This window comes from Tenebrio molitor, chromosome 7 (assembly GCF_963966145.1).
Source record: "Tenebrio molitor chromosome 7, icTenMoli1.1, whole genome shotgun sequence".
NCBI classification, from domain to species: domain Eukaryota; kingdom Metazoa; phylum Arthropoda; class Insecta; order Coleoptera; family Tenebrionidae; genus Tenebrio; species Tenebrio molitor.
In genome coordinates, this window is record NC_091052.1 from 4,370,175 (window position 1) to 4,587,027 (window position 216,853).

The following is a 216,853-nucleotide window of genomic DNA, read 5'->3' on the forward strand; positions in this document are numbered from 1 at the left end:
ATACAATTAAACATATTTGAGGTGAAAAAGGTGTCGCGCAACTCTTAAACAACCTTGCGATTTGCTGGATGCCATAAAAAGTTGCAGCACAGTACTGAAAGGTTTTTGCAATGCACACATTTTTGGGGAATTTACCACATGTTGGTTGATTTATCGGTCCGTTAATATTAATTGATATTTCTTTAAACTGAGAGAAGGTTGATAACTATTTTTAGAAGCACATTTCAATAATTATGTCTTTATAATTTACGAAAAGGATATCAAAGGGAACTGAACCCTTGTAAAGTGACTCATTTATCATGATTGTTTTCCGAACAACGTTCATAGGTGTGTATATTTTTTCAAGTAAAGGTGGAGACAATGATTATTCATTTCATCAAAATGCTAGTTCAACTGGGAAAGTTCTGCTATCCTTGAGTCTCCTGAATGAATTGTTTCCAAGTGAATCCAGTTTAGTCCCGTGATTTTAAAATTAAGAAATTTTAAAAAATTCCGTTTTTGTTATCTCTGAAAAATGTTAATTTAATCTTTGGGTGCCGGTTCTATTTTAAATGGAAATCTCACGATTATTATGTAACTAATAATCAAATGATGTGGATGGCAACAAAAACGAATCTTTTTGTTACATAACAAGTACTTAAAATTAAACAAGTACATGTAAAGATACACAGTGCATTTCGTATTAACATATCGATGGAAACTTTCGCTTTCTTTACTCCATTATTCAGATCATGTTACCCATAACTGACTCAAATTTAAATAGACGTTCATGTGACTTAAGTTGGGAGTAAGTCCCACAATAATTGGTGTTGGGAATTTTTATAATTTTCCAATTGTATTTATTTGATGTTATTTCATAAGAAGATTTTATACAACAATAAATAGCATTATATTCCTAGTTGATTTCTTCAGTAATAATTTATTCTTGCCCACAACAATAATATTTTTATCTGTAAGATAGTAACAGTAATCGAGTCTAATGTTGCAATTTCCTGCTTCGTACAGTAAATTGGAATACTTAAAAAAATATTTTGACAGGGTCTCTATTTTCTGCTAGAGCAAGTAAACCAGCGACCTTCAAGATTATTTTCCAATTTAATAGGAAGTAATCTAAGGATACCCGTACAAGTGACAATAGTTGTTTGATGAAAAATAAAAAGCGGGAATTTCTAAAAGTCCTATAATTTCCGATGAACTAGTTTTGTGATACGGTGACCTTTGGAAATCGAAATGCTGCAAAATCTTACTTTTAGGTTTGATCCAACGGTTTAATCGAACAGGTTTTGAAATTAAATATGTATCGTTTATTGTTTTCGTGACCTTTTATACGTTATTGATAGATGTAGATTATAATACCAAATCAGTATTAAAATAAAATTTAAGTCATCGTAAATAAATGACAATAAATTTTTAAATTGTGCTTGTAATCACTTCATTTTAATAATATTAGGTCGTTGAACATTTTTTTAAATAACCTTGCTTATTAAATTTTTAGTGGTCAAAAATCTATAATAAAAAATTATTTATTAGGTGCATGTAGTTTTGTCAACGGTAGCAGAATTTAATTTATGATAAATTTAAATATCAAAAACGAAGTTTCTCTGTTATATAACAGACCGGCTATAGTGTTATGGAATGGAATCGAATGAATATTGATACTCACATCGGTGTTTCATAAAAGTATTTTGAGTTTAAGTGGAGTGGTTTCCACCCATGCCTTAAGGAATGGGTCAATGTTGTAATGTCAAATAACTGTTGAAAGAAATTTTAACTTTTCTTTTCATCAACAACTGAATTAAGATTAAGATGATACTGTATCGACTGAACACCTACGCCTGGCTTGTTGAGTAATTTACAAATTAATGACCGCGCTACTATTTAGAGGACAGAGAAAAGTATAATTCAGATCCGTTCATCTCTGGCGAGGTCAAGAAATAAGATTCTAAATTTACGGAGGTTCTAGGATCATCTACAACATTTTAACGACCTTCAATTAAAGCTCACAATAAAAATTAAATTATTCGTAGCATTAATTATTCTCTAATCGAGCATACAAAATTATCTTAAATAGATTCTATCAGAACTATGGAAATAATTCAAAAGTTACAGCGCGATTTAAAATAATTAAACAAACTTTATCAAATTAATTGTGAGATGTATTAGACAGATATGTATAAAATATTACACCATATTTTTTTGTCTAGACTAAGTGAGTTTGAAACTAAATTTTCCTTTCCCATAAATATTTACTTGGCAAGTGTATTGACAAGAATATTTAAATAATATTAAAAAACCCATTAAAAATACCCAAATATGGTATTACTAAGAATAAGTTATATTAACCAAACTCAAGACAAAGCTCTAATTGATATTTTTATAGATAGACAATAAAAAACATAGCGTATATGAAATATTTTTTTCAAAAACGTATGTATTAACATTTGTTTTTTGTTAAAACTGACCAAATAATCGCTTGGACAAGGATGTTGTTGTGCCTGAAGTATACTCGTATAATAAATTAAATTTGAAATTATTACGCCGAAATTTTTAAAAATCAATAGACACCGCTACTAATGATTCGATTAATTCTTGAATGTGTAATTACCTTGAACATCGCGCATACACATCATAATAAAAACATAAAAATAATAACGAGTCTTTATAGAAATGTAAATAATTTATTAATCCGTTAGTATAAATTTCCGGATCCTGAACCGGCTATTGCACAGTTTCCGTCACGACTTCCCAAAATATGCTTTAGCAACGCCCCTAATTAGGTGCTCTAAATGCATAAACCGAGCAATGCACGCCAGTGAAAGGTCCTGCGGGGCTGTTGGCGGCGTCACCAGGAACCGGCCCGGAGTTCAGCCAGACTCCGGGACCTTGCCCCTTCCTTAACAGACTCCTTCACCTTATAAAAGGTAAATGGCGACCCCCGCGCTACTTTAGTGCAGTGTCTTCCATCCACAAACATGCTGCCTTTTAGATACGTGAGTAATGATTTTACTCTTTTTCATTTAGAGACTGTCACCAGGGTATTAGTGATGATCAGCCAGTGAAATCAGTGTCCAGTGACGATTTTCTGTCAATTGTACAATTTTACGCATTGCTGGATAATTTGGGTCAATCACATTTTTGCCAAGCAGTGTCGTGTGACATTAACGTAACGCGTTGGGCAAAGTCACGTTTTCTTGCATGATGTAAACGTGACATTAAATTATTATTACATTATGTGTAGGTGAGAGAAGTACCACCAATAAGAGCGGAGTTACATTGAACTTCCATTGATCTGGAAAAGAAACGAAGAGCAGAAATGTCCTGATTGTTTAAAATTCTTTATCATACGAGCTTTGGATAAAATCACAGAGAAATGAAAGTCAAGGTTCGATGTAACATACGGAACCTACAGGTGGCAGTACACCCAGTGTGAACGTGACATTATTGCACATGAAATATTAATTGTCAGTTAATTAATTGTTGCCACCATTTGTGATTTTGATCAAGATCAGCCGGTTCGTTTGAGAAATGCTGGGGACAAGGAAATCGCCTTGAGATAAATTTCATAGATTTCCATTACCATTCTTGAGCAACTCCTCCCTGTTCTTGTTAAAATTTCAATGCCATATGAGTACGCTTGCATAAATTATTAATCTCTTCGCCTGCTTCAAGCTCCAAGTTAAACTTAATACATTATTCATTTACATTGCTAATTTACATTGCCCATAGAGAAAATTAAAATTTATATTCTTCAAGGGGCATACGACGATAGTGTTACCAATGACAATAAGCTGGTAATCTAGAAAGTTGAAAGCTCTGTTACGTGTGTTACAGGTAGATGAAGGCGTGGTCCAGTTGTTGTTGAACATTATATACATTTTACTGTCGCAGTCTGTTACTGTAATATTTTTACTTTCGATGCCTTAGAAACCTATTTATTAAGAATTACTTAACATTAAAATAAATGCTTGGACGAAAGTGAACCTAGAATTTGCTCATATTTGGAATTTGAAATGATTTTTTTTTCGTATTTTATATCGCAACTGTTGTGGTCAATATCTACAGTTGCACACATAATGGCTACGTAGGATAAGCTCGACTGCACATCACTCATTTATTTCAAGTAAATTAGTAAGGAATAAAGCTGAACTTTAGACGAAATAATAATTCATTCATCAAACAATAATTAATTTATTACTTTTCATCTAATACAAAAATGTTGAATAGTAAATAAATAAAATAATTTTAGGTGGCTGTGCTTGCTTTCCTAGCTGTAGCTTTTGGTCAAGACTACGATTATGATGCACCTAGACCAGCACCATCTCGTGTAAAACCTGGTTACTCTGGACCATCAGCACCAAGACCTACTCCGGTACCAATTTTAAAGCAGATCAATAGGTAAAGAATTGAATTATTAATAATACCGTGGTAAATTTCTACGAAAGATGATACATATTAGCATATTAACTATAGTCGGCGCGGCGAACCACTGGAGTAGTCACGAGGTTTTCACGTGATAAATCGTAGCGACGTCATGAAATGCCTGCCAAATGTGGGAAATTTAAATCGTACTACTTTAAGAATGCACTATCTTTCTTAACGCACGTCCTTTAACCAATAGGACACCATCCCCCGAAAATAACGTGAAGATCACGGCAGTTTATTACTCCAGTGAGTCGTCGCGCCAACTATAGTTATGTTGGGTTTTAACTGCTTTGGAGAAAAAAGAAAATAGTTGCAATTTTAATATTATTTTAGGCACAACGAAGATGGCTCTTACACTTACGGTTACGAAGGCGCCGACGGCTCATTCAAAATCGAAACCAAACTCCCTACCGGAGAAGTGAAAGGAAAATACGGCTACATCGACGACACCGGAAAAGTCCGGGTGGTAGAATACGGTGCCACTAAATACGGCTTCGAACCAGCTGGTGAAGGCATCACCGTAGCTCCCCCGACCCTTGTCGATGAAACCACCAACAGAGACGGCTCATTCAACCCCGAATTCGGCGGAGCTTACTACGAAGACAATGTTCAACCTCAAATTCCTTCTAGAGCAGCTCCCGCACCGCGACCTCGTCCTCAACCTCAACCTTCCTTTGAGTTTTCCGGTCCCCAACAATTCAGTCAAGCCCCGCAAAGAAGTACTGGTCCAGCACCCCCAAGGGCCGTTATTCCCGGAGCCTCACCAGTATCAACCACTCATAACTTCGAATTCGGACCATCCGCACGTCCGGCTGCCAGGAGTTACGCTCCTGCTCCCAGGCCCGCACACAGACAGCCTCCCGTTTCCTACGCCAGACCAGCTCCCATTGAGGAAGAATATGGAGAACCTGAATCGGCACCCGTCAGGAACCCCCCAAGGATTACTTATGCCCAACCTGCACCCCTGTCAGCTCCGTCGAGGCCGCAGCATATTTCTGAACCTCACTTTGCCCCAGCCGCGAGGCCAGCTCCCCACTATGCTCCAAGACCGCAAGCTTCCCCGGCAGGGCGCAGTGGAGGAATTTTAGATCAACTTTCCAAAGATTATGCCCTTCCTCAAGGTTCAGCGGCTCCTTTGCACGACATTAGCTTCGGGTACTATTAAATTTTTGTTTTGCTAATAATGCTGTGTCATATTGTCATCTACGGGGTTATATGTTATAAATGTTTCTAACATCGTAGGTGGCTGTACGCAATGGTTTAGGTGCGCCACTACGCCAACTATATGTTAGAAACATATAGAATAAAATAACCCTGTATTATGTTCTCGCCTTTGTATTTTTGTTAATTTGTTTTTTTCGTTCAGTTTTTATCATCACGACGGAAAAAGATGATGATATGATATGTCATTATTCTTAAAGCGATGACAAATAATAAATCAACGTTTCGGGTCAAACTAGTCCTGTAGCTAAACTGTGCAATCAGGCAAGTCCAGTTGATATTCAACTGTGTCATCTAGTAAATGATGATAATTCCTAATTTAAATATTTTGTATGCTGTACATAACAAATTGTTGAATTGTTCTAAATACAATGTTATCATAAATTGCAAATCATGTGATAAATTATGTTAGCTACTACAATTCGAAAACTTAAATTTTTCAGTAAAATTGTACATACATATTACTGTAAAAAATTATATTGCTCAACAGACAATTATCCATATCATTTTGTTTATTAATTTGTAATATATTTTTTAAACCAAAATTTATAAATATGCAAAATATACGTTGTATAAAAATTACTAATACATATTTTATTTTATTCTCTTTCAAAAATTATACTGAGAACTTAGAAGGTAAATAAAATTATTTCAATTTTAGTACTATGCCAGCGAATAAATTTCATGTCATTGTCATTAGTTGTAAAACACCCTTTAATAACCCTATTTTCCACAGTTGTCACTTTGACACAATCCACATGTTCAGATTCAGTTAATCTGACGTTACTTTGAGGTATTCAGAAAATAATTTTAATAGGTCAGACTAGACTACATTTCATTTTTCCAAATGACAGCAAATTTGGTGTCCGAAATTTATTCGCTGGCATAGTACTTACAATAAGAGAAAGATCACTTTAACAATCATTTAGAGATAATTAACTCCAAACTGTACAGTCGCGAGCAATAAATTTTGGTCGTCAAGGTCATTCTTTGACGCAATCGAAAATTTTGAAATGACACTGACGACCAAAATTTATTGCTCTCTACAGTACTTACTAAATGTTAGAAAATTGTTAAGTACATTATTTAATTTTTTTAAATAAACAAAATCATAAAGTTTGCTTTATACCAAATGTGTGAAAACCCACTTCAAAAACTACAGAAGATATTAATATTGTACGGTAAATTTTGCAATTATGTACTGATTTTTTTTTCTACATTTAAATTCTAAATCAAGTTTTTTAGTTACATTTATATAACAGTCTTTTTTACCAATATGTAATTAAATACCCAAATGTGATTGCTATTTTAAGGTACAAACATTTTTTCACTTTTATGTATAGTAAAAACGTTTTAGATGTGGATTTTCAAACTCAAGGTCGCTTAAAATTTATGATTGAACCGTACGTTAGTGAGAAATCTGTCATACATTATAAGCACCCCTAGTTACTTTTCCTGGAAGTGCCAACTTAACGACAAGTCCCCAATCCACATCTATGACGCTCCAGCAATATTGACTAATTTAATTTAATGACTTAATACTCTTAAAAATAATGTATTGTATTCAATATTGTACTATTATAATTAGAATTATATAATTTAAGGGTAAAATGTACCTAGTGGTAATCTGTAAAAACAACAATTGTAACAATTATTTCAAACTGGTTGTTGGATCAATTATTATTCATTTATTTTATTGTTATTTTTCTACAACTGTTTCAGGCGACAACCAGTAAAACACATACATTTGCTTTCGACATAACCACAGTCTCTAAGTGAAATGGACGTCCACATCGTGACAATTTTAGAAGGCATCAATTTGTATAAAGAATGATATTTTAATAAGGAAAAAATTAGTAATATTTATTTTTTAAAAAATTTCCAGGTAATACGTATTTATGGTCATAAACAGATATTTTCCAGAAGGATATAATAATTTGTGAAAATGACTAATTGAAAAATTTCCCAGAACATTTTGAATACAAAAGAAAAAACCAAATGCAAGTACAAATTGCACAAAAGTTACACGCTCAACTGTTCCTTCACATTATGTGGATTTTGCAAGTTGTAAAAATGAATAATGTAGACTTTTGAATAAGTCGTTAAGACAAGTTAACAATATTAAAGAGTTACAGTCACGCAATTAACAGTTTAGGACAATACCTTGATTATTGCATTAACATACTGGGGCGAGCTACGAGGTGTATTTGATTATATCTATGTACTATTACAGCACTGCTAAAAGCTTGTTGTTACTTCATCCTCACTGACTGGCATTATAAAAATGTCTTATTTGTTTTTCTTAAAGTTAAGATGTAAAGAGATATTTTCTTACATTGCTACGACAACTGCACATACAAATTTCCCATTATTGTAAAAATCCAAGGACCAAAATAATCTGGAAAACAAGAAGCTGTGAATTGTATTTGTGTAGATTATAAATTGTTGATATTCCAATTTCTATTGTCCGTGTTTCGGTCTGTTAACAATTCCACGCGTCAAAATTATTTAACAATTATTTGCAGAAGCCTCAAAACAAATGTTAGCACACAAACAGCTTTTTTCATGCAGTGGGTCATGTTGACACACAGATGGTCGAGCGTCCAGCGAAATTGGGTCGAAAAATGCCGAATTTGTCTCAGAATCGCCATTGAGCAACGAGAAGATCTGGCACAGATTATATAATTAATGTATTTAAAAAATGCTGATGATCCAGATGTATTAAAAAATAGATTATGCAAATTAATTTCACTATTACTAAAACATTGTAAGTCGTCGGATCGCTAGTGCCATTTAAAATGATATCCGCCGGCAGACTTTCTAAAAATATGTAAATTCATTAAAGTGCGACAAATCTTCATTGAATGAAGATATCTGGAGCAAAACTCCGTGAAAAGAAAAACTCGACCAAAACCAGTTGAAATTCAGTTGGTGCAATAACACGAGAAGCGTTAATGTTATTTAGTTAATTTAATGGAGCAATCGGAGCCGCTTCTTGTATTTCAAAATTGACGAAAATTTACATGACTAATAGGTAATGATGGCATTGTGGCATTTAGAGAAATAAATAAATTTTGTGACTCAATTATGATCGAGGTAGGAAGATACATTGCCATAAAACTTTCGTATAAAAATTATAGATACAGGTCGTTTTAGGAGTGTTAAACTATAAATAATAAATAAGAACACACAATATGACTATCATAAAAAATAATATCTTTTTGCTTATTGTCAACTTTACCATGTTGCAAAATCGTCCAATTAATAATATATCTGCAGGAATGTGGATTCGTTGCAACACCTGATAATGAACTTAATTTATTGCGATTATATAACTTTGCAGTTTATTTGTTTTATTTTAAATATATTTGTTTTTAATTTTTGTATACACCACACACTTCACATCTTATTCTTGATTTTTTAAAATTTGAACATATGTTTTAGTCAAAATGTAATAAACATGTTCCGTTTCATTTCTTGTCGACTTTAAAGAAATAAAATACATATTTTAGATTTATATCGACATCTATTTTTTCTAGTGATTTTTCAACACATTGGATCAAACGCGTAACGACCTCATAAGTTTTATTAATACCGCCAATATTGACTAATTGGGTACATTCTCGAGATCTCATCTTACTTCTTTTGAAATATTGCCGAAGTCAAGTTATAATTAATAAGATCCACACTTTTCCGAAGATTTCATGATATACACGCAATTTTAACCTTTTCTATTAGTTTATCAGCGTGGCAATAGGCAATATAATATACATACATACATAATTTTAATTTGAGGATTTAAAAAACCTTAGTCAAAAATTAATTTCGAAACAACTAAATAATTTAAATATAATGCACAATTAAGCATAATTATTGAGATTCGGTGTAATTGCAAAATTAAAAATGAGAGATAGTGTCGATCCTTGAAGTGTTACCTTGCCCTTATAACAGGAAGATATATTTAGAACTGTTATTGTTCTGATTTTTCAGTAATTTACCTTGAACTGTGGGGTCTGAAAATCTGCTGAAACCATTAGCGAAAGGAATATAATTAATTAATCAGGTAACGTACCGTACCGATTTCAAATTTGTATCTAGAAATTTATGGCGTCCGATGGTGGATGTAACAATTACGAAAGACCATCGAGTTATGCAAAATGCTAGATATTGTCATAAAAACTTAAATGATTTGTTGTGTGGAAAGAATTGCAAGCTTACAGATTTATGGAAGTTTTAAAGGTTTTGCCGATTTGTGACAGCTGGTTTCTCTTAATTATAGTGAACCAAGCCAAGAAAAGTCCAAAATCTGTTTGCCATCAAGGTCCCAGCTTTACCTAGACTAATCCACCAAAAATGATGGCGCTATTAGATGTCATTATAAATTAACCTCTTCCAATGTGGAGGTGTATTATAATATGTTAATGATATGCACCGAGCTACGAACTGTTACTGTCATCATTACAAACGTTCATTTATTATTAATCAGAGTTTTGACAGCGATTTAATTATTGTAAATAAGCCCAAAGCACATTACAAGCGACTCCCATTTTTTGTCGACTGCTTTGATTGAATTCTTCCTGAAGGCAAGGTTGAACGTGACTACGAAAATAAATCGGTTTATGCAAGAAAAAATTGTTTCATTAAATCATGAACTTTACAGATTTCCTTGTGGGCTCTTTCGTACATTGAAAATAGCAACACGTTAGTGACATTGAAAAAAGTGGCCAGAACTGTTTTTATTTTATGTCACGTAGTCTGGGTGAAAGTTTCAGAACTTTTGCTTTTGTCCACTACTCGTTTCGCCGGTTAGTTCAAACGTCGTTCTTGAATCAAGATCGTGATTCTCTCATTACAAAACCGGCACGCACTAATTTGTTTTTACTTAAAATGTACACAAAAAGACAGACCAATTTTTGCAGTAGGAGAGACGCAGTAGTTTATTCAGAAATGAATTATCTACAGCTGTTGCATCTATTGTTATTGCAACGAATTATCAAACATTTTGCAACAACTATGTTCCAGCTGAAAGTACTGCTGGGTATTTAGTTTTTCCCTTTTAATTGCTCCTCGAACTGTGAATACATGAAAGCTCAGTTTAATGAGGTCGGAAACATTCTAAAACGCGATCACAATAGAAATATTTTAGAAATTCTGAAAAATCGTGACTTCTTGCAGAACGAATTACCTATTAAGCAAAATAAAGGGCAGTTTCAGACTGTTCAAAAATCTTCTGCTCTTTGTTAGTGCGATATTTAATATGATAAGAATTGTATCAAGGTAGGTAGGATGTTGTGACTCTTGATTAATTTGTTTATAGCAAACATTAATGTCAGAATATAAATGACCATATAAAATTATAACGTTTTATTGCTACCTTGTTAATCTGACAAAAACGTCTGAATAAAAAAATTCTTTAAAAATACCGAAGAGTCAGTCATTCAATCAATGCAAATTTTATTACAAACTTGATACATATTTAAAAAATCTGAAAGTATTAACTTTTTATCGGATATGCACAATTTTGATATTATTAAATTAATTATGAGCAACATACTGGTCACACTGGTTTGTAACTAACCTTCTAATTCTGAACAACACAGCGATGTATCATGTATACCTAATATCCTATGCAGTTTTACTTTTACTGATCCCAGTGATGGTAAAAATTGTTTTTTGATCAATATAAAAAGAGTGACGGAATACTTCCGTTAGCAGATTTATGAATGAAGCTTTAATAACGATCAAAAACTAAAAAATTTACGATGTTGCTCTATCCGCTTTGGAACGAGCCTAAGTGAAATTACATTGTGTCGTAAGACTTTCATTTCATTAACATATAACGACGTTCTGATCTATTTTCACTTTTATTATTTGTTACATATTTGTAGTAGTACACATACCGACTGTCAAGTATGAAAACACTGACCATTCCCTCTTGAAGGACGTAATAACGTCCGCCAATCAAATATCAATCAGTGCACAAAACATACTGGGCGTTACAGTCATCAAGCATTTATTACTTGCTGCGTGTTAATATAGATTAAGAAGGTTGCGCAACTTCCATGCTTTCTTTACCAGTCTGGTAATTTCTCAATCACAGTAAAATAAGAACTGCCGGCTTCTTTTAATACCATGTGATTATAATTCTGTCTATATGATCATATATCATACACCGACTGGAACAATCAAATTTTTACAATGAGTTGGCCTTATTGCATCAGTCGACCTTCCCAAAGCAATTCTGATCTTAGAACGAGCCTACAGCGACCACGACTATTATGCTGCAAAAATTTCCAGCCAGAAAATATATATGCACCTATATAAAACAGACAGCTCGGGAAACGCCTGCATTGTCCAAAAATGCATTAAGTATACAATCACAAGGTTGTTGTTATCTGGCCACATTCCTCCAGAATTTCGCTAAAGAAAATCCTTCAAACAATAGCTTGTCATGGATTGTGTGCTGCTGCTAATCGTGAGCTTAAATATATACTTTGTGATACGATTATGATTTTGAGTAGTCTACATTTTGAAAGTTCTAGGTCGCGTTGGGTAAGACTTATCTTTCGAACTGGCAAATAATATAAATTTTAAAAAGCGAAATGTCAGTGAAGGTTTTTGATTAGAACCTTTTCAGTAAGACTTAACACCTGGTTATTATAAAAACGTGAAACCAGATCAAGTTCGTAATTTGATAAATACCCTCATTTCTCCACCCAGAAGCACGATTGACTCTCTACGTAGAAATTGGAGTATAAATGAAACATTTCTAATCTTGTTAATGCTTTTACCTACATTAATGACAACAATAACTTAAAAATAAACCGCAACATGAGCAATCCGTTGCTAGTTGGCGAGACAACCGTGACTCTAATTATTTCAAGTATTGAATATATTTTGGCAAGATTTTCACAAATCATTACTTAAATCAGTACAAATTTAATTAATAACATCGTGAGACCATTCACACTACAAGGAATCTGCAGTATTGGGAGTATGAAAGTATTTTTTCGCAAAATTCATTTGCATAATCCTTTTGATGCAAGGATATTGGGAGGAAGAAAGTAATTAAAATGAATAATGATCTGTTAGGTAGTCACAATTTATTTGTTTGCCAGTTACCTAACCTGTTGAAACAGTTGCTAAGTGTGATGATTTAGCCTTGATCCTGATGGAATTTAGAATAAGAGCATGGGAACTAAGTTGCTCTCCTGGTGCACTCTTGTATCAAAACAAATAGCCAAAGACGTCAAAGAGTGACTCCTGACTAAAGTTTTTCAAAAAACTAGTGACACAACCGTGACTGTTAATTTCCTAATTATCGATTGTTGAAATTTTCTTTTGCAATCATCTTATGACTGATTGATAGTCGTGTGTATGTATTGAAAGAATTGAACAATTCAGACCAATGCCATTGCTTATTATTACTACATGCGTGCAGTGCAATGTTAAATTATTCAACAGAAATGAAATTTCAGTGCGGTGAACTTCTTGCCTAATTAAGGACAAGAAAGAATTTTAAAAAACTGTACGCATTAAATTTTAGTTTAATTTTTGTAGAGCAGAGATTTGGAGACCCATAATTAACTGCTCTATTTACTTCTGCAGGAGTAAAATTAATTAATTTGTAAATCAAACTGAAGCATGAAAATAATGTGGGGGCGTTGGTGCATATCATAATTATTTTAGCTTGAAGATTCCGGTTAAACTGAATAATACAATTTCCACGTTTTATGCAATGAGAACGAGATCGTATCCTTTCTGTTTGTCAGTAAAAATTTTCAAACAATAACTTAATTATCGAATTCTTTGTTTTCGACATTGTGGTAGAAATTGTCGCTGGAAGTAAACACACAGATAAATAAGATAATAATTAATTAGTAACATACGCATCCAACTACATCCAAGGAAACTTGTACAGTTTCATTCGAAAGCAGAGTAATTAAACGTGTGCATTATTTCCTAGTAATGATTCTTCAAAAACAAAGTTTTCCTGCTTCGACTTGTGTTCTCTAAACAAATCGGGACAGTTCTTGTTAGCCCCGACAAATTCTCATTTACATAATACCTTCCAAATTAGATAATTATCTAATTAGATTCAACACGCGGATATATTATAATAGCATGCCTGGTGTTGTTACATGGGACTGACACGAAAGTTACCCATTACAAAGTGATTTGTGTATCGTTGTCGTAAACCAAGTAATTGTCGTTCGGTATTTGTATTGATGGTGTTCGAAACAATATCGGAAGCGCCAAGACTGAAATCATCATTTTTAACATTGCAATAAAATTGTGAACACAGGTGCTGGTTCTTAAATAAAACATATTTATTTTAACGATTATCTGCAATATGTAATAATTTCTACGGGGACTTCCGTGACACCTGTTTTTGCTACCTGTTAAAAAAAAAATGTTGTAAAATTGTAATTGCCGCTTCGGAAACTATAATTATCATGCCATGTACTCTTGAAACTACATTTCAACTAAAATTGTTTCGTACTTCAGATATAAATCATTAAAAATTGTGATTACTTTTTTTGGGTTAATGTTATACATATGCAGAAAGAAGAAAGAGACCACAAGACAGGTAAAGTAAATGTCAATAACAAAACAAATTAAGCGAAAAAAGAATGATACCAAATGATAATAAAAAATGTACAAGCACATATTTCATAAAAATAAGAAAGTGCAAAACATAATTAGGACGTTATGTCGAAAAAGAAATGAAGGATTGTTTAAAGTTTTCATTTGTAGAGTAAAAGATATCGAGTGTTTTTTTAAATTTCACCTCGTAGTAGGCGAGTCGATTGTGAACGCACCAATCGTGTAAAACGTAAGATTTAAACAACTGATCCGTGATTCGTAACCTGTATGGTGCGTTCACAATCGAGTCTTCAACGCCTACTATGAGGTGAAATTTAAAAAACACCCGATACTTTTCAATATTCAGCAAGCAAACAAAAAATCAGCTGTAAATACCGAAAAAGGAGTTTTTTTGAATTAATAATCTTTTAAGTAAGATTTAAACAGCTGATTCGTGATTCGTAATCTGTATGGTACGCTCACAATCGACTCTTCAAACGCCTACTACTTTTCAATATTCAGCAATCTGTTGTTAATAACGAAAAAGGAGTTTTTTGAATGAATAATCTTTCAACTTTGACTTCATCAAATTTAAAATTATAGCACATGAATTTGAAATTTTACATTTTGGGTTTTGAACTCGCCAAGGCAGTCAGGATAAGTCCACAAACGAAATTGTATTAAAATTACATAGTCATCCTGATTAAATCCTCACTGCTGTCGGCTTTAGTTAATTAATTGAAGTAACTGTGAAACAAGGATTCAGCTTTTTGTCGAATTCCTAAATGAGGTTTAGAGGTCATCTGAGAGTTTATGTTGACCTATTCTTAAAAATCATGGATAACGAACAAAAAAAACTCTTTCCTTTTAATAATCTGGAATGTACACAAATAACACATTAATAAAAAAATGCAGTTTATAAAGTCCTCTTGATGATAATAAATCTTAAATCAATACATTTCGTATAATTTTTACTCCTTAAACATAACTTATAGTATTATGCATCTTATCTTTTTAAAAGAACAATTTAAAAGTACCTGACACCGAAAAGAAAGTACTCTGACAAGATATTTAGCAAAAATTAATTTTGGTATTGTACTGCTCGTGGAACAAATTCTGTCAACTGTCAATCAGTTATATCTGACAAAAAGTAGATCCAACTAGTGTGACCGTTTTATACTTTTTGCAGTTACAAATTGTCACCAAAATAATAATACTGGACCCTACAATTAACGGCAACAATGTGGGTTAAAATGTCTCTCACAAAATTCTCTCATAAAAATTGCAGGTGTATGCATTTTGACGATTATGTTGTTGTTCGTGAACAATGGCAAAATTACAGCATCCGCAGTGGCATTTCTCGAAGCAAATGCAAAATACAAAACGTATTAATATTCACACAGTAAGAAAAACAATTCCAAAATAATTGGCAAATCCGAGTATTACTCGGTCGTGTATACTTACTTCAATAATACTAATGGATTGCTGCCCCCCTTTACCCGACCTAAGTTATAAAGACAAGTGCTCCGCGCCACCTGAAGACATTATTACTGTTTACTCTCACTGTTGCACGGTTTCAGTGGTTTCATTCACGACAACGTGATTGCGTTTACTTTCAGTTGAGTGCAGTTTGGATTTAGAACTTTACCCAGAATGCGGCTTCGAGTCTCTGTAAGTACAGTTACAAAGCACATTAATGTAGATTTAGTACGGTTATTTTTGTGGGTATTTCGAATAAAAATACACGCACACGTTCGGTTTTCAGTTTCCGCCTGAATAATTGTGATTGATTTTTTTTCAAAAACTGATAGTTGACAATTGGGCCAATGACTTTCTTATTGGCAACAACACTGAAATCATTAGCGTTACAGTAATGTCAGTGTACCAATTGTGCAATCATCTTCCTAATGATATTTCGTTTTCGACCGTTCATCATAAATTTGTGGGTCGGTAATTAATCAGTTATTAAAAAATATTTGGTGCTATAAAATTTCTACATTTATGAGAGAAATTAAATATCAGCTATAATTCTAATTTCAACATAAATTTCGGCGAACGTGGAAAGAGTGTTAATCGAGATGATTTATTTTGTCAAAACTATTACAACCAACAGGTTCGGTAGATAATAATAGCTGATAAGTAGAGTTTTGTAGACAAAACGATAGACGTGACCATGTAATCTATTAAATTACTTTTACTTTCAAGTCGTGAGTCCATACAACACAATAAGTGTATTTATTTACTGATTGGTAAAAATTTAATGAAAATAAAGAAAACAGTAATTTTCAAATTGAATCATTATTCTCCACTTACTTTCACCCCCACAATAGTATACTCTGGAACTAATTTCACCTTATTAGAGACGGTTTCATATTTTTTCCTGCATGAAGTCTAACCGAATCCAATAAAATTAACCAGTTTGAGATGATTTAAATAGTTGCCCATTTTGTAGAAATTTTTTATTAGAATGAACTTTAAATAATTCGCACAAGGTTTACTATTTTAATCGTTTTTAATCTGTCTGATTAGTCAACCAGACTGCACCCATTGTTGCTAACGTTTTAAGTTTTACTTAAAAAAAATAATTTTGTAATTTCCATTGTTGATGAATTCATAATTTAGCTGTCTATGACTTCTTTCTTTTCTTTGTTGTGCAATGTCTTTACTTTTTGAACAATGATTATCTCTTACGTGCTGAAAACGTATTTATTACTACTCTTAAAAGAGCAAACACATTTTATTACTAAAAATGAAAGTTTTGATTTTCAAATAACGAAAATTTTCGTAAACTATGTCAACGTAAAGTAGACCAAATCACAGTTGCTCCGCAGATTTAACAAATACATTTGACCATCAACACATTTTCTTTTCGAAGGTCTTAAACCTGAATAAATTTGAATTAGTTATGTCATTCTTTTTATTGTTTTTGTTTAATAATGTTATTGATCGTCTCGATGATTTAGTAACAACATAGATATTTTACCGCTGTTGCTTATTCATAATAAAGTAAAGTCAAATACAACACAACAAAAAAATATAGTTTTACTTGTGTATTTGTTTAAATAATTTTAGTTTCATAGAATTCAAATACTTGTTATAAAGCATGCAGGTGCAATAAAAATGTTATTGCTTAATTTGGATCTAGTTCAAAAAAAGTTCAACTTTTAGTACATGCTGGCATTAGTCAGGTCTTTAGTAAATTTGAAGTAATTTTTTATTTTTTTAAATGGCTTCAGTCCAAGTATAATATCAATGTATTCCAAAATTATGACTTAAAACATTTAACAGTTAGGTATTCAGGTCGAGGTTGAGGTTATTTCCGGTTAAATAAAACGATTTTAAAATTTTAGTAAAAGTAAATTAATATTCTAAGTGAAGCATAATTTTCAAAAAGGGACTAAATATCAGATATGTAGTTGAAATAAATGTATTCAAATATGTATGTATAGGATGACAAGGTCGTTATGAATGTTACTAATACTGTTATAAATAATAGTCCAAACAACAACAGTAAAATATGCATTTATTGTTATTAAATTCATTATCATTATGATGCGATGAATCAACCATTTGAATAATGGTAATTCGTTACAATTTCAAATCCTATTAATTGTTACAAATGACTATTTGAAAGTATTGTTAAATGATTCCTTCCAGACACTGTAGACAAGTAGGTCGTTTTGCTTCTTTTAGAAAGGACTCATTTCATTGCAAAATTTGTAGACAAATTGCCTTCATTAAACTTCCAGGATTTGATTTTTTTTATTTACCACAATTTGGTACTCCACGCCTAATGATTCCGATTATCCTGTTTATGATCAAATGCATCATTAATTAATAATTATGAAGTTAGTTTTCACCGTGCTGTCACTCCGTTTATCAGTAAAAAATCATTAAACTTTTAGTTTACGTTATTGACGTGAGATACTCTAACTGGTACAGGGAAATGCACGGAACTAACATTTTAAAGTTGTTATGCATGAAAAATGTTACTAATTAGTTACGGAAAAAAATAAATTATAGCTTTTCTCCAGCAACTCGTCTTAATTAAATTAAATAACTATTCTAATTTATGTTAATTTTTATTATTTAATATTTATTTTGAAGATTGTAACACGAGAGTTTAAAAAACTTTGACTTTCAGTTAAACTTGATTGGCAGCTTGATAAAAATTATGTATCACGAATTTAATAAAATATCGAATTTCACTCAAAACATTTCTGATATTTACGTCATGTGGTAATAGAAGAAATAAATTCAAAATTTTTTACAGCAAAGATTTGCAACGGTAACAAAATACAAAGACATTCTCAAATTACTCACGACAATACAAAACGATATTGTTGTTGCAAATCGGTTAGGAAACTTATTATGCAAATAATTGTCATTGTTACTACAGTCAAATCAACAAATTTTTACAATTGAGGATTTCTGTTGACAATAGTTATAAAACTTAATAATGTGGTTACTATCATTACTATGAAATGTGGTAAGCATTTGAATGAAATAGCCATTTTTCCACGATTGACAGTTATGGGAATCGTGTCAATTTGTTATATAAATTAATACTAGCTCCTGGCTAAGGTGATAAAATCATTTGGAAGCACATGAAGAAATAAAATTGCTTCATTTAATGTGAACATCTAGACTGGCGATCACAACCACCTGTCATCATTGAATCCGATGATGCAATTCGCCCAGAGGCCATTCAAAATTTTGATGCAACAATTTTTATATGTGGGGCACTAAAAGCAACTTTTTTTTTTCTATTACTCCTACTGAACAAACACAAATTGAGATGTGACCTTTTTAGTGCCGGTGAAAGAAACATAGTTCCACTTATCAGCTTCATGGCGACAAAGATGTGCAATCTCCTTTTACCATACTGACAATAATTTATTGCCAATTTACCACATTTTAACCCAATATCACCCAGATTTTAACGTTAAATATAAAATTGTTGTTTTTTGTCGTGACTGATACAGTTTTGAAGCACATGTGGTACTTCTCGAACAAGAGATTCTGTGGTGCACCAACGACGATATGAAAGTTGCATAATTGAAATTACACCATCAAAGGTCAGTAGTTCGATCTGTACAGTTGGAACAATAAGGACTAATGGCACATGTTCTCACGAACCACTTAAACAAGCTTATCTAGATAATTATTCAGTTACAAAATTTGGATTTTCGTGTTTTTCTCAATTGAAACACAGTGAGAAGTCGTATTTTCCCGAGGTTTCAGTTTGATGCAATTGCTAGTAACATTTCTGTCGATGCGTAATTAACGTTTCCTTAATTAGTAATTCTAGTCGCAGTAAGTTCTCACCCACAAACTATTACTTTGCAAAAAATTGCATATGTATATCGTTTTAAAAGATATCTATGTATATCAAGTTAAATTTTAATCAAACGTTTTCTCTAAATGTTAAAGATTGAATGATTTTCTTGTAATATGTCATTTCCCACATTATTAATTTACAAATTTCCGCTTGCACAGCATCGTTAATTATAAAGTTCAAAAACACTAATTAGAACTTTCATATTTCCTATAATTAATTATGTATTAAATTTTTCTTATAGTGTAACGTGACTATTAGGAGGACGTTAAAAGAATAATAAGGCTGATGATAAGTCTGACATTAAAATCAACAACGAAACATACACTGATCGACCTTATAAAATATCTGTTCAACTGACCTACATTTAATTTAATAGATCCTTAAAAATCACCTTAATCGTCCATGGTATAATTATAGTTCAAGCCTCGGTCTTCAGACTAATTATAAAGTAAAGATCCATTCTTGAGATAAACTTTTCAGATAAGCTTTGTTTCTTAACTGTTCCAATAATAATTGCAGCCGGTTTTTTGCAATTTTCTGCACTGAAGGTGATTAGAAGGCGTCCTTATTTTTTGTTCGTTTCGGTAGTTCTTGTTACACTTTTCAAATCAATGAAGCATACATACTGGCCACTCTTCGTTACCGATTCCGGATTCCGGTCCGAATTCCGGTTTCAGTCGTGTACTCTATTAAGTGTTTTGCAATAATTATGAATAGTAATAAACAATGTCTGAGTCTTTGCCTTGGATCTTTCCACGTAATCCGTTTTGGAAACAGTAGATGAATAACGGCCGTCCACGCCTTTCATAAATGTCCTTCACCTGGTGATTCGCAGTTTCATGCCTTTTAAACCAGTTTCATGTTGGAAGTATTTCACATGTTTATTCATCTAAAGACATTTTTGCATAAGCACGAGTAATCTTGGTGGCAATTAGTTATATAAGACGCATTTAGATTTGAAGGTGCGTTTTATTGCCCAAAATGATCTTCTAACGCTCTCAAGAAATCTGTGCATTCCAAGTTGTTGCAACAAAACTAACATCATCTGCAAAATTTAAGTCGGGGATAACGCAATTACAACTGCAACCTTGCCAGGACTATGCACAATGTTGGCCTGCAGTAGATTTCTATAACTTCAAACGAGATAATTATTGGTATTTCTGAGAAATTAGTGGAGAAACCCGTTTTCTTAATAGTAAGGTCACATCTTTGAAATAATTGTGTCAGTATAGCATAGGTAAACTCCGTACGGTGATAGATTGTACGTTTTTAAATTCTAGTTCCAAAACATAAAGCAGTGAAAAATACTAAACTCTCCACTCAATTGTTTCACGTTATGTAGAAAACCGTTGCATCCCTGCAGATTAATTGCCGCCACACTACTCTCTGGGTCTGTCTTCTGTCAAAAAACGTACAATCTCTCAGAGTACGGAGTATACCAACAATACCAACTAGAATCACAAAATAAACGTTAGACACATGAAGCTCTCAGGGTTGTTTATTTCTTGGTATTTTATTGTATTGTTATAAATTCACAATTTATATAATTTACTCGTTACATGAAGCTGCTCTGAAAGATTTCTAATTTATTGTGAAAAACAGTAAATGATTTTCACCTCATTGTTGCTTAACTGAAAACAATAGTATCGGTTATATAAAAATGCGCTACCGAAGACCCACATTTTTCTACTACAAATTCCAGAGAATATCTTTCATTGGTTACTCTTTTCCGCATTCTTCAATTTGCAAATTACCATCTTATCTGCGTCAGATTTATGGCTAGACCCTGAAATTGATCACCAACACGACTCGGTGGATTATATAATTTTTTATTAAAAATGTATTTATTCATATTTTGATTTTGGTCTAAAATCTCAACACCACTCATCAACATGCTTACAAATCATTTCGGTCTCGCATATTTAAGCAACCATGTGTAGGTCTTGTTTCGTAAGAAATTAGATTTTTGCTAAATTTAACGGGCTGTATGGTGCAACGAACCATATCTAAATAAAATAATTTCACGATACAAAGTTCAACAATGCAGGTGATCATCCATTATATTAATAACAAAATTAGGCACGCGCTGAAATTCTTTGGCAATAAATCAATGACAGTTTGTAAATCAGTGGGTTATAGGTATCGTTTCAAAATCGAACGACTGTGGGCTGTTCACGACTCTTTGTGCAAACACACTATCTCTTGTATAATAGACAGCAAACAACCACGCCCAACTCCCACATACCGTAAAATGTACCCTCAATCACTATCATTTTTTTTGAAAAGTCACTCGTTCCTTGTTCGTGATGTTATTATACAAAAACAAAAGATTTAGCGTCTCCTATTTCGTTATTACGGTACACACCTTTTCCTTGAAACTTACGCGCATAAGAGGCAGACAGGATCGCCTGCGCAGGACATAAAAGATTCATAAGGACGTATGAATTGAATTAGTGCCTCGTTACCATGTAAATTTTGAAAAATGACATTCAAATATTCACGAAACCTTTTTTCGAATATTAATGTACATTATTTAAATTGTAGTGGTTGCCGCTCCTGCTATGCGGAGCCGTTTTCTTGAGCTATGCCGAAGCACGAAGAGTTCGCGTCCACCATGTACCGGAACCAGATGAAGAAGAAACCATCCAGTACTACGCCGCTGAACCTCAAGATGAAGAAGAGGAACCACGTCAACGAGTGGTTTTAGTATCATCAGCAGATCAGTATAACGGTCTTTATGGCCAACCCACCGCTTCGTCACGTAGTGGTGGTCAAGACAACTACATTCCATCCTCTCGTAAAGCTTTGGCAATTACTAGAGCCAAAGAGTCGGCAAAATCGCCACCAATTCAGACCATCAGAAACTACAATAAAGTCAATGACGATGGTTCTTTTACTTTCGGTTACGAAGCTGCTGACGGTAGTTTCAAAGAAGAAACGAGAGGTACCGACTGCGTGGTTAGAGGCAAATACGGCTACATCGATCCCGATGGCAACAAGAGAGAATTCACTTATGTTTCTGGCAATCCTTGTGATCCCAATGCTCCTAAAGAAGAGCAAGAGCCCGAACCAGAACGAGGAAGCGAACCAGAAAATATTCCTGCCAATTATCCGACTCGACCAATTCGACCGATACGACCAGTGACGATTGCACCAAAACCTGCAGTCGCTTTGTTCCAAAATACCTACGACCAGAGCGAGGAAGAACAACCAGAACCAGAGCAAGTGCTGAAGCCCCAACAGGTAACATTTTCGCATAGATAAATGTAGGTTACAAAATTTTGTTGCAGCCACTTCGTCGCCCCACTTACATCACTCGCCCACACTACGTCCAGCAAACTGCAACTGAAGAAGCGCAAGTCTACCAAAGGCCACAGTTAATTTCGGCGACGACACCATCTTCATTCTTGCATAAGCAAAGTGTCAGTATTACGCCACGACCCGGATCACCGACACCATCAGCAAGAACTCAGCTCCCCGCGACAACCTACAGACCCCAATTGCTTCAAGTTGCTGTGACTCCAAGACCTTCTTTGCTTTACACCAAGCAGCTGTCGTCCCCGTCTAGTACCGCAATACCATCAAGAGGCAATGTCGATTTTGACGCAGAATTCCAGAAATTCCAGCAAGAAAATAACATTATTTCTTCAACTCCAACTCCCAAAACTTTAGCCAAAACACCCAAGCCATCTACTCTTTCTACATCTACCGGAAACAATGCTGTCTATTCTTCTGCACTGATTTTTGATCCCACTTCGGGGCAATATAACACGCAGTTGTACCAAACACTTCCCCAAACGGAAGGTGACATCTCCTTAACTCAACGTATCCAACCCTACGTGCATCAGCCGCAGAGACAAGTGTTGAACTTGCAACAACTTCAACAACAAAGTCCTCTTTACAGCCATCTGAGGCCTCAAACCTCCCAAAGTGCGTATCAGCAAACACAAGCAAGCCTGCAGTTCCAAAATTCCGCACAACTCTTCGCCCAACAACAGAGAGCAAGACAACAACAACAACAGCAACAACATCAACAGCAACAGCAACCACAACAGCAGCAACAAAGACAAGCCGTTCAACAACAACCGGTGTACTACGTTCAACCTTCCGCCGTGGATCAGCCCTTGGCTTCTGGCCAGATCGACGCTTTTCTCAGAGGCCACAACATCCAATTTTAATTAATATAGGTTTTCAAAAGACTAGAACTCATCGGACTGATTTGTGTGAGGGGAAGTATATTTAACCTCTACCTGTCCTGTTAGTGAAAGTGCTACGATATCCACCATAAACACGGTCACGCCCCGATTATGTAACACTCAATATGCATGCTCGAATTTTTACAACATCGCGAGGTGTCCTTTTCACTTTTGCACTGGGTGGCTTCGTTGCTGATCTGCATAACTTTCGTCATTGTCTTGGCTTGGTTCATTGTCATTCCTTTCAAGGCCGCGACGCGCCCATTGCGACCTTGGTAATCTTAGATTTTACAGTAGTCAACTATTTATATTTCGATTTTTTGAGTGTTGTGCCTTATGCAATGAAAAATTACCAAATGTTAATGTGGAAATGAGCGGTCATTATTGCGTGGATAAGTTTGACGATTAAGTTCTTGTACATAACACAGTTATAGAGGTTTAGTCTTTACTCTTGATGTAATAATATAGTATTATTATTGTAATGTTTGTACTTTGTTATGTAAGATCATTAATTGAAATAAATATTGTATATATTTAGCAACTTTCTTGCAAAAACCTCTTCCTATTGTGACGACTCCCGTTAAGTGCAACGTCTCCTTACCGGACTCATTTAAAAGAATTTATTGTCATGCAAATCTGCATCATTATGAGCACAAGAAATTCCCATTTTTGTTCCGACTGAAACAAATGTTCAACAACAAAGAATATAACCATAAGTGGCTCTCATAATTTTATGAAAATGCAACTTTCTTCAATTTCCTTCAACTTTCCTATCATCTTACTGAAGTGAAACCGGCGAACATGAGACCCAACTATCAGTTTCGATCTGAAATTCCAACTCTGCAACGATTTCCCCTTTATTCCTGTTCCAGATCAAATGCGAGAAGTGCAAACTTAAATTATATACAAAGCCGATTCTTATTTAACTGACTTGTGTGCGCATGAAATGAAGCGTTTATACGCAATTACGTATGAAATAATGATTGCGTCCCGGCATTTAATTATCAACGTAAGAAAGTTTCTAGCGAGTACGGTTTATGGAATAACGTACGGGTGCACGTACTAGGATATCCGCTTGACAGCTTTCATTTTTCACAACTGGATTTCGATAGAGAACCCAATAAATTTTGTAGTCTATCTGCCAGACAATGGTGTTAAAAATTAACATAATTGCGGTAGCCAACTCTATCTTATGTAAAAACAAACGATAACAAGAAATCAATCAGATCCTCCGTCTGCGTTAAGCTAAAAACAGACAGAAAGTGTGTTAAGTAGATACTTGTTTTGATTTTATAATGACAGTAAGCTGAAATTTGAAAAATCATTCTTAACCCATCATAATTTCACCTGTGGTACCACTGAAATAAATAAAATATGTTTAACTTAATGGAATCCATAAAACTCAAAAAACAACATATTTTCATGGAGAAACATCGAAGAATAATTAGCTGTTACTGTAGATTGTAGCTTCTCTGCTAACTACTTTGGGTGACTTTTTCCAATTTATAACGCTTCAAATTTCTATTTCTTACAATGTAAACAATTCATTCGTCAGAAATTGTTACAACCTAAATTTTATCGTTCCTTACATTCCGTTACTGAAAGCAACAAATTTGTCTGAAATCATTTAACGGTTCACTGATTCGTGTATTGAACCTCAGTATGTTAAATGCTAAAAAGTTTTGCAACAAAAAATCTTCTATAAAAGTCCATAGTAAATAATTCTTTTTCTTGAAGATCATGCCGAAACAAATTATGTAAAACTCTCATTAGAAAACCTTTCTCCTGCTCCAGTTTAAATTTCCAGATAATGTTCTGTAACAATATTGCGACATAAAAATTGACACCGGTGCTTACTTATGGATACCTCGCAGCGATTTGATCTTTAATGTACAGTCATTTACGACTTATCTTGCGCAAATTGAGACGAATTCGCGCGTATCAACATCCATATCTTCAGTGTGTGCACCCATAATTTTGTTTAGACGTTTTAGAATCTAGATATCTTTCAATAGTTCCCAGCTAGACATAAATCAAGAGTGATCTAGTAAAAACAATTTCGGTGGGTTTTTATCTCTTGTTGTTCATGAATTATTCATTCATTACGGAGATATTTGCGTAATGTTATGTAATAATCGGAAATAATTTCCACCTAGCAAATTAAAACGGTTTTTAAGCGGACAATGTATTAAATTTGCATACAAAACAAAAATTCGAATTATCTTCGGGTAGAGAACAATGACAAATTGAAAGTTAGCTGTACCTATAAGCATTAGCCAGATTGTAGTATAAGCGATTTTAAAGATATGTATATAATATTGAGGACACTGCAAAATTATTAAAGGTTGCATGTGTTACCATCACGCTAAAAGCATTTGTATCTTTAACAATTAGTAGGGTGTGGTGGATAGATTTTTTCCTAATTCGGATGTGGCAAGGTTTAGCCGTAGGACCGTTTGGTATTTACTACAAATGATTTATTTCTACTATTCAGCTATCAAACAAATACAAATTCCTTAAAAATACACTTTTGTCGTCCGGTTTTATAGGCTTTTAGAAGCACAACATTAAAATGACCTTTAAATGTGGTCATAATTTATTGCTTTTAACCAAAAAATCGGACGAGTTCTATTCACCTTACCAAAAGTAGGCACTGTGGCATCTGCTGTAGTAATTGTTTTTATAAGACTACAACATAATGTCATTAATAACAAGAAACTTATAGAATTGTGTTAACCTTAAATTAATTTTAATTTATGTTATTAAAACCGCCTACTCATTTTTAAGAACACAATATATCGACATAAGGTGTAATTTAATTTTATTAGGTTCTTTTAGCCAAAGAGAAAACAGCAACAAGAAAATCCTGATTGTTTTCTTCAACAATTATCGCAAAATGCGTTCCATTAACTCTACTTTTATAACAACAAAGAAACTTTCTTATAATCATTTTTAATTACTATTGGGGACAAAATACTTTGGTCGTCATTCTTCTGTCACTTCAAAACAAATTAATGTAAACCAAGCATTAACGTCAAGTCAATAGTGATGACAATTTCAAATTATTGACTTTTCTCTTGTCAAAAATATGGCACCTTCCACCATTCAAAAATTTAGAATCATCTCCCTTGTTTCTGGGGGATTGTCCATGGGCCAAATTGCCTTGTGGAAACCTTTTCAATTTTTCCTCCTAGGAATATCACCTTCAGTTGTCCATTTTTCGGTATTTAACATTTTGCAATGAGTTTGACAGTGACAGTGGTTGACAATAGTAAAAAATAAGGTTAACGGTCCTAATGCTTGCATTACAACTTTATGTCAGTCAACTGACTTTGACGACCAAAGTAATTTGTCCCCAATAGTACAACAGATGAATAAATTTTTTTGCATAGAACGTGATCAATTTTCTTGTAAATTGTATCATGGTATTTGTTTTAAACTGATACAAATTGCATCAGTTTAAAACAAATACCTACACATATACACTCAATTACTTTGCAAATTATATTCGAATTAATAGGTAACATTTACTGTCGCGAGCAATAAATTTTGGTCGTCAATGTCATTTCAAAATTTGGTTAGATTGTCACAAATTTAAAAAATTTCCCTGCCTGATTATGCCCATGTCAACAAAGTGTCAAAAAAATGAGAACAAAATGACAATTAATGTCATACAACATGATGATAGGTTATGACATTTACGACTGTTTTACAATGGAGCATTTTCGATTGCGTAAAAGAATGACCTTGACGACCAAAATCTATTGCTCGCGACTGTACACTAAAATTAAAGTGCATAATCAATATGCTGTGGTCGAGTTAAAGAATGAAATTTTAAGGGACTTGCCAATAAATATCCCACATTAAATATTTTAAAAGTAAAACTAATAAATGTCATAACACAGACCGTTAAAAAATGGTTTCCTCTTCGCAGATATAATTCTAAAACGTAAAAATTACTACTGCTAGGTACTAAGAATTATTATTGATTTGATATCCATATTAAATTTAAGCAAAAGTAAAATATACTAGAATACTCAGAAGACCTACACTGAAGACGATGTAGTCAACCAAATACACCATTCCCGGCATTTCTTAACCCCTTGCTTATAGGCAACTTACTTTACAGATAACATTCGTTAATAACAACCCTATAACAACTAAATTATAATTTGTTGGGTTGTTGGGTAGGCGGTAGGAAGCACAAGTAAAATAATATCAAACGGTCAAACGGCATCACCAAATGCTCTATAAATTCTCTTTATATAGTCCGTACGCTGATAGATTGTACGTTTTTAAATTCTAGTTCCAAAACATAACGCAGTGAAGAAACGTCGTAGCCTTACAGATTAATTCCCGCCACACTTGCCTCTTTGTCTGTCTTCTGTCAAAAAACGTGCAATCTTTTTCTGACTAAACATGAAAACTGCAAACTTGTATACACATGAGCATTGCCAGTTATCTAACTGTCGACGTATAAAACAAAACTAAAAACACCACATGAATAAATGACTCACAGTTTTTATGCTTTTTATCAAAATTAAAATAAATAAACAAATCGGAGTTAAAACGAAATTTTATCAATTTGTTATAAATAATTATTACTTTATTTACTTGTAACAATAAATCTTCATTAACCTATTCCTTTTTTGTTTTTGATTGATTTTCAAATTTAACCAACAGTGATGTAGCGCTTGGAAATTATCTCATACGAAATGGCATTATTATAAATTAAATTTTTCTATTTTGGGCATAAGTTCCCTCTTTTATACATAATAGGTAGATATGCTTTCATTTAAGAAGTACATAATGCGCACAAACGCGTTTTCGTCGGAAGTATTAAAAGTATAAATGGTTGCATAGTTAGAATGCCATTTTAAAAATTTGTCTGAAGTTGTAAAGAATTCTGTAGTTCTAAAAAATAAAGCTACACCATCATTTAACTTATTCAAGAATTTAGCCGTATTTTAAAAATACATAAATCAATAAAAACCTGAAGTTCTTTCTTAAAATCTGTGTAAATAGGTTTCGCGATGTTACTGAATGCAATTTACAAATATTTGTTAGTAACTTTTGTTTTTTTAATTATCTTATGTGGCAAGTTCAATCTCCTACACGTTTCAACAGACTTGATGGTGAATTGATCACATTCGGACAACTTGCGGCACTGTGGTCATTAACAACAATGTACTTATATTGTTGAAGAAAAATAATTTATTTCGTAAATCTTAATAAACAAGTGGCGGGTTCTTGTTCTGGGACATTCTCAAGCTGTCTTTGTTTAGACGCGGTTATGAGACAATAAACAATGTCCCTACAATTTTAACCTTTCCCGCCTTTATTACGTAAAGTAAATTGTTCGTTTATATCATTTTTATCGTATCATTGCGTTAATGCAGTTTATGCGTTTTTAAGTACAAAAACTACAGGTTAATTAAAACCCATGGCCTTACCAACAGAACATTAAATACACTACAGTTATGAAATATGTATTATGACTAAAATTTTTGGACTCTTGTAAATACTCTTTCTGTGCCATTATTCAATGACAGAAAAAGAACATAATTATGTCCTATGGGGAAGTGTTACTAAAAATGTGTATGTGTCGTGACAACACATTTTTTTATATTTGTACGAACGTTAGTCGCGTGCCTCATTATTTCTTCATCGTACCTAATTAAACTATTGAAACACATTGTCACATTGTCAACCAGATTCTTGCACAACTCATTTGCAGACCAAAATATTATATTGTTAAAGCAATGAAAAGTAAAACCTTTTCAATGAACCTAAGTTGCATGTTTAAAGTAATTAAGCGTCCATTTCCGCCTTACATGTGAAAAATCTTTCTTCATTTCACAATTCATACATCAGATAAAGGGAGCACTGCTTGATATGACTTTATTGTTCTGAAAAACAACATATCTCTGTCCAGTTTTCACACGTTTTCATGCGGAAGCTGAAAACCATTGCATTGCATCCTAAATCCAGCGTTTTTTACGTCTATTATACTCTCATTTATTGTTTTTTAATTGAAAAATTATTGCAACGTTGTAGAAAAAATATTACGTCATCAATGACATAAGACACGATTTTCGGACAATAATTTTTTTAATGTAGCAACAATCTAAATCATTCATTCATTAGCTCTTAATTGGTTAAGTTCTTATTTAGGTATCCTAATATTTATCTAATTTGTTTTCTTAAATTACAAAGGAGATCAAAAGGACATATTCGAAAGTGGAGGTTCTGTCGGTTGAATCAGATTCTGGGGATTCAAATTCCACGTTACCTACCGACCCGCATATTTAGGGAAATAAGTTATCAAGTTATCATTTATCAATAACCTCCTCAACAACATTTCGTCAAATTTTTCAACAATCTTAATAAAACCAACACTTTGCACCACTTGCACACTTGCAAAATATCACAGAACAACTCTCCAAAATATTAGTTTGAAAACAAATGTCATTTCAACAAAGAAGAACATCCCGTCCAGCGGTCGCATGGTTCAACAAATAATGATACTTTTTTATTTGTCTTTAAGAAAAAGAATGAAATTTTTCCGTTCTTATATCATATTTCGATAATTCACACTTATTCATCTCTTATGTGATAATATATACGCTTATTTTTAATCTATGTAATAGGTTGATAAAATATGACCATATTTTCAATGGACGGAAAGTCATATCATAAGATGTCCTAATTTTCTATGATTTTCACGATATTCACCATTCATTTTCTCCGTTTAAAAATTATTTTACCATAAAGTTTTTTAAATAACAATAACAATTGTATAATTCATGGAATTTAAATTAGGTTAAAAATCTGGAACTAATAAATATCGAAGAAAAGCAGAATTCCAAATTGTATAATGGAGAAACGTAAATTAAATTAAATTAAAATTTTATGGTATTTACAATGTGTAAATAATTGTGGAAGTATGGTTTCAAAAAGTTTAAGAATACCAAGTTATTTGCAAATTATTGTTGTCTTTAGAATGTAACAACTTACTGCAAAACGTTTTTACCTCATATTTAAAAAACGATTTCCGGTATGATTGTTGAGAAAAATTATTCTTGCTTCATCTGCAGACAGTTATTGTCGCTAGCAGACTTGTAATTTATTGATACACACCAATATTTCAAAAAGAGAGTGTTTGCCGTTGAATTAGGTATTGTTTTTGAAAAACTAAACTACGTAAATTTTCCTGATGCAGAAATAACATTAAAATTGTCGTTAATTTCTTGTTATTTTTTAAAATAAACTACCACACATGTATTGTTAAGACATAAATGACTTGACTTTTGTCTAACTTAAAGCGAATTTCTAGAACAGAAATAAAAGCAAAACAATTCTAAATTATAATTTGATTAGCTCATTAAAGGAAGAAACAGGTATATTGAGATAAAAACATCTTTTGTGTAATTACAGTTAATGATTTAAATTTTTTATATAGTGTCTGTTAAGAATGTAAGAGTTTTTTCAACAACTTAAAAATATACTTAATTGGAGTAATAAAGAAAATTACACTTTTCAAGATTTATGAGAAAATAATGGTCAATAATAATAATACATAATCATTATTAATCGTGATTTTTTTTAAGAGCAAACACTAAAGTTGGTTTAAGATGTACCTATTTAGTCAAGCAGAATTCATAAATCCATTACATTTAGGTACATTTAAGAAGTTTGTTTTAGAATTTTTAGTTTTTTGGTTGTATCGGGCGTAAATATTTGTTATTTATCTTTCTGCTTCTTTCACTGAAAGTAGCTCCAAAAATTTAATCAGTGCTGTAGAAGAGAATTAATTGAGATTACTTCGTACTGCTCCCAGTTTCTATACGAATTTTAATGAAGTCAATTTAATACCTAACTACAACGCATTCTAATAACAACCCACGTACACATTTAAATAATTCAAGGATATAATTAACTACAAGATGTGTAATTATGGATCATCTGTATATTTTTAGATCCAATTTCTCTCCCACGACATTTGTGTGTAAACAATTATTACTTTGCAAACAGACATTCGTCGTGTTCTCAAAAATATCAAAAATTGACCCTAACATGTCCACGGATTTCTTGTTATTCGTCAATGCAGTTTCCTCACAAAGGGAAACCACCGCAAACAAACAACTTCCCTGTGAATATTCATAAGCGCGTATTCCTAATTTGTCGTTATATAACATTCGGCCATATCCACCATTCATAATGGAGAATGCATATTTATGAACCACATGCTATAATCTGATAGCAATCATTTAGCAGTCCTACTGGTACAGCGCCGCCACCAAAATTGTAGCCAACCGTGCGAAATGGGACACCTGATTGTCTTGAATGAATAAATATTTCGCAAATAAACGAGTTCCATTGAAAATCTGAATTTTAACAATCGTGTAGGCCTTTCAGTAATTTACCTAATGCATTCATTGCAAGGGTCACAAACCCAGTGAGGTCAAAAAAAAATTCAAACCTAACTCCCAATCAATAGATATTTGCAATCACAAATCAACCTCTCTTAAATTCCTGCGACTCACACCTCAAGACGATCGGATGTTTCCATAAATAATTCATACGAATGATCAAATTGTGTGGTCGTCTCGTAAAATTGCTTTCATTGTTTTATCACCGTTAGCCCCGTTGTGTTAAACGGAGCATATCTCACGTCACTTTCGCTAGTGCAGCGCGACCAAAGCTCGAACGCGTCCTCGGAGTGGGTGGCAGCTCAAGGTCATCTCCCTCCAGGTCTGAAGACTTAAGAATTGCCTTAAGTTATATAGGGAACCGGCTCTTCAAAGTGAAGCAGTCGGTGTAAACACGTGCATGCATACAACTGCCGCAATGGCAGGTTTTTCAAAGGTATGTGTCATCATTTTAATAATACAAATCTATTTGTTGAAGACAAAGAAATTAGTTTGTCGTAAGGAAGGAAAGCGTGTCTGTTTAATACGATTATCCGGTGGGAATAGCCGACGACAACGCAGATTTCACTATGTCGAAGACACATTATTGTGACGGTTCGTTTTGGTAAATTTACGTCGACGTGTGTTGTTTCATTTTGGTAATTTAGACTATTGTTTCGTGTAGTGCAACTCGTTCATTTTCACGCTGAAAATTAATTTAGGAGGTAATACGAATTTTCCTGTTTCATCACAGCGGTAATTGCGAAGGAAATTATTTTCGTTAATTTTATGTAATAGTAGCGCAAACGTGGACGATAAAAACAGTCGGAAGATTGAAAAATATCACGATCTTCAATGCGCATCTAATCAATTTACATTGTATTTTGAATCAAGGATGTATACAAATACCGGCATAATTGCATCCTTTCTAGTAAAACACATATATTTATAAAAAACGAGGACTATCTACTGTAGATCACTTCATTATTTCACAAATATAACTTTCTCTGGTAATAGAATATGGACTTGAATTTTTCGATTTCTATGATCGGTTTCTTAATTTTTTTATTTGAGACTAATTATGCAGATTGACGGCAAGTTTCTAACTATGAATATTTCCTGTGATTTGCAGCGATTATATTAGCCAAACTCATAACATAATCCACTTTAAGAGGAAGTAAAACTTTTTTTTAACTTTTTGGATCCAGTCAAACCACAATCAACGGAAATCTGACACTAGTAAAAGTAGAAAACATAAACAAATCATCAATCTCAATATGTAATAACAAATTCTATTGAATTTATTTTTGCTAATTTATAACAATCAACCTTTCAAATGTGTTTTAATTTTGCAACACACGACACTAGAATGTTACATTATGAGCAAATAATTATGAAATTGCTCTGAGAACTCTGTTTAAATAGATAATTAAAATTCTTGATGAACTTGTTTCTGAAATATGATGCACATAAACACATTTTTGATGTCTTAATTCTTGTCGGGCCGTTTTTCCCAAGCCTCGTTACGACTGATAGATTGCATTTTGCTCTACTCAATTATGTAATTTAGGTACGACAAGGTTAATCATTTAATTATTTTTGTCAAAATCGCATTCTTTCTGCTTTCTTTGCTTCGCACAAAGCATATCGCAACTGAAATCTCCTTTGATGCCGTAATTAGAGATAAGTTGTTTGACGATTAAGGACAGCTGCACAGAATAATTTAACGCAGGTTGACTCGGATTATCAAATTTTTATGTTTTTCTAGATTACTCCATTATTTTTGCTGCTTCTCCTTTGCAAGAAAACAATCAGTGCAGAAAGTGAATCCAAAGAGGAACTAGTTCAATCTGAGTCGAAAGACGGCAAATTGGAAATTATCAAACAAATAAAGAAAGTAAATGATGATGGGTCTTACACTATCGGTTACGAAGCCGATGATGGGTCTTTCAAAATCGAAAGTCGAGATGTTCTGGGTAATATTAAAGGAACCTATGGGTACATAGACGATTCAGGTCAAATCAAAAGAGTCTCTTACAGTACCAGCAATTCCAGTGAAGTATTAACTAAATCTGAACCTGCTGCATCTGTTGTGCAGAGAATTCCAAAAACTAATCGAACCCACACAACGAAACGACCTAGCTCTATATACTCGACGACTCTGTCAACTCCAACGAGTACAACGGCTCTGCAAAGAATTGCCAAATTAAGAAGTAGCACGACCACGACAGACAGACCTAATTACAGCGAAGTTGTAAACGTGGAAAGTGAACTCTCTAAAACTACACCGAAACCTCCGCATATTGTGTACCCAACTTCCACCCCCAGAATCTTGCTACAAGGTAGACCAATCATAAGGTCTACCCCGCCGACACACACCCAGACCCAGAAATCAGAAGGTCAACTGATTAGACCTGAAGTTGTGACAGCGAGACCGACAGAACTCCCATTATTTAGAAGACTCGCTTTGAAACATCAAATTTTGAATGAAGGCAAGCCCATCGCAGAAGAACCCGAAGTGAGAAGTAATATTTTGAGACGACAGTTGTCCCAAGAGAAGACATCAAATTTTGACCCTCAGCAGCACGTCTTTACGTTGCAGCAATCACTAGGAAACGATGCTACTGATGTTTACAGTGCTTCGGTAACCACTGGTACCCCAAGACCGTTATTTACCACGACAAATCGACCTAGAGCTCTTTTAAGTACGACCACCAGTCCTACAGTAGTGTCGAGACCTACCATTCGATATCCTTTGAACTATCAGAGGAATGTTCTTCAAGATTTGGAATCTAATACACCAGAGTACGCACAAGAAACGACCACAACCCAAGCGACAGCAAACGAGGCCACACCTACTCCAGTGCCAATAGTACAAATTCCCGCTAATAGAGCGCCTCAAGAACCATTAGTTGCAATTAGACATCCCTTCCAGAGAGGTACTATTTTGGTACCACTGAGTCAACTACAAGGGAGAGTGCTTCCGGTGGATTTGAACGAACACCAACCTCAGTATGTTGGACCAAACGAACAATATATTAAAGAAACAACTCCGAAGCCTACTCCAGAAGCCGAACCTAGACCGATTTATGTACGTAGGTTACCGCCACCACAATTCCGTCCGATTCCAGTTCAAGTTGACGAAAATGGGTTTATAAGAGAAGTTCAAAGGCCATCAAATGGACCTGTACCTTCCTATCCCCTCCCGATTCCTGTTACTCCTGCTCCGAAATACATCGATAATGTTGGTGATAACGACATCGAAGATATCAGTCCTCCTGTAAGTACCAGAGACTTTCAAAAACTTCTACAACAGTTGATACTCCGTCAGAGTCGATTGGAACGAATCAGTGCTTTAACAGACCCACGTCGAAACCCAGAATTTTACCATTCAAGATACCGACCCATGTATCGCCCAACCTCTATCCCCTATTATTTCCAACGAGAAGCAGAAGCTCAACAAACCGGTCCTGTTCAGTTCTTACCCGAGAATAATCTTCAACCTAGACAAAGACAATACGTCCATCTTTCGCCCCAACACCAAGCAGCAATCAGACAACAACAACGCCAAGAACAGGAAATTTATAACCAAAACAGTCAGTCGTTTGTGCCCACCAGGAGAGTTGCAAGACTACTCCAACCATCTCAGGATCAACAACAAGAAACTAAAGAAGAGTATCTTCCACCGGATGTGCGTGAAATGCTTCTGCTGAGAATGCTCCAGCTTGCCATAAATCCAGCACTTCCAGTTGCCGAGGATGAGATGGTTCAAGATACGACACCTGTGCCGCAATATAAGAAAGTTCCAGTAAGAAATGTTGAAATCTTGGGCGAGGAAGCCGAGGAAGAGAAACGACCTGTGAGAAACAAGAGGTACAGGGAACCACATATGGATTATTACGAGTAGTGGCGCTAGTCTAGAGGCAACATCTCTGAATATGCATACAATATGCTATTTTAAAGCAATCTCTATGGGACAATGACGCAATGTTAATTGTGTAATAGTACCACCACAAAAAGTTTAGTTGGAGTAGGTATTCAGTCATTTTTTTCATAATTTTGCACGACTCTAATAGCTTACATTGTTATTTATTGGACATAATCATAATCAATACCTACTCACAAAAAAAATACAAATAGAGTAGATGATTGTACAAGTTAAAATAAACAAATATTTTTCTTGTATTGTTTCGTTTTCAAAATGACGTACAATCATTTATTTATGAAAAAATTTATAATGTAGCGAATTGTACACCTCGCAGCATTATTTAATTTTTTATTAGTTTTGCATGTATTTACTTATTCGGTGATATTTTTGTACATATTTATTTTTGTTCATTTTTTACTTATTTTATATTATAAGGTCGGATCATTGATTTTAATTAATGGATTGCATGCTTCAATTATGTAAATATTGCGCAACCTTTGCCAAAGATGTGAATACAGTACCTATGTGGGAACATATTATGTCGTTTTCATTTAAACAACTGTTCCATTATTACAATAAAACAATTAATGAATATTCAAAGAGTTTCATTTTCTAATTTACATGTCGTAACGTGTTAACAATGTATAAAAGCACTTGTGTATTGTCGCACGATCTAATTTCTGTTCCTCACGGTCTTACTCAAGAACTGAGTCCAATCTAGATGGTTCCTCGACAGGTTCCAACTCCGGTTCAATATCACCCGGTGCGTTCCAGTCCTGAACTGACCCACTTCCCATAGCCATAAAGAAACATGCTGTGGTCAGAAGGACAGCAGATGAAACGCCGAAAACCAGTCGCCACCAACCTGCAAACTAGCAACGAAAACGTGATAATCTTGTAAGGTAAAAAGTGAAAACGCACCGAACCGTGTAAACCTTCGGACACAACGTAATTAGCTGCAAGGAGTCCAGCCGCTCCAACAGTTTGACAGAGTCCAAAAACGGTTCCTACGATTATAATTGAAACAAAGTTTTTGTTAAACTGTCTGATCTACCTGCAAAGTTTGGAGCAATATCAGCTGCGCTAGCAAATGCCCCTGCTGGGGTAGCTCCTGTCAGCGCTAATGCAGCGGTGTAAAGAGCAGCAGGAGCGGCAGGATCACAGCCAGTGTAACCTAATACGAACATTAAAGCAGCAGGAGGGAAATGCGCTAAAATTTAAATAGGATAAGTGAAGCGATACAAAAACAAGGATTTACTAACAGATGTAGACAAATAATTTTCTTGCAGTGGTCGTCGAAACAATACCAGACTCTCTCACGTGGTCCACTACTATGCCAAAAGTGATGGCGGCAATGAAATGCCCGATGTGCGGCAACGACTGAAGGATGTCTTGCTGAAAGAGTCGCAGTTGTGGTTATTGTGTTTATTTAATAAATGTGCAGTTACGTATTCGATGGAAAATCCATAAACTAGTTTAAGATATTTAGTGACACCTAGCATAAGTGTGGCATCGGCCCACTGACTCCCAATTACTGCAATACCACAAGCCCATGCTGGTTTGGACGTGAGAAGTCTTCTCCACGGCAGGTGTTTATGTTCCTGCCAATAGAATAATCAGAATTGTCTTGGTTTACTGTTACACTTTTAATTACGTCTCTTTTGGGTCGGTTAGGATGTAACGACTCTTCAACAAATCTCCACCACAAAAAATACCAAAGAAATGAACATAGAGCAATGACGTAACTCAACCAATCTCGACCAAAACTTCTGACCAACAAAGTACCCAAAATCCCTACAATAGCGTATCCTAGATTAACAGCTGCAAAAATAAAGTGACAGTAAACGGTCGGAAAAGAGATGTTTCAGGATATTTGACCTGTGTATAAAGAAACGAATCCGCTGACGTGCTTGGGTTTGATCCAAGTCACCGCTAGCATATGCGCAGCAGGAAAAGTCGCCCCCTGAAATATTGCACAAATAACTTCCCCTTGTCTTTCGAGAAAAATTCAAGTTGAAAACCACAAAAATCCCTTGAATTATGCGAATGGCAACGTGGCTCGGTGTAAGCCACGCCGCAGGAACCATGATTGCCACCACTCCGGTTCCCAGGACTCCAGCTCCAAACAAACGTTCAGCTCCGACTCGTGCTGCGACCCTGCTGGCTCCCAAGGGCGAGACAAGACTACCCCACATGAACGCTTGGCGAAGAACTGCTTCGGTTTCGTCAGTACGAGTCATCGGAATCTGTCAAACGAATCATTACGATGTTTAGGAAATGCGTAGATACTCTACGTACCTCTATGTGGGGAATCGATCTGACGACATGAATAACCGTCTTGTTAGAAGGCGGTTGACAATATCGCGTAATGTAACTAGTATTTTCGACATATTCGGCAAATTCTGCTGCTGAATATGATGAAGTACTGTTCGCTCTCAAAGCTACAGAAGCACTTTGCTCGACAACACCGCACAAGACGAAACCTGTGATTACGAACACTGATAACATCTGACGTGACCCGATCTGTTCTAAATCGTAATAAGGTTATATGTTGATTTAAATTTAATGTTTGTTAAACTTACCATTAACGACTTTTGTCGCCCGCTGCAGCTGGATGCTACCCTTCTTAAAGGTAGCAAATCCGGGGGCCATAATATTAAAAATAATTTGAATTAAGCACTAAAGAAACATTTTTATTGTACTAAACAGAGCTATTCTCTTTGAGTAAGTGCGGTGACAATTTATATCTTCTTGATAAAATAATTGGTCTCCTCTTACTTGCTTCCGCTAACAACCCACGGGAGAGTAGGATCTGCTAGAAATTTATTGTGCATGCTGTACAACAAACAAACTGAACTTAATAAAATTATTTTTCCGTATCTTGATGCATAGACCGCTGAATAACTTGTCTCATTGTCAGAATTAATTATTAGAAGTAAGTATATTTTTTGTTCGACACTGTCAGAATTTGAGAATTTTCTCCTGTGTGAACGGATTTTGATAAATTTGACAACTTGTCAAAACGAAACGTCAAGCTAATTTTAAAGGTTTTTAGCGATTTGGGGCCTTTGGGGGGCTCGTCGAACAAAAAAACGTTGTATTCAACTCGTTCTTGTGTAATTTGGGCTTTTTTTGGCACTCGTGGATCTTTAAAACTCTCGTTTCACTCGAGTTTTAAACTGGCCCACTCATGCCAAAAAAAGCCCAAATTACACACGAACTCATTAAATAAACTACTATTATCAATTTTAATGTTATTATTTTCGATGATAGTGGTTTTGAAAGAAAATTGTCTAACAGTTTTAATTTCTTTTATTTTTAATTACAGTAGGTATCGTGTAGTTGTTTACAAAGTAAAGCTCAGTTAATCAGTTATGACTTGCAAGCTTGCAACACCCAAGCCTTCTGGAATTCCAACCAAAGAGATAATTGATAATGATCATTGATGGATAAATTGCATTTTCTAATAAATACATATTTGTGCTAGGTAAATTACTTATTGATGTGTGTGTAAGAACTAAGAATTTCCTTCTCGATTTATTTTCAACAAAAAAACGTTCTTTACAGATTACTTAATTTTGTCTCGCCGCATACACAGTAGATGTCGCGGCGCACTGTAAATCCGTCAATTTTAAAATGGCAGCACCACCTGTTTCATGGACCAATGACAGGCGTGTTTAATTGTTTAGTTTTTGTTTAAATTCAGTTGTTTTTGTTTGAATGGTTTTTCTACAATATTTAGTGAAAAAATGTGATTTACTTCACTGCTATGAATATATCGTAATAGGAGGCAGAGGAGGTAATATATTTATAAAAAACCGACACGCCAACACAAACCACAAATTTATTTACATTATTCTAACCTAACTTTTTTTTACAGTTTACATGGTTCAAATTTAACACGCAAAAAGGTGAGAAATGTTAGTTAAGCGTCACGTAATGCTTGAAAACTCATCTAAATCGAGTAAATTAATAACAGGCTTGTGGAAGTTATACCAAAGACAGCATGTGGCATTTTTGCGTATTTTGTTTATTGTTAATAGTGGGATAACAAATTGCGTTTTTATCAAGATTATTATTGTTTACTGTGTACATCTCAATGATTGAACAGTAATGTTCTGCACCTTTGTGACTTTCAGAGGTGGTTTCATGATTTGTAAGTTTTTCTAGTTGCGAGTTTAATTTGGAAGTACTCTCACTGAGTAAATATTTCTGCAATTCATCTCTGAAATAATTATTAACCAAATTCCATATTCCCACAGTGTACCAAAACATAACAAATAAAAAGAAAAAACCTTTGAAAATTAAACCAAACATGGTGTTACAATTTATGTGTTGTTTTTGTATTCCCTGTACATATAATATGCTGTTTCAAGAGATTCTTTTACTTGAGGCCAGGATATTAACAGAAAGATTAAGATGGAATTTGCTAGTACAAAGAGTTTTAAGTTTTCAATGCCTTCATTTGATCGCAGCCACTTGGAAAAACCTTCTTCTTCCTCAGAATCGGACGGGTGACCGTTTGGTTTTGCTTCAAGATTTTGTTTAGAAATTTTGGTTTTTGATTCTTGTTGCTTCTTTTTCATGATGACGCCAATTTATTCATTTTTTAATGATCTGTAACAAGCAATTTAATGATTATAAGCTGCCATCAACGTAAAGTAGGTAACGGGTGTTTTTTTTTTTAATTTGGCGTCGAAGTAGGCGTTCAACTGTCGATTGTGAACACACTAGACGGTTACACGACGCCTACCTCGACGCCAAATTAAAAAAAAACACACTTTATGTTTAATTATGTTTCTTTAATTTTTTAAAAAATAAAATTCAATTGTACTTTGATCGTGTTTTGCACTAATTATTCCACATTCATGTCACAAAAGTGAGTTGAAATTAATTGGAATTGTCATTAACGCTAGTAGACCTAGAAGATACTGTTTTTATTAAAATAAATAAATAAATGAAATAAAATATGTACTGCTACAGATGAGAGTTAGGTTTTCACGACCAACAGTTGATTTAATGAACTGCAGTTGTATTAAACTTTGCCTGGAATAATGTATGGTATAATTAAATGTAACTGACCTAGCAAAGATAAATCGAAAGTCCCAGGCTCGGTCGTGTTAAAGCGTTCGTGCAAAATGAATATTTCTAATCCATCCGTTTACCATAGCATTTAGGTAGGTTTCATTACTCCAGACTATGTCGAGCCGTTTCAATTTCAAACAGTCCGTGTTGCTTAAACGCCAAGTTAGTCTCATTAATTATGGTTTGCTTGCGTTCCACGGTGACGTACTTTGATTTCATTGTCGAAGGCAAACTTGAGAAACTCTAATTTGTAAGTTTTGATGCAGGCAAACAAAGATTCTGTGAAAGGGACGAATCAGCAATTTGAACGGGCGCCAGAGGCAATTAAGGTGAAGTCACAAAATCAAAAATATTCGCTTCGAAAAATTTTTCCCTCTTAAATCAGCGAGGCTCTTATTTTCTCCCAGTTAAGCGTACGGTTTTAATTAAACCCGCTGAAGACAGAGCACGTCCTAAACTTACATGTAGTAAAATTTTACGCTTTCAGTAATTATGCAGGAGCTGACGTCGAATGTCAGGTGCACATAATATTTTCCCCTCATTTATTCATTTTAAAATGTGCATATACTGTTTCTGCCCCTTTCTCAACTCAGCTTCACATTTGGGTGACGCACAAATTTATTATTCGTGTGTCACACCTGAATTTAACAATAATAAATTTATACGCATCACCTCAACCACAATATGAGTTGATTTTCATGTTTCTAAAAAATACTTCAGGTATTGTAGCTATGTTCGTGTGTATAGTAGATTATTTCAAGCAAGCTTGAGTGTAGGGATTTCAGGTAAATATTTCAATTACAAGGTTCTCGCAGGTCAATAATGTGGAAGCTTTTAATTTCCTTGGACTGTTCCATTGACTGTATTTGAGGCACTGTCGCACGCACTATTACATCCTTGCAATAGCTTCAACGAGAGGTCATTTCATTTAAATCACCAAGTACATAATTCTCAGCCATTACGTATTAAAATATTTTTTTGTTCGTGGTTGTAATAACAATATCACATTTACTTTTTGATTTAAAAATATATATTTTTTTGTCATTTCAATGATGAGCCACAATTTTTCCTAACATGAAAACAGCCCACCATAACCTGACACAATTGATTTGAACTGAAAGAATTTAATAACGAGATGCTGAAATCTCAGAAGAATTCACATCCACAGAGTAATTTGAATTTTTACCAGCAGCAATATTTTTTTCGTAATAATTATGATAATTTCAAGGCAATTTTAATTTTTTTTTAATATAAACAAATCTTACAAATCACTTCAGGGAATCTGTAGTGATTCAGTTCTGAGGTGTTTGTTAGTGGTAATGTGTATGGAGAAAGCCGGTGGCGCGAACAGTGGGTGGACAGATTCAATAAGAGACAAAATTGATTGCAATGACGTCATATGCTTTTAAGACAATTGACTGACGAACTATGGAAGGTGAACACAATATTCCGGTTATGTATTCAATGCACAAGCATAAATCGCTGCATTGAAGTTTTTTCCACTGCGGGTAACGCTGTGACGTTAAATTTTAATAGTTTTATTATTGCAATGAAATTATTGGTGAAAGCACTCATTCTATCGATGCAATAAAAATTGTTTGTATTCATAAATTGAATGCGGTGTTAATGGAAATGAGTTAATGTTGCTCGAATTTTTAGTTAAAATAATTAGAGGTGACCGATTCGTACGTCTTCAGTCATTATAAACTTGATTACGTAATTTATTGAATACGGAATATAAACAAGTGAGACGGCGTACATTTACATTAGTACATATACACAGTGGACATTTTTCATAGTCAAGGAAGAGAGCTTTTAATTAACGAAGGAGTTAACTGTTGCAGACGTAATTGGAGCAGCACGTTTCCAGACGTCCAAGACTATCCCGTCTGTCGAGATACTTTACAAGACATCCAAGAGGATTGTTCATAACGACACCACAACTCACTATGTGGTACCATTAGATGCCATTGAAATATCCTCATCACGAGTCGGAATGTTCATCCGCACCATAAGAGGATCTTGACCTCTGCATCGTCCTCTTTACTTGTTTATCTGAAATTTTCTCTTCAAGTCTTGACGCGTAATTTACGCATCAGCTATTCCTGAACTTATATTGACTTGATTCACATAAAATCAAGAATATTTACATTTGACTGCGGATAAATATGAAAATGTGTAATCTCCGTCTAAATGAAAGGAATATTTCGTCCAATTATTTTTAGATTCTGACGGTATAATACCAGTTTGAAATTGCAGGATTTTTGTTTGTTTTTTAAAGCGATCTGTGACGAGGGTGAATTTGAGGATGGTTAGAATACAATGCCGTGATCACGTAATGCACAACTTCCATTCAATCCACTCACCGTTTCTCTTTCCTTCGTATCCTGCAAGGAATCTGCGGTCCGACGTAAATCAGTGTTTTTGTCACATCCGTTGTGTTTGGCTGTTAGGACATTTATCAGATGCTAAGAGGTCTGTTTGCGAGTAGTGGTGAACATGAACTAAATACGTCGAGAATCCCTATACAACTCGCTCGATGAGCTTTCACGCTAATCTCATTTTGAACTAATATTTTGCGACTTACGACTTACGAATCCGTAGTAACGACCAAAGTTGGATGTCGTGCGTTCTCGTCGCTGGAAATCTGTTGCTTCCCTTTGTATTCCTGTTATTTTATTTTTGTATGAGCTCCTCCTGGTCGAGATAAAAATCCAGTTATTTAGTCACATGTAAAAAAAGCTTCGCATCGGATTCGAAGTCTGAAGAGGATAATAAATTCGAATGGAGTTTATTCACTTTGTTAGATTGTTTGACTGTAAAATAAAAATAAAATTCAGGGGGAAAGTCGAAATGGAAACCAACAAGAGAAATAAATTTTGCTTAATTGGAAGTCAAGTGACAAATTGGAATCGGCGATTATTTTAATTTGAGAGAAGAGAAGATGCCAATTAGGTGCCGTAAGTTAATAAGCTCGTTTGTATGTAATTTTGTAGCAATGGGGGTGGTTAATCACTTGCTGATTCGTGAGTGTCGTTCTTTCTCAGTTATTCCAGTCTACTTATTTGTCCATATTTTTGCAACATACGCCACTGAAAATATTTGCGTAGGCGCAACCAACAACCTTTAACATAAATCACATTTGAACGACTTGGAACATCATAAGAGGACGATAGTCATGAATTTTGAAACACTTTCAGAAATTCAGATCTCGACAGGGATATTGAATGTCGAAATCTCTAGTTCAAACGAAACAAGTTCAGATTTGAATCGACAGTGCGGTGTTGCAAATTATACAAAATTGAGGGGAGGAGAAGCGACGTAAAGTGTTGAAAGATTCACGTGAAATAATTGGTTTTAATCCGATTTTTCTTGGTAGTACGTTGTTATGAGCTTCACCGTGATGGGGGATTATAATGGTCCGTTTTCAAGGGGGGGATCGGATTCTCGTCGAACTAATTCGACTTTCTAAGCCAAGTTGAAAACCAATCAAATCCGGGATGAACTATTTACTTGGTTTTTCGTTGAAGTCATAATTGATATATAGGTTTCCGGGGATTTAACCGATTAAACTTTGTCTTATCGCATCGTATGAAATTGCGACACTCGGTGTAACGTGGTGATAATTGGATGGTGTAATGGGTCTGTGGACAATTTCTATTAGTACCAGAGAATCTCATCTCCTGCGCCCTTATTCTATTGATAACAACTCCCTAGATTGAAACAGTTCATCCACATAACTTGATTATTATTACAGTAAGATTCCGCGATGGGGTGAGGCGATAAAACCCTCCATTGTAGATAAATATGATTCAGTTTACATCTGCCACAGACAAGCATACAATTTCGGTGCAAATTTATCCGTGTATCGAGCTTAATAAGAAATTCAGATGTGCTCTGGCGAATTAAACGCGAGCCTTTGTCCTACACGGAGTTCTATAACTCACGGCTACAAGACAGCTTAAGTCATAATATTTGTTAACGGAAGAAGTGTTCTTGTTACGTGCAGTTAATAATGTTCCGGAGGGACTAATTATTGCTCTACAGTAATTAAATTATATTATCTCGTTCCTGCTTTCAGCGCGAGTGGGTGGGCACTTAGGAATCGGATTAAAACGTCTCTTTCGTTTAACCTTTTTCCATTGAAAGACAGTCGCGATCGGAATCGGCTCCACTTCTTTCGTCTTCCAGTTATTATTCGTTAAATTATTTTGTCAGTGCGGTCGCATTATACGGGAGAATTCTCCTCGACTTGACGTCTGCCCGTACGCCGTTAGGGCTCCGACTTGCGACAAATGGCACCTCCATTAAATCAGTTAGGATATTAATTACATTAGGGATCCTTGTTACGTCAGTCATCATTATTACCAACCGATTTTCATTTCGCAGCCATTAGTGTCGACGCCATTTACCTAAAATTCGTTCGTGTACGTTTTTTCGCGGGGGAAATTCTTCCGTTCGCTCGAATTTTATTTGTTTCGTTAAAGTAGATTTTTGCTATATTGTGAGCTTCCCCAAAACATTCGCAGAATTTTATATTTCCTTGTGAAGTTTTTCTTTTTGCCGGAATGAATGACACCGTTTTAATTTCCACACGTCCCACCGAGCTTAGCAATGTAAAATCTGCAGTACCGGGGTTTAATCATTATTTTTCCGACACTACGTATTGTGATTTTACTAAAATGAACATTTCACGCCTCACTGTCACTCGTTTTCTTTGTATCGTAGGTATATATTTTTGGATGCTCGTTATAGAGATCGTTAAAAAGCAATACATATTTGATTATATCGAAAGAATGTAACTTTGAAACTTGACGAAACTTTCAGCAGCACTACAGCAGCGGAATTATGTAATGTTTCATTCAAGTTAGATTAAAATATTTGGAATGATTACGTTTTTTTGAACGGATAAAAACGTGAAATGTTATTGAATGTGAAATTTATAATGTGCTTCAGGCGTTTAACTCGAGTTAAAATAAACATGAATTGCACCAAAAAATTGTCATTGGCAGAAAATTAATGTGGTAGAACGTTTTAGAAATAAATGCTTTTTACGAATGTCAACAATTTGTTAATTGATGACTTTTGACAAATCCATTTCGTGGCAGAGAATGGAAGCCTCAGTATCGATTAGATGTTTTAAATTTATAATACATCGGTAATAAAATAAATTCTGCCGTGTAAAAAATGAATTTCGAACGCGCCCTTGCATCTAAAAAATACGGAACAAATAAAGATAAATGATTCAGCTTTCCTCGGTTGTATTCAGGATAAAAATGACCTTTGAGGCGAGTGTCAGGAGGTCGACGTAAAAATGGTGTGGTGTAACAGATCAAAAGGGTCCCTTGTATACACTCTTGTCGGTTTATTAATATTTTTTCGTAATATGTCAGTACAGACCTCAGTTTCCGGAATTTTTGTCAAGTTCATCAATCAAGCACGGATGAAGAGTTGTCCTCTGTATTTTAATAATTTAAAGGAAGGTAATTCCGTGGGAGTTCTTATTAAGTGGAAATTATTGATTAATTTCCGCTTGATTGATTTTGGTAATAAATCACAAGCGGCGTCAGCTGTTTAATTTTAGGTAACTTTTTGAGCAGAATTTCCTTTCTGAAACAAAGTTTGCCAACTTCCTATTAATTTCGTTCGCGTTAAATTTGTGCGTAACATCAACTCGTTGAAACTGATAAAAGGTAGCATTCTACGTGCGTGTCCTGAGGATATTTTTCAGTCAAATTCCCCCTGTAAAAACACAACTTGGAAACGGTACAAGGATTGCAAAATTGATGAAAATTTTCTTTGTTATTTTTCAGGCGGAAAATTTTCTTCCGGTGTGTATCTAGTTATGAGCCGCCACCAAATCTGATAAAATTGTAAAGTACTTCATTAGATTATTACATTTGCCGTCCGTTAATGGTGATTACACATTTACCACAGGCACACCAACTTACAAAATTTACGTTTCAGCGAATTTAATCTAATTATCGCATTTGAAGCCTTGTAATTTGTGTTCGTCATATATAATCCAAATTGTGTTAAGTTAGAAAGGACGTTAAGCGCGGCTGTTGTTTAGATAATAAGCACTTGAAAATTTACGAATGTGATTAGAACCGGCGTGTAACGGTCGTGCGACTGTTCAGGTGCCACAATGAAACGCCTTTATACACACTGAAATTAATAATAGAGACTTTTGTAAATTATAATATTTCAACTTCACACAGTCAATTATAGCAAAGGTGGAATTTGAACGCCACCTGTTACAAGTTTTAATTCCAAACCTTATTTTAGTGCCATTTAAAAACAGTATACTATGATATATTATGATACGAGCCTTATAAGAAGCATTTTGTAGCACGCACAGGTTTAGGGCACGAAGAGTTTCCGAGGAGTGTCACGAAAGACTAAGTGCTACAAAATGCCCTATAAACGAGATACACACACTATTTTTCTGCGACTGCTTACAGGGTGTAGAAATAAAAAATGTGTTGTGGGCAAATTTGCTATTCTGCGCATGCGCTTCTCATACATGGCAAGTTAACCTATCTGTAATTTTTGTTGGTTATGTTGATTTAAAAATTGAATCCGTCTGTACTTTATCAGTCACAATATACCGCATGTTTCAAAAAATGTATAATCAAGAAATATGACAGATTGCAGTCGCATTTCCTCATTAGTGTGGAAATTAACTATTAGAACATTAAAAATTCAAGTACAAAACATTTATTAAAAAAAAAAAAAGACAAAATATGTTCTCGCTACTGTAAATATTTACAGAATATTTATTTCAATTTGTTAATGTAATAACTGGCAACAATTATTGTTTTGAAGCACAGCAAGATTCGTTTTATTATTAATAAATTAATTGAATTTTTTAACATAGCTTTCTGCAACAGTATTATATTTCCATCCGCCGTGTCGTTTTAATTCTAATTAATTTATATAAATGTCATGGAAATGTAAAAAAAAACCAAATGTTTAATACATTTCTCGCAACTATAGCTTTTGAAAAAAAATCTTGAAAGGAAAGTGAGCGGTTTTTTCACTTATGTTTGCGAATCGCCCTCATTTCCTTACTAATTACTGCACAAATTCTAACCCTCAGATTACTTTGATAATGATTATGGTGTTTTTTTTTTCTTTGAAAATCCGAAGTCGAAACAATTTGTCGTCAATTTTCGATGTTAAAGCCACAAACCGTGAAATAGTACAGTGTGAGTAAAGGTGCAGCTTTTGCCTCATAAATAAATTGCAGAGTGCACTGTTCAAAAAGAAACTTTGAATTTATGGCATCGATTTTCGTTAATTGCATTTCTACGTACAATAAGGTTCGAAATGCTTTATATTGACTGATTTATGACCGTCTATATTACGAAACGTGTCGAATTAAAAACTGTTTGGTGTATGAGTTTGAGGTGTCGCGTAAATTTGGATGTTAACATGTTAGCACCGTCACATTTTTCGATAACAACAAAATATGTACAAATATTTTTACACGCCAGCCGCAATACACGTCAAAAATTCTTTCCATGTAGTGGACCTGCAATTCGACAACTTTCAAATTTTCATTAAACTTTTTCAATAAACATGGATTTTCCATTGTCATCGGGGATTATGTTGAAAGAGATCAACGTATCGGCTTCATCTGTTTTCTAAACCGGTGTAGGGAGTGTATTGAACAAAACGAGTGAAGTCAATTTGGTCCTAAAAATATAGAATTTCTTTAAAAAGTGTGCTCTCGAATGTCATATCGCATGTCGATTTTTTTTATGAAAGACCTTTGTGTTGTAACACCATTTCAATGGGAAAAAGTAAACAATTCATAAAAAGCTCGCTTATTTGGAGTCTGATGTGAAACGTGCGAGGAATCAGATAGTGACGTTTCACGTTATTCAAACAGTATCAACCCTCGTATGACGTAGGCACACCTATTTTATATTATACCAACATTGACGTTTCAGAGGAACATACCACTTATTTACTAATAAGAGTAATAAGGTATAATAATTTTACGAAGCTGATATTTTAAAGAATTCCGTCTTTTATTAATGGTTTCGGTTTTTACTTGCGTGGAAGATCGTCAATTTAAATTATTTTTATTACATATCTATTTGTATTTGTAAGTGGTGGTGCGTGCAGCAAACGAACATTTTGTTAAGATATTATTCATTTCTGGAAACCAGAGGTCCCCGTAAATAGACCAAGACCAGACGAATCTTATTTATAAACTGTAACCTAGATATGTACTGTATCTATTAATAAACAAAATAATAATCCACATATGCGTTTGTATTGATAGTCGTAAGGTAGCGTGGCCGAGCGGTCTAAGGCGCTGGTTTAAGGCACCAGTCTCTTCGGAGGCGTGGGTTCGAATCCCACCGCTGCCACATATTTTTTTTTTTAATACGAAAAATACTCTTACTTTTTTTGAACAACAGTTTCCGCAAAATAAAAATAAGAAAAAAGTAAATCAGTATTTAATTTAATTTAATCGGTGACTTCTGCACACACATGATTTGTTAAATTTCCCATCAATCAAATAAGAGTTAATTACATTGTCTAACATAAATATTAATGCGAAAAGTTGCAGACGGGTTTTGCAATTTCAGTTCATTCTTCGACGGTAATTAATGTGAATTGTTTTGGTTTGCAATTACCTAAATTGAACGAATTTCAGAGTCAATTGCACCTAATATTACCTACTCCATCACACCGTAATTACACCCGAAACGGTGTAAAATCTAATTATGGATGTTTTGATAATTATACAGAGCCTCAAATGCAGCAGGTCCGATAGTGTGTTATTGGGATTCACAAGTACCACTAAGTGCCAATCTAGAGATTCGATTTGCAATATCCGCAGCTGACGGATATTGCTTGGGAATCTATCGAAATGTATCGATGCAATAATTCTGGATGCATCGCTCTTGCTCAACGCCTGCTGGAGTTTGCACTGGAGCTTTCGTCGGGTCGGAGGCAGCGTTCAGTTTTTGAATTAAACTATTTTTTGTCATTTACTTTGACGATTTTCAAATTAGAAGCGGCACTTGGTGCGCTTTTAAAGGAAGGCGATCAGCGCAAACGTAACATAACGTATAAAAATAACCACATCAGGCAGGCTTGCGAGCTAATGACGGATTAAGTTCACTCGGAAGTCATTAGGGGTTGATGAAACTTTCACGTCGTTGAAAAGGTACGACGGATTATTTTAAATAGTGGAAATCTTTCACCTTTTGAATAAATGAGCAGTTAAACCTTCCCAAGGGTAATTACAAAAAATCCTATCAACGAGAATAATGTATTTTAGGATGCATGCAAAATTTCGAGGTGGTATCATTTTTTAACTGTATTAGATATTCCAGTTGTGTGTTCTCTGGTTAAGCACGTTCGTTTAAAACCCTGCATGTGCATGGTGCATTATCCTGACAACCCCTGCGTACTCGCGTGCGCCACTTGTTTGAAACATAAAATTAATATGATCACGATGTTGGAATAAGCTACGGTAATTGTATTCGCCAGAAACCAATATTTTCCAAGTACACCTTCTTTAAAATGTTCACTGAAATATTTTTTACCGTAACGTCCAGTGGCGATCGTGAGCCAAGCACCTGCAGAATTGATTTATTAGACCGTAAAAACCCATTATTCAAGAGTTGAATTTTTTTGTTATTTAAATAAACCAGAAACTTCATCTGCAGGTAACAAAAGCTCAGAAGCATCGCGGCTGTTTTATTTTCAAACGTAAAGCAATTCACTCGAGATTAATCTTCAACCACGCGTAGTGAAAATAAATCATAGCGTTACACATAGAGGAAGTAGCTTACACCTATTACCAAATTGTATTTTTGAAAATTCGACTCCTTTCGTGTTTATCCCTTTTTTGGTGGCATTGTGAAGAAGCTCATTGAGTAAATTTGTCATGAAAGCTTTCAAGCTTCCTCGATGTACCACCTTTACATGGTTGAACGTGCCCAACTACTGATAATGACAAGGCGGGCGTCCTCTCTGGGCGATAGCAGTAATTAAAAGGGTCTAATGAATTGAGAGTAACAAACAACCGCGACGTATTCGCTTCCAGAATTCCAATAACAGGGAGTAGATTCGTTTTAGACGTTTATTTCCTTCAATTGCCTTGCCATTTTACTGGTGACGAGTTTTTGTGACGTCGCTTCAATTTGACGTGATAAAAAAAATAGTTGTTTTGTGGGAGACGTCTGGACCTTTGCCGACGAACCACAAGACAAGGTTTTTTTTTGAGTCAATGTAATTAAGTTTTGAAAAAAGTCAAGTCGTCGTCACCAATCCTCTTAACTCAGTTTTGGAGATTTTACAGATGTTACCGTATCGGAGAATTATTCATCGACAAAAGAAAAGCTCGACCGGTGAAGTTCAGCGGAGAAACTTTTTAGATAAATACCTAATGTGGCAGACACCAATGAAGAATTGGAATTAATAACATGAAATACGAAGCATTTTGGCGGAACACCAATTATCTAAACAAACAGCAGCATTATTGAGTTGAGAACTCGGGAAAGTTTAAGGAGAATTTTAATTTGTTTGCATTATCACGGCCGTTGAAGTAAACAAGTTAAAAAGACAGAGAGCAAAATTCATCGGTATGGCAGGAGGTACTTGAAAGTACAATATACTAAAATGTCAGCAATGAACAACCGGAGTAATTAAAAAGTATTCTGAATGGCCAGACTGAAATAAGCCCGGAGTGTGAGGCAGCAGCTATTCCAGGGGAACAATACGACTTGACGAATGGCAGCTCTCTAATAAGAAGTGTCGTCAAATGTTATAAAACAAAGCGTTTGAAGGACGTTCTTTACGTGGATGCTTTCTGCAAATTCCCGAAGGCGGATTACTAATTAAATTTTGTAAATGCCTGGTAAATCTGGGGAGAAAGAAAGAATTCCGGCCGCCAGATTTTTGGTAATTTCAATAACAGAGTTGAGGAAGGAGGTACGACTCCGTGCACTTCGTAATGCTAACATAGACGATTTCGTAGACTTTGGACTGTCTAAAATTGAATTTCTGCAGAAATGGTGTCGCTGCTTTTCACCCTTTCATAAGACGGCACCCAATTTTATAATTATTGCCTTCGTTCAAGCGTAAACTTGGGAGCTTATGCATAGAGGAACCATAAATTACCACTCCCGATCCTCTTTACGAGTAATACATTATGATAAATTTGATTTGTTGCCAGCGTCAGTTTTGACTTATTACTTTTCTATTATTAAAAACATTCAACTTGTGTCGCATGTGTGTCCAGTCCCGCGAGTACAGCTCGTGGCTCTTCCAATTAAGCTCACTTATACTGCAGAGTAATTTCACTGAAAAAGACGTAGATTAAAATGTACAGCCGTTACCGCCATAATTTTATTTAAATGTAGCTGTTTTTAAACGTTACATTTAATATATCCGCAGAAAATGTTAAAAGCTTGCGCGAAGACAAACGTGGGTCTTGGTGGCGTAAATCTTGGTCACTTAATGAGCGACCAAGAATTTCCCGGCGTCGTTGTTTCCGTCCATCTTGAAACCTATAATCCAGCAACACTTTAATCTTGATTATCCTCAAACCTATATCTTCCACTGCGGTATTTATGAAACGACGCCTTAAAGTACGATGATGCGGAATGGTAGATTCATTACGCATTACCACCGCCGTGAATTAAATTTGCATTGACTTCTTACAGTCTTAAGCATCATTACCTGCGTAGCGGAATGCGAAGCTCAACTTCAGAATCCACATAATAGTAGAGGCATTAGTCCCTTTAATGTAAGTTAATAACTCTGTGAGGGCATTACGAGTGTGGTGACAAGATTTACGTTAGTAATGAATTTCCAGATGTTAGAGAATTTTTAATTATTTACAGGATCTCAGAAATCGTTTAATTACAAAGAATATTTGAGTCACCAATTAGCGGATTGTGTACGTATGGCACTTTAAGTAACGCCATTTTAAATACCATCATTTCATATTCAAATATGTCGTAATGTCAATATGCCGTCGGCAATTTATTGCTAATGGCCGACATAGACAAGAGTTAATGCATGTATAATCAATGTTACGGAACATATTAGAGTTTGAATTGTGCAGGGTTATGTTCCTAAGAGCTGATGGAAGAGAGTTATGGTAAATACTGTAATATCTGCTTTTGATAATGTTGACTGTTGCTGTAAACGAAAGTCGATCGATATTTGTTGTATCAGTGTTAAAAATTAATAGTTAAGAAACTCAAGACCAATGTAAATTTTAATTTGGAACTAAAGGTACTGAAAATGTACCACTTGGTCTGACAGGTTTAGCTTTTTCCGTCTTTGTTACAATTTAGCTCGGCGACGCCACGTCAAACTTAGTTTTGCGATAAGCCGACGTTTAGCAACAAGAAGCTTGTCTACTCTGAAACTAACTGGTTTTTTTTCGAGTTTAGTTTCCGAGAAAATAGACGTCCGGGGATGGTTTCTGCTTGGTACGTTGAGAGCACAGAACCCTGCAATGTCAGCATCTCTGGTCGCTCTTATCCATGACTTAACATCTTCATTATTAACTAGATTGCGTTCGAGGATAAATATTTTCTCCGTCCGACCCTATCTTGATTAATTCCTGGGCGTATTTAGATTTAGTTAATCAAATGCGAGATTAAAGTCTCCCTGTCTTATACGAATATACAGGAATCAAATTTGTGTAAATCTGTATCCTGGTTAAATGACAATGTCAAGTCTATTCCAGACTTGAAAAACGTTATTTTAACTAGAAAGATATTCAACAGAACTGAAATCAATTTTCACGAATTGTAACAGATGGAAATTGTACGTAAATAGCCCCGTGGCGAGCGATGCAATCAGTTGGTGACATTAAAAATGTATTCAAGTTTCCACATAGAAGTGAAACAATTTAAATGAAGTTTTGAAATTCTGATTATTAGCGTAGAATCAAAAGTAAAGATTTTTGAGTCCAGTCCGTTATATTCTGGGTTGGACACTAATGGAGTGGGGTTGTATAAACAGTGGAAGGATTTTGTTGACGCTATCCGTTATTCCGTGGCAGAGAAAGGACTCCAATATTTGGTTCCTTATCTAAAGTTGTGTTTTATGCCTAAGTTGCGCATCCTTGAGTTTTAGCTTCGTGGCTGTTATCCTTTCAATTTATCTCTCATTTTTAGTGCTGTAGTGGGAACATCAACTGTAATAACACTTTTTATTAAAGTCGCAGACTACTTTAGGCCATTTCTTAATGATGTCACAACGCGGCGTAGGCGCACGCCTCAGGATTCAACTGATGAGACTCCTTAGGATCGGGCTAACTTCGTAAGGATGACTTGTTGCCGGGAGACATGTTCCAAGCACATGTCACATATGGCTGTAATAAAAAAAGAAGAACATGTTTACCCTTTTGAAATGCAAAGAGTATTGTCGTGGGGAGTTTTAAAAGCTCTAAAAATAATATATTCCCACTTATTTCATTCGCCGTAAACCGGCCGTAAAATAAATATTCTTATGTGAAATAACATTGGGTGTTTTCCTGGATGTGCCGGACAGTCTCACTCTTCCTATTTATTCCTCTTTCAATTCCGACATTTCCAACGGGAATCGATCCAGTTTCGAGCATAATCATAACGAATAAAATGCGGTCAGAATTCATTTGTGAAACTAAAATGTTGTCCAACGAAACAGGTTGAATTTATTGATATTTTAATTGCGTTTTCCAAACAGTTGTCAATCCCATCGGACGACGGACAAAAATATTTCGGAGCTTTTTGTTCGAAGGTGAAGTACCCACCCACCCACTTCGTTCAACTTTCATCTTGGAATAATTTATTCAAGTTTGTCTTTGTTCAATTTGATATTTTAAATTTCCGTTCGGTTTCACCTAAAATGAGAGATCATATTTCATTTTGAGGATTCGTAAGTTTCTCAACTTTGTTGTGTGAAGGAATTAGCGTTATCAGACAAGTACGTCTCGCAGAGAATTAGACCCGCGTGTAGCGACTTCGAGATCGAGGCGTGGATAATCCGAAAGCTTTGGAGAGGCAAGTGTATCCTCGTTAGCGGATCTCACCCGGTCACCGCTCTCCAAAACCACCCCCTTAAAGCCACATGCAAATACCAATCTTCTTTGGTGACTTTTGAATTCTATCCGCGCCACTTTCTGCTTGTCTTTCTTGAAACCTGGGACTTACCTCTTGTAAACTTGATGAACCGCCAGTAATCGATTAGGGTGTTATTTTAAATTTACTTTAGAAATTCATTTCGGGCGAATTGTGTTTTTTATTGCTTCGTTTAACGCTGATGGCCCTTTACCTAAGGGGCAATAAAATCCGGAGATACACCGCCTTTCTCATTGTAAAATGATTTAGCGTCATTTTTACGGTGTTACGTTTCCTGTACAGATGGCAGTCGGTCGTGGATGTTGTAATTCAATTGATAAATGTACAGATTCGTCGGTAATCAACAAATAGGGCGTGATTAATGCAGATTGATTGATTCTTCGTGATGAATTTTGAATGGGATAATATTAAAATACTAGAAGTAAAATTGAAATTCTCTCGGAAACAAACCAGTCGAGTTTCATGGAAATTTTGATACCCACTTTGCATAATTGTGATATAATAAAAATGGAGTATAAGCTGCGCCCTGTTCGCTCCGACGCCTTTCTGAACCGGAACGCTAAGGGACCTTTTGTTCTGTTGATTTTCACAGCTTATATCGGAAACAGACGCCGTCAATTATCCGTATTAATATTCATATCAACACATTTAACTTGTCTGATATGCAAAGTGTGTGTGCAAGAGTGTGGGCAAAAGCAAAATGCCAATGGCATGTTGCCACAAAGAAAACTTCTTTGTTTAAAGAACAAATAAATAGCTTTACATCATCACATTTTTATTTTTCCTCTTTAATATTTTGAAAGAAAACCGTCCGAGAAAAAATACATTGAAATTCACGTCATCGATATCTACTGCACATTGCACTCGGGAATAACTAAATCAAACTTTCCCACATTTTTTAGTTGAAAATTGCATTATTCTTGTCGGATTTATATTTTTTTCCAAACTCCGCCGATAATTTTTCTCATTTCCAGGCGAAAATAATAGAACGGAAGTGATCAAAAGAATGAAAAATTGAACGGTGTTCGAGTGTTTTTCTCGCTGATTTCTCGTCAGCGTGCTTATCCTGTTTTGCGGTAATTCAATTTCGCGAAGCGCATGTACTAAGTCCAATGTTATTTTCTGACTTCCGTTTAAATCTCTGGCTATAATGTGTTTTACTTTTTTTCCGGAGAGGAAACTTTGGATGCTGGATGTTTACGTCGCAAAGCTGTGCGGCTTCCGTAGCACAGGTAAATTCTATTTAAATCTGGAGGAATATCGTTTCAAAATAGTTAGAACACCTGCGCTTAGATTGTAGTCATTATGCTGTCATTTTATTAATGTTGGGGGTTATTAAATCTCTAGTTTCTAGTTGGTGGTACGGGAAAGAAGTGAGAGAGTTAAAACAGCAACAATTTGAATCAATTCAAGAACGGTATGCGGTGCTACAATATACAGGGTTATATTATAAATGATTGTCCCATCGTAGTTGGCGTTGAAAACCCACACAAATTTTGGATGTGCCGCACCCTCGCAACGTTAGACAAACTAGTAGACAGATTTCCACTACCGCTGGTAGAGTCACGAATCGGCGATACTAGTCTCACTCATGTTATGAGGCTTGCGACACATTCAACTATGTCACCAACGCCTACTGCGATGAGACAATTATTTATAATGAATCTGTATTTCGTATGTTACTAACCTGAGCAAACTAAAGTTTCTGCAACATCTTCATAGTTATTGTAGAGGATTTTCTGAGTTATACAACATAATGGTATTTCGCAACCACTTACAAAACGGATTATTTTGTTTGAAGTTCATCATCTAGGGTGCTGAGAAGTCTTAATCCGTATTGCATGAAAAAGCTCTGTTTCTAAAGTTTATTCCTTAAGTAATATGTCTCGTTTAGTTTCTTCAGGTGTACCTTTGTCAGGTCCGAAAATTCGAAGAACTTTTTTGGGCTAAATCTCGTCTTTAAATGTTGAAATTTTTTCTCTTCTCCAGCAGGAGAATTAAGTACACTTAAGTATAATATTTGCAAGAAAACATTTCCCAACCTCCTGTATTGTGTTTCATCTGGGAATCGCAAGTTTTCCACTGAAACTTTTATTTTGACTTTAATTGAACTCTTATTGTTTTACACTTGAACATGAATTTCTTTTTTTTATTTATTTTTTGAAACTTTCTCGATGTAATGGGATAGGAGGGCTGTTGTAGAATTCCATTTTCGTGTCCGCTATGGATTTCAACTGCAATCGATATGATGAAACTTCTTCACGAGACATTTTAAGTAGTTCCCGAACTTTTTAGGGATTTCGAGTTTGTCCGACAGAAAAATACTGTAGGATTAGCGTTCGAGGAAAGAAAATGTCAATTATTTTCAATACTTGAACTAATTTGCTCTTACTATTATTTTTTGTTTTCCTAATAATAGAGTTTGATCTGCTGCCCGTTGCGACTGCATCGTCAAGTCGGCTCTCATCGTTTTTGGGTTCAAATTTCCAATATCTGTCTACGTAGATATTGCTTGAAAATATTTCCCGGCTAGCATCCTCTCAATGCCGATGAAAATTAAAATTCTGCGAGCGGTGAAAATTTCCATTAAATCGCAAAGACGGTTTGATTGGAGATATTGGTTAACCAAAGCAACAGATGTCATACTGGAATTTTTTCTATTTGCCTAATTAGCTGAAACTGTTGTTTTGAACCATTTAGCGTTCGTAAAGGAGTCACCTCTCTATTTTTTTTAGTTGAATTCATTTAAAAACCATCTATCACCGATTCAATAAAGCCGAAAATGAGTTATGGTTATCAGCAGCGGGTGAAGGCAATTTATCTAAAATTTTGTTGGTTCAGGCCAGTTTAGTGAGTACTTCATTTTCAGTTTTTTTTTTTTTGAAAGCGTCGTTTTGTAAAAGAACGAATTAATTAAACTAATTAATAATTACTATTATAAACTTTCTGAAAATGAATTCTTATATTTTCAGTGAGCATTTAAAATTTCCGAATGAAAGTAATATATCATCATTACAATAGGTATCAAGTTGAAAAAGGACAGGCGCCTAATTCAAATTACTGAGACTCATCTCGTAACGTAATCAAATTAACTGCAATAATTAGTCTCTGAACAGTTTTGGTCTTGGAAATTAATTAACGGAGGAAAAAATGAAGGAAATTCAGAGATCTCTCTTTTGTAACACCAGAACCTATCGCAACAAATTAAATGGGTCTCGTGCTAAATTACAATTGAAATGTCGAGATACCGCTATATTAGAGTAGGAATATGGTAACAATTTACGTTTAGTCAACTTCATGTATATCATGGTGTAATTACATAATTAATGCAAGGTTTCATCTAGCTGAATGCAAGAGACATAAATACAAAGCCTTTCTTAGATGCCAAGTTGTATCTTTGTTGAACGTGTCGGTAACAAGTCCAGGAGAAAACCATTTTTAGTCTGAGGACTACAAATGAAGTAACCGTGGATTTAATTAAATTGTCTTAATTATGTCACAAATTGTTATAAAATGTAATTTATTTGTGTAGTGTCGACAGAAGTATCAAAAATAAAAACTATCTATCGTTTAAGTAAAAACGGTATTACTCGGATGAAGAGAGAAATCCTTTCTGTATTTGTGTTCACTACTCGATATCGAATTTTACGACTATGGATTTTGTTGGGACTAAAAATAATGTAAGAGTTTCCACCAGCTTGCTTAGACTTTCCTCTCACCACATTATCTTAACAAAACGGAAATTTATTTTGCAGCATTAATACGGGCGCCTTTGACGGATTTCTGAGTGTAGATGTTATCAATTTTTTCCCGAAGTATAATATTTTCCCTGTGCTCTTTTCCGACTTCCCGCTTTTTGTCTGAATACGATACATTATATCTGTATAAAGCTATCAGGAAAGCATGGAGATCATGCATCATTGACCCCGCATTGGCTGCACAACTTTATGTTGTTCAAGAGATATTGGTAATACATTATTGAACGATTCGGGAAAGTTTCGGTAACAAATAATTCACTTTCATGGCCTCACTGTATAAATACAGGAATGCGTTATAAATTCAAAACGGTCTTTCCTCGTGCATCAGTTTTTGTGGATTATTTTTTTCCGTTTTGCCGAAATTTATTGAACACACCGATGCGTATCTACGAATAAATCGATTTTGTGAGATGTGATTTCTGAATTTATCCTTCAGAATATTCACCCTCCCTTTTGTTAAATTGGAGGGACAAGTAAATGAAGGGGACCCTCACCAGAGGTGGCTAAATTTCCTCCATGAAATGGTTACAATCTTGTTAATTTTAAGGTCAAGTGAAAATCATAAAGCCAGGATTATTGAAAGGACACTCTCGATGTACATATTAAATATGCTGTATTTAAACACACACCGATGTGCCTACCACCTGACGTACAAAATCCCAAACATATTCGACATTTAAATTCCCTGGTCGTGCGTCCACCCCCAGACTTTTCACATGGTCCGAAAGTGACACCAACTTTCTGTCAGGTAATGGTCGATTTGTAAGCGAACATGACCAAGTTGGTATCGGGTTTAATGGATTAAGCGCCATTCAGTTTTATAACTGCAATATTGTGCTGTTGGAAAACAAATAAAGTCCTGGAAAGCTCCACACTCATTTGAAATGGGTTCAGTTCCTAAAGTATATGTTCTCATTGTCTACGCAGTCCGGCAACACATGATATATTCGAACGTTGGTAGCGGGGGCGGTCTATAGTTCGCCACCCCCACAGATCAGTCTCTTCCGAGCCTCGACTCTGTGCAGACGCTCTCATTTTCCGGGTTCCGGTTGATGCGACACGAAATCTCCGAAATACATCTTCTCGTTTAACGCCCGTTTAAACACAAACGTTCGAATATTTAAATCAGTTGGATCCATGCTTGGTAATTCAGGCGGTTTTTCACCATTTTTTTTTTCTTTCAGTTATCGTGTATTTTGTAAGTATTTAACGTAAGTTATCTGTTCGGCATTAGTTGTGGTTGCGGTCGTACCATCAGAAAAAAAATGGAGTCAAACTTCACGTCAGCTTTTTTTTGAGTTGAAAGCGTAGCGTTGAATACCAGAAGAAATGATATCGGGAATTTATCTGTTGCATGTCTTTACGTATTATGAAATTGGAATCTTTAACCGTAAGAGTTTGGCTCTCGATTCAAATATTGCTGTTTACGATCTCTATTCCACAAGTGTTTCGTTTGAAGTTTCAACCCCTTGTCAAACACCCATCTGGTTATGACATTCGAATTATTGCATTCAGCAGCGGTGGCATATTTTCACAGTTAGAAGTAGGTATTCTAATATGATGATTTCAGCATTAAAAATATTTTTAATGAATGTGTAACATAAAAAAAAAATGTAATTGTCATGAAATGTACTAATGCTTGTTTTTGGTAATTTAACAATTAAACAGAACTCTCGCACACCTGAGCTCAGTTGGGAAGTAAATTACCACAGAAAGAAAATTTTTCAGTAATATTTTATAACTGCTTTTCCAAGCACACGAAATAAATTAATTTCTGGGATTAGGGCAAGTAATGTTTAGTATTTAACTACTTGGTAGCTTTGTTTCTTTTACAACAGAAACTCCATTTGCCGCGAACACCTATCTTGAAAGCTTAATTTACATTTTCTTTTTTAACACTCGGAGTGGATCGAAGTTTGATATTTTCCGAGCTGTTTTTTACCTTTTAAAAAAAATCTTGGTCTTTTTTTACCTAAATCATGCTTGTAATGTTTCAGGTTTACTCTGTTGATTTAAGATTTGTAACGTAAATCCAAATTGTTCCGACCATTCATTATTTCAAGCGATTTTTGCATTGAGAATTGAAGTAGAATACAAAATATAAAAATCAATGTCTGTGATTTATAAATAGATAGGGAATTATTTTAATGGGTCCAATTTTCTAAATAATGACCGACGTCGGTTTCATTTTTGGAATATGACCTCAAATCGTCCAACGAAGTTTCGTGGCTAATATTGCACAAGAAAATCGGAAAGAATATATAGAACAATTACGAAGAAGCGGAAATGAGACAGGATAAATTAGGACAAAATTGTCGAGCCAGGATTCGCATTAGCAGTTCGGGTGATATCTGATCACACGTTCTTAAAGGTCGTGAAGATATATTAACTCATTTATGGTTATAAAGAATTGTACCGAAAATGTAATGCAATATTTCTGATTTTGTTTTAAATCGAGTTAAACGGAGACAGTGCTTTAAAGACCAGATAATATTTTGATGGAATTTTTGGTGAAGTGGGGTGCTCTTAATTCCGGTTGGCTGCGTGATTATTTTCCCAATTGAAATTTTAATTTATGACCTGAACTCATCCCCTCATTGTCCTTGCAAGGCGAACGTGGCCGGTGGCACAGCAGGTTGCTAAAGCTAACAAGAGCCGATTCATGCAAATACACCGTTGTAATTTAAGTGAACTCTCGTTCGTTCGTTCAGATTTTTTATTATGTTTAATTTCCGATAGATACATGTGTGTGGCGTCTCTGAATCCCGGGGACGAATTCAAATGTGGTAAGCATCGCTTTTGCTGTGCGCTACAAGCCGGATGTGGAATTTCTATTTGATTCGTAAAATAGCTCTCCCGGAATTTGGATAATGTATATAAATGTCAAGTGCACTTGACATGGCAATTTTACATTTAATTTCATAGTTTTTTTTCCCAAACACTTATTAAACGCCGCAAGAGAATGAGCTTCTGTCTAAAACAGGCATCTATTTGGTAATTTAAAACCTTCTGTTTTCTGGAGCGTGTTGAATTTTCCACTCGGTGTGCTTTTTCCCACCTCGGCGTGGGCTAACCGACGATGGTCTATATTTTATTTTGTCGGGTGGTATTTATTTCTCCGATTGTAAGTTTCGCGAATAGATTTTCCCCCGAATATAATTAGACGGTCGTTTGCATGTGTTATAAATTGCGACCCTATCGCACCATCCCCAAAGCGACACGAAGGATCGAGGTGTGGTATTTTTTGGCGTTCGGTCCTGATTTATGTTATGATCGAAAGATACGTCAGATTGTTTCCAGGGGTATCGTATATTTCCTTTCGGGGTAATTGGGTTAAAGTATCACATCCCACGTTTAAGCGTGATATGTCGATAATGCGAGCAATATAGAATATCGACGGCGAATCTGCTTTGACGTTATTCATTTTCTGCAGCATTCAAAGCGTCGATTGGAAATGCCGCCATTTTTGCATTAAAACATTCGCGCAAATCTTTTGCAATAGCGCCTTCGAAAAGGCCGCTTAAATATTTGATCTGTTACCCTCCGATATCACGGACGTTTGTCAACAATGATCTTATTACTCTTTTCCCCCTTTTACCAATGTTCTTTTGATCATATTCAAATGAACTTTACATTCGAAAACAGCGCTTTTCATATTTCAATGGTTCGTTTGGATTGTTTTATTGTCAAACAGAGATTGTTCCCATTCCACTTTATTACTTCGAAACAAACCCCCATAATTCTAAGCACTTCAAGTAAATATCGGGTATTATTACTTCGGCGTTTTAAATCCCGATCGTCATGATCAACGAAAAAAAACTTCATTATTCATGATTAACCACGTTTTGTAAGGGAATTCAGAAACATAAACAAGTTTGAAAGTATGATCAATTTTGCGGTGGAATATATGCCTGATGGTGGAACGAGGTGGTGAATTCGAGCATTTATCTAAAAAAATTTCATTACTCTGCACTGCCGGCGGTTGAATATTGGGTAACAACAAAATTTTATTTTACCGAGCAAAAATGTGGGGAAAACCAGGATGAAATGTCATAATGAACAGATTGACATTCCATGAAGGATGTAGCCTTATTCCATGATTATGAGGAGGCGAAGAGGTGATTTTTTTTTCATTTTTTCACCTGCTTATCTCTAGCTTTTCATACATATTTAAACAGGTCGATGCCACATTTTCCTCATGTCGCAAATGTGTCAGAATAACTTATCACGTGACAAATCCTTTTGCTAATGGAATGACACTTTATTGTCTCTAGGTGACGCGTTTTACATAATTCACGAAAAATTTTTTGCGTTGGCTGACCTAGAAAAGACGCATGCTAATAATGTGTTTATTTAGTTTTGTCTTTGTAAAATCCAAAATCACAGAGAAAATTCTGAGCACTTGAAAATGAAAAATAAAAACGTTTTTACAATTTAAAATGTTATACGTTTTATTAAAAAAACATTTCTTACTTGTTTGGTAAAATAAAAACTTTCCAGCAGGCTACTGCTTTCACATTTTACAAAGTTGGAAGTATACGCTGAAGGTTGAAAGTCAGATTTGTTTCCTTTCCGTGATATTGCATTTGCCATTACATTTTATAAAGCATATTTTAAGGAAAATGTGTTTACAGCATCATGACGGTCGTCACTCTTAAAAACAAAATTTTCTTTTAAATTTTAAAGGGGGTATCGGAAATAGATTTGCAAATAAAGCTGCACACAGTACGAAACGTACATTTTTTTCTTTTCACATAATGATCAATTTGACAGATATCAAACGACATTGTAGCATTTAACTGCGAAATTAGCCCTTCAGGGTGTAAGACTCCTTTGTGAAAGGGTGAAGCTGCATGAGTGTACATATCACGGTCGGAACTCATACGACACTTTTGTGGAATGAAAAAGAGATGCCCTTTTTTAATTAAAAATATTGTTCACACGCGGGTTCTTCAAATACGTGAAAGGTAAATAACGTAAGAGAAAAATGCCAAAATGTGAAATTATCAAATGAATACTTGATTGTTGACATTTGGAAAATAACTTGAAAATACATATATCGGAAATTGATTGAACATTTGTGATTTTTCGAACGTTGTAAGTACATATACGTAAAAAATGTAGTTTTCTTGAACTGTTTCCCCTAAAGCCTAAAGTGATTGGTTAGAAAATCTAGATTATAGGAACAAAGTACTATTGACAAGATGAAAAGTAGTTAACTCAAAATGCAATTAGTTTTCGGTGCAGTTCTTTTTAAGTGAATCGAAAACGGACCGAATGATGCGATAAATTCCTATTCTGCTACCTACGTTTTCTATGTTATTGTCAAGTAACAAGTAAAACAAATTGTGTTTTGAGAAGAGTTTGTGATTAAATTTGAGTTCATTCTCGTGCAGTCAAAACAGACTATTTTTCAATCAAGGGCGCGTCCAATAAAACCTGAAAATTTACATAAGTTATTAAAAGTTTGTTGGGAATCGTTAAGCAAATTTACCGTGTAACGTGCAAGAAGAGCGAAGAATTCTAGATGGAGTTGCGAAATGCAACGAAGTTTAGACGTCATCAAAGTTTGCGTGACAAAATATCGAATATTATACAAAAGTAATTATTTACATAAGGGGGTTGTGCGCGGAAATAACTGCTGCTAACTTCAGGAACCGTTGCAGAGAAAAGGGTCGGACCGGACTAATTACATTTTCGTAGAATTATGTCCCGATTTATCACCTCAATTTTCTTTGTTTACCCGAAAGGTTCACAAAGTATCGGGGGTCAGGGTAATTTATACTTTTCTGATGGTACGACGGGCTTATCAATTTTTGCCGGCTCATTTGCACCGGTGTTTGTTATGATTTTCTAGAGGAGACGCACTTTCGACGCGATAAAATCGGAAATTAAATAAAATTGGTGACGTGGATGTGTACGGTTCATTTATTGCATTCACCGGAAGGGTGGCAGCTGGTAATGTTGTGCGTTGATGCCTCCATTGGCCGACGACACAGCCTGTGATGCGACTGCTCACGTGGAACTCCCTCATCATGTTCGACATCGTGTTCGTGTTCTTCTTGTTCCTGGTGGGGGTCACATGTCTCGTGTACTACCTACCGGGAAGGCGACCCGAACCTGAGGATCGACCCCTTCAATGTTACGTCACTGTTGCCTCGGCGGACGTGCAAGGATCGCCTGTTGATCACGTCTAGAAAATGGCCAGTATGTGATTTTTTTCGTCCACTTTACACGGTGAATGTCAAAAACTAACATTACGCCACGATTGTTTTATTTTGAATTCAATGTAGTTATTACAATCAAGAAACAAAGTCGCAGACATCATTGTAAAGAAAATTTATGACCAGAAGGGACCTGTTCCGGAACAGGAACGTCGGTATCAATAAAACCTTCAATAAAAATCCTTTTTTGCCTTCGTGTCGATAATGTTTCATTCTATTTAAAACTAATCTAAATATTGTATAAAATGGTTTATGTACTTTGGCTGGTTTGTCTTCCTCACTTCGTTTGACCAGCCTCAACACATAAAACTCCATTTTTGTTCCTAATAACATAATACACTGTGCGATCAACAATTATTTACATCAAAGAAGCCTGTGGAATTTGGAACGTGTGTCCGAATCTAGACAATCAGATGCTCTGGATACACGGAAGTATTTTTGGTTGCATATACCTGTTTCAATTTAAATTTGAACATTTTTACCGAAACTCGGACAAACAGGCAACAGCAACGTATGTCCATTCTCCGTTATTGAAAAAGTAATTTCAATTCTCCTTTTTTATTTTTGTACTAATTTTCAATTTTCCGAGGATGTGAAAAACAATTACGACTGTTGTTCTAACGCATGTTGGGTTCATTTTACGTAATGATACTATTCTCGTACTCCCTTTTCCTTAGGTTTCTTTGCCGGTAATGTTACAATAAGAGCGACGCAAGCTTTTTTGACATGGTTAAATATCGACTCGAAACTGAATGTATTGTCAATAAATGTTGATTGTGTGAGGCAATTGCAGTTTGTCAATATTTATTGACAATATTGCATTGACAATATTTATTGATGGTTTGAGGGGCCCTTAAGTTTATACTTTTATGAACCAGTTTGTATTTTATTTAATAAAATCTACGTATGTATAAGCGAAGAACTGCAAACCGTTTTTGTTGTATAAATTTATAATTATAAGTTGAATCAAGTTTGTAGATTAGGAACGTAATCTACATTTACCCTAGGCGATTTAAAAGTTAAAATGCCAGATAAACTTTTCGAGCAATTACTTGTTAGGATTTTGAAATGTACGAGACAATATGAAATTGTATCATTAGGTACTCTAAATTTTCGAGTGATTCTAACTTATCGGCATCCGATAAGTTAACATCAACATTAATTTGCAACATCATTTGACTTTTCTATGAGATAGTTTGTGGTGACCGCTGACCAAAGCTGTACATCTTAGCTTGTGAAAATTTACGAGTGTAATTTACAGGAAAGTGGCGAGGTATTAAATCAGCCGATAGATGTTACCGTATTTTAGTAGCCTGTCGTAAAATATCCTTTAACATGTTCAGCAACGTCAACCTAATTTAGTAATGTTCACATCGATCGCTAGAGGTAAAAAACTCGTAGGCTGCGTCATTAACAAATTATTATTTATTGATTTTATCGTATAAAAATGCACGAACAAACATGGAAATACTAACTCAAGAAACACAAACGAGTCATAGTTACACTCGTTCTGCCTTGCCATTAGGAACATCGGTAATGATGCAACATCTGACGTTGAGAACTAAAATTTAGGGGTCGTTGACCAAACTTCACTCCCAATTCGGATAGTAAATCTGATGGATCGTATTTCTGGTTTGAACACTGAAAATTTTAACGATTATTGCAAGCTTTTATCTAGGTGTACTGAAAATATTTATGGCTATTCTTCTCTTAACTTTATGGTCCCGTAAGGAAGTAATAGCGTGATGCCTTGGAGAAAGAATCTGTGATTTCCGGACAAATCTCGGATTAATGGCATTCGATTTGTTGAGAAAGTTTAATAAAATTCGTAGTTTGTCCACAGCCGAAATAATTTTTTACAGTAGAGTAATCCTTCAGCAGGATAGTTTGACACTTTGAGCTCCGTTGTTGATATTCAGTAGTCTTGCTAGGTCAAAGCAACATAAATAAAAGAGAACGTGGTAACCCACAGTCCATCTATCAACGACAGGTCAGTCATCTATCAGTATTGGTTTGCAACGCAATGCGGTTTTTTGCTGTCTAATATAGAGTTCATCACCGAACAAAGTTTGAAATAGTAATTTAGTTGTCTTGCATTGACAATTATTAATGCTTGGAATGAGAGAAAAAAAATCTGAAATAAATATTGAAGCCCGTCATTCTGTAACTTCCATATTATGGGGAAGTTTCCAGTCAGTCGATGCATCATGTCTAACGCCCAAGCCAAAAAGTTTATCATGCGAAATGATGTAGCGAAACACAAAATATAAAAGTTGAACGTGTTTTATATAAAAAAAGACAAAAAAATGTATAGCCCTAGGAATCAATAATGCTGCAGTGCTCATGATGATATGGCTTGAAAGCGAAGTTTTTTGGAGTTTTTGTAATAAAAAATGCCTGCTGAATTTAAGTGAGTTCCCTGAAAAAAATTTCCTGCAGAAATTTAATAATTGGTATTGGAAATAAATCAGTTTCATAAGTTGTCTCTTCGTTGTATAAATATTTGTCACGCTCTGGTATTACAGAAATTTTGTTGGCGATTTACAGCTTATAAATTTATTTCTGTAAATAGAAAGTTATTCTTCTTGGATACTTTATTGACGAGTTGCTTCATCCCTCCTGTGCTCACGTTCGTTATATCGACTCTTCGGTGTTTTGATTCTCGTGTTTATTGCTAAACGATTCAACTTTCCTCGTGTTTTCATGGAAGCGAGAAAAAATAATAGGTAGCGTTAAAATCACAACCAGAAGAGATAAATCACTCGCATACATGAGCTCTATCAATAAAGACAAACAACTGATGACATGCTAAGATACAAAATAGTATAGATATTTTCATATGGCGAATGTAAATTTGAGACAATTGTTTATTTCAAAACGACAACATCCAGATGTGTCAAATAAGTTGAAAGGGTACTAAATTAGAAAAGTTGGCTTGTCAGAATGACGTGTTTATTAAATCTAAGCGAAAAATTTCAACTTTATTGCCGGAGAAGAGTAATCTGGCTAGAGGTGCTGCGTGTTTTATGTAAACAGATTAAAAAACCAATTGCTGTTGGCAAAAAACGCCCACGATAGATGCGTTTATCACTCTTTAATAGAATCGAAATTGTGTGCCAATTTTGTGCTCAAGAAGGGTAATTCATCTTAGCCGAGGGTAGATTTTAATGAAAAGAATTAACAATGGCGAATTGTAAACATCATAATAATCACGGCGTTATAATTAAACGATATTAATGTTGATCATCATATTTTAATAACTGTATTCATTTTGTTACAACGAATTGAAACGGCTTTGCGTTGCGGAAGACTCTCATTCCAACATTCCAAGTCAGGAACGATTAATTCATGAAATTATGCTAATTTATGTCATCACAAACATCGCGAGCTTAAAGAGATGAACAGATCCGCTTAAGATAACAGCTTAAATGAAATACAAGCTAATAAAAGGACAAACTGAGTTTGAATGTAGCGGAAACCTAAACGCGCAACAAATAAATGTTACGTTTCGGTTTGTTTTAAAAAACAAAATTCCCTCATTTTATTATGTAACACTTTTCCTTCGTCGATGTTGACATTTTGTTATCGCGACGTGGACTCCCAATAAAACTACTTCAACACGTCTTTTTAATTTTTCCTGACAATGAACCGCTTCATTTCTGGCAGTAGCTTTATGCAGACTTTTCAATGGAACTTTCGGAGTTTTCGCTTAATTTACAAAATTTCCGGGAATAGATGAAGCTTATTACTCCCCCTTTTTTATAGGGGGTGGTTTTGTAAGCGCTTTAAATTTATTTTTACATCGAAAGCTTCGGATGAAATAAAATAAATGAAACACCGGACCAAAAGCGAATGGCGAAAGAATCAATCTTACTTCATGCCGCTTCAATGATTTGGTTTCGCCATTGCGTTCGATGTTATTAAGGGAATTAATAAGTTTCGTCTAAAGAGAGAAAAAATCAATCGATGTGTGATAAGTGTTAAGGCTGTGTTCCAAGATGTTACCGTTGATGAAAAACTTTGATTAATCGTCGACCAAGCCGCTCGTTAAATCCTGTTAATATTTTTCCCGTGTGTGACATATTTTTAGCAAATTGTTGTTTTTCGCCAGAGAAAAAGTTTGTGATTAATAATAGTCAACCCCACATTCCTACAAACGTGTGCATTTCATTTACTAAACTGTGCGAGTTGGTATCGGAGGTAGATATAAAAGATAATTCTGATGAATGAGGGTTTCGTAATTACTACTATCAGGCAATTAGTCGAAATTTTGGTGTGACTTTCCGTCCTTGTAAGAAACATTGTGCATGATAGGTGAATCAGTGAATTGGGGTTTTGTTAAATACAGAACGTGACAGTACCCGTCTTCTGGAAGCCAAACCGCATGAGCGGATGTTGAAAGTGTCGTCGTGGAGTTGCTGGAATCGTATATCATATAAATGTGGACAGATCGCTCTTGTATGGAAATCACCCGGAAACGAATCGCTGCTTATAGATGCATGAAAATTTGGCGCTATACAGACAGCCCCGTAAGAAATTCTGTAGAAGATTGATGTTGTATCCGGAAATGATCTCAGTTCAAGTATTTATATAGTAATTGTTTTCCCGTTCATCTGTACACCGCAAAAACAACGGAACGATATGTAAAATATGCCATTTCCGTTGTCATTGTCCCATACAATTTACGCAGTTATCAGTCACTTTTTGCGAATTCGTATGCAAATGACGTAATGTTATTGATGAGTATCGTATTGAAAATGAGCTGCTACATTCGGAAATTCTAATCCGTAATAATGACACATAATCCGCTAACGTAAAAACGATTTGATAAAATAATTCCGCTTTAATTTTTCACCAAAGTGTGTATTTTAGTTGGAAATTCAGGTCACGAAATTCTTAATTAAGTCTCGGTAGATTGGGTTAATATCGTTGTCTTTATAGTCTACAATCAATAATGAATTGAAAGTCTAGAGATCAGTTAAAAGCCAACTTAGCGACACTAGTAATCGAATTTGCCTGAAGACAAAAGCTTTTACTTTACTGTAAGTTTTGCGTTAAGACGAATAAATAATTAACATGTTTTAAGCGGGATGATGCCCTGAAAGCCAAGTTGTGCGTTGGAAGGGCTGCAACAAATTTCCGTTGCAGAAGTCATAAATATCCACTATACGAGAAAAAATATCAGTGTCTAAATCGAAATTCTTGGAGCTGACTGTTTCGCACTAAATCTGAGGCCGAGAAGTTGATGGAAAAAGGGAGCAGATCGAGAAAAAAATGTAAATAATTTCTGCCAAACAAGTGTGCACGTGGCGAAGTTCCTTCGAATTTATGTTAACTTCATCAGATCGCATCGGATCAATTCAGTGCCTGACAGAGTCAAATTGATTCCATGCTCTTGATTAATTTCGGATGTAGTGTGGTTAATCGAGTGGTTAATGTTTGAAAACTCCCCACCGATCAACAACATATTTGGAAATTTGGTGGATGCGCCGGGTTGTTCACCATGTCGTGTATCTTTTCGACAAGTCATTTAAAAAATTGATGCAACGCTGTGAATTACGGTCGAAATTAATAGAGTTGCTCGTTTCTCGAGACGTAATACGGTTCACGGTGGGTGCATATCATCCCAAGAAACACTATCAAATGTAATGGAGTAAAAAGCTGTTGCGGACGTCACTTACCAAAGTTTATATTAAGATTAATGACCGTCCGAAGAGCAGAGAAGCCGCCGCGTGGAAAAATCGCATCACTGACCTGACTCACTTGTTATTTGTATTTCCTTTCGAGATTTCTATTTTTTCCGGCCATTTGTTTTCGGACGTGGGAATTTGCAACGAAGACAGTCGGTATTGTCGGCCATTCTAGCATTTAATTCGACGATAATTAAACGTGTTGTGTGCCGTTTCGCGTTATTGACAATTTCGTTGGTCAGATAAGCAAATATTTCAACAGTGGCTCCTGAAATAATGTTAGAGATAAGTTTTCCTCTTGTAATACAGGGTTATTCACGAGAGGGGTACTTCAGAATTTTTATTTTGCCGCAACCAACAATACCAATCACAGTAACTACTAAATCAAATGTGTTATTTCTTTTAAATGTTAGATTGGCAGGTAACCTGTATTTAATCAAAATTCAACAAATAAATTACTAAACATCTGGAGCGGTGGGGAGCATGTCAGTATTTTCGTTGTTATTGTAAGAACAATTTTTTTGAATTGACAAAGATTTTTTGCTTTAACGTCAAAGAGACAGGACTAAGAGCCATCGTGGATTCAGTTATAATTATTTTCAAAATTTGAAATCAAGATATTGTTGCAATGTGTATAATGGGTTGCAGCAAAAAGAAGTTCAGAAACACCCCTCTCGTGATAACCCTGTATATTTTTGTTTGCTTTAGCTGATTGGACAGCAATAGTAATTAATCTGGTACATGTAGTTCGTTCAGGTTGAATGTTGGAAAGTTTTCAAAGCTGCACTGCATCGGCCTTTATTCAGCTTCAGTTCGTTTATATTGTTGTGATTTCCACAGCGAGATTCAATAAAGAGAAATCGATGAAATACTTTAATAATTAAATTTGAGAAGTTTGGGGAAATTCCTAGTTGTTCGAGAAGTCATTAATCTTGAATCATTAAAGAATATCGATCTCGAATTACTATTTTAAAGCGTGTCGTCTGTTCGAAGCAATTTAAATTATTGTCCGTATCGATTTCAGCATGTCAGGGCCCTGCGTCAAAGAAGCTCGTCTTCATGGAGGTCCAAGTTTGGGAGAACTCTTGACGGCACGTCCCTCGGGCCTCACCGAGCCCGAGTGTTGGGCCATCCTGTGTCAAGCTGTACAAGCACTGCAAGATTTATTCTTATCTGGTAAGCTCAGTTTTGTAACATTGTATTACGTCACCTATTTCGATGTGTATTTTCGTTTTGCATAATCGTCCAGAATTAAATGTAGTTTTGGATCTTTGTGATCTCAAAGCAAACTGTGCATCCCTGAAATAACAGAACATTGTAAACATGTAGATAACTGATATTTGCGATCGGTCATCGAAGTGTGATAGACTGAATCGAATCTGGATTGGGAACGACCAATCAGCGTTAGTGTTTGGTCAAAAAAAATCATAGCTCGTGAAAAAATTAGCGGTGAAGATAAAGAACGACGAGATGAGAGAACTGTGGTTGTTTTTCACTTGGGTTATTAAATTATCACCAACAGAGAAATCGTTAGCAGGAGTTGTTTACTTAATTCAGTTCTCTGGCTGAAAATAGACCAGCGCAAGGACCTTCAAACTTCCAAGTGTTCATTTGCTATTCACCAACTGATGAATGGCAGGGCTTCTGAAATTTATCCCGTTCGGATCCACGAACATGGCCTTTAGCTACAAATAACACGAGAAAACAATTTGTTGTGACCTCGCCAAGAATGCGGTGTATATTACGTCTGAAATTCAGGGTAATACAACAGGCAAAGATGTTGATGGATCACTTGGAACTCCCGCCTTCCAAGTCAATTCGACTTCCATCAGGAATGTGTCGATAATTTGTGTTGTTGATTGTGTACCGAAAACTCGAAGTACGGTGGAAGTTTCCGCATTTTATGGCTTTTATACAGCATTTCGACGTGCAATGTCCGTGTCGTAAAGTGGCGTTTTATCCCTCGAAAGCATTGTTTAACGCTTTTACAGTGGTTCAAATACTGATGGCGGAGTACGGAGCGATTACGGTGTTTTATAACAAGTATTTTGTAAATTTCGACAGCGTCGTAAGAATATCAGGATGTTCCCTGACAACTTCCTAAATATTTTAGGAATTTAATTTTCGTTTATCAAGCCAACTATTGTCTCAGGAATTCCCACGATGAATCCGAACGGAATATGGCGTCCAACGTTGTCAGCACTTCCGTTGTTGATAACATAACATTTGTCAAAAATTAACAATATTCTTGCGCGAAGAATGCGGTTCCCCACGCGAATTTAATAAAATCGTCCCCTGATTCCGGAACCCCTAGATATGCGGTTCAACTGACAAGAGTAAATCCCAGCTGACGTCTAGTTAAGTATACGTAATATATTTTCAACATAAGCTTTCGACTGTGAATTTCAAATACACGTGAAGGCGTGAAGAAAAACTTAGCATATGCTGATCATTAGTTATTTTGACGTGGAGATTTTCAAGTGTAATCGTCGACAATGTTGGAAGTCGTATTTTTATTCCGCCATCGCCAGCCTCAAGTTCGCATAATTCTGTCGCCTCCTTTTTTTTGAAATGTAAATTAAGTGGGCAACGAGATAAAGGGGGTGCTAAAGTACAACACCTCTAAGTGGTTTCATTTGTTGCCGGTTATCAGGAACATGACGGCGAATTTCTAAATGACGAGCTGCGAGTTTTCCTCTACTTATTCAAGCTGGTCTTATCGTGAAGATCTGCGCCAGATGTTTATAGGACTTCGTCTCGTCTAAAGTCTATAAATGATGTTGCGATGTAGCTACCGGAAAAATAACTTTTCTTCGTCTATTCGTCGCGGCGGAGATTTTTCCGAGATCAAGTCGGAACAAAACCTGTTCTTCAGATCGCGAATGAAAATAAATATTTATACTGTGCACTTCACGTTCCAATTTAAATTCATGAAATCATGATTAATCACGCGATTCAGGTGTTTCGAACGGCTGAGAATTGACAGGCATTCTCGTCTGACACGGCTTTTGCTTAATAAAGCCGAAACTTTAACGCTCACGTCTCGGCCGTGTAACAGAAAGAAGACTGTTAGAAGAAACACGAACGGCTTAGGATATCCTTCTTCCATAGGAGACAACTGATGTCATTACCGGAAATGGTCGGGTGTCATCTTAGCGAGATTGATGGGGCGGTCAAGTGGGATTAAACTGGCATCAATTGAAAGCCGTGTTTGATGCCAGAATACGGATTACCACTCAAATTTCAGGACGAAAAACCAACCGGAAAAGTACGGTCGGTTGAGTATCAGCGGGACCACATCGAATTTTACACTGTCCAAAAAGGGACGACGATAGGAATCGACTCATACCATCAATGGACCCCAAATTATCAACCAATTAGTATTCTTGTTGCGCATTCATTCTTATTTTGGACTCGACGGTATTAGTCACTATTATTGTTAGACCTTAATTTGTTAAAAAACATTGATTAGTGGGGTCGTTTTTGTGCCTTGTTGTTGTAATTTGCTCGTTCGTTATTACGGAATGAATTGAAGAAGTGGATTTGCATATTTAAACTCACTCATTTATTTGAATGTGTGCCACCTGTCAATGGGACGGGAGATGCACTCATGTACAAGGATTAATTTAGGACGGAAATAATACGTCGGGCGTTCATTTCAAATTTTAATTCCAGCACAGATCCTGCAACCTCCGAAATTTGCACTAATCGCAATTAACTGGATGTAATTAAGCTTCGACTAATTAGGCAGTTTTAAAAATTTTCAGAAGAAAAATGAATGCTGCATTTTTTTAACATTCATTAATGGGAATTTTTCTATTGTGAGAAAAATCTTGATGAGATTTTAATAGCTTAAAAATAATTTGTGAAGTGGTTTTTAAAATTCCGATTGAGTCCAAAGTTTTTATTCGGAGATAAACTTCAGACAAACTTGTTGAGGAAGAAGTTTTCTCAGTTGTTCTGCAATTTTTAAAATTAAACTGTTAAATGTAGTTACTGTTTAATATTGCATCATGCTAATTAAAAACCAACAGAGCTTTCCTGAAAAAGGGAGAGTAGTTTCTGTTGTATTTGAATTGCTAATTTAGTAAATGTAGCAATCGATTTTTCCCGATAATTTACATTTCGTATTGTTAGAAGAAGCATTAGTATAATTAGAGGAAATTAATAACTAAACCTGATACCTCCCCGATAGCCGCTCGAATTTAATGTAAAATAGCTTGTTGGTATGTACCAGTTTTTGCTGTAAAATCCCCTCTATCAATTGTTACCAAAGAACTTTGTTCCCACCTTAACGTTAACAATCCAAGTAACAAAGTAATAAAATCGTTCTTATAACTTTTAAAATCTTTGTTCCTGAATTAACTCTAGGCTTCCAAGCGCGGTTTCGGATATTCAAAAGTATGTAATATAAAATGTTTGATCACGTAGTTCGTTTTCAGATAAAAAGTAAACGGTGCTATATTAACGTTGGATTTTTGTTAACACTTCATTAACTTTTAATCAACGTTTTCTTTTATTTCATTGGCAGTGCCTGTGTTGCAACTGAAATTAATGTCGGAACGAGAACCTGAAAAACTAGAAATTAGCTAAACGAGGTAAACACAGGTATACCAATACCGATGTAACCGAAAGTAAGAGGGTTGAAACTCTACATGTAGTTGGGAAATCTTGGTAGAATTGAGTTTAGGAAATGTTCAGTAGGAAGGATTTTAGAAGTATAGAATGCAATTACGTGAAATTAGATGAAAATGGGGAGCGAAGAATCTGAAGGGTGAAGTTTTGTCGATGCTAACTTCCAAAAAGGGTTAAATTCTTTGTGTGTCTCGACAAACAGTAGGCGTGTTTGTAAGTGTTTCGTTTAATTAGGTAAACATTTGTAGATTGAAGCTATAGTCTATCATTGCATTTTTAAAATTCAGTATAACTTCATTTCACTAAATGTAGGGTGCGGATCGACCTTCAGTGTCACTTTAAACGCATGCTAGTGCTGATACGCGATTTTAATTAAAGCAAAGGGCGCGCCGCGTCCTTCATTAAACCATAATAGAACTACGGCAGTACACTGATAACGAAGTTAATAACAATTATGTCCATAAACGATTTTAGAACATTCATTCTGGCAAAGGATGATTTAAAGATTTAAAATTTTTCCGCAGGTTAGGACGGAAAGAATGCGAAGGAAAAACGACGGGAAAAATGTCAATTATTTTTAATAGGAATGTTTGCAATAAATTATTCGGAATGCCCGTTATTCGAACAAAGGTGGAATAAAACCAACGTTTCGCAGAGCGTGGATCTCTTGGGAAAACTCGAAGTCCTAGCGGATTTCGTTCTGCATTAAATATGCGTTGCCGCCATCATCTTTACTTATGGCAGTTTGTTCTCGTTATCAACAGGTGTTGAACGATCTGGAAGAAAAATACCGTTGGACACTTTCCAAACTGCGCACACCTCACGTTCGGTTGTTATCGTATAGTGGAAGCGCTTTATTTATGTAACAAAAAAAAATTGATTTTGGATATTTCTTGGAAAAAAAGTGTTTCCGCCCGGGATCGAACCGGGGACCTTCCGCGTGTTAGGCGGATGTGATAACCACTACACCACGGAAACTTGTTACGTAGAAAAATGACTCCGGCCAAAGAGAAATTTCGTTTTGTTAATTGACCCGGTTTACAGAGCGGTCGGACCGGATCCGGTAAAATATTATGCAGGGTGCGGCAAGTAAATCCTTTAATAATAAATTAAGATGCCTGGTGTAATAAATATGTCTTTCAAATTTCAGGAAGGCGTGCAAAATGTTTCAGTTTAATTTTCATAAAAAGGTTTTTCGTCTGCCGAAAATTGTTTCAGCGCCCACGCTTCATTTGTTCTAGTTATTAAATTCGAAATACGAGTCATGAAAGTAAATAAAACCGTGAGGTGACCTTTCACGTATTCGTAACATTTATTAGGGGGGTGTGTACATCCATAAACAAATTTGGGCGATAATTAAAAAGGTTTGCGGTTTTTGAGTTATTTGTTGGGCTATAAATTCGAATGATTTTTGAAACGTTCAGATAATTAATTTGTTGGAATGGGGTTAAACAAGAGCTAAATTTCCAACTCTAGACTAGTCGCACGGTTAAATGCAAATTGTTGTCTACTGTTGACTTGTACCTCGCAGTAGTGGCTGTAAATAATTTAAGCGACACTGTAGAACCACTGAAATTCCGTCGGAGGTTCTAAGCTGTAATTATAAGATTGTGATGAAACACGAAAAAAATAGTTTCTGCATTTATTGCCTACGATGAACAACAAAGTTTAAATTATTTTTATTGGTCTGTCTAAAGTAAAGAGAAAAATAGATTGATATGTAATTGTACTTGTCAGTGTGTTTTAATTTGCCCTCCCTGTCCAGATCTAAATGTCAGGAGGACAAATAAATAATTCGTTGTTTTTGTGCACAACAGGTAAATAACATCAGCTGTGTGTTTGCTCCCACGCGCTGTGTTAATATTCCCCTCATTTCGTATTTATGTAATGTAAACTTTCTGCTTTTGAATTTGCTTAAAAAAAAAGCTTTTTGGCAGCGGTGGGATTCGAACCCACGCCTCCGAAGAGACTGGTGCCTTAAGGGTGCTGTGAAGTAAAATAAAATTCTGGTTTCGTGCAATCTGGGTTGCATACTCTGCAAACGCTGGATCTACCATGACGTCTGTCAATAATGGGTTTGCCGGGACCCTTCTCAGCGGGAGTTATAGTCACAAAATGCACGTAATAAATACAGCGGCACTTCGTATTTTTACAAGGGTAATCTCCAAGCCTTACTGTGCAACGCCTGAATTTTGCTCTACGTAGGAATGTAATGGCAGTAAAATTAGAATAGGATGCAGTTTATGCTAATCTGAATACCTACCTGCCGGAGAAGAGGATTATAAACCTCTTTTGTTGAATTCAAGAAAAGTATATTTTTGCACAGTACACAAGTTTTCTGGCAAAAATATTGTTCAATGTTGAACCCACATTACCCTCAAAAAATAAAATTGTTGTATTGAACATGATTGTACCTATAATTCCTTAGTTTATTTATCTGCACGTTAATAAGTAATATTTGTACTAGTAAATGATCCATACAAAACTCCTTCAATTTTGATAACATTTTTAAATAAAATTCTTCATCTTAATATATAATTGTTCCTGTACAACTTACAGTCAACTGGAAAAAAATCGAGTACATCACTTCTAAAGTTTAATTCATCCTTTTGGTTGTTAATTTTGATGTTAGCGAAACAAGCAATAGTATAAAAAAAGCAAATGCAGGCATATGAAATGTCATACCAATGTCAACTATACCACACGCACACAGTTGCCACATAAAATTTCGTACATCATCACTCAATAGTCAATAGTATGAATCGTTTCTTTTGAGTGAAAACTGGTTGTTTTTCAGCTCACAATATTTAATTTTCATATTCAAAATTACTTCCTTCGGTGTGAAATTTTTATTTTTTATTTAATTTCCACTATTCCATTGTCACCTATGAATTTATAATACTAAGCACACAAAAAAATTTCAATGAAGCCATAGGTATAATGTATTCCAACTTTAAAAAAACTATGCTTGGCCATGACAATCTGTATATCTGAAGAAAAGTTTGGTTAGGAATTTTGAAAATTTTGAAGTCACGATGTTGCCATACTTATGTTACGTTTTTTTACGAATCGATTAAAAAATATAACTGACATAACCAAAAATGTTCTTAATGTCGTCTCAAGTTAAAAAATCCTGTCAGTGCCAACTACGAGACAAAAAACACCGGTACTTTTCAATTGTTTCATTGCCAACAGACTCAGTCATTGTTGATCAGTGATCACGCTGTAGTATACTCCGTACGCTGATAAATTGCACGTTTTTAAATTCTAGTTCCAAAACATCCATTCGAACAAAGTTTCAGGAAACGTGTGTTGTTATAAACTGTTGTTGAAATTACTGATTCTTCGAGGAAGAATGTTATAATAAATGTTTTTCTATTTGCGTCGGTGACAGATCTGTTACAATACCAAAAACAGAATCGTAACACCTGAAAGCGGTTCTATAATAGGGGTAGTACAATTTACTAAAGTCTAGAGAATTCTGGCAGCATCAGCAAATACGCGCTAATATCCCAAAGCCGACAAAGGTTTCAATTGTTTTTTGCCAACCATCATAAAATTTTCCAGAATTTTAAAATTCTTACTTTTGATTTAAAAACGGCTCGAAAGGTGCAAAATAGGAAAATAGTATTAAAAAACCCGTTTCATGAGGCGTTTATTCCATTCGTCCTTTATAAAACTCGCGCTTTGCGACTCGTTTTATAAACTTGGACTCATGAAATAAACACTTCCTTATGAAACTCGTTTTTTAATATAGGTAGGTACTATTTTTGGGCGCTATTCTACTTTTGACTGCATTGAATTTACGAGTATTTGTGTCTCATACCATCATTATCAGAATAATAACTTTGTAATTCGTCGAGGAAACGAGGCTTTCACGACCGATCTGTTCCAAAATGAGAGTTTAGTTTCTGGGTATTTTCTGTCAGGTAGAAATGCAAATAGACGGTCAACAATCTTGGAAACCAGCGGAATCTTATAATTCAATTCTAAATAAATTTGTTGGGGGTAAAAGAATAAATTTTTCTTTAAAAGGATCTTATGAAGGTAGATGCTATGCTGCAACAATTAGTTATCACACAAAAGGTCATTTTATTTCTACGATATCTCAGGAATTAAATAATGGTAATATAGGAAAATATACAATGGAATATAGTGAGAAAGTAAATAAATTACGTCAAAACAGAAAGGTAACGGGTCGAAAAGTTAAAAATCGTGCTTGCAGCACCGATTCAGATTATAGTCAAAACTGTGAGGCATTTAGTGCGATTCTGTTTCAAAATTTAGCAAGATTGTTATTGAACAATATTGATTTTGCACAGATCCAACCAATCAACAGCTTCATATCATAGCAACTGCAACATTGTTATATAGCAATATTGGTAAATTTTAAAACAGAATCGTACCAATTACCAGAATTTCCAGACATGTCTACGGATAAATATGAAAATGCCAAGATTAAATTTTTGAATGAGGTTTCTAGCGTCAACATTTCTGATATAGAACAAAAAACTCGAGGGCAAAATTCAAATCCTGAATGGTATAGAGAACAATCATTTCGACTTATGGTTAGTAAATTCGGGAAAATTTGTAAAATGCGTTTAAATACTGACACTGCAAATACGGTAAATGAAATTTTATATTCAGAAAAATCATAGACTCGAAATTCTGTACCTAAACCACTGTTACATGGAATGCAAAATGAAGAAAAAGTGAAAGAAAAATTCCGCACGTGAAATAATAATTGAAGAAGGTATAAAAAATACTATTATCAAGTACAAGGTCAATTGCACGTCACCAATCGCAATATTTGTTACTTCGTTGTTTACACTCCAACGAAAGAGAAATTCAATTCGGATTTAAAATACTGCATAATTAAAAAAGACGATAGATTCTGGTGTGAAAATATGGAAAATCACTTGGAAGAATTTTATTTTGGGGCTTTACTTCCGGAATTAGTAGATCCTAGACATAAAAGAACACAGCCGATTAGAAGAATACTAAAAAAAGAGTTATAATTTTCCATGGTTTAATCTTCTAAATTTAATTCAATTCTAATTTCTAGTCATTTAGATAAGGAATAAATAAATTTATTAAAATTTTTATATCAGTTTTTGAAAAACAGATTTTTGTTAAAATAATAATACATTTTTTATAATTAAAGAAAGTTGATAAGTCGCACTAATTTAATGGAGATAGGGCTATTGCTGAGGCCTTCATAAGAGCCAACCCATCAATTAGAGTACCTCTGAGGTGGTGCGGAAAACCCTTGTGAAATTATTTTATCATATTGACCAATACCTCCTACTGCGTGCTGTTAGTAGCCGACCAAATTCTAGTAATAACGACATGGATATTATGTACCTCCTTGTTTACGCGCCTTACTTACCGCAAACATTTGGAAGAGTCGTTTCACTTATTACCTGCTGAGACCCTCATAAATCTTCCCTCTTATTGTAAGTTGTGTTGCCTATTTCTTATTTTATTTTAAAATTCGTTATCTATAAATTCTATCTTTGCTTACAAAATATCACCTTAAACAAAAATCTACGATTGTAGCTGAATAGATAACATTAACAGCTACATATTGAGTGTAATTTCAATATAAAAATCTTATTTTCGAGGGAGTTATGACGATTCCCGTTTTTAGCATTAATACGGTTTTTTTCAAATATACAAATATTTAAAAAAATCTGTCAACGTAGCGTCACTGATACAGATATTATCAATATGTAGACACATCGACCGCTTTTTCAGAATTAAAAATGTGGGCTGAAACACGATCCGCGTTTGCACCATTTTCCTCGATTTTGCCTAGTAGTTCACAGCACCCTTAATTTCAGCTAGTTTCCTCACAACAAATTTCTCTAATTGAACAGTTTAAACTGATGCTCCGCTTCTGCAATTAGAAGTTCGTGTTGTTGGTGCATATTGAAATTTCCCCTGATTTATTTAAGCGTTGCTGTGTCACAAACAGCCGCCGTTACAGGATTTCGATTAAATTCGAACTTTATCACTGCATCGTTCAATTTTAAAGTGGTGGATGAACGTTAATTAGCTCGTCACATTAAAATTTCAGACGTCAACAAACCGATCCAAAAGGCACAGGAATAAACGCGAGTTTTTATTATTTATACATTTATTCGTTTCCTTACCGTACCGTCCTGAAATTTTCATTTATATTCCATAATGCAAGGTCTCTCCGATAGCGTAATATAATTTACCCGTTCGCATTTAGAAAGCCACGCATCCGCAACAGCCCTTTATAATTTCGTATAACAATCTGTGTCGAGCAAATTTTCCGGAACTATAGAGCCAAGCTCCCCTTTAAGGGATGCTTGAGGTTACAAGCCGTAAAAACTAAAAATCGTTTAAATCAAGAAAGTCCCACTTGCCACGACCACATAAAAATAATTAAACGTCTCTCCTGCATGAACCAATTTTCACCGTTTATTTAGTCCTGCAGCCATTACATTAAATGGTAAGGTGAAAATGGGGACGAATAACATCAAGTAATTCCGTATCAAACACGGATACCGAGGGGAAGGGGACGAATCCAGGTTCAATTACAATGCATTTTTGAATTCGTAATGAAAGTGACTTTTGATGAAATTCCTTAGAACGTTTTTAATTTCACGGCAACCAAATTCTTTGACGATTTGATTAAAATAATTTACATTTCGTGTGGATTTAACTCTTTATAAATTAAACCGGCGTAGGATCGTACCTGGTGGGAGTCGAGTTCCCGGTGTTGCAATAATTTATGGTGGTGCAATTTGCGGGTGCAAGTTCGAGTGGTAATGGGCCGTGTAAGACCTAGAAGCGCAGTCGAGGGTGTTTGTAGACGTTTCCTAAACGAGCTGCTTGGAACAATTAACGGCCGCTAAAAAACCTGCTCGTCTTTGATCTTTTTTAAGTAATATTTTTAAATTATGCCGTCTGCACGGTTCCAGCGCGAACAAAGTTTGTGAGTAAACAAAGTTTATTAAGATTAATTTCTCGACGGCCGGAGTTTTAATGACACCGTATTCATCCGTTTATTTTTTCACATCTCGCTCGAAACAGTAAAAGTTTTTGTGGCACGCTACTCCGTCGAGGTGAGAATCGATTGTTGCTTACGCTTTCGGAATAAAAATGTAATAAGTTCAAGTAAAAATGCGCACTAGGATTCCTTAAATAACGAATGCGTCCCTAAAGCTTTCAAGTTAAAGCAAGGAAAAGAAGTGGAAGTTTGAGTATGCATTGTTCTATGCAACATAATGGCCGGCAGTATTGTCACAAAAGAAGTGAAAAGGTTTTGTTCCCGGAATCAACGGAATTGGTGCAGAATTAGCTTTTATACTTAAATTTGTAACAAATCTTTCTTTGGGTTCTGCCACCTCAGATAAACGCCATAAATCTCTTCGGGATCAACCCTAAACTTTGACCTAATTACCAGCGAGAAGTTTTCACGAAAATTTTGGCACATATTCAAAAAGGGTTCATCACACAATCATTTTTCTATTTGCCTGTTTTGGGGAGTAAACACTTGAGAAATTTCAACAACGACAAGATGATCGTCTCAATTTGATGCCACAAAACATCATTTATTATGTCTTGACGTTAGATACCTAACGTTATTGATGTGAAGACATAAAATCGGAACTTGAGAACGTCTATCCTTCGTGACCCCCACCTGTTGGAAGAGGAGACTGATATTTTTTTCTAATCGCTTAGATACCATAATCAGAAACAGTAACGTTACACATTATCCTTTTATTGTTTTCGGAGAGGAGAAAATAACTTAACCGACATGTCAGAAGAGTGAATAATGTAAGTGAATCTGCTTTCCTTCTTTATAATTTCCAACAAAGCCCAGAAATATGTACGTTTCAAAGTTCTGTAAGTAATCTTTCTTTGACAAAGGAGAGTATTCCCGTCTAAGCGTTTTGCTCCCTTTATACCCTCCTTTTTTATATCAGAAATGAAATTTTTTCACATTTACTTCCAAATAAAACACGGATGTCAAAGAAATTTGTTTCATTTATGTCCACAACAGAAGCGATCTTTAAAAATCCTGCAGATTACGATTTCGTTCATTTATTTTGGCGCCACGGTAAGTCTTTCTTTAACAGTCGATTTATCTTCGGGTCTCGAGTTAAGTTAAAATTTATCGTTATATTTCTCACAAGAATGGAAATAAATAGAAGATTTGTATCCTTAAGTCAACAGAATATCAATATACCTGAAAGGAGCACAATTCCGCCATAAATAAATATGGAATAGTTAACATCGTGCGCTTTATGACATGCGAATAACGCTTTGAGGTAGATACTTATAGAGCTATTGTTTGTTGCAGATGGCGCCTCAGGTGCTTCATGCATTCCTCTGGTAACACCGTCTACCCTCATGCTTTCAGCCCGAGGAAGGGTGAAACTATGTCAGACCAGCACAGTATTTGGATGTGGTCCCCCAGCGCACCTGGCGGGTTATTTAGCGCCCGAATACAGGCCTAACAAGCAGTGCTCAGACACGGAGACTGAAAAGGTAATTATTTATTTATTTGCTATGTATATTTGGTCCGCTGCAGATTTCCTCCAAAAAAAAAACACAGCAGGTTCCACCGAGATTTGAACTCGGATCGCTGGATTCAAAGTCCAGAGTGCTAACCGTTACACCATGGAACCTCTTGGTTGCTCCTTTAATTGTAATAAATTTCCTTGTAGAAGGGGGGATGCCTTTTTTTATGCATAATAAAATGTAATAATTTTCAGGATAATTATAGTAAGATACCTATATGTAAATGTAACAGGTGTTCAATTGAAAAGTTCATCGAGTTAGTTTTCACTTTATTTTTTAAAAGACAACAACATCGTAAATTAAGTTGGTTAGACAAAGATAGCGACAAAGATCAAAGCCAATTTGAAATAAACACCTGTTATATACGCGTATAATGAAAAGATATTAAAATAATTTTTAACTACAAGACTATTGCCGTTGATCAAATGATGCATGTTAATGGTCAATCTTATCTATGTACAGGGTTATTATAAATGTTTCTATAATATGACCTGTGAAAATTTATTTGACAAGGATATTTATAATCACTTCAAAGATTGATAAAAATTACGACCGTTAATAATTGTTGTACATTTACGAGCTATTCCTAACGATTCGCAAAGTGTTGCTGATACAATAAATTGTTAAAATTTACTCTTTCGAAATAAATTAAACACTACGTGCTTTATTTTAATTTTTTCTAATTGCACAAGACCGCTTTATATAACACATTATCTCCCAATTCCCAAAGTCGGAAAAAGAGAAGACAAAATAAACAAAAACGAAAGTGATAATTAACTATCTGTTGACCTGGTTTCGCCCCGGTGATCCTGATCTTAACATTAATTTAATTTTTAAAATATCGCTTGTAATCTTCTAATCAATATCTTCGTTATAAAATTGAACCAAGGGCACAACATTTTCAAAGTGTGTCAAATATCTAAAACCTCAAATGAGATCATGATGTGTAAACATGAAATCAGAAGTCATTTTTTTAAGTAAAACGCAGCTATATCTAAATAAAATATACGCAGTAACTCTCACACATACAAAAATTAGTTGCTTGCTTATTGCTATCATTATCACAAATTTAGATCAATGAAACGCAGTGTTTTCTGAACAATAAATTTTGTCTGATTTCAAACGGGTTTTGATAAATTAAATTTAATGTAAGATCGATCTTAACTGAACTGGGAACACAATTACTTTTACACATTCCGTTAATTTTTCAGTTGTTAGCCAAAGTTAAAAGTTTACCTCAGGTATGGAATTATTAATAATCGTTCGATCATAAAATTCAATTACTTTGTGCCCGGAGCAATTGATCAAAATGAATCCATTTTATAAAAGTATCGTGTTTAACTGCTTTAAGCGGAAAAACACCGTGTCTCGATCATCTTATTGTGTTCGAAACTTCTCGATTGAACTTTTCAGGCTTTCCAGACAACAAACATAGACGTCCGAATATAGCCAAGTTGTTAACTTTATACTGAAGTGTTGCTGTCTCAATTTGTTTGGCAGTTTTACAAGTTGTACCTTATATTTTAAACAATAGATCGAAAGACGGTGATGTAAGGATTTAAAAAAATATAATATCAAGGTTCCACCGAGATTTGAACTCGGATCACTGGATTCAGAGTCCAGAGTGCTAACCATTACACCATGGAACCTGGTGGATGAGTTAGTTAATAAAGTACAAATTTCATTAGAAGATCCATAAACTAATTAGGTCTAATTAGGTGAAAATTTACCTTTGCAACAATTCTAATATTACGAAGCAGTTAATCTAGATACATCAGTGATACATATAAGGTTCCACTTAAATTTTAACTGGATTCGTTGGATTCAGAGTCTAGGGTACCATTACAGCACGGAATCCTGTTGACGATGTGAAAGGATCTATTATTTTCACGTTTTTTTTTTGTCATATTCGTATACAAGTACTGAAAAGTTAGGTATCCATATGTTTAGAAAACACTTAGGAATTACAGAAGCAATATGTAATTCAATACGAAATCAGTTTTTTGTACTCCACTAGTGATCCAATGAACCTTTGAAACAAATGCAAACAGTTGAAGAAAGTCATATACCTTTAATTATATTGAAAAAATGAACAAACTTGTTGAATGCAAAGAAAAATGGCAATAAAATAAGGTTCCACCGAGATTTGAACTCGGATCGCTGGATTCAAAGTCCAGAGTGCTAACCATTACACCATGGAACCTTGTTGATGATAATGAACAATGCTATCATCCTCACGTTTTTTCATACTGTTTTGTATTAAAAAGATATCTATTTCACATATCACAAAACTATCAACAAAAACGCTTGAAGAAAACAATTATACATGACATAATATAAGTCTTTGATGATTCTATAGATCTTTGGGATCAACCGAAAAAGTAACGTCACCGTAATATATTGATTGGATCGTGTTTTAATAAAATAAGGTTCCACCGAGATTTGAACTCGGATCGCTGGATTCAAAGTCCAGAATGCTAACCATTACACCATGGAACCTTGTTGATGATAGTGAACAATGCTATCATCCTCACGTTTGTTCATACTGTTTTGTATTAAAAAGATATCTATTTCGCATATCACAAAACTATCAACAAAAACACTTGAACAAAACAATTATACATGATATAATATAAGTCTTTGATGATTCTATAGATCTCTGGGATCAACCGAAAGAGTTACGTCACCGTAATATATTGCTTGGATCGTGTTGTAATAAAATAAGGTTCCACCGAGATTTGAACTCGGATCGCTGGATTCAAAGTCCAGAGTGCTAACCATTACACCATGGAACCTTGTTGATGATACCAGAAATGCGATATTGTGTCAATTAATATACAGTGAGGACGTAAATAGGCCCCCCTCCTTGTCTTTTGAACCGGACGAGATAAAGCGAAGCAGGTGGTGCTGTCAGCGTTGAAATTTCAAATAGCAAGAGAGGTCATGTGACACATCATTTGAAAAGTCTTTCAATATATCTACCCAACACTGGCTCTATTTTTCAATGTATGTTTGAGGTGGACATTATTTCCAGCGGGAGGTCCAGCTAAGTGGCTAGCTTGTTCACCCAATTTAATACTAGTCCAGTCAAATAGGGATTCAACCTCGGAATGAATGATAATAAGCTGCAAATTTGTATAAACCTTTGTTTTGACATTTTATAAGTTGGCTCAAAAGTCTCATAGAATCTCGTGTACGCGAGTCAAGATATTGAAGGTCAAAGGTCGCAAAAATCGGTTTTTTGTAAATATCTCGTTTCCTTCGCTCTAAATGACATTTGGAGTTATTAGAAAAGTTGTAGAGCATGAAATTCTCTACAAATTTGGTCTTAAGCAATATTTTATACATTTAACCGTTCTTGAGATAGAGCGCAAAGAGTGGGGAGCGTTTACCCGTATGTGTGATAACGCTAGGCTTCATTACATATTAGATACTACGATTTGTAAAGCTAATTATTTACTAAAAATATTATAATTATGAAAAAACCTTAGTTATTTACTAATTAATATGTCATATTTCTAGATATTAATGGTAGGTATTATTCATAAATCTGCTTAGTAATATTGACTTCATTTATATTAATAATAAGATATTACAATGAAATAGTTTAACTACATTTTAATTATATGTATTTTTTATTTACCAACAGATTAGCGTAAATCTATTACGATTCAAGTTTAAATGTGAGGGGAATTTTTTTTTGTTTTTTTTATTATTAATAGCAAGCATGCAGCTTAATATTCCTCTTGTTCGTCACCGTCTTCCTTTTCTGGTCGCTCAACTTGAATTTCCAATTCATTATCATCATCCTCGTTGTTTGTTATATTCTGGCATATTCACTTTCTAGTTTAAGATCATCTAGATATGATGAAGCAATGAGGCATGCTTGTCCATTACACTGATCACAAACTGAGGAGCATTGCAAGCCTAATTTTCTACATCCGCAACTCGAACCACAGCCTTTCTTGCAATTGCAAGATATTCTATAGAGCAGTTCTTCTGGTGCAAGTGGTAATAATGTTGTTGTCGGTTCCAGGATGTCATTTTGCAATATCCACCCCCATTCCTGATGACATGATTGAGCTGCTGCATTTGTAGGTGGAAGAGATGATAACTGCATCGGTTTGTTGAGTCTTGTTGATTTGATGAATTGCGTATATCGAAAATTGTCAATATTGTGTTCTGATTTTGGAGCATTATACATTGCTAAAAAGACACGTACCCCATTTTCAAAAATGTTTCTAGAGGACAGTTTTCTTGCTGAAATACTTGAGCTGATTGATCCAAATTGAAATGTTTTTCAAACATTTTAATAATTGATAGTAATATACCTAGGTATTCAAGAGTTTACACATTTCAAAGAAAAAATACTTAATTTCTTTGCTACTTAAAATATAACTATGATAGATAAAAATATAATTAAAATGTACCTATTTAAACTATTCCATATTAATATAAATTAAGTACCTAAATATTATTAAAAGGATGTCTGATTTTTATGAATAATACATAGGTATCTATTAATATAATACCTATATCAATTAGTAAATAATTAAGGTTTCTTCATATTATAATATTTTTAGTAAGTAATTAACTTTATAAATCGTACTATGTATTGGAGTCCTTAGTTACCTAGCGTTATCATCATACGGCTTAACGCTCCCCACTCTTAGCGCTCTATCTCAAGAACGGTTAAATGTATCAAATATTCCTTAAGACCAAATTTGTAGAGAATTCTATGCTCTACAACTTTTGTAATAACTCCAAATGTCATTTAGAGCAAGGGAAACAAGATATTTACAAAAAACCGATTTTTGCGACCTTTGACCTTCAATATCTTGACTCGCGTACACGAGATTCTATGAGACTTTTGAGCCAACTTATAAAATGTCGAAACAAAGATTTATACAAGTTTGTAGCTTATTATCTTTCATTCCGAGGTTCACCCTTTTTTTCGCCTTATTTGACTGGACTATACCTCTCGATTTGTTTTTATGAGGATATCGTTACATTATCACAGGTTTACATTACCCACCCTGAACCATGAAGATTTGAGGTACAGAATAACGCGGGTGTGTGCGATCATTACCCCAGAACTATTCTAGACTCTAGCGTGTGCTTACGGAATATCAAAATAAACCGTTTTATTGCCAAGAGGTGTGGAGGGAGAATATTTGTGGACGTGACCACGTTTATTTATGTTTTTTATTTTTCCGACGCTTCAGTAAACACTAGATTATCTATTGTTTCGTTATTTATCTGTCATTCTTAACAGCTTATTAAAGTTGTATCCACCTCAAACATGTTCCTGAATGCCTTTTTGTTCGTCATTATTTTAAATGCCTGAGTGAAACAACTTATTCAGGATCCCTATGAAACCATATTCAAACGGTCGTAATTCCAGAACGAATTGAAGGAAAATTGTGAAAAATCACGGCAACGGTGGATAGAGAATTGAAAAACCTTTGAAATAATGGATCACATGACCTCCCTTTCTACGGGGTGATCAATAAGGACTGTTTAAGTTGGTAACACTGGATCGTATTTTAAATCGTATAACAGGAGTAACTTCCGGTTGTTGGTGGCTTGTCGTTGTTAATGCTGTACCTATATCAGATATTTGTCAAACAAACCAACAAAACATATCCAGTTGCAGTGTTATAAATAACCGAATTAAAAAAATTTCTCAATTGTACTACCAACTTAAACAGTCCTTCTTAATCACCCGGTATTAGAAATGTCAAAGTTGACAGCGCCTCCAGCGACATCTTTGCTAATTTACGTTTCAACGTAAACACGTCAGAAGTTAGAACATTGCAACATATTTTTAGAGTATTTTTCACTTAAGCTAGTGTACACGATACTAAATTTCACAGAAAATTCTGTAAAAATGACAAAGACGGACTATGATCCTGATCGTTCATTGGTCCTGATCGAGGGTCTCGCTCATTTTCTAACAAATTTTCTACAAAATTTAGCATCGTGTATGTAGCTTTAGTTTAGGTAAAAAAATTCAATAGTGTATTTTTAAATTCCAAAAAATAACTTTAGGTTCCACCGAGATTTGAACTCGGATCGCTGGATTCAGAGTCCAGAGTGCTAACCATTACACCATGGAACCCGCATGTGTACGTCAACGCTTCGTTGGATGTTCACGGCCAAGGTTAACATTAAGAGCTCTTTAATTGAAAGGTTAATGTTAATTAGAGACATTTCGTACTAAAGCGGCAACTATCTTTGACCTCCACTTCTCTTTGATAAATAATTATCAGATGTCAGATTAAATATGCATTAAAGAAACTACTGTTGGCTCCCGTGTAAAATTTTTCACATTTGTAATTGAACGACCCCTTCTGCGAAATTTACAAGAGACACAATAAATCTTTATGAAAGTATGAAGGAAGAAATAAATGAATCTCAATTCTGGGGTTTGCGTAAGTTTTGGGTAATTGGCTTCGCTGAAGGGGTTACAAGAACCCTCACTAAGCCAAGAGACAATACAAATTCGTGCAACAACAATTTAATAAATTAATTGCTGCCTCCTCCGAGACATCTAAAGTAACTGTTTCAGATATTTAAAAGGAGGGAAGATAAATGCAGGAGTGACAAGAACTTCCGCGTCAAAATCAAGTGAGATTTACGCAATATTGTAAAATGTCGAAAGCAATTTATTTCGTGGAAAATCTGAAAGTATCAAGTTGAATTTATCATTTAGAACAGTAGATGTAGTTCAGTACTGTTGATTCCCAATTGTACGAACTAAATCAACACATCCCAATCGGTTAATTAAGACGACTGTAGTCCCGTTTATGAAATAATTAACTTAGCCGAAGCTTAGTTATATTCCTGTGCCATCTGGAAAACAAGTCACTTAATATAGCTTCAATTCTGTAAGTCGGTCTTACGTTACATATTTACTACGAAACAAGAATTGACATGCCCCTAGGACCTCTTGTCATGATATGTTCCTCGACTGGCAGAAATGGGATTTATTTTAATCGAATTCGGGAAGAACCGCTTGGTCAAGCTGATTATCGCAGAGTGGTAGGCCAGATTTTGCCGGCTATTTGCAACAGAATCTTATTACGCCGACCTAATGTGGGACGTTTTCTAAATTGATTTACTTCTAAGTCGAATTTATTGGTTCATTTATAGAACAATACCTTTGCTTATTTCGTTTTATGGTCAGCCGCCATGTAAAATTACTATCGACTTCGTTCCCTTTTTTTACTAGAGCTTTTAGTTGATCGTGTGAACCGTCATCAATTTTTTTTTTCGCTTTTTATGTGTCCGATCGCTACGACGCCAAAGTGAGGATACGACAGGACTAATTTAGGTTGTTTGTGATTATGCCAGTCTTGAAAAAATTATTTTCTTCTTTGCAGATGTGGATCTATGCTTTAGGGGAAACGCTGAAGAGGGTCACGTTAACTAGTCATGGTGCAACTTTGCGTTTGAGTAGTGAACTGTATCAAGTGTTAATTGACATGACCAAAGTTCAAGTTTCTGCGAGGGCATCTTTGATGTATCTTCTAGAAGTAAGTAATGATCCAGTAATGTTAGATCTACACCGAGTGTGGTATCATTACTAAAATTAAAAGATGGCGATTGGTGGATGGGCAGGTGGATTCAGGTCTCTTGTTTAATTTTGTAGTAAAAAAAGAGATGATCGCTGCGTTTTATGATATAATCCTTCACAATCACCAACGAGAATTTATAACATTTTTTATTGGAGTTTATTCCACAAACAAGCTGGTTCAGAAATGAGAAAAACATCGCAACAAATACTGTTATTCTGTAAACAGTCTAGAGCAAATTAAAACGTGTTTATTGCATCTGAAAAAAAAAATTGCAAACTTCATCGTTATTATCATTTTGTGCCATAATAGGCGGTGAATTTCTGCGAAAAATAACCTTTGAATGTGTCGTTAAAATAACGCACAACCGACAATTTCTCAACCCTCGGATAAAAGAACAAAGGTAAGCTACACCATAATGAGTGTGATAATACCTGTGGCGCATTTCCGCCTTACAAAGCAGCGGTAAATTTGAATTTATGTTTTCATAAATATATTAATTGCAGGTGAAAAAATATTCAGCGCTGTAACGACACAACAAAGGTATTTGTAAACATTTCTCGACTCTGGAGATTCAGAACACCTAATTGACTGGATCGCATTTCTCTCTAAATTGCAGTAAACTGGGGCAGTAAATATGTACTTTTGTCAGTTACCCCTTGCGATCAATCTTTCCCAGTTCATTTCTGCGCCATTTATCAATGAGATCGTTCAAATTGATTTAAAAAAGTTTCCGTGGTCTTTCCTGATTTGGGTTTGGCGTTCGTTAAAATTGAAACTTTCAGACAACTGTGCCGAAATTCTTTTCATATATTTGGATTATCAGCGAATGGCGAATTATAAAGGGAGATTTATGATTTGCGTCAGTTTCCTCCCTAAAATTTTAAATCAATGAACCTACTTTCCCCCAAGAAAAAAAACCACCGGTTAGCAGGTGGTTGTTTATGCCTAATAAGTGCGCAGACACGTAACCGTTTAATAATAATTAACCGGTGCGTTTTGTCAACAACACATCAGTTTCTGTGTACCATATAAAGTTGGTAACTAATTTTATGCAGGATGTGGAATTAATTATGCGAGGGTGGGTAATTAATATCCGAACAATTCAATAAAAATAAGCTTCCGCAAATTCGGAATCAGTTAATTTACTGTGATGACTGATGAATGTGGGTCACATTTTAATAAAATAATTGTAACCGTTGGAGGGCAAAGCAAACTTATGCATCACAAGCCATTAATCCGGTTCCATTTTATTAATTAAAATTTGACGTATCGTTGAATTTATTTCATCCGGTGTCACGGCAAAATAAAATTAAACACCTACAGGGTATAAAATCAGAAATATCACAATTTCGATGCAAAACATCGCACGCGGTTGCGAATCACGACGGATCGCGATCCTTCCGCTCATAAATTCACCCCCACGAAGGTAGGTGTTTTTGTAATAGAATTGCGCCCAGCTGGCAATCAGTTATCGTACTTTAGCAGTTTTGAGCTTGACCAGAGGTAGAAATTAATCCGTGAAATTTACAAACCTGAGGTCGATCGATACCCGAGAAAAATCTGGAAGTGCGATCACATAGAAATCTTATTTTAAACTTTATAAAGTGCCAATAATATTTAACGAGGCAACAAGGAAAAATTCCAAGTCTCGTCACACTCTTCCCAAGTTTGTCGGCCACTCGCCGGTGAAAATTCTCCGCGCTTTTCCTAGACGAAGAGTTTCTGATCGGATTCTCGTGTGGTCGCTCCTCTGCAACACCTATTAGAGATGAGAAGGGTTATAAATTGACAAGGGAATCTAGTTAAGTGTTTCAGATCGTATCTATCGCTTGTATTCTGCGAAACTTGTTGCAAGCGTCGAGATAAGGAGCAGAAAAGGACGCATCAAGTTTTAATATGGCCTGGTTCAGTGAGCCTTCCCTGTTTGCCAAAGATAGGACATGATTGACACAGTTATAACAACATAAGCTTGGCCAGGGGCTGCCGTTTACTCACTGCTACACATTCGGGGATATTTCTGGGCTATTGTCACGATCGAATCAATAAATACGTCTCAATTGCCTCCGAAAATTAACAGCGACTTGGAGTGTTCGTCTTTTACGGCACCTACCGAGTCCTACAGCTTCGTGGTGATCTGAACAACGTACCTTGCACATTTATTAATGTCGTCGAGGTGCAAAGAACCTGAAGAAGTAGAACGTCTAAATAGAGCACCTCGAATCTGGAACGTGCTCGGTCGCAGAAATGTGGAGATAATACAGGGTGGTTTTTAAATGCTAGTACAAAAAAAATTGAGTCATGGGGAGATTCTAAAGAGTCCGGAAAACCATTTTTTTATCTAAAATGGTAGGGATAAACTAATCTATGCACATTCTACGCCACAGACACAACAATAAGTTAAACCATAGTAACAATGCTATGAGGGTCGCGGGTTCAATTCCGACCCAGGGGGAAATTAAAAAAAAAGGCTATATTCTATCTCGTGATTCGGAAGTCACGTTAAGGCTGTTGCCTAGTGGTTGGCCAAGCAATGGTAAAGCGCGCTAAACGGATTCTAATTATTTTTCCACAGTTTTATGTTTGAAGCTATGGTGACTATATTTTTTGTTAAACATTAACGTATCTCACCGGGCTACTGTCTCAGTTTTTTGAAAAATCGCTTCATTCTTTATAAAAAAATTAATAACGTTTTTCAGTAATTCTAGTTATTTTTGCTCAATTTTTCATTTAGAGACTATTTAAAAAGTGCATTGGATTCAGAAGAACGTATCTCATGGGGCTACTGTCTCAGTTTTTGGAAAAACAAATTAGATTGGAAGCAAAAAAATAAACAAAAGCCTCAACAAAACGCGTAAAATTCGGTTATTAGGCAGTCCACTATACTTCTCAACTACCTGCAGCCCCTGGAGGTCGTAAACTTGGGTTGACATAATCACTACTTAACGCCCGCAATGCAACTTTTGTTGGGAAGATAAAGTACTTGCACTGAGCTCACGGGAACACCCTCGGGGCAGGCCCGGCGTGCCGCGATGGTCAACTTATGAATCCCATTTTAAAAATATACCTGAAAGGAGATGGCCGGATTGCCGCGGTGCGGTATCATAACCTTTTTATCTTTTTAACAAAGTAAACCAATCACTAATTCTAATAATAGCGAGTAATTAAAATACCTAATACCTACATATAACACTTTTTTTGATCGAGCACCAATTATACAGATGTCCCAAAAAAAAAGACGAGTCCATAGCTCCCTTATTTATCGGACGATTTTAATTATCTATACACCAAATTAATTTGTTGTGAGTAGGCTACAAAATGGCCTACTAAATTCACGTAAAGCCCTAACGACTTCAAGGTTAAACTCTCAAATATTTTTTGTCTTTTTCACTTTTCAATATCAGATTTGATGTATAAAAATAAAACAGCCCGTTAGGTGTTGCTTAGTGACACTTTCCGGCTCTGATATTGTTATTATAACTCACTTACCGGACTCAAATTGATGATGCAATTGAACATCAACCGGATAGTATGAAATAAAAATTTAAACTATGTACCGGGTGTCCCATCACTTATGACAAGCACGAAAATGACTTTAAAACTAAATTATATTTATATGAAAGTATTATAGATGCATAAATACTGTTCACCGCCACAAAAATTGGGTATTACTTTTTTGTTAAAATTAATTACCTAGGTACAGCAGTCAAAAAACTATCACTTTAAAAATTAAATTTTGTTCGATGCAGTTTAAATTTGGTACACGTTATGAAACCATAATACATAGAAAAATAAAATCCGTGATTAGAATTTAATGAAAATGTTTTGATGTAAAGATATTTGGTTTATTTAATTTGGGGCGTTTTACTTTATGAAAATGGATTGAAAAAATTAAATTAAGAAACCTAAGTTAAAATAGGTATATCATCTAATTATTATTAACCTAAAAACTAAATACATAATCTCAGAATGTGACACTCAAACTTTTCTGTTCCCATCCAGTGCAATATCGAACCCGGTATCGGTCGTTTGGGCCAAACTACCTGCGTCTAGTAACGTCGAGTAAACGGCCAAGCTGTAGGTAATTAGTTGTTCTCAGTAACGATTGAATATAGAATATTAAAACCCCTACTAATTTATACAGAAACTATAATTTTTTCCAATAAATGTCTAAATGATTCTGACAGAGTTCTAAGTATAGTATTTTTCTGCAATTGGAGAACTCTGAACTCTGAAGTTATGGTCCAATTTTTACCCTTTTTGGATGACGTCACGATTTCCTTTCTCGCTTTCTCTTTACTGAAACAACAGGAACAAACAAAAAAAATGCGATGCGTTTATTTATTATTGATTACTTGTGGTTATTTTATGCTCTTGTCAATTTGACATTTTTTTATTTTTCATTTATTAGTTATGTTATTAGATAGGTACATTGATTACAATCGTAAACTTTCGAAGCAATTGTCAACAAAATTGAAATTTAATAGTTATTTTTGATAAATCCAAATTTATTTCTGATCCTAGAGTCCAATTATTACCCATTTGCGATGACGTCATTATTTAGTAACTTCACGTATGTTTGAGCTAGGATCAGAAACTAATTTGAATTGATCATAAATAACTATAAGGTTACGTATTAAAACGATTGTAGTCGAAGCAAGCCATACCCATGTGATATATATATATATATTCAATATTCGTATGAAGAAAATTACAATTAAAATTCGAAATTCATAAAATAATTATGGTAAATTATATGTTTTTAATTTGTTGTAGCCAATTTAGGGCGTCTTCGGTAAGTAGATGTAGTTTGGAGAAATTTTCTGACAATTGCTTCGAAAGGTTATGTTTGTAATCAATGTAATACTAATAAGTGAAAGAAATTAAAAATTGTCAAATTGACAGGAACATAAAATAACCACAAAGTAACCAGCAATAAATAAACATACTACATATTCCGGACAAAAAATGTTGTCCACCTTTTTCCTATCATTTCACAAAAATTTGGTGTAGTTTAAGCTTTATTGTCATTATGATTGACGTTTGCAAATTAAAATTTGAAATTTATTACTGTCACCCATAAAAACATAAATTATAGACATAATTTGATTGACACGTGTCAACATGTGAAGCGAGGTTATTCGTTCCTAAAGGTCGCTTTATAGCATAAATGTGAGTGGAATGACAGTGGACGAAATTTTTTGTCCGCCATTGCACGGCTATTTTGTTTTTTACTCTTTCTGTCGTTTCAATAGAGAGAAAGCGAGGAAGGAAATCGTGACGTCACCTCAAAAGGGTAGAAATTGGACTATAGTTCAAACATATAATTGATTTCATATAAATGTTCATCAAGTGAGCTGTGCATTTGTACCTTTAATTTAGTTACATTACAAAAGTCACATTTATGAAGGTCATGTCCAATAAATCTTTACTTGGTAAAAATACAAAGACAAAAACAAATAAGAATTACTTTAATTTAATCAGTAAAAAGACGTAACGTTGCTTTTGAAATCAGCGATGTTAAAATGGACAAAAACTGAAAAATTAGTCAAATCGGGTTCGCGCAGAGCAAGCAACTTTGAAAGTAAAAGTCACTAGCTTTAGCTTTAATACCAACAGAAAATCAGATTTTCATGGCTTGCTTAGATGCACATTTATATGAAATTGAGTATACGTGAAGTTACTATATAATGACGTCATCGCAAATGGCTAAAAATTGGACTCTAATAACTATTTTTGCGTTAAAATTTGATTAATAGTATCAGTTGTTTGACGTTTATTAGCTATACTCAATTTCATATAAATGTGCATCTAAGCAAGCCATGAAAATCTGATTTTCAGTTGGTAGTAAAGCTAAAGGTAGTGACTTTAACTTTCAAAGTTGCTTGCTTTGCGCGAACCCGATTTGACTAATTTTTTAGTTTTTGTCTATTTTAACATTGCGGATTTCAAAAGCAATGTTACGTCTTTTTACTGATTGAATTAAAGTAATTCTTATTTGTTTTTGTCTTTGTATTTTTACCAAGTAAAGATTTATTGGACATGACCTTCATAAATGTGACTTTTGTAATGTAACTAAATTAAAGGTGCTTTTACAAATGCACAGCTCACTTGATGAACATTTATATGAAATCAATTATAAAGATATCAGAGATACGAAAAATCTGACACTGTCAAAGTCATAGCCTTTACATTTGTATTAATCATTGTCCGTTATTTTCTTCAAAAGAATTTTCTGCAAGTAAAAGATTCAATCACTAAAGTGCACAGATAAATACATCCAAACTACAAGAAATAAGAAAATCTAAAATTTGCCAACAAATTTGTTCACAATACGAAGATTTAATGCTCTTGTAAAATGCTAATTTTATGACTGACGGGTCTCGAGAGGGTACCTGCTGCAGTGTTTGACCGATCCAAGAATTCTGAATACTTCTGCAACTTGAACTACACCTCGCCCAAAAGTTTTATTACTGTGCAACAGCCTTAAGCCATTGGTCCCTGTCTATTGAGTTGGTCATTATGCCCCTCATAGATTTGTAAACTAGTCCTAGACTGTGTAACAAATTTTTCCGTTTTGGCTCAAAGCGAATATAAGAAACGTCATGATATATTCGCTAAAATTATACACATGAATTTAGCTGTTAAATTCAATTTATTAAAGAATACACAACCACATTATAGTTATACACCAGAAAGTGGAAAATGATAATTACAAATTATATTTTGATCGAACAGTTTTAACTGACATTCATATTAAGCATAACAGACCAGACATTATTATTTTAAATAAACAACAAAAGCAAGCATATCTTTTAGATATAGCTGTTCCAAATTCACATAATATAACACAGACATATAACACAAAAATTAATAAATATTTAGAGCTCTCCGTTGCTATGAGAAATCTTTGGTGTTTAGAAAAAAATTCGATTTTACCACTTATAATTTCAGCCACGGGAATAGTACCGCAATCTCTTTTTAAAAATTTAAAAATTCTGGATTTAGGTAACACATTGGTAGTTGAAATTCATGTCATATCGTGAGGAAATTCCTTAACATTGACACAGAACATAATAAAACACAACAAAGTCAAAATGTGGAGGCGAGACGCCGGTAATTATGTTGATTAGCACTTGATAGTAATATCCGTAATAGTATATGTACTCCGGCAAAATTGCCGTGCCGCCGCGCGCCGGGTGGTGGAGGGTTAAGCAACAAAATTATTATTGTTGCTTGACAACCCCAATTACGTTTTTAATTACCTTTAATTCAGCAGCGTACTGACAATTTTAACCAAAATTTAATTTATTTTAATCTTGAAAACAAAGTCTTTTATTTGATAATTTTTTTGTGAATGAGTTCTACTCATCCTCACCTATTACCAGTCTTTTTTTGTACTAGCATTAAAAAACACCCTGTATATTTCAGTAACTGGAGCAGATGGACCATATTTCGTTTAATCCTTTTTGATAAAGAATTGGGGGTATTTATTTTGCTGGAAAGATTAATAAGATTACTCCCACGAAAAATCACCACTTTTTTCGTAGATACAATTTTTATAAACCCTAAGAATTTCTGTTATTAAAAAGAACAGGTGAAGGGTCGCATATGAATCCTTTTTTTGATACTTTGCGTCACGTCAAACTTAAATTGAACTGGTTCGGCTAGAAAACTTCGGTAGGGTCCACGTGTGATGTACGACGACAATCTAATCCTGAGTGGTTCTAAACTACTCCTAACCCCTTATCGCACATTGCGGCTAACACCCGTTTCACTATTATGGCGGGTTCCGTTCCATGCATAAATTGCGATACAAATACCTCCACTGTCATCCTTGATTATGTTCTCTGACACCAATCACAACGTGACTAATTAATCGATATGTATTAGGCAATGCACTCGTCTGGACGACACCCACCGCTAGCAGAATTGATGATATGTACTGTCAGCTAGCGCTCATAAATTATCATTCAATCGAGATTTCAGTTTTCTGTTGGTGATGTCGCACGTTGGTTACAGAATCGAGCGTTCTAATTGCAGCTTGCACCGGAAAATTAGTGGCTACACGTGCAGACACAATACTTTCTCTACTCGAAATTCTACGAACAAACAGCTTTTCATTTGCATTGCCATGACAACACGTTTACATGTCCTTAATCGTTCGGTTAACCACAAGCTGGTCATCGTTTTCTCCAAAAGAGCAGAAAATTCTACGCACCGTAAAAAGTTGTGTGCTTGCCATTTGGCCACTCTTTAGCACTGTTTTGAGTCATAATGTCGGACGAAAACATCTTCGAGTGAATAAAACGTAGAATCAAAAAACACTTTCCACTCTGCACGCTGCCTTGCGGTTTTTTGTACCACTGTGGCTTGTCTAGGGCTTACTGGATTGTTCTAAGTGCTCCCTTAGATAGATTTCCGCAGTGAGTTGAGTGTTGACTTGTCTTTTTTCTCTTTAATCCTCACTTAAACGGTGTAAAAATACCGGAGAGTTACTACTTGCGAATTGTCAACTGGCCGATTAATTTTCTTGAAGGAGTAAATTCTTTTTATGAGCGATTTCTAGGAGTCACGGGACAGTCGAGTGCTGCGCAAAAAAATATCAAAACAACTCCATAAGAGTGTTTTGTATATTTATCATCGTGAATAAAACATGTCTCTCCAATTGTTCCTTGCCACATCCCAAGAGATTGCTTCTTACAACGGCACGCTTCCGTTCTTCGAAGAAAAACCATGAGTGTAAAATATAACATTAAAATCAGTGAAATATTAATACAGATGAAGATAGTGCAATTTTTGAAGTGAAAACGGCGGAACATTTCTTTTATGGAGCAGAAACCGGGAAGCAGTTTTGCACAGATGGCGTCAGAGGTCTTGTAGCTTGAGACAATACGTTTATCGATCCAAAAGGAATAAGAAAATAGAGATGTTAAGTTGGACATTATTTTATGATCACTCTATTGAAACTGAATTATTTTAAATGTCAAAATAAAGAGGAAAATTTACGCTCTGGGTTTTATTGGAATTGATTTGATGTAAAACGCGTTTTACGATAAACATCAATGTTGCTGGACCAGAAAATAAAAATTACAACTGACCGAATTCGAGAGAAAAACACAATATGTATCTGAAATCGACGCAATCCCTAGTTACTCATCTATTTCGAGGACGTCTAGGTTTGACGACGATAACCGTCTTTCTTGCGCCCAAGTTTCAAGCACATGGACTTCCATGTGTGCAGAAATAAGAGGATTTTCTTGTTAGTTCGTAAAGTTTCCCGAAAGCGGACACTTAACAAGTCTTTTTCTACAGGGACAAATAAACATCTTGTCCAAAATTCGACGGAGATGTATTAAAGCGATTGATTTCAGTCGACTGTCGATCGCGAGAAAATCATGTTGTTAATTTTGACAGTATCGCAATGGAATGTCGTGTTTTTAGGTCATTTCCGACTATTGTAAGCGACGGCAACAGAACAGACCCTTTTCTCATATCGTGATGGATTTGCATCAGGAGGCGATGGCAGCCGTCGAGCTGGCCCTGGATACGCCGTGGGGACCCCCAGCAATGCCAGAATTGCGTCCTAGAACCAGAAACAGGTGAGTAATCTTCCAAATGACGGTAATTTAAAAATAATTAAGCGATTTAAAGCGAGCGAATGACGAAAATGCGGCGGATTTATTTCTGTTTCCATCCTTGAATTCCATAATATTATTATTTTGACGTTCAGTCCTCTCGTATGTTATTGTGTGGAGTATTATTAGGTAATTAAGGTAAATTAGAATTAATAAGTTGCAAATTGTTATATCAAGACGAGAGTCGTCAAGTGGAATCCTGTCATTACGGCGGCACGCTGATTTCATTGTTTTCTCCGGCATAATTCGCGTTTCCAGTACGAATGAATAATGTATGGGATGTAATAATGATGATTGCCGTTTTAATATCAAGTAGCTGCGGTCGCTTAAGGAAATTTTCGCGTTTTCCAGAAGCGAGTCCAACGCGGAAGGCATCGGTACTATCCCCAGGCGCTGGATCAACCTGACCAGGACCCACGACTCCATACCGAAGCTGACCAAGGAAGCCAGCACCAGCATGGAGGACCTGTCCTTCGCCGTGCCCATATCCAACGCCCCCGGATCGGTCGTGCGCCCGAAATCGATGTGTGTGCCTGACATGCGATACTTTAACGATGATATGCCTAAGGATTTTCAATTTTCCGGGAGTGCGGCGAGTAGGTTTAGTGATATGGCGACCGGTTCGAACGTTTATTGCGCGAAAAAATCCGACGCCAGAGCCCAGTTGGGCAGAGGGGAGCCGCTAGACTGTGCCGAGGGCGGCAACAAGAGGCCGAGGGTGAGGAGGAATCCGGTACACAGGGCGGCATCCAGACTTTACCGTGCAAACGTCAGCGTGCCAGTTGACAGTTCCAGGGACTGTGTAGGACCCGAATTCGTTGTGAGAGCTTCTCTGCCCAGCAGACAGATAACGATGCCCGATTTCAAAGGACAAATCAAGAAACACGTTACTGTTATCATGTTGAATGGGCAAAAATTGGACGTTCTCTGCAATCCGAATTCCACCACTGCAGGTCAGCTCTTCGAGGTATGCGCTCCATCCACATTGTCCTCCCTTAATTAATTCCTTCTGTTCGATTGATTAATATGTTTGTACGCCATACCAAGAGACACAGGTTCTAGAGTTATTGATGGAAATACCAGAAACGGTATTAACGGTAATTAAATACGAACGAACGCAGTAACTTACACGGTCTAGGGACAATAACAATTATTTCTTTCGAGCTCTCGTATTTTTAAACCTGGTGATTGCAGCTTATTGTACCAGAATCGTGCATTCAGTTATGAAAAAAATAAATCTCGAACGTGAACACCAACAAGGTTTCTTTGTAAACGGGGTAATACATTTTTATTAATATTTTTAATGGAAAAACTCTTGCAAGTTCATATTAAAGAAATATTGTTTTCTGAGAGGCGCTTTTAATTTTGATCAGCTATGGCTGGGAAATGTCGTAAATAAAGCTTAGCTAAAGTATTCCGTAAGTCGGAATTTTTATTATTTATGTTCCTCCGACGAACTCAGTATTTTACGCGAGCATTAAAGACAACTGCAAATAAACCACGTTTAAGTAAAACATTATATAATAAAAGTATAATAGCTGCTGGGTGTTTTCGATGAACCGTGGAATATTCCGCTCTCGACGTAGAATCATTACCTTTTACTTTTAATATAGTGCAAGGAAACAATTACAGTACAATAAAAAAAAACTTTATTAAAAAATATAATTACATAATCAACTTAAGTATGTACATAACATTTTTGTTTTATAATACAAAAATTTCCGATAATAATGCGGAATCTGGAAAACTGCCCCGAATGCTTGCAGCGTTTCCACGTTGAATGGCAAGGGAAATCCTCTCGACAAGGAATTTCTTTGATTTTGAATCGCCTGATTCCGCAATAAGTCGGTTTCCGATGACATTAATGAAATCGATGGCTTCTTTGCACCAAGGGCCTAAGGTTTCAAAGGCTAAACCTTTAAATACGTAATTTGACGAAATAATAATTGAACTGTATTTGCTATGTTTATTATTTTATTAAAAAATAAAACAAAAAGTGTACAATGGTGAGCTTCATTATCACATCTTTTTTATCAAATTTTTTTCATCTGTCAGCAAAACATCACTGGAGGTCTCAAGGGAGTAATTTCAGCAAATGCGATATTACTATTAATACCCCATAATTTATCACAGAACAAAACAAAAAAACACCACCTCTTCATTTTGCAATATACAGAGTGTTATGGAAGTTTGGAAGTCCACATAATAAATTTGATCACCAATAGAACTCTTCAAAATAAATATCTTTTTTTAATGGATTTTTTTTTTCATTTTTCTGACCCCTAATTTGTCACTTCGCTCTTGGGATAATCATCAATTAAAACGAAAGAGTGAGTGAAAATGTTTTTGTACGATAGTTTTGTTTTTCATTCGAGTATTTTAATCGAGTATTTTTTTTTCGTGCTTCTTTATCAATGAATATGTAAACACATCAGCGAGTAGGACTTTTATGTTTAATTTTAACTCTATTGGGGGGAATTTGGGGAAAAATGATAAATAAAAAAGATGTTTATTTTAACGAGTCCTATTGGTGGTTAAATTTATTACGTGGACTTTCATAACACCCGGTATAAACATACGACACGCGATAGTCGTATTGAATGCATAAAGTCCATTCAAAAATCAAAAAACCACCAACGTCGCATGTTCCTCGATAATTACTATCGGCAACGCTGTATAGTGTAAAATTTGGTGTGAATTGTAATTTTTAGGTTAAGTGTCAAATTACTCAAATTTATCGGGGGTTCGTGTGAATTCTGTTCTGGGCATACTTACGTAAAAATAATAAGAACTAATAAATAAATGAAACCTGCTGAGCAATAATAAAACAATTTGAACGAAATTCAAAGCAATTGAATTTTATTTTGAATCAAATAAATGTCATAATTTATAGTTACCAACATAGTATGAAAAAATAACTATCTAGAGTTTTTTAAATTTTACCAACCTAAAGCAACAGGTGGTGGTTTTTTGATTTTTGAATGGACTTTAAAGTCGACTCAAGTTGCAAAAAACCACTTGTCATTTGCAACAGCATTTTTTCAATATTTTTGAACCAAATAAAGGCACAAAGGGACCTGAAAATCATAGTTTGGATTGAATATTTCCCATATAAGTACAGTTTTAAAGTAATTTCAAACGACTAATGCCATAAAATTGCTGTTGCAAATCCAAATTGGTTTTTTGCAACTTGAGTCAACATTAGATAGTTGAGTAAAATAAATCAATAAGCTACCACTCTCCAGGTGGCAGCACGTTTCGGTCGCTTTTAAAGGATTCAGTTCGTCGTATTACAGAAAGTTAATTTTTAAGAACAATACCACCACACTATACTATTTGTGATGGCCCAGATAAAAAAAAGTGTTTGTATAAAAACAATTTTTTCTTACGATACATTTGTACCTGTTTATTGTGTTGTTTTTTATTCGTATGTCGGAAAACCTCCTCGTGCGTAACCTTATACACTTCCACCAAATTGCAGGCAATAATTCAAAAAGAACACATCGAGGAAAACTTCATGCTGGGCCTCTCCGCGTTGATAGCTGGCGATTTCGTTTTTCTCCCCTCGGACACTAGAATCTGCAAAGCAGTGCAATCTGGTAGTTCCCAAAATGCTGCTCTCACTCTGTTCATGCGAGTTCGCTTTTTCTTGCCCAGTCTTCGCGGTATCAGAGGACCGCAAGCTCGCCACCTACTCTACCTCCAATTAAGAAGGTCGATACTAGAACACCAATTGCCATGTTCATTTTCTCAACTGATCGAGCTCGACGGTCTCGCATTACAAGCGGAATTTGGAAATTACAGCGAAAGGGTTAGTGGTGAAACTTTTCCTTCTTATGATGCTCACGTTTTTGCTTTAGGAACATGGAGCTAGAGATTACTTTCTGTTGGAACATTACGTTCCCGAGACGATGTCTTGCGCTGTAGATGACCAGTTTAGCTTGAAGCAAGGGCTCATTCGGTCTCACATAAATAAGAGGGGGTTGAGTACGGAGAAGGCCGAGCAGGATTTCATCATTCTTGCTCAGAGTCTGCCACATTATGGGGGACATTTTTACACAGCAACTTGGGTAATAAATCAGGAGTTATTGCGTAACACTAAATAATAACATGTGTTGCAGATGCTAAAAGACAATAATCATAAAGACGTTTGGCTGTACATTAGCGCCCAAGGGATCAATCTTTATGAACGAGACAGATCAACAAGCAACTGTGGACCACAACTTTACGAGATGTTCGAGTGGAGAAGCATTCAGACTTTATGCTACAGCAAACAATACTTGTGCGTTCTTCCTCATTCCAAAACTCTGCACTCTTCCAAACTGAAGAAGTACAAGCTGAAGATGGACCATAAAAAGTAAGCAGTAGGCCACGTGACAAAACCAAAATGAGGTTGTTTTTTTTTCTTTTAGGAGTTACTTCACCTTTCGCCTGGCTTCCTTGCATCACCAGTTTTTCCTACGTTTACGCACGGAATATACATCTCTTCAGACTCTTTCTCAGCAGTTCGGGATTCCACTGAAAGACATGAAAAACGAAACTAATTCGCTCTGCAAGCTTGAGGCTCTAACAAACCCAAATTATATGACGTTAGATCAAGGCACAATAAATGCAGAAACTGAATTCAAAATCGAATTCCGTGCGTCTTCTAAATGCAGTAATAAGGCACCTAGCGACAGTAAATGCAGACGAGCAAAAAGTGTCAACGATTTCGGAGCGATAAATGACGAAGACATCAACGAAGACTATCAAAACAAAGAAAATGAACATCCGGTACAGAAAAGAAACTCAGGATTAATTCTGGACAGTTGCTATCTTTCAGGGTTGGGAGGAAACATAAATCCCGACAAGAGGAGAGGAGTTAAAATGGGAACTAGAATGTTCAGCAACATCGGACCTCGAGTTTCGAGGTCGATGGAAGCGGTCAATGCCGGCAGCAATGAATATTTAGAAGAAATGTCTTTGCAGTCCGTGTCCCTCCACTGTAGTTCAACTTCTATATCACGATCGCCCACTGGAGAATGTTTACCCTCGAATGAAGCTTACATCATAGGTAGATACACCTCGAAAATGAGAAAATTTTGTAAAAAGTGGTATTTTTTGCAGATTCGTCGGTGAAGTCGTGCGGTAATCAGTTTTTGCCAGACTTTCAGGAAAGCTTGAGCGAGACGCTGTTGGAAAAGTTCAACAATATTTCGTTCGCCGAGGAGCGCATTCTATCGACCGTGAGTGTGGAAAGAGACAGTAAAGGAAGCTTGGGAATGCAGATCACAGAGGGCTCCGATGGCAACGTTTATATCCAGTCGGTCATCCTGGCCGGTCCAGCACATTTAACAGGAAATGTTTTAAGTGGTGACCAAGTCGTGGCTGTAGACGGTCGCAGTCTTTTAGGGATGAAATACAAGAACGCTTTAAATTTACTGACGAATACAGGGAACAAAGTCGATTTTGTACTGTCGAGAGTGGCTCCGTCTAGACAGAACATACATACGCAATCGACTTTAAGACTAGGTGATACGGATCATTTAAAGAGTAAAGTGAATTTATCAAATATGAATGAGACGCATTTAAAAACATTAAGGTTAGAGAATACGATGAATAAGTTGAAGCGGTTGTCATATCCTAACAGTAATATGAATTCGTTGAGTGTGCAAAGGGTTTTATACAATGACAATGTCGGCAGTAGTCCTGTCGAGAAACATGTCACCGAAAGTTGTCTAGATATTTCGAATTTTCACAAATACGGAACTAGCAATACTTCCACTGAAGTACCATATCATAAACATATCCGCTACGAAATCGAATCTGAAAATGAAAATTTAATGTCAAAAAAGACTTTACCTTCAAGCAATACCCCTCTCGCTTCAAGCTTAAATAAAAATATTTCAAAATCGTGCAATCAAATTTACTGTAATGAAACAGATAAAGCGGTTGTTGTAGATATGATCCCGAAAAATCATGTTGATTTGGCGAACTCTAGGTCACTGGATCGCAAATTTCCTAAATCCTTCAACAGAGAAGATGAAACACGCAAACCTACTATACCACCTATAGCGCTACCTCGAAGTTTGGGTCTTAGTAGGAAATGGAGAGGACCTGTTAGATACCCCGTGACACCAATCAAAAAATCCGTTGATTGCAATGAGGCAGAAAATTATTGTAATTATCTCTCAAATTCGGATGACGACCAGGTTTTCATTTGATTTTGAATTAAGTTTCAAACGAGCAAACTTGTTTGTTGAATAATAAGAACGTAAACGTATAAAGAAATTCATTACTGTTTGGAAAAAACTACACTAATTATTAGGTAAATTCTTTTTGATAATCTAGTTACGTGATACTGTATTATTTTGCAAGAGAGCTTTGTTGCAAGTAAATCAAGAAACAGTGGTAATTTAATGTCATTATGTCAATTCCGTAACAAGACAAAAACTGAAAATGGAAGAATGTCCGCCTGAGGGTGAAGAAGAGTCTACGAAAAAAACTTCTCAAAAAAAGGAAAAAGTTAAGACAGAATGCGGAGAAGAGATTACGAAAAAAGCTGCCCAAAAACAGGATAAATCTACAACAGACTGTGAAGAAGAGAGTACAAAAAAAGAAAAAGTGGCTGAGAAGCAGGAAAAATCCAAAACAGAGTGCGAAGAAAAGAGTACGAAAACAGCGGCTGAAAAGCCTAAAACAGATTGTGAAGATGAGAGTACGAAAAAAGCTGCTCAAAAACAAGAAAAACCCACTACAGAGTGCGGGGTAGAGAAAAAAACGAAAAAAATTGTTAGCAAGCCGACAAAACCTAAAACAAGCGAGGCTGCAAAACATGCTTCGTACAGTGCTCCGGTATTTGAGTTTCCACATATTCTCCGCATCATCGGCCCAAAACACATAAAAATCATGATGAATTTTGTTCCTACTGCAATATTCTACAGCTTGACATCGTTGATTCTTCTCACTTACATGGCGGAATGGAGAACAGTCTTGCAATATCTTCCCTATTACAACGGAAAATACGTCGAAGAAAAAACAGAAAGTACAAAAGAAAACGAAGAGGAGGAGACGTAATCACACAGTTTTGTCCAAAATTCCATGTATTTGTTTCGCGTATTTGAGTTGAAGATTCAAAATAAAAATTTCCAAATTCAAAATCGTAAATAAATTATGAACAAAGCATAGCATTGTGATATTAGGAATAAATCCCGCAACTATTTGAAATTACCGTAATTAACATCAAAGAAGACCAATACTGAAATATGAAGTATTTCAAAATATTAGAGCTTCCGTAGTTAAATGTCAAGTGCCGAATACACACATAATCTCGTATTTATAAGTAATTGAATCTGTGTTAAAGCATATTAACCGTGTTTAATTTTTATAATGTAAGGAATATAACTGTCTTGTGTTGAATTCGCTTAAGAAATCCCAAGTTCTCTGCTAAGATAAGAGCTGTTGTAAATATCGTTCATTAAAGAGAAAATCATACCAGAGTGATTTGATAAGCATACATATAGGTATAATAAAATTCACTTGTAAATATTTCATTTTTAATTTTTATTATTTAATGTGAATCGATAATAATACACTTTAATATTACAAAAAATACAGACTAGAGGGAAAGGAGGGTCAATTATACGCAAGCCTTTAACATGTGTACTTTCAATTTATTTTCGAAGGATAGACTTGGGATATGTGATTTAGTTTCGAGCTTATTTCATTGCGACTTCATTATTGTACGGTGCTCTAACCCTCCTTTATCTTTAAGTGTTTCTTGTCACCTTATTTGTGATGCTATGTTAGTTAGGACGCTATTTAGTAAGGCCAATGTACGACTGTGCCTAAACATAATTTTATAACAGTCTGATTATCACAACTGACATAAATTACTGCATTAGTTTATGTTAGATTTAAGCATATTGTACTGACCATGTTAGAATAAAAGTGATACCGAGAAGGTGGTTCGCATTTTTTTTAAACGTTATTTGTGTCAAATCAATCGTTGCGCAATTGACGGTTGTTTTTTTCCAAAACACTGAATCCCGGGCAATTACCAAAAATTGCCGCCTTAAATGGTTCTGACACGTTAAACGATGCGGAAAATTAGCTTCCATTTACTTGATAAATCGAAAACATTGTCTGAAGGGCGAAAATCCAGAAAAAAATCAAATTTAGTAAACGATTTCGTACGTGGGCTACGCGAGGAAAGCATCTTTTGAAATGAAAGGCAAATAAAGAAAGCCGACAACTCCGTTGATTCGGCGTTCAATTTTTCAAGGGAGTGCGAATTCGATTTTATTTTAAACGAACTGCGCAAAAATCGCCAGCTCTGTCGTCGGCGTTCGAGACAGTTCCAAAGCGAAAACAGTTTTCTGAACATCAATCACAATTTATTGTCAAATATTGCCGGTTTTAATGTCGTCAGGACGTTAATGTGCCGGGATGCGTAAATGGACTTTGAATAAAATGGATTTCGAAGCGATTGTTATTTAGAAAATTGTACGAATCCATCACATCACCAACAAACGTGCCGAAATAATTCCGCTGATAACCGGGTCGTAAATGAACCAATTTAATTTTATGTCTTTTGGGATTTGTGAAGCATGTTTTTTGGGCTGGGATTTAGCCCCGACCACCGCCGATAAATCTTCCGTGGTAAACAATGAAATTTATTACTTCGTTTAAGTTTCTCTGCAAAAGAATGTCACATCTTTGATTAGTCTTTTAATTCACCCGTGACAAATTCGTCTTTGAAACCCGGTGTTCTGTGCAATAAGGCACCCAGATCGATATCATCAAAAGCAGAAAAGCTGCATTCGAATCTCGTCACACAAAACTCGAGATCAGTTGAAGAGCCAGGGATGAAAAGTTTGAAATGTCGCTGCGTTCTATTTAATCTGAAGAATTCAAACGTGAAAAATGCAACTAATGACAACCGCCTCGGTGCCAGCTCCAGTTTATGCAAGATAAGGAAGCCGCGCTAACACGATACAAAAATCACTACAATTTGTTTGAGAACAACCGTAATTTAATGCGTAGACAAATTTAGGTTAGGAACCGGAGTTACTAATGGATTTGCAAGGGCGAAATTATCTCTAGCATTAATTCTAATGAGCAAAGTTTGGATGCTGGAGAGGCCCGAAGGGAGTAGTAATTTTTTTAAGGTTGACAAGCCAGAAAACTACTTCCGCATAAAAATCCCGCTCCAGCTAGACGAGACAAAAAAATTAACAACCCCATTAAATAATAGCTCAGGCTCAGGTGTTTTAAACTGGAACTTTTAAAAGAAAAGGAAGCAAGTAAAGAGGTTAGAGCTGTTTTTCCGACAAATGGATTCCAAGTATTTGGGCTTGTATTTCTATGATCCTCGAGATCGAGAGCAACATTGAAATTCAAAAATGACAGCCAAGAGGTTATCTAAACGCTGTTCAAAAATGAAAAAACCATTGTGGTGCAAATGTCACAGTGATTTTAATAGGAAATGTCATGAAAAATGTGTTATTTGCACCACAATGGTTTTTTGATTTTTTTGAACAGCGTTTCAGCACTACACAGGTTATTCACGAGAAGGGTACTTCTGAATTTTTATTTTGCGGCCACCAACAACACCAATGGCGGTACAATCGCGGCCATCCAAAAGTGAACGATAGCTTGCGAAAATTTCCGTATTTTTCGTTAGATTAAATCAGCCTGTATTCATTGGCGTTCGTGCAGCAGGCGTTACTATTTTAATAATAAAAAGTTGTAATAAATAATTTTTAATAAAAATGAGACTGAGAAGTACCTAATTAATACATTATTAAAGTGAAAGTAAACTTTAGTAAAGAAACCTTTTCAACACTATTCGTATTGGCCTCTCAAGCCTGTTTTCTTGCCAACGCCTCTTTATATTGAAGATGCAAGTCTTACTGCAATGTAATTCTCTGGCCACAGCAGCCAAAGACCAATTTTCTTCTAGCTTTGCAATAGCCCTAGCTGTCGGAATCGGAGTGAGATGTGGCATTTAAAAAAAATAGTTTCAATAATTTTTTTATCGCTAGTGTCAAACTTTGACATTTTAGGACGCCTATGATTTAAAGTAAAAATCAAACTATAAAAAAAAAACGTTCACTTTTGGATGGCAGCGATAGTACATATAAGGCATTCACGATCTTTTTGGGACCGAGTTGGCTATGACCATCTAGTGATTTTGTTGGCAGTACATCGGTGATAACTAAATTCCCTAAAGGAAATTGACACTTCTTCTGCTAGGTTAGGTTGCTTTCAGTTTAGGGTTATATTTTCTGAATAGGTACATTGTTGCCGGATCTCTTAAATTTGGTCTGTCCTTTTTAAATTAAATTAAATCGTTTAATAGAAATTATTTATCGTAATGAAATTATTTTGGCAATTTTGACTGTTCCTTTGACGGAGATTTAAATTATTTTTACACACTTAATAAATCATTTATGTAGTTTCTTACGAATATTAAACTAATAAATCTGGCAATGCGGTGGCAAGAAAATGTCGAACAGACACTGACAGAAAAAAAAATTGCATCCATTGCATCATTGAGTCAGTTAGTCCAACATGAAAAGAAAAAATCATAGCCAACTCGGTCCCAAAAAGATCGTGAATGCCTAATAGCTACTAAATCATGTGTTATTTCTTTTAAATTAGAAATCAAAGTAAGTTGGATAGATTTGTCAGAAATGTCATATTAGCAGATAACCTGTATTTAATCAAAATTCAGTAAATAAATTAACAAAATAAATTAATGTAAAAGATGTTCGAAGTGTCTTTACCACATCGGCTTCTAAACATCTGCAGCGGCGACAGAACTTTTTCCACACTCTCGATAAATGAAGAGCATGTCGGTCTTTTAGTCGTTATTGCAAAAACAAAATTTTCGAATTGACAAAGATTTTTTTTTCGACACTGTCAGAATTTGAGAATTTTCTCCTATGTGAACGGATTTTGATAAATATCACCACTTGTCAAAACGAAACGTCAAGCTAATTTTAAAGATTTTAAGCGATTTGGAGCCTTTAACGGGTTCGTCGAACAAAAAAACGTTGTATTCAACTCGTTCGTGTGTCAATTGGGCTTTTTTAAACTGGCCCACTCGTGCCAAAAAAACCCCAATTTACACAAGAACTCGACAAATAAACTACGATTGCTTTAAAACGTCAAAGAGAAAGGACTAAGAGCCATCGTGGATTCGGTTATAATTACATATTTTCAAAATTTGAAATCAAGATATTGTTGCAATGTGTATAATGGGTTGCGGCAGAAAGAAATTCAGAAATACCCCTCTCATGAATAACCCTGTATAGTCAACAGAAAATTTACATATTCAGAAAACCAGAAATAATATATATATACAGGTCTCCCAAAAATGGCGTACTAACTACTTACTACCGTATCGAGGATGTTTAAATGTACACGAAAAAAATATGGAAAACATTTTTCAGACAAAAAAATAAATTTTTATTATTATTATTATTAACGGTAATACAATGTAAACAAAGATGTACTCGTACAACATTACCATGCAATGTTACCGTAGTGGATTTAAAATAATTTTTTCGATTTCCAAAGCTTCTAAATTCTCTATTATGCAGGATTAGATATTGGTAGTGAGTAATCTTGTACTTTGTGATATGTACGATTAGAAGTAGCTGTCATGACAATTTAATAAATATATTTTGAAATAATGTACCTGTTAAATGCCACTTTCAAAGACTGCCAAATCAGCAAATAAGTCCAATAGAATTTTTTTAACATTTTTCTGACGTTTACGGTAGTCTCTTCTACACCGTAGTGCATCGTTAGTACGCCATTTTTGGGACACCTGTATATATATTCGTATGAAGAAAACTACAATTAAAATTCGAAATTCACAAAATAATTATGGCAAATTATATGTTTTTAATTTGTTGTAGCCAATTTAGGGCGTCTTCGGTAAGTAGATGTAGTTTGGAGAAACCTTGCTGGAATTTAGTAAGGGGACATTCTTCCACAATGTGTTGGATGGTTTCTTTTTCTGCACCGCATTCACAAGAAGGGTTTTCACGAATGTTCCAGTGAAACAGCATATTATTGCATTTGCCATGGCCGGTTCTAAAACGATTTAATTTACACCAGATTTTCCTGGGTTGGTGAAATCCCGGAATTTGTTTTGTAGGATCCTCAATTAGATTTTTATTGAAAATATCTACTTCTTGCCAGGCTGCTTTCCAATAATCACATTTGGAAAATGGTTGCATGAGAAATTCTCCTTTCCAAAGTGGTTTACGCGATTAAATAATAATAAGGATCTATTGAGGATTAATTGAGACAAGAGCCAAAGAAAAAGAAAAGAAGATTATGAGTAATATTAAAGTATGTAATAATAAAGATGAATTAGTTCCTGACTACTAAAAAATTCATTAAATAATTTTTCAAATAAAGATTTGAACAAAACGTCGTAACAAAAAATAATACACAGAGTTATGACAACTCACGTTCTACGCTTATGATCTTGTAATTATTTAGTTTCGGGGCGAGAGCGAGTTTTGGGATTCTTTTTGCAGCACTCGTGACTTATTAAAGAAATCTACGTTCACCCAACGTCAGCTTTAGGATGTTTTTGTGTCCCTGTTGGGTTGTACGTCGCTAAAGCCACAAGGCGTCGATGTCAATTGAATTAGATCGTAGAAAATGTTTTACGGAGAAACGCATGGGACCTGGTACACATACATCCTATAAAGCACGACTCCAGAAATTCAATCTTCGAATTGTTGGCAGTTTTATAAAAAAAAAAAAAAAACAAATATCGACGAAACGGCATAACTTCGAAGTACGAAAAAGTGGTTTGGGTTTGATGGGCGAAGATTAATAACGTACACGTGTAAAGGACAGGTTGGATTATGGAAATCAAGGTCATTTATTATCCCATTTTATGTTTCCTTCGTAAAATTTCAGGAATTTGATATCCGGTATTTAGGATATTTCAAAAGCATCGTTAATAATATTTCTGTCACGAGACCACTTTTGACTTGTTTAATGTGATTGATTGAAGTGGGAAAATTTTCAAATGACACTAAGCAATAGATCAAGTCGAAGTGTGACGCTATTTTCATAGTCTTCACGTAAATTTCGTATCAATTTTGGTTATTCCGGACAATTTGCTTGGTAATCGAAGTTTCAGCACCGTCTTCAATTTTATTGCTTCTTAAAAAGCCTATTTGAATATAGATGCTCCTTAAATTCTCATCAGTGACTGAACGAGTCAATTTATAAATTACACCCTTTAAATATGCTAAACTAGAGCCGCCCCTTGTATTTATTACGCGCAAGGTAAAAAAGTAAGATTTTCTACAATTACCTGCATCCCGTCGTAAACTTCCGATCCCATTTTCTCTTTTGAGGCAAAATTGATTTCATCCCGCGCACATCAGAATTTATTATGGAAACTTTTCATGAAATCCTCCACGAGAAAAATAAATATCTAAACGGATTTTCACCGATTCCATCGGAAGTTTTTTCGAGTTATTTTTTATGTATTGTTACGTTCGACTATGACAAAATTCCGGGTTTCCGGAACGATTCCGGTCGATACAACGGGCGCCGCCTGGGTTCTACCTACAACTATTTCACACTTTATTCCGCCGACGGTGTTAAAATTTTAGCGTGTCGCAACTAAATGGCCAATAATTCTGACACCTCTTATGCGGAGTGTAGCAGTTCCAATTTATAAAACTTTCAAAACGCGCTCTCCACAACTTTTCCCCATGAAAAATTAACGCCATTATCGTACGTTGTGAATTTATTAAAAGACGTGATACAATTTCTTTCTTCCTTTTTCCCGGGAACCGCCTAAATAACTCAACACCACCCGATAAAAATGCAGATGCGTTCGAAAATATCACCTGTCCGCGCCTTTTCGGCAGTTAATCATTTCAAATTAAAAGCTGGAAGAGACGTTCCCAGCTCTGCAGCAATGTGGGTCAACGATTTATGGTTAAAAAAAACTATGTTATTGTTACAAATTTTAAACTTGGACAATTGCCTGGAACCTTGAACACGAAAATATCGCCGAACAAATACGCAATGTTATCGTCGAATAAACGATTGTGTAATGCACACGACTTCCCAAACTATTTCGCGGGAATTTTTCGAACCACAAACTTAAATCGAATTTGATTCAAAAATACAAATTGGCAAAGCCAACAGCGACGTGACGTTTGGCTTCCGATCCCGCCGCCAACAGTCAGATTCTCCTGAAGTCACTGAAAGCACACTTATAAACAAGGTCTATTTTCAGGAGCGATCGAGCGAGGGATGCAATTTTAACGCGGCTGAAAATAACGTCCGTTACTACTTTCATCTCTTACATGTTGCACAACAAGTTTGTATGCTCGCTGAACACAACCAACAAGTCGTTTGACTTGCTGCCAAAATTAATTCAGTTTAAGTCCGACTTTACTATGAGAATAGTTAAAACATATCTAATCCGTTGAAACGGCCGATCTCTCGTCATAAATAATTTATCGTGTGCAATATTCGCCGGTTGAGTGATATGTGTTGATGCCAAGGTATAAGAAAATCTGGTGGTATTGAAAATGAGTTTTTGTTTACGAGTGGCGGCGATGTATGATTAATGTATAAAGTTCCTCCAGTTGTAATCGATAGATCCCGTTATAACCCCGATACCAAGTTAAGAACAGCGTTTTTGTTCCTATTGCACTTCGGGGATGATTAAACCCCAGTAAATACAAACCACTCGACGAAGATAACGTTCAAATTTCAAATTAAAACTAGACCTGGTTGCATTATTGAAACAATTCTTGCAAAATTCTCGGTTTTCGACGTCCAAGTATTCCCGTTTTAACAATAAAACTCGCAGTTCTGTCAGATTTTAATTAAAAACGTTAGCCCCAGTTTGAATTTAGCGATAGTGATTTTAAACCGACTGATGCAGCCATTATTCTGTGAGCTTTGCCCTGCACAATTGGGTCAGATTTCAACAACGACTTCCCTTTTTAATTCAGGCGTCTGGACTTTGGATTTGTTTGTGTTTGTTTTCTTTAACCCGCTTTTGCTACAACTTTTTTCAACTTGAGAGCATCCGACTGGCTTTTGCTGGCGCTTTATTATTATTTTACGTGCTTTCATAGCGACGGCGCGCTTTTTTAATTGTGTTTCAGCGCCGGCGAGGATTCGAAACGGCAAGGTGGTTGGCAGTTTTCATTAGAGCTGATTTATTTTTAGTTTTTCACTCGTCGCTTTCATTTGTCATGTTTAACCGCTGATCCTGAAAATATCTTGACTTGCACCGTGCAATAATTACTCCTAGCAGGATTGCTCTTTTATAAATTAATCATTCCCTGCAAACCGCCGTTAACAATAGCAGATTATAGCTTTAAGAGTAGAAGTGAGTTTTTTGTGCTGAGCCCAGAGATTGAAGACCGAGGTGAAGTTGAGGTCGACAACTGGATGAAGCACAAAAAGACCTTCTACTCTGAATGCCCTTACTTTTGGCGCCTGTTGACATTTCAACTCCTAGGATTTGAAGTGTTTCTGGTCCGGTTACAAAAAAAAAAGACGCGATTTTCGACCGCTTGGAGAGAAACAGATTTTTTCACTAGCAGTGTCAATTTAAATAATTTATTATTTGGCTCGGTGCATTGGCAAACGTTTCAAATACGTAATAACAAAACATCTGTCAGCACAATACCAAGCAACTGCATATTCCTTGCATCTTTCGTATTATTTTTAATTTAATGTATCTACTGACGGAGCCAAAAACATAGATTTTTCAAAGAATTAAACATAACTGATTTTGCTTTGTTACAGCTAAAACACATCTCCAAGAAGTTAATTTAACTCCGTCTAACTAAAATCTTTATGTTAATTTTTATGTAAGTTGTCTTCAAGTTTTATGGTGAAACTTATAAGATACAGCTTGCATAATTTTGTCGTTATGGAACTGTCTGCACCACTATAATTATGATCCTTTATAATGCAACCAGGAGCGATGTCGCAGGAAGTGCCGTTGGGAAACACGTTTGAAAAAAAAATTAATTCTCGATAAAAAACTGTGGTTTTGCTGTGATAAAAGCCGCTTCTAATTTATCTCCTTCCCACATGATTGCAACTCTGCAATGACATAAAAATTTTGGCATCTTGCCTGCTTCTGTCTGATTAAAACGTTTATACGAAAACTTTTATCCGAAATTTAAGCCGTGGCCTTGACAATACAATTTATAGTTTCTTAAGAATTGTACACGTTAGAGGGTGAGTTATTTTTATGAAATTTATAATTTTAAATACCATGGGACATTATGCGTCATGGCAAGTTTTCTGTATTAGTCACCATCTAATTTTTAAATCTCGGTCACCCAAAAATTAACAAAAATTAGAATTAATAACGCAACCTGTAATAAATCCTTTTTTTAATTTTTACCACGTGTAAGTAAGTAAAAATGTGTGTTGTTAATATTATCTTTTGCGTATTTGTGAGGAAAATTCTTTCAATTCTGTTATGCGAGTACTCGAATTGCGTGAAACAGTCACGCGAGTCAGTTCTGAATAATAATCGTTGTTGTATGTTAAAATCTTAAATTATGTTGCTACCAGGGAAAATATTTTAACGATAACTTTATTTATAAAGGAACAGGTTTTTCTTTCGTTCTGCACGTAGGAAAAGAACGAGTGTAGAAAGTTTTATTGTGAAAAATATTTTATAGAAACATAAAAGAACACTGTAGGAACAGTATGCTTTAATGAAATTTTCTATTCAGGAACACATCTGTCACTTGTAGATAAAAAAAGAACCTAACCTTCGGTTCTCATTCAAAGTTGTTTGTCTGTGGGAAGAGTTCGCCGTAAATTTGGATAAACTCCAATCTGGAAAGAATAGTAAGAGTATTCGCGGTTTCGTGAAACTATTTCAAGTAGAATGATCGCGTTGATTGCAAACTTTTAATCCCTGGAAACTTCATTCCGCTCTATTTTTGAAGGGGGCGGCGGGTGAATTCGCTTCGTTCCAACTCTTCCGACGAGCTGTCCGTTATAATTAAAAATTGTTTTCTCGTCGCTGTTCCAGTTCGTTAAAAAATGAGCTTGATTGAAGGACCTCCCCCGGGACTCTTCCAGGAGATAATTAAATTGCAATTAAAAAAGCCGAAGAACTGGAACTGGCAATTATCCACATCAAAATCTTCTCCTCACATCTCCCTGCCGATAATACAGCTTTACGACTCGAAGGGCCAGTTGGTCCTCGAGACCAGAGACTGTGGAGCCACCAAAAGACGGAGCTGGCACAGTTCGAATATACGACCGAAGGAAACAACGACCACAAACGTCAAGAGAGGATATAAAGAACCAACAGACAGACATTTACAGAGATGTAGAAGCGACACATTAGAAACCGACGCGAGGAAGAACCGCTCCGCAAACAAATTGGATTCGATAAAAAGGAAAGAGACGCCGAGATCGTCGAATAATAAATTAACTAAAAGTTCTAGTGCGGTGTTAGATAATGTGATATCGAAGAAGGGCGCAGATGCGCTTAACGAAAATAGAAAATCAAGGAGCTACAATGAAAATTCAGTTAAAGGGGATGAGGACAAATGCAAGCGGAACTCCCTCCATGATTTGAAGAAATCGAGAAGCGACGTCCTCGAACTTAAAGGTAAACGACACTTTTCTCGCGAAATTGTTAAGTTAGTGGAGAGTGCTGAAGCGACATTAAGGGTGTTCGAGGGTTTTCATTCGAGCCGACGGGGTTAACTTCAATTTTAGATATAATTTACAACGGATTTTGCCAGATTTTCTGCTTTATTTGGAGAATCAGTTTGGCAAAAATTGTGCTTTCAGACGTCACCGAAAAATTAACAAAATTCCGAATATTTTTGGTTGAAGAAAAGTTTACGCGAGCCGAGAATAAATAACAGATGATGGAAACTTCGCCAAGCCAAATTTCATTTAGTTGTCCGGTCTAAAATATTAGGTTATGTAAATTTTTGGCTTTTACAAATGGTAGTGGAACAAGGTCGAAAATATACACAGCGGATTCCCTATGTGTCGAGACTGTGCGAATAATAAAAAAAAATCTGAGTTTATTTACTAAAAAGAAAACAATGCAAATTTACTTGGCCTTCACAAAAAAAAGAGAACATTATTATCATTATTTGTTTCAATTCAATTAATGTTTGTAATTATATAAAAAAAAAGTAGTAGATTATATCATTAAGAGTAGAAGTGAGTCTTTTTGTGCTGAGCCCAGAGACTGAAGACCGAGACGAAGTCGAGGTTCACAACTGGGTAAATCACAAATAAATCGGGCATTTGACTCGATCGAGCCGCCTGTGGACATTTCAACTTCTTGGATTTGAAGTGTTTCAAGTCCGGTTACAAAAAAAAGCACTTCAACCATTTCTACAGAGGTCAATTTTCAAGTCAGAAGTAGTTTGATAACCCGTGCGACATCAGCGAAGAAGAGATTGTCTATACTATTAAGTATATTTTTATTATCTGATTTCTTTCAGTTTAAAAAATAATTTGCTGTTACACTTTTTTTGTCACGCGTAAAATCATTGAATTGATCATTGAATTTGATGATCGGATTTACATCTGGTGCCATAATTTCTTCTCGATGAAACCATTGAATGTTAAACGTGCATTATAAAGTTCGGCGGTTCGTTTCAGCGTAATAAATAATAACAGTTTAGCACGCCAATTTTCAATAGAAGTCAAACAGAATAGACCTGCTAGATATGTACTCGGTGCAGATTCGGGTTGACCCTCTATTTGTGCTCGTGCTTTGCGTAGGTAGATGTTTATCTGTCGAAAGCAAACAATAAGGAAAATTTTCGTTGCAGGAAATCCCCGTTTCGGTGAAACTTCCAAACGGAACCCTCTGCGTCCGATAAGATCGGTTGTTGATTTCGGCGAAAACAAGGAAAAAAGGGAGCTCCTGGGCCACCATAGATCTCGAAGCGACGACCTCTTCCGCAGAAAATTAAAATCGAACGAGGAAAGTTTAAAACGGGCCGAGAGCGACGGCTACAAAAACTTCATAGCGCCCTACGACAACCCCGTCGTCACGCGAACCCAGAATGTTTTATTGCCCAATAACGCTTCTAATATCGAAGTTAACCATTTCAAACACAACAGGTACAAAACAAGAACGAGCAGCGCCGGCACGTTAATAATTACCGACGAAAGTTTTAACAACCGCCACCGACGCCGTCGCCGTCGCGACGCGTCAATAGAAAACTCGAACAACGCCCAGAATAATGCGGGTCCGTACTCGAAGGACACAATGGGAAATACGGAAAGGACCAGTTTGCATGTTAGACAAGGCGGCGATCCGACAAATCTCGAAACAACGTCATGCCAGATGGAACAACAAGAAAATCGATACTGTTCAACTGCAGAACTAGGGAACAACATCGACGCAACTACGAGGACTAGGTAATCTAGTTTGAATTTTTAGGACGCATTGATAAATATTAGTACGGCTGAGATATTATTGTTTGCTGTGCGGGTTTGTTTTGATAATGTTTGATTGCTCTGCGCTGCCAACTTGGGGCGATTACGAGTCTGGAGGGCAATAAAGCCCTTACACCAACTTTCCACTTACGTTGGACGAAGCACAACATTTAACTAATGTTGCTGTTAATCAAAATTTGGTGTAAACGAGAAATTTATGCTGTGACTCCTTTCCATCGCCAAAAGCAGATTTTCTACCATCACCAAATTGTTGCTTTTTGCTCAACAATTCGTTTACAGCAAAACACTGCAAACCTTTACTAAATCCAGGTACAAAAAATGTTTCAGATCAAAACTTCACTGGCTGTCCCAAGTTTTAGTAGTATCAAAATAACTCCTATTATTTGGACAGGCTTCATAAGCAACAGCAAGAAAACATGAATGCACGAAAGTAAGGTTAGGAAGTTGTTTATTGACGTTTCACGTAAAAATGTGTGCAACCGTGCTTTATAATAAAATGGCTATTACAAATCTAACGAACGTCAAGAAATAACAATAACAATAAGTTGTAAAATTTCTACATAATTATAGTATATGATTACAACAATTAAGGGCCAGTTTATAGAAAGAGAATTAAATATTGAATTAACCTTGAGCAAAGAACTACCTTACAACATAAAATTTATATAATATAATTTTAAAATGGGGTAAATTTATCTTCGTTTCAAGAATTTACCTAATCAAATAATAATTTTTTATTTTCTTATCTTTATTACAACTTATCTTTAAACTTGGGACACCCAGAAAACCCTACACACAAATTTAATTACATAATATAATGAATCCCTTGACAGAAGTAAAGCTTTCAGTGAATGTTAATTTTCCAAAATTTAAACCAATTTTACCTGCTATGTTTTATAGCAAAACAGCCATTCTAATTAATTTCAGTAGAATTATTTACATTAGTAGCTTTACATTTTCCACCCACCGAATTATGTTGAAGATATGTTTAAAAAAAGATCACAGCTGTATTCAACGTTTTCCGCTGGAATAACAATTCCATTTTCATTAACAGACACAAATAATTTCGCAAAGTTCACACAGAAGCGTTCCAAATTAATTAAAACACTCGATTTTTTGGGGAAAATTTATCACTACAATTAATACATTAAGCCTCGGCTGTGATAAATGTTGTATCCAACGTTGGCCAGTCTGGACACACTGATTTTTTTAATTAACTCTGTTTACCGAAAACACTGTTTTGTTTTTACAAACAAAATTATCACAATATCTGGTTTCTGTTGTTAGAGTGTGAAACTATGTATTAAAAATTGTGTGCAAGCAATTGCCTTGATTGTTAGTATTACTGTCAATAATAATAATCAATAAACCTTGATCACATAATAAACTTGATTAATGTATTTTAATACTTATTTGATGTAGAATCATTTGCTTTCAGATTCGAAGAATAAAAAAATAACCCAAGACAAAATTAAATAAACTCAGATTCGGTACACATCGCTGTTTATATTTGAGCATCTTTTCCTTCTTTTCAGTTTGTTTCAGTAATCTGAGAGTTCGTGCAATCAAAGAGCTGAATTACTTTTTAATCACGTTGTTTCAGCACAAGTGATTTTCTTTTGAATCACTTCTAACATTTAGTCCTTGGGCGATCAGTAATTATGAGTACCTACTTTAATCAAAAAGTTGATTAAATGTTATCACAAATTAGTCTTTTATCGTTCGAATCTTGTAAAATTGCAATTGGAAATATTCAAATGTTGGACCCGCTCATGACAGGTATTAATAAAATTCCCCCAAAAAGCCGAACTTTAAAACGCTTTGATACCGTATCATAAAGTGAGAATATTTTAATAAAATTTTAATCCAAGGTTCGTCTTTGAAGTTTGATACGTGCTTTAAGACGTTGAAATTAATTTGCTTTATAAACTTGACGCCATTAAAGCATCAACCGTGCAAGAATGAACCGTTGATGGAACTTGACAACGCATCTAAATCTCAATCTGAATCTCTTCCAGATTGCAAGAGAACGGAAAGTTGAAGAAAAATGGAATCGTTTCGGGCGGTTTGTTTTATTCTCGAAGTGATATATTCCCTTTCGAAAAAACATTAAATAACGGAGTGGAAGAAAAACATGACGATAACTGTAATTACATAGTGTCGTACCCAGTAGCATCCATTAGTGATAATAAAAACCGTGAAAACAGCCAACCAATTATCGAAAAATTGGAAAGGAAAAAACGCAGAAAAGTTCGGAGACATTACAGTGATGCATCAACGTCGCCAACCGCTTTGGAGAAGAAATATCAACATAAAAGAAAGGGAAACGGGACAAAAGGTAAGGGAAATTGGCTCCCGATTGATCGGGATTATTAAATTTCGGTTCGCAAATTGATGTTTGATTTGCTGCTTTGTATTTGGAATCGTTAACCTTTTATTGCGGAAAACCAGATTCAAACAACAATACAATACTCCACGTCTCGTAGGACGATTGTTACGCGACCGCACAAATCCAGAAATAAGTGGAAGCAATTTTCAAAAAAGTTTCTCTCTGCCTTTCACACTTTTTCGGAGTTTTCTAAACACGACAACATCCGGCACATTTTAATCAGAAATTCGTTCCGTGCAAAGTTTCCGTTTTAATTTCGTCTCACATTTGCTGCGTAGATTAATGCCAATTAGATATTAGGTACACTGCTTTGTTTGCGATTGCATCAGAGATCTAGCAAGAAGCGTCTCTAAAATTAATTTCATATATTTCTACGTAATTATCATATTTATTAGGGTCGCAGTATATTAAAAGACGAATCTGAGGATATGGTAATGAAGTACGAGATACTTTAATAAACTCTAATGAGCTTTGATGGAAAGTTTCAAAGGAACTGTAGCAAATTCGATCAAAGTTGGTTCTTTAGATTGGGTCGCATAACAAATCGTTGGCGGATTAACAAGGCCTTGTTTTCGTATATAATATCTCTCCAGATTTATTCCCTTTAAATTGAAAATTCCCCCAGAAGCAAACAATAGCGAGTTTGAAATGTGAAATTAATAAAAAGACGTAAGAATTCACATGGCGCGGCTCTTTTTCGAAACAGGAAATGACAAGGGTCGGGGTCGCAAATACACAAGAAATTAAATTTTAATCCTGATTTAATTATACCTGAGAGAGACGTTGTTTAAATGTTATCATCGGCGGAGTTTTTCCAATTATTCAACGCCGGCTGAAATTGGGAATTCGTCCTTGTGCCTTTTTCAGTCCGCAGTGTTTATTTTGGGCGAAGTCGGAACTCCGTCTGATCGATTGAACTAACCCCATTTCGCATTTCAGCCCTAAAATCCATGAAACACGCACTAAGTAGCTTTACTGTGAAAATGTAGAGCTTAATTATTATTCGACCCATACTTTTAGCCAACTTCGAGAAAGGATTGGGTTTTAGTCGGAGAGCTCGATGATGAAATATTCAAACCGAATACTTCGCACCGAATAAAAATTAAGAGGTCTGTCCGTTTAGAAATTGAATTAGATGAATTGACGGCATGGAGGGCGTGGGGAATTTTTCACTTTTTATATCGCGCCAGGAGGGTAAATAAAAATGTAATAAACAGGAGTGTTCTTGAAAAGTTGAATATATTATTCGAGTGAGGCACTCCATGACAGTTCACTTGAACTAATACAAAACTTTCCTGATATCCCGCACCGCAAGATAGTCGTTTCAAAAATTAGTTTCAGTTTATTCCTCTCCTGGAATGAGGGATATGAAACCTGATAATAAAACTGTGCGACATCTTAGCATTTATTTTATATTTGCAATCTTAGTTTCATTAGAGTAAACACATAACCCGTCTCGTGAAATAAAAACATAACGATAAATCACCTCACCATGACTTTATTACTAAACCAAACGAGGTGTTAAAATGTTTCCCCAGCTGGGTCCAAGCAAAAAAAAACCGAATGGCCGAAATAATTAATTACTGATTTACTTAATTACGCGGGAATGTTTGCAATGAATTTGGACGGTGGTCCTGGTCGAGGAAAACTTGGAACACCTAAGGCGTCTGGCCGCGATTAAATAGATAGATTTGGTCGAATTCGGATCTGGAGAGAGGGCCACCTCCGCGATATTCCCTCTTGAGTCAATAAAGATGCAAACGGACAAACCCTTGTGATTTATATTAGGAGCGGGTTCACATCACAGTCAATATTAGCTAATCTCCTTTAGACAATCAGATTTCAATCCGCCGTGTGGGGAATATAAATTTATGCAAATTCAACTCATTACGGTATGCCACCCTAAATCTTCCCTTGTCGCACCGTATCAGGAACATACTTTTTTCAAGAATTACGTAATTTGCGGCGCGGCCGTATCTTCGTCCTTTTTTCCGACGTTCGGGGCCGCTTTCCGCACCTCTCTGCCTCCTTTACTCGACCAAAAACTATGAATGATAATTCTGCAATAAAGATAAGCCAGTGCGCAACCTGCCGAAATCAATATTTGCTCTTTGACAGCGATATTGTTGCGAATTGGGGCATTATCGGCAACACGTTTTATACGACAGGTAATGGACGCGGCATAATTGAAGATGTTAATTTTTGATGAGGTCCATTATCGCGGAATGCACAAGTTAATAATAAAAGGTAGCGATATGTGGTTGCACGAGCTTATAAAAGCTCCGGCTACGTTTGTTTTGTTTTATATTTAAATAGGAAGTTATGAAAAGTTACTGTCAGAAACATTAACGTTCACTTTTGGAGAAGAGAGCTTCTGTTATTTAGGAAATGAGACGCTTTATCATACAATAAAAGTCTTATGATGATTTGGAGTTGTAATATCACATAAAATCCATGCTCTTGAAAGTTTCTCAAGCTTTTTGATCGTCTTAAAAATGGATTTATTTCATTATGTAGACTTCTGCTTACTACCGGTAAATGCTTTGCTCCTTATTGTGGTAGAAATGTCAACAAGCAAGGACATTTTATCATTTTAACGATATAAGAATTTTAAATCGCAAAAAAATTGTACTTTCCAAGAAAAATGGTCTCTCATTTAAATTCATTTTCATTCAAGGAACTGTCAACTCTAATTTCTCTTTTTTTTTATTTACTTTGCTTAATACTCTCAAGTCTGCTTGAGCTGAATTTATCTTTATAAATATTTAATCTGCCCTTTTATATTTAGGTTTTTGTTGTATTTTACTGCAGCATTACATAATTCTTATATAAATAAAGTACTGAAGATAAAATTCCGAGCACCACAAAGCTTTAAATAATTAACAAATTTTCGTAGATTATTAAATCATAATTTAACATAATTTTCAAACATTTCGCTCGGGTTACTTTTTCCTGCAAAAACTTAATACATAATAATTATTATATCTATGAATTATTGATAAATATAAATGTACAAAAGGAACAAATACATAATATTATGAGGTTAAAAACGTATTGGATATTCAAAGAAAAATCACAGAATCCCATAGATGCTGCAAAGGTTCTAATGTGTTTATATTATAAATAAATAGTTATTTGTGTATCAAGGCCAAAAAGTGCATCTTTTTCGTACTAGTTTGGGTTTTCTGGCCGAGGCGCAGCCGAGGCTTGAAAACAGGCGAGGACAAAAGGCACTTTTTGACAGAGGTGCATATTAAATTTTTTAGGCGACCGCATGAACTACACAAAAAAGACATCATTGGAAAAATTACAAATTTATTTTGCATGATGTAGGTATCTTTTTCAAATAGATAAATTTATTAATACTATTTATTAACACAACAAAACTAAAAATTTTCTATTTGCAATACAATTGTTTACATAATTTTTGGTAACAATTATCGGTTTTGTCGGTTTCGTTGATAACTTACTAAACAGACCAACAGATGACGTCCGAAAAAGAGTTACTTTTCGTCCGCTTGTGAATACGTAAAATTACCGTGCCTAAAAAGTATATTTTTTCAAATATAGTTTTTAGTTATTTAAGTGACCTCACCAGATAAAGAACAATTTAGTGACGATTAAAAATGGCTCATTCAGAAATTTTCTTATCAAAATTACACATTCATATCAGTCAAATTATTTCTTAATCTACGGAAAGACACCATATATGAGGACCTATTCATAATTATTATCTTTAAATTTCTCCTTAATCAACGTTATAAATAGTTTTAACATTAGATTAGTTGGAACTGGTCAAAGAAATTGTAATTGAAATAAAATATCGATTTCTGGAAATATGTATTTTTGTAACCTAATTCTGTAATTACGAATATATTTGCAAAAAAAAAAAGATTAAATTTAGCAATTTTGTTCCTTGTATGGAACCATAACTATTATAAGATTTACAAGATTCATATTGCGTCAATACATTCTTTATTACACTAGAAAAGACTATCTCTCCTTCCTGGATGAAAAATGTCAAAAATACACCTCTAATTGAACCACGAAAATTTTTGTTATCTTCTCTACATATCTTACTTGTAAAAAACTTTAAGGAAGCGAAAAAATTCTACACTAGAGCCAAAAATTTTTTGAAGCTTGACTTTCGAGACACGGAGTAGTTAAAAAACTAAGAAAAACTCACCAGAGAAAAAATTAAAAGTTAAAATTGTTCAGCAAGTATAGATCGTGTTTTAGTCACTCATACTTTCATCATTCACATTTAAAAACTGTCGTTAAAAGCCCACAAACTTTTTGAAATCAATATCAAATATCTAAATCGACCGACAAATTGAAAGAGCTTTGTGATAGTTCAATAAAACATATTCAACATAAAAATGCAAATTATTTTCGCTACATATCGAATAATAATTTTGTTTGGTAGATGCCATAAATCATGCATGTCACTTTATTGACTCATATATCACAAGAATTTGACTTCAACATAACGTACAAACTTGTTTGCGTCGTAAGCAATTATTCTGAATATAATATCCCGAAACTTGTAGCATTATCATAAAAAAATTGTGTTCGGACAAAGCAATAGTCATGGAAATGACGACGTTGCTTTTATCCGAAGGTTGTGTCAATTTGAATCGGGTCGGTCATTCATGAAATTTCCGAATTTATTTCGCCTTTTTGTTACCACAAAAAAATTCCACCTGCATGCCCGCCTCCGTCAAGCAAGGCGTTTAATTATCGAGATAAGCGACTTAATTGGTCTTGCTATTACATAGTTATTAAAAATTAATCATTTAAAATAAACCAATTAAATATCCATTAATCCTGATAGCCGTCGGATCTAAGAAACGTTTGAAACTGGAGTTACCGCGTAATGGTGGTGTTTTAAATAACACTAAAACATCCTCGGCCACTCAAAAATTTATTTTATCTCTCAATAAAATTTCCACTGTGTGTTGTGTAGTTTAATATTCGGATACACGCACGTCTCGTATCTCACCGAATTCTTGTACAAAATGAAATGTAAAAGTACAAACAATATTTGGTTAAGTCATTAAAAACCAGTAGCACAGGTTGAAACAAAAGCTAAAACATCCGGCTTAAACTGTTGAACGAAATGATAAACTACTTCCTACCGTTGGAGAAGGTATCTTCTCATACTTGAATTAAATAACAATGATTTGTCTTTTTTGGTGAAAGTCTCATCTCGGAACAATTCGAACGTAAAATGTACGAAAAAAGCCAAAATCGCTTTTTTATAAGTTCAATATGAATTTTAAAGCTTAACAGGAGTTGCCGAATCCCATTTTATGGAAGTTTCGATATGGCGGATCTCTATTTAATAACACTTCGCTTCACACTATTGCTTTTAACAGAAAACTTCAATAAACTCTGTCCGAAAGGTGACGACTACCATCAAATGTATTTCGCGTATTATGTTTTTGCTATAAATACAAAAGTGTTTAATGACATCGTTAAGTCCCGTAATCAATATTGACTGATATCCTTTTATATCGCCCATAATATAAAAGTCGTTAATTTTTAAAATCGTTAAACTTTCCCAAAGAGAATATTTCAAAATATAACTGAAATATTCTATTTTACGACTGAACTACCTTAAGGAGCATTTTTATCGCACGGCAATGATTCCTGTAGCTTTTAGCAACTTCAAAGGATGTTTCTGGAGAATTGTCATAAATAGCTCAAAACGTTCGATTTCTTGTGAATAAACAAGTTATTAAGCTCAGTGTACCATTACTGACTCGAAAAGAATCAGTTTACTTAAATAACGATTTGTTAAAAGTTACAATTTATGCGAAGCATGTAGATAGTGACAGAATTGAGAAAAAACTTCCAATTTCCGCTTATACCAAGAAACGACGATTCCTAGGTGACTTCGGAAAGCTTCCCATTGATTTAAAAATAACAGAACAACTAGCCAAACTAAAAGTTTCCTTCGTCCTGAAACTATCAAATTTAGAGAAATCCTCCACCTACCTCCCTGACTACTATATGGGCCTGTTATTGTTATTATCTGTCTCTGTGGTTGTCGCATTATTAAATATATCGTTTCTATACTATAAATTGAGAAGGAATGAACCTAATTCATTAGCAGGTAATGAAACGACTTTGGGATACAGAGCATTAGTCCGTTCTGAGACACTTTAATCAACTGTGTGTTCTGGAGTTAGGTAGTTATTTTCTTGATACAAAAAGATCGCAATGCCTTGAAATTCAGCACAGCTTCATGCGCCAAAGGGGAGTTTTAACTTTTTTAAATATTTCTTAAAAACAGGGCAGAATCCTTGATGTTTTGTTTTTTTTTTTAATACCTTAAAAACAGGCCGAAATGCTTTGACATTTTAACTTTTTCTAATATTCCTTAAAAATAGGGCTGAATCCTTAAAATTTTAACTGTTGTCCTGAACAGGCCCGCATAATAGTTTCCTGTCGTCACTAAACTATGGAACAAACTTTTTGTTATGTTCCCTCTCTCGGTTCGACGTCAGCAATAACGATGCGATGAAGATGTTCATTTTTTAAGTTTCCATCAAAACAAACCGAACTGAAATTCATCTCATCGATCCCCTTAATCGCATTGTCTAAAAACTACCCGAAATGACGGGGTCGACCGAAGCTACAGAAACCTGGAACAGCAATTATGTCAATTAGGAAGTACAGCGAAGCCTGTCAAGTACAATAAACTAATCAATAAATTGCTTGCTCGCGAACATTGCTCGCAAAAAAATTAATTGAGTTAATTAAGAAACAGCTCACATAAATTTGATAACGAAGTTTCATAATATTCACCCTCCCTCTGAAGAAATTTCAGATGGTGTCTCGAGCGTCAATTTTTCGCGAGTAGGAGGAGGAAACAGTTGAATCATGCATAATTGCATGGAAAGCTCTTTAACGCCGTAGCATAACTTTGCTTTGTTAATAACGAAATTAATTTATCTTTTAGCGTTTCGGCGTAGCAGCTTTTCCGGTGTTTACATTTAAAATAACTTGAGTCTGAATTCGAAATTATCTTGTTATTAATTCTTTTTTAATCGGCTTTCGGTATGTATCCGCTCGGCCTGGATGAATATCATTCGGATGCAGAATGTAAATGTGGAATTAAAGCTTCCAAAAAATAGAATGACACAATAATTGCGGCAAGTTGTCGAGAACCGGACCACCACCATATGCGACATATCGGAGACAGGCGCCCTCCGTTTCCAGGTCCATTATCTCATGCTGAATTTTTAGTGTCCCCCATCAAATTGCAAACAAAACAAAAAACAAAATTTATACAGTATAATGCAATTTTCTTGTGTATTTTCATTTATTTCGCCGATATTCCTGACTCCTATTATAGCTGTCCATATCTGTGACCTTGGTAGATACGAGTATCTAGTTCATTTCTAGTTATTTTAAACCAGGCGCCATATTACCTAACAAAAACAACATAGTAGTTTCTTAGAGTGTAATTCTTGTAAGTAAAAAAATATAATTTATTTTTTATCTTCAAAACATGATCCTGAGTGGCGTGTTACAGATCAAAAATGGTTTCGGCTGAAAACGGTTCCTATATGAACGAGTCAACGTTTCTTTGACCCTGCCGCTGGCACATAGGTTCAATTGGGTACAGTTGTGGTTTGAGTAATAATCTAAAGCTACGCCAAACGTTTTCCATGTTTTTGTTTTTCGCAGCTATTCTTGACCATAATTTTTTTCGTGCGCAGTCAGTTTTCAGGTATTCGGCCTGTTTTGCAACACTCGGCTACTCCCTCGTGCTTCAAACTTTGGCCGCCCACCTGAAAAGTGATCTGACAGCGCTGCTCATATGAAAATAACTATTATCGTTCTAATTGTGAAATAAAAAAATCTGTAAAGCTGATTGTGTAAGTCAGATATACCATTTTTATCCTACAAATAAACAACATGTTATCGCCCTTTCGTCCTCCAGTTTCATGAAATCTTATTTTTTTCCAATAACTGGCTGTATGCAGTATTTGTGTCCATGCAGATAAGATTCCTATCTGTGTATCTGTTTTTTCTATATGTACATATTTGAAAAATCTACAATTTAACCTGAGAAACCCACCATTCGATTTCACCCCATTTCTTTTTACAAATGAAATGCTTCATCCGTAGCCAGGTATACCGTCTCGATATTGTCTCTGCAGATGCCAAAGCGATACGGAAAAACAATCTTGCACCGGATATCCGGCATACCTACGGTCAGTCGGATCAATCAGTTCCCAAGAATGACCCTCGAAATGCCTCCGATTTTTTAAGGCGATACCTACCCTTAAGATGGCGCTCTTATCTTGTATAATAAAGCACAGATATGGACGCCGTTACCTCGGCAAACCAGAAACGAGCCAATAAAGTCGGTGTCTTTATGGCGAAACCATTATCCTGCGAGAGGATAATCCGGAGTCGATCAGTTTAATGCCGGTGTCGGAGGCACCTGCGAACAAACTCGTCCGGGATCCGGTCCTTCGGTCGGGACCGTTCCCGGAGGTCCACCTGGACGTTTCCGTTTCCGCGTGCATGACGAACGCTCGTCGATCCCGGCGGCGTCATCGTCGTCGCCAACCCTGATGAGCTCGCCAAGCACCCCGAGTGGATTGCGCTGGCGCACGACCGGCCGGTCGACCTCGCCTCTTCACCTTGTTCCATCATCAAGCAGGCTGCGAGTTTGGTCATGGTAAGCGTAGTGTGTTAACGCGGTCCACACGCAAACCCACCGTCTACACGCTAAACCTTATAACGTAAATGTCGTATGTTTGCCGTAAACGTTGTCGTGTGACGTAATTCATTGTCGGACGTTGCAAATGCAGGGTTAGAACTTTTGACAGGTACGTTGTCTTTTTCTGTTCAGTGTAATCACGACGGTTGTTTTTTGGTGGATTCAATTATTATCGCCGTGCTCACTTGGATCGTTCAAATTAAAGGTCGCTTTTTGCCCATGAACGGCTGGATTTCGCCGGGTAAACAGTCCAACAACAGTCGCAGCAAACGTGACAGGTATTTTCTTTTCGTTTTCTACATTTCATTAATCACCCTGTAGACACCTAACCACGGTGGACCAGAATCACTATCGAAATGCTCAAAAATAATCATTTTCTTTACTTACGACAAACACACCGTATACATTAATACGTATACGGTACCGACCAAAATAATTCCTACAAAATGTTAGACAAAATAGGAATTTAAAAGCACAACATATTCATAACACTGCGCACGTTTGATTCTTAACCTATAAAATTTTATTTATAACGTGAAAATAATGCTTCATCGCCGATTTTCAATTGTGTCACAATTTACCGCAACGAATACATTTTACGTAATTTTACCGTAAATCATTTAAATATAATCCAACAACAATACTCGCAATTATAACGTAATTTTTAGCGTAATTTACCTTAAGACTTTGCAACATAAAATTATCCAAAGTTACGGCCACTTCGCTGGGAGCTAATTGTAATAATTCAACTCAGAAAAACTACCGAATAATTTGCTGCAGAATTTTTGTGAAATGAAATGTACCTAGTCAAGGGAGTTTTAAAAGCATATTACCTACCTTTCTTTATACATATTTACTTAAATCCCAAACTTTATTATTCCTTATTGACGGAATGTTTTTTTTGTGAGTCTCACGCTACTGAAGAATAACTTCAGCTTTGGGGAACGGTATTTTTATAAAGATAAAAGGATTATTGCAGCTCACCTTCAAATGCAGTAGGGAACAAGCTATTCAGTATCCTTTTCCAAGAATTATTACCCCTTGTCCAGCTAGAATCGTGGTTTGAACCACGAGTTCTGAAAACAACAGTGAAAAATTATCGTCAGGTAGTTAAAACCGTTGAACCGTACATCTTAGTACATGGAAAGGCCGGTCCGAAAACTATGTAAATTTTGTTTTGCAAGAACAATATAAGAAATCGAATCAAAAACGACTGCGTCGTATTTGTTTACAAGTAAACTTTCAGCCTTCTGTCAACGTGGTATTCATAAAAATCTGTTCTGTCATTTTAAGAGCGATCTATATGCCACAACTACACCAAATACGACGTTTCCTGTTCTACGATACCGATAAACATGCTAACTGACAATTTTATTTCTCTTAACTAAATTTATTAGGTAGTTTTACCTATAAGTACACGATTGTAACTTTCGGCAACTTCAAAGCCGTAAAACTATAATTTATTATTTATGACGACATAATAAAACTGTACAAACAGGATACACATAATAATTGAGCCTACAGTATAATATTTTAGTCAAATAATAATTTTGAATTGTGGTTTAAAAATTTTAACGTCCAAAACTCACCAAATTATTCACTGATAATTAGGGAGAGCGGTATCCATTTTGTACAGGTATATATCAGGGTAAATTTTGTCCAGTGAAGGGACCAGGTAGCTTTTCCAAGAAGTGAGTTGTCTCCCAACAAGAGGCGAATTGTCTGTTGTCTCTCATTCGCATTAACCCCATGCAGTGATTATCATATTCCAAATGAAGATATTAAGTGCTTTTCATCTGGAAGTCAAATTAAAAATTCTGTTTTGCATGGAAATAATAAAGAAAGAAAAATTTCTAGATTGTAAACTTAATAAAGATGAAAATAGTAATGGAAATTATAATTTCTTTGATTTTGTGAACAAGGTGTCCTATTATTTGCGTTATAATAATAAATAAAATTGCCGTGCCGCCGGGTGGCGGTGGGATACGATTAATAATATTTATAAATATCACGTTTTAATATGTAGATACATATTTTGTATTCTTGAATTATGTATCTTTTTATTATAATTATAACTTCGAATTATACAGCATGTTTTCTACGATTTTTATTTTTTCGTACCTGATCGTATTCTCCTAAAGGCTGTATGACACGATGCTAAATTTTGTAGAAAATCTGTTAGAAAATGAGAGAGGACCAATGAACGATCAGGATCTGACAAAGACAGACTATGATCCTGATCGTTCATTGGTCCTGATCGAGGGTCTCTCTCATTTTCTAACAAATTTTCTACAAAATTTAGCCTCGTGTCAAACAAGCTTTAATAGTTATTTATTTAACGAGTTCGTGTGTAATTTTGGCTTTTTTTGGCATGAGTGGACCAGTTTAAAACTCGAGTGAAACGAGAGTTTTAAAGGTCCACGAGTGCCAAAAAAAGACCAAATTACACAAGAACGAGTTGAATACAACGTTTTTTTGTTAGACGATCCCTTTAAAGGCTTCAAATCGCTAAAAATCTTTAAAATTAGCTTGACGTTTCGTTTTGACAAGTTGTCAAATTTATCAAAATCCGTTCACACAGGAGAAAATTCTCAAATTCTGACAGTGTCGAACAAAAAAAAATATTTTGCTTTATATCAGCTATTTCAATGCACCCAATCCAATAATTAGTGTCGTGGTAATTCTAATTCCTTTACCTGAAGCACTTCTGACTCTTTTGTAAGACTTAGGAAAAAGGATTCACGGGAGACAAACCACAAATGTCCACCTTTTCAGGTGTTATATCTGTGAACTCTATGTTCTAGTTCATACCAAAATTAATGTCCTATTTGAGCGGAAACACAAACCTCTATTAATATAGGACATGTTGGTAGTTACCGAACACAATTTGGTAATAAGGGTGAAATTATTACCGCTCATTCATTTCTGACTAGACGATGTTACTACAGATCCGAGGTGCATTCCAGAGCCGAATGCAATTTTGTCATTATCAATTAAACGGGTTCACGCTGTAATACAAATATTGTAGCACATGGAGTAAATGCAGTGTAATGGGTTCCAGTCGTGTGATATGATTAAACTATTAAACTTGCTTTTTAAATCATCTTTAAAAACTACGTGTCAGTTATAGGAAATCCTAGGATTACAAATTAGGAAAAATCCTTTAAAGTTTAAACTATAGTCACAATACAGAAATGGTACAGATTTTCTTGTCTAGATAATCAATCTGGATAAGTTTAAGAAAAGTCGGGAGTTTAAACTTTATTCAAGACGACCAAACATCCAAAGTTAGTTTTAATTTCTTTAAGAGCTGTAGAAGTGGTTGTTTTGTTTTATTTTAAATCTCAGGTGACTTAACGCATGGAAAAATTCGTTTCCAGAGTAAGAGAGCAAAGTTTCTGAGTTGTACTGACTTTTTCATTTTCTGATCATCGAGTTTTGTCCAGTATCAATGAGTACAGCTTACACTCTATTTCATTTTTCTATCCAAGAACTTTTTGTTAAAGTCAATTTTTATTTCATTGCTTTTACTTTAGTTTTTGGAATAAGTCCACAACATTGATTACTATTATTTCTGGCCAAAAATATAATCCAGTCAAATCGCTACCAAAATTGAATTAACCAATAACTAGCAAATTACAGCGATAATTCATGCCCTAGAGTAATTATCGATAATTGTACCAGTGCATGAATTAACATATGCAATACGAGTGGTCTGATTATTGCCGACAGTATTTGTAATTCAGAGCAAAAGTAGCTTTAGTGACGAAAATCTGTATGAATGGAACACGAGTGTAGATTTTCCTTAAAAAAAGCAGCTACAAGTGAAGCTCAACGACAAATATTGAAGAAATAATCAGACCACGAATTGTATTCAGCAAGCCAATTCAATGAAAGGATGAAAGAAGCCGAGAAAATATTTTTTTTTAATAAAAAATTTAGCAATATTATGACGTTACCATGACAGCTGTAACTATTTGTCAAACAAAAAATATTTAGTACAACAATATAAGACAAAATGCTAAAAACCATACTGTCCAAGGGCTGCGGCCTAGAGCCTTCAGCGAAGGAAACCAAGTAATCTTTAACAGTTGTGTAATTCATAACAGTTAGTATTATTACTACACTATATTATAAAGTATCGGGTGTTCATTTAAATTTCCAATCAAAGTTGGAGTTGAAGAGTCGATTGTGAACGCACCAGCTGTAATCTTACCTCAGTTTTTGGGTTGTTTGTGTTTTTACACGAGTGGTTGTCACTATAAGAATTTTTGAAGTAAATATTACCCAAAAATTAAAGGCTACGTAGAAACGCAAGTACCGGGTGTCCCATCACTTGTGTCCCGTAGGAAAATGACTTTAAAACTAATTTATATTTATATGAAGGTATTATAGATGCATAAATAATGTTCACCGCCACAAAAATTGGGTATTACTTTTTTGTTAAAATTAATTACCTAGGTACAGCAGGCAAAAAACTATCACTTTAAAAATTAAATTTTGTTCAATGCAGTTCAAATTTAGTATACGTTTTGAAAAAATGGTAGAGCAATAAAATCCGTGATTAGAATTTGATTAAAATGTTTTGATGTAAAGATATTTGGTTAAATTAATTTGGGCCGTTCTACTTTATGAAAATTTATTGCAGACGAAGATTTATGAGGGGTTGCAGTGTGTTTGACGCCATAACACAGGCAGGTACCGCTGGAACCCTCTTGAATGGTCTTCGTACCATAAATTGCGGACAAGAATAATACCCACAAACTTAACTTTGTCTTCCATAAATTTTTATAAAGTAGAAGGACCCAAATTAAATTAACCAAATATCTTTACATCAAAACATTTTAATTAAATTCTAATTACGGATTTTATTTCTCTATAACTATTTCATAACGTATACTAAATTTTAACTGCATCGAACAAAATTTAATTTTTAAAGTGATAGTTTTTTGCTTGCTGTACCTAGGTAATTAATTTTAACAAAAAAGTAATATCCAATTTTTGTGGCGGTGAACAGTATTTATGCATCTGTAATACGTTCATATAAATATAATTTAGTTTTAAAGTCATTTTCCTACGGGACACAAGTGATGGGACACCCGGTATTTGATTGGTCGCTTTATTTTGAGTTGGATTGTCGGGGTAATTTACTTGTCATTTACTGAAATTCAAATTTGGAAGCGATTGATTGAAATACAAAGAAAGTATGTAGTAAAAAATGTTACAGAAAAATAGATGAAAAATAATGCATTTTCGTACTAGAAAGTTTTTTTTTCAGGAAATAGCCTGCCCAAGTATCCCTCGAACATGTCAAACTGTTAAAAATTTCCTGTAGTGCGCATTCGATAAAATGTTCGACAATAAAAATAATATGCACGTGGGATGTATTGGGCGTTTTTTTAAATTTCACCTCACAGTAGGCGTTGAAGAGTCGATTGTGAACTTACTATACAGGTTACTGATCATGGATCAGCTGTGTAAATCGTTAGTGGTGCGTTCACAATCGACTCTTCAACGCCTACTACGAGGGGAAATTTAAAAAACACCCGATATATTGACTATTTTGCATGTTCAATTATCACATCGATGAAAAATAAATGGGAAATTCGGTGCTCGCCACTTAAAAATTTACACTGATTTTTCGCTCAGGTCAAAGTATCCTTTAATTAGATCGTGTTCGACATCGAATTCGTTTCCACAACGGTGTTGCTCTCATACAGCTTTGTCAAAAAAATCAAATTAATTAACCGGCGTTGCTACTCTGTCGAAAATCGCGCTGTTCAAAAATTTATATTCGAAGCGTAATGTTTGTGCCGTGATGAATACATTCTATCGGATGAGTCGCGTTTTTGCCGTTGCATGTTGGAAATGTCTATTGATGTATTAATATTTCCAATTTGAAAATGTTGTCCCTAATATTCAGTTTGTTTGTTGTTGGTATTTCTATTGTTGGCTCAAAAAATATAAGTATGTGCTTTAAATAATCGTATTCTAGGAGTTCGACTCGCTTGTAGCGAGCAATCGATACGTACACACCACGTTATTTACATTTTACTGACTTGGAGGTATAACTCCGATATTCAAGCTTGAATGATAGTTTGGGAACTGTGTTCAGGACCTAATTCTCTGACGTTAAACAGATTAGGAGTAAATAGAAATTTAATGTTTATGAATATGCAAACGGATTGCATTTGGAAAATTCAGCCTGATCCAGGCTGAGCTCCGGTAATAATCCGTTGGACGAATGTGCGCCATAAATACCAAAAATGTACGACAGAGGATGATGATTCATCTAGAAAATATTCGCTGCAAATTCCAATGACCGCCATTATTTTCGGTTATGGCCTGTTCTGACGACGTGATTTACCTGTGCGAAACGTGGTTGAAGTTTCATAATAACATCCGGTCCTGGTCGACTAGGTGCTGATAACTATTCTATCCCGTTCTGAAACAGAAAATTTGATGTGCAACAAGATTTAAGATTTTCTCCAGCTTTTTTGGGTTGCTTGATGGGACTCTGGAATTTCATTGTGCACGATTCGAGCGCACAACACCATTCTGCGGGTTCAGTTCTCCATGAACATTGACACAAGGTTTCAAAACCGTGCAATAAAAAGCGGGATGTTCGCTCAAATTCTTTGTACCTTTTTGACACAATTTTACTCAGTTACAGGTAGTTTCAGTAGTTTTTATAATTGTATTTACCTGCTCCTCGGTAGTTTTATTTTCAAACATGGTACGATGTTTATGTAATGCTCGTGTAGAATTGGTTCAAATTTTGTTACATTATCTTAAAGAGTAGTTCAAGTAAATAAACTGGATGTATACACAACACACTTAAGTCACCTTATCCACCAACAATTAAGTGGCGAGTCTGTGTACCGTCTGAATTCAAAGCGATTCTAAAAGCTTCATTCATCAACCATAATAACTCATTTTTTTACCCTTTACAGCTCCTACCGACCGTGATTATTAATGAGGGATGTATGAAATACTTTTGTGGTACATTTTGTAGACCCTTTTACTTCTCTGGGAAACGAGCAACTCCTTTAAGACGGTCTTATAAATGTTTTAATGTCACATATTCCATTACTGCGATTAAGTATTCATGGGCGACGCCGTAAACAATATTATTGTGCCATTATTTAAACGTCTTTCTAATTCCGTTGTTTTAAAACTGCAAAATCCAGCTTAAGTTATCTAATTATTCTGGATCACGTAAAATTTACGCGAAATGCACTTAGTACAGGCGTAAACCATAAATTGTAGGGAGCGAACTGGCTCCTAAATCCATTATGCAGTGCAATAAAAAATCTAGATCATTCTCAAGTTAAAATACACGTTTAATGTTTCACTTTACATATAAACGAGCAATTTTGATACTGGTTGTGCTCCAAAATTGGATTAGTCTAGTGGAATTATTCCAAGTTTAACAATTTCTCCATTGCTTTGTTGCATGTCCCAGTTTTGACTGTGGTTTCCTGTGCTCAGTTCACAGCAGATAGGTACCAGCAGCTTAACTTGTTATCTTACGAAATTGATTCGAATCCGGAAGGGGAACTCATCTCGAAACCCCTAATGGTGACAGGTTATTTCAACATTATAATGTCGTTAGAGCCGACGTTCACAAAAATAGCTCACTAGCGAAGCTCTAAAAGGACTACGCGTTGCACTGGATTATCGATAAAATAGCTCTGTGACGTCAGCTGTGTAGACGCCACCTCTTAATGTTCCCCACGTCCCTATCCACCAGACTAATTTTGAAATACAATAAATATCCGGGGTTGCCGGGCTAATTTCCACGTTAAATCTGGATGAGTTTGGAAAAATATCACGCGTCAGACGATAAATTAAATTGTTGAAGCCACCTCGCCGGCCAGGTCAAGGGGTCAGAGCGTAAATAACTGATAGGGGTAATTATGTTATAGAGTAGGACACGGCTTATTTCCCCCAACGGAATCGTACGTACGGTTTCCATCCACCATACACACGCCATCAAGAACCTCTCCTGAACTAAGTTGTCAGAGGCCGGGTTCGTGTCTCGGTTTCGGTGGCTAAAGTCGTAACAATTTCAACTATTTCCAAAATACAAGCGAGAGAAATATTCCAATATGTACTTCGAAAATAAACTTTTCTCCACGACTAGTAAAGAATCATAGCATTCTTGTTGGATATTCAATGAAAGAATGATATCAATTCCACGCCCCGTGTTAGAATATACTAAAATATAATAGTCTTCAACTCGCATGTAATGGCTATTATTGACTCGGATGATTCCACCACTCGCCTACGGCTCGTGTTGAAATTTTCATCTTCTTGAATAATAGTCATCATTATACGCTCATTGAAGAATGTACCATTCTGTCTGATCTTTTCGACCGATTTGACTGCAAAGTAGTGATTGCAGAAAAATACAAAAAGAAATATTGAAAAATTGTACTCTCAAGATTTTATCACCTTGAAGGTAACAGTACCATTTTAGTAAATTTCTCTTCATCAGAGTGTTCTCAACTGGACGCTCGATTTTTGTCTTGCTTTTATCTCGACATTTTAACGACATTCTATCTGGAAAATTTCTTATAATGTAGGATTTACCCTTTTGTTGCCGTTTATGGTGGTGACACGAGATTTATGTGAATGCTTAAAACCTGCAAGATGGCTATCTCGTCGCATGTTGGAGTACAGATGTATAAAGTCATTTGATTATTGCCACATAAAGATAGCTCTTCGACTCAGCTTAATTATCTTACATTTCTTGCATCTTTTCTTTGCTTGTAGAGAGCACAATTTAATTCTATAATCAGTTACGAGTCTACTTTGTTATGTAATGTAGCTTCTCCTAGGCAGTTACCCCGATAATTAATTTTAATTAAGGTACGATCAATTTTCTCGGATTTCTCATTATTGATAATTTGCTACTGGGTTTACAAACCTTTTACAAATCCTTCCATTTTGAATCCGTCCCATAAATAAAGCTCGTTGCTAAATTTGTTGTGCGAGCCCCACTTAACATTGTCCCAAGTAATTTTTATCTCTTCGTCCTGAGCCGCGATCTCTAGTTCCGTCAACAGCAAAGCCTTGTAAACCGAAATTATCTGGCAAAAATGTCAAAAACAGAGCGACTCCGCAAACCACAACTTTAAATTTCAAAGACTCCTTCATTTTTTAGCAGACATCGGTAATGCTGGCGTAAATTCCTTTCGGTCTTTTTCGAGTGAATTCTGTTGGCATGCGGACATTCCAGACAACGCTAAAATCCATTTGTTAGCATTCTCCTTGGTTCCGTTCCTTTGGGTTTTATTTGAAACAACCTGGAAATGACAGGTCCGCGTGATGAATACATTTGAAAATTTGATTTTTCTATTTCGGTGTCCGAAGAGGACTTGCTCGTTTTTTGGTCCACGATTGAATTCCCTTTCGCAATTGCTTACCCATCAATGAATCCATCAGAAGTAATATTTTTTACTTCTGTAGAAAATAGCTTCACTGTTTTCGACACGCATCAGACTGTTTTGGGCCGAGGTCGGAGGCCATCAATCAATCAGTCGGATAGCAAGCCCCCAGACACCAATCGCAGGGGCAGCTCCAACCCCAACGTATTGGATCAATGTGTGTTTCCAAGCTTTAAATCTTGAACTGTTGTTTAACTGCTTGCTTGTGAATAATTTTTAATTAACCGTAAAGGTCGCAAATTGTGGGAAAATGACTTTGAATTTTTTTTAATGAAGCTGTTCCACAATAAACGGTGCAGGTTAGTTTTGGCGTTGAATAACGTTTTAATGACACAACATTTACCGCTTTTATTTTGTGTAAGTAGGTGAAGCATATTTTTGCATTATTCACATTTCAATGTTTTAAAACAATTAATTTGTACACGTTTACGTCGACCGTCTTGTTAGCTGTTTGTTCAATAAATTGCATGTTCTCTGGCCATATCGATTGCATTTTTTTTTTAACTCTGTAGAGGTGTTTACTTAACGAATCGATATACATTAATCATAATCTCGGGGATGATGAACAAAAACTGCGAATTATGTGGGGCCAGATTTATTTTATACCTTTTTTTACAGTCTATGTGACACTAACATCGTTTAGTTTAGTTAAACCGGAGATTAATGCTTTTACTCTTTTTCAACCTTAATATTTAATAACAATTTTGCTCCATTTTTAATCTGTTGCAAAAAATTCATTAAATGCAAACATAAAAAGTGTCACGACAACCTCGATTCGGCACATCCTTTCCAACTTATTGACTCCTCTATAATGGACGTCAAATTGAAAAGGAAAATGCGAACTTAATTTTTATCTAAAAACCTAGCAAAACCGGATTTGACTCAGAAAAGTAAGCCGGACTGATCAGGGACTTCCTTCAAGGCAACACACCACACTTTAATTGAGTAAGTCTTATCTTAAATATCCAAATACGAGTATATGTATTTTTCCAAGCCTGAAAAAAATTGGAAAATTTGAGGCAAACAACATTAAGAAAGTTGTTTTTGGAAATTTATTGCACGTTTTATTATAATAATGTAGTTGTATATGTTACGCTTCGATTCCGAAAGAAATACTATTTCTCAATTATGAAAAAACTTCCGGTTAAGAAATTTCTCACATATAACGTCTGTTTCCAATTTCCATATCAATGAAAGTAGTAATTTTTGATAAGTGCTGATAGATATAATTTAATGTAAGTATTAATTTTTAGTTCCAAAACAATAAAATAGAACGTTGCTCGAAATAAAATTAAACCTTGGATTACACAGTTAAGCCGGATGTAATTTTTGGTTTATTTGAGAAACCCCGTATTTACAAGTTACTGCCTATATTTAACCCGATGATAATTTCGCTGGGGGTCTCCAGTTATTACAAATTCTGCACATTTTAGTTTTAATTGGAAATAGTATCTGCTTTGTGCACGGTTCAGTGCTACATAATCCTTTTGTCTCGTAGGGAGGTTTTAATTGATGCTTCACATTTATGTTACATAATACAGTATGCTCACTAAATCGGCACCGAATAGCGGTCATAAATTAGGATAAGAGCAAGGAGCCCTTAAATTGGAATCGGTAATAATCGTTATTGCCAGTCGAGCGAGTATGTGGCGGTTTTGAGGCAATAAAACCCCGCCATTTGTCCATAATCACAGTATATTGTAATAACAATAAAGTTGGTGCGCTCTGTTTTTCGAGCCGGTGGAACAATAAAAATTCAAGATTCGAAAAATCGGGTCCTGGACGTTTTTGCTTTAAATGAAGTTATGAAACTGTGACAAAACTGTTCGGACAAGTTCATGGTCAGCGATTACACCGTGGTGCAGCTTCTGAAGCTGACAGCTTTGCACCGTTTAGTATGCGAATGCGCATGAGTATTAGTTAACAATGAATGCGTATTTATACCTACTTCCGGTAGGTAGGTTGCGCCCTCCATCCGGCATTCCTCTCGTCATATCCGGTCCTCTTCGAGGCGACAGCAATGTCATTATCAGAGACAACCTTCAATTAACTTTCACTAATCACTAATGTCTTTGTTTTCGGTGATGGACGTTTGACTGAGCAAACAGTGGCCCAATTCATTGATGAACAAGCACGTCGGTTAATTGGATCGTTTGTTTAATGGGTAATTTGACGCGGACCCTTTTGATGCATTCCTCTCTATAAATAAAATCATTGCTGTGCCCAATCTGGGCCTGGTTTTGGTCAAGACGATTATGTACACCAGATTGATGTTTTCGTGTGGATCAAACTTCATGGAAATGTCGAACAGCGGGACTTATTTTGCTTCATTTACTTTTAATTGGATGAATATGCAAAGTGACTCCAATCTCGAGTCGGATGAAAAGACCTGGAAAATTTCTTATCAGCAGGATGTGCCTCGAAAATTTTTTTAAAACAAGGCACTCACCCGCTTCTTTATTTGCATATATATTAAGCAAAATATGTCCGCTAAAACAAGGGGCTCCTGGATGTTGGCTGAACTCGTTTCTTATTTGTTTATTGTTGAATTTCCCAAGCTCCTTGTGTTTGGTCTGTCAGGTCGAACAAAAAAGGTCGACGTTTAGTGTTTCTACCTTTCTTAAGATATTTTCATGAATTGCTTGAAACTTTGTTTTTCGGTTAATCCATTATGCAAGACCAACTTCCTCAAAGTCATTAAACATCAAACACATCTAATTAGATTAGTTTTCACGCCGGTTTTTTTAAACAAAATTTAATCACTTCAAAGATTTTTTTTCTTTATAAACATTCTGTGCGTCGCATTCTGTTGACTTCAGTTCTAATCGACCAAAACTTGGCCGATTTGTAATTTAAATTATTTAATTCTTTAAAAATAATATATTTTTTAAATTCTTTATTTTTTGTTTTGTTTATAACATATTTTTTGGTTTTTTCTATTTGATCGAATTGGAAACATTTTGCAAACTAAAATGCATTAGCTTTTTTTTCATCGTTCCAACCCTTTCCGTTTCCACACAATGAAATCATTGATATTTTTTAAAAAGCTATCCATGTTTTTTGACATTTGGATAGATAATTTTTGGACTGACGGATGTCAGTTTTTAAAGGTGAAAACAAGGTGGCTGTGAAACTCCAATTTTACACTTCTACGAAAAATAATTTCTTAAATACGAAAATGATACTCACCTGGATGAATTTCGACATTTCAACATTAGTGAAGTAATTTTGACGTCAATAAACTAAAACAACATATTAATAGAACGTCCAGAATGCACATTTTTGAAGCTAAAAAAATCTTCCTACAGTTGACTTCAAAAAAAACGGGAAATGAAATTTGACCTAATGTGAATTGGAAATTTAATTTGTCAATTTATGTCAATTTGTGTCTGTTTGACAGTAGTATTTTTTAACCTAAATTCTAAAAGGCCGTTTCAAACTATAAAAATTTAATAAAATCTGACAAAACTTTTTCTGACAGTTCCCGTTTTTTTTTGAAGCCAACCGTACAAAAACAATTACTCAAAGTAAATATTCAAAGCGATTGATTTGATTGATTGATTGACTGACTTCTTCTGGTCAGTAAGTTAATCATTTTTAGAACTCGGAACAAACATTTTAGAGAGTGTCAGAAGCTATAGTCCATTTTTTAATTATAGTCCGATGTATCAATTAAAAAGCAGAACAACTGTCATATTGCTATCTCTTTTCAACATAATGTAAACAAACTACTGAATTCTTGTACGTATTGTATTAAGCGTGTCCCACTATGCATCTCGCTTTAGCATGTGCGATTAGAGCAAGACGTGAATTGTACGTTTATTCCATTAGCGACGTCAAATTTTTAGGTTACGTTTTAACCACGTTATTTGTGATAATTTTGTTTAATTTTGCTTGAAATGTCCTCCGTATGATGCCAACGAAAAGCATGTGGACAGATCCTTTTACAGAATTTGTTAATTGCAAAAATAATATTGGAATTGCGCAGAAACTTGCAAGACTGGAAGTTAACAGGTAAGGGGGTAAACTAATTCATAGAGAGTTGTTTTGTGTTCATGGCGTTGCCGAAACAAAATGTAGGAAGAAAGAAAGACAGTCTTAACGTGGTTGTTTAGTGCTGTTTTCAACAATTTTTAATATATCTGACCTATTAGGTAGTTGATATGTAAATAGTTATCAAAAGCGTTCTGAAAGGAGCGGGTTTTTTGAAAGATAAAATTAAAACGAGGAATGAATTTGCAGAAATACCAAGAAAGCACGAAAGAACACAATATCTGTCTCATGTTGCCTAAATAAATGTTCAAATATTGGTAGAACCATGCACTGCTGTCAAATGTCGAAAGCAGACGCAGGTCATGTCGACTTCTTGATTCGGACTAAGCTCATCGGACTATAGACTGCTGGATTTTTTCTTTCGGTTTTTTAAACATAGCTCGGCAATTAAGGTAAACCTTTTGATATAATCCCATAAAAAATCTAATCGGGATGAGATCGGAAAATATTGCAGTCACTTAGGTTTTTTAGTTTCAAAAATGTGCACTTTGAACGTTCATTTTATTCATAATTTATTGTTTTAGTTTGTAGGGTTTGCCATTTAAAAAAATGGCAAAGACATTATTGCACAGAAACGGAAAAGAAATGACCGGAAGTTTATTTTAAACAAATCAAATTGGGTAAATTGACCCAAGTTCGTTTCGCAAATTTTCTTTCAAGATTCTGTAGATTCAACTCTTAACTTTCCTTTTTTCCTTTTACAGATGGATAGTTTAACTAACATTCATTTAGAATTACATAAGTAGTAACCAAAGTGACAGGAGAAATAGTAAAGAATTTTGTGGCAACTTTTTCACTTGAAAGCACTTTCCTGGGCTTTATTCATTTGACTATACAGCTATTTAAATTTGTTGGAACTTTTAAACAAACACTTTTTACTTGGGTCAATACTTAAAATTTTCTCGAACCAGAATCCCCTTAGGTTGTTTCAGCAAGAGTTTATATCCCTTTTCTTTCAGACTCTCGCTATAAAATAAGTATAGCCCAACTTTTTTCATTTCGGCAGTTCTGTTCCTCTTATAAATAACGAGATTCGACAAATCGTGGATTCCTCCGTTCTCTTTTATTATTTAACACAAACACTCCATAGACGATTATACTTCAAACAAGTATGGAATTCTTCCCGCTGTTTCGCAACATTAGTGCTGGCTGCATTTCCGTCTCTTAGCTAACTTCATCAGACACAGTAGTGCAGATCTCTGCATTAATAAGTTACGTAATTTGTGGTACAGTCGAGATGAGAACGTAGCGGTTCGGTTAATTTTCCGATTCATACCGTAACCGAGGTGGAATTGTCTGTTAATTTTTGTGTGGCAATTTTCCTGCAGTGCCGATTGTACAAGTACGAAATTGCAGGTTGCATGGTTTTAATAAGATTGCCGTTCTAAAATTGCATTCGCCAAGCGCATTTTTATTAATCTCCGGAGTACCAGCCCATTTATGTCACGCCACAAGTACGACTTTTATCAAATCACTTTAGCAACATTCATTCTGAAAAGTCCTCGTAGCCATTAAATTTCCCATTAGTTCGGCTCAAACAACGTTGCAGCATGCAAAGCCGTTCTCATTTCCGCACACGCCATTGCAGGATTTATTCCCATTGTATCTTCGTATTTGAGGTAACGAACGGCGAAAAAAGTGATAACGAATGGCCGATAGGGGGACAAATAAATATTTCGATAATTAATCGGTGCAAAAAACGTACGTGCACACGTGCGGTTCTTTGGAAACTTCACAGGAGGAATAAATCATGCCCAACTGAATCCTTGCCGGGAATAAATCACGCCGGACATGTGAATGCGGGCAATAAATAATTTACACAATGATACTGCATCGAAAGTTTAAATTGCCTCCAACCACGTTAGATACAGAAACGGTGCATTCCCCCGGAATTATCGGGAATATCGCCTTCCCGTTTGCATGCTACGTACAGCCATCTGTTATCAAAAGCTGCTAATTAAAGTAAACAGCATACAGAACGTCCGGAGTTGGATCGTCGCGCCACTTTACATTTTATTTTGCAAATTTAGATGTTGGCAAAGACTTCTGAAAGAAAAACACCGATTCCGTATGCATATTAAAGTCTTTCCAGAAATGAATTGTGTACTATACTAAAATTCACATTTGGGGTTGGCGCTACAGTAGTTCTTTAGATCTGCCATAAATATAGCTGGAGGTTAGGATATCGAAGAATCAGAATAAGTTATCAAGAGGAAGTGTCCTAGTTTCTGGTTGTTACCAATTTTAGTAATTTGCGTTTTGGGTGCTTTCATTACTCACGTTTCAAATAAATTTGGCTTTTTGGTATTGTTTACTAATAAATATCGGATGTTTCTGGAGAGCAGCCAAAGAATTGTTGTCGCACAACCCATAAATAAATTAAGTATACCGAGTGAGGCGAACTTTACCATCACCCGAAAAATACCAATTTGATGACTTATCGAATCACTAATTGGAGATTGATTGAAAATATTCTACGTACAAATGTTTGCAAGAAATAAAATTCCTTAAATTTTAGTCGTTCATTTTTGACAAAAATTCTTGGGCAAGTCGATTTATATTTTTAAATGGCCAGCTTTTCGCAAACGTGACACTTTTCTATTCCACCCAGTGGCGGCGCGAGTGGAGGTAATTTTAAATGGTGACGGGCGTCAAGTGTTATATTTTTTGAAAAATCTTTTTATCCTCTATTCATTAAGGCCATTTGTAACGTAATTAACAAATTTGAATACCGTTTGGCAATTTTATTTATATTAAAATTTGCTGATAATCTGTTTTGTTTTGATCGACTGATTTAAAAAGGAAAAAAACATTTAATTGATCGACTGATTTAAAAAGGAAAAAAAAATTAAAACAATTCACCGACGTGCACCGCCACTGAGTGAAATATCGGGCCTTCAAATAAATATATATTTAGAGTAGGCGTAGACGACATTCTAATGCTGTTAACAGTGTAAAGTAATTTTTGTAGGTAACGAATTATTCTCCGGAGTTACACAGGTTACACAGTAAGCTTTTTCCCAATTTCATATTGTCATATTCCGTGGAGGGGGAATAGGGAGAACGCACTACAAAAATTAAAAATATTTTCTAACCTAATTTTATTTCGATAAAATGTCAGACCTTTCTTGTGTCATTTTCTACGCTGGAAAAATGTTGCAAACAATTGAATTTCCATAGGTTGCTCTAAATATAAATGTATTTGAAGGCCCGTTACAAAAGTATAATTTATGAAATACTCATACAGATCTGTCGAGGATTTTTGCCAGAAATCAACAACATACATTTAAGAAATAATTGTTTACTTTAGACTCTCCCTGTGTATAGAAAGTGAAAATCAAAAGTACAATTTGGATAAAAGCTTCAAATATTATTTCCCACAAAAGTCTATTTTACATGAATGTTTTGTTTTAGCTTTGCTTTAGAAGAGCAGTGAAATGTACTCCTCAATTTGATATAAATTTGTTACAAGTGAAGCTCTGCTGCTTTCCTAAACTTTGCTTCCATAATGTTGAACATGGCGCACGGTCTGCTGTACATTGTTATACACTGTGAAAGTAAATAAAAACCAATTATAGAAGTTGAATGCTCAGCAAAATCCGGAGCATAACGTATGCACACTCGAACTTGGGAATCCGGGTAGTGTAAAAGCGGCTACGTGTTATTCCTCCGATTCCCCGGAGCCCTTGGAAACGCGGCGCCGACTTATCCCGATAACACTATGTTACAGCATTCGGTTAGACGCCGGACATGGGAATCGTAGAATTTAAATGAAAAAAATTAGCCGCATTGCGCGAATTATTACCGGCCTGAAAGCATGCGGAACTGAAGCTTAGCAAACGGTCTGTGTCTGTTGAAAATCGGTTAATAAGTGGCCGTAATGGATGTTCTCGGTGTAATTTTGCTTCAGTAATGGAAAAATTTTCCTCATTAAGAGTTTCGAGCTTTGTCAACTAAAACCGTGTTGTGCGGAGTCCGTGCAGATATTAAAAATGAGCGTTCTCATAAATGAGAAATCAGATGACGGATAGTTTGCAAAAGTGCGATTACTTCTTTGATATTAGCGGCGTGGGTTTTAAAAGTGCCAATAAACTTCAAGATATCCTTCATATCTTTTCGAATCGACGTCTGAAATATCTGGCGTTCGCCGAGAAACCGAGAACTTCTAAATTAAATATTGAAGCCAATATCGACTCAGATATGTGAAAGAAACAATAATGAAGTTTATTTTCGTTATATCTCGTTGAATCCCGGCGGGTTAGATGAGTCGGATTAAAAGAAATCGTGTGGAAAGAATTAATTTATTATGTGACAAAATATTCCACGTATTTTCCATAGATGTCATTGAGGTTGGGCCATTGTCACGAATTGTATGCTAGTAATTTATCCACGATATGTTAAATAGATTCGGTGTAGGATTACATAATTCGACAACACAAAAACTCGACGTTATTCGTGTAGGTGTGCTTCGTTATTATAAAAAAAAAAATATACTGAAGGGTTCTGCCGAGTTGACCCTGGCATTTTTCGGTTTGTTGCACATCCCGTATCTTCGAGTGGAATAAGTTCGGAATAAGCAGATATTTCTCCGTATTCTCCATTCATATCCAAATAGACTTCTATCAAAGTTTATTGAGCTTGAGTAGGACCCTTTTTGTGCCAAGCACTAGACGATACTCCCGAAGAATTCAAATAAGACCGTTCTTTTTCACGGTCTCAACAAACTACCCATTACTTACACCCACCGAATTTCGTCGTCGTCAATTTTAATTAATTTCAACCGTGGAGATGTTTTTGTTTGGCGAAAAAATCGAAATTAATAAAACTCATAACTTCCCGACGCGTCGACGGCGTGCTCTCTCCGCTCGTTTCTTTCTCGGCACAATTTTTTCCCCAAAAAAACCTCCAAAATAGATTGCTTTATCCGAATAAAAAATGAAGAGCTCGCGAGATGCATTTAAACCGCGATAACTTCAACGCGGGACCGCTTTTTGAACGTAAAACATACGTCTTTTCGAGTGTTGTGCTTTTAACTGTTCTTTGATGTCGCAAGTTGGGCTTAAAGGAAATAAAAAGTGGGTCGGGCTGCAGCTTTTTGTCTGTCGTATTATAAGCCTAGACGCTCATCCGATTATGGCACCACGGACCTACTGTTTTGAATTATTCCAAGTTATTACCAAAAAAATTAATCACGCTGCTACGTAAACTTAATGACAACAAATTCAACATTACACAGCCATGTAAATTACGAGCCCCGACGCATCTTCCTTGCCCTTTCGAAGTCACGTTGCAGCTTAATTCGCTCATCTGCGGCCAGAAATTAAGACACTTTCACTAGATCTGTTGTGGATAATGGTGGAATTCCTGTCGCATGATGGATGACAGTTTAGAGCCCTCATGTTCCATGTTATCTCTGTGTTAGAAGTGATGCGTAAAAGTGTTTTCCCTTTGCCACAAACCGACTTTCCCAACATATTAATATTCATAACTGAACCAACAAGTCTCACACCTGTAATTAATTGATTCAGTGATGTTAGAGACCCAGTTGGTTGCGAGTGTATTTCCCATACTACCCATGCCTACGATAAACTAATTATCTAGATCGTGCTGCTCAGAAACATAATAGAGTTTTTTGTTTGTGATCCATGTTGTCGTAATTACTTTCCATTTAAGTACTTAATTAAAATGACTAGTTAGCGGAAACGCGGCAATTGACAATTAAGGACACAGTGTTTTGACATGTATTTGCGGATGCCGATCGGAAGTGTAGAAAAGGAGAGGAATCGTGACAGACTCTCGGTTAAAATTTAACCGTTTATTTTCGGCCGTTGTGACAGTCGTTATTAGTGTGTCATTGTCATGTGACTCACTGTCACCTTGTCTACGAACTCTCTCCTTGTCTATGGCGAATTGATTAATCGTAGACATGATTCGTTTGCTAGTTTGCTGCATTAAACGTGTCTTGCTTGTCAAATGTGTACCAAGTAATTTATTCAACTAGAACAAGATTAATGTAAGCTTTTAACTAGCAAAAGAAATCCTCTTTTTTCGCACAAGCTTCCCAGTAAAAAAACTCCCTAATACCAATTATTAAAACAAGTGCTTTAACTTTTATTTAACAAATATCCGGAGAAGTCGGCACAAAGAATTTTGGGTGTCACACGTCCAGAAACGGTTTTACGAGTACTCGCATTTGCAAGCCTCGGCTATCGCCTCGGCCCACAAACCTTACTCGCACTCGCAAAAGTGTCGTTTCTGCCCTTGTGATACAAATAACTATTATTTTGAAAAGAGCTGTACAATGGGTCAGATGACCAGCTTTCTTGTAGGTAACCATAATTGAAAGTTGTTCGTTTTAGATTAAGAACTAAAGCTGAAACTAACGCATCACCACCTCTGTGTCTGAATTGGAACCAATATTTGCTTTGTATTCACAGAGGCGACTTGGTCATTAATTTCTTATTTGGGCATTCTAATTAGCATGTCTAAATTACATATATCATGTACAAGGTTAGTCAGGTGACCCACCTTGTTTGTTACTGGATTATAATAATAAAATCGATGGCAACAATTAATAACTATCAGCCAGAATATTAGATTTACATCTCCGGCAAGATGTTGATTTTTTGTAATAATCTAAAACCATTTACAACAAGCTTCATTCAGCGCCTGCCTGCTGCAGATTTTGTTTATTGAGAAATTGTTGTTGCTATAAACGCGTTACCCATCACATACCTTTGGGATTTTAAAATTTAATGGGGCATTAAAAAAACTACAAAAAACACGCTTCCCACTTGTGTAGCAGTACGCAGACTGTTTAATTTTTAAATGTGTTTTGTGCTAATTTGCGTTGTTTCGTTGTTGTTGTTTTCGTTCCGGCGAAATAAAATTACAAATTCTACGAACATGAAAATATTATGTATTTGTGCATGTATACAATATTCAAAAAAATATACATAAATATGTCCATGTGTAGGTATACAGGGTGGTTGTAGCGTATCATCACCTTAAATTTATTTTGAATTAATTTTATCATCAGCTGGATGATTTTTCATGACTAAATTTAAAAAATATTGAATTTCAGATTAAATCCGGAGATTCGGATTGCAGTTTTTTAAATAAAAAAGTGATCACGTCAAATTTAAAATTAGTTTTGCGCATCAATTGTCAGCTGCAACGTGGTCAGAATTTCCGATTCACGCAATTCGAAATAGCACAAAAGCTGTTTTAACACCGTAATTGGGATGGTGCGTAATTAACAATAATACGCAGTGGCGTTGTTTGTTTATTGATCTTCGTCAGAAAAGTCCAGTACACACCGACCTGACCCGAACATTTATTGCTCTCTCTTGAAATTTCGTTATAAAATAACAAAGATGGTGTAATCTTGTGGAAAAACGTTCGTTCTAAATCCGAGATCCGAGGCAGTCGGCCTTTTCGGAAGCTCTAAATGTGCGAAGTCAGCCCGTTTAGAAATAGAACCCGTCTAAATAATTACCCGGATTAAAGCTCAATACCGGAGTATTAGCTGTTTTTAATTAATCGATTTTTGGCTTTGGTGAGCGAATTTATTCGGTGAGGTTTTAACGATTGGATTTTGGAGCTTTCGGGTTGTGTTTGCAGACGGTCAGACGGATCAAATGTGACTTGCACACAATGTGCCTTATCTAAACGTAGACCTGCCTTTCAGACAGCTCTGACAGATCGAACAAGCTCGCTATCACGTGTTAAATGTCATTCAAACATTCAGTGATCGTGAACGCGAACCTGCTATTATCGCATTACCTAATTAAATTTCAGACGGTGAACTGTTGCAGTCGTGTTGTCTTGATGTGTGATTTCCCGGTCGCTGTTTGCACGAGGGCGTAACCGCGACCCCCATTTACCGCCGTAACTTTTCACTTTCGACAAAGCAGAATGAACCGTACGGGCGATCCAAAAAAGTTTTTATCATCTGATAGAGAAGTTAAGATACCCTTTGTCCCGGCGGACGTAAATCCGGCACCAGATAGTACAAAACAATCTCTCGTGAAGTGCAGCTTTGCAATTTTGATGTGGCAGATGATAAAGGAAGCTCCGCTGGAGATTACAGCGGAATGAGGTTGTGGACTGAGAGTGCCACCATTTCGCGTCTTCAGATCGAAAGCGTCGCCTCTCGGTGCCGAGCTCGCCTATTCCGATATCCATTGACTTATGACACCGACAACAGTCCTGACGTATAAATTGAGAAAACGTGTATTCACATCTCGAGAAAATCTTTTTTCTACTTCTTTTGTGCAATTCAAGGACCCAGTCAGATGCCACTTTCGACAGTGTGCTCTTTAACCGAAATGGCCTCTCGGATTCCCGTTGTCTTCATGTCATATTTATACAAGAACACCTTTTATTCGAAGGATAAACAAATCAACGAAGCTTGTACAGTCGAACGCCCACGGAAATGCGAAAATCATCTCGCAGATGTGGGCAGCGAAATTTGCCTTCTCAAGTTCTTCACTACCCCATTTCCTTCAGAGGGAAAAATTAGACCTTCCACCAGGACCAACTTGCAACTTGTTACGACACAACCGAGACGTATTATTTATCTAATAAATTTGTTCACCTAGATCCACATCTCCTTATCAATTAGTGTCAACTGCGGCGTTTCCCTCATAATGATAATGGATTTGCTGGAAACATTTACCTCCAATTGACATTAACGTGTCACTTTACTGCATTCTTAACCGTAACCGAATAATTAGCCAATAAATTAATAGCGTCACAGTTGGTTGATTATTTTTAAATTACACCTAAACGCATTTCACGTTTGCCCCCAATAAACTAAAAGAGAATTCCTGTGAGCACCCTCTTACGAGTAATGTGGCTTTACTGTATTATTCAGTAACTTCAAACAAAATTTTAGTTGAACGTGGCCCAACACGATCAAACTACTGACAGATCTGTAACTCGGTCTGCAATTTCATTCAAAATTAATTCATTTCTGACCCCAAGAAACACCATCGCTGTGTAAATTGTTACATTCGGACTAATAATTTAACTAGCCCGTTTGGAAAGGGGTTAACCCGGGGGCTAAGAAATAATGAAATATTCACGAGTGATATAATTTCTTATTAACAGGGTCGGAGTGTGTGTGTGATTTAAACATCATTAATCTGAAAACTAATCTCTGCTTCTCATTCTGCACTAATGTGGAATATAATATGTGTGTGTGAACTCATTTCCAGTTTCCATTGTTTCAATGAAACAAACTAATTTTTACAAGTGTAAATATTGTTCGACTATACGGTTTCTATGACCAACTAATCAACGGCGTTGATTAAATCGAACCGAATGTTGAAATGTTTACGATAAAATCGACACGAGTCTAGTTATTCCAACATTTGACAGAACCCTCCGGTTGCTTCATTATTTCATTAAATTCTGACCACCAACATAATGAACATGTACTACAGCTATTTCTTGTTCATATTTCAATAAAAATCGATGCGAGGCTTTGTTGTGTCGTTGAAAAAAAATGTATAAAACCTCAATATACAAAATATTTTTAAAACATGAAGGACGCTGAGCCGGACTTACTAGGGATTATATTTTTTAATAAAGGAAGTTTTGGATTACGAGGCTCGGTTCAACTTTGCAAAATTAATTTTTCTAAGAAGACTTGTAACGATCAAATCCCAATTAATTAAATACCATATTGCTTATAAGGTGAGTTACAAAGCTCTCCGCTCAAACTTTTCTCTTATAAATTAAACAGTAGACTATTTTGTTTCGCTACTTAGCAGAACCTTCATGAATAAAAGGAGCGAATTTACCTCGAACCGCTTAATTCCTGTCAGTGTGTTTTATTGAGGTCTCGTCACTCAAAAGGAATATTTAACAACTAGGATTTGAAGTCGGTACAGCTTGAAATTTTGTTGACAAGTTCGTAATTGTGAGGGGTCTTAAATACCAACAGAAAGTTCTCTCGAAGGTTTACTGAACCTAAAATAAAATCGAGTGGCTCTTGTTAAGCGTGACGTCCTTGTGTTCAACACCTGTTCCATGTCCCAAGACACAGAAACCCGGTAGCTAGCCAGCAAAAACCATTTGCAGGATGCATGAATCACTGCTCTTCTCTCGTCTCGTGAATTCACTTTCTGGTACAGTGATGACAACACGGAGACTGCTGCAGAAAAACGTCCATTATACAACTCATGCGGTTCGAGGTCTTCGACGTTGCAGTCATACCAAATCCAGTAGTAACCTGTCTGCGTATTGCATTGCAAGAAGTCGCAGAGGTAGGACGAAGGAGTCGACGATCAGAAACCGTTTAGATGTGAAATTGTGACAGTAGTACGAACGCCTTGAACTTCTTGCTTTTGAGGTCAACCAAAAAACAGCAAATTTTCAAATTACGAGATATTTGGAGTGGAATTTGTGATGTGAACGATGTGGCTTTGTCACCTAATTAATTTCGCTTTATTTTGGATGTAATTATGGTAATAACGAAACTGAACTGCTTGGGACTTGATGGCAAACAATAACAATGTTTCAAAGGCAAAGCTTTTGTATGACAAAGTATTATAGTGCCCTTCAAAGGATCCCGAGGAGCGAACATCAAACATCGCCCCTAAATTTTATAACTGCCTCGGCGTGAGCACAAACAAGCAATATCCATACCTTCGGAAAAATTAATTTAATAATGGAAGACGACCATAAAATGCAAATGCGAAAACTGAAGGACCCGAGGAATCCTGCGGAGCAATAAAGGACCGAGACATCTGCACCTGTTAAATGAATTTTCCTATATTACGCGAATCTGTTTATGAATATTTCATATATGGGCGAATCGAGGAGGAGTGCTCAAGGGTGCGCTCGACTGCTGCAAGGTTAATCCGTGGAGTCGGGAGTTTTTCGATCCGGGGCGCATTAAGTGCAATAAAATTCCGGTGCCGGAGTTTATTTATTATTTAATAGTCTGGTTACACGCACCCGGACAAATTAAATAGTGGCAACCGCGCTGTAAAAATTCCACCCCGCGCAAAACGGGGTTGAAACGCTTCGGCGCGGCGTACGACGAATGTAAACACGAGGGAATAAAACCACAACCGGTATAATTCACGGGCTACTTTTACAACTGTAAGTTGCCAACACTGTCGCAGACGGGAAGACAAATAAGCGAAATGCGGGAAAGAAATAAATTAAATTTGCAAATCTCGTTACACTGCAACAACGAGCAGATTTTTTTTATATAAATTAAGCCTTGCCGCCCCGGCCCTTTGTTCGTTCAGAATGTGATTTACATGGCGAAAATAATAGAATTTTTTTTCTCCTTGCGGTGTTTATTCGCGGTCTGAATGCCACCGACCTCACCGCAATTAATAAGTAAGTAAGTACGTATGAATTCGGTGCCTACGCTTACCTTCATGTTTTCCGACTTAATTTGCGAGTGGGCTTAAGTAAATTATTCGAATCGTTAAATTGATGGCCTCTTTAATTGTTAAGTAACTCAAACTTCACGGCCTTGTTTAATCAAACTAATGAATTTGTAAATAGTTTTTAGTTTCATCGGCAGACCGCAAACCTGCTCGGTTTTATGTTGTTTTAATGCTTGGTTGAGGGCGATCTTTTTGTTCCTTTTATTCTGACTGGTCTCGTTTAACTCACCATACACTTTTATACCTTCTAAGTACGTTACATAATGTACATTTTCTTCGATAGATTCAGAGAAGAAAATTTAAAACAGCAGACTGAGATAATGTGCAAGTTCAGAGACCTTTTTAGCGAACGTCGAATGATGCCGTGGTTAAACTACCACATAAAAAATTTTGTGGTTACACCCAACACGCAGAATTATTTGACATTTACTGTTCACAAAAATTGTGACACAACTATAATCATAGCTCGTGAGCTAAGGCGTGAAAAAGGAAGCAAGAAAGATCAAAATCAAAGGGGCCAGAGCAGATAGGTAGAGATGTTGGATTTTCTCATGGGCTGTGACCTTGGAAATATGGAAATGTCTACGCGAAGGCGGAGCAATAAACCAGTGAAAAATATGTACCTAAATGAAAACTAAAAATGTCGACTACTTTACATGCAAATAGACGAGAGAGAGACGACACTAACGTAACGAATGATGATGTTTTCCGGTCGGTTTGTAGCGCCTACTTGAGACCGACATTCGTCGTTGCGCAGATGACTCATAGCCCATGAGAAAATCCAAGACCTCTAATCAAGAGAATGTATTGTCTACGAATGATGTGAACGAACAAAATACGAAAAGTAAGTAAATGCGGGAAGCATATGTATATCGCGCGTTCAAATGGGCTGGGGAGGCGTTGGAAACCGTCAATTGTTGTGTTTTTTTAAAGCGTAGATTAATTGGAGCATATTGACAACTAACCTAAAATTATAGACAAGAAAATATTTCTTTTTTTCTTTCTTTGCAATGTTTTACATTAAAATTAACAATTCCTATTCTCGAAGCAAATATCTAAGGGCACCCTTTGCTGAAAACAAACATGTTCAATTATGTCCTGATTAAACATAAACAAACATTCGTGTCAAACGGCGGGAAATTCAAACTTTACATTGTTCTAAACGGTTTAATTTTTCCAACGCCTACTCAGCCCAGGATTTCGTTTGAACGAGCAATAGTTGAATAACAGTAAAAAGGAATAAATAGAATACTTTGATGAAAAGGACATTGAAGGATTGGAAAACCTGTACGAATGAAGAATGCAGGTACGAGAGGGTCAAAAGAATATGTAATGGTTAGTTACAAGGGTGCATAAACATATAATGAAATGTTTTGTTAAGAAAATGGGGTGCGAAAAGGGCAAAAATGCGGAAGAGGGTGAGGAAATGAGATGAGCAAGTGAAAACGAGTAAAATGAGTTCCGAAAAGGCAGCAAAGGGAATGAAACCAAAGCAGAAAAAATCGTTGCTATATTCATGACATTCAGGAATTGTGCATTAACTGTTTGTCCTGAGATTTTTAAGTAACAAGCACGTAATGAGATCCAACACGTTTTCAATTTTTCTACTGAAATTTGTTCGGAGTTAATCGGTGGGCTCAGGTGAACGAAATTCATCATCTATTTGGCCGAAATCAATATTACATCATATGAAAAAAGTTTGTACCGATTTAGTTAGTCCAGGATGCTCCATAATGTCACTGGAAGCACCTGGAGTCCATTATGACATGGTTCGCAATATATAAACAAAAAGCTAAACGGTGGTAACAATTTCAGTGCAAAAAATTAATTCCCGGTGGTTGTAGATTTCACGAAGGCAACGTATTTATCGGCGAAAAATGAAAAATACGTTTTTTCAGTAAACGAACAAACATGCCAATTCCAAATATTTGTTTTTGTTTATTTTCGAAATAAACGTTTTTACGTTCGATTGGGGAAAAAATTAAATGTAAACATTTTTTCTGGATTGGTTTTACGTTCGCTACGAATTTCTGTAATTTTATTTAAATTATCCTGGTCGCAGACACGTCGGCGGGTCCTGTTCATATATTATCTTGATAATTAAATACACACTGTCAGCTGTTGTATCTCACTTGATCCTCTAGCCTTATCTTTCTATATACTGACAGCGTTATGGTCTTGACCCTTTTCTGCGTATGCAATAAACTGGAATTATTACATCGGCAGTGTTTGTTGTGGCGAAGCGAGAAATTCCTAATTTCTGACTACATACACAATAAGAACGTTGAATGAAATTAGTTCCGTGGATTGACGACCACGGTGACAAACAGATCTCGAGATCCATTTTGCCGGTTTCCTTACAGTCGTGACTTCATCGTGCTGCCATTGTTTGCTCCGGGAAAAATGAAATTTATTTACGATATCTCCGCGAAGAGTATCAGGATAAATAAAGTATATTATCCGGTGTACGTGGGTCAAATAGTAAGAGACGCGAACCTACACGACACATAAAAGCTTTATTATGAGGCACCATTTGTTTCAACTCCGGAAAGCTCTCCCTTATCTTTATTTTACAGTGATTATAATTTTAAAAGGACGTTAAAAGGACAGGTGTGCTTTTAGGGTAACGTTTGATAATGCATATCCTTTAATTTGTGATGTTGAAAGTTTCTCGAGCCTTTGAGAGCTAAATTATCAAATTATAACGCGGCGGATGGCCAACTTATGTTAATACTTTACACAGTGTTTGATCGGGTAATTAAGTATCAACAGCAGTTCGCGAAATTTTACCAAGGAAAGTATTAACTTCACACGGTGCTCTCTTCTTGCAACTGATCAAATATTTAATAACAGAACCTGTTACACAACACAAGCCCGAGACTGTGTAGTTACCTGAGAGGAATATTCTTGTGTAATGGTTATCAATGTTTGGATAAAGACCAACATTTCACAGTTTCAACCTACTCGTTAACACGAGCTATTCGCAAACGAACCATAACAATTACAAAAATTTGTTACCCTCTTGGGGCCATAAAACATTACCTACATTTCCAAAAACCGATTTTGCGGTAAAGTAATTAAACGTCCTGAAAGATAACAAAATTTGAAATTACAATTATCGGCAGTCGTCAAGGATTTTTATGAGCCAGATGAAATATGCGCAAAAATGTTTGTTCAATTCTTCGACCCCCACCGCCAAGACCTCCATTAAAATCCGTTAATTTATGGTAAAATTAACATTTCAGGCACGAGCTACATAAAAAATGCATTAAAAATCCACTGAAATCTGCGTCAGTGTCGAGCTGAAAAAGTTGATGAAATGGCTTGACGGTTTTAAATGGGAACAGTAGGTATTTTTTATCTGTTTTGCTCTCTTACAAACGGGCGGGATTCCCTTTTTAAAACATGTACATCGCCCCGCTTCGTCGATGGTTTCAGTTTAGACTTATCGTTGTAGCTTGAACAGACTAATCCCTAAAAGAGAACAAGAGCTTTTTAAGAAGTTTTCCAAGGATCTAGATAAGACGAGTGGCATAAATAATGCAAATGGTGCGGTGTCACGCCTTCGGCAAAAATTGGTCGTTTTATTCGTTCGTTATAAACATTATAAGCGCCAAGTTGGAAATCTAGCATTTGCCGCAGGCACTGACCTAAATATTCAAGAAAACTACATTAAGATGCACTTATCTTGCAATCGTAACAGAAGTCCACAAAGGACAGATTGATTACCACGGTTATTGTTTGTGAACCATTTTCGATTTACATTGTTTATCAAATTTTGCTCTTGTTTAAACACTAAAAATATGACTGGCAAAAGTTCTCACGTAGTTTTGTAAAATTTGTTTGTAAAAAAAAATTTAAAATAGGATAAGGTAGTGGGATGTGTGTAAGGAATAGGAGAGAGAAAGAGAATGATGATGTTTGAGAGCATAATAGGAGTATACTGATGTACGGGGCAGAGATCGGGGATGGAAGAAACAAGAGGAAGTAGAGAGAATGCAAAAAAATATTTAAGATGGGTGCTAGAATTGGACAGAAGAGGGAAGAATGCAAGAGAAATAGGCTGAAAGTGAAATCCGGAAAGAGAGCTGCAAAGTTTGGGGACATAACGGATGGAAGAGAAGAGCGCCGGATACTAACGGAATGCTGGAGAGAAAAGAAAAAGAACGCGGAGAAGAAGGAGAGAGAAATACTACCAGAGGAACGGGTATGCCCGTGAAGAAGGGGGAAGTTGATGAGCAAAAGGAAGCTGAGTGAAAGGGACAAAGACACAGACAAGCAAGAAAGAAGAGAAAGAATCCAAGAATGTAGATACAACATACAACATGAGAGGTGTATGACAGAGGAAATTCCGGAGCAGCTGGGGAGAGAGAGAGAGTGCAAGATAAAGAAAAATTGTGGAAACGAGGAGAGAGAAAACGGGTATTGGATAGGAGGAGATGAAAGAAGGTGCAGAATGCAGAAAGTATTTAGTTGGTAGTTTAACACTTCCCTGATTTGAAGAAAACAACAAAGAAGCCGATTTCAAGTTGACTTGGGACGGTCGTACTTGTTGTCATGGTAACGGCGCAAAAGAGAAAGATGACGCATATTGGTAATTAATGTGTGGGACAAAAATAGCTACACATTTGCGCTGCACCACCTATTTGCGGCCGTCTTTTTGGTTACACGAAAATTTCAATAAAACGTTCGCTTTAAAATTTTAAATGTAGTTATGAGTTTCGTGTTTTTCATGGTGTGGATCCTTTGCTTGGTTGGGGAAAAAATAGTACGACTATGTGTCATTCGAATTGAAAGTGCCTTTTTTTGAGTTGCAATTATTGCAGTAACTAACTAGGTTACGCTACGCTTCGCCTCGCTCTGCAAACAAATTGCCCGTTAAAAAAGTATCACTTTTAATCCTAATAACACAATCTACTATTCCCATACGGTGCGCTATATCTGGATGTAGAATTTTTTGTCAGTTGTTTTTGTATGAATGGAGGGACTAATTAAAAAACAATGAATTACTAGAATAATGCAAAAGTACTACAACTGCAAGGGATCACGGACAAAGGATGACAGCTCCTTGAAAAAGAAAGCAATTGGTTAGCTTTACAAAAGCTGTTTTAAGATAATCATCAGGATGTAAACTGAAAGAGAAAAACAATAATAAAAGAGGGAGACAAAAGCTAAAAGTTGATTAGCATGAAATACGCGTAAGCAACTCACTTTAAGTGATTTGAAGTAATTCAGAGGAACATAAAAAAATTAAGAGAACTAACGAAGGCAAGTAAAACAAAATGAAATGTTAATTATTAAAATGAAATGTTAATTATTGTTGAAGCTGTATTATTAGTTAATTCATAAACTTTGAGCCATTACAGATTTACGAGGGAATTTCATAATAATGTGTAATTAGATCTTATTTTGTACGTCACTACGAGAGGAAGACGATGTAATGGAGGATATTAAGCTATGTTTTACGTAACTATGGAACAAAATAGTGCGCAACCTGAACAAACAAAACATATCCTTTTTTGAGACAAGGGTGATGTTTAGCCGAAATAACTTTGTGAAGTTGGTTTAGTTTAATTGGATAAGTTTTGTGTTTATGTGGGCCATTAATCAAAAGTTCGTGATATTATTAGATAAAATTAGAAGAAATAAAACGTAACGGGTCATCATAACTCATTGCGATTTCGTTTTTCCGGTCGACTTTTCGCCGCCCCCACTCGAACCGTTCAATTTTCAAAACCGTTTACAGCATCAAACGTGGGAGCTGGGATTATTTGATCTTCTTGTTTTCCCATAAATATTCAATTAGTCGCATGCCACTTTTCTCGTGGTACGAAATTAATTGAGGAATTTAGTGAATCTGACAGGAGTGGTGGTGAGAAATTGATAATCCGGACAGGTGATTTGCATAATAAAAGATGTGCATCTTGTCGATGCATCCATCCTTGTCGTCTCTGCAAGACTTACCGAATCTCAAAATTGCAAATCACCGCCCCCGCTTTGTTCCCCAAACGCGTGGGGCACAAAACGACAACCGGTCGAGGTCGAAGCGATTCAGAATTTGATTTCATGACGAAATGTTTTGTCTTCGTACCCAGCTGGAGACGCATTAAAGGAAATTAACGTTCCCAAACGTGGCAGACCCTGGATTTTCGCGAAAACGCTTTCGAGCTTAATTAATTAAGCGAGAACCTCATCATTCATCCCGGCCATTGATTTTTTTTCACTTATCACAATAACCGCGAGTGCTTTTATTGCCACACATTTGTTCCACGAAGAAAAATATTTACCTTCCTGTAGATGGAAAAGAGGTGAATCGGTTCGCTTGATCCTATATTAATCGTTCTTTTTCTGTAAAACCAGACGTGCAGTTGGGGTTTCAATTTAAAGTTGGAAGCCCGTTTTTTAAAATTAAATAAAACCCAGCGAACTATTCCAAGGAACGAAAACATAAATATTTCATTGTCTTGCTGAAAACTACAGTTTATATTTCATGAAGGTTTTTCTTTTTTTCAGGTATGTTCGTGCTCCCCTTTTTGCTGAAGTTTGTGGATTTGCCTTTACTCAGGTATGTTCATGAAATGCAAATAGAAAAATGGAAATAAATCTGAATGATTCATGAGATACACATATATTTAGTAATTTTATTAAAGATCTTTTTCGGTCTTTGCAATCTAAGTAAACGATATCTACACGATCTAAAAAGTGTTTCGATCGTATCGTATTTATCCCAGATTATCATACTTTAAAATTCAAAATTGTTAATGAAAAAAGTGCAAAAGAAAGTAATTACTTGCTCAACATCCCTTAATCTCGTTACGTGAGGCATCATTATAGCTTCGGTTTAATTAAAAAATTATCCACAGATATAGTTTAACATATATAGTTAGAAGGTTATTTCGTTCCATTATTAAAGAAATAACTGCTTTTTAATGATGTCTTATATTACAAGTATTAAATATCCCTTGGCGTTCCCAGGATAAGTATATATAATTTATAATTTAAAGGTTCACCCAAAAGGTAATATAAAATTTTACTCGGTCGTAAAACATCGAATTTGAAACAATAACCGTGTTTAGTTCTCATTATCCGTGCGTCACTGAAAAATTTCTTGGCTCGAGTTAATTTGGCATCGGTAAGACTCATTTTTCATGAAATTTCAGAAATCATGAAAGTCCGACCAAAATATCTCGGGAAATAACGATTTAAATAGATTTCTGTCTCTAAGGGTGTTCGGAACAGAGAATATCACTTGTCAACTTTTTGCGTCATTTAACGAATATTCTAAAAAGCCTTCTTCATCATTATTGACATGATACCTTCTTTTTGCTTCTCCAAAGCAGGGATTTTCAAATATAATCCTTTCTGTTTTGAAAGATTTAATGAAGCCTTGATGTGATCAAAGACATTTCAAAGTTTAGATCCATCACCCGGAATACTGAGCTGCGTTAAAAATCAACAATTAAAATTTATCTGTAAAATGTCGAATAACAAATTCCGTTGCCACGCATTCTGTCGCTTTTTTCAAACAAAGTGGGACTCTGGTGAATCATAATGGCGGTCATCGCGTTTATTCTGGTATATGCATGATTTTTATTTTAATGAAACTTTCCAAAAAAACTGAGGAGAATACAAAAATGCATTTTGCGTGAGCGACCGCACAACCTTTAATGGCAGAGGAGATTTAAAATAGCTTAGCGCACAGATCTGCAACATTCATAAAAACTGCCAAGATGACCTAGTGTTTACCATAACACGGTTACAACTTCTAGACAGGATATGTGGAAAAGTTTCCCGGAAAATTCGATCCCCCCTACAGGATGCCATTAACCTTGCGAAGTTTTCAAACGTCGCAGCATTCGGCAAAGAGACCACCAGACGAAACGAAAGAGACGCAGAGTCAATTTTTGGGAACGACATTATGCCGCCCCGAAAAGCAACCCCTTCCGTCCTCATTTCGCCCCGACTCCGGGAGCTGTTTGTTTCTTTTTACCAGCCCATTACGCGAAACCTCGCGTTAAGAATCCTTAATTTTACTGGTTCGTGGTGTCTCCACCGGTGTGACGGGCTGCTTTTTATGCAGAACGGATTCCAAGAGACCCCCAGAAGTTGAACGGTGTGAGATGACGGTATTGTACACTCACTCGAATTCCCCACCTTGCGGAGCGGTTTCTGCGAACATTTTTCAACCGTCTCGCCGCAATTCTAGACCAGGAGAGCTCGAGGTGCGAAATGAGAGAAGTTGTGGTGTTGAGAAAAGTAACAGTGGTCTGTTATCGAAACGAAATCAAAATATGATCGATCCGATCGAGGCGACGCGAGGTATTCCATCAATTTCAGGAAATCTCCAGTGAAAGTGTTTGTTCGTTCGTTGTTACGATGCAGGATTGTGATGCCGGTGATTGTCTTAATAAGGACGATCGTGAATGCGGTTGAATAAACTTTTTGCACGGCGAGATATGATAAAATGCAATCTGTGCTTCTGTGGCCATTGTTATGAACGCGAATTTCGTAATTGTTGATGTTTGTTAGTGAAACTCCGACAAAATGCTGGATTACAATTACGGTACGTACTTGCAGAATTGATACGTTGCGTTGCTTTAGTTCACTGCAGATTCATTCTAGAACGTGATTGTGTCAGCTTGGTTTTAGGATCGGAATCCTGTGACAATGGCAAGAACAGAATAGGAGTCGGGTTTGTGAAACGTTAGGATTTAATGTTTTTTTTTTCTCTTATTCGCACAACGATACACTAAAGCAAACTAAATTGTGAATTGTTGCTTGATATTACATTTTCCCCTCGCGTAATTTCATTTATTTCAGTTACATCGTATAAAAATATTTTTTTAGAATTAATACGCCTGTCAGGATTTCGTGAAATTATCTGCAGCAAAGCGATGCTTTCAAGGAAACAATTTTTATAATTACGTTGCGCTCATTTACGTTCTACTTCCTAAATGGACAATTAAATCAAAAGTAAAATTATTTTCAAATTTGTTATACCGTTTTCTTAATTTGGTTGTTGCAGAAACCAGGTACTGATTCACATTGTCGACTTCCATTGTTATGCATTATTTACGATCACAAGTGAGGCAGTAGTTTTATGACATAATCACACTGAATTTATCTTCATAAAAGGATGCAAATTTTATTATTCTAGAATAGTAGGGGCAAAACCTAAAAGCATTGTATGGTCGTATGAACTCAAGATGAATTAAATTAGTTTTTTCCTCCCCTAAATCCATTTTTGTTTTAAATACGGAAGATTCTACGTTAAAAGCTTTTTTTAAAAAATCTCGGAGAAAAATGAGACAAAATTAAAACTGAAATTCTTCTAAATTAGTATGAAGTGAGTGTTTGTAAACAAACATCGTGCCTTTGCACCAGTAGCAATTATTTTTAACTTGCGTGCAAGCAATTGTTCGTGTGGAAGAACACTAAGTGCAGACAGTTGCTCATTTTTTTCAAGAATTATTCATTACCTGAAATCACGAAAAACTGGAAAAAACCTCAACACACCGATAATAAAATTTAACGAAGAATATAAAAATCTCGTTTGAAAATTTTAATCATCCGATCCATCTAACGTGAATAGAACTCGACTATGCGATGATGCAATTAATTTATGTTGATTACCGGTGATGGTTTTTCACTTCTTTAAATTAATTGGCAACCTAAAAATAAATTAATTACTAGCATCTGTGACACGTTAATTAATCAGGGGTTTTATTTCCTTTGTTTCTGCAACTATTAAGCGACTAAAATACACCTTGGCATTTTTGATAATGCCTGGCTTGTTTCATTAATACTAATTGTAGGCTTCAGTACTGAACGCAATTAAAAGGTAGCGACAATAGCGCAGTTTACCTCGAGGCCACCTTGCCAAATTAGGGGGAGGTTAAAGCTTCCTAATGAAAGTTCCAGCGTTTGTGGGTTTTACGATTTTTTCAGTTTCCCTTTTCATTAAAAATTTTTTACAACTTTGTCCGTCGAGTTAAGATAGATTTAACAAAAATAAACTAGACTTGTATTTTGATACGATCTACAACCTGCAAGTTGTAAATATCGTGACTACAACTAATTAAAATATAGTTTCTCGAACGATTATTCAAAATGTCAAAGTTTTCATCCGAGTGGCGATTTTATAACCACTACAAATGCAAATTAATTTCGTTGCTGATGTGCTGATAACCGTGTGTTCATACATAGTAAATGAACACCACAGACACATTGTGAAATTAAATTTTAAAAAACAGTTTCAGTTCATGAATTTTATGATAATGCCAATCTAATTAATTTGAGCAAACACGATCTTTTTTTGTTTATGTATACCGTTTATTTTTCTGTCCATCTTTTTTTTTCACTTTTTCGTTATTTTGCCCGAACCAGTTTCACGTTTCACTGTTACGCTCGTGTTCCCATAGGTGTTTCAACTTCTTTTGTTACATGCTGAATGGAACATTTTGTTTCCTAGACTTTACGAAAACGGGATATTTAGTAGGGGAAGTTTTTTTATTCTTAAAATTCACATCTTTTAACGATAATGGTGATTATAAAGAAGCGAACGCTTTCAACTCACCCCGTGGTCCCATGAAAATTTCTCTAAACTTTAAGCTATATTTCAGCTCATTATCCGAATTATGCAGTACTTTGAGATGGGAAAGGCTGATGAGAGTTTTTTATGAAAATTACATTATCATAGGTTATCATTGTTGTGGTTATTCACTTTGGCTACTGAAATTCCATCGCAAATTTCGTGTCCGGAAGAACACTGTTCGTCACGGAAAATTCCGGTCTAAAATGTAAAAGGATATGTGTACAAACAACAAAGAAGGACGACGTCCGTCGCAACCGTCGAAGACTGCCAGATAATGCAAAAAAAATGGTTTCTTACACTTGAATTTATTTACCTTGGAGACGCAAAATATTTACTCGTTTATAACCGTTTTATGTACTAGTTTAACATGATTATTATCTAGCAAATAGATTCTTTAATTCCGCATAATAATAAACGAGTTTTTAATAACGTTAATAATTCTTATGAAAACTGCAAAATAAAAATTTAATACAGAATTTATTAGCTCATTTCCATAATTATGACTTGGCATGGAGCTTTTCGCATTAAATCTACAAACCTGTCAGAAACGGTCAACTCTCTTTCGTTTTATTAAACCTATAACACATAATAATTACTTCACAGCTACTTAATTGCTTATGCTGTAGCTCTTTTTAACGATCTTCATCTTCTTGAACTTTTTCCGTACCGAAAGGCATAAAATAGAAACATCATTTAACTAGTGAGACACTTGGTCGTTTGCTTTAATGGAAACTCTAAGGATGCCCATTTTATCAAATGATTAATGCAATTGCGGAGCGAAATTAACCGTTTCTCTCGGATCAACCAGCTGACGATGATCCTTCGAGTAAGTCATCGGCACAATTTAATTAAAGCTAGAGCTGAGCTTTTTTTTATTGCATTACGTTGATTATTGACTCCCCTCGTTATCCCAACGGAGCACTCCGCAAGGTGTTGAAATTATTGATAATTAGCCTTAATTAATAATCATAATTTAATATGTATAGTGGCACTTGAGGTTAGCAAATTCACTGCGGACGTGCCGGTTATTGGTTTATTAATTAGCTTAATCTTGAGCCATTCACACAAATATATAATTACATATATTATAATCGCAACCAGCTTACATTGTACAACAGAAATATGTAGTGATTTTCTTGTCAACATCAAAAATACAGTTAAAATTAAAAGTTGAAAATTTTGTCGTTCACAATTATTACCTACAATTTAATGCAAAATTTCTGTAATGAATGCACCAAATTTAATCGTGGGTGACAAAATTTCAATATTTATTAAGTGTACTACGCATCGAATACAATGGCGTCTCTACTAAGCACAACTTAAAATACATATTAAATTTTCGCTGTTGAAATGTCGGACATGAAACTCCAAGCTTTCAAGAAAAATTTCGGGAATTCCGCATTGCCAACATTATAGTATTATGTATTTCAGTTTGAATAATCCTCTCACTTTCTTGGCGTGTTTCATAGAAAAGAAAAAATGTAAATAAGACACGGTAAAGATATCGTATGTTTAAAAAAATTTCAAGTCAGAGCTGCCGTGAGAAACAAAAACATGGAAAACGTGTGGACAGTTTTACATAACCACAGATTAAAAATAATATAATATAACCCAACTTTTGCTTATGCGAATTAGGTACGTTGCTATTGCGAGTCAGCGGCGCTGTCAAATGTTAAAAATTGTGTCTCATTCGTATAGGAACCGTTCGCAAACCAAAAGCATTTCTGATCTTGCTGAAACACGTCCACAACTCTATCCGTTACTTTTATGACATTTGGTTCATGACAGTTATCGTAGTATGTAATGACATTTACGGTTAGATGATTCAAGTAAAGCCATAAATTTTTAAATCTTTTGTTTTTCACAACAACACAATTTTTTGTAACGTGGTATATTCGGTAATGTTATTTTAGATGTGAATACGTTCCTGATTGTATTGTAATCATCATACAAGGTAAACAAAGTACCAGCCCGAAGCAGTAAACCGAAAATTATTTCTCGGGGTTCAAAAATAAAGACCCCCGCCATTAAATAAACTGGAAGATTCCAAAACTGTAAATATGAAAATAAATTGAAATATAAAATGTGCGAATCCTTACAGCCGTTTGTGTAGCCTAAAAAACCCACAATAACAATTACTCATCACCAAGATTCCGTTTCGTATCTTTAAAATAAAAATATTTTATTTTTCACTCGGGAAACATTATGAGACATTTATCGCTCATCACCAGTCTTCCCCCGAATTTAGATTTACGATAAAAATCCCACCTCTAATCCCTCCTGTCTAACCACCGTTATATCTCTTTTCGTGAGATAACTTCGGAATCCTAAAATTCAAGACGTAAAAAATGTCACGTTCGTGTTTTAAAACATGTACGGAGACAAAATCTTCAAAACTGAAGGGAGCACATCACTGCAAAATAAGCCACGCGGCATTAAAACAGAATGTAAAGAAAAAAATATCTCTCGGCTTTATTTAATTTAATTTGGTTTGTCGCTGAGCAAGCGTTCTGGAACGACAAAAGAACTTGAAAACATGGAGTAGGTATTTTGTGTCAAATCCTGCAAACGTCAAAACTTTATTTCCAACCAAAATGTTATGCACAATTAGGCAATTTAAAGATTTTGTGAGTGACGTCTGAAGTCTCTCGTGACGCGGGAACTTTCTGGTTATCGGTGTTTGTATTTGTTTACTTGGAGTGTTTTGCCTGCACTTATTCGGCATTCACTACATAGTTGCTTGTTTGTGTATTTTTGCCTCCGAATCGATAGTGACGGTGCCTTAGATTTGTTTTGGAGTGGATAGACTCCTGAAGCTAAACAACTACAGTCACTGACGATAGACACAAATACGCAAAGTTTTGACTCTCAACCTCGATCGAGCTCCGTGCATAAACTCCTCCAGTTGCACCATAAATTTGTCACAAATCTGCATATCCGTAAAGACGTTCGTGCATATAATCGAACACAGGATGTGTTGCAAACACCTAATTACCGACCATTTACATAGAAAGATACTTAGCAGTTTATCTTTATGATTATGAAGCATTTAAAGATAGCCTTCCATGCCTCTCGTCATCATCCCAGCTCATTAATATTCAAATCGCAAACACATGATATAGGGCTGGATGCAAATTTACGCCTTACTGAATTTACGTTTGCTACCTGTGGCCGAGTATCTTCTCTTTGTTGTCCTGCTCAAGCCACAAGGGACGGTTCGTTCGAATTAAAGAGATGATTAGATTACTTTTATATTAAAAAAAGAGATAAAACAGATAGGATTTTACTGTTTGTTGGTTGCAGCAGAAATGGCCACACACTCGCCGCGATAATCTGATTGTCTCTTATCTATTACCCTCATTCGGAGTGTAATTGTTCCATAAATTTGTTTAGCACAAACATTGGAAACGTAAAAAAAAATATTTGACCAGTGAAGTGGTAATAGTGCTATTATCGACGACGAAAGACCTTTTTGTTAATTACTCGACGCGCAGCGATGTTTCAGTTCAGCGGTTACAAAACATTTTCGCCATGTTGCACAAATTAAATGACGTTGTCTGAGGACTTAAGGTGAATGTTTCAATATTGATTCGCCGATGGGATATACACATTTTCCGACGTTGTTACCAGTTTAAACTATTTAACCGACTAGTTTGGTGGCATAAATTTCATCCAATGAGCCGCCCTAATCCATTCTCGAGGGGGTTAATTTATAACTATCTGTACGTAGAGATTAGGTAACGAAAGTAAAACTCCCTCCGATTTAATGGTATATACAGAGTGATCAAAACGTCAGTCTTATCTTAATCGTACACATATGTATACTTGCTATACACAGTTGTTTTATTGGTTGCCTACTTCTTGAAAAATGTATTACATATTATTTAATTAATTATTGATAAAATTAATGCTTTATCTTCAGTGGTAAAACTCATTTTACAACTTATTCTAGGATAATTGTTGCTTAGAATAATTACAGTAAATGTCCGTATGGCGTCGCGTTTGGCACTAAAGCTGGTAAATTGCCCATTCTTACAAATGTAAAATGTTGCTTTTGTTTATTTTATGAATTTTCTCCATTATCAGATAATAATTATAATCCTGGGCTGGGAAGGCGTTGGAAACCGTCAATTGTTGTGCTTTTTTACAGCGTAAATTATTTTTTTTCTTTGCATTGTTTTAAATTAAAGATAGAATAACTTAAGGATTCCTATTCTCGAAGTAAATATCTAAGGGCACCCTTTGCTGAAAACAATGTTCAATTATGTCCCGATTAAACATAAACAAATGTCATTCGTGTCAAACGGCGGGAAATTCAAACTTTACACTGTTCTACTCGTAAACGGTTTACTTTTTCCAACGCCCAGGATTTCATTTGAACGCCCGATATAAAGTGTTGTTTGAGACCACAAATTGTCTACGCCCATGCATTGAACGCTGATTTGCACAGAATCCCGCTACGACATGACCGATAATTTGCAACGCCTGCTCTGATTAGTTTCTTTTCACTTTGAGCGGACCCTGCTGTCAAATCTTTTTTCTTGGATGCAATTTTCGTACAATTTTTCGTCACATTCGAGTTATTTTGGACAAAATCAAATTGAAAAGTTTCGAATTGGGAGACGTTTCCCCTGATGCCTACACATTATAAAAATGGCGAAAGTTCTGTAATTCTGTTCTGTGTTTACCGGCGTCTTCGTCATCGATCGATCATCTTTTCGTCCTTCCAATTGTCTTTTCGCAGTTTCTCCCTCATTTTATGTCCTCCTCGAAACGGGTAGATATTACCAGAGCGATCTGATCCGCACCGCATAAAACCCATATTAAATTATGTGCATCTCGGACACGTAGTTGATGGGTGCTAAAAATACGACAATAAACACTCCGACGATTCTTTTCTGTTTGTCCAATAAAGACGGTATTCGTTCGGCTGTGACAGGTTCGGTGTTTACGTTGGAATCTAATAAAATTCTCTTGTACCACCTATATGTTGGGGTTATATCGTCTGCATATTAAATCGGCCAATTGAGCGCGTTTAAGAGCATTGAACTGCATGAACATTTTAGTTCGACTCGTTAACTTTTATATTCGTGCACGATAAACGAATAAATTTATTTCGATCGGACAGCTCCTGCGATCCTCTCCCAGTGCCTATGGGTTTCTGATGGTCGGATTAATTTTTATGTGCTAGTAAAGCCGATAGAATTTTTCCGTCGCACATAACCGCCATTTTTTATGTTAAAATTACGTACATAATAAACGGGGCAATGATAATAAAAGAACATTTTTTAGAGTGCGCTCTTGTTAATGTATGCGAAATAAAAGCCATGCGAAATTGACAATTTTCTTATCCGTCTAACACTTTATAGTCTCCGTAACGACGTATTTCAACCCGACAAGAATTATCGTTTAGCGACGTCGTCTATCCTCCTAATTGCAATGGATTAAGAATCTGCGAGCAACATCATTGGATTTTTTGCACCGTACATAATTACGTGCACGCCGGATTAAAACAATGAAATTGCAAAAATACAGCCACAATTTACGGTCTTTGTTAATGACACGCCTTATAAATTACGGCATGCTTGGATAGACCATGTCAAGGGCTATACAGAAAGTATTAATTTTCTAACTCATGTACATGCGAGTGATTTATTTCCAAAAAACGTCAAGAAGTCGCCTGAATGACCCAAGATTTTATGGATACTGTCACCAACCGGGACTCATAATCACACATGATTCTACGCACCAGATTCAACCCTCATTTTTCAGAGAACATGACCCTCACAACAATCCTCACCCCTAACGTACATAATCCGATGTTTTTACCACTGATATCGTTCCCAATAAAATTTCACATTTAGCCCTTCGAGCACACTCTTACTCTTAAAAGCACAAACAGTAAATTTTATTACGACTATCGTTAAAAGGAAAGACCAACAATTTATTAAAATTGATTGGTTAGAAGTCATCACTGATTATACCAGGTGACTTTTAATGATTGAAATTATCTTTGTTTGGTTGGCAACACATTTACGATTTTATGTTGGTACACTTTATTGTCAAATTCAAATATGACAGTTCAAAAGTCAAAATAAATCAAATTGTCATTGTTTATTTTTCTTAACATAGGAAGCGAATCAACAGACAAATGTCTAGGCGTAGCAATTATTTGGAAGTGCCAACGCATAAAATTTGTCTCGGTCATTAAAAGTCACCCGGTTATCATTTAAGATGTAAAGAAATTTGTTTCCAAATCTTCTTATTTAAATATGAATTTAAAAAAAATGTGACCCCGCGAATGCATTGAAACCTGTTACTATTCAAGCGTTTCCCGGAAAATTTAAATACAACAACAAACCACCCCGTTTACATTTACGCTTTCTCTGCGAACTGCATTCAAGGGCGCTATTTATGAGCCAGATATTTTTATTGTTATCGTTCCGAATCTACATGAAAATACACCTACACAAATACGAATAAAAAATTCCTTTATCTGTTTCCGTCCCAGTTTCGTGAAAAAAGCCAAAGTATGTTTCATTTTCAGATAGTCAGTGGGGTGCAAATTTGCCTTCTTTATGATCGAGAAGATGATAATGAAAACTGATTTTGTGTGTTCAAATTGAACACAAGAAAACGAAGAGAAGTTTGATTTTTTATTAGTCTAGACACGTGATGGAAAACTCGACTCGCCGTTACACTTAACAAAGAATCTTTGCTATTTTTGTCTATCACTATGAGAGATATGAATTTAGTAAATTGTGACTTGACACGTTTACCACATGAAAAATGCATAACAAATGTAATCAAAGTAACTAACGTAGGTCAGTTAAAATAGCCATCGAGAGCGACCGCTTTTGAACACGATCGCACAAGAGACAAGAAATGTTTTTATTTATGCACGTGAAGTTCAATGTTATTAAATTTTATCGTGTGATAAGGAAAGAATTTATGTCGTCGGTAGATTTTGTTCCTAGTGCACATTTCGCCGTTACTTTTTTGAATGGAACAAAAATCGTCCGATAAATAAAGTGGGAAAGCAAAGAAATGAAACGTGTGAATCAGAACGATTCATCACGTGAGACGTCCAAGAGAACAGAACTCTGGTAGCTTTTGAACAGTTCACCTGCAGCAACACTTCTGATTTCTAGTTTGTCGATTCCGATCAGTGTTTGGTGTTATTATGATATGGAAATCAACCAGAACGTAGTGAATCGAATTCATTACGCATTCCAACTTATTTTGGCATTCGTGATTTCCGTGAAGCACTGAATTTCGACAATGTGTTCTCTCATTTGTATTAATCGACAAGTTAGTGACGCCTATGTGTACAAAAGTATCACCAACTACGGCTCAAATGGTACGTAAGTACATTTACATCAGTCTCTTCGGTCGGTTCTTAAACGTAATATGCATGAAAAATTCAAATTACCAAGAGGCGAACCGTTCGGAAACTGAAAAGTGTTTGCACTAGCTATTAAACCCTTCAAAGTTCGCGAGAGCGAATAATTTTCCCGGCAAAACAACCCTCAATATCGGGACAAAGAGCAAGTCCCGTCGTTCAAGAGAGAATGTTTTGCTTGGGAAAAAATCCATCATAAATTTTAATTTGATCCACCAATTTAATGTCGTAGAATGGGCGTGCTCCGTTTCTCGGGGGAAATATGGAAAAATTAATGATTTCGCGTTTCTGCCACAGTCGGTTCTATCGGCTCGAATTTCCCCACCAAATAATTATTTATTTAAGCAGGTATTCCTGTGGTGGTAATTGCGTCTATCATTCCACATTGTTGGAATCGTCCTCATTTCCTTCGCGAAGAAAAACCCGCCTCGAACGATTTGATAATGAACCGCTTCGAAAAAATACCGAGTGTTGAAAAGCCGGTGAAAATAGCGACCACATACCTGAACAAGTCGAGCAAGGACATCGCTTCCAAGCTATCAGCTGTAACGGCTATTAAAATACCGGGTGTTGTTCGTGACTCAGGAGGGATTCACGTGTGGACGATGATGGCAATATGTTCGCAATTGTCTGTCCCCGGATTTTTATTCGACCGTCTTAATGGACGCATTGTGAGGAGATAGATGCAAGTAATGTGGCACGTAACTCCTACCGGAGGATAATTGATTTATGTCGGACCACAATTGCCGCCCGTAAACCACCACTACCGAAGAACTCCGCGACTTACGAGCGGTATTAAAATAATCAGTGTTATTTGTTGTTGACAGCGTTTAACCCGGAGCGGTCCCCGCTAAATTATTAATTATTCCACACCAACAGTGATCCTGCAACGGGTCCTATATTTTTTTCGACCTCACCGGTTATTACTGCTCCTGAGCGTTTAACTGCAAGTTATTGCACGCCAACGTGCCCTTTGCTTTAACACACCGAATCAACCTTCAATTTATTCGAGAAGCTGAACGTGAAGTCATAAATTACACACTTCCACGTGGGCACGAAACATGGTTTTAAAAATCGCGATTTTAAAATGTTCACCATATTTTTTACTCTTATTTCTTCAACGTCAAGGTCAAAACCATCATCAATTATTCAGATAAAGTTAACTTTAACTGAGGCTGAATCGATGTTGACCGTACCAGGATGCGAGACTAGACGCACAATCTGAAGGTATTCCTGGCAAAAAGGACTCTTTGACGTTATGTGCTCCTGTACGAGTGCGAAAAGGATTTTGTTGCGTTTGAGCGAAAAACGCAATTCTCTAAAAATTAATGGTTTGTACGATTCAAACATTTGGAGAATGCACTCGTTTCTTAAGAGTGACATTAATCAAGTGAAAGGTTGAGTGGGTGGGCACCATCTAGAGAAGTGTCCGACACTGGTGAGAAGTAAGTAGTTTTTCACTTCGCTTTGATCCATTTCCAATTGTCGAGAGTTTTTAAAAAGAAACTTTAGTTGACTGAAAGAGAGAACTCGTGACGTAACAGATAAAAAGAGAAGGCCCAGGAAATTAATTATGGTGGAATTAATTTTTTGCGTTTTGTGGTGCTTTTCAGTTGTTAGTTATTTCAAAAACAAGGTCCTGTGCCAATACAATGCTTCTATGAAAATTATTTGGTAAATTCTGTCCTAAATACAAAATCCTTGTGATAATAATAGATAATTAGAAATGTGTGTTCAGGCGTTGCTATTGTGTGGACAATATTCAGTTTCAATAATGTGTTATTTGTGATGTAAATGACATATGTTATTGCACATAAGATTAGGACACGAATTATTATTGTTAATAGATAATTAGGTGACCGATTTGTATAAAAATCGTGTCCTAATGTGTAGTATATTTTTAGTACGTTGTAATAAGTGAGTGTGTTCGTTTTCGAAAAATTACTGTCACTCCGCGAAAGTACACGAAATGATGTGACGGTACTGTTTGAGAATAAAATTCTCTTTCATCACCAGCAAGGGAAAGTTGCGTATTTCATGTATTCACCTGATTTAAATATGTAATAGGAGCGAGTACATACAATAGCGGAAATATGAGTAGTCGCAATATATTAAATTTGTTCCCGTGAGTAACGGAGTCATTTTCATGGGGACTTTACTGAAAGTGTGAGAAAAGTTTCCAAATTCTGCATGACAATTAATGCATAAACATAATTCAATTGGTGTGAATTACTGTAAAAAGTAGTTCCCATCAACCTATCTGAAATGTTTATGTTCTAGACTGATAATAACCCAATTATTATCAATTACGTTATTATGTCGTTTGAAGCAATCTAAAAAATGACACATTTATTATTATTATACCTCCGCAACTTATATAAAATAGGGCTGCCCTTGGGGAATTGCCACCAAGAAAAGATATTTGTACATTTTCCTATTGTACACATCGCCGTAACAAGAAAACACATTTTTAAATATTATACCGGGTGTCCCATCACTTGTGTCCCGTAGGAAAATGACTTTAAAACTAAATTATATTTATATGAAGGTATTATAGATGCATAAATACTGTTCACCGCCACAAAAATTGGGTATTACTTTTTTGTTAAAATTAATTACATAGGTACAGCAGGCAAAAAACTATCACTTTAAAAATTAAATTTTGTTCAATGCAGTTCAAATTTAGTATACGTTTTGAAAAAATGGTAGAGCAATAAAATCCGTGATTAGAATTTAATTAAAATGTTTTGATGTAAAGATATTTGGTTAAATTAATTTGGGCCGTTCTACTTTATGAAAATTTATTGCAGACGAAGATTTATGAGGGGTTGCAGTGTGTTTGACGCCATAACACAGGCAGGTACCGCTGGAACCCTCTTGAATGGTCTTCGTACCATATATTGCGGACAAGAATAATACCCACAAACTTAACTTTGTCTTCCATAAATTTTTATAAAGTAGAAGGACCCAAATTAAATTAACCAAATATCTTTACATCAAAACATTTTAATTAAATTCTAATTACGGATTTTATTTCTCTATAACTATTTCATAACGTATACTAAATTTGAACTGCATCGAACAAAGTTTAATTTTTAAAGTGATAGTTTTTTGCCTTCTGCATGTAGGTAATTAATTTTAACAAAAAAGTAATACCCAACTTTTGTGGCGGTGAACAGTATTTATGCATCTATAATACCTTCATATAAATATAATTTAGTTTTAAAGTCATTTTCCTACGGGACACAAGTGATGGGACACCCGGTACATACATGGTTATTGAGTACTTTAAATGTTTTATAAACAAACCGCTTTATTATTAATTCTTGTTAAACATCAGAAGAACTGTAGCCTGCAACCAAAAGATACTGAAAATCACACGTTTACAGTTTTTACGATGCAACCAACTTTATTTATTTTCTGCGGATCGAGTATTTTTTTTATAATAACTAATAAATAAGCAAGATATATGGCGTTTTTATAAGTTTGAGCCAAAAACAAACACTCGACCTTTTTTTTCTTCAGATAATTTTCTGTTTTAACAACTGTTGTCTTGTAGAAATTCAGGTGCAAAAACTTTCAGCTGACAGGTTTCGAATACAAAAAAGCTCTTGTTTAATTACAGTCGCAAACAATTTGTTTTTTAATTTGGAATATAGTAATAAACTAGGGAATTTCTCTTGTAGGTATGTAATTCTCTTCTCTATGACTTTTTCTTTTGTAAATCAACCGTTATAAAATTTTATGTGATATTAAATGCCTTAATTAGACAATTTCTACAACTCTTTGTTTACTCACTAATGACTGCTACTTCCGGATTTTGTATAACATGTTCTATATATTTTTATTCATTTGTATCTCTTTCATACATGCACTGTTACTGTCCTAAAGAAAATTTTAACTAATACAGGGTGAAATTGAAATGTATCATATTATGTAAACCATAGTATCTTCAATAAATGAATAAACCGAAAGTGTAGTTAAATATTTTAAATTCATAAAGTCCAATTTAACTTAATTCCATCCCAAACGAGACGCTTCTGGAAGCTGTGATAAATCGAAACATGAATAGCCGCTTTAAAAACTGAGTCACAAAACCTTACTATGAATGAAATAGCTCAAAAACACTTTAAATACACGGAGCCGAAAAAACGTGCAAGAATATTATGAATGAAAACCAAAAACATTTTGCAGCTTTTTTGCGTTGCGCTCGATAACTTTTTAATCTTACCTAACGTAATATCAGTGACGTACTCAACTTTGTACGGCATTTTTGCGCAAAACTGAATGCACATGATTTTTACAAATGGTCTGAATTGAAGATTGTAATCAAAATACGCGGGGATATTTTAAGCCGTAAAGCACCAAGACATTTAAGACGATTTGCACTGACTGAAATTGCGTACATACATATTTAAAAATTCAAAATTCACCTCATTCCAGTTCCAGATGGTCGACGGTAATGAAGAGCAAATGAAAGTGAAATGGTAAAAAAGCTACAATAAAAACGATTACCACGCAAAAAATTTGAACGAACGAATTGTGTCGAAAAAAAGTACAAATCACTCTTACTTTTAGTCTATCTTTATGCGTGATATAAGACACACCTGTGGCCTACGCCATTGATGCACGAACCCTTGAAAAAACTTCACGATCTTCTCGAATTTGGGCACTAGCTACCACGATTCGTTCAGTTAGTTTTATGCCCCCATAAAAAAATCACAAGGATTTAAATCCGAAGATCTTGGCGGCCAAACATTGGGCCCTTTCGTCCAATCCACCTTTCAGGGTAGTTTTGGTTCAATTACTGCGTAACTTGGCGGGCATAATGTGGTGGCAATGTGGCACCATCATGCAGATATACCACATTCTTTGTATGATATCTAAGCTAAGGGCACTTCGTCCAGCATCACAACAAAGTATCATTTAAAAATCGAAGATATAAGATATTCTTCACCATTTAAACGATTCGGCAAAATGTGTGGTCCAATTAAAAATCTCTGGGCTTACCACAAAAAGACTCACTTCTACTCTCAATGATATAATCTACTATTTTTAAGACTGCCTAAATGAACACGAAAAACGTTGTTCAATATTCGTGCGCTCTCACTTTTCAGGTAAGGCTAACGACTCGTGCTTAAAATTTCGGCATCATACCTGAAAAGTGATCTGACAACGCACTTACATCGAAAATAACTATTTTTTTATTTCCATTTAAATATCAATCTGAGAAACTATTTTTTGTGAAGGTTTATTGTTTGCAATGGTCTTCAAAATATACAAAAAATTGACTTCCTTTCCAGTAAGTACGGCTTACAGTAAAGTAATGCGAATACAAACGAAGTAAATAATGAAGATAATCTATGTTTTTATAGTTACACAAAACAGACTAATTCGCTCACGCATTTAGTGACAGTTACACTTTTCGTAAATAACAGAGTAAAAATTAGGTGCAGCGGATTTCACTTCCATTCGAAGGAGAGCGCTTCTTATTTTCAATTTTTCCATTTTTTTCAAACCATTTCTAGACCTCGTTTTATTGGGTATTTTTTGTTTTCCATGAAGGTGTCCAGTACTATAGAAAGTAGACTTTTTCACGCATTTATTAGATTTATGTAGGTCATTTCATTTAAAATTTCGTTTGGAAAAAGGTGATAATGTTCTTTATTATTTAATTACATATAACATCAAATATAATAAGTACAACAATCATTTTTGAAGGTGTAAATTAAACATGTTTCTTGTAAACAAAATATGTAAAATATCATTTATAAAAAATGTGATGATAAATAAAGTGGTTATACTTACAAGGGAATTATATGATTTTCACATAATTACCATTGTATTTTTTATATCCTTGATGGTCCGAGAATGTCAAAAATAAATAGCTTATTGTTGTTGAGATAAACAATTGAAGATCAATTCAGACAACAAATATATTTTCAGCACGTGTGGTGAAAGAACATCCAAAGGACGCCGTCGTCGGCAGCGGTGATTCCGACTTGCTGCAGCTGGTGCGTCGTCTTTCTTCGACCGATCATGTGAAGATGGGGGCCAACGTCAGCCGTCACTCGTCCAAGGGTTTATCTGGACGACGGTCCCAATCCAGCGGCAGCATATGCAACGGAAAGGGACGGCACAACGACGGCAAGATGTGCGGCAGCCTTCCGAGCTACTTGGACGACCGCAACTCCACCGGCTGCAATAACAACCATCACGACTGCGAGAAGCCACCCCTTGATGAGGTTTGTCTTTTATACATTATTCACCGACAAACTGGATGTAATCTGTTCGGCAGTTTGCGGCGACGACTCCGGCTCACTTCCACTCCTCCTGCGGTCACACTACTAAAATTTAACGCGGCCCGACCTTAAACTTAATCCGAATTCACAAATTACACTCCTGCCGGGAGTATTTTATTTTCGAACAATTTTCACGGCGCATACGGGCGGGACCGCGCTCCCTTTTGCGCTATAGAAGAGCATAACAAAGAGATTTCGGTTACCGACAGAATGATATGAGAGGAGCGAAACCGAAAAGACGATAATTTGCTGTGCCTTAGAAGGGCTTTAAACTGCGTCTATTGACGCATGTGCACCACTACTGATAAAAGAAACACACAAATGCTGCAATATCAATATCATTGGATGACTCGAAAACTGTATCAACAAAGTTGAAAAATATATGGGTGTCATTTGGAAAAAGAAGAATGTTAAAGAATCCGAACGTCAATAAATAAAGTTGGAAAATTTATAGTATCATTGGACGGAATAAATCCCAAGAATAAGATTTATAAAATTTGTTGCGCGACACTGGGAACACAACATGTTACACATTTGGAACCAGAATTTCATCAAACTTGTAGTAAATCTAACCGAACTAGTTCAGATAATTTCACAAATGGGTCGTCGCGTCGGCAATTGATTTGCAAATGAAATGCGCTTTTCCCAAATAAAATATCACGCTTTAATCTCCCGAGTTAATTATTTTCAGTTTTGTTGTGCCGAAGTAAATTTAAAATTCAACAGACATAAAACTCTAATTAATTTCGTATTCCAGTGTATAAATACAATTTTACGTTTAATAAGACACCTCTCGGGATTCGTTAATTATAAATAACCCCCAGTTCGTTCCGCATCACCACTTAAAACTTCTCAATTCCGCATCGGAACGATAAATGTAAAACGCACGATATTTATGTTTTTTGAGAGGCGGGATGAAAATTTTTTCTCCCGGCGGCGGGTACAAAACATTTCATTTTGCCTAATGGTTTGTTTTATGCGACATTGCAGGTGCAGAGGATACCTCCGTTGGGGGATGGGGCGCCGCTTCACTGGAAGTTTTCAGATAACCAGACAGCGCTCTGCGACCAGGGTTACGGTTCGGAACGTTCCCCCGAGGAGGAATATCCGCCGCCCTTGCCCGACCATGACAGCCAGTGTCACCACCACCTGGAACCCCACGCTTGCTACCCTTTCATCACACCAGGTATGCTGTACGTGCCTCCGAAAGCCAATAAAGAACCCTCGTAAAATAACTTGAAATATTTCGGCGAATTCCGATCGATGCGAATTTATAGACCGAAATCGGGTCTTTTAGCTGGTTAAGTTTGACACGTCTGAGTCCTCATTTTTTGAGAACTTTACGGCCAACAAGTTCCAATTCAAAAGCGCACCTCGCAGCTATTGTTGTTGTCCAAGTGTACTTTAATTAACTGCAGTAATAATTGTTAATAGTTATAGTTATTGCGTGCCGTGAATTGAACGAACCTCAGGTGGAATGAAATAAGGCGACACAGGTTTTATTGAAATTTCAAACGATCCGGAATTTCAGTATTTCGTTTTCATGCATCTCGAATTCAAACTGTTCGAACTCCAACAATATCATTGTGACCTTATTCGTTACAAGAGAAACTTCTCTATAGCATCCACGTTGAGATATGTCCACAATGTTATTGTGTGTCTGATCACCAACACCCATTTGTAGAAGAAAACTAACAGAAATGTACAAAAATCAGTTTGCAAGAACAACGCAGGACCGAGTGCTCTCTCCGGACTCTGCAATTCCACTTCTTTTTAAAAAATCTGCAACACTTCACCAAATTCACTCTTTCGTGAAATGAAAGTTGCCAACCCTCTTTATTTGTGCACCTACGTAGGTTCTTACTTATCCCCTGTAAAACTCTCATTAGCACCACACTCCCGGCAAAATCGGACTCAATCTAGATAACAAAACACAAAGCCTCTAGCTGGTAACCGGAAATGAGGTCTCCATTTGTAAGCCGCTTAGGGAAAATATCGTGTTATGTAAAGGATTCCACACTTAAACGAAAATTTTATATTGCTAGATGTATGTAAATTGCTATAATGCCACGCCATTCCGTGGAAATACCGGGCGTGATTTGCATATTCAGTCTCGGGACAGTTTAATGGTTTGCTTAAAATATTTTACAAATACGTATCAGGTGACGCCAGAAAAAAATCGCCACATTTTAGTGAACAATTTAGAAAAGTTAGTGGAGTCGCAAACCGCACGCAACAGAAATTATCACAATTCGAGCTGTCAGTTTCTTACGGAATCAATTTTTGACCCAGTCGAAGTTGTTGGGGCACTGACAGTTCATAAATTCGAGGCTTTACATCCAAATTTATTGAATAATTATATTCAAAAGCTTTTGTACCAATCTATTGATTATCGGTATCATCAAATTTTAAAGGGAAATGCCCCGTTGAATAGTAATGAGTAAAAAATCGATTTGGTGAGAAATCTGCTCTAATTAGTGGATGTCTGCTCAAGAGAAGTTGTCTTCTTCAATTTGCAACTTCCTCCGATGCATTCGGTCGGAAATAAGTTGCTTTTCCATCTGACCGTAGTCTGCACGGACCATAAATGAATAAGTAGGCTCGAAGCGGTAATTTTTCTTTTCCTCTACATATAACATGTAAAACTACTGTTCCAGCTTGGGTTTCTTCCCTCGAGGGTAGTTACGAAGTACTACGCCTCACCATTAGCATCATTTCGTGTGCCCCGAAGACGAATTTTCCAGAATTCACTTAAATGTGAGTTGTGGAAACGGACTTGTAAAAATGTAACAACACACTTTGTAATCTCCCACGCTCGCACCGCATTTTTTCTTCACATCCTGATCCGTTTCCCTTTCTAGAGAACAATCTTCCCTTTAATCTGACTCACGAATTTGAAAGTTTTTTCCTGTCTGTCTGGACGCAACCATAATTCTCCACCATCCGTTGAAGAAGGTTGCATTGTTGGCTCAACTGATAAATGTGTTTACTCGCAACCGTGAGGCTCCCAGAGTTGTAGAATTTCAACTTTACATTTATCATATTGAATTTAACACTAGGCTGCAGAGATCGTGCTCGACAGTAAAATACCAACATCGTGTTAGCAAATATGAAAATGTCGGTTTGTGGTGCTGACGAGGCCTCCAAACCATAAAGAAAAAAAAAATACTTTTTACACTGTTCTACACTTTCCCATGTTATATCATTATTTCACGAATTACAGCTGATGATTATGCTTATTTAAAAAGCACATGTTACAAAATGTGAGACAGTTGGAGTTAAAATTAAAGTCTTTTATTACGCGGCTGTAATTTAAAACGTACTTACTCAATATTAATGCAGACTGAAATAAAAATGAAGCCACTCGTCAGAGCTTAAAAAGACATCATCCACAACTTGCAGGGTTGTTTTCAACATAGTTTTTCTCTATATAAAAAGCGACACGATTAATAAATACGAACTGACTGTGCAACGTAAAACTAAAGTTATGAAAACACAAAGCTGAATGTTGTGTAGTTCTAGTTGTTGGTGTCAATAAATGTAATTAAATGTAGCCAATTAACGTATACGTATACATAATTATTATTGAGCAAATATTTTAAGAGAATGAATATTCCACAACAGTCTAATCGAGAGAATTCCATCGAACAAACTAATGGAAAATACACGAAGCAAGAGGAAACTGTATTACTTCTCATTGTGATTCCGATTCCGTTTTTAATTTACATTTCACCGAAGTGGTTGCAGATTTTCTGATTCCTAGGTACACGGTCTGAGTAAATATCCACCAACATTTATGAATTTTAATGGCGCGCGCCTCCGTCGCTAAAGCCATTTTGTAAATCTTTCAGTCAGCAGAACGCCTTTGGAAAATTGTTTTATGTCTTCTCCGATAAGCACATTAATCCGCTTTGACGTCTTACTGAAAACCGTCTAATTAAAACCTGGTCTTAAGTGTTGAACGATGCTGTTGCACCGTAAAATTGATTTCTCGGATATCATCGGTTAACAATTTCTACCGGTGGAGACGGATATGGTTTACCATTGTCGTCATTAACAAAACACTTTTTCTGTCATTGGCAGACCAAAGTAAATAAATGAGTGAGTCACACCCTTCCGATCTTGCAGCACAAAGATGTAGATTGAAAGGGTCTTTGTCGGTGCGTGTCGTGCATTTTTTCCGTTGGTGGATCCGTTGCAAATTTACCGGTGGTCAATGGAGAATCCAAGACGAAACAAGCCGGCGACTAAACAGGAATGATTTGTTGTAGTGGTTTATCGGTCCGGTTTGCATATAAGGGTGCCAGTTGAGTCTGGCAATTTTCGCCGTTTTCGTCTTTCGCGGTATTAAGGATATGGAACAAAAACGGATGATGAAAATGGAGGCCCCCATTATGTATGCAGTGTAATGTAGTGTGTACAGTAGAGAGCGTTATATGATATTTTACCAGCATCTTGGGAAATGTAATAAGTACTAACTTTGCACAAACAACTCCATGATATATCCGCCGTAGGCGCTGCGAACATCCGTCTTACGGAATTATGTATACCTCTGCAAGCGTCGGAATTTATTCTGGCAAAATTACGAAGAACCACTCCGTCCCCGGAGACTCCCCGTGTTGCACTCCGATCCGACAAAAACCCCAAAGTGCGTTTGATACATCGATTTTATTTAATCGTTAGTGCCACTCGCAGCGAACTTACTCGGTGAGCTTCTCAATTAAGCCCTCTAATGCGAAGGGACACATCAATGCCGGCGGGTTGCACCGAAGTAGATCACTCTGAATTGACCTAAATGCCTCGCTGGTCCCTTTTGATGGTTGCACGGCGCTCCGATTCATCCCAGAAATAAAAGAACAGGATAATTATCAAGCGAGCGTTTAGAAATTGCCCCTCATCAAACCAAAATACGTTATCCCGATAGTATTTCCTTTTATCACCACGATAATAACGCGAAGTAATTGCTCCACTGCGCAACACTACTCAGGATATGTTGCAAATAAATTGGTTTTTAGATGGTACGTACCACTGACGGGTTCTACTTATGTAGCTTTATTAAAATTCGGTCGCGAGTCTAGATTGTTCCAAATATACTATTCCGAATATATGCGGGCTACCCGTACTTCATTTGAGATAATACGGTCCACAGATGAAAGAAAAGGGATACATTCAAGGAAATCCGGGAAACTAGACTTAAATAATGTATGAATGGTCCCATTAGCCAAAGATAAGTTGGAGATGGAAAATTCGGAAAAAAGATTAAAAATGTATGTGCTGCGAAATCAGTTGAATCCATTGATTTATCTAAAGTGGTCTCCCATGGTATTACGAATTGAATTATTTTAAGTCCCCGTTTCATCTCCCTAATTTGCAAAAGCCCGCCCTCGAATGTATATGTATAAAAGGACTTTACGGCGTTTGTAAATTGCCCTGTCAAAATAATAATACCATTATTAATCAAGAAAATGCGTAATTCCTAACCACAATCATCCGAAAATGAGCCATTCACTCCGGAATATTTATTTAGGAACGTTTCGGTGGTGCGTCGGGTGTTGTGTGAACTTGCAGATGATCGGGAAACTCTGCGATTTGGCTAATTTTACAAGAGCGCCCTCCCATTTCCATTTTTCTTCATATGATTTTCGTCGTTTCAGAAAGCACTTTCGTTGTGAAACTGACGAAGAGTTCAAGAGGTTTGGGTTTAAGCGTGACTGGTGGTATTGACAGCGGCGGCTCGTGGCCCGGCCTAATACGAATCAAAAGACTGTTTCCACATCAGCCAGCGTCGGCCTGTGGTCTTTTAAACGTAGGGGATCTCATAATTGAAGCTAACGGAATTACGCTTACCGGCCTTACAAATTACGTAAGTATGTGCTCCCGAAACTCGGGGAAGTTTTGGCATAAACAGGGCATCCCACAAAGAAACTAATCCGGGAATAGTTTGTAAACAACGAACATTAGGGCATTTTTTTGAATTGACGATCGATCTGGGAGAACAAGATGTCGAGTTTAATCGGCACGTTACATTTATCACCACCGAATCGATTCGGCTGGTGGTGGCGAAATTTAATTAAAGATGCAAATTCCAGGAGGCTCTAGAAGTATTAAGAACCGCACCTAATCAAGTCGAGTTGAAGGTGTGTCGACCTCCTCCCGACGTACTGAGCTGTGTAAGTCCCATATCTGAAGTTCCTCCGCCACCACCGAGACGAGAACCGCCCACTAGTCTTAACTTACATTCGTCGGAGATTTACTGTACTCCGGAAGATGATTACTATCACGGCGTAAGTTCCCGACACTTGTGCGATGTTGATTGAAAAATCCTGGTTTTAGGAATTCGAGGTGACGCTGACCAAAATACAGGGATCTCTAGGATTTACGTTGCGCAAAGAAGACGATAGTGCTTTAGGACATTACGTAAGGGCTCTGGTTCGCGAACCCGCCCTCACCGACGGCAGGATTCGAGCTGGAGATAAAATAATAGCGGTGAGTTCGCGTCCCCTCAAACTTCCACAAATCACCGAGGAATTTCTAGGTTAACGAGGTCGAAATATCGCCAATGTCCCACGAACAAGCCGTACAATTCCTCAGACAATGCGGTGATGTGGTCAAATTGCGTTTGTACCGGGACTCAGCTCAGACTCCGGTGGCCGCCCTCTCGCCAACGGAAACAACACCGCGAACGTCGTTTTCGAAGAAAACCCACCTGAGGTATTGGACTGTCGAGAAAACGACTTCATCGATCAACTCTGGTTTTTCTTGCAGACAAGAAGCCGTCGACATGCTGAACGACATTGCAGTTCGCAAACTGATCCCGGGCAACCACGGCACTTACAAGTGCTCCGCGTCTCCGACCTCGTCGCCTAGAAGACTCCGGCGTCAGGCTTGCCCGTCCGACGCTTCCCAAATCACCGACTCCTCCATCAAGTACATGATAAACGACGAACAATTCCACGAAGGTTTGCTCCAAAAATGCTCGCACCCCTTCGACGACGACAGCTTCAACCTATTCACGATAGAACCCGACGACGGGGACAGACCGTCTCGACCCAGTTCGCTAGACTTGTACAACCCCAACCAAACACCCGTCGCCGCTAGGAAACCCCGATTCAACTTCTCCCTCGCCCACAACGCTTACGAACTTAACAATCTCGATGCCGACGTCCTGGATGCTCCGAACCTGACGTACACTTTAGGTAACGACGACGTCGCGAGCACCGAGGCCGAGTGCGGGGACAGTTTTCCGAAAGAACCGGCGAGCATGCCGCATATTCCGAGCGACAATCCGGGATTCAGCTACAAGAATCCCGCCTACCAATCCGCACACCCGCAATGTGGAACGGAAGTCGACGAAAAGCCCACGACTTCCACAGCTAAACCAGCTAAAACCGACGATACCAACATGAAGAAATGGAAAGGGGTGGTTTTCGATGGCCACGACGAGAACGAGGAAATGCAAAGCATGACCATCGAGGAAGAATACGACGTAAGCAGACAGCGAGGTGTTGAAATTTTGCCGTTAAATGATCGATCCGTTCTAGATCCTCTCGATCGAGCTGAACCGGGGATGGAACAGCAGATTAGGTTTTAGTTTACAGGGTGCTGCAGGAGTTACATACGTAAGTGCGGTTCACGCGGATAGTGTGGCCGCCAAAGACGGTAGATTAAAACCGGGCGATCGGGTGATCAAGGTAATATGCAAATAATATCAGGTAATTTGGCATATTTGCTTAAATATTTTTCATCAGGTGAACGATGAGAGTGTAGAACACATGACTACCAATGAAATCATAGACTTGCTTCGAATAGTGAGAGGTCCAGTATGTATAGTTGTATCCAGAATTAAATCAAAAGAAGACTGCCCAAAAAGCAATGCAGAGAATTGAAACGTAGTACAAGTTATATTCTAAGAGCATCTATCAAATATAACCCTAAATAGAAATTGATTAAATATATTGCATGTTAAACGACGTTTGATTCAATGATTTAGGATGTTTTAATTAACAGTTTTAAATTCCTCGTTTTAGGTACGGTAAGATGAAAAATGTGATAGTTTAGTAGCAATTTTATTACAATTGTTTCTAAAGGTTTCCCTATGTGAAATGTGATTATTTTTTTAAATGCGCTATTTTTGTTAATAGTTTTTTTCTGTTTTCAAATGTGTAAAGTATAAAATGTTCTTGTATTTAGAATTTTAAGCTAGTCTCGTATTGTAAACTATTATGGTACATCTTAAATAATAAATTACGGACTTATTATATAAGTCTAGCTAGAACATCGTAGTTAAACATATTACAATTACTATTAGATTGAATGTTCAACAATTAGAATCAAAATGTACAACAATATTCAATTTTAAAAATGATGATATTAAAAATGTATTCTAAATTCTCGCCTAAATAGCAAATGTGTATTGTTTATTTTTTGTAAGATAATGTTAAATCAAAACTATAAAATCAATTAAATTTTAGCAATACCTTCTTGAAATTTTAAAAAAAGTTATATCTACGACATTTGTTATTCGAGCCGTTACTTTTTCAGATTTTGTTACATTTTTTCATAGAAATTTATAATAGGTAATTCATTCTTTTTAATTAAAACCAAAGATGAATAAATATCGTTGAAATCATTTCAACTTGAGTTTTAATCTGCGCTCCACAAATCCCGAATTAACTTTAAATTAAAATAATCAAAAACGCACTGCAAAAAAGCAATCAAAAACCACAATGAAATTACTACTCACGCTACACCGCGTTTTTGCAAGAAAGCGTCATTTTCACAAAATGTGTCACAAGTCAAAGGAAAATATTCAGAATGTGTAAAATTTAACAATGGGAAATTTGCCGAGTTAAACTGATATGAAAAAAATGATGGCCAACGAACTGCAACAGTCAGTTATAAATTGGTAGAATATTAAATTTAGATTTTACACTACGAAATAGCTTTCATTTTTAACAAAAAAACAAAAAAAACGTACATTAAGCAATGTTGAAAGAATTTACATTAAAATGGGACTTTTAATGCGAATTGCGCTTTTAATTTTTTTTTTTCATTTTTCATGCAATAATAATTTTAATCAAAATGTTTATCCAAATTAGCTATGTAATATTCAGGTAATTAATATGTTTCCTCGACATTCCGCGAATGATCTAAATTTCGCCTGTGGCATTCCTGCTCTCGTAGACAAACGGAAGTCGCAAAGCAATGTAATAAATGGAGGGGAATAATATATTCAATTTCCTGCCTCGAGGTGTTCAATTTTGACAGGCCGAATCAAATATATCATTACGTAGCCTCACAGAGAAAAGTTCAGTGTGTACCGTAAAATCTGGAAACCATATATAAACCGGTTTAAGTCCTTCATCAGGAAATTACAGTGCCGGAAACGCAGTAAAAGGCGTCTCCTCTTGTGTGGATACCGTGCAATAAATTTAAACATTTCGAGTTCAAGGGCTATCAAAATTTTAAGAGTGTATGTTTTTACGGAGGCCATCGTCTGTTATGCGAGGCAACCAAGCATCAAAGATTCCAACGGCCATATTTCCCAGGAAATTGAACACTTTTCCGGAGATTTATTGCACGGTTTTACGATTGAAAAGGAGGTGTAATTTAAAAATTAAATAATTTTCTAGGCGAACGTCGAGCGTAAAGTATTTATACGCTTTCTGGTGGTGTCCTAATGAGTCGCCGTACAACAGATCCCTCAAAACACATGAAATGAGCGAAAATCGGCGATATTAAGCTCGGCCGGATACAAAATCCCACATAAGACAAAAATGGAATCCGGATAAGCTCTTATTGATCCGATGAGTTACGAAAAGTAAAAAGTTCTTTTTGTCTTGGAGGGCTTTGCGTCTGTAAACAAGCCAAGAATTTTGAACAGGACAGGCAATGTTTTTTTATGTTTTCCTTTTGTATTAAATGGAATTGTTATCTTTTTGGGCATAAACAGAATAATGTATGCGGCGTGGACACGCATGAAGAACTCCCCCTAAATGCATCAAAACGCTACATACGGTCTCGTGGCCGCTCTACTTTATAGAAACAATTCGCTACCAGTTCGGTTTCAGACACTGCCGCTTTATTCACAACACAGTGCACAGAGGATAATTCTACGCAATTTACTGAATAATCATTGCGAACAGCGACACCTGAAGCGAATTTCGACAGCCTAAGCTCAAAGCTCGGGATTGTTTTGTGTTGTGTGTGTTGACATTGGTCAAATATTCAAGTAAGTTGATCGAGTGGTTTCAGTACTAAATTAAATAGGTTTAATTAGTCGAACAACATTTTATTATAACAACATCTGACATGTAGGAGCAACATCGAGTGTTTAATTTAATTTTTTTTTAAAGAATTCATAAATATTTTATGAGAATTGTGTGCGTTCTAAAATTTCTTGAATTAAATTTTGTGAAGCTACAATATTACACCATTTTTATTTAACATTTATTAATTCAATATATTCCAAACATTTTAATAAAAAAGTTCTCGAAATAAAATAATGGATTTGTAATTTATTTTAATATGAAACTGCGAATAGGATTCGTTGCGTATATGAATGAAAAAATATTTTGGAAAAAAGCAAAAATAAAACCAGTACTAAAGATAAAATAAAATAAAGAATAGAACAGACACATCGTAGAAGTTCAATGAAAACCAGCGTCACAAATTAAATCGTCTTATTTTATTATTATTATTACACCATGCTTTTAAGAATACAAAAAAAATTACTGTTATAACCTTACTGTCGAAAAATAATATCTTTGAAATAACCAATTAACCAATTAAGATTCGAAATGTATTTTTAATACGTATAAAAATATAATGCAAAATTGTTTTTGTTCTAAATGGAATCAATTATTTACCCTTTGGGTATTTTGCTTTCATGTATTTTCTACGAGCTGCCCTGAATTTATCAGTTACAGTTTCACGCAAAACAGGAATCCAAATAGCCTTTGATTTGTTTCCTATAATTATCATTGCTTCTGGTTATAGGTTTTACAAAAGGAAGAAGGAAGACAAAAGTAAGTCATTGAAACAACACTTTGTGAACACTTTCTCAACTTATTAATTGTAATAAAAAAATTTAGTAATTTACTTATTTTAGATAGGAGCTAGACTCTGTTTCGAAAAAAACTTTCAAATTTTTTTTCAAACACCTAGATAATTAGAATAATCTAGTTTTGCCCAATATTTCAATCAAAAACGGTAATTGGTTGTTTCCATATGCTTTTTACATAATTAATTCTGTCAAATAGAGTGTAAAATAACTGTGAATCGAATTTTTATGGACGACATAATCCGAGTAAATCATCTTTATTTTATTAAGTTATGCCCAATTAATGTTAATATTGAGAAAATTATGTTTAAAAACCTGAACAAAATACTTGCTTTGACATCTTTGAAAATGTATATTAATGCAAATATTTCCCGCGAATAATTTCTACCGCTCTACTGTATATCATTAATGCGACGTAATAAATCTTTTATCAATGTAAATAAATAAGTAGAGCTTAAGTGCATACTCTCTTTAATTTCACTAAAACGAGAGCATATCCATAAAACAAACATGAACATGAAACGTTTAAAGCAATTTCATCTTTCTGATTTACCGCATCTGCTTTATCACTGCAATGTAGGACGTGTTTTGCAGAATGTTACATTAACATAGCTCTTGTTTGCGGAGTGAAATGCAACAAAAAATGTTATCGTAGTGCAGTAGAACCGATTAACGAAAATTACGAAGGCATATGTGTACATATTTTTTCAAATAAAAAACCTGGTGCACAGTTACTACAAGGCAAAAATGTAAATATTGAAGTTACACTTCCCATTTCCTGTTCTTGTAGTGCAGGATAAAGTGTAACGACGCCTGGAATTTACATAAACTTCTTGCACGCAGACGTAATTAAGCAGATTACAAAAAAGAATTGCATTAGCTCATTTGATTGACTGCATCTAGACTATTACATTCACCATTTGTAATTCAAAAAAGCAACAATTATAGCGCATCGTTGCCTAACTGAATATTCAAGAAAAGTGTTCCATTTCTATGGTTGTGGTTGAGATGACCATTAAACGGATCGCGAAACCGTTGGCTAACACTCATGTGTAATTCTTCGAATCCAATTTGCATCTGTTTCTCTACATAGTGTGTTGTGGAATTGTCTTGAAACAACAAAAAAACAAAAAAATGAATCCTTTCTTGGCTGCGTTTAAAAGAAAAAATGCTAAAAGGTTTTACGAAAGCAATCCACACAAATGTCATTGGCTGGCGACGAATTTGCGTACAAAATGGCGAGACGATACGAAGCCCCCATCACCAATTTCCGTAATTTTGTGCTATCGTGACTTCATTTCCTCGATAATACACCTGCGTCCGGTAAATCACCCCTGCACACCATTGCCAATGACCTCGGACGCAGTCACTGTCATAGATAATAACAAAAACCTACTCATATGAATAACCACGTACGATTGTGAAAATTCATGCACGGTGGTTCCTTTACAAGCGTGGCAATTACGATAATAACCCGTTTCTTGTGCGAATAAAGAGTTAACTTGAGAGACATCCTTCGATCAAACTCTAGAAGGAAAACACCATTCACATGGATTTGTACCAGTAGCGTCGCTGTAAATAATAAAGTCGATCTCACGAAATTTCAATCGTAGCGAATAATAATGGTAATTGCTATTATTTTTACTTTGGAAAGTATATACTTATTACGATTGTATGATAAACAATGAACAATTAAGTTTTTTGCTCCACAACAGAATGAGTGGCGAGACGCATGAGTAAAAATAGTACGAGTGAAGAATTTTTATTGTAAACTAGGAGTCCGGCTCTGATGGAAATTGACTGATATACTGTCGGTTCAAGAAATTGATCAGCTTAGAGTAAACATTGATGAATTTAATCATAGTTAGAACAATTTGTAAAGGTTGTTAAGTTTTTGTATATAAAAAGCACTTCTTTAATTTAATTGTTCAAGAACCAAGCTTCAAGCTTTAAAGTTTCGTTTCTACCACGCTTTCAAAATTTTGCGAACTTTGCACGCTTATTTAAATTATCTGCGAAATATCAAAAATGATGACAAAATCTACCCCGACCTATAGAATCTTTATTACAGCATCACATTAAATGGGTTTATGACCACCATATGATCGAACACTTTTATCCCCAACAAGACGGTGAAATATGTATTTTGTCCAATTTATGTTGGCAGTGATGCGTAAAGGTACTTAATAATATCGGGCGTTCAAATGAAATCTTGGACCGGGAAGGCGTTGGAAACTGTCAATTGTTTTGCTTTTTTAAAGTGTAGATTGACAGTTGTTGACAGCTAACCTAAAATTTATAAACAAAAAATCTTCCTGTTATTTTAACGCCTACTCAGCCCAGGTTTTCATTTGAAGCACCTATACGATTTTTTACAAAATGTTCAATACTAAATGAAGTTAAAAAATGGAGATTGGTCGTATTCATTACTGCCATGAATAGTAGAATTTCGCGCAATATTTGAAAAAATAATTTCTTCCAAAAAGATTGAGCAATAAAAAAAATTATACATACTTAGTTGGCCAGGTAATTATTCAAATGTAAATGACACTGACAATTTAATTTACATAGAAATGTAGCGTTGACAGTGATTTAAAATTTATAACCTCAACCTACCGTTTCAATTAAATACTGCAAAATAATTATTTAGACCTCTTAAATTTATAGATTTTTTAACATTTTTTGAAAACATTAAAGTGAGCTAATATACATCAATTAACTCATAAAAACTAATTTAAAAAAACAATTAAGATAAAGAAGGATAAGAACATTTAAAAATACGAAGTTGACTATCGCTGCTGAAATCTAGTAAGCCATAGAAATGTAGTACACATTTAATAAACCACTTCTGTAATAAAAGCTCTAAAGCTCGGAGCACTTTTTTTCATCCACTCTGTAAAATTTGACGAATGGAATTTTGCATCTTCATGCATCCACTGTTTGGCCGAAATGATAAAAATCTTGCCACGAGACAATGACTTATGGTGCAATTATTTCATTCTGTCACATGTTGAACTAGTTCCAAACACGAAGCCAAAACGTCAACGTTTCGCCCGTGATTGCAGAATGGTACGTGCAAGAGGTGTTGAGACGGGTTCATTACACCACCAAGACATGCACGAAATTATGCTACATTTCGTAACGCAATAATGAAGGAAATTGCAGATGCAGTAACAGATTCGTGTCAACTTGCAAGTCGTTCAGAGCACAAACCGCGAGCTGTCAGACGGCTGAAAAGGAAGACGTTTTTTTTTGGTAACCGTGTCTAATTAAATACGTCAATCTCTTTCGTAGATTTCGAATAAATCATTTTACAATATACGTCCAACGTCTTACAAAAATTAACGGTAAATTAATAACTACATCATGTTACGTTGAGGTCTAATTTGATTTGTATAATTACGGGGACCACGACGGAAATATTTTTTTGTCATACGTGTTGTAAATTTTAATACAGGATGTGTTTTGATTAACTTCAACGCCCACGATAATTGCCGATCGCGAACAAGAAAAAACTGAAGGATAAAAACTAGAAAGCACGTGCTTGCTACTTCTGCTTGCGGTAAGATGCGAAGCTGTGGTTGGATGTTCATAAATTAGGTTCTTGTTTACGACGTTGAGTTCATTTATCACACATTTCCGCTTATTGGAAAGCCATCTCTAGGATAATTTCTAGTGATGCGGTAATTACAGAAGTAATTAGGATACGCGGTGATTGATTGGCCAGTAATTACCGATAATCCCTAGACTTGAGTTACATTTTATCGAGAATGTTGTTCTTTGAAATGATCACGCGAGACTAAGCTTCATTTCCAATTTCTCCACAGAAATCAATTTTGTCCGATTTCAGCTTGATTCACTTATGATAAAATTCAATAACGATGCTGGAAAATTCTCTAACTTCCTAAGTAAATCCTGATGAAAGAGATTTTTATTTTTAGGTTCCATATACTTGTTATTCCATAACTTTCTATTAAGATGATTGATGTTTCCGAGAACTTTTCACTTTTTATTTATTTGACGATGGGTAATGTTAATGTGGGTGTAGATGCTGATTCTATGTTATTAAGTGAACGCCAATAAGCTAAAGAAGAAGATTTATATTATAATGTAATGTGACGTGAATCGTGATGTTGCCGGCTTACCATGCGATCTTGAGGCTATAAAAAAAGCATTAGTGTTGGCTTAACATAGCCGTCAAACTGTCAAAATGCGTAGCGTAAATCGTAACTTCACCGAACCTTATATGATAGATATACAACTGTAATATTTTCTAATTGTAAACTTCTCTAATCTTCATCGACCAAAAATAAAAATATGTATGCGAAAAAACTGAACAAACACAAAAGCTATAAAGAAATAAAAAAGGAATGTGTTTTTCACTTAATAAACAAGATTAAGATTAAAAAGAACTCGTACAATAATTATAGTTTTTTAAATGTCAATATTATAAAAACACCAGAATTTATTTGATATTAAAGGTGCATTTTTTTTGTAAATTTATTCAGGCTTGAAATTAAAATGAAATTTTATTAGTCTATTTTTTACAACATACCTATTTGTATTGCTAGATATTTTAAATACTCTTGAAATTAAAATATTTATTATCTTTTATTTTACATAAATAGCAACAATTTCTCTTTCAATATTTTAGAGGGCATTCAAATACCTCAAATTACTGTGAGACTTGTCATGAATATTATTATCTTGGTGCATTACATTGTTTTCTGAAAGTAATCAAAACAAAAACGCAGGAAATGGAATGACCAGAACACTTTTTGGTATAATGTGGTGGTTGCGTGGTAATTAGTTTCTCGCCTTCTTTGGTTTTATCTGAATTAAACCAATACAGAAAATAAATGAACCAATATAATTGTTTACCACTTCTCGCTCGTTGAACGTTGAAAAAATTTATTTTTTACATTTATCCATTGAAACCACGTTTTTAAACACTTTTACTGCAGAATTTTGTGAAACTTTCTCGCACACATCCTCTTGAATTGAATTATGGGAAAATCATTCATAATAAATTGAATCTCATAAATATTTATGAAAATACCAGGTTTACGAAATAAATAGTGTAGATTTTCATTTTGATCATTATTTTAATTTTCAAAATTTCTACTGGAACTAGTTATCTATTAACAATTTTGATTAGGATGGGAACATGTATATTGGTAATTTCACACAATGCCCAAATATGAGGCCAATGACAGTATATGCATCACAATGTTTTGACATTGACCGTATGTTAATTATTACATTTTTTTCACTGTACACATCAGATACAAATTTTACATCAATAAACTTGAACTACTTCACTCTCAACGCAAAAAAATTAATGTTGCAAAAATTACTGAACGTCCCGGAAGTCTGCTTTGCCCACACTACCATAGCATAAGTAATCACAATTTCGGAACGATCAGCACCATCTACGCACCTACTTTTCCCATTTTCTTCGTCGCGATTAAAAAGCAGGAAGGCAGAGAAATTTATTTCATGCAATTAATAAAACATTATTAGCTTAGGATATCCGTACGATAAAACTGTGAAATTTCTTTAAATTTCTACAATCAGCATAGGCACCACCCGGACCCGTTATCAAAAATGTTCCGGAGTCAGACTGGAAATAATAAGATGCCGATTAACATAGTAACGGACTGACTCAATTTCAGCACCATAAATAACGACTCCGGGTTTATTTATGTTCCGGCACAATGTCTTTTGAGAAATCACAATAGCCAATGAAATAAGAGTAATGCGCAGCTAATTATCATCCGGTTATCTTTGATCTTCGTTTCTTACGCAACGTTAAACGCACAATAACAAAATGTAAGACACACCGGATGAAATAATTTACAAATGACCCAAATGTGTCACTGTCTACTAAATCTAAATTTGCTTCTGCTTGAATTTTTTTTGCTTGTACGGAGAACAGTGCTGTGATGTGACTGGTTAATTGGTGAGCCGACACTTCATTAATGAAACTTTTACTTGAATATAAAAAAACAAGTTTCTCCTAATGAGTGACGTACGAATCGTCTAGCAACCTTCCCAGCTAGATAATTAATAATACACCGATTGATTTTTATCTCGTGTCATTCATGAGAAAAGTTCTATGCGTGCATTACTAATGATAAAATTCTATAAAGAGAAATTTTGTCCAAACAGTTTCGTGATCTTCGGAAAGTTTCACTGGACTGTACTTCCAAATGACTGTAATTTACGATGATCTCGGTTTCGTCTCGGAAATTTAAGAGAAAATCTGCAGTGATTTCTTTGGATCTTGTTGTCTTGCTACTCGTGCGTTCAAAGCAAGAAATTGCTAATTGTGCAAAAATGAAGCATGTAATTTTCGAATGGTTCATTTTTCGCCAACTACATGTTGAAAGTTAACTGCACTCTAGAGAATACTCGATATTTATGCCTGTACGATAATTTATGACCGTATTTTCTATTTTTTTTTTTGTTCGCTGTACAAATCGGAAGAAAGTTCTGTTAGTTAGTGCATAACACGTTTCTCAAAAGCTCAAATTCTTGAATACGAACCAAATTAAATATTGTCCCTTGCACAATAAAGGAAGCATGGAGTGGTACTTCATTAGCATTGTTACAATCACAGCAAACAATGTTACACGTTCATTACGAAACTTTATACCTGTCTCCACCACCTAAAATCGTGGGAAATTTTTCGTACGATTTTCATGTGGAATTGTCAGAGTGGCTAATTGCAAAAACCCGCGCTTCACCGACTTCATTACCATGCTTAACATTTTATTACATAAAAAACGCTATATTTTCCTCGGATTTTATTAAATCGTCTGGTCAGTATCCCACTCTGGTCAATGTCCGATGCACACTACGACTCGATGCACTCCAGAAGTTCTGCAAGCACCATGACGAAGATAAAAGACAAGAATCTGGCTAGAAGAAGCCGCTACATGTCAACAATCAAATTAATGATATTTGTCAACCTTTTTATTTGTACGCACCAGATCTGTGTTCTCAATACGATAATGCGATCGTTATTATCTACTTTCAGCTTTACTTGGTTTTCAGGTCATCTCGAAAGAAAATGCAAATAAATCAGGAAATTATCGGAGAATTTCAATAAGTGTAATATGTACCACGCACACCTGTCGTTCGTCTGAGACACATAATTAACACAGAAACGGCCGAATATTTTTGTTTAATTTACATTGTTTTTAATTAATAGATATGCAAAAAGCATCGTTAGCGATTTATAATATCCTATAGTTTCCTACATAGATATCTTTTTACAATTAGTCGAGAATGTGAAATCAACAAAAGTGAGTCTTCACGACTATAAATCACCGTAATTAATTCCCCCCCGCGAAATATTCACGATAAACTTGAAATAGAAAAGCTATCATGTGAGAACCGTAATTAAAATACACCATGCTCCATTGAGACGCCGGTGATGCTGTATTAATCCGTCTTTTGTTCTAGTGAAAGTGTACCTGTAAAATAAGCTTGAAAATCAGTCACGGAGAAGATCTTTAACCATGAAGAAGATACAAATCAACCCGTGCGAGAACAACAAAATTTTTACGTCGCCAAAGTGGGCCGAAGAAGAAAAATAACAAAACATGGAAACGGAGCGACAAATGACAAACAAAAATGTGCGGACATTCAGTGGACACTTTGTGAAGGTGCGATTTAAACAAATATCAGAACGATTAACACTAGTGTGTGTGTTTTTGATGTGTGTTATTGGTTCAGTGCAGTGCAATAGACCTCCTAGATTTTTAATTAATGGCCAAACCGAAATTGTTTTAAGACTGAAAGAAGGCAAAGAAACGCCAGTAGGTAAGTCATTTATAATTGTCTTCTGAAACAGCAGAATTGTGAACACACGACTACTGTAAAACGAAGAACTGTAAAACTGGTTTTTATTAACAAAAATACAGTTTTTCTGGTATTAAGCAAGTTTATTTAACCTATTACGCTAGGTTCAGTTATTTAATTTTATTATTATTACCCACACTCATGGCGTGCGAAAGCTGCTTAAATATCCAATAAATTAGTAAAAATTAAATCATTGTATTAAATAATTAAACAGAGTGTATCTATAATTTTATTACTGCTATTGTTCTTTTTTTATAATTGAGGTTTACGATTTTTCTCAATATCTTTGATACAACTGGAAACGTGTGAATCAAAACAGTTTTCTAAAAAGCAATTATTTAGAAAATAAAAAAAACTGTAAAATTTATGTTTCTCTTCCATGTCGAAAACCAATCAAGTAAGACACATCTGGGAACCACTTGCACTTTTAATCTGAGCTTAAACACGATTAGAAATTTAATTTGGTAACTTTCACGAAACATATTTTGACCGTTGCTACTTACAATGTGAAAAACTTTAACCTCAACAATTAATTTTATCGCACCGATAATTTTAGGTACCTTAATTTATAAGCTGCGTGGGATCGATCCAGACGGTGACCCCCTTAATTTCGGAGTTAGATCTCAACCAGGTAGTGACGTTATCCGTGTCGAAAATATATCACCAGACGAAGCTGATGTCTACCTCAACCAAGAACTAGATAGAGAAGTAAAGCTCTCGATCACTTCTCTGTCAGAATGTTGATTAACCGATTATTAACAAATTTCAGACCAGAGACGAGTACCCTTTGGTACTAACTTTAACAGACGGACGCTTAGGACAAGGCAATTACGTTACTCAGAGTCTTTTATTACTAGTCGAAGATGTCAACGATAACACACCTATATTTACCAGTCATCAGTCATCGATCGTGTTGCGAGAGGATGCAGCACCAGGAGTCATAGCTACTTTATATGCGACAGACGCCGACGAAGGAGCTTACGGTCAAGTGGTTTATCACTTACAAGAAGCAGACGCGGAAAGTTTATTATTTAGTGTTAGTACGGCCGGGGGAAAAGCAATAGTGCGCTTAGTAGGTAAATACAAAGGAATGAAATATTTTGAATTGAAAATACTAAAAAGTTTCGACCAGGTTCTTTAGATTACGAAAGACAAACTATACATCAACTAAGAGTGTTAGCAGTTGATAGAGCAAAGCAGGGAAGAGTGAATACAGGTACTGCAGCGCTTTTAGTAAAAGTGGAAGATGTCGAAGACCAACCACCTGAATTCGTTAAAGTCACTTCTGTGGCTAGAGTTGCTGAAAATGTTCCAGTTGGAACTTCAGTTCTACAAGGTACGTAATCAAAATAGTTTCAATTTAGAGAGAAAAAAATCTGTTTGTAGTAACCGCGATTGATGGTGATCGCGGTGTTAATAACCCAATCAAATATTCGTTGTCGTCGAATAGTATTGATAAAATCTCGGATGTGTTTACTGTGGATGAAAACACAGGAACTGTTCTAACCACTCGTACTTTAGACCGAGAGTCTCTCTCGATGAGTTCCGGTACTTACATCCTCCAGATAACGGTTGGTTGTTTTTGCAAAGTTACTGAATTAGTTGAGAAAAGATGATATTTTAAGGCAACAGAATCTGGTGGAAAAGTGAAACCACCCCCTACAGCTACTTCAGAGGTGACAGTGATTATCACCGACGTCAATGACGAGACTCCCAAATTTCGAAGCGGTCATTACGAATGCGAAATAGCGGAAAATGCACCAGTCAACACACCGCTGACCTTCCTGGGTTCTGCCATGCCTGAAGTCTACGACCACGACCAGGTTAATTACCACCATTGTTATAAGTCAGTTTCAATAACAAATTTTAGGGAATTAACGGTACGTTTCAACTGTACGTGAAAGGCGCGAGCGATACTTTCGAAATAACGCCAACCAAAGCGATAAACGAAGCAACGTTTACGATCCGAGTCAAAAACTCATCGTTAATAGACTATGAGAAGATCAAAACAATAAATTTCACTTTGGTAGCGAAAGAGATTGTGAAGCACAACCCGAAGTTCAGCGAAGTACCCGTTGTTGTACGCATTTTAGACCGCAATGATAATTACCCCGAATTTACGAAAAGTGTTTACGAGGTCTTTGTACCGGAAAATTGTGACATTGGCGCCACGGTAGCGTGGGTTCAAGCTCTCGATGATGATTCAGGGGTTTTTGGTACGATGGGAATACGCTACACTCAACTAGCCGGGAGTATTCAACACATGTAAGAGCTTTGCGTCAAAAAATCTTGTTTCTGACTTGCACTTTCGCTTAGGTTAAATCTACATCCAACTTCCGGTGTCATCTCTGTGAAGACAGCCGGAGGACCAAATTGGGACCGCGAACAAGTCTCTCGACACTATCTGACAGTGGAGGCTAGAGACGATCTGGGGGGCGGCAATCGCAACACGGTACAACTCATCATCAACATCGAAGATGTCAACGATAACGCGCCGGTTTTCACACAAAGCCGGTACGAAGCTCGCCTGGTCGAAAACGAAAACGACTTCGAAAACCCTTTGAAAGTGGAAGCAAGGGACGCAGATCTGAACGGAACGAAAAACAGCGAAATAGAATACACTTTGTTCGGCGAATTGGGTCACAATTTCACCATAGATCCAGTCAGTGGGGTCGTCAAACCTCAAATGCCAGTAGATTTCGAAATCCTGGAAGGTTCGCACAGGGACAACATCAGACAACTTCATTTGACAGTGCGAGCTCGAGATTGGGGCAACCCTAGTTTATTCAGTGACGTCCCTTTGCATATTTACGTCCAAGATGCAAACGACCACGCCCCTATCTTTGAATATACATTTTACAATAAATCAGTGCCTGAGAACATCCCCGGTGGAACCTCTGTCTTGCAAGTCAGAGCCAAGGATTTTGACGGATCTTCTCCGAACAATCGAATTGTATACAGAATACAAAATGGAGCTTCCGATAAATTCATAATAGGGGCCGAGTCCGGTATTATTTCAGTGGCAATAGGAGCATCCCTAGATCCCGACTTGACCCAACCCAGAACGTTGCATTATTCCTTAAATGTGGTGGCCCTGGATGGCGCGCCCGGAGAAAATCAATTGCAAGCCGGTGTTACGGTTAATATCAGCATATTGGACGTTAATAATAAAAATCCTGTTTTCTACGATCCTGGAAGGGTGACCGTGCGTGAAAACACAGCGGTAGGAATCCAAGCAATATTAAAAACTTTACTCTAATGTCCAATCTCCAGGTCGGCAGTGTTATAACTAAATTGAGAGCCAAAGATCTCGACGACTCAGCTAATCTAGTTTACACAATCAATCCAAACGCTTGCGATGCTAAAACGGAACGAGGAATTTTACTAAAATCGAACGACTTCAATTGTACTGAAGTATTTGAGTTGCATCCCACAACTGCTGTTTTAACAATTTCCCAACTATTAGATCGCGAAATGGTCGAAACAGTACAAATGGGTCTGATGGTGGAAGATACGGCATCGGAAACGGGCGCACAAGTCGCAATTAGTAAGTCTTCGAGGTAATTCGAGGTAACCGAATTTAAATATTTAAACTTCAGCTACAATCACGATCGATATTGAAGACATAAACGATAACAGTCCCAAGTTTCAAAAACCATTCTACAAATTCTCGATTACCGAAAATAGCAAGAACGGCGTAATCATTGGAAATGTGATGGCTGAAGATGCTGATAAAAACAAGACAATAACGTACACCCTTGACGGACGCTACGAAATAACAGAACTCGTTCACTTAGATAGCGATTCGGGTGATTTAATAGTTGCAAACAGAATCGATCATGAAGTCTACGATTGGTTCAATTTTACGGTAGGAAATGTTCGCTTGCAAAAAATAAATCTCACGTTTTAAATAATGTTCCAGGTGAAGGCAACTGACTCCGGAATTCCACCCCGATTTTCGAGGGTTGAAATTTTCGTACAAATTTTAGACGAAAACGACAACAACCCCTTCTTTTTACCGGAACCGCAATCTCTGCTCATCTCAGAAGACACTCCTGTTGGAAGACAAGTTGCAATAATCGAAGCTCGCGACGCTGATTCCGGGGAGTTCGGCAAAATCACCTACTTACTCGACAGGATTTCATCCCAAGGTAAATTCAGTTTGGATGCTGACACAGGCATCCTGAAAGTATCTGAAAAATTGGATAGAGAAGAAAAACACGGCTACCTTCTGGTAATCGAGGCTTGGGACAATTACCAGTACGGATTCAACAGCGGTGAAAGCAGAAACGCTTTCAAACACGTCAAGTTGGTTTCAAAACAAATCGGAGTACAAGAAATTCTAATGACGAATTTTTAGCGTAACCATTCTAGATGTTAATGACAACCCGCCCCAACTTCTTGTTCCGCCTTACTGCATCAACATCACGGAATTCCATGAACCAGGACAAACTATAACCACATTTCACGCTTCAGACGCCGATGATCCAAATACATCAAATGGACAGGTAAACACGCACCGAACCATTTTTTCGTGGTGTAGCAAAAAAGACATTTTAGGTAATAATTGACATATCTGACGGTAACCAGAAGAATTTTTTCGCGCTTCAACAAATAAGCGACTGGGCGGCTGAACTTAGAACGACAACTTCTCTGAGAGGGCGACATGGAAACTACACTCTGATGATGAGGGCCCAAGATCTAGGAACGCCAAGTCATTTAGTTGAAGAACCGATCCATATTTGTGTGATCGATTTCAACGACCACCCTCCCATGTTCATAAGTCCTCCCCATAACTCAACTCTTCGAGTCCCAGAGGTAAATCTATTCCAACGACGAGACCAGCAACTGATTACTTATTTTATGCAGAACGCCACCGTTGGAAGCGCTCTGGTCAAAATTGTGGCGACCGATGAAGATGTAGGGGTCAACGGTGTTGTCAGATATCGCCTGAAAGTTGATCCTGCAGGACACTGGAAATCATTCAACCTGCAACCGGTTTCCGGCATACTCGAGTTGAGGTTGCCGTTCAGCAGGAAAAAACAAAAAATATACGATGTACGTATCAGAATCTTCTATGACTGTCATGTCACGACAATATAATTTTCTTAATTAGATTAGAATCGAAGCGTACGATTTGGGAGTGCCGTCTCTTAGTTCAGATCTGGATCTGACAGTTTACGTAAGCAACATCAACGATTACCAACCCCAGTTCTTAATAGACGAGTTTACGGTGAATTTCACAGGTAATTAATTAGTGTTAAGCAGAATAATAATTAAGATGTGTAATTTCCCAGAAAACAAACTACCCGACGTGGAAAACAGAGTACTCCCCGACACAGTCGGTCGAGACGAGCTGGAATTCGACGGTCCATTTACACCCATCTGCTACTTTATAGTGGGTGGAAACGAAAATGGATTATTTAAATTGCGACCCGTCGAACACATTCTGACCGTAATTTATTCTTCTTTCCAGTCTTAACCACATCTAAAATATATTTCCCTAGGTCACCAGACCTTTAGATCGAGAACAAAAAGACACGCATCTCCTTTTAATAAAAGCCACGGAAGATTGTTCCAAACCCCCACGAAACGAAAGCTTCTTTGACTCTTCCGACGACACTCAGTTAAAACTTATCGTTAAAGTTTTAGATGTGAATGATAATCCCCCACAATTTATCCATAGAATTTTCACGGGAGGCGTCAGCACAGCCACCAACTTTGGCACAACTTTTATGGAAGTCAAGGTGAATTGTTTTATAAACGTTTCCAGGCGAGACGTCAATTCTTTGTTTAAAGGCGGAAGATGCGGATATGGGTCACAACGCAAAAATATTTTACTATCTGATCGGCAAAGTTCAAATGACGCTGACGGAAGGAATAGACGATTTTAAAAGAGAACCGTTTTTGGTAGACAGGGAAACAGGAGAAGTTCAACTAAATTTTGACCCGCAGCAGGGAATGAAAGGTTACTTCGACTTCATGGTTTTGGTAAATGACACCGGTGGTCTCCAAGACGTGGCTAGGGTTTTTATTTACCTCTTGAGAGAAGACCAAAGAGTTAGATTTGTGTTAAGACAGCAGCCTCCAGAACTAAGAAATAAAATAGAAGCATTCCGAGAGTAAACTAATGAAAAATGTTTGTACCACCAATTTATGCAGTATTTTGTAGAATTTTAGGGAACGTGACTGGTGCTATAGTAAACGTTGATGAATTTCGTGTTCACGCTAATCACGACGGCTCCATTGACAAGACTCGGACAGACTTGTATCTTCATCTAGTCGACAGGCGTGACAATTCTATAATAGAAGTGGACGAAGTTTTGAGACTCGTCGACCAAAACACAGAAAAACTAGATGGACTATTCAAGGTTGAAAAAAAATCACGCGCTCGTGGTCATTAATTTAACGCTGAATTTTTAGGAGTTTAACGTTTTAGACACTCAACCCGGTGGAACTCTTGCTCTTAGGGCAATTAAGAGCACCAGTACCACCTTTTGGCTAACGGCCGCTACTTTATTCCTGTTCTTACTCCTCTTACTATGTCTTGCCCTTTGCATTAATCAGAGACAAACGTATCACAGGAAACTGAAGGCTGCAACAGCTACGGCATATGGTCGGTAGACACAATGAAGTAAACATTAAGAAAATTGCGAATTTATTTTAGTAAACGCAGATTCTGATATAGACGGTCGAGGATTGAGCGCACTGAGTGGGAGAGTTCCAAATACGAATAAGCATAGTATGGAAGGAAGTAATCCAATATGGCTGCAAGCGTACGAAAACGAGTGGTACAAAAATGCTGATGAGTTCAGGTAAATATTATCATATATGATGCCACAGTGATATTTACTACAGTATGATTCTAGTCAAAATTCCGAACACGATTCCCTTGACGAAAATGTAGTTAGTTGTGGGGAACTGCCACACTGCAATAATTTGCAACATGTCAACAATAATGGACGTCCTCAAAATTTGTACCAAACTCTACCGCCGGCATTACCACGACGTAAACTCGAAACGACAGAGTTGTAAATTCAATTTTTGCGGTTAGAGAAGTATAGGCAACAAATATCGGCGTGTGTTCTGGGTAGCCGAGGAGAAAGATAAAAGAAAAATATGTTTTGTTATAGATGATGTGGTTTTAGTGTTACTCAAACGAAATGAAATAGAAACATCAACGAGAATGTTTGAAAATGTGACGAAATGTTCAAAAATAAAGTCATGAATCTGTATAATCGCACATTAACACCTGCCATGGATGGAAACTAAACATCTGGCACGTGCAAAATACATATTCTAGCATTTTCGAATGTCGTCCTAAATATTTGTTTTATTTTTATCTTAAGATTAACTTATTTAACTTAATACACCATTTCGGTATAAAAAAGCTGTGCGATATAAATTTCAGCTGCAATGCGATTACAACGACTCTGACACACGTGGTAAAACACTTGTTAAACAAGTGAGCAACGTTTTTAACGTTCTTTTACAACCGTTATATAAAATATTTGTAAATACTTTGTAAAGTAAATCTAGTAATAAAACATTTACATAGATATCATTGTTTTAGTAATTAGTAATTACTCGCGAAGCCAGTTCAGGATATTTGAATTCAAACTTGATGCTCTCTCTCTCATTGGTTCGACCGAAATTTCTTCACCAATAGAAAAAATCTGAATAGAAGCCAAGTTAATTTAAGCATTAAGCGGCTATAAATAAATACTTGAGCAATTTGAATTATTTATTAAAAAATTTGTTACAATGTATCGAATGGTTATTATTAATAATTATTCAAGACATTACGAATGTCAAGAACTTTCGACGTTGCTTAAATTATGACGTAATAACCGAGTTTAGATATTTTGTCATGCTGTGTCCACAATTTCAGTCGAGCTGTTGGCTATCGACCTTCGCAATCAACGTTTAAATTTAGCTGTTTCCAAGTGCCGCATGCCCAATACCGAGCCCCTACTACCGTAAGAAGTGGAATCCGAATTTCTAATTTTTGTATTTCAATCGAGAAGCTCCTTTCGGTGAGCACTGCAAGTTATAACTCCGTAACGACAACAAGGTAGATAATATTAACGCAATCAAATGCTCTTTATAACGAATTGTGTTGGTTTTTTAAGCAAAGATGTCCGAAGCGAAAGCAGATACTGTCCCGGGATTGGGATTTAAGGATAAGGAGAAGGCTCTGGAAACGATAAAAAATTTGGAAGGACGTGATCCGGATTATCAAAAACTGGCCATCAAAGGATTGATAGGAAGGGCCAAGCGCACGCTCACGTGTGAGTAAACAGGGTTTTTATCGCATGATCTGTGGGCTACAAAAAGCCGCCGTTTTTACTGTTGCAACGCATTTTAAAGCGGAAACGGAGGCGAACGGTTTGAATTCAAAGTAATTATAGAACCGCCAAAATTGGACGACATCTTGATGACGCTTAAATTTTATTCAATCTTTTTTAAGTCCCACGCGTGAACTGCAGTTGCACATTGCAACATTCCAACAATGAAATAAACATTTAAGTACCGAGTTTACAGTTTATCACCGTAAAAATTTACTAAAATTAATACAAGGCCAATAAACAAATAACAACAATCCCGCCATTTAACTGAATGAAGGTGTACATCAGCAAAACGACAATTTATTTTACAAAATTATGAATGGTTAAAGAAAATACAGTAATAATGCATGATAAGTTCCAATGTCATTATTTGTTATGCAACGCTCATTATTTTATTGACTATCTTCTTGTTGACCATAAATGTGTTAATTGATTTCTCCCACTATAAAGTATATACATTAGGACGCATAAATTTCTCGAGTGTTGTCGCTTTATCTGACGATTTTATTGATTGTTTTAGTGACTAAGGATAAAGAAAAACTCCAGAACATTAACGAAGCGATGGCGGTCTTTGATGAATGGTTGAACAACTTTGAAAAGAACGGCTCATCAAAAGAAAATCGTTCATATCTGCCATTAAATGCCATCACTGCTTTATTACCCCTCAAAACCCAGTACAAATTAGGCACTGCCAAAGACGATGCCTTCTACAAAGCCTACAAAGAAGCTAATGGAGAATACAAGAACTTGAGAACAATTTCTAGTGGAGAGAATGGACCCACTTGGGACATTGTAAGAAACGCGGAATTGAAGAAGTTACTGAAAGACGTCGACGAAAACAAACCGGATTTGTGGAAAGACGATTTGCCGACAGAAGAACATTTGAAATTGATTTTGTGGGCTTACAGCCCTGAAGCAAGTAAAATAAAGAAAAATATTTCAAAGTTTGAAGATAAGCTGGGATCACCGGAACAAGAATCGTCAGAGGAGTCTGAAGACGAGAAAAAAGGCAGCAAACGAAAGTCAGATGGGGAGGGGTCATCTTCAGAAGAAAGCCCCACCAAGAAAAAGAAAAATGAGTGATTATTTCATCACATTATTATTGAACCGAGTTATTTTTATACCTTTAATGTTATTAAGTAGCATTTATGATATTTGTATATTTTTTTCTTACCTAAAATAGAATCAGGCACTAAACACGCAATTTCTTTTAAATTTTTTAGCAAATTTCAAATGGATTCTACACGAAGGGAACTAACGAAACCTAACGAAACCTAGATGGCGCTGTTTTGACATTTCTTTGACAATTGTCATTTGTAAATTTTTTGTGATTGTTTATATACAAAAGCATTAAAACAATGTTTGCATTTCTTAAAATTGTTGTACAACCATCTGTTTGATAAATGTTAAATAACTCAAAGTTCCTATTTCTCACTTCGGTGCAAGATTGATGAACGTCAATTCACAAAAAAATGACAATAAAGAAGTAGGGTTATGGCAGAGACAGACTGTGCAAGCGAGAGCGCTAGCTCCGTTTGTGACGAAGAACGAGTAAGAAGACTGTTTCAGGCTTGCGATGCTAATGGGGATGGGTACATTGACAGGTAGGAACAGTTTATCTATTGAGAATGAATATGGCACAATGTCAAATTGACTTTCAGTCAGGACTTGCTTGCAATCTGTCGAGAACTGAGTCTTGAGGACTCTCTCGACGAGTTGATGCTCCAGCTTGGGGCGGATGCCCAAGGGAGAATTTCATATGAACAGTTTCTTCGCCGCAGACTCGCGCTACGTCCTGAAATTGACGCTTTAAAAAATACAAACAAAGACAATTCAAGTGAGATTAGTCAAGGTATAACTCATTAAAATGAGTGTCATTTGATTCTTATTTATTTTATAACAGGGAAACTGGATAGTTGGGAATGGGATTCTGGTGCAAGGGACATGAGTCCTGTTCCTAAAACAATTACTGGAACTGCTGATAAATATGCAGGAGACAACAATTTTAAGGTGAGTTTTTTATTTGAACAATAAAAAAATAAATAAACAAATAAAAACTAACAATTTATTAAATGTACATGTTAATAGTTTATATCATAGTCTAACATTTTACGAGAAATGATCCACCAAATATTTAAAAACCCCACATCAATTACTTGAGAAGCAATTTTTCTGTAAGGTAACTTCAAATAAGAGCAATTTGTTTCATACATGTTACACTGATTACTGTATTTATCTACCCAAATTATAGAAAAAAATCCAAAGCTAGTATATCTGATCAAGTCTTTGTTATAACAAGTCTGTATTAGTTTTAAATGTTCAATGGCACTTGGGTTCACTAAATGTACACTAACTAAAGACACATCATTAGCACATTGTACAAATTTTGCCTTAAAGTGCTGCTCATTAGGATTGTGTGTTATGCTATACCCTAGGAAGCCCAATCCAGTAAAAAATATGGTTGCTTTAAGTGGTTTCTGTTTTATGTCGGTTCTCACTGACAAAGCCACTTCTTTGTAATCAGAACAAACATTTTTGATGTAAATTACAATTTTGTCGACGAAGGTTCCGCTGATTTTTTTGCTGAATTTGTCGCTCACCTTCTTGTAAGTTTCAACTGTTTTGGTTCCGATTGTAAACACGTTAAATCCTGACAATCTCATCATAGTGAAAATTTGTGAGGTTATGTTACCGTCGAATTTTTCTTTTCCCCAGATGTTGAGCAGCCTTTCGAAATGAATTAAGCCGGTTATTTAAAAATGTTTAAGACCGGCGTTGAGTTATTTATTTTTACAGTCGCATTGTTTTGAGACTTTAGAATTAAGTCGATGTCAAACTCTACGTTGCCGACAATGCCGACAGAGACAGACTTATGTAGTTCGAAAAAGGATCGAAGAGGGCGGCGATATCAATCGATTTAATTGGCTGCAAACTTCAATTTGAACTTTTTTCTTCACGACTTACAGATTCGATTTTAGCAATATTTGTCTCAATAGATACCGTAAAATAAAATATCATTAAACACTGTGCAAACACTGAACTTTTTGCACATGGTGCGGATATAACTGTTGCATTTTTAACATTTACCAAACAGTAGTGTGTGAAATGTTATGTTGACGTGCAAGTCTTCTAGAACTGGTACCTGGTTGATGATGCTCAACTCTGCGCAAAGTATCTTCCTCCGTATTTGCAACACGATGAGGACGTTGTACACCACGATCTTGTACTTGGGGTTTATAAGATCCATGGACTCGGAGATGCTGAACTATTCTCACAATTGTACGAATGTGGGGTATTCGACGATTAGGAAACTGCTCTTGATAAATATGTCGGGCTTGGACCGCGTCAATTCGTTATTTGTAAGATGTGCCATTTTGAGTATTACGTTATTATTGCTTCCGAAACTTAACACAAATCACGACAACGGCAAGACGACAACTGAACGATGGCATTATTTTATCGCCTTTTTCAGTTGCAGTTAAGAAAAAAACAATGGAAGGCGATTAGGAACCTAACAACTTTTTACTTCTCACTGCTTAGGTAATTAGTTATTTTATTCACGATCAATGTTTTCTATATGAAATGAAACGTTTATTTTAATAAATACAGAGATGGTAAACAAAAATGTTATTTAACAATTATATTATTTATACAACGACTTCTGTTACCAGTTACCTATTTCTGATACACGCTGTATTTTGATGTCACATTTACTGGTGACCCTCTTGTGCTACACAATCAATCACATCGAGAGCATTTACGATGCTTTGACCCGGCCGCTCCAAATTGTGACGTGCATTGTAAAAGGACAATTCGGGGCAACAGTGAAACCAACATTATGTTGTATAGCGAAACTGATCATTTATTGAACCGTCGTGTCGTCTTAACAATATCGCTATGTAATTCTTTACCTAGATCACAATCTACTTCATTCTTTAAGGTGATTGCGTTTTATCTTTATTTCTTCTGTAAACAACATGAATATTTGCATGTTACGCCCTTCGTGTCTCGTTTAATTTGATTCATTATGTAGGGACGTGTGTAACGTCTAATGTTATCACAATGTTGCCAGCAGCACATTTGCTCTTTGAAACACCTTGAAGTTGTTTCCCACCTCTGAAGCTGTCAACATTTATTTTCGAAGGCGAATATTACGGACAAGAGTAAAGCTTTCGGGTTTTCATATTTTGTAATTTCGCACAGTGGATTTTGACTTTTATGTTAGTGTGTCACGGTCTTGTCGGATACACAAAAGTATAAAATTAATTGTTTGTTGAAAACTTGCTCTTGAGTGAGTGAGGAACGCATAAACACTAAAACGCTGAGCGGTTTATAGAGCTTGCCGATTAAAAAGCAGAAAGTAAGATATAAGGCATTGAAAATCTGCGATTTTATCCCTGATTGATGTGTAGGTTTATTTGAACAAGCTCAATTTATGAATTTGCAATGCCCAGGCTTGTGGTTTGAATTGATGTGTGGTTTCTCCGTCTAGCGTAACAGCTTATACATTTTGTAGGATTCGTAGATTATGTTTTCAAGGGGCAATGTCTGATTTATCAAACGTCGAGGGGATGTTTATACGTTTGCCAACGTTGCGACGTTAATAGACAATATAACAAGACATCGAGATGCAATTTTCTCCATTGTGTGTACAAATTGAAAATTGGTATCAACTTGGAAATCGGTGTTTCTCCCTTTTTAAATGTGAAAGATTTTACAATTTTAACAGAGAGTGGGGTGAAATAATTTTTTGTGAAGGTTTGAAACTGTGCAAAATGTGTAGACTACTAGATTATACAAATCGGTTTAAATCATAAATGAGATTACTAAACAATTCCACACAAAATAGTGGAGAGACCATCCCACAATACTGGGTCTTCCTCTTTTGCATAAGTGCGATTAATCCACACCGCTACATAGTTTCAATGTTAATTTATACATATTTCAAATAATAATACCCTTATATCAAAAGATTTTTTGTGTTTTGAATCATCAATTTATGAACTTCGCATGTACGTCAATAAAACGTTTTTGAAAAACAAATCAATAAGCACCTGAAATAATACGTCGTATTTTAATATTGTGAGCAGTATATTATGGTATTCAAGATTCTTGGCAGGAACAGAGTATACACATCAGACGCCACTTTCCTTTTCTCGATTAATCACAAGTCAGAAGCTTTACTCTCATCAAGATACCAAAAATAAATGACTCTAGGCGTACAAATAACAAAAATAGTTTGCCAGAGGGGCGCTTGCCTTAATAAACAATCAACTCCGATCCCCAGCAATAAATTGATGGATGACTTCATGCAAGGCATCGAAAGAAATTACCAACTTTTAATGAGTTAATCTTAATGGCTTCGATAAGATAAAGTCAAGAGAAAATATTTTTGGAGGCGAGCAACAGTCGTCCTTTTCGACAGGTCGGAAAGTTGGCGGACAACAAAATCTTTTATGAAATATGCCTGACACCCTCTCAGATTTGCCGATTATTTCGGTTTACTAAGTTGCACCCTTAAGTTTACCGAACGATGCGAAAAGTTCGTGTGAAAGGTCGTTTTGTACGACTTATTAGGACGTAATTGTCTTTTAAACGAGTCTTAGAACGGAGGAACAACCGTTAGACTATTGATTTCACATGGTCGTCGATAAGAAAAAAATTAGACGAGTCTGAATCGGTGTAACAGTGCACACTTGGATTATGTTGCAACTTGGAGTAATTGGTAGTTTTTTTTTTGTAACAAGAAGATTCCATTTATGGCTCAGCCTGATTGAATTCCAACTTGGAAGTTTCCATTACACCGCACCTATCTATTTTGTGCTTCCGGAATGAAACAAATAGGAAAGACAATATTTTGACACTCGTTGCCTAGTTACAAATACTAAATGTTGCGTCGCAGGTATTTATATTTTACTTTAATAAATGAATTTACCTGCTAATGCCTGCCTTCATGAATAAAGGCGGTATTCATGGTTTCACGAATATTGTTGGTTTATTCCACGTCAGCTCGGTCTACGAGACGAGGATGACGCTTTATGATTGTCATTACCTCGAGGAAAGTAAAATACAAATACCTGGAGCGTCGTAAAAAAATAACGTTGGAAATGGATATTTAAAAGCAATAGAACGTACGCGTAAATACGTTTTATTTATGAGCCATTTAAATCTACTAATTTTATTCCATTGGTCGATCAGGTTACAACAATTTTTTCATGAAAAAGTCAAGGCACGAAAAATTTTGGTAATAAAACATTGTTGAAGTCGTAAACGCTGAATCATAACAGATTTTAATTCAGCTTAAACATAACCTAGATACGCACTATATCCGCTTTTAAATTAAACAGGAAGTGAGTTGGTTTAAGATACAATGGCATAATTTCAATCAATTGGGTAATCTCTAAAATCCGGAAGGCTTCCATATTTTATCGTGGAATTTTTTGCACGACAGATTTATTGATTAATTAAATTCTCGGTATCACAATAAAAAACCACAAAAAACATGTTGCACAGACCTGGAAACACATCGATCAATATGATCCGTGTGCAGAAAGCAACGGGTTACAAGCGTTAAAAACAAACCAACATCATAGTTTATTAATGTCCGCGGTTATTACTGTGGTTTAGTTAAGGACAACAGCATTTCACTCCGAAGCCTTTTAAGTTAACACATACGATCTGCATGATCGATTCTTCAGTTGATTAATGCAGCATCTAAATGCATCGTGCTTGTATCAGTCGTAAATCGTAGCGGAAGAGTGAATCGAATAACACAGACGCCTCTGGAAGTTATGCTGTGTTTTGATAATGTCTGCCAACATAAATCTTTCCAAAGGACATTAATTCAACTTAACATTTACCAACTTGTCAAAATCTGACCATTGTGTAAAACTGGACGTGGCGGACGTGCATAAAAGCCACTCTTTGGCGCAGATTGAAAGATACATAATTGAGGCTAGATGGGAGCGATATTTTGTGACGTGCTGTTTTTATTGAACAATTAGGGAACTGGCACAATAAATTATTTTTTGGTATCCCATTTGTGGGGTAGTAAAGAACGCTGCAAGTGAATTAGCGATATTAAATGGAAATTTGTATCTGGACATTATTTTTGGGCGTTATCAAAAGTCATATGTTTACGTTTTTGTTTTTCGAGAATGAATTATGAATTTTTAAAGTTGTTCCACTTGATCTCAATAACTTGGCATTTTTCAGTTAACTTTTTTATCCTGCCTACGCTTTTCACTTTATTTGATTGATTTTCAAAGTAAGTGTATGTATTTTGATGGTGTTGTCGTCCGGATGAAAAATGGGTGTTAACTTTAAAAATTCAAGTTGTCAGTAGGGAGGCGGTAAATGTATAAATCGAGCGCAATGCGCGTGGGCAGGAAGCCAGTTTTTAGCCGAACACAACAATTGAAATTTGTCGCAAAAGATAAAACTTTTCGCGCTTTGTCTCGAGTTTATCCCATGCAAATTGCCCCTACAAGCTACCTAATCTCGGACCAAACCCACCGATGTCACACTCATTTGAAATTTCCGTTGAGTGCCATCGAGAATTCAACGTCTTATCTCGCACTTGTGATAGCGACGGCTATAAAGGTACCGTACAACTTCAATTATTGAATGTAAACGAGGCCGAGATCTGTTTCAGCGAGATATTAATACAGGAAGCGAACATTGGACGTAGTAATGACATAATGAACCATTAAACTTTGAAGCTTTTAAATTTTTACGTTTCTGCCGAATATTTAAGACGAGGGAGACGGTTCGAAGAGGGTTGTAAAAATAGAATTATTTTTTAATTGTTGCCCTCGAGCAAATCCAAACTTCGGATCTCTGCCCTGGAAAACAAACAGAAGACTATTTGTAATTGATATCAGGTTCAATTATTAATGAGGACAGGAATCGGATATGTTTTTTTTTTACAAAAAGCTTTGTTTACGAATTATGTGAAAGCGTTATGTTGCAGTAGGAGGAAAGGAATTAAGGAAATAACAATTTAAACAAAAATAGATCTCTAACGATGTACGACATAAATTGTATTTAAACGATTTCTTTTCGTGAACAAGGATAAATAAATTAGTTAACCAATTACGATCTTTTAAAGAGTAGCATACCCACGTACTGTGTTTAATTATGTTTAAAGATATTCAAACAATGATGATTTTATTCAGAGGAATTTTTGTCTTCATTGAAATATCCTGAACACTCACTTGTTTTATATTTTTCCAACTTTTTGGACCAAAGTAATTTATTAAATAAAAGTTTTATACATATTAATAACACACCTTAGAAACGATGATTTGGTCAATTTTCCCTTTTCCTTTATTTTTTTTTTCTGGTAGTCCAGTGAATCAAGTTTTATCGCCACCG

The 216,853-nt window shown here is 35.8% G+C and overlaps 8 protein-coding genes, 1 long non-coding RNA gene and 8 other non-coding genes across 23 annotated transcripts; 8 read left to right on the top strand and 9 right to left on the bottom strand.

Annotated features, from left to right (window-relative positions):
• Window positions 1-15,749: 15,749 nt before the first annotated feature.
• Window positions 15,750-24,303, top strand: LOC138134851 (putative uncharacterized protein DDB_G0268364). The gene is made up of 3 exons (XM_069053403.1): window positions 15,750-15,900; window positions 22,115-22,813; window positions 22,861-24,303. The coding sequence occupies exons 1-3, from the start codon at window positions 15,883-15,885 to the stop codon at window positions 23,746-23,748; spliced, it is 1,605 nt and encodes a 534-aa protein (XP_068909504.1). The 5' UTR covers window positions 15,750-15,882; the 3' UTR covers window positions 23,749-24,303.
• An 8,146-nt stretch (window positions 24,304-32,449) lies between these two features.
• LOC138134934 (mucin-2-like) lies at window positions 32,450-36,699 on the top strand. Its single transcript, XM_069053535.1, has 2 exons — window positions 32,450-32,634; window positions 33,946-36,699. The coding sequence occupies exons 1-2, from the start codon at window positions 32,599-32,601 to the stop codon at window positions 36,082-36,084; spliced, it is 2,175 nt and encodes a 724-aa protein (XP_068909636.1). The 5' UTR covers window positions 32,450-32,598; the 3' UTR covers window positions 36,085-36,699.
• On the bottom strand, window positions 36,694-38,955 carry LOC138134935 (sialin-like). Its single transcript, XM_069053536.1, has 10 exons — window positions 38,688-38,955; window positions 38,404-38,633; window positions 38,127-38,351; window positions 37,984-38,068; window positions 37,760-37,926; window positions 37,554-37,706; window positions 37,368-37,500; window positions 37,160-37,315; window positions 37,027-37,112; window positions 36,694-36,977 (listed from the first exon to the last, which is right to left on the bottom strand). The coding sequence occupies exons 1-10, from the start codon at window positions 38,755-38,757 to the stop codon at window positions 36,801-36,803; spliced, it is 1,482 nt and encodes a 493-aa protein (XP_068909637.1). The 5' UTR covers window positions 38,758-38,955; the 3' UTR covers window positions 36,694-36,800.
• Window positions 38,956-39,734: 779 nt separating this feature from the next.
• LOC138134636 (FERM and PDZ domain-containing protein 2-like) lies at window positions 39,735-109,324 on the top strand. 4 transcript variants are annotated; one of them, XM_069053011.1, is made up of 12 exons: window positions 39,735-39,904; window positions 39,986-40,016; window positions 71,998-72,149; window positions 83,947-84,134; window positions 91,553-91,705; window positions 101,189-101,346; window positions 101,734-102,349; window positions 104,864-105,193; window positions 105,243-105,452; window positions 105,504-105,739; window positions 105,795-106,435; window positions 106,489-109,324. In XM_069053011.1, the coding sequence occupies exons 3-12, from the start codon at window positions 71,999-72,001 to the stop codon at window positions 107,583-107,585; spliced, it is 3,780 nt and encodes a 1,259-aa protein (XP_068909112.1). In that variant the 5' UTR covers window positions 39,735-39,904; window positions 39,986-40,016; window position 71,998; the 3' UTR covers window positions 107,586-109,324. The 4 variants fall into 4 exon arrangements, with proteins under 4 accessions (XP_068909112.1, XP_068909113.1, XP_068909115.1 ...); XM_069053013.1 differs by lacking the exons at window positions 39,735-39,904; window positions 39,986-40,016 and adding exons at window positions 60,076-60,257; window positions 64,917-65,266; XM_069053012.1 differs by lacking the exons at window positions 39,735-39,904; window positions 39,986-40,016 and adding an exon at window positions 41,499-41,519.
• TRNAL-AAG (transfer RNA leucine (anticodon AAG)) lies at window positions 49,493-49,574 on the top strand. The gene has a single exon. It is a non-coding gene; the product is annotated as a tRNA-Leu (tRNA).
• TRNAV-AAC (transfer RNA valine (anticodon AAC)) lies at window positions 76,514-76,586 on the bottom strand. Its single transcript has one exon. It is a non-coding gene; the product is annotated as a tRNA-Val (tRNA).
• TRNAQ-UUG (transfer RNA glutamine (anticodon UUG)) lies at window positions 84,203-84,274 on the bottom strand. Its single transcript has one exon. It is a non-coding gene; the product is annotated as a tRNA-Gln (tRNA).
• On the bottom strand, window positions 85,745-85,816 carry TRNAQ-CUG (transfer RNA glutamine (anticodon CUG)). Its single transcript has one exon. It is a non-coding gene; the product is annotated as a tRNA-Gln (tRNA).
• TRNAQ-UUG (transfer RNA glutamine (anticodon UUG)) lies at window positions 86,299-86,370 on the bottom strand. Its single transcript has one exon. It is a non-coding gene; the product is annotated as a tRNA-Gln (tRNA).
• On the bottom strand, window positions 86,595-86,666 carry TRNAQ-UUG (transfer RNA glutamine (anticodon UUG)). Its single transcript has one exon. It is a non-coding gene; the product is annotated as a tRNA-Gln (tRNA).
• Window positions 86,891-86,962, bottom strand: TRNAQ-UUG (transfer RNA glutamine (anticodon UUG)). The gene has a single exon. It is a non-coding gene; the product is annotated as a tRNA-Gln (tRNA).
• TRNAQ-CUG (transfer RNA glutamine (anticodon CUG)) lies at window positions 90,217-90,288 on the bottom strand. Its single transcript has one exon. It is a non-coding gene; the product is annotated as a tRNA-Gln (tRNA).
• A 6,454-nt stretch (window positions 109,325-115,778) lies between the features above and the next one.
• On the top strand, window positions 115,779-189,833 carry LOC138134723 (tyrosine-protein phosphatase non-receptor type 13-like). Of its 3 annotated transcripts, XM_069053173.1 has the most exons (13): window positions 115,779-115,925; window positions 118,439-119,026; window positions 120,216-120,810; window positions 122,868-123,187; window positions 180,843-181,141; window positions 182,189-182,384; window positions 186,853-187,061; window positions 187,288-187,482; window positions 187,532-187,684; window positions 187,734-187,909; window positions 187,964-188,684; window positions 188,740-188,889; window positions 188,947-189,833. In XM_069053173.1, exons 2-13 carry the CDS (start codon window positions 118,450-118,452, stop codon window positions 189,082-189,084), a joined length of 3,729 nt encoding a protein of 1,242 aa, XP_068909274.1. In that variant the 5' UTR covers window positions 115,779-115,925; window positions 118,439-118,449; the 3' UTR covers window positions 189,085-189,833. The 3 variants fall into 3 exon arrangements, with proteins under 3 accessions (XP_068909274.1, XP_068909275.1, XP_068909277.1); XM_069053174.1 differs by lacking the exons at window positions 115,779-115,925; window positions 118,439-119,026; window positions 120,216-120,810; window positions 122,868-123,187 and adding exons at window positions 165,038-165,463; window positions 165,523-165,603; XM_069053176.1 differs by lacking the exons at window positions 115,779-115,925; window positions 118,439-119,026; window positions 120,216-120,810; window positions 122,868-123,187 and adding an exon at window positions 165,041-165,463.
• Window positions 189,834-191,254: 1,421 nt separating this feature from the next.
• Cad88C (cadherin-88C) lies at window positions 191,255-207,688 on the top strand. The gene is made up of 23 exons (XM_069054882.1): window positions 191,255-191,429; window positions 199,731-200,090; window positions 200,686-200,837; window positions 200,899-201,205; window positions 201,262-201,465; window positions 201,516-201,700; window positions 201,755-201,952; window positions 202,000-202,394; window positions 202,446-203,352; window positions 203,403-203,676; window positions 203,729-203,997; window positions 204,052-204,437; window positions 204,490-204,637; window positions 204,690-204,947; window positions 204,999-205,187; window positions 205,246-205,375; window positions 205,427-205,584; window positions 205,637-205,876; window positions 205,929-206,251; window positions 206,302-206,500; window positions 206,553-206,745; window positions 206,797-206,944; window positions 206,999-207,688. Exons 2-23 carry the CDS (start codon window positions 199,871-199,873, stop codon window positions 207,162-207,164), a joined length of 5,649 nt encoding a protein of 1,882 aa, XP_068910983.1. The 5' UTR covers window positions 191,255-191,429; window positions 199,731-199,870; the 3' UTR covers window positions 207,165-207,688.
• Window positions 207,689-208,045: 357 nt separating this feature from the next.
• Window positions 208,046-209,681, top strand: Ude (Uracil-DNA degrading factor). 2 transcript variants are annotated; one of them, XM_069054884.1, is made up of 3 exons: window positions 208,046-208,203; window positions 208,262-208,420; window positions 208,998-209,681. In XM_069054884.1, the coding sequence occupies exons 2-3, from the start codon at window positions 208,267-208,269 to the stop codon at window positions 209,558-209,560; spliced, it is 717 nt and encodes a 238-aa protein (XP_068910985.1). In that variant the 5' UTR covers window positions 208,046-208,203; window positions 208,262-208,266; the 3' UTR covers window positions 209,561-209,681. The 2 variants fall into 2 exon arrangements, with proteins under 2 accessions (XP_068910985.1, XP_068910986.1); XM_069054885.1 differs by having other exon boundaries at window positions 208,069-208,203; window positions 208,267-208,420.
• Window positions 209,682-210,294: 613 nt separating this feature from the next.
• Window positions 210,295-213,208, top strand: LOC138135914 (uncharacterized). The gene is made up of 3 exons (XR_011161124.1): window positions 210,295-210,329; window positions 210,381-210,487; window positions 211,611-213,208. It is a non-coding gene; the product is annotated as an uncharacterized lncRNA (long non-coding RNA).
• On the bottom strand, window positions 210,529-211,349 carry LOC138135912 (mitochondrial import inner membrane translocase subunit Tim29). The gene has a single exon (XM_069054886.1). It carries the CDS (start codon window positions 211,141-211,143, stop codon window positions 210,559-210,561), a length of 585 nt encoding a protein of 194 aa, XP_068910987.1. The 5' UTR covers window positions 211,144-211,349; the 3' UTR covers window positions 210,529-210,558.
• Window positions 213,209-216,853: the final 3,645 nt, after the last annotated feature.

Excerpts from the sequence above, each read along its gene's own strand:
- LOC138134851 (XM_069053403.1), top strand. Across the intron at positions 22,814-22,860 it reads AAGTGCTGAAGCCCCAACAG|CCACTTCGTCGCCCCACTTA; the intron begins GTAACATTTTCG and ends ATTTTGTTGCAG.
- LOC138134934 (XM_069053535.1), top strand. The coding sequence starts at position 32,599 with ATGCATACAACTGCCGCAATGGCAGGTTTTTCAAAG. Across the intron at positions 32,635-33,945 it reads CAATGGCAGGTTTTTCAAAG|ATTACTCCATTATTTTTGCT; the intron begins GTATGTGTCATC and ends ATGTTTTTCTAG.
- LOC138134935 (XM_069053536.1), bottom strand. The coding sequence starts at position 38,757 with ATGGCCCCCGGATTTGCTACCTTTAAGAAGGGTAGCATCCAGCTGCAG. Across the intron at positions 38,634-38,687 it reads GGCGACAAAAGTCGTTAATG|AACAGATCGGGTCACGTCAG; the intron begins GTAAGTTTAACA and ends ATTACGATTTAG. Across the intron at positions 37,927-37,983 it reads ATTCGTTTCTTTATACACAG|CTGTTAATCTAGGATACGCT; the intron begins GTCAAATATCCT and ends TTATTTTTGCAG.
- LOC138134636 (XM_069053011.1), top strand. The coding sequence starts at position 71,999 with ATGTCAGGGCCCTGCGTCAAAGAAGCTCGTCTTCATGGAGGTCCAAGT. Across the intron at positions 105,194-105,242 it reads TTGGAAATTACAGCGAAAGG|GAACATGGAGCTAGAGATTA; the intron begins GTTAGTGGTGAA and ends TTTTTGCTTTAG. Across the intron at positions 105,740-105,794 it reads CTGAAGATGGACCATAAAAA|GAGTTACTTCACCTTTCGCC; the intron begins GTAAGCAGTAGG and ends TTTTTCTTTTAG.
- LOC138134723 (XM_069053173.1), top strand. The coding sequence starts at position 118,450 with ATGAGCTTGATTGAAGGACCTCCCCCGGGACTCTTCCAGGAGATAATT. Across the intron at positions 181,142-182,188 it reads AGAAGCCACCCCTTGATGAG|GTGCAGAGGATACCTCCGTT; the intron begins GTTTGTCTTTTA and ends GCGACATTGCAG. Across the intron at positions 188,890-188,946 it reads CGGGCGATCGGGTGATCAAG|GTGAACGATGAGAGTGTAGA; the intron begins GTAATATGCAAA and ends ATTTTTCATCAG.
- Cad88C (XM_069054882.1), top strand. The coding sequence starts at position 199,871 with ATGGAAACGGAGCGACAAATGACAAACAAAAATGTGCGGACATTCAGT. Across the intron at positions 204,438-204,489 it reads AACGCTTTCAAACACGTCAA|CGTAACCATTCTAGATGTTA; the intron begins GTTGGTTTCAAA and ends ACGAATTTTTAG. Across the intron at positions 206,252-206,301 it reads AAAATAGAAGCATTCCGAGA|AATTTTAGGGAACGTGACTG; the intron begins GTAAACTAATGA and ends AGTATTTTGTAG.
- Ude (XM_069054884.1), top strand. The coding sequence starts at position 208,267 with ATGTCCGAAGCGAAAGCAGATACTGTCCCGGGATTGGGATTTAAGGAT. Across the intron at positions 208,421-208,997 it reads GGCCAAGCGCACGCTCACGT|TGACTAAGGATAAAGAAAAA; the intron begins GTGAGTAAACAG and ends TGATTGTTTTAG.
- LOC138135912 (XM_069054886.1), bottom strand. The coding sequence starts at position 211,143 with ATGATGAGATTGTCAGGATTTAACGTGTTTACAATCGGAACCAAAACA.